The sequence below is a fragment of the Mobula birostris genome, chromosome 3 (assembly GCF_030028105.1).
Source record: "Mobula birostris isolate sMobBir1 chromosome 3, sMobBir1.hap1, whole genome shotgun sequence".
NCBI classification, from domain to species: domain Eukaryota; kingdom Metazoa; phylum Chordata; class Chondrichthyes; order Myliobatiformes; family Myliobatidae; genus Mobula; species Mobula birostris.
Genome location: NC_092372.1, coordinates 109698116 through 109986473, shown reverse-complemented (window position 1 = coordinate 109986473; position 288358 = coordinate 109698116). Strand labels below are relative to the sequence as shown.

The window sequence follows — 288358 nt, the reverse complement described above, 5'->3', positions numbered from 1 at the left end:
CAAACCAGATCTTCCAAACCCTTTGCATATTGAAGCGCCCCATTACAATTGTGTCATTACCTTTATTACATGCCTTTTCCAGCTCCCTTTCCAATCTCAGCCCCACATCTTGGCTACTATTTGGATACCTATATATGATTCCCGTTATGTTTTTCTACCCTTGCAGTTTCTTAACTCCACCCACAAAGATTCGACATTCTTTGACCCTATGTTACCTCTTTCTAAAGATGTAATTCCATCTCTAGACAACAGAGCCACAGCACTGCCTATGTCTTCTTGCCCGTCCATTTGATACAAAGTATATATCCTTTGATATTAAACTCTCAACTATGACCTTTCAGCCACGACCCAGTGATACCCACAATGTCATACTAACCAATTGCTAATTGCACCACAGTTCATCCACCTTATTCCGAATGCTATACATATTTAAATATAACACCTTCAGTCCTGCATTTGAATTTTGGCATAACAACTCTTTGCTCTGTCTGCAGTTGTACCCAGTCATTGCATTCCCTTCCTTACATTCATGTTACACCCATCATCTACTTGTAAGCCTGCTGGCTCATGCTCAGCTCTATCATACTGGTTCCCACCCCCCTGCCATATTAGTTTAAACCACTCCCAATAGTTCTAGCAGACCTGCCTGGGAGGATATTGGCCCCCCTCGGATTGAAGTGCAACCCATCTCTTTTGTACAGGTCACACTACCCCGGAAGAGGTCCCAATGATTCAGAAATCTGAATCCCTGCCACCACTCTAATTCTTCAGCTGTGTATTTAAATGCTACCTCTTTCTATTCCTATCCTCACTGTTGTGCGGCACAGGCTGTAATCCTGAGATACTACCCTTGTGGTCCTGCTTCTGAGCTTCCTTTTTAACTCACTGAATTCTGTTTTCAGGACCTCCTCCCTTTTTCTGACAATGTTGTTGGTACAAAATGTACCATGACTTCTAGCTGCTCATCCTCCCTTTCAGGATATTGTGGATGCACTCAGAGACATCGTAGACCCTGGCACCCGGGAGACAAGCTACCATTCTTGTTTCCTTTTTGTATCCTCAGAATCACCTGTCTGTCCCCTTAACTTTGAGTCCCCTATCACTGCTGCCATCCCATTCTGTTCCCTACCTTTCTGAGCCACAGGACCAGACTCAGTGCCTGAGGCATGGCCACTATTGCTTCCCCCAGTTAGGTCTTTCTGCCCCCACCCCCAACAGTTTTCAAAATGGAATACTTATTAGACCGTAAGACAGAGGGGCAGTATTAAGCTATTTTGACCGATTGAGACTTCTCTGCCATTCAGTCATAGCTGATTCTTTTTGCTCCTCCTCAGTCCCAGTTCCCAGCCTTCCTGCCATAACCTTTCATGCCATGACCAATGAATAATCTATCAATCTCTACCTTAAATGGTCAATAACCTGACCTGCACAGCTGCCTCTGCCTCCTCACATTCACCACCCTCTGGCTAAAGAAATTTCTCCACATCTGTTTTAAATAGACACCCCTCTATCCTGAGGCTGTGCCCGTTTGTCCTAGACCCCCTACCATGGAAAATATCCTTTCCGGGTGAACCTCCTCTGGACCCTCTCCAATGCCAGCACTCTTTCCTTAGATGAGGAGCCCAAAACTGTTCACAGTACTCAAGGTGAGGTCTCACCAGTGCCTTATAAAGCCTCAACATCACATCCTTGCTCTTGTATTCTAGATCTCTTGAAATGAATGTTTAGCACTGCATTTGCCTTCCTCACCACTGACTCTACCTGCTATTTAATTGTTAGGATGTTTTGCACAAAGACTCCCAAGTTCCTTTGCATCTCATATTTTTGGATATTCTCCCCATTTAGAAAATAGACCACACATTTATTTCTACTGCCAAAGTTTTCCAACATTGTATTTCATTTGCCACTACCTTGCCCATTCTCCTAATCTGTTTAAGTCCTTTTGCAGCCTTCCTGTTTCCTCAACACTACCTGCCCCTCCACCAATCTTCATATCATCTGCAAACTTGGCAATAAAGCCATCTATTTCATCATCTAAATCATTTATATGCAGCATGAAAAGAAACATTTCCTACATTGACCCCTGTGGAATAACACTAGTCACTGGCAGCCAACCAGAAAAGGATACTTATATTCCCACTTGCTTCCTCCTATCAATCAGCCAATGCTCTAACCGTGCCAGTAACGTTCCTGTAAGACCTTTAACTTGGTAAACAGCCTCATGTGTAGCACCTTGTCAAAGGCCTTCTGAAAGTCCAAATGTACAACATCCACTGCATCCCCTTTATCTATCCTACGTGTAAACTCCTCAAAGAATTCCGTCCTCTGGCCCCATGCCAGAGTCCAATGATTTTTGAAAGATCATTACTAATGCCTCTGCAATCCCTTCTGTTATCTCTTTCAGACCCCTTGGATGCAGTTCATTTTGTCCTACTGACCTATGTACCTTTAGGCCTTTCAGTTTTTAAGCATCCTCTCCCTTGTAATAATAATAGCACTCATTTTTCTTCCCTGACATCCTTCAACATCTGGCACACTGCTAAGGTCTTCCACAGTGAAGACAGATTTACAACACTCATTTAGTTCATCTGCCATCTCCTTGTCCCCCATTATTATTTTTCTGGCCTCATTTGCTAGTGGCCCTATGTAGACTCTCATCTCTTTTATTTTTCACATACTTGCAAAAGCTTTTACTATCCGCTTAGATATTGTTTGCTAGCTTGCTTTCATGTTTCATCTTTTCCCTCTAGTGATTCTTTTAGTTGCACTCTGTAGGTTTTTAAAAGCTTCCCAATCTTCTATCTTCCCACTAATTTTTGCTTTGTTGTATGCCCTCTTTTGCTTTTACATTAGCTTTGACTCCCCTTGTCAGCCACAGTTGTACTACTCTGCCTACCTTCCTATCCCTCTGATACAACATGCAATTCCCACCACAACCATCCTTCAGTCACGATTCAGTGATGGCCGCAACATCATACCTGGCAATCTGTAATAGCACAACAAGGTCATCCACCTTATTTCTTGTACTCCGTGTTTTGAGATATAACACTTTGAGTACTTATTGTTGAGTGGGATTGCCATAAGTGTGCTATCCATTATTTGACAGTCTCCCATTTGTCTGTCTCCTGTAGCCTTGAGGTGACTACTTCCCTGTAGCTCCTGTCTAACGCTATTTCACTTTCTGTGGTTTGCAGAGGGATCTGGAACAGCTGGAAAAATGAGCTAGAAAATGGCAGATGGAATTTAATACAGAGAAAAATGAGGTGTTGCACTACAGTAGGACCAACCAGGGCAGGTCTTACACAGTGAACAGTTGTACACTGAGGAGTGTGGAAGAACAAAGGGATCTGGGAGTACAGGTCCATAATTCATTGAAAGTGGTATCACAGGTAGATAGGGTTGAAAAGAATGCTTTTGGCACATTGGCCTTTATAAATCAATGTACTAGATACAAGAGATGGGATGTTATGTTGAAATTGCCTAAGACGTTGATGAGGTCTAATTTGGAGTATTGTGTGCAGTTTTGGTCACCTACCTACAGGAAAGATGTAAGTAAGATTGAACGAAGACAGAAAATTTACATGGATGTTGCTGGGTTTAGTGGACCTGAGTTATCAGGAAAGGTTGAAGAGGTTAGGACTGTATTTTCTTCAGAATGTAGAAGATTGAGAGGAGATTAGATAGAGGTATACAAAATTCTGAGGGGTATAGATAGGGTAAATGCAAGCAATGCTTTTCTCCACTGATATTCAGTGAGACTACAACCAGAGGTCATAGGTTAAGGGTGAAAGGTGAGAAGTTTATGGGGAATGTGAGAGGAAACTTTTTCACTCCAAAGGTGTTAAGAGTGTGGGATGAGCTGCTAGCACAAGTGGTGTATGTGAGCTCAATTTCAATGTTTAAGCAAAGTTTGGATAGGTATGTACATGGATGGGGTCTGGTCCTGGTACAAGTCTCTGGGAGTAGGCTATTTGAATGGTTTTGACATGGACTCTACGGGCCAAAGGGCCTGTTTCTGTGATGTACTTTTCTATGGCTCTGTGACTTTTTTTTTATCATATCTAGTTTATTTCAAGGTTTCTGTTATAGCTAAAATAACTCTTCTTGGATCTATCTGCAATAAAACTTTATTCCATCTAATGCAAACATTATAGGTCATTTCAAGAGCATTGAAGGAAGTTTGTAATTTCTCTGTGGAACAGTTTAATTTCTATTTCAATCATGTTATGAAACTATCAAGATGTCAGTCTTGGAAAAATGCTTTTTTGAGATTATTTAACAAATATAAAAGCAGTAAGTCTCAGTGAACTACACCAGAAAACAGATGTAATGTTTGGCCTGAAGGTTGGGACATTTTTACCTGGCTGCTTATTCTGAACTACTCCAGTGGCTAAGTAGATATATCCAGTGAATAGCCACGTCAAGCCCTCTAGTCCCAGTCCCAAGAGCTGTTGAGTTGTTGAGTGTAACGCTGAGATGGAGGCAGAAACAGGTCAGTTTCATTCTGTACTGTCAAAGTTCACACACTTGGGAGAAAATACTAGAGAGTGTGTGATGTCTACTGAACACACCACATCAGGGATATGACCTTCCTTTGGCGCAGCGATTCAATGGTAATTAAAGCATTTAATAACCTTGCAAATGTCCCCTTGTTTCAATATTGGAAGGAAGGAACTTGTACTTAGCACATTTCACCAATATCTCAAAGCGAATTAATTGCCATAGTTCACTGTGGTGATATTGGACAGCAGTACTCTAGCACTTGGAAGGCTACCTGGTAAAAGGATTCAAATCTGTTTATAATGGTTCAGTTATCTTTCAAGCTTCATTTTCTCTTGCCTACATTGACTTTTTTCCTGTTAACATGCAGCTAAAAATGGCTTTAAGACAGAATAGATGAAGATTTTGTTTTCAGATTACTTCCTTACATTAAATAGCAGATAAATGTGCCTACCAATATTGCCTCCTTCTTGAAAAACTGAAAATAAACATAGAAAATGCCAGAAATGCTCATCCCTGCGTATAGGCAGAGACTGGAGACTGCAGCACCAGAAGTGAGGACCAAGAAGGTATGGACAAGGGAAGCACAGGAGCGCCTACAGGACTGCTTTGAATCAGTGGACTGGACAATATTCAGGGATTCAGCTTTGGGTCTGAATGAGTATGCTGTAGTCGTTACCGACTTCATTAAAACTTGTGTGGATGAGTGTGTGCCTACAAGTACGTTCCCAAACCAAAAGCCATGGATGGACCAGGAGGTACGTCCCCTGCTGAAGGCTAAGACATTACTTCCTACAAAGCGAAGCCCAATAGTATGAATGGCAGCGATGCTTCACTACCAGATGAACTCAACGCCTTCTGTGCATGCCTTGAATGGGAGAGCACAACTACGGCTGTGATGACCCTGTGATCTCTGTCTCAGAGGCCGATGTTAGAATGTCTTTAAAGAGAGTGAACCCTCGTAAGGCAGAAGGTCCCGATGGAGTACCTGGTAAGGCTCTGAAAACCTGTGTCAACCAACTACCGGGAGTATTCAAGGACATTTTCAACCTCTTACTACTACAGGCAGAAGTTCCCTCTTGCTTCAAAAAGGCAACAATTATACCAGTGTCAAAGAAGAATAATGTGAGCTGCCTTAATGACTATCACCCTGTAGCACTCACATCGACAGTGATGAAATGTTTTGAGAGATTTGAGAGAAGCACCTGGACCCACTGCAATTTGCTTATTGCCACAATAGGTCAATAGCAGACACAATCTCAATGGCTCTCCACATGGCTTTAGACCACCTGGACAACACAAACATCTACGTCAGGATGCTGTTCATCGAATATATCTCAGAATTTAATACCATCATTTCCACAATCCTGATTGAGAAGTTGCAGAACCTGGGTCTCTGTAGCTCCCTCTGCAATTGGCTCCTCGACTTCCTAACCGGAAGACCACAGTCTGTGCGGATTGGTGATAACATATCCTCCTCGCTGATGATCAACACTGGCACACTTCAGGGGTGTGTGCTTAGCCCACTGCTCTACCCTGTGTATACACATGACTGTGTGGCTAGGCATAGCTCAAATACCATTTACAAATTTGCTGACGACACAACCATTGTTGGTAGAATCTCAGGTGGTGACGAGAGGGCGTACAGGAGTGAGATATGCCAACTAGGGGAGTGGTGCCGCAGCAACAACCTGGCACTCAACGTCAGTAAGACAAAAGAGCTGATTGTGGACTTCAGGAAGGGTAAGATGAAGGAACACATACCAATCCTCATAGAGGGATCAGAAGTGGAGAGAGTGAGCAGCTTCAAGTTCCTCGGTGTCAAGATCTCTGAGGATCTAACCTGGTCCCAGCATATCGATGTAGTCATAAAGAAGGCAAGACAGCGGCTATACCTTATTAGGAGTTTGAGGAGATTTGGCATGTCAACAAATACACTCAAAAACTTCTATATATGTACTGTGGAGAGCATCCTGACAGGCTGCATCACTGTCTCGTGTGGGGGTTGTGGGGGAGGGGCTACTGCACAGGATCGAAAGAAGCTGCAGAAGGTTGTAAATCTAGTCAGCTCCATCTTGGGCAATAGCCTACAAAGTACCCAGGACACCTTTAGAGAGCAGTGTCCCAGAAAGGCAGCGTCCATTATTACGGACCTCCAGCACCCAGGCCGTGCCTTTTTCTCACTGTTATCATCAGGTAGGAGATACAGAAGCCTGAAGGCACACACTCAGCAATTCAGGAACAGCTTCTTCTCCTCTGCCATCTGATTCCTGAATGGACATTGAACCCTTGGACACTACCTCACTTTCTTTAATATACAGTATTTCTGTTTTTGCATATTTTTTTCAAAATCTATTCAATATACGTAATTGATTTACTTGTATATTTGTTATTATGTTTTATTTTATTTTTTTTTCTTTCTGCTAGATTATGTATTTCATTGAACTGCTGATGCTAAGTTAACAAATTTCACGTCACACGCCGGTGATAATAAACCTGATTCTGATTCAGTCCAGCAGCAACTCTGGTAAAAGAAACAGAGATGATGCTTCAGGTTGATAATCTTTCATTAGAGTTGGGAAAAGTTGGAAAATGTGTTTGTTTTAAACATCAGTGCTGATTAAAGGCCATCTATCTGAACTATTAACACTCCATATTTAATGCCTCCTCCGCTGTGTAATTACAGCAATATGTTTTTATATTAGATTTTCAATTTCTGTAGTTTGTTCTTTTTGAAAGAAGAATCATGTAGTTACAGATACCAGAAATGTTATTATGATATTTGCCGCTATTTGGCATCCAGTGGTGTTTAGGAGTGTGTGGATAGGTCAGAAAATTGCCCAAGGATACAGTGGGATACAGATATGTTGAGGATATGGGAAGGAAAATAGCAGATGGAGTTTAATTGAGCCAAATGTTTGAACTTTGAGAGATCAAGTGTAAGGGGACAGAACACTGTTAATGGTAAGATCCTTAACAGTGTTAATGTTAATGTACAGAGGGATTTTGGGGTCCAAGTCCATAGTTCCCTGGAAGTGACTGTACAGTTTGCTAAGGTGGCAAAGAAGACATATGGAATGATAAAATATATTGTAGGCAGCATAGGAAAAATCTTGCCTGACAAATCTGTTGGAATTCTCTAAAGAAGTAACAAGGAGAATCGAATGATATTGTGTACTTGGATTTTCTGAAGGCCTTTGACAAGGTGCCGCACATGAGGCTACTCAACAAGCTACAAACCCAAAGTATTGCAGGAAAGAATCTGGCATGGATAAAACAGTGGTTGATTGACAGGAGACAAAGAGTGGAAATAAAGGGAGCCTTTTCTGACTGGCTGCCAGTGACTAGTGTAGGTGTTAAGACTGATTTTTTTGTACATATGAATGATGATTTGGATGTTGGAATTGACTTGGACAGATTAGGAGAATGGGCAAAAAAAATTGTAGATAGAATACAGTGTTGGGAAGTGTATGGTCATGCATTTTGGTAGAAGAAATAAAAGGGTAGACTATTTTCTAAATGGAGAGAAAATACAAAAAAAGACTGAAGCACAGAGACTTGAGAGTCCTTGCGCAGGAGTCTCTAAAGGTTAATTTGCAGGTTGAGTCTACGGAAGGCAAATGCAATGTTAACATTCATTTCAAGAGGACTAGATTATAAAATCAAGGATGTACCGTTAAGACTTTATAAAGCACTGGTGAGGCCTCATTGGACTATTGTGAGCAGCTTTGGGCCCTTATCTTAGAAAGAACATCCTGAAACTGGAGAGGTTCAAAGAATGTTCATGAAAATGATTCTATTTGAAGAGCTTGTCATATGAAGAGTGTTTGATGAGTCTGGACCTGTATTCACTGGAATTCAGGAGAATGGGGGCGGTGACGTAATTGAAATCTATTGAATGGTGAAAGGTCTTGATAGAGTGGATGTAGAAAGAATATTTCCTATGGTGGGAGAGTCCAAGACCAGTGGACACAGGCTCAGAATAGAGAGGCGTCCTTTTAAAATAAAGAAGAGGAGGAATTTCTTTAGCCAGGGAGTGGTGAATCTGTGGAATTCGTTGACACAGGCAGATGTGGAGACCAAATCTTTATGTATATGTAAGGTAAAGGTTGGTAGATTCTTGATTGGTCAGGGCAGGAAGAGTTATGGGAAGAAGGAAGGAGATCGTGCTGAGAGGGAAATGGATCGACCTTAATGAATTGTGGAGCAGACGCAATGGGCCAAATGGCCTAATTCTGCTCCTATATCTATGGAACGCTTACCTTCATTAGCTGAGACACTGAGTCAAGTTCCATGAAGTTATGTTGCCACTTGGTAAAATTCTGCAGGCCACATCGGAAGTATTGCATTCAATTCTGGTTGCCCCATTTTAAGAAGGATGTGGAAGCTTTGGAGAGGATGCAGAAGAGGTTTACTAGGATGTGACCTAGAGTAGAGGGCATGTGTTATGGGATTTTTGGAGACACTGGAGATTCTGCAGAGGCTGGATTTTTTTGTGAGTTGTTTGAGTAATTTTCTCTGTAGCAACAGAGGAAGAGGGGAGACCTGACAGAAATTTAGTTAGTTAGGTAAGCTTTATTGTCATTGCTGAGGACAACAAGACTGTCGTGCTACTCCATTCCATACAAAATAACGTACCAGCAATTCAGCTACTAAAAACACAATGACTAAATTTAAGATAATGTCTGAGTGGTTTAGAGAGTCACTAAGTTATAACTGAATTTAAAAACTAACAACCCTAAAATGGGGCTTTGTTCACTTGCACGACAGCCCTGGCGGGGCTGTTTTTTCAGTCTGGATGTCTGTACAGAGAGGTTTCTGTATATCCTGCTGGTGATAGGAGATTGAACAGGTGATTACTGGGGTGGTATGAGTCCGTCACAATTTTGTGAGCCCACTGTAGACATTGTGAGTTGGAGATGGTTTCTATATCTGGTAAATGTGTCCCAATAATGTTCTGTGCAGTCCTGATCACTTGCTGAAGTGTCTTGTGGTTGATCTTGTTGCAGCTAGTGTACCATACTGTCATGCGGTAGGTTGATATGCTCTCAGTTACGCATCGATGAAGGTTCACCAGCAGTTTCTGGGGCAGATTTGCTCACCTTAAACTCCTAAGATAATGCTGAGCCTTCCCTGCTGTCAAGGAGCTGTCGGTGTTCCAAGAGAGCTCCTCTACATTGTCCACTCCCAAAACTTAATGCTAGAGACCTGTTCCTCTGCTTCAGCATTTATCAGTGGTGGAGCTTGTTCATACCACCTTGATTTCATGAAATCAGAATCAGGTCTAATATCACTGGCGTATATTCTGAAAAGTTTAACTTAGTGACAGCAATACAATGCAATACATAATAATATAGAAAAGGTAAGTGTGTGTGTGTGTGTGTGTGTGTGTGTGTGTGTGTGTGAGAGAGAGAGACATATAATATGCAAAAACAGAAATATTTCTTTGAAAAGTGAGGTGTTCATGGTTCAATATCCATTTAGAAATCGGATGGCAGAGGGGAAGAAGCTGTTCCTGAATGACTGAGTGTGTGCCTTCAGGCTCCTGACAGTAACCATGAGAAGAAGGGATGTACTGGGTGGTGGGGGTCCTTAATAATGGATGCTGCCATTTTGAGGCACGGCTCCTTGAAGATGTCTTGGAGCGGTGCCTCAGAAATCGATAATCATTTCTTTGGTTTTACTTTACATTAAATGAAAGGTTATGGGTATTGCATCATTCAGCAGTTTCTGCACCTCCTCTCTGTCAGCTGTTTCATTGAACCAGAACAAATAACATTGTTGTCCCTGTCAAACTGAGCAATGAACAAATGAGAAAATCTGCAGATGCTGGAGGAACTCAGCAGGCTTGGCAAGGTTTAATGAAAAGAGTAGCAGTCGATGTTTTGGGCCAAAACCTTTTATCTTTTTCACCAATTGACTTGCCAGCTCTTTACTTCACCTCCCAGTTTCACCTATCACCTGGAAATTTCTTCCTCCCCTTCCCCCACCTTCTTCCTCTGACTTCTCATTTTGTTCTCCAATCCTGATGAAGGGTCTCAACCCACAAAGTTGACTGTTTACTCTTTTCCATAGGTGTTGCCTGGCCTGCTGAGTTGCTCCAGCGTTGTGTGTGTGTGTGTGATGTTGCTTAGCTCCTCAGCAAGGGGTGTCACTGTTTGCAGGGCAGGGGATCATTCCTTTATGGGTAGTGATGGACCTGATGCCTTCCCATGTGCCAGGCACTGGTGGTGTTATTGAAGTGTGTCTCTATCTCCTGTTTGTATCTGTATTTGGCAGGTTTTAATGCCTCTCTTACGTTTGACCTGTCTTCACTGTATGCTGTATCGTCAATGGATCTGTAAGAAGGATCCCAAGCCCAGATTTCATTGTTCATCCATGACTTCTGATCTAGAAACACACGCATCTTTTTATTGCTGGTGACATTGGCTACACAGTATTTGATATAGTGCATGATCAAGGTGTATATTCCTCCAAGTCAGTTCCAGGATTGTGTACTGCTTGGTGTGCAAAAATTTAAAAGATTATGAGAGGCATAAATCGATGAGACACCCAATATATTTTCACCTGGGGTGAAATGTCTAATACCCGGAGACATGCATTTAAGGTGAGAGGTGTTAAGTTCAGAGGAGATGGGCTTGCAGGGCAAGATTTTTGGGTGGTGGGTGCCCAGAATAGGGTGTGTGTGGTGGGTGTCTGGAATGGGGTGTGGGTGGTGGGTGCCCTGCCAAGCGTGTGTGTGGTGGGTGTCCGGAATGGGGTGTGGGTGGTTGCCCTGGCAAAGGTGTGGGTGGTGGGTGCCCAAAATGTACTGAGAGTGAAGAGATATAGACATCGTGAAGGTAGAAAGGTTTGTTTAGATGGACATTTAATTACTCCTCAACCTCACAGAGCCCAGGGAGAATAATTTCACCATATCTAGTCTCTCCAAATATCTACAGATACAGTTTTAAGATGCTTGGAAGCAGGTACAGAGGAAATGTCAGGGTAAGTTTTTTACGTAGAGAGTGGTGAGTGCGTGGAATGGGCTGCCGGTGATAGTGATGGAGGTGGAAACGATAGGGTCTTTTAAGAGACTCCTGGATAGGTACATGGAGCTTAGAAAAATAGAGGGCTATGGTAACCCTAAGTAATTTCTAGAGTAAGTACATGTTTGGCACAGCTTTGTGGGCAGAAGGGTCTGCATTGTGCTGTAGGTTTTCTGTTTCTATGGAACACGAGGGGAAACCTCTTCAGTAAGGGTCATGAGTGTGTGGAACATGATGCTTGTGCATAGAGCTCCATTTCACTGTTTAAGAGAAGTTTAGATCAGTACACGGATGCTAGTGGCTTGGTGGACTATGAGATCGGTGCAGGTCGATGGGAGCAGGCAGTCTACGTGGTTTATCATGGACTAGATGGGCCAAAGGGTGTGTTTCTATGCTGTACTTTTCTATGACATCTTTTTAGTTTTTTTAAGATTATGAGAACACTCAGTCCTCTTTTATTGTCATTTAGAAATACATACATGCATTAAGAAATGATACAATGTTTCTCCGGAGTGATATCACAGAAAACAAGACAGACCAAAGACTAACGCTAATAAAACCACATAATTATACCATATAGTTACAGCAGTGCAAAGCAATATCATAATTTGATGAAGAACAGACCATGGGCACAGTAAAAAAAATAGTCTCAAAGTCCCCGAGTCGATCGACTCCCGAGTCCCCAATAGCGACGGCAAAAGGAAGAAACTCCCTGCCATAAACCTCCAGGCACCATCAACTTGCCGATACCTTGGAAGCACCCGACCACAGCCCGGAGTCCATCTGTCCGAAAACTCCGAGCTTCCAAGCAGCTTCTCCGATACAGCCTCCCGAGTGCCATCCTCTGCCGAGCGCCTTTGACCTCTTCCCGGCCGCTGAAACACGCAAAGCCGAGGATTTCGAGGCCTTCAGCTCCAGAGGTTCTAGTTACCACACAGTAGCAGCGGTAGCAAAGCAGACATATCAGAAATTTTCCAGATGTTCCGCTGTGCTCTCACGCCTGTCTCCATCAAATTAGGATTGTGCACGATCCCCTACTTGATAGATAACAGATATTCATCACCAGAGAGGCCATGCGCGCTGTCGTCACGCCGCCATCTTCTCCATAGTTTTCAAAGCGACTTAGGTTTATAGAAATTGAAGCTGGTGCTGCTGTATTCCCTTGAATTGGTGCAGTGTATCTTTTTAAGCCTATCACAAAAGCAATAATCAAAATATAACTAATTGTGTTGAAACGTTAAACAGCTAAGATGCCAAAATATGAGGTTATCATAAATCAAAACTGTTGGCTGGGAGCACAACTTTATCAGATTATCCCTTTATTAGAAGAATGGGCAAAAAAAGTGTCAGATGGAATACAGTGTTGCGAAATGTATGATAATACATTTTGGTAAAAGGAACAATAGTGCAGACTATTATCTAAGTGGGGAGAAGGTTCAAACATCAGAAGTGCAGAGGGACTTGGGAATCCTTGTGCAAACTCCCAGAAGGTTAGTTTACAGGCTGAGTCTATGGTAAAGTAGGCAAATGCAATGTTGCCACTTATTTCAAGGGGAATAGAGTACAAAAGCAAGGAGATAATGCGGAGCCTTTATAAGGCACTAGTCAGTCCACATTTTGAGTATTGTCAACAGTTTTGGGCCCCATATCTCAGAAAGGATGTGTTGTCATTGGAGAAAATCCAGAGGAGGTTCACGAAGATGATTCCAGGACGGGGTTAACATATGAGGGGCATTTGGGAGCTTTGGGCCTGTACTCACTCGAATTTAGAAGAATGTTGGGGGATCTCATTGAAACCTACCAAATGTTGAAAGAACCATATAGGGTGGTTATGGAGACAATGGTTCCTGTGGTGGGGGTATCCAGAACTAGAGGGCACAGCCTCAAAATTAAAGGGCGATCTTTTACAATAGATGTAAGGAGGATTTTTTTTTGCCGGAGTGCAATGCCCTGCCACAGATTGTGGTGGAGGTCAAGTCAATGGATATACTTAAAGCAGAGTTTGATAGTTTCCTGATCAGTCAGGGCGTCAAAGGATATGGCGAGAAGGCAGGTGTATGGGGTTGAGTGGGATCCGGGATCAGCCATGATGGAATGGCGGAGCAGACTCGATGGGCTGAATGGCCTAATTCTTCTCCTATGTCTTATGGTTTTATGTCAACATCAAGTTAGGAAGCTTAAATTTGGAAAGGCCAATAGAGAGATGGAGTAGGATTCATTGTGTAGTCAACAAAAGAGGGGTCTTCAATATGTGGGCCAATATGCACTGATTGGCCACTTTGGCACAGAATGTAACTAATAAAGTGTACATTGAGTATATTTCTGTATGTACATGGTCTGTTGATGTAGCTCATCCACTTCACAGACTGATGTGTTGCGCATTCCGAGTTGTTCCTGTACACCACTGTGGTTACCTGAGTTACTGTTGTCTTCCTGTTAGTTTGACCGGTTTGTCCATTCTCCTCTCATCCCTCTCATTAACAAGGCATTTTTCAACACAGAATAGCTGCTCACTGGATGTTTTTTGATTTTTTTCTTTTGCACCCATTCTCTGTAAACTTGAGGGATTGTTATGTGTGGGAGATCAGTAGTTTCTGAAATACTCAAACCACCTTGTCTGTCATTAACAAACATTTCACAGTCAAAGTCACTTGGAACACATTTCTTCCCCATTCTGATGACAACTGAACCTCTTGACTGTACATGCTTGTGTGCACTGAGTTGCTGCCATGAGAATGGCTGAGAGATATTTGCATTAGAACACAGGTGTGCCTAATATGTGGCCACTCAGTGTTAATGAACCGTATTGTCTCGAGCAAGTGGATGTTGAGAAGCTCACAACAAAGTATAGGTAGAGGAAAATGTACTAAATAAACTACTTGTACCGGTATAGCATTACTGACATCCTGGAAATCTAAGGGACCACCCAAAATCCCATGATGTTTCAGGTTTTCCTGCAGGTCATGGTAGTTTCCTAGTTTGTTGAGTGTAAACAAGTGGTGCTCCATTTTGGAACCATAGGGACATTTCATCGCTTGAGTTCCAAATACGGCCAGATGTGGCCTTAGTGCTAATGATATTTGTTGTAGTGTTTCCACCACTGGACAGAAATCAAATCTTGTTAATGGAATTATCTATAATAATGACTAAATCACTGAGATACACACAGTTGCTGGTAGATCATGAATAAGGCACATGTCGAATACCGGGTGAAACGCGAAATTTTTGGGGCAACTGCAAGTCTGTGTCTTTGTTATTGCTTTGCTCACACTTGAGTGCTCAGTGGCTGTGCCAATTCCGATGTTTTTTTTGTCAGTGGGGGGAGGGTGGGATTGTTGCTCACTGCCGCTTGCATGCGGGAGAGGGGAGCTGGGGTGGACTTTGGGGTTCTAACATTTAACTGTCGTTCAATCTTTGGGGCACTCCTCTGTTTTCGTGGATGGTTGCGAAGAAAAAAAATTTCAGGATGTACAAACGTGTATTGTATACATTTCTCTGACATTAAATGGTACCTTTGAACCTTTTTTGAAATGTATCATCATATAAAATATTGCTACAAGTTATAATACGATACATATTATTGCAAAAAGAGAGCAAAGTAATGAGGTGGTGGCTACTGGTTCATGGTCCATTCAGAAATCTGGTGGAAGAGAAGATCTGTTCCTAAAACATTGAATGTGCATCTTCACCTTCCTGTACCTCTTTCCTGATGGTGGTAATGAAGAAAGGGCATGTCCTGGATGGTGAAGTCCCCAATAATGGATCTGCCTTTTGAAGATGTCCTTGATAGTGGGGAGGCTAGTGTCCATGCTGGAGCTGTTTGAGTCTACAAACTTCTGCAACTTTTTTCAGTCCTGTGCATGGAGCATCCCTAACAAATAGTGATGCAGCTAGTCAGAATGCTCTTGGCACACCTGATGAAATTTGCTGGAGTCTTCGGTGACATATCAAATCTCCTCAATCTCTTAAAGAAATATAGCCACTGGCATTCCTTTGTGATTGCATCAATATGTTAAGCCTAGGATAGATTCTATGAGATGCTGACATTCAGGAACTTGACCCTGCTTATCCTTTTCACTACTGACCCCTTAATGAGGACTGGTGAGTTCTCTTCTGACTTCCCTTCCTGAAGCCCACCATCAATTCTTTGATCTTATTGACATTTTATACTCAATAATATTTTCAATGAAATCACTCTCAAATTAACCTTCAATACTTGTTTTAAAGATTTTACAATTTAGTCTATTTAGGTCTATAATGTGCTATTTAAGAATTATAGTGGAATTTATTTTTATGCCTGTTATCTAAATATTTTCAAAACTAAAAGAGAACAGAGCTCTCTCATGTCTGAGTAGGAAGACGCCCAATGCTGCAGCTGTCAAATATTTCATAGTTCTGGAAGATAGTCACAGAAAAGTTTTCCAATGCTCTCTGGTTTAATAAGTTTCTAAATTATTGTCAAGGTAGGAGAACCACATTCAACAAGCAAGCCTCTGAATACCTTCTTTAAAAACAAAGTTTTTTGTATTAATACTGTTTACTTTGAAGGTTCACAAGAAAGTATAAGTTAGCAAAAAATGCATTCAACAAACTAGCTGTTCTGGTCATGGCACTGCTGGGAGTCCAGGGGATCCCAACTCCTTTGGTGCCCTCAAGGGTTTACAGGGAAGTGTGAGGGGATGGTTGGAAGGCTGAACAAATGAACTTTCCACTCATGAAGGACGGGAACCACTTTCCGTATTAACTGGCACTTCCTTTTGTGTATATCACAGCATGTACATCTCCTTTACCGTTGTGTTACCACACTACAGATACACCAAGAGTGATGCACACCAATGAAATTTATAACCAGTGTTTATAACCAGTATAACCATGAAAGATGATTAGAAATGGAAAATGCCGCAAGACCTGACAAACCAGCTTTATATTTTACTTCAGTAGAAAACACTATTCCAGGACAAAAAAAAACCTGAATTGAGTCATACTGTAATTGAAAAGCTGGAGTAAAATTGTACAGACATCCCACCTCTTCCGGAAGTTCCAGCAGTCTCCCGCATATTAATAGCAGCTCCCTGACGCCCGCAAATTATATACAATATTCTGGAAATGAGAGGGAGAGGGAGAGCGGAAGCGGGAGCGAGATCGAGATCGAGAGCAGGAGCAAGAGCAAGCATCCTGATTTGTCTCTCTTTGTGCTAAGTAGACCTATCAGTTTTCTCTGTGGGCGGGCTTTACAGTCGACTTCTGTCTCTCCATCAGTTCAGTTTCGTGTCTTGCACTGCCATGGCAAAGTGTCTCAAAAAAAGAAAATATAAAATGCACTTCACCCCAGACTACACTAAAGTTTACCCCTGCCTAATAGGGGTCAAAAATAATGATAGTGTTGCTCACTGCACTGTTTGCAACAGTGACTTTTCTATTGCCCATGGTGGGTTAAGACTGTAAAAGACATGTTGAGGTGAGTTTAACAGGTGTCATTCATTCATTAGCATAGCTAACGTTATTTAAACTAGCTGGCTAGCTGCTAAGGAGTTACTCTATTGATGTCCTACGTGATGAGGCCAAACTCCCTGTAGACTTGCTTAAAGTTGTAATAGAATTAAAAAACGACTCCATGATAATACATAAGTACATACTATATTTTAATGTCTCATTTTCTGCATATACCTAGTTTACAGATTACAGATTGGTTTACAGATTAGACAAAATCACTAAACAAAGTATTACATAAGACAATATAATAAGGATACACCTTATGCTTTTATTTCTTTTAGGGACCACAACACATTAGAGAGGCTAATTGCAGGGAAGGCTGCTCAAGTATTTCACAGTTCTTTTCAGCAGAGCCACATCACAGTTTGCAAAATAAATAGAAAAGCTAGTTGCATTAGCATTGAGATTGCCAACAAAATACAAGGAATATATATATGTAAATAGTTTCAAAATGTGTCAAATAAATTGTTGTGTTCTTTCATAATCAAATGTCTTGTATACATGCACCATTGGAGGTCGACCGGGGGTGGTGGTGGGGGGTGGTGGTGGGATATGGGGTTGCAGGGGGTGGGGGTGCTACCTCCCTGAAATGAGTTTTTGCAGGGTGGGATGTCTGATTGTGTGTTGGATTGAAATAAATACCTGGTGTGTTTATTTATTTCTATTTGTCCAGACTAATCACACCCCTGGCAATGTTTTAAAATGGTGCCTGACGATTAAAATTTTAAGTAGGATACTAGTGTGATAGTAAACATCTGTATTGTCTTCAAATCTTTTTTGCAAGTGTCAGGGCCATAAAATGTTCTGTGGAATTTTGTGCAGAGCCTAGCTTTCAGTTTTGCAGCCTTAACACCAGGGTTTTGGCTCTTAAATGTGCACTCACAATTTTTACACATCAATTATGCATGAAGCATTGGAGAAAATGTTAGAGAGAAGAGTGGGAGGGATCTTATTTCTTCATAAAGAGAAATCAAAACATTTTAATGGAAGGGATCCATATAGGGAGATAGATCAACTGTAGGCAGTGTGTTTGGAGGCAACCTAAAGCAACAGGAGGTGGTGATGGAACTCCAGGAGTGAGATTCCCTTTGTAGGTTAAGTAACATTGGGAAAAAAATATTGTGATTTAATCAGATACGTATAAATACAATCTCCTGTACTTGTTCTTGCTAATGAGATGCATTGCAAATTAAAATAATTGCAGATACCAGAAAATTGAAGGAAAAACTGAAAAAGCTGGAGACACTCAGCAGGTCAGGCAGCATCATGGAAAGAGATGGATTAACACTTCATGTCAAAGACCATTAATCAGAAATGGGAAACTTAAAAATATTTTTTTAAATTTGTTTCAATGTCTTCAATAACTAGGGTCATCTTCAAGCCCTTTGGGATTCAAAACCTGAAAGGACAATCCATGTAAGGAGATTTGTGGCCTGAGTGGGTGACACTGCCTGGGGAATTAACCTGAAATACTTTGAAGAGGTAACACTGATGGGCCATGGAAGAATTTTTAAAAAATTGTGAGGTGAAGAAACATTGCTTTGTATCCTTTTCCAAAGTCGACTGTCTGCAGTTGTATGTCACCATGATTTCATGATAATCAACAAAAGTTCTGGTTTTTCTCTTTTGGAATGAAGGAGGGTGAGAAGTGACTTGATAGAAATATACAAGATGGTGATTTGTAGATTGAGAGAACAGCCAAAGACTTTTCTCCAGGGTGGAAATGGCTAAAACTAGGGGGCATAATTTTAAGGGAGCATGATTGGAGGAAAGTATAGGGGGTATGTTGAAAATAAGTGTTTTACAGTGAGAATGATGAACACCCTGCCTGGGGTGGTGGTAGAGGCAGATATATGACAGACATCTAAGGAACTCCTAGATAGGCACATTGATGGTAGAACAATGGAGGACTATTGTGGTAAACCATATATATATGTTGTAACTGGGTTACCTGTCTGGACACGCCCCTCTGCTGACTGCCCCTGTGGCTCCTCCCACAGACCCCTGAATAAAGGCGATTGGGCCATGGCCCCTCCGACTTAATGAAGGCTCTGTCCTTCACGCTGTACCTCCTGCTTTTAGTTGCCACAGGTTTACAGTCAGGGGTCAGGTTGGCGAACAGCAGTGGGGGAGGGATCTTGAGGGTGGAGAGGCCACAAGTGGTGTCGGTACTGCAGCTCTTGGCATGGTGTTGGGTGGGATGTGTGGGTCGGTGTGTGTGGGTGGTCAGTAGCCGGGTATGTGACGTATTCCTACAAAACTGAGGATTTACGACAGTGATTGGTGGGAGGGGCCCATCATACTCCATTGTCACGCTTTTCAGGTGGCTCTGGAAGTCGAGCCCCAATAGCACAGGAGCACACAGTTGAGGTATGACCAATAACGTAAAGTCTCAATATTCTGTGCCCTGCACCACTAGCGTCGCTACACAACCCCCCCGGATATCTGTTGTATGCAACCTGGAAGCCATAGCGACCCTCTGACTTACCGGCCGTATCACGAGTCCGCAACGCTGCACCGTGTCCGGGTGGGTAAAACTCTCTGTGCTGCCCGTGTCAAACAGGCAGCTCCACCAGAATGTCCATCATTGACCTTGCGAGCTGGTGGGGAGCGCTTTGGTCGAGGGTCACGGAGGCCAGGGTTGAGTTGCTGTCTTGGTCCAGTGCGGTGAGGTGCCTGGTGAGCACCCGTAGGTCGTAGGTGGTGGGAGGTGGCGCTGACCAAGATAGCGACCCCCATGTCTCACACGTGGTGGTGGCGTGCAGGCAAGATGGTGACCCCCATGTCTCGCACGTGGCGCTGCTCGATCCCGCTCGCGGTTTGGACTTACAGGCCTCGGCGAAGTGGCCCTTCTTTCCGCAGCTGGAGCATGTAGCTTCTCGGGCCGGACAGTGTTTCCGGGGGTGCTTCTCAAGTCCACAGAAGTAGCACTTCGTGGACTCGCGACTGGCAACAGCCGAGGTCAATTTGCTGGCGGGTTGCGGGGTCTGCGGCACCCATGAGGCCATCAAGGGATCGCATGCCTGGAGAGCCACAGAGTTGTGCAGAGCGGCCTCCAGCATGTTGGCCAGCTCAATCAGCGAATGTAAGGTAAGATCAGCTTTTTCCAGCAGCCATTGGCGCACATACACTGACCTGGTCCCCGTGATGAAAGCATCTCTCACTAGGAGCTCCGCATGCTGTTCTGCCGTCAGTTCTTGGCAGCCGCAGGTCTGCACGAGTGTCTGTAGTGCCCGGACAAACTTAGCACTCGACTCCCTGGGCCGCTGGTGCCGTGTCACTAAGCGATGCCGCGCGTAGGCGGTGTTTCCCGGCCGCAGGTTTTGTCCTTTGAGGGCACTCATCGTGCCATCGTAGCTCGGCTGGTCTCTGATCATCGAGTAGACCCATGGACTGACCCTAGAAAGGAGAACTCTGCGCTTCTCTGTGGACTCGGTCACTTCAATCACCTCTAGGTATGACTCGAAGCAAGCCAGCCAGAGTTCGAAAGCATTTCCAGCTTCAGGTGTTTGCGGGTTGGGTTCTAACTTGTCGGGTCTCAGGGTACGTTCCATGCTTTAAAATTACTGCTAATAAAATTGATGCACCATCAATAACTCCAGAAGACTGGAAGTAGAGTAAATACTGAAAGGCTTTTATTAGCAGTAAAATGTGACCTCCAGCATGCTGAGTGTCTGCCCCTGGACTGAGGGAGGAGCAATGGCCCAATTGCCTTTAGTCAGGGGTCTGTGGGAGGAGCCACAGGGGCAGTCAGCAGAGGGGCATGTCCAGACAGGTAACCCAGTTACAACATATACATATGGTTTACCACAACTATGCAGGAAGGAAGGGTTAGGTTGATCTTAGAATAGGTTAAAAGGTTGTCACAGCATCATGGGCCTAAGGGCTTGTACTGTGCCATAGTGTTCAATGTTCTAAACTTGTTCTAATGGAATTGCACATTAAATGAACACAGGATATAGAGTAAGCATAGGAACAAGCCCTATATTGAGGCAATACAAGGGAAAACAAAAGCAGAATTCAGAATAACGTTTTATAGTTAAAATTGCAATGCAGGCAGACAATGTGCAAGACCACAATGAGGTCAAGTCTATTTTATCGATTTTTAGACAGCCGAAGTGTTGATGGAGTCTGTGATGTGAAGACTGGTTTTTGTGATGTTCTGAGTTGTGCTCACAGCTCTCTCCAGATTCATGCAGTAGCCTTATCAAACTGTAATGCCCTAAGACATCTTGGATAGGATAGGATCTATGTCTATAAATAAAAATTGATGAGGGTCAATGGAAAGTTTAATAGAGCTGTTAGGGAGGGTTTAAACTAATTTGGCAGGGAGATGGGAACCAGAATGATAGAGCGGAGGAGGGAGAAAACAGAAATAAATCTAAGATAGTAAGCAGTAAAGATGCCAGGAAGGAGAGGCAGATGATGGGGCAAATTTGCAGCCATTGGGATGAGTTGCAGTGCAATAAAGTTGCAGTGAAATCAAAGCGAAAAGTACCAAATACTGGTCTTAAGGTGTTATACTTAAATGCACGCAGCATAAGGAATAAGGTGGATGATATTGTCGTACAGCTACAGATGGGCAGGTATGATATTGTGGCCATCACTGAGACGTGGCTAAAGGATGCATGTCTCTGGGAGCTGAACGTCCAAGGATACACGGTGTATTGGAAGGATAGGCAGGTAGGCAGAGGGGGAGGCGTGGCTTTATTGGTAAGAAATGATATTAAATCATTAGAAAGAGGTGACATAGGATTGGAAGGTGCAGAATCTTTATGGGTTGAGCTAAGAAATCGCAGGGGTAAAAGGACCCTGATGGCAGTTATATACAGGCCTCCAAACAGCTGCAGTGATGTGGACTACAAATTACAACAGGAAATAGAAAGGGCTTGTCAGAAGGGCAGTGTTATGATAATTGTGGGGGATTTTAACATGCGAGTGCATTGGGAAAATCAGGTCGGCACTGGATCTCAAGAGAAAGAATTTGTAGAATGTCTACAAGATGGCTATTTAGAACAGCTTGTTGTTGAGCCCACTAGGGGATCGGCTGTACTGGGTTGGGTATTGTGTAATGAACCGGAGGTGATTAGAGAGATTGAGGTGAAGGAACCCTTCGGAGGCAGTGACCATAACATGATTGAGTTCACTGTGAAATTTGAGAAAGAGAAGCTGAAATCCGCTATGTTGGTATTTCAGTAGAGTAAAGAAAATTACAGTGGCATGAGAGGGGAACTGGCCAAAGTTGACTGGAAAGGGACACTAGCGGGAAGGACGGCAGAGCAGCAGTGGCTGGAGTTTATGCGAGAAATGAGGAATGTGCAAGACAGATGTATTCCAAAAAAAAAGAAATTTTCGAATGGAAAAAGGATGCAACTGTGGCTGGAAAGAGGTTAAAGCAAAGGAGAGGGCATACAAGGAAGCAAAAATTAGTGGGAAGACGGAGGATTGGGAAGTTTTTAAAAGCTTACAAAAGGAAACTAAGAACGTCATTAAGAGGGAAAGGATGAACTATGAAAGGAAGCTAGCAAATAATATCAAAGAGGATACTAAAAGCTTTTTCAAGTACATAAAGAGTAAAAGACAGGTGAGAATAGATATAGGACCGATAGAAAATGATGCTGAAGAAATTGTAATGGGAGATAAGGAGATAGCGGAGGAACTGATCGAGTATTTTGCATCAGTCTTCACTGAGGAAGACATCAGCAGTATACTGGACACTCAAGGGTGTCAGGGAAGAGAAGTGTGCGCAGTCACAATTACAACAGAGAAAGTACTCGGGAAGCTGAATAGCCTAAGGGTAGATAAATCCCCCGGACCAGATGGAATGCACCCTCATATTCTGAAGGAAGTAGCTGTGGAGATTGCAGAGGCATTAGCGATGATCTTTCAAAAGCCAATAGATTCTGGTATGGTCCTGGAGGACTGGAAGATTGCAAATGTCACTCTGCTATTTAAGAAGGGGGCAAGAAAGCAAAAAGGAAATTATAGACCTGTTAGCTTGACATCAGTGGTTGGGAAGTTGTTGGAGTCGATTGTCAAGGATGAGGTTACGGAATACCTGGAGGCATATGACAAGATAGGCAGAACACAGCATGGTTTCCTTAAAGGAAAATCCTGCCTGACAAACCTATTGCAATTTTTTGAGGAAATTACAAGTAGGCTAGACAAGGGAGATGCAGTGGATGTTGTATATTTTATGGATTTTCAGAAGGCCTTTGACAAGGTGCCACACATGGGGCTACTTAACAAGATAAGAGCCCATGGAATTACGGGAAAGTTACATACATGGATAGAGCGTTGGCTGATTGGCAGGAAACAGAGTGGGAATAAAGGGATCCTACTCTGGTTGGCTGTAGCTACCAGTGGTGTTCCACAGGGGTTTGTGTTGGGGCCGCTTTTTTGACATTTTACATCAACGATTTGGACTATGGAATAGATGGCTTTGTGACAAAGTTTGCTGATGATACGAAGATAGGTGGAGGGGCCAGTGGTGCTGAGGAAATAGAGTCTGCAGAGAGATTTGGATAGATTGGGAGAATGGGCAAAGAAGTGGCAAATGAAATACAATGTTGGAAAGTGTATGGTTATGAACAGACTATTATTTAAATGGGGAAAGAATTCAAAGTTCTGAGATGCAACGGGACTTGGGAGTCCTCATGCAGGATACCCTTAAGGTTAACCTCCAGGTTGAGTCGGTGGTGAATAAGGCGAATGCAATGTTGGCATTCATTTCTAGAGGAATAGAGTATAGGAGCAGGGGTGTGATGTTGAGGCTCTATAAGGCGCTGGGAAGACCTCACTTGGAGTACTGTGGGCAGTTTTGGGCGCCTTATTTAAGAAAGGATGTGCTGACGTTGGAGAGGGTACAGAAAAGATTCACTAGAATGATTCTGGGAATGAGAGGGTTAACATATGAGGAATGTTTGTCTGCTCTTGGATTGTACTCCTTGGAGTTTAGAAGAATGAGGGGGAGCCTCATGAGAAACATTTCGCATATTGAAAGCATGGACACAGTGGACATGGCAAAGTTGTTTCCCATGGTGGGGGAGTCTGGTACGAGAGGGAATGACTTAAGGATTGAAGGGCGTCCATTCAGAACAGAGATGCGAAGAAATTTGTTTAGCCAGAGGGTGGTGAATCTATGGAATTTGTTGCCACGGGCGGCAGTGGAGGCCAAGTCATTGGGTGTATTGATAGGTATCTGAGTAGCCAGGGCATCAAAGGTTATGGTGAGAAGGCAGGGGAGTGGGACTAAATGGGAGAATGGATCAGCTCATGATAAAATGGCGGAGCAGACTCGATGGGCCGAATGGCCAACTTCTGCTCCTTTGTCTTATGGTCTTACGGTGATATGCCGAATTTCCTCAAACTTCTGAGGAACTCCTAATGCACTGGTGTGCTTTCTTGGCCATGGTGTCTATATGATTGGATCAGATAGGCTTTTGGTGATAAGTTTCACCTAGAGACTTCAGCTCTCAATCCTCTTGACCTCAGCATGTGAACAGCCCTTTCCTGAAATCAATGACCAGCACAGTTTGGGGAAAGGTCATTGTTTTGGACCACAGAATTATTATCTCTATTCCCTCCCTTTACTCTGACCCATCATTATTTAAGTTCCAGCACGTGATGATGGTGTTGCCTGTAAGACTGTACATAGAATTAGGACAGAATCTGGCCATATAGTTGTAACTATATGGAATTATAGGAAAGATGTCAATAAAATTGAGAGAGTACAGAGGAGGTTTACTAAAATGTTGCCTGGGTTTCATCTCCTAAGTTACAGAGAAAGGTTGAACAAGTTAGGCCTTTATTCATTGGAGCGTAGAAGGTTGAGAGGTGACTTGATAGAGGTGTTTAAAATTATGAGGGGAATAGATAGAGTTGATGCGGATAGGCTTTTTCCGTTGAGAGTGGGGAGATTCAAACAAGAGGACATGAGTTGAGAGTTAAAGGGCAAAAGTTTTGGGGTAACATGAGGGGGAACTTCTTTACTCAGAGAGTGGTAGCTGTGTGGAATGAGCTTGCAACAGAAGTGGTTGAGGCAGGTTCGATGTTGTCCTTTAAAGTTAAATTAGACAGCTATATGGACAGGAAAGGAATGGAGAGTTATGGGCTGAGTGCAGGTCGGTGGGACTATGTGAGAGTAAGAGTTTGGCACGGACTAGAAGGGCCGAGATGGCCTGTTTCCGTGCTGTAATTGTTATATGTTATATTGGGAGAAGAGTAGGGGTCTGAGGGCTCAGCTTTGTGGTGCACAAGTGCTGAGGATAATCGTGTGGTGGAGGTGCTACTACCTGTCCCTACTGACATTTCTTTAATTTCAAAAATAAATTTTATTCATAATAAATATATTCTAAAGAATAAACACAGTGTAACATTTTTATTACATTCATGGCCAATACATTTGGTTGTGTTCCACTTTTTAAAACATTGCTCCACTGCCTATCTGACTGTTTGCAGTCATTTGTTTAGGAAATCAAGGATCCAGTTGTAAAGTGATGTGATGAATCCCGGGTGTCAGAGTTCAGAGGTGATTTTGTATGGAATTATGGTAGTGAAGGCAGAGCCTTGAAAAATAAATGTTCACTGTGTAACTAAAACCTCAGATTTACTGGGTCCTGACGAAGGGTCTCGGCCTGAAACGTCGACTGCACCTCTTCCTAGATATGCTGCCTGGCCTGCTGCGTTCACCAGCAACTTTGATGTGTGTTACCTCAGATTTACTGTAAAGTTTGCCCCTTTCCTGAACCCACCCCCATACAATGTGTCTGAGGAACTACTGAATAGTTCAGGCTCTGCTGTGGCATTCCCCATGAATAAACAAGGGAAAAGTTCATTGCCTGCATTTCTTACACTTATTAATATGGAAGTTTCAGGATATTGTCTGTCAGATAACAGACAGACCACTAGGGGGAAGCAGAGAGTGGGCTAATAGAAGGGTCTGATACTCTTCATACTCTGCAACAGCTACTTGTGAAGAAACTCACAAAGTTCAGGATGATTAAGCAAATATATGAAGATCACTGGAGTAATTAAATGCAAAATATTTTGATTCATTTTTAAAATAGCTTATGATTCCAAACTATCATAATAATTTGACAAACATTTCTTACTTCTCAACCGTCCTAGTTTGGACAGATTAGGATTTTATTCTTTAGACTATAGGAAACTGAGAGGTGATCTTCTAGAGGAACATAAACTAAAAATAGGTTGAAGGCATTCAGTTTTTTGGAATTTGAGAATAAAGGGCTAGAATCAGATTTAATATCATCGGCATATGTTGTGAAATTTGTTAACTTGGTAGCAGCAGTACGATGCAATATTAGATTATGAGGACACTCAGTCCTCGTTTATTGTCATTTAGAAATGCATGCATTAAGAAATGTTACAATGTTCCTCCAGAGTGATATCACAAAAAAAAGGACAAACCAAAGAGTAACACTGACAAGACCACATAGTTATAACATACAGTTACAGCAGTGCAAAGCAATACCGCAATTTGATAAAGGGCAGACCATGGGCACGGTAAAAAAAAAAGTCTCAAAGTTCTGATCGACTCCCGATAGTCCCGATAGCAGGCGCCAGAAGGGAGAAACTCTCCCTACCATAAACCTCCAGGCGCCAACAACTGCCAATGCTTTGGATGCACCCGACCACAGCTGACTCTGAGTCCATCCAAAAACTTCGAGCCTCCAACCAGCCCTCCGATACAGCCCTCTGGAGCACCATCCTCTGCCAGATGCTTTGACCCCGCCCCGGCCACCGAGCAACAAGCAAAGCCGAGGACTTGGGGTCTTCTCCTCCGGACCTTGAGATTAATTTTCTTGTGGGCATATTCAACAAATCCAATAACCATAATAGAATCAATTAAACACTACGCCAACTGAGCGTACAACTAGCGTGCAAGAGGCAATAAACTGTGCAAATACAAAAGGAAAGATTTAATAATCAAAATAATAGCTATATATAAAATAGTAACATCATGTATCTCGCAACTAATCGCCACTCACTTAAATAACCACAATACCACAATATACTTACAGAACAGCAACAAGGGTATGAATGGATGTAAGGATCACCTGATAATAGATTCCATAATTCTAAATCAAGCAGAAATCTTTCAAGTCGCTGTATTGACTACTGAAAGGCATTTGATTCTGTCCCACACTCATGGTTAATAGAAGATCTTAATATATCTAAACTACACCCAATACTTGTGGAATTCCTGCAACATCTGATGAAGCTTTGGCATACTATTTATTAACAAATAAACCGAGAAGGCATTTTCCAAGGTGACTCTCTAAGCCCACTATGGTTCTGTCTAGCTTTAAACCCAATCTCCAATTTACTGACTCAGACGAAAATGGGGTATCCAATCAGAAACAGTGAAATGAGCTATACTTTAACACTCCTATACATGGATGACTTGAAACGATATGCTCCTTCATCAGTTAAGCTAAAGCAATTAATTCAAATAGTAGATTTATTTTCAAAAAATATAAAGATGAACTTTGGACTGGATAAATACAGAACATTAAGCATAAAGAAAGGTGCTATTAGAGTACAAATCAGAGTAGTGGGATACAACACAACTGATGGATAAATATGAAACATAAGTATCAGGGATATCAACCAGGAAAGAAAGTAGATCATAGCATGATAAAGGAAAAGCCTTTGACAAAATTTACTTCAAGGCATAAGGAAATCTTCAAATAGAACTCAACAGTAAAAATTTAACAAAGGCAACGAACACTTTTGCTATACCTATATTAATATATTCTTGGTGCAAAGCCAATCTGGAAAAATTACAAGGAAGAATAAGAAATGAAATTACAGATTTCAGAAAAAAAATGTACATTTGAGTGTACTTAGATTAACACTACCTAGGACGGAAAGGGAGAAGAGGAATAAGAGACACTAGAACTCTACACAACAGTCAGATAAAACTTCTAAGGATATACTGTCATCAGTGAAAACAGGAATCAGTACTTCACGTGAGCAGATGCAATTCTGATAAGAAGTACACACCACTAAACTTAAATGAGACCGGCAGCCGTCGATCCCAGGGGATCATGGGCTTGCGCCTCTGGTGGACTGTGTCCTCTTCAGGGCACAAGCCTGGGCAGGAAGATTTGAAGAACTGGCTGTTTCCCATGCAGTGGGCTCCCCCTCTACATGTCACTGATGTAGTCCAAGGGAAGGGTAAGTGCCGACACAGCTTGGCCCCAGTGTTGTCGCAGAGGGTGCCAGAGTATAGTTATAAACAACATCAAACTGCCTCGGATTTCTTCCTTCGGGTTTACTCCCAAAGCCTTTCCCATGGGTGAGTATGGCCGCAAGGCAATGGCGGTTTAAAATCAGAGCTTTCCTTCTCCTAGGCGGGCTGCCATGCAGGGCTGACAAACCACACCTGCCTGAATAGATGAGACCACAACCTAGAAAATTGAAGAGAAACTTAAACAATCGAAGAGCATGACCCTCAATGGAAGACATCCCCACGATCTGAGCAGACTAGATATTGACAAGGAAGTGTCGAACGCCTGGCCCAGAGTTGGAGACCTTTTCCCAGAAACAGAAAGGTCCCTTATGTCAATGCAGGCCCAGGTGATTAACACAATAATTATCAAAAATACATAATAAAAAAAACAAAAAACTCTGGTAAATGTAGAAAATGTCAAAAAAAACAGAAACAATCCAACCCATTACAGGATCCTGTCAGCACACACAAATTGCTGAAGGAACTCAGCAGGCCAGGCAGCATCATTGAAAAACATACAGTCGATGTTTCGGGCCGAAACCCTTTGGCAGGACTGGAGATAAAAAGCTGAGGAGTAGATGTAAAAGGTGAGGGGAAGGGGAGAGAGATGGGGGGGGGATGGTGAGGGACATTACCAGAAGTTGACCATAATATGGTGGAATTCTTCATTAAGATGGAGAGTGACATAGTTAATTCAGAAACAAAGGTTCTGAACTTAAAGAAGGGTAACTTTGAAGATATGAGACGTGAATTAGCTAAGATAGACTGGCAAATGACACTTAAAGGGTTGACGGTGGATATGCAATGGCAAGCATTTAAAGATCGCATGGATGAACTACAACAATTGTTCATCCCAGATTGGCAAAAGAATAAATCAAGGAAGGTAGTGCACCCGTGGCTGTCAAGGGAAATTAGGGATAGTATCAATTCCAAAGGAGAAGCATACAAATTAGCCAGAAAAAGTGGCTCACCTGAGGACTGGGAGAAACTCAGAGTTCAGCAGAGGAGGACAAAGGGTTTAATTCGGAAGGGAAAAAAAGATTATGAGAGAAAACTGGCAGGGAACATAAAAACTGACTGTAAAAGCTTTTATAGATATGTGAAAAGAAAAAGATTGGTTAAGACAAATGTAGGTCCCCTACAGATAGAAACAGGTGAATTGATTATGGGGAGCAAGGACATGACAGACCAATTGAATAATTACTGTGGTTCTGTCTTCACTAAGGAGGACATAAATAATCTTCTGGAAATAGTAGGGGACAGAGGGTCCAGTGAGATGGAGGAATTGAGGGAAATACATGTTAGTAGGGAAGTGGTGTTAGGTAAATTGAAGGGATTAAAGGCAGATAAATCCCCAGGGCCAGATGGTCTGCATCCCAGAGTGCTTAAGGAAGTAGCCCAAGAAATAGTGGATGCATTAGTGATGATTTTTGAAAACTCTTTAGATTCTGGACTAGTTCCTGAGGATTGGAGGGTGGCTAATGTAACCCCACTTTTTAAAAAGGGAGCGAGAGAGAAACCAGGGAATTATAGACTGGTTAGCCTAACATCGGTGGTGGGGAAACTGCTAGAGTCAGTTATCAAAGATGTGATAACGACACATTTGGAAAGCGGTGAAATGATCGGACAAAGTCAGCATGGATTTGTGAAAGGAAAATCATGTCTGACGAATCTCATAGAATTTTTTGAGGATGTAACTAGTAGAGTGGATAGGGGAGAACCAGTGGATGTGGTATATTTGGATTTTCAAAAGGCTTTTGACAAGGTCCCACACAGGAGATTAGTGTGCAAACTTAAAGCACACGGTATTGGGGGTAAGGTATTGATGTGGATAGAGAATTGGTTGGCAGACAGGAAGCAAAGAGTGGGAATAAACGGGAACTTTTCAGAATGGTAGGCAGTGACTAGTGGGGTACCGCAAGGCTCAGTGCTGGGACCCCAGTTGCTTACAATATATATTAATGACTTGGATGAGGGAATTAAATGCAGCATCTCCAAGTTTGCGGATGACACGAAGCTGAGCGGCAGTGTTAGCTGTGAGGAGGATGCTAAGAGGATGCAGGGTGACTTGGATAGGTTAGGTGAGTGAGCAAATTCATGGCAGATGCAACTTAATGTGGATAAATGTGAAGTTATCCACTTCGGTGGCAAAAACAGGAAAACAGATTATTATCTGAATGGTGGCCGACTAGGAAAAGGGGAGGTGCAAGGAGACCTGGGTGTCATTGTACACCAGTCATTGAAAGTGGGCATGCAGGTACAGCAGGCGGTGAAAAAGGCAAATGGTATGCTGGCATTTATAGCAAGAGGATTCGAGTACAGGAGCAGGGAGGTACTACTGCAGTTGTACAAGGCCTTGGTGAGACCACACCTGGAGTATTGTGTGCAGTTTTGGTCCCCTAATCTGATGAAAGGCATCCTTGCCATAGAGGGAGTACAAAGAAGGTTCACCAGATTGATTCCTGGGATGGCAGGACTTTCATATGATGAAAGGCTGGATGAACTAGGCTTATACTTGTTGGAATTTAGAAGATTGAGGGGGGATCTGATTGAAACGTATAAAATCCTAACGGGATTGGACAGGCTAGATACAGAAAGATTGTTCCCGATGTTGGGAAGTCCAGAACGAGGGGTCACAGTTTGATGATAAAGGGGAGGCCTTTTAGGACCGAGATTAGGAAAAACTTCTTCACACAGAGAGTGGTGAATCTGTGGAATTCTCTGCCACAGGAAACAGTTGAGGCCAGTTCATTGGCTATATTTAAGAGGGAGTTAGATATGGCCCTTGTGGCTAAAGGGATCAGGGAGTATGGAGGGAAGGCTGGTACAGGGTTCTGAGTTGGATGATCAGCCATGATCATACTGAATGGCGGTGCAAGCTCGAAGGGCTGAATGGCCTACTCCTGCACCTATTTTCTATGTTTCTATATTTAAGAAATTGCTGTTCATCCCATCTAGCTGGAGGCTACCCAAGTGGAATATGAGGAGTTGTTCCTCCAACTTAAGTGTGGCCTCCTCACAACAATGGAGGAGGCCATGGATGGACATATCAGAATGGGAATGGGAAGTGGAATTAAAATGGGTGGACACTGGGAGATCCCGCTTGTTCTGGTAAGTGCTTGGTGAAGCGGTCTTCCAATCTATGTTTGGTTTCACCAATATACAGGATGCCACACTGGGAGCACCAGACACAGTAAATGACTCCAACAGACTCACAGGTGCAGTGTCACCTCACCTGGAAGGACTGTTAGGGTCCATGAGTGGTAAGGAGGGAGGATGTGTAGGGGCAGGTGTAGCACTTGTTCTGCTTGCAAGGATAAGTGCCAGGAGGGGGATCAGTGGGGAGGGACGAATGGACGAGGGAGTCACGTCAGGAGAGATCCCTGCAGAAAGCGTAAAGTGGGGGGAGTGAAAGATGTGCTTGGTGGTGGGATCCCGTTGGAGATGGCAGAAGGTTTGGAGAAATATGTGCTGGATGCAGAGGCTGGTGTGGTGATAGGTGAGGACAAGAGGAACCTTAAGCCTGGTTGGGTGGCAGGAGGATGGGGTAAGAGCAGACGTGCATAAAATGGAAGCGGTAAGGCTGAGGGCAGCGTTGATGGTGAAGGAAGGGAGGCCTCTTTCTTTGGAAAAGGAGGACATCTCCTTCGTTCTAGAATGAAAAGTCTCATCCTGAGAGCAGATGTGGTGGAGCCGGAGGAATTTCCCAACCCCTTTTCTCTCTTCCACCTATCTCTTTGCCTGCCCATCGCCTCCCTCTGGTGCTCCTCCCCCCTTTTCTTTCTTTCATGGCCTTCTGTCTCTTTCACCAATCAACCTCCCAGCTCTTTAGTTCAATCCTCCCCCTCCAAGTTTCACCTATCACTTGGCATTTCCCTCTCCCCTCCCCCCACCTTTCAATCTACCCCTCAGCTTTTTATCTCCAGTCCTGCCGAAGGGTCTCGGCCCGAAATGTGGACTGTACTCTTTTCCATAGGTGTTGCCTGGCCTGCTGAGTTCCTCCAGCATTTTGTGTGTGTGTTGCTCGGGTTTCCAGCATCTGCAGATTTTCTCTCATTTGTTATAGGATCCTGTAACAGTCCAACTTCATCTAATTGCTGACACAGGCACAATCAAATGGCAAACACCATTCATCAAAAACTTGCCTTAAATTACAAACCCATAAATGAAATCACACCCTACTATAAATACAAGCCTGGACCAATTTTAGAGTCAGAATACCACAAATTGTATTATGACTGATCCATTATTACAGATAAGCCAATCCATAATAACTGTCTGGATATAATATTACAGGATAAACAAGCAAGAACAACTTACTGAATAGTTGTAGCCATTCCAAACACACATAACTTATGGAAATCCATGAGTGAAAAACATCAGAAAAATGCTGAATTAAAAGAGAAAGTTGGAAGACTTTGGAATATGAACAGGGAATACATTGTCCCGATAGTAATATCTACAACTAGTAACATCCCAAAGTCACCACACAATAGCATTAAACAATTAGGCCTATACAGTAATATCTATGTAAATCTTCAGGAAGCCACAATACTAAATAGCATGTGAATAACCCAAAAGTTCCTAGCAATTGACAAATGAGTGTGCTTGGTTATGCTCATACCTCAGGTTTTACCAGTTTGAGATGAGAATTTTTAAAAAATAATAATAAACAATCAATAAATAGGAGAACATGAGATGAAGGATCCTTGAAAGTGAGAACATTTCAGTGATAGGGCAAGTAAAATTGAGTGACATTATCCGCTTTGTTTCGAGATCCTGATGGTTCTAGGGTAATAACTGTTCCTGAACTAGGTGGTGTGGGTTCTGAGGCTCCTGTACCACCTTCCTGATGACAGCAGTGAAAAGAGAGCATGACCTGGGAAGTGGGGATCCAGGATGATGGATGCCGCTTTCCTGTGACAACACTTTGGATAGATGGGGAGGGCTTTACCCATGATGGACTTGCCCATATCCACTACTTTTTGTAGAATATTCTATTCAAGGGCATTGGTGATACAACCTGTCAATAAACTCTCCTGTCAGCTGTAAGATCGTGTTGCAGTCAGTCTTCAAGACTGCTGTGCAAGATCCAACTACTGTACCTTTACACGTGATGTCAGTAACTTTATTCCATCATAAGGTGAGGGATGGGTATGTTTACTAATGATTATATGGCGCTCAGTTCCATATATAATTCCTCAAATAATGAAACTGCCTTCACCAGGACAACATTCATGTAGTAGGCTGATAACTCACATTATGCTGAACATCCCAGATATTGAAAACCTGAAATAAAAACAGAGAATGCAGATTTTCTGTCTTGATGAAGGGTCTTGGCCTGAAATGATGACTTGTTACTCCCTTCCATAGATGATTCCTGACCTCTGAGCTCCTGCATCATTTTCTATGTGTTGCTCTGGATTTCCAGCATCTGCAGAATCTCCTGTGTTTATGAAATACAGATGTGGCAGTCCTTGAGTAGGGACAAGCAGAGTAAACATTCCAAACTAATGAACTTTGATCAGTTCAACATCACCTGAAACTCTCCTTTCTCCAGAGATGCTGCCATACCAGTTGAATATTCGAGCAGTTTATCCTTAATGGAGTGACTTCTTTAAAATAGTGTCATCGAGGCAAATTTTCAAATGAGTAGAAGTCGAGATATTTTGGCAGTCTTGTAACTAATAACGTATATATATATACCATTCAGCCATGAACAAGACATTCACCACTTTTCTATTTCTAGACTGCCAGATGTGATCATTATTATCATGTGCCATGCCATATGACACGGGCAATCATGGTCTTCCATCTGTCTCTAAGGCAGCGATAGACAGGTTCTTGATTATCCAGGGCATCAAAGGGTATGGGGAGAAGGCAGGGGAGTGGGGATAACTGGAAAGAATTGGATCAGCCCAGGATTGAATGGAGGAGCAGACTCGAATGGGCCGAATGGCCTACTTCTGCTTCTATATCTTATTGTCTTTAATCAATAAGCTCTTCTACTCTTTTCTCTATCCATGACAATGTGTTCTTGGCAAGTTTTTACAATAGAAGTGCTTTACCATTGCTGCCTTCTGAGCAGTGTCTTTACAAGACAGTGACTCCAGCCATTATTAATACACTTCGGAGATTGTCTGCCTGGCAACCAGGACTTGTGATATGCACCAGCTGCTCTCACAGCCATCCACCACCTGCTCCCAGGCTTCATGTGACCCTGGTGCTACACCTTGCCCAAGAGTGATCTGCAGCTAGCGGAGGGAAGGAGCACCTTGCACTTCCTCTGATAGAGACATGTCTCCACCCCGTCACCCTCTGCCAGATATACTGTGGCTTATCCTGTTAATAAATATTTCACTAATTCTTGTAAAATCATAGAGTGGTTGCAGCACAAAAGGAGACCACTCGGACTTGCTGTACAGCAAATCTCTGGTTGCAACTCTGAATTTTTCTGCATTGCGTTGCAAACATCGCACTGCTGTTCTCTCTTGAAGGCAATGAATGAACCTACCTCACCACATGTAGGCAACGTGTATTCAGATTTCATTTGCATGCTGCATAATAAAGAATTTCTCTGTGTTACTCCTATTCCCTGTCCCTTTCATTATACCTGTTACATCTAGACTCAAAGAAGATGAAGATCTGATGGAACTTGATATATTGTGATATGTTGGTAAGTTATAATATTGTATATACATGTAAGTAAACAACAATGACTTTCCTCTGCACTAAGCAGTTTTGGCAAAAGATACTACCATTTCTTAGGAAAGAGAAACCCTAAGGAATCTCAGTGTTCTGCATCATACGAAATGAATATTTGTCCAGAAGTTAGATGGGAAACGCTGTTTTTCTCAGTACTATTTAATTTTATTGATTTTTTTCAGTGTAAAATAATGGATTGGGCACTTCCACTGGTGATCAATGTTTTTTGTATTTCTGATTATCAGGCACTTCAAACTATTCATGTCTCAACTCTTATGCCATAAATTGGAACTAAAAGCTCTAGAAAACAACTGTCTCTGACAAAAAAGATCACAACTCATTGTACTTCTCATTTAGAGAGCATCTAAAGGACAGCAGATATGGCAACTCTAGACATGACTGCAAACTGCCAACTCCCCCCCACCCCAACCCGGAGGTTTTCACGTTTTATTGTTTTACAATATTGAATCCCAGTGGATTTAATTTGATTTTTTTTGACACTGATCAATAGAAAAATACTCTTTTGTGTCAAAGTGAAAACAGATCCCTACAAAGTGATCTAAGTTAATTACAAATATAAAACACAAAATAATTGATTGCATGAGTATTCACCCCCTTCAAGTCAGTATTTAGTAGATGCACATTTGGCAGCAATTACAGTCTTGAGCCTGTGTGGATAGGTCTCTATCAGCTTTGCACAAATGGACACTGAAATTAATCCCCATTCTTCTTCACAAAACTGCTCAAGCTCTGTCAGATTGCATGGGGACCGTGAATGAACAGCCCTTTTCAAGTCCAGACACAAATTCTCAACTGAATTGAAGTCTGGAACCTGACTTGGCCACTCCAGAACATTAACTTGGTGGATTTTAAGCGATTCATGTGTAGCTTTGGCGTTATGCTTGGGGTCATTGTCTTAGTGGAAAACAAATCTTCTCCCAAGTTGCAGTTCTCTTACAGACTGCATCATGTTTTCCTCCAGGATTTCCCTGTATTTTGCTGCATTCATTTTACCCTCTACCTTCACAAGCCTTCCAGGGCCTGCTGCAGTGAAGCATCCCCACAGCATGATACAGCCACCACAATGCGTCACAGTAGGGATGGTGTATTTTAATGATGTGTGGTGTTTGGCTTATGCCAAACATAGCATTTAGTCTGATAGCCAAAAAACAAACTTTTGGTTTCAACAAACCATGGAACCTTCTTCCAGCTGACTTCAGAGTCTCTCATGTACCTTCTGGAAAACTCTAGCTGAGATTACATGTGAGTTTTTTTCAACAATTACTTTTTCTTTTGCTACTCTCCCATTAAGCTGCAACTGGTGAAGCACCCGGGCAACAGTTGTTGTATGCGCAGTCTCTCCCATCTTAGCCACTGAAGTTCGTAGCTTCTCCAGAGTTGTCACAGGTCTCTTCGTGGCCTCCCTCACTAGTCCTCTTCTTGCACAGACGTTCAGTTTTTGAGAATGGCCTGCTCCAGGCAGATTTACAGCTATGTCCTATTCCATCCATTTCTTGATGATTGACTTAACTGTACTCCAAGGGATATTCAGTGACCTGGAAATTTTATTGTATCCATCTCCTGACTTGTTCTCTTCAATAACTTTTTTGTGGAGTTGCTTGGAGAGTTCTTTTGTCTTCATGGTGTAGTTTTTGCCAGATACTGATTCACCAGCAGCTGGACCTTCAAGATGCAAGTGTATTTTTATTACCATCAATTGAAACACCTTGGCTGTACACAGGTTTCCAAAAACTGATCTGCATTTAATTGATAATGTGACTTCTAAAACTAATTGGCTGCTCTAGTGATGGTTTGCTGTGTCATAAAGGAACTGAATATTTATGCAATCAATTATTTTGTATTTTATATTTGTAATTAATTTTGATCATTTTGTAGCAATCTGTTTTCACTTTGATATGAAAGAGTATTTTTCTGCTGATCAGTGTCAGAAAAAGCCAAATTAAATCCATTGTGATTCAATATTGTAAAACAATAAAACATGAAAACTTTTTATAGGCACAGTATAAACTGTTATATCACTTAACTAAGGATCAATTCATTCAGTAGTGGCTCCTTGGGCATACTGCTGGCAGCAGCTAATTATGGAAGCTTTGGTTGAGACAAGTTGGAAGACTTAGAATTGGGGGGACAGAGATGCTCACATTTGAATAGTGGCAAAAGATAAAACCTATTTTCAGTCTCAGATTTGTGTAGGTAGCCACAAATGAGAGCTGAAAAATTCTGTGGAACGGCAGAACATAGAATACTTCATTTCCTATTAGGGAATGAGGCAGGGCAGGTGGCAGAAGTTTGTGTAAGGGAACACTTTGCTGCTTTCTGGCTAATGTATACTTGATAGCTGGGAGGCCTTCAACTGTGAAATTTTGAGAGTACAAAGCTCGTATGTGCCTGCCAGAATAAAAGACAAGGTTAAGAGGTTTAGGGAACCTTGGTTTTAGAGTGATATTGAGGCTCTTGTTAAGAAAAAAAAAGGTGCTTAGCAAGTTTAGGCCGGTAGGAATAAATGAGGTACTTGAAGAGTATAAGGAATGTAAGAGAACACTTAAAAAAGAAATCAGGAGGGCTGATAGAAGCCATGAGGTTGCCCTAGCAGACAAGGTGAATGAGTATCCTAATGGCTTACACAGATATGTTAAAGGCAAAATGATTGCAAGGGACAAAATTGGTCCTCTGGGTGATCAGAATGGTAATCCGTATGTGGAGCCAAAAGAGATGGGGGAGACATTAAATGGATTTTTTGCATTTGTCTTTATGGGGGCGGGGGGGGGCGGGAGACGGAAACTGAGTCTATGGAGGTGAAGTAAAGCAATAGTGAGGTCAACCATCCTATACAGATCACAGAGGAGGGGGTGTTTGCTGTCCTGAGGCAAATCAGGGTGGATAAATCCACAGGGCCTTAAAAAGTGTTTCATTGTATGTTGTGGGAGGCAGCTACTGAAATTGCCGGGGCCCTAGTAGAGATATTTAAATCATCCTTAGTGATAGGTGAGGTACCAGAGGATTGGAGGATAGCTAATGCTGTTCCACCATTTAAGAAAAGCGCTAAGAATAAACCAGGAAATTATAGGCTGGTGAGCCTGACATCAGTAGTGGGAAATTTATTGGAAGGCATTCTAAGAAACCATATATGTAAGTATTTGGATAGACAGGGATTGATTGGGGATAGTCAACATGGGTTTGTATGTGGTAGGTCATGTTTATGATAAGTTTTTTGAGGATTTACCAGGAAAGTTGATGAAGGCAAGGCAGTGGAAGTTGTCTATATGGAGTTCAGTGAGGCATTTGACAAGGGTCCACATGTGAATTTGGTCAAGAAGGTTCACTCACCTGGCATTCAAGATGAGGTAGTAAATTGGATTGGACCATGGCTTTGTGGGAGAAGTCAGAGAGTGGTAGTAGATGGTTCCCTCTCTGACTGGAAGCCTGTGACTAGAGGTGGGCAGCAGGGATCAGTGCTGGATCCATTGTTGTTTGTCATCTATATCAGTGATCTGGATGTTAATGTGATTAACTGGATCAGCAAATTTACGGATGACACCAAGATTTGGGGTGCAGTGGACAGCGAGAAAGACTATCAAAGCTTGCAGCGGGATCTGGACCAAGTAGAAAAATGGCAGATGGAATTTCCATGTAGACAATTGTGAAATGTTGCATTTTAAAGGACCAACCAAATTAGGTGTTAGACAGTGAGTGGTAGGGTACGAAGAGGTGTGGTGAAACAAAATGATCTGGGAATACAGGTCCATAATCCATTGATAGTAGTGTCACAGGTAGTTAGGTTTGCTAAGAAAACTTTTGGCACTTTGGCCTTCGTAAATCAAAGTATTGGGTACAGGAGTTGGGATGTTATGTTGAAGTTGTACAAGAAGCTGGTGAGGCCTAATTTGGAGTATTGTGTGCAGTTTTGGTCACCACCTACAGGAAAGATGTAACTAAAGTTGAAAGAGTACAGAGAAATTTTACAAGGGAAGATTGAATAGGTTAGGACTTAATTCCTTGGTCATAAAGATTGAGAGGAGATCTGATAGAGGTATACAAGCTATTGAGGGGTATAGATAGGGTAAATGCAAACAGGCTTTTTCCATTAAGATTGAGTGGCCCTACAACTAGAGATCATGGATTAAGAGTGAAAGGTGAAAAGTTTGAGGGAAACATGAGGGGAAACTTTTTCACTCTCAGAGAGTGGTGAGAATGTGGAATAAGCTGCCAGTGCAACTGGTAGATATGAATTAACTTTCAACATTCAAGAGAAGTTTGGATTGGTACATGGATAGGAGGGGCTATGGTCCGCATGCAGGTGGATGGGAGTAGGCAGTTTAAATGGTTCGGCATGAACTTGATGGGCTGATAGATCTGTTCCTGAGCTGTAGTTCTTCATGACGCTATGACAGTCTGATAAGAACATAAGAGATCAAAGCAGGAGTAAATCATCCTGCCTCCATCCCTACCCTACCTTTCAATATCAATCTTGTGAAACTATATAAGAATTAGATTGCTGCTCATTCTTCTACAGCCCTGCAGATTATAGTGTCAGTTTGTTCAGTCTCCTCTCCCTGTTTCTATAAGGAAATGTTAATATTCTACTTCCTGGCGTGCAGAATTAATAATGATTCATGCCATACATTTCAGTTTATTGCTCTTTACACAATAGAGAGGTTTTAATTCATGCAGAAAGGACTTTGTGTATTTTGATTTTAGTGTGACACAGGTGGCATCTCATGTACTGGGACTTAGCAACAAGTTACAGGCTGCCATTGGCTCTTGGGGGCTCTGAAAAACACTCAGAATTCTTTATCAGTCAAAGGGTTTCTCAACCCTAATTTACAGGTAGTATTTGTTCACGTGAAGAGTTTTCTCAAGGGTAATGTTGTGTGTCTTGGGAGCTGATCTGTCTCCTCCATCCTGAAGGAGTCTGCTCTACCAGACTTTCCCTGTGGTTTAAGGGATGGCTCCAGGGGACAATGTCTGCCAAGGAGATCTATCTGAGCATTTCCAGTACTCCAAATGAACTTCGATTGAAAACAGTCATTGAACAAGATCTTGTGAAGAAACCCTTAGTGCTCTGAAAATGAAATTCTGCTGTCATTATCTGTTTCATTACGTATTGCAGGACGTTCCCAACTGGTGCAGAGATATTATTGTAGTCTGGATGTGGCAGAGGATTCAATAGCTGGTGTCAGTAGAAGAACCAGCAGGCTGAGTAAAATCCAAGCACCTGCAGAATAATAATATTGCATAGGAGAACATCCTGCTTATTCAGGAAAGCAACCTCTGGAGTTCCGATGACTACACCTGCTTCTCGTGTGTTAGGGAACTGGATGCACTCTGTCATTCAGGAGGCTGAGAGCTTGATAGATAGAAGATACAGGGAATCAGTTACACCTAAGGTGCAGGTCACAGGTAACTTACTGCCCTTTAAGAGACTGGACACTACCTCCTCCTTACCTTGCAATGCCTAGCGTATCAATACGTTCAACACTGATCTCCCTATCCTCCGTCCTTCTTGGTAAACACTGATGTAAAGCTCTTATTTAAGACCTCATCCACATCCTCCACATCCAAGCAAATATTTCCCCCTTAATCCTTGTGAGGTCCCACCTTCTCCCAAGTTATCCTCTTGCTCTTGATATATGTATAGAATGACTTGGGATTCTCTTTAGTCCTACTTACCAAGGAGTTTCATGACTTCTACTGACTTTCCTGATTCCATTCTTGAGTTCTTTTCTGGCTTCTTGGTAATCCTGAAGGGCTCTGTTTGATTCTAGCTTCCGAAGCTTTACATATTTTTCCTTTGTCGTCTTGACTAAATTCATCACCTCTCTTGACATCCGAGGTTCTCTTACATTGTCATCCTTGACCTTCCTTCTGACTGGAACATTCCTGTCCTATTCTCTGTGCAGTTGGTCCATATATTGCATGTGGGATTAGCCCATAAACAAATGTTCTCAATTAACTCTCCCTAGTTACTGCCCGATACTCTGGTAATTTGCCCTGTTGCAATTCAATACTCTCACACAAAGTTCATACTTGTCCTTGTCTATAGCTATTTTAAAACTTGAGGAGTTGTGGTCACTGTTCCCTTAACTGCTCACTCTCTGAAAGGTCAGTCACCTGGCCAGGCTCATTACCCAACACCAGGTCCAGTACAGTCCCTCCTGTTGCTGATATACAGGCTTCTTAACAGTGCAGAGGAACAGAGGGATCCTGGGGTCCACATCAATTGATCCCTCATAGTTGCTGTGCAAGTTGATAGTTTGGTTGAGATGACGTGTAATGTGTTAGCCTTCATTAGTTCAGGAGCCATGAGGTAATGTTGCAACTCTATAAAACCCTGGATAGACAACACTTGAAATATTGTGTTCAATTGTGGCCACCTCATTGTAGGAAGAATGTGGAAGCTTTTGAAAGGGCGCAGAGGAGGATTTGAGGAAAATACAAGGGTATGTCTGTGCAGGTTTTTATACAGAGAGTGGTAGGTGTGTGAAATGCATTTCCAGGAGTTGTGCTAAAGGCAGATACATTGGGCCATTTATGAGGCACGTGGTTGATAGAAAAATGAATGTTTCTGTAGGTAGAAAGGGTTAGATTGATCTTGGAGATGGTTATAGGGTCAGTACCTCACTGTACACCAAAGGGTCTGCAGTCTGCTGCACTGTTTTATGTTCCATCTGTTCACATGTGTCATGTCTCTGTTGTGGAGAACAGCTAGCTTCTGAAATGTGGCATCCCTATGATGCTAGAAAACTTAATTACTCGTGGAGTGCATCCCTTGTTCATTGAGAGACAATTGACAAGTCCTCTGTAGAGCTTTTGTCATAAAATATCCGGATTGTAGTCCTCAGTTGCGTCTTCGGGAGGATAGTTGTGTTTAAACCACTCAGAAAGCACTTCCCAAACTCTACAGAGAGTAACAAAGACAGCGGGTGTCTGGGAACATCACCATGACAGGTTCTTCTCCAAACTGCTGACCTATCCTGACTGATTCTTCATTGTTGTTGGTTCTAAACTCTTTAGTAAACATCTCTGTCAGAGTACCTTCGCCAGAAAGACAGCAGTGGTTCTAGAAGGAATCTTACTACAACCTCAAGGACAATGCTTGGCTTGTGGCGATGACTAGCTTCCAAAAGTAAATATATGTATCCTGTTTATCATTGCGTTAGTTAAAATAATAAAGAGGGGCAAGGCTTTCTTTGCGGATTGGAAATAACATCTCCTCCTCGCTGACAATCAACTCTGGCACACCTCAAGGATGTGTGCTTCACCCACTGCTCTACTCTCTCTACACCTACGTCTATGTGACTGGGCACAGCTCAAATTTGCTGATGACACAACTATTGTTGGCAGAATTTCATATGGTGACAAAGAGGCGTGTAGGAGCGAGATAGATCAGCTGGTCGAATGGTGTCACAACAACAACCTTGCACTCAACATTAGTAAAACCAAGGAATTGATTGAGGACTTCAGGAAGAAGTTGAGGGAACACACACCAGTCCTCATCGAGGGATCTGCAGTGGCAAATCTGAGCAGCTTCAAGTTCTTGAGTCCCAACATCTTTGAAGATCTATCCTAGGCCCAATGTATTGATGCAATTACAAAGAAGGCATGATAGTGGCTATATTTCGTTAGGAGTTTGAGAAAACTTGGTATGTGAACAGAAACTTTTACTAATTTCTACAGATGTACCATGGAGAAATTTCTAGCTACATCACTGTATTGTATGAAGGACCATTGCACAGGATCTGAATTTTGTAAACTCAGCCTGCTACATCATAAGCACCGGTCTCCCCAGCATAGAGGACATCTTCAAAGGGAGATGCCTCAAAAAGGTAGCATTCATCATTAAGGATCCCCATCACCCAGGTCATGTTCTTTTCTCATCACTATCATCAAGGAGGCTGAACAGGAGGCTAAAGACACACACTCAACATTTTAGGAAGAGTTTCGTCTTCTCCAACAGCAGATTTTTGAATGGACAATGAACCCAGATAGATGACATCATTATTTTTTTCTTTTTTATGTGCTCTCTTTTGCACTACTTAATTGTGTGTGTGTGTGTGTGTGTGTGTGTGTGTGTGTGTGTGTGTGTGTGTGTGTGTGTATACACAGTGTATATAATCTTATTGGAATTTATAGTTATTTTCTTACTATGTATTGCACTGTACTGCTGCCACAAAACAACAAATTTCATGACATTTGCCAGTAAGACGAAACCTTATTCCGAATCTCATTCTATTGCCTCTAAATTGGTAACTGTCTATGTCTGTACCATCTTTGACTTTCAGCACAACCTTCTACTGGGAACCAGCTCTTCAGCTCTTAAACCTCTGCCCTGTAACTGGTCTTTTATTCCCCTCTAGAGGGGATTAGTTTAATTGGTTTGGCAGGATATTGTGGGTCAAAAGGCTACACTGAGTATTCCATAGAACCATAGAACCATAGAACCATAGAAACTACAGCACAGAAACAGGCCTTTTGGCCCTTCTTGGCTGTGCCGAACCATTTTCTGCCTAGTCCCACTGACCTGCACACAGACCATATCCCTCCATACACCTCCCATCCATGTATCTGTCCAATTTATTCTTAAATGTTAAAAAAGAACCCACATTTACCACCTCGTCTGGCAGCTCATTCCATACTCCCACCACTCTCTGTGTGAAGAAGCCCCCCCCAATGTTCCCTTTAAACTTTCCCCCCCTCACCCTTAACCCATGTCCTCTGGTTTTTTTCTCCCCTTGCCTCAGTGGAAAAAGCCTGCTTGCATTCACTCTATCTATACCCATCATAATTTTATATACCTCTATCAAATCTCCTCTCATTCTTCTACGCTCCAGGGAATAAAGTCCTAACCTATTCAACCTTTCTCTGTAACTGAGTTTCTCAAGTCCCGGCAACATCCTTGTAAACCTTCTCTGCACTCTTTCAACCTTATTTATATCCTTCCTGTAATTTGGTGACCAAAACTGAACACAATACTCCAGATTCGGCCTCACCAAGGCCTTATACAACCTCATCATAACATTCCAGCTCTTATACTCAATACTTTGATTAATAAAGGCCAATGTACCAAAAGCTCTCTTTACAACCCTATCTACCTGTGACGCCACTTTCAGGGAATTTTGTATCTGTGTTCCCAGATCCCTCTGTTCCACTGCACTCCTCAGTGCCTTACCATTAACCCTGTATGTTCTACCTTGGTTTGTCTTTCCAACATGCAATACCTCACACTTGTCTGTATTAAACTCCATCTGCCATTTATCAGCCCATTTTTCCAGCTGGTCCAAGTCCCTCTGCAGGCTCTGAAAACCTTCCTCACTGTCTACTACACCTCCAATCTTTGTATCATCAGCAAACTTGCTGATCCAATTTACTACATTATCATCCAAATCATTGATATAGATGACAAATAACAATGGAACCAGCACTAATCCCTGTGGCACACGACTAGTCACAGGCCTCCACTCGGAGAAGCAATTCTCTACTACCACTCTTTGGCTTCTTCCATTGAGCCAATGTCTAATCCAATTTACCACCTCTCCATGTATACCTAGCGACTGAATTTTCCTAACTAACCTCCCATGTGGGACCTCATCAAAGGCCTTACTGAAGTCCATGTAGACAATATCCACTGCCTTCCCTTCATCCACTTTCCTGGTAACCTCCTCGAAAAACTCCTATAGGTTGGTCAAACATGACCTACCACGCACAAAGCCATGTTGACTCTCCCTATTAAGTCCCTGTCTATCCAAATTCTTGTAGATTCTGTCTCTTAGTACTCCCTCCATTAACTTACCTACTACCGACGTTAAACTTACTGGCCTATAATTTCCCGGATTACTTTTCGATCCTTTTTTAAACAACGGAACAACATGAGCCACTCTCCAATCCTCCGGCACTTCACCTGTAGACAGCGACATTTTAAATATTTCTGCCAGGGCCCCTGCAATTTCAACTCTAGTCTCCTTCAAGGTCCGAGAGAACACCCTGTCAGGTCCCAGGGATTTATCCACTTTAATTTTCCTCAAGACAGCAAAGACCTCCTCCTTTTCAATCTGTACAGTTTCCATGATCTCACTACTTGTTTCCCCTAATTCCATAGACTTCATGCCAGTTTTCTTAGTAAATACAGACGCAAAAAACCTATTTAAGATCTCCCCCATTTCCTTTGGTTCTGCACATAGCCGACCACTCTGATCTTCAAGAGGACCAATTTTATCCTTTACAATCCTTTTACTCTTAATATACCTGTAAAAGCTCTTTGGATTATCCTTCACTTTGACTGCCAAGGCAACCTCATGTAGAACAGGACCTCAAGGGTGGCATTCTCAGGACTGCTGCCAGTGCTACGTGATAGTAATGGTAGTGGACCTAGCTGTTTTATTGGATGGTACAGACGGGGCATAAACAAATTCTGGTGCTATTTGAAACAGAGTGCTCAGGGAATGTTTCTGCTTTAATAGGCTTTTAAACAATTTGTTAACATTGTGAGATTGTGGTATTATTGAAGGTTTGAATTAATATTGATTGGCTAGAGCAAAAAGAAAGGCAAGATCATCAGTAAAACACATAAATCCACATTCATAGTGTGAATGAGGAGGTTTACACAATAATCTTGCTCCACACATATGTATACTGGCCCAGAGGGGAGCTCACTGAATAACAGTGATGAATATTGCAAGAGAATTCTGTCAGAGAGATGCTACTGGCTTACAAAAGGAAGGGGAAATACTCTTCAGGGAGAAGACTTAGTTCTTTGTGATGAGCAAGTTCTGAAAATTTTCATCCCATGCATTTGGAGAAGGATCTGATATGTATCATATTTTTAACAGTGAAACCAATATTTTCTATCCACAAACATATCTGGAAGCCCATGACTTGTCTCAGTGATCTAGATGAGCTTCTGCATAGGAGATAACCTGGGGGTAAGGATGGAGCTTTTAAGGAGAAGCAATGTTCAGTGAGTTGCTGCCACAATGATACTGAGAAGTGGCATTGTTTGCTGGTGCCTCTGGTTCACTGACATGCTCCTGTATAAGTTGAAGATCATTCTCCTTGCCTGCTGATAGCTGTTATTGTAGTCCGCAAAAGTTCAATACATTTATGAATCTGCTCAATAACCATTTAGCTGAGAATTATTGTACTTGATTTCCTCAGGGATGTGGGGGTTGAGAAATAGGGTAATCATGTTCAATACAAAATTATCTTTTCTGCCCTTGTTTAATATCATTTCCAGTACGCAAGTCAAGAGGAGAACAAAATAATTGTTACTCTGGATTCGATACAGCACAAATAGAAACACAATAAGTATTATACACAAAATATATTGAGATTGATTGTATGTCTGTAAAGTGACACTCGGCACAGGAGTATCTGTACATAAGGTGACTGACAGGGAACGATAAAGTAGTCGTGATGGGGAGGGAGGTGGGGTGGGTTAATGAGTGGAGGTGTTGACTAGACCTGCTACTTGGAGAAAGAAACTGTTTTTGAATCTGATGATCCCGGTGTGGGTGCTGTGTAGCCTCCTCTCTGATGGGAGTGGAGCAAACAGTCCATAATCAGAATGGGTGGGATCCTTCATGATCTTACTAGCCTTTTTCCAGCATCTTTCTGTATATATGCCCTTGCTTGTGGGTAGGCTGGTTGCGGTGATGTGTTGGAAAGTTTTGACTACCTGCTGTAGAGATTTCCTGTCCGCTGCAGTGCAATTTCTGTACCGGCAATGATGTAGCATGTTAGGATGCTCTTGATTGTGCATCTGTAGAAGGATGGGAATGTAGAGATGCACAGTCCAGCTCTCTTCAGCCTACTCAGAGGGTAGATAGTAGTGTTGGTGAGAGAATCAAGAAACCAGTCAAGAGGACTATCTCTGTATCATGACCAATATAGATACATGGCCCAACCAGAAGCGCTGGCTGAACACAGAGTTGAGACAATACTAAAATCTGCTGCGTTTGCCTTCAGTCTGGAATGAGAACAGCACTCCAAGCAGACAGGAGAAACCTCATGTTAAGCATCGAGTGGGAAAAGACTACCAATGCACAAAAAATTCAGGAACACCTGTCCAATAAGGATCCCCAGCATATGAGGCTGGGCATTACTGACTACACAGTAATCAGGAAAAATAGTGTCATCTGTACCAGTGACACCTTCCTCCCTGATTTCTAAACAACCTTTATGCCCACTTCGAAGTATGCAACGCAACACCAGCCACGAAAGGTAACCTCCTCCCAGGTGAGCAGCTATTGTCTGTAAAAGCAGTAGACACGAGAGGGACTGTGCAGAACTTCAACCCCCATAAGGCTGCCAGGCCAGACAACATCAGAGGCCAAGTACTCAAGGAGTGGGAACACCAGATCACTGACAACATCTTCAACACATCACACATCCAGGCTGCTGCCCCCACATTTCAAATCAGCTACCTTCCTTCCTGTAACAAAGAACTCTACATCTTCAGAATTAATGAATTCTGACACCAATCACCATGAAGTGCCTTGAATGGCTGGTAATGGCATAATCAAAAAGTCCATTCTTGCCACATTGGACACTCGCCAAAGTGCTTACTGACAGAACCACTCTACGACAGCTGCCATAGCATCCGTCATGCACCTGGCCCTGACACACCTAGAAAACAAGGACACTTCTGTCGGAATGATTTTTCTGGATTTCAGTTCAGCATTCAACAATGATAAGATGACTTATAGAGAGCAATTTAAAGAGCTCAAGCCCTTGTGCCAGGCAAATAATCTCTTCTTCAATGTCAACAAGACAAAGGAGACAGTTATTGACTTCAGGACTACTCACACTATTCATTCATTACAATATCGGTGGGACAGCAGTGGAAACCGTGAGCAGTTTCAAATTCCTAGGAATGCACACCTTGCACAAACTCTCATAGTCCCAGGAAGCATTCTGCACAATCAGGGAAGTTCAGCATGGTGATGTAATGATGGCATGAGTGGGAATACTGTGTTGCATTGGTATATAAACTGATGAGGGTTACTTGAAAATCAAGCACAGTCCAACAGGACACACTGCAGTGGTCTCAGACCAAGGACAATGAGATAGTGAATCGCTTTGATACGAATTGTCAAATGACCACAATTTATTTCATCATCTTTGCAATCCTTAGTTTTTCAACGGGGTCTTTGATTGGAGTGTGGCACAGATGCAGTAGAAGCATTCTCGTGCAAGTCTCCGTTAAAGAGGGGTACTGTCTAGCAGAGTGGTCACTGTTGTCAGAGTGGTCTGAGTCAGAGTCAGGCTTTGGTTCAACAGGTCTTCAGCGAGAACAAGCGGAGGCAAGGCAAGTAGGTAAGTTCATTCCTTATTTTTTACTCTTTTTTTCTGAGTTAACTCTTGAGTGAATAGAGGGTATGTCTATAGGGCCAGTGTTCTGTTCTGGGTGTCAGATGTGGGATTTCTGGAAGACTGCCAGCCTCCCCGATGGCCACACCTGCACTATGTGCATTGATATGCAGCTCTTTAGTGACAGTGTCAGGGAACTGGAGCTGCAACTCAATGACCTTCAGCTTGTTAGGGAAAGTGAGGCAGTGATAGACAGGAGTGACAGGGAGGTAGTTACCCCAGTGCTACAGGAGACAGATAAATGGGTGACTGCCAGAAGGTGGAGCGGAGTGATGATGGCGCCTAATGACGACTCCTTTGCTTGCATCTTCGGAAGCAGTTTTATTTCCATCTTTAATACCTTTATTTTTCCCTTTCAGGATTCTTTTGAAGACCCTGATCTGGAGTTACATGCTGACTACAGTTTTTGTGGGAATGGGACCCGTCCTCAGGGTTTTAGGACTGGCTGCTGTTTGGCACGTCAAGGATTTGGCCTAAGTATTTGGCTCGGCTTTGGAAGCCTAGGATCTCAGGCCTCTGGAGACGGATGGATCGAGGATTGGTGTCACAAAAGGAGAACCATGGGTTGTCGGGGGAGTCGGAATATCTGCGGCTGTGTGCTCAGATGCTGATCTTTGGAGACAGAGTCAATAAAAGGAACGTGGCGGACTTTTAACATCATAAACCAGTGAGTTGTTTGTTATGTCTCCCTGCTTGCTGTGAAAATGGAGACACCTCCTTCACTCTTATTAGGGAGTGTTATCAAAGAGTATGCGGTATGTCGAATACTGGGTGAAACACTAAGTCTTTGGAGTAACTGCAAGACTGTGTCTTTGATGTTGCTTTGCTCACACTTGAGTGCTCGGTGACGGGTGCCAATGCTTTCCTTTGCCAGCGGGGGGAGGGGGGATTGTTGCTTGCTGCCGCTTATACATGGGGGGGCTGGGGGGAGCTTTGGGGTTCTAATATTTGACTGCTGTTCATTCTTGGGGCACTCCTCTGTTTTCGTGGATGGTTGTGAAGAAAAAGAATTTCAGGATGTACATTGTATACATTTCTCTGACATTAAATTGTACCTTTGAAATTGTGCCTTTGAGGGAAGGGAGAACATCAAGTAGTGGAGAGCACCCCTGTGGCCATACCCCTCAACAATATGTACTCCATTTTGAGCACTGTTGGGGGTGGGGGGAGACTTACCTGGGGGACACAATAGCTCCCGTGCCTCTGGTGCTGAGTCTGGCCCGGTGGCTCAGAAGTCCAGGGAACCAAAGAGGATGGCAGCAGTAATAGGAGACTCAATAGTTAGGGGGATAGACAGGTGATACTGTGGATGTGAAAAAGAAACACAGAAACACAATCTGCCTCCTGGGTGCCAGAGTCAAAGATGTTTCTGGACGTGTCCACAATATCCTGAAAAGGGAGGGTGAGCAGGCAGAAGCTGTGGTACATATTGGTACTGACGACAAAGAGAGAGGGTCCTGAAAACAGAATACAAGGAGTTAGGAAGGAAGCTGAGAAGTAGGACCTCAAGGGTAGTAATCTCGGGATTGCTGCCTGTACCATGCAACAGTGAGGATAGGAACAGAACGAGGTGGCAGATAAATGTGTGGCTGAAGAATTGGAGCAGGGGGCAGGGATTCGGATTTCTGGATCATTGAGACCTCGTTTGGGGCAGGTGTGACCTGTACAAAAAGGGCAGGTTGCACTTGAATCTGAGGGGGGGCCAGCATTCTTGTAGGCAGGTTACTGGAGCTGTTGGGAGTGGTTTAAACTAATATGGCAGGGGGATGGGAACCAGTGTGATAGAGCAGAGGATGAGCCAGCAAGTTTACAAGTAGATGAAGGGTGTAACATGAATGTAAGGAAGGACAAGCCAATGATTGGGTACAAATGCAGATGAAGCAAAGAGTTAAATTGTACCACAGAGGCAAAATTCAAAATGGCAAAGAATGCAGGACTGAGGGTGCTGTACTTAAATGTGCCCAGCATTTAGAATAAGGTAGACGAACTCATGGAGCAAATTCAGATCTAACTTGTGCAGCAAATTAGAGATTGGTCAGTATGTTGTGGGCATCACTGAGTTGTGATTTTGTGTATCCCAGAGTCCTGAGAGAGTTTGCTGAAGAGTTAACAGATACATTGATCATGATATTTCAAGAATCACGTGACTCTGGCATGATCCCGGAGGACTGGAAGATTGCAAATGTCACTCCACTCTTTAAGAAGGGAGGAAGGCAAAAGAAATGAAACTATAGGCCAGATAGCCTAACCTCAGTGGTTGGGAAAGTGTTGGAGTCTATTATTAAGGATGAGGTTTTGAGTTACTTGGAGACTAAAGATAACATAAGTCAAAGTCAGCATGGTTTCTGTCAAGGGGAATCTTGCATGATAAATCTATTAGAGTTCTCTGAGGAAGTAACAAGCAGGTTGGACAAAGGAGAGGCAGTGGATGTCATTTGCTTGGATTTTCAGAAGGCATTTGATAAGGTGCCACACATGAGGGTGCTTAACAAGATAAAATCCTATGGTGTTACAGGAAAGATATTGACATGGATAGCGGAATAGCTGACAGGCAGGATGAAGCAACTGGGAATAAAAGGGTTCTTTTCTAGTTGGCTGCCGGTGACTAGTGGTCTTTCTCAATGGTCAATATTGGGACTGTTACATTTCATACTGTTTGTCAGTGATTTAGATAATGGAATTGATGGCTTTGTGGCAAAGTTTGCAGATGATATGAAGATTAGTGGAGGTGTAGATAGTGCCGAGGAAGCCATGCGATCGCAGCAGGACTTGGACAAATTGGAAGAATGGGCAAAAAGGTGTAAGATGGAATACAGTGTTGGGAAATGTATGATAATGCATTTTGGTAAAAGGAACAATAATGCAGACTATTATCTATATTGGGAGAAAATTCAAGCATCAGAAGAGCTGAGGGACCTAGGTGTTCTTGTGCAAGGCTCCTGGAAGGTCAATTTATAGGTTGAGTCCGTGGTAAAGAAGACAAATTCAATGTTGGCATTTATTTCAAGGGGAATAGAATATAAAAACAAGGAGATAATGCTGAGGCTTTATAAGACACTAGTCAGTCCACACTTTGAGTATTGTCAGCAGTTTTGGTCTCCATATCTGAGAAAGGATGTGTTGTCATTGGAAAGAGTCCAGAGGAGGTTCACGAGGATGATTCTGAGAACGAAAGGGTTAACATATGAAGAGCATTTGGCAGCTTTGGGCCTTTACTCACTGGAATTTAGAAGAATGCACAGCGATCTCATTAAAACCTACCAAATGTTGAAAGGACTAGATAAAGTGGATGTGGAGAGGATGATTCCTATGGTCGGGGTATCCAGAACTAAAGGGCACAACCTCAAAATTGAGGAGAAACCTTTTAGAACAGAGGTAAGGAGGATTTTTTTTTAACTAAAGAGTAGTGTATCTGTGGAATTCTCTGCCGCAAACCATGGTGGAGGCCAAGTCTGTGGGTGTATTTAAAGCAGAAGTTGATAGTCTACTGATTGGTCAGGTCATCGAAGGATGGGGTTGAGTGGGATCTAGGATCAGCCATGATGGGATGGAGGAGCAGACTCAATGGGCTGAATGGCCTAATTCTGCTACTGTGCCTTATGGTGTTAGGACCTATGTAAAAGAATGTGCGCTGATCGCCACATAGACCAGGAAATTGTATTCTGACTGATGCCGTATTCCCTACAAAACGTAACAGCATGGAATTGCTCTTCTGAATTGGAAGTCAGGGCCACTGTGATGTTTTGTCCCAGTGGTTGATTGCAGAGTTCTGATACTTTGCACCAGAACCCTCAACAGCTGGATCCAGACTCCTTATGGTCAGATGCAGCTCTTTGGCTGACAGTCCAATTTCTGAAGCACGATGGAGAAAGGATCTTCATTTAAAGTCTACATCTCTGTTCATGTAGATGAAGGTGGAATTGAAATTGTACAGAAGTGCAGATGGTGGAGAGAGAACAGCAGGGAAGGGATGTGAAAGGCAAAGTGCTTGGAATGATAAAATTACTGGTCCAACCAGCTGAAAGAAGGTAAGAGTGAAGGTAGGTCAAGAGAGGAATATGGGCATTCCTGCCATCTAACACAGCACGTTACTTTATTTTGTTTTCCTTTTTTTGTCTTTCTCCTTCTCTCAAACTGACAACGGTAAAGTACAAAGAAGCTCTGTGCTGAGCTTTGTTTCTCCGGTAAGCCGAACTATTGCTACACAGAGCTGTGAGGAGTTCTGTAGGAGCCATAATCGATCTGTAAAGCCCTGGTTGGTCCGTTCTTCGAGCTGCTAACTCAGGAGCTACTCATCTGACCTGTAACTTCACTGGCAAAGCTGGTAACATTTCTGACTCTGACAAATAAGTAATTCATGATCTGACTAAAGTAATTGTTGGCTACTGATTAAGTGCTTCTGCCAGATCTAATGAATATATGAGATTAGAGGAAATATGAACAAGTGTGGCCTCTTTGGGCCTTCAGACCTGCTCTGCTCATCAAAATCGTGACTGTTCAGGATTGTGTGGCTTTTTCTGCACTTTCTTCATATATTTTGATTCCTTTAACATCAAGAAATCTATCAATCTTCTTCTGAATGAACTCAGTGGCTAAAGTTTGGTAGACTTTTAGCGAGGCTTTCAGTCCTCTGCATGAGTATGCATTTCCTCATCTCAGGCATAAAGCATCTACCCTCCACTGTAATACCAGAACCTGGCTCTAGATACCACAGTCAAGTGTAACACCCTCCTTGGATATAGTCTGTTAAGTTCTGCAAGCTTCAACAAAATATCTCACCAGTCTAAATTCAAGAGAATATGGTAGAATTAGACTACTTCATGCCTCCTTTTCTGGTGGACTCAGCAACACAAGAATTAAGTTAGAGAAGTTTCCTTGCACTCATACTGTGGTAACAAAATACTGTTTTTGGTAAAGAACTCGAAACTTGAGGAACCAGTGCTTACAGTGCGATCCCATCAAGGCCTAGTATATTTGCAGGAGGGATGGCGACGGATGCTACCTTTAATGGTCACATATAACATGGTTGTTAGTCCCATGACACAACAGAGATTCTCAGATAATACATCTGAAGGAAACCTCAGATGCTTAACACTAGTAAAATAATGTTAACTCAAATGTGAGTTAAAATACTATTCTAATGGAACAACTAATGCATTCTTTGCACATTTTGAACAGAAGGACAGTGAAGTGACTCCCACCACTCATCTAACAGCTTCCCTTGCACCTGTGCCCACAGTCACCACAGAATCTCAGTCTCATAATTGACCTCGTCATGGTCCTTTGCACCTTGTTGTTCACTGCTCAGAATTTCTCTGTAATTGTAACACTTTATTAGGTTCACTTATACACCAGGTACCTCCTACCTGATGGTAACAGTGAGAAAAGGGCATGCCCTGGGTGCTGGAGGTCATTAATAATGGACGCTGCCTTTCTGAGACACTGGGTACTTTGTAGGCTAGTACCCAAGATAGAGCTGACTAAATTTATGACCCTCTGCAGCTTCTTTCGGTCCTGTGCAGTAGAACCCTCCCCCCATATAGAAAATTTTGAGTGCATTTGTTGACATACCAATTCTCTTCAAAATCCTAATGAAGTATAGTTGCTGTCTTGCCTACTTTATAACTACATCGATATGTTAAAACCAGGTTAGGTCCTCAGAGATCTTGGCACCCAGGAACTTGAACTGTTTACTCTCTCCACTTCTGATCCCTCTATGAGGATTGGTATGTGTTCTTTCGTCCGTCTTACCCTTCCTGAAGTCAACAATCAGCTCTTTCATCTTACTGACGTTGAGTGCCAGGTTGTTGCTGCACTCCACTAGTTGGCATATCTCGCTCCTGTACACCCTCTCATCTCCATCTGTGATTCTACAAACAATGGTTGCATCATCAGCAAATTTATAGGTGGTATTTGAGCTATACCTAGCCAGACAGTCATAGGCACAGAGAGAGTAGAGCAGTGGGCTAAGCACACACTCCTAAGATGTACCAGTGTTAATCGTCAGTGAAGAGGAGGAAGGTATAGGAAGGTAAGAGATGAGATAGAGGTGACATAGGGTCCCAGATAGGTTGGCTCCTCCAAAAATATTGAACATAGAACATAGAACAGTGAAATGTACAGCACATTACAGGTCCTTCGGCCCTCAATGCTGCACTGACCATGTAATGTACTATAGAAGCTGCCTAGAATTTCCCTAGCGCATAGCCCTCTATTTTTGTATGCTCCGTGTACCTATCTGAGAGGCTCTAAAAGACCCTATTGTATCCGCTTCCACGCACCCACCACTCTCTGTGTGAAAAACTTACCCCTGACATCCCCTCGGTACCTATTTCCAAGCACCTTAAAACTGTGCCCTCTTGTGTTAGTCATTTCAGCCCTGAGAAAAAGCCTCTGGCTATCCACACGATCAATGCCTCTCATCACCTTATACACCTCTATCAGGTCACCCCTTATCCTCCGTTGCTCCAAGGAGAAAAGGCCAAGTTCACTCAACCTATCCCCTCCAATCCAGGTAACATCCTTGTAAATCTCCTCTGCACTCTCTCTATAGTATCCACATCCTTCCTGTAGTGAGGTGACCAGAACTGAGCACAGTACTCCAAGTGGGGTCTGTCCAAGGTCTGATATAGAGTGTTGAATCTTTGTGGATAGAGTTAAGAAATAACAAGGGTAAAAAAAAAACCTTCATGAGAGTCATATACAGGCCTCCAAATAGTATCCAAAACATGGAGTTGAGATTGCAAAGGGAGCTAGAAAAAGCATGTAATAAGGTAATGACACAATTGTGATGGGGTCTTCAATATGCAAGAGGATTGGGAAAATCAGGATGGTGTTGGATTGCAAGAGAGGGAATTTGTTGAATGCCTATGAGATGGCCTTTCAGAGCAGCTTGTGCTTGAGCCTACTTGGGGAAAGGCGATCTTAGATTTGGTATTGTGTAATAACCCAGATCTTATTAGGGAGCTTAAAGTAAAGGAACTCTTAGGAGACAGTGATCCTAATATAATCGAATTCATACTGCAATTTGAGAGGGAGAAGCACAAGTCACAGGTATCAGTATCACAATGGAATAAAGGGAATTAGAGGGGCATGAGAGAGGAGCTTGCCCAGGTGGATTGGAGGGAAAGAGAGAGGAGCTTGCCCAGGTGGATTGGAGGGAAAGAGAGAGGAGCTTGCCCAGGTGGATTGGAGGAAGGTACTGGCAGGGATAATGGCAGAGCAGAGGTGGCTGAAGTTTCTGGGAATAGTTCACAAGGCACAGGATAGACATGTCCTACAGAGGAAGAAGTTCTCAAAAGGCAGAAATAGGCAACTGTTGTTGACAAAGGAAGTTAAGGACTGCATAAAAGCCAAGAAAAGGGCATGCAAGGTAGCAAAAGTGAGTGGAAAGTTGGATGATTGGGAAACTTTTAAAATCCAACAAAAGACAACTAAAAAAGCTGTAAGAAGGGAAAAGATGAAATATGAGGGCAAACTAGCCAATAATATAAAGCAGGACACTAAGAGTTTTTTTCAGTTATATAAAGAATAAACGGGAACTGAGAATTGATACTGAACCACTGGAAAATAATGCTGGTGAGGTAGTAATGGAGGACAAAGAAATGGTAGATGAGCTTAATGTGTATTTTGCATCTGTTTTCACTGCGGAAGACATTAGCAGTGTGCCAGCGGTCTAGGAGTGTCGGGAAGTAGGAATGAGTACCATTGCTATTACAAAGGAAAAAGTGTAAGGCAAACTGAAAGGTTTTAAAGTGGATAAGTCACCTGGACCAGATGGACTACATCCCAGGGTCCTGATTATAGGCCAGTTAGCCTAATCTCAGTGGTTGGGAAAGTATTTGAATCTATTATTAAGGATAAAGTTTCAAGGTACTTGGAGTCTAATAACAAAATAAGCAAAAATCAGCATGGTTTCTGTAAAGGGAAAACTTGCCGGTCAGATCATCTGGAGTTCTTCGAGAAAGTATCAATCAGGGTGGACAAAGGAGAGGCAGAGGATGTCATTTGCTTGGATTTTCAGAAGGCATTTGATAAGGTGCCACAGATGAGGCTGCTTAACAAGATAAAATCCTACAGTGTTATAGGAGAGAGACTGGCATGGATAGTGGAATGGCTGATGGGCAGGAGGCAGTGAGTGGGAATAAAGGGGGCCTCTTTTGGTTGACTGCAGGTGACTAGTGGTGTTCCTCAGTGGTCAGTATTGGGAGCCCAACTTTTCACACTGTTTGTCAATGATTTGGATAATGGAATTGATGGCTTTGTGGATAAATTTGTGGATGATAGGAAGATGGGTGAAAAATTGGAAGAATGGGCAAAAAAGTGGCAGATGGAATACAGTGTTGGGAAATGTACGATAAGGCATTTTGGTAAAAGGAACAATAGTGTGGACTATTATCTAACTAGGGAGAAGGTTCAAACATCAGAGGTACAAAGAGACCTAGGAGTCCTCATGCAAGACTCCCAGAAGGTTAATTTACAGCTCAAGTCTGTGGTAAAGAAGGCAAATGCAGTGTTGGCATTTATTTCAAGGAGCATAGAATAGAAAAGCAATGCTGAGCCTTTATAAGACACTAGTCAGGCTACACTTGGAATATTGACAACATTTTTGGGGCCCATATCTTGCAGAAAGGATATGTGAGGAGCATTTGGCAGCTTTGGGCCTGTACTCACTGGAATTTAGAAGAATGTGGGGGGGCGGTGAGGGAGGGGGAATCTCATTAAAACCTACCGAATGTTGAAGAATAGATAGGGTAGATGTGGAAAGGATGCTTCCTATGGTGGGGGTATCCAGAACTAGAGGGCATGGACTCAAAATTGAGGTGTGTCCCTTAGAACAGAGGTAAGGAAGAATCTGTGAAAAGCTCTACCACAGACTGCTAAGTCTGTAGGTATATTTAATGTGCAAGTTGATCATTTCCTGTTTGGTCAGGGCATCAAAGGATATGGCAAGAAAGCAGGTGTATGGGGATGAGTGGGATCCAGGATAGTCCATGATGGAATGGTGGGGCAGTCTCGATGGGCTGAATGGCCTAATTCTGCTCCTTTGTCTTACGATTTTAACAATAATTCTCTCCATGGCTGACTGCTTACTTTTAAATATCTGGGTCATCCGGTTGAATAAATCCTTGATAAATTGATGGGGCCACTGCTTTCCGAGCTTTGGGTACATGTTTATGCTGGAACATAAGTGCACTTCTGACCACATCCAGCCTCAATCTGAAATCCTGTGATAGCTTTACATTCCTGAGCACTACCCCTTGTATCTATGAGGAAAACTATAAATTCCTCTCTGTTCTTTTCTATGAATTCTTAAGATTTTTCCATACTCTTGATAATGCAGCTTGTATGGATCTAACATCCACGTAAAACTGCAGAAGAAACGTTCCTCTGTTAGCATTTTACAAGCATATCATGCTTGTGTTTTCTTGTTTCCTCAGCTCATTTAAAAACAGTGAAGCTATTCATTAGATATGAATATGAATAAATATTTGAACATCTCCAATTTGTGATAATATACTATATAAAAAAGATGTCCTGTTTGGTCTAACACTATATGAAAAAGGTTAGTAGATGTCTAAGTTAATTCTCTAGTATTTTAGACAGACACCAGTTTTATAACAGACGCATGATTGACTAGTTTTGTCACTGATAAATCAACAGGATAAAAAAAATTTGCCATCAAACTGTACCAAACAATGCAAGATTATGGATAAATTATCTCATGAAGACATCTCACTAGGCTTAGGCCGTCTGCCACAACCTCTTCACAAATTCCTAGCATGTAAATGTACATCAGATTCAAGCTTAAAGTGTACATTGCTGATTAATTTTAATTAATGATCTAAATGATTCCATGAAGTTTAAAAATAGAGACGGTTGCAATTTATGTCTTTTTCAGAATGGCCTAAATCACTTTAGAATCGAGTCCTTTTCTGTACAGTCAGGGATCTAATATACAGAAAATTCCTACAAAGACTAGTATCTTGACCTGCAACCTGTTTAACAAACTATCTGCCGAAGAAACTCAGCAGGCTGAACAGCATCTGTGGGATGTTTTGATTGAAAGCTTGCATCAGGACTGAGTAGAGAGACAGGGCAGGAGGAGAATGAGTGTAGTGGCAGATGGAGCTGGAACCAGATGGTGGGGGGGTGGATAGGGGCGTGCAGAGAAGTGAACTGTGTGTGCCTAATGTAGACTGGAATCAGGAAGGGGAGAGGGAGATAAGATGAGAGATGAGGGGATAAGGGGGTGGTCTGAGGGGAAGGGAAGAAAAAATAGAATTCAGAATGAGATTGGACGTGGTGGGGTAGGAGAAGGGTGTTGTAATCTGTTTTCTTGTGATACATGAGTGATAAATATAGCCCTAGTAGTCTCATAAGTTCTTTACATTCACCTGGAAAAATGAAGTGTTGATTTAATTCCTTTTACAAGATATCATCACCTCTAGAGGTACTCTGCTATCCCACTATACTGTTAGCCTAGAATTTTGTTCTCAGTCTTTGGAATATATCATGAAGCTGAACCCTTTTACAGACAGGGATTACTGAGAATATCCAACAGACCAGGCAGCATTTTTGGAGAGAAATATAGACATCAATTTTGATTTCTCTCCACAGATGCTGCCTGACCTCCTAAAAATTTCCAGCACTTTCTGCTTTTAGTTTGAATTTCCCAGCATCAGTTGTGTTTCTGTTGATTTTCAATGATTCCGTTCAGTCATATTTAATCAAAACTGGAAATAGACCTGAAATGTTAATGCTCTTTTCTCCTCCACAGATTCATCCTGATCTACTAAGTGTTTCCAGCATTTTCTCTTTTACGTCAAATTTGTAGTATCTGTGTTTACTTTTGGTTTTGCAACTGGGACTTCTAGGATAATTTGTGAGTGCGCTGACATTTGTTGAAAGTCCTCATTGTTCAGGGCAGTGAGTACAAGAGTAGAGACATCATATTGCAACTGAGGAAACCATATCATGAGTATTCTCTGCTGTTCTAGTCACCAAGCCATGATGTTACTAAACTGGAAAAAATGCACGTAAAAGGTTCACAATGATGTTACCAAGACTGTTGAGTTATAAAACTGAGGAAATAAATTATTTTAATCTATGCTATTTAATAAAAAAAATACAACAACTAGCTTAGCACATACTTTCTTTTCCAAAATATAAGGCTAGTTAATTCAAGAAGGCAATTTGACAATGTTTTACAAATAGTGAAGGCCAACTACTCATTTAATTTTGAAATATCAATATGTAACTGCAGTGGTGGAGCTATTAATCCAAAACAAGTAGTCAATAGCGCAGGATAAGTTTCGTATTTTTAAAGAGCTCTACAGTGCTGCAGAAATCTACTCCTGTAATTCCTTTCTTTATTGTTGTGCATGCGTTTTATCAAATCATTAGAGACAATTAGGTAGCCGCAGAGTTTGGAAAATCAGGCTGAGATCAATGTCAGTGGAGCTCCGCCCATTTTGCAATATCTGTGGACTATTGATAGTGCTTTTATGCAGGTCTTGCAAACATGCAACAAAGCTCAAGTCACAGGAAGTGATCACGAGCCTACACAGCATAATCCTTAACTCCAGCTGGATACTTTGCCGCAATTGGAGCAAAGGGATTAGAAAGGAGCATACTCCAATTGGTTTAGCGATGATTTTATTTAGAGATACAGCAGAGCAGGTCCTTTTGGCCAATGAGGCCATGTTGTGCTATCACACTCACATGACATAGTAACTGGCTAACCAAGACACCTCTGAAGTGTGGGAGGAAAGAGGAGCACGTGGATGAAACCCACGTGGTCATGGGGAGAATGTACAAACTTCTTACAGAGCGAAGCAGGAACTGAACCTGGATCACTGCTGCTGTAAAGTGTTATTGTGACTGCGACACCACGGTGTCACTCCATGCCTCAGATTAGAAATCTTCCCCCTCTCACTTAAACTACGCTCCATTTTGGAGTACTCTACTATGGTAAGAAAACTGGTAATATACAGCTTCCCTGTGCCTCTCATAATTTTAAACATTTCTATAAAATTGCTCCTCATTCTGCTGTGTTCCATGGAATAAAGACCAACTTCTCCCTATAACACATGCACTCTAGTCCTGACGATATTCTTATAAATCTCTCCTGTACTCTTTCCAGTTTAACCATGTCATTCCTATAACAGGGGACCAAAACTGAACACTATGCTCCATGTACAGCCTCGCCAGTGGCTATAAACTGCATCATAATGTTACAGTCCTAAACTGAATGCCATTTTCAGGCCTTGAAAGAGGCCCTTAAGATTGAGAGCTTGAAACTTGGAAATGCAAATTGCGAGTGTAATGTTGGCACTGTAGGCTTGGCACTGATGTGGCAGCAGGTACCTCATACAGTGAGTGTGTGGGTACTTTATAAATTCTGACAGTTATTCAGGAATTCCATGTGCTCTGAATACATCTCAATGTCATTGTTATATTCCATCTCCCCTTTGACTGATCATGGGCCTAAGATTCTCAGTAGTTAGTGGAGATATGACATTTTTCAAGAAACATCCTTCAATATTTTCCTTTGTCCACATAGTGATCTTTACTCAGAATGAAATGATTGTTACAAGAGTCTGGCGCCAAGTACACAAACCATGCAATGAGTAGGAGTAAAAGGGGCCTTTTCTGGTTGGCTGCCGATGACTGGTGGCGTTCCTCAGGGGTCAGTATTGGGACCACTACTTTTCACACTGTTTTTCAATGATTTGGATAGTGGAATTGATGGCTTTGTGACAAAGTTTGTGGATGATATTAGGATAGGTGGAGAGATAGGTAGTGCTGAGGAAACAATGCGATTGCCGCAGGACTTAGACAAATTGGAAGAATGGGCAAAAAACTGGCAGATGGAATACAGTGTTGGGAAATGTATGATAAAGGGAATAAGAGTCTGGATTATTATCTAAATGGGGAACAGGTTCAAACATCAGAGGTGCAAAGAGAATTAGGAGTCCTCATGCAAGACTCCCAGAAGGTTAATTTACAGGTTGAGTCTGTGGTAAAGAAGGCATTTATTTCAATGGGAATAGAATATAGGCAGAAGGAGATAATGAAGAAGCTGCTCTTGGAGCATTGTCAACAGCTTTTTGCCCCATATCTCAGAAAGAATGTGTTGTCATTGGAGAGAGTCCAGAGGAAGTTCATGAGGATGATTCCAGGAATGAAGGGGTTAACATATGAGGAGCGTTTAGCAGCTTTGGACCTGCACTCACTGGAATTTAGAAGAATACAGAAGTATCTCATTGAAACCTACTGAATGTTGAAAGGACTAGATAGGGTGGATGTGAAGAGGATGTTTCCTGTGGTGGGGGTGCCCAGAACTAGAGGGCACAGCCTCAAAATTGAGGGGCGACCTTTTAGAACAAAGGTAAGAAGGAATTTTTTTAGCCAGAGAGTAGTGAATCTGTGGAATGGTCTGTCAGAGACTGCTGTGGAGGCCAAGACCGTGGGTATATTTAAAGCGAAAATTAATTATTTCCTGATTGGTCGGGGCATTAAAGGTTCTGGTGAGAAGGCAGGTGTATGGGGTTGAGTGGGATCCAGGATCAGCCAGGATGGAATGGCAGAGCAGACTCAATGGGATGAATGGTCCAATTCTGCCCCGATGTGTTATGGCCTAATGTGGCCCACCCAACAGAGACATTGACTGTAACTGGGCCTCATTGCTGTTAAATTTAGTCTGGGTGATGTGCTGATGTATTCATTTATCCTTCTAGTCAATTTTGAGTGTTTTACTGAGACAGCAGCAATGATATGTTTTTAAAAATGATCATTCAAATCTCATGTCAAGGATATCTAGTAGCCAATAGACTGTAATTTATATCAGATCTTAGTTCTTGATCTTCAAATGTTCTTCGTTTTAATTTGGAAGTTTGGTTGATTGCCAAGTTTGGCTAAACGTTCGCAGACATTTTGGCTCCTATGGAAAAGCCATCATCAGTGCGCTTTTGAGGATGTTGTTTTCTCAGAACGCTGGCTTATATGTGTAATACCCTGGTTCCTGTTTTTACAACAGCCTCAACTGCACACTGATGATTGGAGCCAAAATGTCTGCAAACATCTTGGCAAGCTCAGCGATCAACTAAACTTCCGAATAACCAACCTGAGCTACCAATATTCTGCAGTTCTTGGCCTCAGTTGACCAAAGGTTATGTTGACATTTTGACTATGATACTGAATTTCATCAAGAAATTTTGCATTTGCTGAGAGGAGACTTGCAAAATACAGGTAGTGGTCCATGTGTTTCAGGATTTTTATTGCTGGAGAGTAGTTTTGTACAATGCATTTATCATTGGTAGAGAATCGTCATCTTGTGGATGTTAAATGTAAGACCCATTCTCTCATATGTTTCCTTAAAAAAGTCCTCACCACCTTGAAGGTAAACCTTTGAGTATGCACAAATACTGATATAGTTCGCAAACACCAGCCCAGTTATTGATGTTGATGTGACCTTGATATATTTGTTACAGGTTAAATAGTTTCTGATTAATTCTGATGATTAACTCTACTCACATAATAATTTTATTGAAGGTGGAATGCAATATTGTGGGAGAAAAGCAAACTGCAAAATAGATAGTAACAATGAATTGACAGCAGACTTCACTAAGGTAGTATGTGTTGTAGGCTTAACTCTGTCATTTTGTCATTCAATTTTCTGTGGGATGCTCTGCCATAGACTGCAGTGGAGACCAAGTTCGTCCATGGGTATATTCAAAGTTGAAGTTGATAGATTCCTGATTGGTTGGAGCATCAAAGGAGAGGGCTGGTGTATGGGACTGAATGGGATCCAGGATCAGCCATGATGAAATGGTGGAGCAGACTCGATGGGCTGAATGGCCTAATTCTGCTCCTGTGTTTTGCAAGTCTCCTCTCAGCAAAGGCAAACATTCTTGATGAAATTCAGTATCACACTCAAATTGTCAACATAACCTTTGGTCAACTGAGGCCAAGAACTGCGGAATATTGGTAGCTCAGACTGGCTGTTTGGAAGTCTGGTTGATCACTGAGCTTGCCAAAATATTTGCAGACATTTTGGCTGCTATGGAAAAGCCATCATCAGAGCACTGTTGAGGGTGTTGTCTCCTCAGAATGCTGGTTTATATGTGTAATACTTAAATCAATTAAAGAAGCATCCTGATTGAAGTATAATTTCTTAACCATTTATGAGCAGATGGCACTGCCAGCTAAACCAGAAAACATTACCTGTCCTTGACTGTTGTTGAGAAGATGGTGATGAGCCATCTTTTTAATCCACTATAATATTCACACATTGCTATTCAGGAGGGAGTCCCAGAATTGAAATCAGTTTACAATGAAATTCTAGCAATATATTTCCAAATCAGCATGGCACATCACTTGGAAAGGACCCCACAGGCAGTGATGGTCTCATGTGCCTTCTTCCTTTGTCACATGTAGAGGTAGAATATGCAGATTGTGATCATGGCATCAAGTAGCCAAGGAGAATAACCACTAACCATTTTGTAAATAGCACAACCATGTGGGATTATGCATCAGTAATGGAGGGATCGAGTTTCTGGGAGATTATATGTAGAGGTGTATTCTTCTGGAGCCAACGGATGGTGTGGAGGGTACATTGTGGAGATTGGTTGGCTACAATGTGTTGGAGAGATGAGGAGCGGGAAAGAGTGTGATTGGTTGGAGTCGGGGAAGACATTTGTGAAATGGGAGTTGAAACTTAGTTTGGCCTCTTTTTTGACCTAAAGTAGTTAGGACTTTGTCAGTGTGAACTAAAGTAGGAGGCATGGAATTTACAAGACATTAGACCTTATGACTCATTTTGCAAGACTACCCATCAGATCCATCATCTCCTCCTGCCCCTCCCCCCCCAAAAAACAGGTACTGTACTTTGTTTTGATTTCAGTCATGGGAAGAGGTCACTAGGTGGACAGAGGAATTGATTCAGGCAAAATGCTTAAATCCTCCTAGAAATAAAATGCAACAATCCTGCTGATTATGAGGAAACATGGGGCAACTACACCTCAAAATGGAGGTGGATGGAACGGAGAACTTCAAGGCTATGTATCAAGAATACATGGAAACTCAGTAGAAATGGTAAAAGGACTATACCACCTCACAAATTACCCATGTTCCCATCTCAACAGCTAGTGCCTACCAATTCCTTGTTAGAGTCTGTAGACCCCACCTTGGCCCTATCAGTAACTTCAGTACAAACAATCAGAGCCATTGTTAATCCCGAGAGACAGCCTCAAACAGACATTGCCTTTCATTGTGCAGAAGCATATTACTGGTGCTCTTGCTTCTAAGGATATCATTATTACTGTAGAAAACAAAGGGTTTTCACACTAATCTGTTAAGCATTTTAATGTTTTATTCTGATGGTGTCACCAGCAGCATTTCCAAGACTACAATTTACAACTATCTCCTATCATCAGCAGAGTGTTATTAAAACAAGTACTTCAGCTTGGTAACTTTATATCACTACTGGAGTGCAACAAAATATCAACTGAGGAATCTATATTAGTAACACACATAAAAGTTGCTGGTGAACGCAGCAGGCCAGGCAGCATCTCTAGGAAGAGGTGCAGTCGACGTTTCAGGCCGAGACCCTTCGTCAGGGGCTTGAATTTCCAGCATCTGCAGAATTCCTGTTGTTTGCGAATCTATATTAGTATTCATTTTTATCTTGAGAGTTCATTGCTGGATCAACAGATTAGCTATAAATGATCAGAATAAGCAATGGTTCAGTTTTATGTCTTAAAGGAACAGTAGGAAACAAGAGGGAAGGTGTTTGTTCTGCTGAAATGTATTTTGTTACTTAGTTACTTGCTAATAGATTGTACCCCCTTGGCACAATCTATTAACAAGTATCTAAGTAATGAAATACATTGGTGCAACAGGGATCAAAGTGCTTTATTATCTAAATTAGGTTATTCTATCTTGCAAAGTTCTGGAGTTGACAAGGTGAAACAAAACCCATACAAAGCCATAGATTGCCTGCTTCCCAGAGAAGAACAGGTTTAATTATCTATTTAAATATGTCACATCCTTTTCCAAATAAATATCTCCACCATCCCACAAAACTAGATGCCAACCAACCAGCACTTTACCAAACAGCTCCCAAAGCTTTGTCCAAACATAGAGAAAGATACAGTCAGTTAAATTTAAATTTAAAGAACACTCCTTTGAAAAAGAACACTGCAGCTCCTAAGTGAAGCTATTATTTCGTGTGTGAGTGTCAGGTGTCGAATTCACGAAAGCATGAATAATGGGTTTATTATCAGCACAGCTCTTAAATCATTAACTAAGCGACAGTAAGGTTGAGGAACATTATCATAAATAGAAAGTGCGTTTAGAGTATTTCTTTATCATAATTGTGAAATGAGAACATGATAAACCTTATTTTTACTGTAAAATGATCTTGAGATATCTGTGTCAATCATTCAAGAAGTTTTATTGAAAATTAGTGAGTGAAATAAAGTTTATTTGCATGATAAAAACATTTAAACCTTTACAAGGCTATTGCCTTAGTACATGACCTCAGGAAAGTAGATAACATTATTGTATTTTACAAAATATTTTAAAAAGGCATTTCAAAAGATACTATAATCAATACCCAGGAGCTTACTAATATAAATGTCATTCCAGTCTTACCCTATTGCACCCAAAACACAATGGAGTATTTGTACTTTGTGGAGATCATTCTAGTGAATGCATAGAATTTTGCTTGTTCCTCTGCAGAAAGCCCAACCCACTCTGTACAATAGTAATCACAAATTTATTTATGTTAACCCTTAAAGTAGTTGTTATTATTTTCATATTATTAACAATGGGTAATTCCATCTTATTCTTCAGTGTGAGCGTGGCACACTGACAATGAGCTTATTATCTGAGTAAATGCATAGCACGGCTGCCTCTGGTGCCCAGTGAATACTGACATTGTTCACATCATTTTCAGTTAAAGGGACCTGAATCATTTGAGCTGTAAAACTGAATTTGGAATTAAGAACCAATAAGATTGAACCCTACTGCTGACAAAAACAATGCTTCTTTTTATCAGAGAGAGGGTTGGGATGGAGACTATCTACACTGACTAACAGTGAAGCTAATTCAGGCAAGCAAGGAATTTCATTGCACCCTGGTGAATCTTTTTATCCAATCTAATCTAATAAGGTTAAGGGTCCTTGGTGACTGCATCGTCTTCAGTATGAAACACTGGAAGAAAAGTGTCGTGCAACCTTTTGGTTGATAGGAGAAAGGAGAGGAGAGTGGTCCCATCCTTGGTGCATCTCTCTTACTTGTATATGCCGTTGAGGCAATGGTTGAGTAGGTTCCGCTTCTCCCAAGCAGTGGATGTGAAAGTGAGTGCAGATAGTCCAGGGATGTGCAGAGTTGTTTATTTAGAGCTGCTCATGGACCCATTCCTATTATTGTAGGTGAAATTTGACCACAGCAGATATGCTATAAACTGCTCAAGAGAAACACAAATGTGTTGTCAGAGTTTCTGAATTCTATGTCTTTTTTGAGACGTTATGTCATGTCTCCTAAATTGCAGCATAGTGCTTCACTTGTCTGGAACTGTGCTTCCTTATTAGAGAATTTCAAAGATGCCCTACCCTCGATGTGAAAAACTTTCTTCTCACCTCTGGCCTGATTAACCAACTTTTTTTTTGAAACAATGTCAGTTTCCTCTAGACTCCATAACCAAACAAAATATTGACTCTGTATCTGTCCCATCAAGAACTGATGAGTCATTTTCCCCAATACGACTTCCAACAAATATCAGAAACCATGGATTGACTCCCACCAGCAGATGAGGAAGTGACAGCCTCCCCTTTAAGGTGGGTGGCAGTGTATCAATCAGGGCTGCTTATCCCTAAATGGAGCTAGAAACTCATGGCTGTGGTTTAGTGTTAATGTAATAAGCAGCAGGGTTAGTGCTGCTGGGATGGTACAATTGTGATAATGAAAGAGGAGGAACATTTCCATGTTATGCATATCCTTGACGGGATTGTTTAGAGTTGCTGAAAAAAGTAAGGACTTTTTTTTAATTTGAAACTGTTATCACTCATATTTACATAGATTCATAAAGGAACAGGCCTTTCTGCCCACCATGTCTATGCTGACCTTTTTTGCTCAAATCAAGTAAAACTGCACTCAGAGGCCACTTTATCAGGTACACCTGTACGCCCCACTCATTAATGCAAGCATCTAATCAGCTAATCATGTGGCAGCAAATAAATGCATAAAAGCATGTTGAAATTATCAAGAGGTTCAGTTATTGTTCAGACCAGATATCAGAATGGGAAGAAGTGTAATCTAAGCGAAGAGACTAATGTGGAATGATAGTTGGTGCCAGACTGGGCGGCTTGAGTATCCCAGAAAGTGCTGATCTCCTGGGATTTTCACAAACAACTGTCATTAGAGTTTACAGTGGAAAATAAAACCAACCAGTGATCGGCAGTTCTGTGGGTGAAAACGGCTTGTTAATGAGGGACCTCAAAGGAGAATGGCCCGACCGGTTCCAGTTGACAGGAAAATGGCAATAACTCAAATAACCACATGTTACAACAGTGGTGTACAGAAGAGCATCTCTGAGAACTCAAGATAACAAACCTTGAAACAAATGGTCTACTGCAGCCAAAAAACAGGAAATTGCACTCAGCACCCACTTTACAAGGCACAGGCTGTACCTAATAAAGTGGCACTGAGTGTATTATGTCGACACTGAGTTGATATCTTCTTTGGGCTTATCTATTTTAGTGACTTCAAAATGTCTCTTAGACCAATAGAAGGAATATGCCTCCTCATGTTTGGAAAAGTTTAAGCTAATTTGACCGGGGGAGGGTGGGACCCAGTGTGACAGGGCTGAGGTTGGGGCAGTTGGTTTACAAGCAGAGGTGGTGTGTAGTGAGACAGTCAGGATGGACAGGCAGATGAGTGGGCAACATTGCAGTCAGTAGGATGAGTTGCAGTGTACAAGATCAAAAAGGGTGATGAATATAGGACTGAAGGTGTTATGTTTCAATGCACGCAGTATATGGAAAAAGTAGATGAACTTGTAGCACAATTAGAGATTGGCAGGTATGAAGTTGTGGATATCGCCGAGTCATGCTGTGGGAAGATTATAGCTGAGAGTTTAACATCCAAGTCTACACGTTGTATCAAAAGGATAGGCAGGTATTTAGAGGGGGTGGGGAGGCAATGTGACATAGGATCGGAAGCTGTTGAATCCTTGTGGGTAGAGCTAAGAAACTGCAAGGGTAAAAAGATCCAGATGGGAGGTATATGCAGGCCTCCAAATAGTAGCCAGGATGTGGGCTACAAATTACAATGGGAGATAGAAAAGACTTTTCAAAAGAGCAATATTACAATAGTCATGAGGATTGTAATATGCAGGTAGATTGGAAAAATTAGGTTGGTGCTGGATCCTGAGAGGAAGAATATGGATTTTTACAGCAGATTGTGGTTGAGCCCACTCTGGAATCAGCTCTTCTGGATTGGGTGTTGTGCAATGAACTGGAATTGATTAGAGAGCTTAAGGTAAAGGAACCCAGTGATCATAATATGAGAGAATTCACCCTCCAGTTTGACAGTGAGAAGCAAAATTCAGATGTATCAGTTTGAAAGTGGTGTAAAGGGAATTACAGAGGCAGAAGGGAGGAGCTGCCCAAAGTTGCTCGGAAGGGGACAGTAGCAGGGATGACAGCAGACCAGCAATGGTCTCTGGATTCCAGATGCTGCAGAGGTAGTATTTAGAGACAAGGAAATGGTGGACAAACTAATTAAGTATTTTGTATCAGTCTTCACTCCGGAATACATTAGCAATATGCTGGAAGTTTGAAAGTGTGAGTGAAGTTACCTGGATCAGATCATCTCCATACTAGAGTTCTGAAAGGGGTGGCTGAAGAGATTGTGGAGGCATTAGTAATGATTTCTGAAGATTCAATAGATTCTGGCATGGTTCAAGAGGACTGGAAAATTGCAAATGTCATGTCACTCCTCAAGAAGGGGGAGAGGCAGAACAAAAGGGAATTATAGGCCAGTTAGTCTGATCTCTGGAAAGATGTTGGAGTCGATTGTTAAGGTTTTGGGGTACTTGGAAGCACATGATAAAGTACACCAAAGTCAGCATGGTTTTCTTAAGGGAAAATCTCACCTAATAAATCTGTTGGAATTCTTTGGGAAAATAACAAGCAGAATGGACAAAGGAGAATCAGTGAATGTGGTGTACTTGGATTTTCAGAAGGACTTTAACAAGATGTCGCATATGAGGCTGCTTAAAAAAGTTAAAAGCAAATGGTATCACAGGAAAGATACTAGCATGGATAGAGCATTGGCTTCTTGGCAGGAAGCAAAGTGTGGAAATAAAGGGAGCCTTTTCTGGTTGGCTGTCAGTGACTAGCAGTGTTCCACAGGTTGGGACCTGTGTTGGGACTACTTCTTTTTACGTTATATGTCAATAGTTTGGATGATGGAATTGATGTCTTTGTGGCCAGATCTGTGGATGATACAAAGATAGGTGGAGGCACGGGTAGTGTTAAGGAAGCAGGAAGGCTGCAGAAGGACTTAGATGGATTAGGAGAATGGGCAAAGAAGTGGCAGATGAAATATACTATTGGGAAGTGTATGGTCATGCACTTTGGTAGAAGAAATAAAAGCATAGACTATCTTCTGTGAACATTTCAAAATTTAAAATTATCCAAGGTGCAAAAGGACTTTGGAGTCATAGTCATAGTCATAGTCATACTTTATTGATCCCGGGGGAAATTGGTTTTCATTACAGTTGCACCATAAATAATAAATAGTAATAGAACCATAAATAGTTAAATAGTAATATGTAAATTATGAATTAAATCCAGGACCAGCCTATTGGCTCAGGGTGTCTGACCTTCCAAGGGAGGAGTTGTAAAGTTTGATGGCCACAGGCAGGAATGGCCTCCTATGACGCTCTGTGCTGCATCTCGGAGGAATGAGTCTCTGGCTGAATGTACTCCTGTGCCCAACCAGTACATTATGTAGTGGATGGGAGACATTGACCAAGATGGCATGCAACTTAGACAGCATCCTCTTTTCAGACACCACCGTGAGAGAGTCCAGTTCCATCCCCACAACATCACTGGCCTTACGAATGATCAACAGAATGATTCGTCCTTGTGCAGGATTCCTTAAAAGTTAATTTGCAGGTTGAGCCAGTGGTGAGGAAGGAAAATGCAACGTTAGCGTTCATTTTGAGAGGGCTAGAGTATAAAAGCAAGGACGTAATGTGAGCAGTTTAGTACCCATATCTAAGAGATGATGTTCTGACATTGGAGAGGGTTCAGAGGAGGTTCAGGAATGACAGTGGTACCATATGAGGACAGGTTGATGGCTCTGGGTTGATACTCACTGGAATTAAGAAGAATGAGGGTTGACTTCATTGAAACTTATCGAATAGTGAAAGGCCTTGAGAGAGTGGATGTGGAGAGGATGTTTTTTTATGGTGGGAGAATCCAGGACTGGGGGGCACAGCCTCAGAATAGAGGGATGCCCATTTAGAATGGAGATGAGGAGGAATTTGTTTGGCAAGAGAGTGGTGAATTGGTGGAATTCTTTGCCACAGGTACATGTACTAAATGCAGAGGTTGACATATTCTTGATTAGTCAAGGCATGAAGGGATACAGGGAGAAGGCAGTAGGATGGGGCCTGAGAGGGAAATGGATCAGCCATGATGGAATAGCAGAACAGACTCGATGGGCCAAATGGCCTAACTCGGCTCCTATATCTTATGGTCTTGTGGATGTTAATTATTCTCCATGTAAAAACATCCCCTTCAAAGATACCATATGATGAAATAGTTGACAGATTTATTTTACAGATCCTATTCAGGTTAAAGCAGGGTTTATTCCTTTAAACTGTTCATAATCCAGATAGAATTGTGGCCGCAGATTGAGTTCCATAAAGGCAGAGGGTACCTGTAGTCTTGTGCTATCCCACAGATCCACCCCATCAGTCTCCTAGAGGCTCATTTGTATTTATGGGTTGTACATAAGTTAAGCATTTGTAAATTAGTTTCCTCAAATGTACCTCCTATTCAAGGTCCATGCACTTGACTGTCCAGATAGACCCATTCTTTCTGCCTGCTCCTGACCCCAGCTCACTGAGCTCCTGTTCACGTGACTGGACTCCATTTTACCCCCCTGGTTTTTAATCGGCCCCAATAATGACTGCCTTTTTGTTGGCTATGTGGCACAGTCTATATTCGAAGGTTCAAAGGTTCAAGGTATACAACTGGAGAATTTTTCTTCTCCAGTCAGCCATGAAACCAAGAAAGAAAAGAAAGGCAGCATGATTCTCAACTCCCAAATACCCCCTCCTCTCACAAAAAAGCAAACAAAAATGGAACAGGCATATCAGTGGTCAGCTATATAGGACCCTGGTCAGACCCCACTTGGAGTACTGTGCTCAGTTCTGGTCGCCTCACTACAGGAAGGATGTGGAAACCATAGAAAGAGTACCGAGGAGATTTACAAGGATGTTGCCTGGATTGGGGAGTATGCCTTATGAGAATAGGTTGAGTGAACTTGGCCTTTTCTCCTTGGAGCAGTGGAGGATGAGAGGTGACCTGACAGAGGTGTATAAGATGATGAGAGGCATTGATCGTGTGACTGGTCAGAGGCTTTTTCCCAGGGCTGAAATGGTTGCCACAAGAGGACACAGGTTTAAGGTGCTGGGGAGTAGGTACAGAGGAGATGTCAGGGGTAAGTTTTTTACTCAGAGAGTGGTGAGTGTGTGGAATGGGCTGACGGTGACGATGGTGGAGGCAGATACGATAAGGTCTTTTAAGAGACTCCTGGACAGGTACATGGAGCTTAGAAATACATGAGGGCGATTTCTAAAGTAAGTACATATTCGGTATAACATCATGGGCAGAAGGACCTGTATTGTGCTGTAGGTTTTCTATGTTTCTATATTTCTAACCCCCAAATTTCCCATCCCAGCACAAAATTATAAAAAAAAGCCGAACATGCGCATCAACCCCAATCGTTTCTCCCGCACAAAAAATGAACAAAACGGAACAGGAACGTCGACCCTCAAATCCTCCCCCGCGCTAAAAAATTAGAAAGATCGGGTGAAAAACGCAGAATGCAAACAATCTATAATACCAACAAAGGTCTGTAGTGCAAGTCCACATCCAAAATGTAGAAAACCTGGGCAACACACTCCAGAAAAAGGAACAGGCTTACCCCTCTCCAGTAGCGTAGCAAAGTGATCCTCAGTGATCAAAAGGCAGGCAGCCTGCAGTCACCCTCCGCACTTGCCTGGAAGCTTCAATCTCCGTTGCTACTTCAATCAGTGTACAATGGAAGCTTTAATCGGTGAAATGGAGTCTAATATCGGCTTGTGCCCTGTCCCACAACCTCCCTGCCATGAGGCTTGAGCATGCTGCCTGTCTCCCAGAACCCCCTCGAAGCAGCCAAATGATCTCCAAACAGCATATCACAGCCTCCAACAGTTGCAGAATCACATCCAATTCAAAAAAAACAAATGTAAAAGACAAAATAAGTGAAATACATGGTTTCATGATCTATACAGAAGATGCTGATCGAATGAGCATTGTACGCAGGAACCATCTTGACCGGAAGTTCCAAGCCTTCATTGGAAATGCTCCTCAACTCTTTCTGATCTACATTGACAACTCATTGGTACTGCTTCATTCACCCATACTCTTCAACTTTGCCTCCAACCTCCTCCCTGCCCTTAATTTCATTCCATCCATTTCAGAATCAAATCAGAATCAGGTTTAATATCACCAGCATATATTGTGAAATTTGTGAACGTTACGGCATCAGTACAATGAAGTACATGATAAATAAATATAGAGAAAAGAACCTGAATTACAGTAAGTACATAAATGTTATCAAATAATTAAGTTACAATAAGTAGTACAAAAAATAGAAATAAAAAAGTAGTGAGATACGGTTCATGGTACAATGTCCATTTAGAAATTGGATGCCAGAGGGGAAGAAGCCGTTCCTGAATCACTGAGTGTGTGCCTTCAGGCTTCTGTATCTCCTTTCCAGTGATAATAGTGAGAGGACGATATGCCCTGGGTGGTGGAGATCCTTATTTGTAGACGCAAAGATGTCTTGGATACTACGGAGGCTGGCACCTTTCTTCCCTTTCAATGCATGTGTTCTGGTATTAGACATTTCAACCCTGGGAAACTGATACTCTCTGTGCACTCTATCATGCATCTCTTTATCTTGTAAACCTCTATCAGATCTCCTGTCAGCCTCCGACGCTCCAGAGAGGCAGCATCTCTAGGAAGAGGTACAGTCGACTCGGCCTGAAACGTCAACTGTACCTCTTCCTAGAGATGCTGCCTGGCCTGCTGCGTTCACCAGCAACTTTGATGTGTGTTGCTCCAAGTTTAACCAGCCTCTTGTGATAGCACATGCCCTCTAAACCAGGTAGCGTCCTGGTAAACATCTTCTGCACCCCCTCCAAAGCCTCAACATCCTTGCTACAGTGGGGCAACCAGAACTGTACACAATATTCCAGAATTAATGTTACGCTATAGAAGACCTTAGTCAGACCCCACTTGGAATACTGTGTTCAGTTCTGGTCACCTCACTACAGGAAGGATGTGGATACACTCGAGCGAGTGCAAAGGAGATTTACAAGGATGTTGCCTGAATTGGAGAGCAAGCCTTATGAGAATCGGTTGAGAGAACTTGGGCTTTTTCTCCTTGGTGCAATGGAGGATGAGAGGTGACCTGATAGAGATGTATAAGATGATGTGGGACATTGATCATGTGGATAGCCAGAGGCTTTTTGCAAGGGTTGAAATGGCTAACATGAGAGGGCATAGTTTTAAGGTGCTTGGAAGTAGGTACAAGGGGGATGTCAAGAGGTAAGCTTGTCACATAGAGAGTGGTGGGTGCATGGAATACACTGCCAGCGAAGGTGGTAGAAGCGGATACAATAGGGTCTTCTAAGAGACTCTTCGATGGGTACATGGAGCTTAGAAAAATAGAGGGCCATGCAGTAGGGAAATTCTAGGCAGCTTCTAGAGTAGGTTACATGGTCGGCACAACACTGTGAACCAAAGGGCCTGTAATGTGCTGTGAATTTTCTGTGTTTCTATGTCGCCTATCCAGGGTTTTATAAAGTTGCAACATAACCTCCTGACTTTTAAACTCACTGTCTGAACTAATAAAAGCAAGCATTCCATAAGCAATCCTTAACCATCTTACCGACCTGTGTAGCCGCTTTCAAGGAGGTGCTATGAAATTGGATCCCAAGACCTCACTGCTCAGCAACACTGTTAAGGACCTTGCCTTTAACAGTGTACTGTCTCCTTCCATTTGCCCTACCAAGGTATAACACCTCGCATTTACCTGGATTAAACTTCATCTAAAACTCTATATGCTCTCCTCATCAAATCACATGCTTTCAACTTCTTGGCCTGCATTGCCGCTGGGGTCTTCATTTTATCTTTACCAGCTGCATATTCTAATTCTGCATGCTATCCAGATCTGCATTATTCAGCATACCATATTTCTACTAATCACAGTCCAAAACATCCACTGTTTTCCTAGATGCTGCCTGGCTTGCTGAGTTCCTCCAGCATTTTGTGTGTGTTGCTTGGGTTTCCAGCATCTGCAGATTTTCTCTTGTTTGTGATTATAAAACCAGAGGCTGATTTTCCCAGGCAAAATGGAGGATAGGTTCTCTGAGAAGATGTGATCTTTTGGTCAGCTGATTATTGACATCTCAGACAATATTGAAGTAAATTCTGCCTGCTGGAAACAGCTTGGCTGGTTTATAAACAACAATCACTGTCCTCAATATATTGTCTCCAGATCATCTGGGGAACTGCTTATGAAATATCTAGGATGTTCTCTTAATTGGTTCACAGAAGCTTAAGACAGCTGATCAATATATTGTTTACTAGGGCAAAAAAGGGATATAAACTCTCTAATGGAACATCAGTCAATGAAGTTCATATCTCTCGCATTCATCAATAGCATGATGTGGCAATCTGTGCCGTCCATAATCAGTCACATGTATCGGCTTCAGGCAATCCCATATATGGAAGAAGAACTGTTTCATCTCCACTTCTGATGAATGAAGGCCCTTGTGTTGTAAATAATCAGCTATCTCTTACCCCATTAGTCCCATCGGGTCAGGTCCTTCTGTTCATGAAAATCAGGCAAAAAAATGATTTGGGATCCAGACAACAGAGACTGAACAAGTTAGGCATGCAGGAAAAATAACTAACTGACATAACTCAACCCAACAAAAGAAATTTCACCAGCTAACATTTCTGATGCACCTGAATGTACATTATTTTTCAACAATAAATGTTCTCATTGTTTTGTTTGGTTGTTGTTACGTACCCCATAACTGGGTTGCCAAACCAGCAGAAATGGATCACTCAGTTGGAGTCTGGATTACTGGAACTAAGAAAGTTTTATTAAAGAAATAAGTAACACAGTACTCTAATCAAAAGGATATAAATGCAACAGTTCAGCAATGATAAACACACATGTACACAGAACTAGGATAATAGGATTAATCAAGCTCTATCGTCGTCTAGGGGTAAATGACCAGTTTCAAAGTGACGCAAAGTTCAGTTCAGTTCACAGTAATCACTGCAGTGCCGGTGGACAGGGGGAGGAGGAGGAAAGAGAGGACGAAAGCAAATGAATATTCAAAACGGCTTCCACACAGACCTTCGATATTCCTCGCAGTCAGCTTTCGGGTGAGCCCTTTGTAATGTCTTCTGAGGTCACCGACTGTGACCCCTCTGTTTCAGATACGATCGCTCCTCAGCGGTGAACCCGGCACCCAGGCAAGGGCGGACACACACCAGGTTCCCGCTGATCGTACCTTTCCACCCTGTGCGTCTCTGGCTTGGTCCCGCGACCAGCCGTCCAAAACTCTCACCGACTTGTGGGAGGCGCACCGCTTCCAGGGTCTCGTTACCTCGTGGTGTCGTGTGTGTCTTGCCTTAGCGAACCTGTCCCTTTTTATCCCCCTGCTGGGGTATCGTCTGTCCATCACACTTCAAACAGTTCAAGGTTCAAAAAGGAGCTGATCTTGACAGCTCTCAGACCGTGTCTCCTTCCGTTAAACTCTCTCGTCTCTTCATTAACATTTCCAAATGCTGCTCCATTGTCTTCCTTATCTCTCTTTCTCCTGAAGACAGGTGGCAGATCAACTGCTGATCCCACTAGTGCCAGCACAGGACAGTTAACACCTTAGTCTATGTGTACTTTTTGTAACCCTCTTTCGTCACACCCCTCACCTTTAAGGATTTTTACCGGGGTAAAAATTACAAATATGAATACATTATTAGATACACACAAATATACATCTTCATCAGCTATTTAGCTAATAGAGAGAATTTTAAGTTGTCAACACCTGACAGACAGTCAGCAATCACAGTTTCTGTTCCTTTTATATGTGTTATTAATAATCCCCTAAACCAGGCTCCAATTTAGCAAACTTCATAGTGGCCGAAAACACTGATGAATTGCGATCAGTGTAACCTGTCATTGGGTTTTGTCCTGGACCACGATAACAAGGGTCGTCCCATCCCGACTTAGTTTTCTCTCGCAAGGGCTTAGTAGGAGGGGGAGGGGTAGTAACCGCAGAGTTATTGCAAAACTTCCTACGGTACCCCACCATCTCCAACAGCCTTCTCAAGGGCCCTCTTGTCTGTCAGGGTTGGGATGTCAGAGATAGCCCGCACCTTAGCTTGCATCGCTGCCAGCTGCTCCTGTGTTTCCACAATTCCCAGGTAAGTGACCTTCGCGTGGCCAAACTCATTTTTTTCAAGGTTCACTATCAAGCTGGCTTCAGACAGCCGTATTACATCACCAATACACACCTCTGTGTTCGTCACCCCTTTCGTCACTGAGTTACTCATTCTATAGGGCTGTTGCTCACTAGGCTGACCTAGCGTGAAAAACACCACCCAACGTCCAAGTTTTTTGCATCGCCTCGGGACAATCAAACACACGTGAGCGAGCCGTTTAATTAATTCTCCTAAAAAGTCGCTTTGTTCGGGGATTAAGGGAGAGACCTTATCAGCAGAGCTGGCCAAAACAATAGCCTTCGTCCATCTGGTCGATACCATACTCATCTTTTCAAAATGTTTTTTTTTCTTATCGGGGGACCCTAGCTTCATTGATTTCCGCGCTACACCGACTAGGTTTGTTAGCATATCAAAAGCCTGTGACTGTCTCAGTTCGCGTCTGCCATAATCAATAACATCCTTCCTCCTGTGTAGCCAGTAAACCTCTTTCATGATTCCGCCGACTGTTTCCTTCAGCACCTCAAAATGTCCACCGAGGGGTACCTTGTGGGCCAGGTTAAAAATCTCATCCCCAGAGATTTTTGGCACCATCCCCCATTCCTTATCTGCCGTACTTGGTCTCCCTTCCTTCCTTAGCACTTCCTCCTCCACACAATAGCCTACTGGCTCTCTTTTTAATCCTGCTTCACAGCGAGCTGTTTCCTCGCTCGCTCCTGTGCCTGTATAAAGTACTTCTTTTCTAATGATAAATCTACCTTAATTTCCCCACTTCCTCCTGTTTCATTACGTTCCTTCTTTTCACTTTCTACCCCCTCCTCATACAAGACTGCAGAAACGTCTCAGCTAACTTTATATCAGCCTCTGCAGCCTTCCTCGACATCCGCCGAGTTACTGCGCAAACGGGATAAACCTGCGAGTCCATGGGCGGGGCCTCAATGCTGGCAGGCTGACTTGTCAAACTCACGGCTGGGAACACAATTCCCCCCCCGAGGTCATTACCGCGTAAGACTTCATTGGTAATTCGGCCCTCACCCCGATCGTGACTAGTCCAGAGACCAAGTTGCTTTGTAGGTGTATCTGGTGCAAAGGGACTGCCTCTGTTCCTTCCCCAATACCTTTGACCTTGACCTCCCCAGTCTGGGTCTCTGAACTAAACTCTAATACACTCTTCAATATTAATGACTGACACGCTCCCGTGTCTCTCCAGATCCGCACTGGAACTGGGTTTAACCCCTCCTTCACCGACACCAATCCGGCCGAGATAAACCTCTCGCGCCCTTCCTGAACTTTGGCAGACCATTCCTCTCCTAGCGGTTCGTTTACCAGCTCGATACAGCCAGTCAAAATCGCCGTTTTTCCTTTTCCCATCTCCTTCTTTGGGGCAAAGCACCTGGACGCAAAGTGTCTGACTTTCCCACAATTATACCAGACGACCCCAGGAGACTTCCTACCAGGCTGCTCCTGGTCTACCTTATCCTTCTCACTAGTCCCCGGCTTACGTTCTGACTTTTCTGGTGGACTCTCCCCGCCGTCCTGACTATCCTTCTGGTGGCCTTTACTTGGGACAAACTTCATTCTATGCGTCAACGCATACTCATCCGCTAACTTAGCAGTTGTGGCTAGCGTGGCTACCTCTTTCTCATCTAGGTAGGGTCTCATACCCTCAGGGACACAACCTTTAAACTGCTCAATCAGGATCAGCTGTAACAGTCTGTCATAATCCCCATCTACCCCCTTCGAGGTGCACCAACGCTCACAATATGTCTGCATCTCACGGGCAAACTCTAAATACATGCGGTCCCACTGCTTCCTCGCATTCCAGAACCTCTGCCGGTATGCCTCCGGGACCAACTCATAAATCCTGAGGATGGCCTCTTTCACCACCTCATACCTCTGGGCATCTTCCGCGGACAAAGCTGAGTAAGTTTGTTGGGCTTTTCCTTTAAGTACACTCTGAAGCAAAACAGCTCACTTATCCCTTGGCCAGTCCTGACTTGTAGCAACTTTTTCGAAATGGAGAAAGTACCGATCCACATCGGTATCATCAAATGGGGGAACCAGCCTAACCTCCTGGGTTGCCCTGAACCCTCCATCTTGGTTCGGCATGGGCCCCTGCTCTGCCATCATCTTTAACTTCTCCAGCTCAAATTCCCTTTCCCTCTGCCTCTCTTCTCGCTCCAACTGCCTCTCTTTCTCTTTCTCCTGCCGTTCTAACTGTCTCTCTTTCTCCTGCCTTTCTAACTGCTTCTCTTCGTGTTCTAGCTGCCGTACCCGGAACTCGTGCTCGAGTCTCAGTTTTTCAATCTGCACCTGTACTGCGTCTCCACCAGGTTTTTCAATAGACATCACCTTCAGCTCCCCTTGGGGAAACACACCTTTAGATACATAGTGCTCTACGATAGCTCTGTGTATCTCCTCTCTCCTCATTGTCAACTTCCCCTTAACAAGATTCAATCGTTTGGCCACAGCTGCCAATTCTGCTTTCCTGGCATCCTCTAATGCCTCCAAGGTTGGCACCTTTAGAAATCCCTCAATCTCCATTTCTGCTGTTTGCCTTTTCTATCTTTCGGGAATTTTAACCCAATCAATTTACCCCGTCCCAAATTTAGCATTGAAAATCGTGGACGAGAACCCCACTTATGTTACGTACCCCGTAACTGGGTTGCCAAACCAGCAGAAATGGATCACTCAGTTGGAGTCTGGATTACTGGAACTAAGAAAGTTTTATTAAAGAAATAAGCAACACAGTACTCTAATCAAAAGGATAATAAATGCAACAGTTCAGCAATGATAAACACACATGTACACAGAACTAGGATAATAGGATCAATCAAGCTCTATCGTCGTCTAGAGGTAAATGACCAGTTTCAAAGTGATGCAAAGTTCAGTTTAATTGAGTTCAGTTCAGTTCACAGTAATCACTGCCGTGCCGGTGGACAGTGAGGGGGGGGGGGGGGAGGAGAGAGAGGGCGAAAGCGAATGAATATTCAAAACGGCTTCCACACAGACCTTCAATATTCCTTGCAGTCAGCTTTCGGGCGAGCCCTTTGTAATGTCTTCTGAGGTCGCCAACTGTGACCCCTCTGTTTCAGATACCATCGTTCCTCAGCGGTGAACCCGGCACCCAGGCAAGGGCGGACACACACCAGGTTCCCGCCGATCGTACCTTTCCACCCTGTGCGTCTCTGGCTTGGTCCCGTGACCAGCCATCCAAAACTCCCACCGACTTGTGGGAGGCGCACTGCTTCCAGGGTCTCGTTACCTCGTGGTGTCGTGTGTGTCTTGCCTTAGCGAACCTGTCCCTTTTATCCCCCTGCTGGGGTATCGTCTGTCCATCACATTTCAAACAGTTCAGGGTTCAAAAAGGAGCCGATCTTGACAGCTCTCAGACCGTGTCTCCTTCCGTTAAACTCTCCCATCTCTTCATTAGCATTTCCAAATGCTGCTCCATTGTCTTCCTTATCTCTCTTTCTCCTGAAGACAGGTGGCAGATCAACTGCTGATCCCACTGGTGCCAGCACAGGACAGTTAACATCTTAGTCTATGTGTACTTTTTGTAACCCTCCTTCATCACATTGTATATATGTGCAGTCAGATGACAATTACTTGGAACTGAACCAAATTTACTTGCACCTTTCTCACAATCCTATACTGTGATATAGCCGTGATTATAGCCAGTATAATGGGAGGCAGCTCAAATCCCTGATCTGAATGAAATTCTCTTTGCAATCCACCACTGTGGTCTTGAGATCATGAGAGTACAATTAAAGAAAGCTCAGTCACAGCTTGAACGAGTATAGGTGTTGGGAATCATATTACAACTGTATAAGCCATAGGTAAGGCTGTGCCTGGAATATTACGTAAAATTCTGGTGCAAAGTACAGTACATTGATTATTGAAATATGCATACCATATACAACCCTGAGACGTGTCTCCTTACAGGCAGTCACAATACAAAGAGACTCAATAGAACTCATTTTAAAAAAGAAGCCCGTCAAACACCCAATGTGCAGAGAAAAAAATCATGTAACCAATAAAAGTAAGGAAATATTCAGCACTGAAATTCATGAAAGTGAGTCCACAGGCAATTCAGGAGCCCGTTAGTTGCAAGCCATAGGAAGGATGTGATTAATCTCAGGAAGGTTCACAAGGATATTGCTGGGACTGGAGGGCATGAGGATAAGGAGAGATTGGATGGGTTGTGACTGTCTTCCCTGGAGTAAAGGAGGCTGTGAGGTGACCTTACAGAGGTTTATAAAGTCATGAGGGACATTGCTGATATAGATTGTCTGAGTCTTGTTCCTTGGGTAGGGGAATCTAAAACTAGAGGGCATAGTTCAAGGTGAAAATGGAAAGGTTTAAGGGAAACTGAGAGCTAAGCTTTTCACATGAAGGGTGGAGTGTGCACAGAAGGAAATATGGCAGTAAATGGTAGAGACAGTGTAAATACAATGTTTAAAAGGCATTTAGATTGATAGTTGAACAGGAAATGTTAAAAAGAATTTGAGCTAAAATGCAGCAAAATGAGACTAGCTCCTTGGTTGTCATGGATGAGTTGAGATGAAGGGACCATTTCCAATCTCTGAAATTATGAATCTATGAAATTGTTACTAAATGTTACAATTAACCAATTAATCATTCTACTTCTGATATTCTTATGCTTTTATCAAGATCATAAGAGGCATTAATAGCTAAGATTATGGGGAAATATATCCAAAAATTTCAGATTTGTAGGGTTGAAGGACATGAGAATTTGATTGCCACACCTGAAAGACAGGATGAGGTGTTGGCTGGTTCCATACAGCAGGGTATAGGTGACTACACCACTAGCCCAGCTTCTCTGAGAGAGTATTATAAAACTTCCTGGAATTGTTCTAGGCTGGTTACTGACCTGTTGGAGTCCATCAAGCCATACCTCTTTGTGGCAGCAGCAGGGTTCTTCCACCCATTGTTGATGAAGGAGACGTCTCTCTGGCCAGCATTGAATGTCAGAAGACATGGGGAAGATGGAGCCTTATTGTTCAGAAGGAATTTTTTCCAATTGTTCCCAGAATTTCCCGAGTAAGACTCCTCAGTTTAATTTAAATTAATGTTCAATGCTACTATTGATCAACTGCATTATTTTAGGTAAAAGTAGTCCTCCAGAGTTATTCAGCTCAGGACTAGACCTGAAATGCTCCAGTACTTAATCTTTGAAAGCTGAGTGCCTGGATTATGACAATTATACGGGAAAATTGAATCCTTTACAAAACTAGTCAACTTCTCTCCCTTGTTCTTCCCTTGCTCTCTGCTCTGTTATACTATAAGACCATAACTCACAGGAGCAGAATTAGACTATTCAGCCAATTGAGTCTGCTCCACCATTCCATCATGGCTGATCCTGGATCCCACTCAACCCCATATCACCCATTATTTATTCCACCATCACTCTATTCCTGCCTCCTTCTTTCTTCTCTCTTCTACTTTCTCTCTGCCCTTCCTACTTTTTTTTAACTCGCTTCTTCCCTATTCCTTTCTTTCATTCCTTTTCTCTTCTTTCCCCTCTTTTTTTCTCTGTTCTCTCTTTCTGCTTTTTCTCCCCCTTCCTACAGTTGCCGCAGGAAGTAAATCTCAGTCTTAGCTAACTGGCTAGAAGGTAGCTGGATATAATGATAATTATTTTAAATATATAATTATAATTTAATCCAGTTACTTTCAGCCAGTTTTCTAATTATTAGAACTTACCTTCAAAGAAAGCATTTGGTGAACAAAACTCTTGATAAAGTATGTGAAGTATCATTTATTACTTGTGCACTTAGCATTAGAGTAGAGATCAAGGTATGTTGAACATATTTTAGCAGCTGGTACAAGAGATGATGCTAAAAATAAACATAGTAAAGAAAAAATGAACAGATGGCCATATGCTGTTAAGTACTCAATATGAGAATAGTTTAAGGGAATTTGACAAGATGAGGAACTTGAAACTATGCCATCTAATGAGATCATGAAATAAAAATCACAAAAGCAGGGAATACTCAGCATCCTCAGAAATAATAACAAAGATAATATTTGAGGCCGATGACCCGAAACATTAAATCTGGTCCTGCCTCTAACAATACCTCTTGACTTGCTGAGTACTTGCAAAATTCTCCATTGTCTTTTTCAGATTTCAGTCATCTTCTGTATTTTGCTTTTATGTTAATAAGATTATAGTAATCTGTATTCAATTCCATCTATTGCTGAAATTTATACTTTGAGATGCTTAACAAATGGAAATCTGCTAATTTCACTCCAGATTGTTTCAGTCCACAGCCTTTTAAAGAAGAGATTCCTGAAATCCTACTGCTTTTTTTGAGAAATATATTTTTCACATCTTAGTTATGATTTCATCTAATTCTACAATGATTCGGATTCTTGATTGAAGGAATCATCTGTATTTGTTCTTACCGGTTTCATCACCTTAGTTAAATCATCCCACAATATTCAAAACTCTATGAATCAAATTTCTATTTGTAATTTGATCCTTTATTCACGGTTATGTATTACTATTTATTATTATTTATTTTTTATTCCAAAATGTGTGACATTCAGAGTGCATACAATACTCTGATTCTGGACTGGACAAAATTTGCAAAAGTGAAGCATAAATTCCTGACATCATTGATCAGATATCTGATATTATTATTGTTTTGAATTTCATTCAACTGTTTATAATATCTGGGGGGGGGAAATGATTTTGCCCCCCTCCCCACCCCCAGTAGAGTGCTTGAAATGCCGAGGCACAGATGACAAATTCGTAAATGCTGGAATGTATTATTGCTCTGGATGGGTCCTCATTCTTCAGTGTGGACCTGCTTCCAGTCTGTATGGCTTGATGACTCTCTATTTAATTCCTCACCATAAATTGACATTCATATTGAATTCACAGTGAATTGTTTCACCTTTCTCAACACTTATCTTCATCACTGATGGTGGTGCTCATCACCAACAACAATGAGACAGCCTATAGAGAGGGGGTGGAAGAGCATGAGGCATGGTGCCAGGTAAATAACCTCATCCTCAATGTCAAGAAGACAACGGAGATGGTTACAACTTCAGGAGAACTTGCACCACTCAGACCTCTCTTTACATTGGCGGCACAGCGTGGACTCTGTGAGCAGTTTCAAACTCCTGAGAGTGCATACCTCGCACAACCTCTCATCAACCCAAAACACATCCTATACCAATGAGGAAAGCTCACCAACACCTCCACTTTTAATTGATTTGAATTGACTTTATTACTTACATCCTTCACATACGTTTGTACATGAGGGGTAAAAATCTTTACATTATGTCTCCATCTAAATGTGCAATTCATAGTAAGTTATAATAAATAGTATGTACAGTCAATATAATATAGAAATACAATTGTATCAGCGTGAATTAATCAGTCTGATGGCCTGGTGGAAGAAGCTGTCCCAGAGCTTGTGGTTGAGCTGACTCAGGTCCCCAGTGATCCTTCGGGCCCTTTTTACACACCTGTCTTTGCAAATATCCTGAATAGTGGGAAGTTCGCATCTACAGATGGGAAGAATGAAGTAAGTTGGAGTAGGCATGACGAGACTCACGTCCTACATATGTGCAGTAGAGAGCTTCCTAACACGCTGCATCTCTGCTCGGTATGAAAACAGCACAGCCGTGGATGGGAAGGCTATACAACAGGTAATCAAAACAGCCCAATGCATCACCAGCACAAGCCTACCCACTATCTAGGATGTATACTCAGAAAGGTGCTGAAAAAAAGGCCAGTAACATCATGAATGATCCTGTCCACCCTGATCATAGACTTTTTGGCCCATTTGTCCCATGGATGTGGGGGTAGAGGGGTGGGCTGACAAGCTTGCAGACGACACAAAGGTTGATGGTGTTGTAGATAGTGCAGAGGATTGTCGAAGATTGCAGAGAGACATGGATAGGATGCAGAAGTGGGCTGAGAAGTGGGAGATGGAGTTCAACCTGGAGAAGTGTGAGGTGGTACACTATGGAAGGACAAACTCCAAGGCAGAGTACAAACTAAATGACAGGATACTTGGTAGTGTGGAGGAGCAGAGGGATCTGGGGGTACACATCCACAGATCCCTGAAAATTGCCTCACAGGTAGATAGGGTAGTTAAGAATGCTTATGGGGTGTTAGCTTTCATAAGTCGAGGGATAGAGTTTAAGAGTTGCGAGGTAATGATGCAGCTCTATAAAACTCTGGTTAGGCCCGACTTGGAGTACTGTGTCCAGTTCTGGTCGCCTCACTATAGGAAGGATGTGGAAGCATTGGAAAGGATACAGAGGAGATTTACCAGAATGCTGCCTGGTTTAGAGAGTAGGAATTATGACCAGAGATTAAGGGAACTACGGCTTTACTCTTTGGAAAGAAGGAGGATGAGAGGAGACATGATAGAGGTGTACAAGATAATAAGAGGAATAGATAGAGTGGATAGCCAGCGCCTCTTCCCCAGGGCACCACTGCTCAACACAAGAGGACATGGCTTTAAGGTAAGGGGTGGGAAGTTCAAGGGGGATATTAGAGGAAGGTTTTTTACTCAGAGAGTGGTTGGTGCGTCGAATGCACTGCCTGAGTCAGTGGTGGAGGTAGATACACTAGTGAAATTTAAGAGAGTACTAGACAGGTATATGGAGGAATTTAAGGAGGGGGGTTATATGGGAGGCAGGGTTTGAGGGTCGGCACAACATTGTGGGCCGAAGGGCCTGTACTGTGCTATGTTCTATGTTCTATTCTCATCAGAGTCAGTTTAATTTTCACTGTCACAGAATATGATGTGAAATGTTTTGTTTTGTAGCAGCTGTGCAGAGCAAAGACAAAATTAATATAAATTAGAAAATGAGAAGTGCAAGATAAAAAGGAATAATGAAGAACTGTTTATGGGTTCATGGACTATTCAGGTATTTGACAGCAGAGGAGAATAAGATGTTCCTGACTGAGTGTGGGTCTTCTGGCTCCTGTACCTCCTACATGATTGTATTAACAAGAAGAGGGCATGTCCTGGATGGCGAGAGTTCTTAATGATGGATGGCGCCTCTTGAAAATGTCCTTGAAGGAGGGAAGGTTTGTGCTGGTGAGGGGACCGGCCAAGTCTACAGCTCTCTGCAGCCTCTTGTAATCCTGTGCATAGGAACAACCATACTAGGCTGTGACGCAACCAATCAGAATGCTGTTTAGAAACTCTCAAGTGTCTTCGGTGACATACCAAATCTCTTCAATCTCCTCATGAAGTAGAGGCTGGTATGGATTTAACAATGCCTGGAATGGAAAATCCTACTAAAGGTAATGGATATGGCCAGTCTATCTATGTATCTACCTATGGATCATATTTGCAGAGATGGCTGTCTTTTGCATATTAGTTGTTTGTCTGCCCTGTTGGCTGCAGTCTTTCACTGATTCTATTTTGGTTCTTGGATATACTGACTATGCTCACAAGAAAACAAAGCTCAGGGTTGTATATGGTGACAAGTATGTACTGTGATCATTAATTACTCTAAACGTTGAACTTTGCTGTTGTACATTCTTTATGATTACATCAATGTGTTGGGCCCAGGATAAACACTCAGAGCTGTTGATGCTCAAGAACTTCACCTGCTCATGTTCTCCTGACTTCTCTCTCCTGAAGTCCAGAAGCAATTCCATGGTCTTGGTGACATTGAGTGCAAGTTTGTAGTTGTGACACCATCAGCAAGCTTATCTGTCTCACTCCTGTTCATCTCCTCATCACCATCTGAGATTTACCAACAAGCAGTGTGTCAACTGCATTTTTATAGATTACATTAGAGCTGTGCTTAGTCGCACAGCTATGAATGTAGAAATTTGAACACACTTGAGATGTGACTGTGATTGATTGTCAGTGAGGAGGGAATGTTATCTCTGATCCACACTGACTATGGTATCCTGATGAAGTTGTAGAGGATAAGATTGCAGGGGGAAGTACAGAAGCCCAGGCTTTGATGCTCAATGATTAATACTGAGGGAATGATGGCAGAAACCACTGATCTATAATTGATAAACAGTTTACATATGTATTATGGTTGTCTAGATGCTCAAAGCCAAGCAGAAAGCCAGTGAATTAATTATTAACCAACCTCTTGAAGCACTTCATTATGGTAGATGTGAATCCTATTGTGTGATAATCATTGGGGGCGGCTCACCCTGCTCTGCTTGGGCATTGGTATAAGGGTTAGCCGTTTGAAGCAGGTGGGAACAGTGGTGAAAAGTTGAACACTGCAGCCACAGGTTTTCAGTACCAGGCTAGGTACACCATCAGGAGGTGATGCAGTGATAGTGTTCACCTCTTGTAGATCATTCTGATATTGGCCTCGAAGACAGACATTACAGGCTTGCCGGATGCCGTGGTGATTTGCACAGTTGTAGTTGTAGTGTTATTCTCCCTTTCAGTGTGCACAGAGTGTGATGAGCTCATTGGAGAGTGAAGCATCACTGCCATTTATGCTGTTAAGTTTCACCTTATAGGAAATCATGGTATGCAAGACTTGACACAGATTGTGAATCCAATTGTGTCTCTAATTTCATAGAGAATTATCCTTTTGCTCTCATGATGGCTTTCCATGAGTCATATCTTGACTTCTTGTAGGATTCTGGATCTCCAGTCTGGAATGCCATAGACTTAGCTCTGAGCGGACTGTGAATCTCCTGGCTCATCCAAGGTTTCTTGTTTGGGAAAGCTCGGTATGTTCCCAAAAGTGCACACTCATCCATGCAGGTCTTGATGAAGTGGGTGATGGCCATTCTATTTTCATTCATATCCAAAGATAAATCCCCGAATATGGTCAAATCTACCAATTCAAAGCAGTCCTGTAAATGGTCCTCTGTCTCCTTTGACCAAACCCTTGTGGTACTCGGCATTGGTGCTGTGGTCATTTATGTCTGCCTATATGCTAGGAGTAGAGTAAGATGCCGGGTGAATGGAATTTCCAGAATGTGAGAATGACATGGCATGGTAAGTGCCCTTGATCGTGACTGAGTACTTTGGCTCCTCTTGGCTTCTCTGGTTCTGCAGGTGACATGTTTGTGGTAGTTTGTCAGCGACTTCTTTGGAGTGTTTTAAAGACAGAGATTACCAGAATTCAATGGATTAAGGGAATCAAAGAATATGGGATTAGTCAGGAAAAGTAGCACTGAGGTTATCTTTGCACAGTCTTATTGAATGGCTGAACAGGCATGAATGATCAAATGGCTCTTTCCTTCTTTTTATGTTTTATGTTCCTTCAGATGAATGTCAAGAATTATGGAAATTGACACAGTATGGGACTGAGTTACAATAGCTGGACAGGGTAATTTACAAACTGAGTGAAAAGTAAATAACTACTCATAACTTGACAGATCTTGGGTATGTATTTGATAGAATGAAAGCTGGTGATAAACTTAATGCCAGCTGTGGCTCAGGCTCTGCTACTGTTAATGTACCTTATGTGATGTCTGCAGATTTAGAACATTACAGACCCTTTGGCCAACAATGTTGTACTGATCTTTTATTCAGTCTAACCTTCCCTCCCACATAGCCCTCCATTTCTCATTCATCCATGTGCCTATCTAAGAGTCTCTTAAATGTCCCTAATGTATCTGTCTCTACCATGCCCTTGGAAGTGTGTCTACCACTCTCTGGGTAAGAAAAGCTACCTCTGACATCCCCCTGTACTTTCCTCCAGTCACCCTTAAAGTTAAGTCCTTTCATATTCATGTTTTCAAGTGGATTTTGTTGTCTCCCAATGCCCCTGCCTCACTCATGCATCTTCCAGAAATCTTCACCTCTCACTCTCGTACATTAACAAAATGTATTGCTGCAGGATATTATTAGCAATAACAGTTTGCAGAAGAGATTACACCCAACGCCACTACATGCCTCACAAAGCTCAATCTTTCTGCTGAAAATGGGTGTCAAATGTAATGACCAGGGGCATGGGACCACAGATGTCAAGCGGTTGGTCAAGCTGTGATGGGAGGAACACCTCGGCAGCTTGTCTGAAGGCCTCCACCTCTCCTTACTGGGAGATACAATGTTGGAAAAATCTTTTCCTTAGCTTCTTGGAAAATTAACTAGTCTTGAAAAGGAAAAGGAAAAACACACTTGCAGCACACTGGAGTCCTGCCAAAGGATCTCGGCCCGAAACGTCAACTGTACTTTTTCCCCATAGGTGCTGCCTGGCCTACTGAGTTCCTCCAGCATTTTGTGTGTGTTGCTCGGACTTCCAGCATCTGCAGATTTTCTCCTCTTTGTCCAGTACCTTTCACTGTTTAATTTATCTCAATCCCACTGAAGTTAAGGCACCTTTGAAACCTGACCAATGTTACAATACATAAATCAGCATCAGAATCAGGTTTATTATCACCCACATGTTTCGTGAAGTTTGTTAACTTAACAGCAGCAGTTCAATGCAATACATAATATAGAAAGAAAATATGTATATACATAAATAAGTAAATCAATTACAATAAGTATATACTGTATATGTATAATGAATGGATTAAAAATAGTTCAAAAACAGAAATAATATATACTAAAAAAGTGAGGTCGTGCTTATGAGTTCAATGTCCATTTATTAATCATATGGCCGAGGGAAAGAAGTTGTTCCTGAATCACTGAGTGTGTGCCTGTTGGCCTCTGTACCTCCTTCCAGATGGTAACAATGAGAAGAGGACCTGCCCTGGGTGATAGGGGTCCTTAATAATGTGCATTACCTCTCTGAGGCACTGGTCCTTGAAGATGTCTTGGGTTACTGCACAGAAAACGTGCACAAACAATAGTGTGTAGATTGTTACTAGATACTCATCCCTCAGTAACATTAAATCATTGTGCTGTGTCCAGAATTTCACTGATTTCAAAGTCAAAACACAATGTGCTGCCACCACTTAGCATGCTTTTAGCACTTGCTGTGAAGGATGATTTATTGATATTAGGTTTATTGGTTTATTGATATTAGGCTTTGGCAGGCATGGGACATCCCTGAAAGTTATGAGATTTGGGTAGCGTCTAGTTAATACAAACAGGAACCATTATTCAAAACACAACACTGTTCACAATGATTGTAAAAAAAATTTAAGAACATTGAAATTAGTGATTGGCTGTGGTACATTCCAATTCTGTACCTCTGTTACTATGCAGGGGAAGAGAATAAATGATTGTTTACACAGCATGCTGGAATCTGGAGCAACAATCAATCTGCTGGGTGCATCTGTAGGTGAAAACAATTGTTGATATTTCTGACTAAGACCTTTCATTAGCACCATGGGTCAAGAGGGAAGAAAGGCAGTGTCGAGAGAGAGGGTGGAGTGACAGAGGTCATTAATTGATTGGAGTGGTGAAAGATCATGGCAGATGAAACCAGCTAGGGGAGGCAGAGGGGCAGAGCTGAGAGACAGAATTAGGTAGATGATTGGTGAATGCAGATGGAGTCAAACTGAGGACAATGGAGGATGAAGGTAGAGACAACATAGCAAGTGATAAGTGAGAATACAATCACTACCAATGTTGGAATGTGATAGGTCAGGAAAAAGTTAATGGGAACAATTAAAGGAGAAATAGGCAGATGGAACCAGATCCATAATTATATGAGTATTAGGTAAAAGGAACCAAGAAAGGATAGGTAGAAAAATGGGTGATAAGGGCTGAGGGGGGAGGGGGGGAGGGGGGAGGGGGGGGGGAAGAGAGAGAGAGAGAGAGAGAGAGAGAGAGAGAGAGAGAGAGAGAGAGCGATAGATAGATAGATAGATAGATAGATAGATTGAATTTAGTTTGAATTGAGCTTCACCCTGGCAGCTGAGAAAGCCAACAATGAACAGATAGGTGTGGGAATGGAAGGGGAAGATGGCATGCTTGACATGTTTATGTCAATCAACCTGCATTGAAACTCTCATGGTGGGTTCAAGAAAGGTATTAAGTAGCCATCCCTTGTATTTATTCATAGTTAAAGGCATATCCCTGATACTTAACATATAATTCAAAACATACTTGTTTTGTCAGTAATTATTCTAGATGTTTCCATATCCAGGAAGCAATCTCTCAACACTGTAATAAAATAAATATATTTTGGGTGCCTGGTGTTTTGTGTTTGGAAACCTTCAGAACATCCACAAATATTTAGAAATTCACTTGAAATGTGCTCCCATTGTAAGGAGTTACCCATGTATACCCACAATACTGAAGCTATGTGAGCATTGAAACCATATTTATTGCTATCATGGTGTTTCAAAAGTATAAGAACTTATACAGAGTGCCAAAAAGAGAGATAGATTATCGAGAATGCCTGCTTTTCATGCCGATGACCTTTACAACTACAGATCCACACTCTGTGTGGCTTATTTACAGTCACAACATCAAAATTCAAAATAGCTAATCTTAAGCGACGTTAGTTAAGTCTTGAAGTTTGGCCTCATCCTACCCTGCTTCAAAAACGACCCCTTCTAAATCCATCTAAAAGGGCAAATGGAGCCTAACTGCAATATTGTGGCTTTGAGTGTACAACATGTCCCTCACTATTGTACTGGAATGCCAGCCAAGATTCTTATGTTCAAGTCCCGTAGCTAAATTTAAACCCATTACTGTCAGGCTAATCTACAGCAGGTGCATCGTAATCAAACAAAAATCTTGCTTTGCTTCCAACTGAAATGCAATGTTTCCAAGCTACATGCTATGCTTGAAGCTCCCAGTCTGCCTTGTGTTTTTCAGACCAGCCTCGAGAGCTCCCTGGGCTGTCAGGTGCTGGCCTTGGGACGGAAGTTCTGTCATGAACCAAAAGGTGTTGAGTTCGAGGGTTTTTGAGCACCTGTATTACTAATCAATATCTTAACTAGAGTTGTTAAGCCCTTGTGTTTTTCTTGTCAAGTTAATTGTGGCTGGCACATGTTTCCCACATTCTATGATTATTTAAAGAGGACTCTCAGGTAGTGTTTTAGTGGGGTCATTGTGTTGGACAGGATGGATCATTGAATGGTGGTGCTTAGTTGTTCCTCTGAGGTGTTGATTCCAATGTCTAACCTGTTGTTTCCATCCCTTCCTGGGTATCCAGCTATTCCTCTGCACCTGGGTCCAGTCCTCTGAGAGTGCACCATGTTAGTTATTAACCTGAATATTAATTTAAAGAGTAAGCTTACATAGTCTGTGTCTAATTATTTGGTATGAGTGAATGAATAGTATGTTTTATGCTTAAGCTGTTGAAGTCATACCTGGTTTACCTAGCAAAATAAAGGTCATTAACAGGCTCTCATTCACCAATGTTTGTATTGGCTCTTGAACCAGACTCTGACATCACATATCTTGATTTACATGACATCATTGTTGCTATGGGATGTCTGGATCTGCTTATATTTCTAAAGTAGATTCCAGTAGAGCCAAAGAGCTGGTGTCATTTGGTGAGCTGAACAATATCACCCTATGCTTCACAGTGAAGCCTTTATAAATAATACATCTAAAATGTCATGGAGCTTAACTGCCCCCTTTCTATCTTTTGCTTCCATTTGTCCTCATCCTTACAGAATACATATTATCTTGCATTTGAATGCTCTCTGGTACTATCTGTATCAAAATAAGCAAATCACAAGCAACAAATTCCTTCTCTTAGGATCCAGCACCAACCTGATTTTTCCAATCTACCTATGTATAGAAATTCCCATGATAATCATAACATTGCCCTTCCTATTTGCCTTTTCTATCTCCCATTGTAATTTGTATCCCTCATCTCACTATGCTATAAGATTATCTGCCTTATTCCATATACTGTCTGCATTCAAACCAAGCATTCCTGCATCCATCCATCCACCTTTTCAATTTTGCCCCCATATTACTGGTAGTTCAATTCTTATTCCTTTCTAAACTTTTTGTCCTTGTATTTATTCTGGAGAATTTTCTAACCTCCCCTGCACACTCCTTCCCTTTATTTATCCTCACTTTTCCAAACTGCTGAACTGTTAGCTACTACTTAGTGTAAAGACACACTTCAACCCATTCAACTGACTGCAATTCTGCTGTGTCATCAGCCTGTCTTCAGTCTCACTATTCCTGGCATCTACTTCTATACTGTCCTCTGTCCTATCACTGTGGTTCCCATCTCCTTGCCAAATTAATTTAAATCTTTCCAAACAGCTTGTGCAAACCTGCCCACAATGATATTGTTCCCCCTTGAGATCGGATGTAACTGGTAGATACCTACAGACCCTGTCCCTCTGTCTGCCACCACTCTGGGCCTTGCTCTCCACCGTCTGCCATGGACCTCTCCTACACTTCATTCTCTGCCAGATTCACACCTCCAACTGCCGTTTCTTCTCCTTCCTCACATCCAAGAAGGCCCTCCGCGACTCCCTGGTCCACACATCCCTCCCCACGGATCTCCTACCCGGCACTTATCCCTGTAAGCGTAAGTGCTACACCTGTCCCTACATCTCTTCTCTTGCCACCATTCAGGGCCCCAAACAGTCCTTCCAAGTGAGGCAACACTTCACTTGTGAGTCTGTTGGGGTCATCTATTGCATCCAGTTCTCCTGGTGCAGCCTCCTCTACATCGGTGAAGCCCGACGCAGATTAGGGGACCGCTTCGTTGAGCACCTCCGCTCCGTCCGCCACAACAGGCAGGATCTTCCGGTTGCCACCCACTTCAACTCTGCTTCCCATTCGGATATGTCCATACATGGCCTCCTCTACTGCCATGATGAGGCTAAACTCAGGTTGGAGGAGCAACACCTCATATACTGTCTAGGTAGTCTCCAGCCCCTTGGTATGAACATAGAATTCTCCAACTTCCGGTAATTCCCTCCCCCTCCCTTCCTCTATCCCTATTTCACTCTGCCCCCTCCCCCAGCTGCCTATCACCTCCCTCTTGGTTCCGCCTCCTTCTATTACCCATTGTGTTTTCCCCTATTCCTTCTTCACCTTTCCTGCCTATCACCTCCCTGTTCCCCTCCCCCACCCCTTTATCTTTCCCCTTACTGGTTTTTCACCTGGAACCTACCAGCCCTCTCCTTCCCACCCTCCCCCCACCTTCTTTACAGGGCCTCTGCCCCCTCCCTCTTCAGTCCTGATGAAGGGTTCCAGTCTGAAACGTCGACCAATCGTTCCATGGATGCAGCTCGACCTGCTGAGTTCCTCCAGCGTGTAGTGAGTGTTGCAGATGTAACTGGAACTTTTTGTGCAGTTCATTGGATGCATGCTTAGCTCACTGCTCTACTCTCCGCATCCACGACTGTGTGGCTAGGCACAGCTCAAAATCATCTATAAGTTTGCCAATATTGTTTGCTGAATTTCAGATGGTGTTAAGGAAGCATTCAGGACTGAGATCAATCAACTGGTTGGGTGGTGTCACAACTACAGCTTTTCACTCACCATCAGTGAGACCTTAAGGCATAGGAGCAGAATTCGGCCATTCATCCCATTGCATCAGCTGCACCGTTCCTTCATGGCTGATCCTGGATCCTACACAACCCCAAAGCTTTATCCATGCCAGTATCTTTCCTGTATTGCCATAGGATTTTATCTCGTTAAGCAGCCTCATCTTTAGCACCTTATCAAATGCCTTCTGAAAATCTGAGTAACCAACATCCACTGCCTCCTCTTTGTCCACCTTCCTTGTTACTTCCTCAAAGAACTTTAATAGATTTGTCAGACAAGATTTCCCTTGACAGAAACCATGCTAACTTTGACTTATTTTATCATTAATCTCCAAGTACCTTAAAATGGCATCCAATTCTTCCCCAGCCACTGAAGTTAGGCCAACTGGATTATAATTTCCTTTCTTTTGCCTTCCTCCCTCAAAGACTGGAGTGACATCTGCAATCTTCTAGTCCTCTGGGACCATGCCAAAATCAAATGATTCTTGAAAGATCATGACCAATGTATCTGTCATCTCTTCAGCAACCTCTCTCAGGACTCTGGGATGTAGTCCATCTGGTCCAGGTGTCTTATCCACCTTACAACCTTTCAGTTTGCCTAGCACTTTTTCATTTGTACTAACAATGGCACTCACTTCTGCTCCCTGACACTCACGGACCTCTGTCTTCCACACTGAAGATGTGCAAAGTACCCATTCAGTTCATCTGCCATTTCTTTGTCCCCCATTACTACCTCACCAGCATCATTTTCCAGTAGTCCAATATCAACTTTCACCTCATTTTTCCTCTTTATATAACTGGAAAAAAACTTTATATTATGTATGCTGCTTTATATTACTGGCTAGTTTGCCCTCGTATTTCATTTTTTCCCCTTGTGGCTTTTTTAGTTGCCTTTGTTGGATATTATACTCCTCCCAATTATCCAACTTCCCACTCACTTTGCTACCTTTTCTTAGTTTTTATGCAGTCCTTAACTTGCTTTGTCAGCCATGGTTGCCTACCCAATAGGCAACATACAATAGGTGCCTACCCAATAGGCAAAAATAGGCCCTTCCTGCCATTTTAGAACATCATCTTCTGTGGGGCATTTTTATCCTGCACCTTGTCAACTATTCACAGAAGCTTCAGCCATTTCTGCTCTGCCGTCATCCCCGCCAGTATTTTCCTCCAATCTATCTGGGCAAGCTCCTCTCTCATGCCTCTGTGAATTCCTTTATTCCATTGTGATACTGATACATGTGACTTGTGCTTCTCCCTCTCAATTTGCAGTATGAACTCAATCATATTATGATCACTGTCTCCTAAGGGTTCCTTTACATTCAGCTCCCTAATAAAATCTGGATTATTACACAACTCCCAAACCAAGATGGCTTTCGCTACGTAGGCTCAAGCACAAGCTGCTCTGAAAAGCCATCTTGGCGACATTCAGCAAATTCCTTCTCTTGCAATCTGACACCAACCTGATTTTCCCAATCCCCTGTGGTCTTCTTTCAGCCAAAACGCAGTGATGCCTATATCAAGACCAATGTGGATTTTAGGAAGGGGAAGTCTCGGGAACATATCGTCCTTAGAGGGATCAGCAGTGGAAAGGGTGAGATGTTTCAAATTCCTTGGTGTCACGATCTGTAAAGATCTATCTTGAGCTCAAAATGTTGATACAATTAGAAATAAGGCACAACAACGGCTATATTTCATTAGAAGTTTGAGGACACTTGGTATGTCATGAAAGTCTATCACAAATTTCTACAGATGTACCGTGGAGAGCGTTGTAAATAGTTGCATCACTGTCTGCTATGGTAGGGCCACTGCAAAGGATCAGAGATAGCTGCAGAAAGTTGTAAACTCAGCCAGCTCCAGCACGGGCACTAGCCTCCCCAGCATTAGTGGCATCATCAAAAAGCAATGCCTCAAAAAGGCGTCATCCATCTTTCAGGACCCCAATCACCCAGAACATAACCTTTCCTCATTTCTACCATCAAGGAAAAGGTACAGGAACCTGAAGACCTTCACTCAATGTTTTAGGAACAACTTCTTCCCTTCTACCATCTGATTTCTGAATGGAGAATGAACCCATGAACACTACCTCATTATTTTTGTTCTTTTTCTGTTCTCATTCTGCACTACTTCTATAATTTATTTTAATATCTATACCTCCCATCCATGTAATTATACAAATTTCTCTTAAACTTTGAAATTCAACCTGTGTCCATCACTTCTGCTGGCAACTTGTTCCATACTCTTTGTTTATCCTCATGTTCCCCCTAAATATTTCACCTTTGCAGATGACACAAAGCTGGGTAGCAGTGTGAAACATGAAGAGGATGTTTTGAGAATGCAGGGTGACTTGGACAGGTTGGGTGAGTGGGTGAATGCATGGCAGATGCAGTATAATGTGGATGAATGTGAGGTTATCCACTTTGGTGGTAAGAACAGGAAGGCAGATTATCTAACTGGAGTCAAGTTAGGAAAAGAGGAAGTACAACCAGATCTAGGTGTTCTTGTACATCAGTCACTGAAAGCAAGCATGCAGATAGAGCAGGCAGTGAAGAAAGCTAATAGCATGCTGGCCTTCATAACAAGGGGAATTGAGCAAAGAGGTCCTTCTGCAGCTGTACAGGGCCCTGGTGAGACCACACCTGGAGTATTGTGTACAGTTTTGATCTCCAAATTTGAGGAAGGGCATTCTTGCTATTGAGGGAGTGCAGCGGAGGTTCACAAGGTTAATTCCTGGATGGCGGGACTGTCATATGTTGAAAGATTGGAGTGACTGGGCTTGTATACACTGGAATTTAGAAGGATGAGAGGGGATCTGATTGAAACATATAAGATTATTAAGGGATTGGACACGCTGGAGGCAGGAAGCATGTTCTGGCTGATGGGTGAGTCCAGAACCAGAGGCCACAGTTTAAGAATAAGGGGTAGGCCATTTAGAATGGAGTTGAGGCAAAACTTTTTCACCCGGAGAGTGGTGGATATGTGGAATGCTCTGCCCCAGAAGGCAGTGGAGGCCAAGTCTCTGGATGCTTTCAAGAAAGAGATGGCTCGAGCTCTTAAAGATAGCGGAATCAAAGGTTATGGGGATAAGGCAGGAACTGGATACTGATTGTGGATGATCAGCCATGATCACAGTGAATGGCGGTGCTGGCTCGAAGGGCCGAATGGCCTACTCCTGCACCTATTATCTATTGTCTATTGGCTCTTAACCTATGACCTCTAGTTCCCGTCTCACCCACCCTCAGTGGAAAAAGCCTGCTTGCATTTACCTTAGCTATATGATATTGTATTCTCCTAAGCTTCAAAGAATAATGTCCTAACCGAAACTTCCTTACTAAAGCACCTTGAAGATGTCTTGGATACGACGGAGGCCAGTTCCCATGATGGAAATGATTAATTTTACAAGTTTCTGCAACTTACTTCAATCTTGTGTATATCAGTCCGTGATGTGGCCAGTCAGAATGCTCTCCGTTGTGCATTTGCAGGTGTTTATGAGCGTTTTTGTTGACAAACTAAATCTCCTCCAATTCCTAATGAAATATAACTGCTATTTTGCATTCTTCATAGCAGCATCAATATGTTGCATCCAGGTTGCGTCCTTAGAGACCAGGTATATCTAAGAAAATGGTGGTACACAAGGTAGGAAATTGTAGGAGCCCTGGCTGAGTACTTGCATCGTCGCTCGTTGCTGGTGAGGAGGATGACGAATGTTCTGCTTTTAATTCAGAACAGCCGCAAAAAACAAAACAACTGAAAACTATAGAGCAATTAGTCTCAATGTGTGGTAGGTAAGTTAGAGGTAATATTGTGAGTGATAAGTTGTACTAACATGGGGGTTGATTACCTTGGCTTTGTGCTCAGGAATTCATGCCTTATGAACTTGAGTTATTTGGTGATGTGACTAAGAAAGTTGATGAAGGCAGTGCAGTAGATGTGATTTATATGGACTATAGTAAGGCCTTTACTAAGGTCTCTAGATCGAATAGAGAGCTGCCTCTTTGCATACACTTTTGGCTTGAGAGTAGGAAGCGGAGGTGATGGTTGGTGATTGTTTCTTGGTCTGAGGCCCGTGACTAATGGTGTTCCATGGGTCAATGCTGGACCCATTGCTCTTTGTGATCTATATCAATTTGTATAGGAATGGAATAGAATAAAAAACAAGGAGAAATAAAGCTTCAGCATTAAGACACCAGTCAGGCGGCATGGAATATTGCCAACAATTTTAGGCCCCATATCTCGGAAAAGATGTGTTGTCATTGGAGAGTCGAGAGGTTCACAAGGATGATTCCAGGAATGAAGGGGTTAACATATGAGGAGTGTTTGGCAGGTTTGGGCCTGTACCCACTGGAATTTAGAAGAATATGGGGGGGGATCCTATTGAAACCTACTGAATGTTGAAAGGACTAGCTAAAATGGATGTGGAGAGGATGTTTCCTATGGTGGGGGAATCCAGAACTAGAGGGCACAGCCTCAAGATTGAGGGATGACCATTTAGAATAGAGGTAAGAAGGATTTTTAAAAATTTTTTTTAGCCCAAGTGGTGAATCTGTGAAATGCTTTGCCATAGACTGCAGTAGAGGCCAAGTCAGTGGATACATTCAAAGCGGAAGTTGATAGATTCCCGATTGGCCAGAGCCTCAAGGGATGTGTTGAGAGGGCAGGTGTATGGGATTGAATGGGATTCGTGATCAGCCATGATGAAATAGTGGAGCAGACTCGATGGGCTGAGTGGCCTAATTCTGCTCCTATGTCAGGAATAGGAGTGGTTAGTAAGTTTACTGATGATACAAAAGTAGGTGGTATAGTGAACAATGAAGAAGATTATCAAAATTACGGGGAGATCTTTATCACCTGAGTAATTGGGCTCAGGAATGGTAAATGGAGTTTAAGTTGTATATGTGTGAGGTGTTGTATTTGGAGATCAAATTCAAGTAGGACTTTCACAGTAAATAGCAGGATCCTGGGGAGTGTTGTGCAATAGAGGTACTTCGGAGTACAAGTACCTTGTTAATTGACAGGACAGTCACAGGTAGATAGGGTGGTGAAGAAGGCTTTTGGCAGGCTGGCCTTCATAGGACAGGAGTCTGAATATAAAAGCTGTGAAGTCATGCTGCAGTTGTACAGGACACTGATGAGGCCAGACAGAGTACTATGTTCAGTTTTGGTCCCCTGCCACAGAAAAGATATTATAAAACTGGATAAAATACAGAAACGATTAGCAAGAATGTTACCAGGAATGGAGAGACTGAGTTGTAGGAATTGGTTGGACAGGCTGAGGTTTTATTCCTTAGAATGTTGGAGAATAAGAGGTGATTGTATGGAGATGTATAAAATGACAAGGAGCACAGATGGGGTGAATGCACTCAGTCTTTTTCCAGAGGAGAGATCTAGAGGGAGTTTGAGAGGCAGATTTATTAATACACATGGTGGTAGTTATGTAAAATCATCTGCAGTGGAAGCGGTTGAGGCAGATTCAATAACAACTTTTAAAGATGATTAGACATACCAATGAATTGGAAAAGTTTAAAGGTTATGCTGGCAAATGGTGCTTTGTGGTGAGCATAGATAAGTTGGGCTGAAGATCCTGTTAAGATGTAGTAGAACTCTATGACACCAAGACTTCACGAGTTCATCTCTTGTGTCCAAGAGGTCTGTTGAAGAGAGTTGTAACAGCAGGGTGGAAGCTGCACTTGAGCTAGCGGTACGTGTTCTCAAACTTTTATATCTTCTGCCCATTAAGAAGGGAGTAAAGATGGAATGTCCAGGGCTGGAGGAATCCTTGATCGTGTTGATTGTTTTCCTGAGGCAGCGCAAAATGTAGATAGTCCACCGAGGGGAGACTGATTTCCATAATGCCTTTTCTCACATATTTTAAAGTCAAATTAAATTTATTATCAAAGTATGTCCCCATATACTACGTTGAGATTCATTTAAGACCATAAGACATAGGAGCAGAGTTGAACCATTTGGTTCATCGAGCCTGCTCCGCCATTCAATCATGACTAATTCTTTTATCCCCTTCTCAACCCCATTCCCTGTCCTTCTCCCCGTAATCTTTGATGCCATGTCCAATCAGGAACTGATCAAGCTTTGCCTCAAATATACCCAATTGCCTGGCCTCCACAGCTGCCTGTGGTAACAAATTCGCCACCATAGAACCATAGAACATTACAGCACAGAAACAGGCCTTTTGGCCCTTCTTGGTTGTGCCAAACCAATTTTCTGCCTAGTCCCACTGACCTACACCTGGACCACATCCCTCCATACACCTCTCATCCATCTGCCTGTCCGAGTTTTTCTTAAATGTTAAAAGTGAGCCCACATTTACCACTTAGTCTGGCAGCTCACTCCACACTCCCACCATTCTCTGTGTGAAGAAGCACCCCCCCCCCCATGTTCCCTTTAAACTTTTCCCCCTTCACTCTTAACCCATGTCCTCTGGTTATTTTCTCCCCTAACCTCAGTGGAAAAAGCCTGCTTGCATTCACTCTATCTATACCCATCATAATTTTATATACCTCTATCAAATCTCCCCTCATTCTTCTACGCTCCAGGGAATAAAGTCCTAACCTATTCAACCTTTCTCTGTAACTCAGTTTTCAAGTCCTGGCTACATCCTTGTAAACCTTCTCTGCACTCTTTCAACCCTATTAATATCCTTCCTGTAATTTGGTGACCAAAACTGCACACAATACTCCAAATTCGGCCTCACCAATACCTTATACAACCTCACCATAACATTCCAACTCTTCTGCTTTGATTTATAAAGGCCAATGTATCAAAAGCTCTCTTTACGACCCTATCTACCTGTGACATCACTTTTAGGGAATTATGTATCTGTATTCCCAGATCCCTCTGTTCTACTGCACTCCTCAGTGGCCTACCATTTACCTTGTATGTTCTACCTTGGTTTGTCCTTCCAAAGTGCAATACCTTACACTTGTCTGTATTAAATTCCATCCGCCATTTTTCAGCCCATTTTTCCAGCTCGTCCAAATCCCTCTGGAAGCTTTGAAAACCTTCCTCACTGTCCACTACACTGCCAATCTTTGTATCATCAACAAATTTGCTGATCCAATTTACCACATTATCATCCAGATCATTGATATAGATGACAAATAACAATGGACCCAGCACTGATCCCTGTGGCACACCACTAGTCACAGGCCTCCACTCAGAGAAGCAATCCTCCACTACCACTCTCTGGCTTCTTCCATTGAGCCAATGTCTAATCCAATGTACTATCTCTTCATGTATACCTAACGACTGAATCTTCCTAACTAACCTCCCATGCAGGACCTTGTCAAAGGCCTTACTGAAGTCCATGTAGACAATATCCACTGCCTTCCCTTCATCTACTTTCCTGGTAACCTCTTCGAAAAACTCTGAAGATTTGTTAACCATGACCTACCACACACAAAGCCACGTTGACTCTCCCTGATAAGTCCCTGTCTATCCAAATACCTGTAGATCCTATCTCTTAGTACTCCTTCCAATAACTTACCTACTACTGACGTCAAATTTACCGGCCTATAATTTCCCAGATTACTTTTAGAGTCTTTTTTAAACAATGGAACAACATGAGCTATCCTCCAGTCCTCTGGCACCTCACTTGTAGATACCGACATTTTAAATATATCTGCCAGGGCCCCTGCAATTTCAACACTAGTCTCCTTCCAGGTCCGAGGGAATACCATTAGGTCCTGGGGATTTATCTACTCTGATTTGCCTCAAGATAGCAAGCACCTCCTCCTCTTCAATCTGTTTAGGTTCCATGACCTCTCTACTTGTTTGTCTTATTTCCATTTCCATACCAGTTTCCTTAGTAAATTCAGACACAAAAAAAACATTTAAGATCTCCTCCATTTCTTTTGGTTCCATATATAGCCGACCACTCTGATATTCAAGAGGACCAATTTTATCCCTTACTATCCTTTTGCTCTTAATATACCTGTAGAAGCTCTTTGGATTATCCTTCACCTTGACTGCCAAAGTAACCTCATGTCTTCTTTTAGCCCACCTAATTTCTTTCTTAAGTTTTATTTGCACTTTTTATACTCCTCAGACACCTTATTTGCTCCCTGTTTCCTATACATGTCATAAATCTCTCTCTTCTTTGTCAGAGTTCCAATATCCAATGAGAACCAAGGTTCCTTATTCTTATTCACTTTGCCTTTAATTAGATTAGATTCAACTTTATTGTCATTGTGCCGAGTACAGATACAAAGCCAATGAAATGCATTTAGCATCTGACCAGAAATGCAAAGAATAGTGTTATTTACAAAATAACTGCAAATAAAAAAAGTGCTACAGCACACAAATATGAAAGTGTCATGGTCTGGATCGGGGTCCCTTTAAATTTACCTTGTTTATGTTACGATCCGGACCGATGATTCCCTGTTTTCCATGTCCCTTGGCTTTGGTGATTAGAGGCAATTAACGCTCTGCTGAACCGGTAGTTTATAGTCTCCAGCTTTCAGCCGTTCAACGCGGGAGCGTTTGCAAAGTCACCAAGGTATGGCGTGCCAATGTCACCTGGCCGGAGCAAACCTAGTCTCCGCCCGAAGCGAGTGCCGGTAATTTGCCTTTCCTCACCGGAGCAACCCTGTCAAGTTACCTCGCCAAAGCGAGCCTGCAAAGTTTCCTCACCGAGGTGGGTCCATCAGTTAACCTGCCAGAGGGAATCAAGAGCCGCTGTCTACTGTTCCCGGGCCGAGTCGAGAGCTCGCCACTACCCGGAGGCTCCAAGTCAAGTCCTGGCCCTAGCAGCATCCAAGTACCAAGTCAAGTCCTGGCCCTGGCGGCTTCCCAGTTCCGAGTCAAGTCCTGGCCTTGGCGGTCTGTGATTCCTGTCCTACCCCCCTGTCTGTATCCCTTCTCTGCCCCTTCCTCCTCTAGCCCTCGTCTGCAGCCCTTGTCTGCACTTCGGTCTAGTTCTATCGCCGGAGCTAGATAGGTACTGTCTGGTGTGCTTTTGTGTTGGTCTTGTCTTGTCCTCACCTCCGTGGGGTAAGTCAGGCCGTCTTGCCTTTGCCCCATGGGGGGGGGGGGGGTCATGTCTTGTCTTGTCTCGTCCTCGCCTCCGTGGGGTAAGTCAGGCCATCTTGCCGTTGTCTCGCAGAGGGTCATGAGTCCCGGCCCTATGTCCTGTACCCAAGGAGGGGTCCCGGCTCTCTGTTCTGTGTGTGAGTCCCGGCCCTATGTCCTGTACCCAAGGAGGGGTCCCGACTCTGTGTTCTGTGCATGTGTCCCTGGTTCTGTGTACCTGCTCTCCTGAGACCGAGGCTCTGTTTTCCATGTTTCTCCTCTCCCTAGCCCATGTCATGTCCATGCCTGGTTCTGGGGTCCGAGCCCGAAGCAAGACCCAGGTACTGGGTCCTTGCCCAGTCTCTGGCTCGGAGTCCATACCCTAGCCTCTTCATGTCTCCTCTAGTTCTGGGATCCGAGTCCAAGCCCAGACCCTTGGTCCCAGCCTGGCCGTAGTCCTGAGTCTTTATCCTGTTTGCTATTCCTGCTTCTGCTTTGCTTTCCTGGTATCAAACAATAAACTAAATTTTAATTAACCTCACAAGATGTGTCTTGCATTTGGGTCCACCCTTGCTCCCAAAGCCCCCGCCATTGTGACAGAAAATACTGAGACAGTACAATATGGGTGCAATACTGCTTAGTGCTGTGATGTGAGGTTCAGCAGTGTCACAGCCTCAGGGAAGAAGCTTTTCCTGTGCCTACTGGTGCAGTAGTGGAGGCTCCTGTAGCGCCTCCCGGATGGGAAGAGAGTAAAAAGTCCATGGTTAGGGTGAGATGCAACCCTGATAATGCTTTTCGCCCTGCCCAGGCAGTGTTTATGGTAGATGTTCTCAATGGTGGGCAATTGGGTGCCGATAATCCGCTGGGCAGTTTTCACCACACGCTGGAGTGCTTTGCAGTCCGATACAGGACAATTGTCATACCACACTGAGATGCAGTTGATGAGTATGCTCTCAATTGTACAGTGGTAAAAGTTCTGACAGGAACATACAAACTCTACGCTCTCAAAATTTCTCCTTTGAAGGCCTCCCATTTACCAATCACTTCCTTGCAGAGAACAACCTGTCTCAATCCGCGCTTTTTTTCATTTCTTCATTTCTTCAGATTTGGCCTTTTTCCAGTTTAGAAACATGGAAACATAGAAAATAGGTGCAGGAGTAGGCCATTTGGCCCTTCGAGCCTGCACCGCCATTTATTATGATCATGGCTGATCATCCAACTCAGAACCCCGCCCCAGCCTTCCCTCCATACCCCCTGATCCCCGTAGCCACAAGGGCCATATCTAACTCCCTCTTAAATATAGCCAATAAACTGGCCTCAACTGTTTCCTGTGGCAGAGAATTCCACAGATTCACCACTCTCTGTGTGAAGAAGTTTTTCCTAATCTCAGTCCTAAAAGGCTTCCCCTCTATCCTCAAGCTGTGACCCCTTGTTCTGGACTTCCCCAACATCGGGAACAATCTTCCTGCATCTAGCCTGTCCAATCCCTTTAGGATCTTATACGTTTCAATCAGATCCCCCCTCAATCTTCTAACTTCCAACGAGTACAAGCCCAGTTCATCCATTCTTTCTTCATATGAAAGTCCTGCCATCCCAGGAATCAATCTGGTGAACCTTCTCTGTACTCCCTCTATGGCAAGGATGTCTTTCCTCAGATTAGGGGACCAAAACTGCACACAATACTCCAGGTGTGGTCTCACCAAGGCCTTGTACAACTGCAGTAGTACCTCCCTGCTCCTGTACTCAAATCCTCTTGCTATAAATGCCAGCATACCATTCGCCTTTTTCACCGCCTGCTGTTTAGAACCTCAATCCGAGGACCAGACCTATCTTTATCCATGATCAAGTTGAAACTAATGGTGTTATGATCACTGGAACCAAAGTGCTTCCCTACACACACTTCGGTCACTTGTCCTAACTTGTTTCCTAATAGGAGATCTAATATTGCACCCTCTCTTGTTGGTACCTCTATATGTTGATTTAGAAAATTTTCCTGAACATATTTTACAAACTCTAACCCATCTAGACCCTTAACAGTATGGGAGTCCCAATCAATATGTGGAAAATTAAAATCCCCTACCACCAAAACTTTATGTTTCCTGCAGTTGTCTGCTATCTCTCTGCAGATTTGCTCCTCTAGTTCTCGCTGACTATTGGGTGGTCTATAATACAACCCCACTAATGTGGCCATACCTTTCCTGTTTCTCAGCCCCACCCATATGGTCTCAGTAGACAAACCCTCTAATCAATCCTGCCTGAGCACTGCTGTAACATTTTCCCTGACTAGCAATGCCACCACCCCCCCCCACCCTTCATTCCTCTGCCTCGATCACGTCTGAACCATCGGAACCCTGGAACATTAAACTGCCAGTCCTGCCCCTCCTGTAGCCAAGTTTCACTAATGGCTATAATGTCGTAATTCCACGTGTCAATCCACGCCCTCAGCTCATTAGCCTTCCCCACAATACTCCTTGCATTGAAATAGACACACCTCAGAAGATTATTACCACCACACACAACCCTTCTATTTGTGACATTGCATGAACTTTTAACATCATTTATTTTCACCCCGCTCCACTATCTGCTCTGGCACTCTGGTTCCCATCCACCTGCAAATCTAGTTTAAACCCTCCCCAAAAGCACTAACAAACCTCCCTGCAAGGATATTGGTCCCCTGGTAGTTCAGGTGTAACCTGTCTCCCTTGTACAGGTCCCACTTGCCCCAGAAGTGGTCCCAACAATCCTGAAATCTGAAACCCTGTCCCCTACACCAGTTCCTCAGCCATGTGTTCATCTACCAGAGCATCCTATTCTTACCTTCACTGGTACGTGGCACAGGTGGCAATCCTGAGATTACCACCCTCGATATCCTGCTTTTCAACTTCCTACCAAACTCTCTATAATCACTCTTCAGGACCTCCTCACTCTTTCTTCCTATGTCATTGGTACCGGTGTGTACCATGACATCTAGCTGATCACCCTCCCACTTCAGAATGCTGTGCATTCACCCTCTGGCTAAAGAAATTCCTTTGCCTCTCTGTTTTAAATGGGTGCCCCTCTATCCTGAAGCTGTGCCCTCGTGCCCTAGACTCTCCCATCCTTTCCACATCTACCATGTCTAGGCCTTTCAACATTCAAAAGGATTCAGTGAGATCCCCCCTCATCCTACTAAATCCCATTAAGTTCAGACCCAGAGCCATCAAACATTCCTCGTATAATAACCCTTTCATTCCTGGAATCAACCTCGTGAACAGCTGCCAGGCCTCTCCAATACCAGCTCATTTTTTCTTGGATGAGGAGCCCAAAACTGATCACAATACTTAAGGTGAGGCCTCACCAGTGCCTTGCAAACCCTCAGCATCACATCCCCACTCTTGTATTCTATACCTCTTGAAATGAAAGCTAATTTTGCATTTTCTTTCCTTGCCACTGACTCGACCCGCAAGTTGACCTTTAGGGTGTTCTGCGCAAGGACACTCAAGTCCCTTTGGATCTCAGAGTTTTGGGTTTTTTCCTTTTAGAAAATAGCCTGCACATTTATTTCTACTATCAAAGTGCATGGCCATGCATTTTCCAACATCGTATTTCATTTGCCACTTTCCTACCCATTCTCCCAATCTGTCTAAGCCCTTCTGCAGCCTACCTGTTTCCTCAACCCTACATGCCCCTTTACCAATCTTCCAGTCATCTGCTAACGTGGCAACAAATCAATCTATTCCATTGTCTAAATCATTGATATACGGCATAAAAAGAAATGGTCCCAACACCGACCCCTGCGGAACACCACTAGTGGCTCACAGCCAACCAGAAAAGGATACTTTAATTCCCAGTCACTGCCTCCCAATCAGCCAATGCGTCAACCATGTTAGTAACTTTCCTGAAGTACCATGGGCCCTTAACCTTTTAAGCAGCCTCATGTGTGGCACTTTGTCAAAGGCCTTCTAAAAGTCCAAATATACAACATCCACTGCATCCCCTTTATCTATCCTACTTGTAATCTCCTCAAAGGATTCCAACAGGTTCGTCAGGCAAGATTTTCCCTTAGGGAAACTGTACTATCTTGTCCTGTAACTTACAAGTATTTACAGGAAAATAAATACAAAATTTATGAAAAACTATGTATAAACAAAGACTGACAAACGATGTGCAAATAAGAAATAAGTAATTCTTAGAACATAAGTTATAGAGGACTTGACAGTGAGTGTGTAGTTTGTGGAATCAGTTCTGAGTTGTGACGGAAGTTATCCATGCCAGTTCTGGAATCTGATGATTGTTCCTGACACCTAGTGGCATGGGACCTTATGCTCCTGTAGCTCCTGTGTGATGGTAGTAGTGAGAAGAGATCATGTCCTGGAAGGTGAGCTCCCTTGATGGATGTTGTTTTCTTATAGCAGCACTCCAAGTAAATGTTCTAACGGTGGGGAGGGCTTTGCTTCCCATTTGTGTTGAAATTTTAATATCTGTAGACACTTCTGTTCCTGGGCATTGGTGTTTCCATACCAAGCTGTGATACAACCAGATAGCATATCCTCCACTGTGCATCTATAGAAGTTTGACAAAACTTTTGGTGACATGCAAATCTACTCAAACTTCTAAGAAAGTAGAGGCGCTGTCTTGTCATCTTTGTGATGACACTTACATGATGGTTCCAGGACAAATCATCTGATGTGATGACGCCAAGCAATTTGAGTTTATGACTTTCCATACCTGATTCCCTAATGAGGACGGAGTCATGGACCTCCTGCTTCCTCCTGTAGTCAATAATAAGCTTTACTGATCAATAATCAGCCTTACTGATGCTGAATGAGAGGTTGTTGTTTTGGCATCATTCAACCAGATTTTCATTCTCCCTCCTATTTGCCAATTTGTCATGGACTTGGATTTGCCAACGACAGTGAACAAGAAAGTCAGCAAACTTAAATACAGTATTGGAGCTGTACTTAGCCATAGGTATGTAACCCTCAGGCTCGCCCAGCTCATGTTCGTCTAAGGGGAAACAGCCTTTGACCCCGCCAAACTGAGAAATCACGTTTGTGTGGAAGCTGTGGATGATGTGTAACAGCTTCTTTCCAACTGTGATAAGACTGCTGAACGGATCCTGACCTGGATCTGGGCCGTACCCTCTAAATACCCGGACCTGCCTCTCGGTTTTTTTTGCACTACCTTACTTTCCATTTGTCTATTTTCTATTTATGATTTATAATTTAATTTTTTAATATTTACTAATTTTTACTATTTTTAATATTTAATATTTGTAATCCAGGGAGCAGGAAGCGCAGAATCAAATATCGCTGTGATGATTGTACGTTCTAGTATGAATTGTTTGGTGACAATAAAGAATAAAGTATAAAATAAATAAAGTATAAAGTATGTACCGCCCAGTTACAAACCCACAATGCAAAATATCAGACAGTACACCATATGCAATTAAATGATTGAACTTCATGAATCTTAATCTGAATATAAGGTTAGTAATGAAGATTTAAAAAAAAGGCCCAATTCAAGGAAAAGTCAGATGTTCACTTTGGAGCTCACTCAGTAGTCATTCTTCCAACATCCGTCTCCTCCAAGCATCATCGACCTTCGGACCCTCAGATCCCAGTCCACTCTGTCCGGTGGTCTACCAGCTCTCTCCACACGCGTCTTCCCTCTTCATCTCTCCTCGACAAAAAAATGTGACAAAATATCGTTCCAGGTTCACAAGACAGAGCAACAATCTCCGATTGGCTAACATGCATAACCACAGTCCTGTTATCTCCATCCATAATCCAAACATTGCTGCTACAGAGAAACCATTAACTCAGCAGTGAACATTACAGTGAAGCCATTACATTAGCCTTAGCAGTAAAACCTTACAAAGAAGCCATTGTTGTTGTTGTTCATCCATCGTTGACGTCAAAGAGGACCTCGACACCATAATGATGGTGTTGAGACTAGCGCGTGATTTGGATTTAAGTGAGGGAGAGTTGCGCAGCGTCAGCCTCACTCTCTCTTCCCAATTCCCATCTGGATTCAGTGGCAAGACAGAGTCTAGACGGCTGGAGATGGGACTAGGCGCAGTGGATGACCAGGACGTCTTCTGTGTCTTGTCCTGCTCTACACGTTCCACGACGCTTGCAGAGACTGCCTTCTTGACCGTTGGACCTTCCACCTGGTCTCGTCCGCTCAATCCGCCGGAGTCTGTCTTCACATGCTGGGATAGACAACTCCCTATCTCACCGAGGGTTTGAGACCCGTCGGCTACCCTCACCTGGTTTAGCCAGCTTGTCGAAGCCGTTGCCCGGGGTGTGGCCGCTGTCTCATGCAAACAGCTACGGGGAGCCACAGGTGAGAGCTGAGTGCCAGGTGGGGACCAAAGGTGGACTAACCGCCCTGAAAAGGACGCGACATGTTCCCCCACCAGAGGTGCTACCCCTCCTTGACACCCCATATACCAAAGAAGCCATTACATTAGCAGTGAATCCTTAAAGCGCGTTACAGGTATAAACTGAGTAGGGTTTCACTGAACAGGTTAATGATGGCTTGGAAATCAGGGTGAACCCATAAGCAAATGTCATCTTCATATGCAACATGATATCTAAAGTTGTATGACTTTGGTTCCAGAGTGGAGGCAACTTAGTTCAATGGTTTCACACTTGTAATCGTCTCCACCAGTACTAGAAGTGGTACTGTATTGAAAGAAGTATTAGGGCAATGATGCAGCCTTTCTTGACCCCACTCTCCATCAAGGTATGGTTTGTTGTGAACACATTGGTCGAGATAAAGGCTTTTATTCCATCATGAAGTAGATGTACAAGGATGGTCCATTGGTTCAAAGGAAGAGTGAGGGGGGAGAAACATCATGAGATGTTCACATGAGGGAATTCTCTGAGACAACAGACTCAAACATTCTGGATGGAAAACAATTGATCTTGTGAAGACAGCATTCCTCTTCGGGTTTGTCCCTCTAGATTAGAAAATGGTGTACTACCTGCCTTTTTTTTTCAGCTGGCCATTTCTGCCTATTGTTTTTCCTTCAGAGCAACAGTGTTAATGTCATAGCATCTGAGTTATGGGCAATAACAGCAGAGGGGTGTTCAGACTGGGCTGTTCATGATTGACCTGACATTCCATTCCTTTTAATGCTGAGGAGCAGAAATTTGCTGTGCACGTTTTTAATAATGTTTAATGGTAGTTGATCCAGTAGCTAGGGAATCCAAGAAAACACACAAAATGGGATTGTTTCATGTTGATCCTCCTTTTTCTGTTTTCCACCATCTTCAGTACTTCTTAGTTTCTTTATGGAATCTGTTGTGTAGTTTCTGAAAATCCTCACAGGAATTGCAAAGTTGCTTCAGGCATGTAATTTTAATGTGAAATGGATGCAAATATAAAATGGCATTTTGCATTATCATCACAAGGTTTCAGTTCAAAATTGAGTTGAAACATAAATATGCCTACAGCAAATCAGTTAGATTTACAGATTTAGAGTTGAAAAACCTATGCTGAAATTGTGCAGCCCCTACTCTTCCTGTGTTTTTTTTTGGCCCATAAAACATTCCTTGATTCAGCTTCTATTTATTCTAATAACTTTGTATGACTTAGTGGTAAATTTTGATTGGTAAAATTCCTGAGAAATGTCTCGGGAATTTCATTTATATCTTGAGCATATTGAGCCTTCTAAAGTGGGTTTGCCTGTAGGAAAAATTGCAGTATAGAGAATACTTGAAGAGGAAGGAGGTAGTAGAAAGAATTTATAACATCGAGAATGGGCTTTTGAAATGTCGGAGAATGTTAGTGAAAGATAGAGAACCTTGAGAGAGACAAGAGATAAACATCTCATAAAATGTCATCAAATGCACATATCTGCAATTTACGGTCACCTCAGATGCACAACTTTTCAAAATGAATTATTTGAATTATAAATACGCTCAAGGCATTTAGTATTTTATGATATATTTAACAAGCGCCATTTAATCCTGGAATCATTTTCATGAACCTCCTTCGAACCCTCTCCAATTTCAGCACATCCTTTCTAAAATAAGTGGCCCAAAACTGCTCACAGTACTCAAAATGGGGTTTCACCAGTGCTTTATTAACTCTCAGCATGACTTAATAATGAACAAGAGAATCTGCAGATGCTGGAAATCCAAGCAACACACACAAAAGTCTGGAGGAACACAGCAGACCAGGTAGCATCTATGAAGAAGGGTATAGTTGACGTTTCAGGCCGAGATCCTTCATCAGGACTGGGTAAAAAAGATGAGGAGTCAGAGTAAGAAATTGGGGAGAGAGGAGGAAGAATTACATGGTGATAGGTGAAACTGGGAGGGCGGAGGGGTCAAATAAAGAGTTGTGAAGTTGATTTGTGGAAAAAGACATAGGGCTGGAGAAAGGGAATCTGATAGGAGAGGACAGAAGTCCATGGAAGTAATATAAGGGGGAGGAGTACCATATGGAGGTGATGGGCAGGTAAGATGATAAAGTGAGAGGGAGAAATGGGAATGGTGAAGGACAGAGTTGGGGAGGGGCATTACTGGAATTGCGAGAAATTGATGTCAATGCTATCATGTTGGAGGCTAACCAGACGGAATACAAGGTGTTGCTCCCCCAACCTGAGTGTGGCCTCATTGTGACAGTAGAGGACTGGCATATGGGAATGGGAAGCAGAAATAAAATGGGTGACTGCTGGGAGATCCAGCTTTTTCTGGTGGTCATAGTGTTGGTGCTCAGCGAAGCGTTCTCCCAGTCTGTGTCGGGTCTCCCTGATATACAGGAGGCCACACCAGGAGTACCAGATATGGTAGATGACCCCAACAGACTCTCAGGTGAAGTGTTCACCACTTTACATAGAATAGGATCAGTATGTGTGTGCTTCCGGACTTGCTCCACAGTTATTGGAACTGTAGCAATTCCTTGAAGTAAAAAATGTATTTTGGAGATGGCTCTGGAGCTGTAACAGCTGAAGGGAAGTCTGAATAGTTTATCAGCATTCGAATGGTGTTCAGATCTCCTGTACCTCGTATCGTACTGATGTGCAGATAGTCACAGAGCCCAACGGTGCATTTGACTAGCAGCCTGGGAAGGAATATCTGCATGTGGACCAAAAATTGATGTCAAGGGGTGAAAATCTGTCAGCAATGTAACTCATTGACTGAAGAGGAATTGATGGAATTTTTTGACTCTAAAGACAATTTCTGCTCTATTTGGGCATTATGCCTTTCTGCCATGCTTTATGTCCTTGATGCAGAAGTGATTGGACACTCTTCACCTGACAGCATGATGTGTGAGATAAGTGCCCCTACACTACAGGGTGATGCATCACAGGACAACAGTATGGGCAGTGATGAGTTGAAGTGTGTGAGTGCTTCAGATTGTGATAAAGCTGTTGTAGCCTTTCATCTTCAGTGATCTGTTCACTGCCGGTGTGTTGGTTTATTTAAAAACTCATGAAGTGGCTTCAGCATGCTAGCTAGGTTATAAATAAACTTTGTGTAGTATGATAGTAGTCCTTTTCTTTTTAAATCTTTTTATTGAATTAGTACACAAAAGGTAAACCATATAGGCACTAATACACTGTTGCAATATAACTTTACAAGAGATATTAATACACAAAAAAATTACTACAAACGGTGCAGTTTAGATATAAAATAACAAGGTAATATAATGGTATACTAATTTTCATACATATCAATAAGGAAAAGAAAAAAACCCCCAAAAAACCCACCGTGCAACTAATCTAAAAAGCAAAGCAAAGCAATGGGCTAACTAGGAATCAAGGAGAGTTAAACAACTCAAAACAATCACGTCCTCAAACCCGACCTCCATTAAAAACAGTTAAAAAGCAAGAAGGGAATGTAAATATGGACCGAGAGAGAAAAAAAATTACATTAAATGAAAATGTTGAATAAAAGATCTTCAGGTCTGTTCAAATTTAGCTGAAGAATCATAAAGATTACTTCTAATTTTCTCCAAATTTAAACATAGTATCGTCTGGGAAAACCAAAAGAACGTAGTTGGAACATTAGTCTCCTTCCAATGTTGTAAAATACATCTTTTCACCATTAAAGTAAGAAATGCAATCATTCTATGGGCTGAAGGAGAAAGATTACTGGAAATTTTAGGTAATCCAAAGATAGCAGTAATAGGATGGGGAGAGATATCTATATTCAATAGCTTTGAAATAATATTAAAAATGTCTCTCCAAAAAGTTTCCAGAGTAGGACAGGACCAAAACATATGAGTTAAGGAGACTATCTCCCCATGACATTTGTCACAAAGAGGATTAATATGAGAATAAAAACGAGCTAATTTATCTTTGGACATAAGTGCTCTATGGACAACTTTAAATTGAATTAGGGAGTGTTTAGAACAGATAGAGGAAGTATTGACTAGTTGTAAAATATGCGCCCAGTCATCCGCCGAAATAATAAAGCCCAATTCCTTTTCCCAATCTGACCTAATCTAATCGAATGGAGTTTTCCTAAGTTTCATAATAGTATTATAAATAATAGCCGTTACACCTTTCTGACATGGATTAAGGTTAATTATAGTATCTAAAATATATGTAGGAGGTAACATTGGAAAGGAAGAGAGTATAGTACTTAGGAAATTTCTAACTTGGAGATATCTAAAAATATAACTTACCAAGTAGTCCTAAAAAAGATCTTGATTGACTTGTGTTCTGTAGTGTTGGAGCCACCAGGATTGACAACTTAGTGTGATCACATGGCCCAAATGTTCAATCAAAGGTTGAAAGATCTCACATGTCCTAGACCCTTAGCCTATGAGTTACTATAGTCGATGGTTCCTGTGACTCTGTCTCCTCATGCATCTGCAAATAAGCTTGACACAAGTCAATCTTGCTAAAAGTCGGCAAATGGTCAGGAATTAGGGGAAGAGAGTATTGTGCAGCCATAAGGACCAGGGTAATGAAAAGTATGACCATGTTCATGGGGGCTATATTATAGACCACCTAACAGTCCATGGGATTTAGAACAAATTTGTAAAGAGATCACAGACTGTTGCAAGAAACATAAGGTTGTTATAGTAGGTGATTTTAACTTTCTACATATTGACTGGGAATCCCAAACTGTAAAAGGACGAGATGGGATAGTGTTTGTCAAATGTGTTCAGGAAAGATTCCTTAACCTCAGAAGTCTCAACAAGAGAGGGTGCAATACTTAATCTCCTATTAGACAGGGCAGGTGACAGAAGTTTGTGTAGGGGAACACTTTGTATCTAGTGATCATAATGTCATTAGTTTCAAGGAAATTGTGGAAAAGGAATGGCCTGGTCGGGTTGAAATTCTAAATTGGAAAAGGAGCAATTTTGGTGGTATCAGAAAGGATCTGGCAAGTATGGATTGGGACAGGATGTTTTCAGCGAAGGTGAACTTGGTAAGTGGGAGGCCTTCAAAAGTGAAACTTTAAGAGTACAAATTGTGTATGTGCCTGTCTGAATAAAAGCTTTAGGAAACTTTGATTTTCAAGAGATATTGAAGTCCTGTTTAAGTGTATTTTAAAAAGAGGTGCATAGTAGATATAGGCGAACACATGAAGTACTTGAGTATAAGAAATGCAGGAGAACACTTCTTTAAAATCAGGAGGCTAAAAGAAGGCATGAGGTTGCTTTAACAGACAAGGTGAAGGAGATCATAAGAGCTTCTACAGATATGTTAAGACGAAAAGGGACAAAATTGGTCCTCTAAAAGAATAGTAATCTCTGCATGGAGCTGAAAGAGATGAGAGAGATGTTAAATGGATTTCTTGCATCTATATTTGCTCGGAGGATGGACATGCAGTCAAAAGAAGTGAGGTAAAGCAGCAACAAGTTCACAAACGCTATCCTGATTACAGAGGAGTAGGTGTCTGTTGTCTTAACGTAAATCCGGGTGGACTGATGAGGTGTTCCCTCAGACCCTGTGGGAGGAACATGCAGAAATTGCAGGGCTTCTAGCAGAGATATTTAAAACATCTTTAGTGACAGGTGAGGTACCAGACGATGGAGGACAGTTAATGTAATTCTGCTGTTTAGGGAAGACTCGAAGAATAAACCAGGAAATTGCAGGCCGGTGAGCCTGTCATCCATAGTGAGTATTTTGATAAACAGGGATTGATCAGGATAATCAGCATGGCTTTCTGTGTGGTACGTCATGTCTAAACAACCTTATAGAGTTTTTGAGGATGTTACCATAAGACCATAAGACAAAGGAACAGAAGTCAGCCATTCGGCCCATTGAGTTTACTCCGCCATTTTATCATGAGCTGATCCATTCTCCCATTTAGTCCCACTCCCCTGCCTTTTCACCATAACCTTTGATGCCCTGGCTACTCAGATACCTATCAATCTCTGCCTTAAATACACCCAATGACTTGGCCTCCACTGCCACCCGTGGCAACAAATTCCATAGATTCACCACCCTCTGGCTAAAAAAATTTATTCGCATCTCTGTTCTGAATGGGCGCCCTTCAATCCTTAAGTCATGCCCTCTCATACTAGGCTCCCACATCATGGGAAACAACTTTGCCACATCCACTCTGTCCATGTCTTTCAACATTTGAAATGTTTCTATGATGTCCCCCTGCATTCTTCTAAACTCCAAGGAATACAGTCCAAGAGCGGACAAACGTTCCTCATATGTTAACCCTCTCATTCCCGGAATCATTCTAGTGAATCTTCTCTGTACCCTCTCCAACGTCAGCACATCCTTTCTTAAATAAGGAGAACAAAACTGCTCACAGTACTCCAAGTCAGGTCTTACCAGTGCCTTATAGAGTCTCAACATCACATCCCTGCTCCTATACTCTATTCCTCTAGAAATGAATGCCAACATTGCATTCACCTTCTTCACCACCGACTCAACCTGGAGGTTAACCTTAAGGGTATCCTGCACGAGGACTCCCAAGTCCCGCTGCATCTCAGAACTTTGAATTCTCTCACCATTTAAATAATAGCCTGCCCATTTATTTCTTCTGCCAAAGTGCATAACCATACACTTTCCAACATTGTATTTCATTTGCCCTTCTTTGCCCATTCTTCCAATCTATCCAAGTCTCTCTGCAGACTCTCTGTTTCCTCAGCACTACCGGCCCCTCCACCTATCTTTGTATCATCAGCAAACTTAGCCACAAAGCCATCTATTCCATAATCCAAATCATTGATGTACAACATGAAAAGAAGCGGCCTCAACATGGACCCCTGTGGAACACCACTGGTAACTGGCAGCCAACCAGAATAGAATCCTTTTATTCCCACTCTCTGTTTCCTGCCAATCAGCCAACGCTCTATCCACATATGTAACTTCCCCATAATTCCATGGGCTCTTATCTTGTTAAGTAGCCTCATGTGTGGCACCTTGTCAAAGGCCTTCTGAAAATCCAAATATACAACATCACTGCATCTCCCTTGTCTAGCCTACTGGTAATTTCCTCAAAAAATTGTAATAGGTTTGTCAGGCAGGATTTTCCTTTAAGGAAACCATAATGAGTTCTGCCTATCTTGTCATATGCCTCCAGGTACTCTGTAACCTCATCCTTGAAAATGGACTCCAACAACTTCCCAACCACCGATGTCAAGCTAACAGGTCTATGATTTTCTTTTTGCTTCCTTGCCCCCTTCTTAAATAGCAGAGTGACATTTGCAATCTTCCAGTCCTCCAGAACTATGCCAGGATCTATCGACTTTTGAAAGATCATTGCTAATGCCTCCGCAATCGCCACAGCTACTTTCTTCAGAACACGAGGGTGCATTCCATCTGGTCCAGGAGATTTATCTACCTTTAGACTATTCAGCTTCCTGAGTACTTTCTCTGTCATATTTGTGACTGTGCACACGTCTCTTTCCGGTCACCCTTGAGTGTCTGGTATACTGCTGATGTCTTCCTCAGTGAACACTGATGCAAAATACTCGTTCAGTTCCTCTGCCATCTCCTCATCTCCCATTACAATTTCTCCAGCATCATTTTCCATCGGTCCTATATCTACTCTCACCTGTCTTTTACTCTTTATATACTTGAAAAAGCTTTTAGTATCCTCTTTGATATTATTTGCTAGCTTCCTTTCATAGTTCATCTTTTTCCTCTTAATGACCATCTTAGTTAGTCAATACACTGTCCACTATACATCTACAGAAGTTTGTCAAGATTTTTGGTGATAAGTTGAATCTCCTCAGACTGCGAAGGAAGTAGAGGCGCTGTTGTGCTTGCTTTGAAATTATATTTATATGAAGGATCTGAGATATTACTGGGTGTTACGTTAAAGGTACTGACCCTCTCCACCTCTGATCCACGAGTACTGGCACATGAACCTCTGGTTTTCCTCTCCCGAAGCTGACAATCAGTTCCTTAGTCTTGCTGACATTGAGTGAGAGGTTATGACACCACTCAGCCAAATTTTCAATCTCGCACCTGTATGTTGATTCATCGCCACCTTGGATACGGCCCACAACAGTGGTGTCATCGGTGAACTTGACTATGGTGTTGGAGCTGCAGCTGGCCTCACAGTCATAAGTGTAAAGCGAGCAGAGCAGGGGGGCTATGCACACAGCCCTGTGGTGCACCTGAGATTGAGGAGGTGTTTGCACCAATCCAAACTGACTGGGGTGTGCAAGTGAGAAAATCCAAGATTCACAAGGGGTTATTGAAGTCTGGGTCTTGGAGTTTACTGATTAGCTTTGAGGAGATGATATTAAATGCTGAGCTGTAATCGATAAAGAGCATCCTTTGTTGTCCAGGTATTCCAGAGTTGTGTGAAGAGCCAGTGAGATGACATCTGCTGTGGACTTGTTGCTCTGGCAGGCAAATTGGAGTGGATCTAAGTCACCACTTAGGCAGGAGCTGATATGTGTCAACACCAGTTTGGATCACTGTGGATGTAAGTGCCAGTGGGCGATGGTCATTGAGGCAGGTTACCAGGCTTTTGCTGGGCACCAGTATGCTTGAAGAAGGGGAGTACCACATACCTCCAAAGCAAGAGGTTAAAGATAACCACGAACACACCAGCCAGCTGGCCAGCACAGGTCTTCAGTACTTGGCCAGGTTCGCTGTCTGTACTGGATGCTTTGCTTGGATTCACTCTCTTGAAGGCAGCCCACACGTCATCTTCAGATACTGAGTCGTAGCTGAACGAAGGTCATTGTTGGGAGTTTAACGTCAAAGGATATGCTTTGTTTTGAAAGGACAGGCAGGAATTCACCAATGAGAGGGAACTTGATGATGGTGAGGACAATATGAGTGAGGTTGATGTTCTGGAGCATGTTGATATTAAGGGAGAGGAGGGGTTGGAGTTGTTAAAATACATTAGGACTGATAAGTCCCCGGGGCCTGATGGAATATTCCCCAGACTGCTCCACTAGGCGAGAGAAGAGATTACTGAGCCTCTGGCTAGGATCTTTATGTCCTCGTTGTCCATGGGAATGGTACCGGAGGACTGGAGGGAGGCGAATGTTGTCCCCTTGTTCAAAAAAAGTAGTAGGGATAGTCCGGGTAATTATAGACCAGTGAGCCTTATGACTGTGGTGGGAAAGCTGTTGGAAAAGATTCTTAGAGATAGGATCTCTGGGCATTTAGAGAATCATGGTCTGATTAGGGACAGTCAGCGTGGCTTTGTGAAGGGCAGATTGTGTCTAACAAGCCTGATAGAGTTCTTTGAGGAGGTGACCAGACATATAGATGAGGGTAGTGCAGTGGATGTGATCTATATGGATTTTAGTAAGGCACTTGACAAGGTTCCACACGGTAGGTTTATTCAGAAAGTCAGAAGGCATGGGATCCAGGGAAGTTTGGCCAGGTAGATTCAGAATTGGCTTGCCTGCAAAAGGCAGAGGGTTGTGGTGGACAGAGTACATTCAGATTGAAGGATTGTGACTAGTGGTGTCCCACAAGGATCTGTTCTGGGACCTCTATTTTTCGTGATTCTTATTAACGACCTGGATGTGGGGGTAGAAGGGTGGGTTGGCAAGTTTGCAGACGACACAAAGTTTGGTGGTATTGTAGCTAGTGTAGAGCATTGTCAAAGATTGCAGAGAGACATTGATAGGATGCAGAAGTGGGCTGAGAAGTGGCAGATGGCGTTCAACCCGGAGAAGTGTGAGGTGGTACACTTTGGAAGGACAAACTCCAAAGTAATTGGCAGGATACTTGGTAGTGTGGAGGAGCAGAGGGATCTGGGGGTACATGTCCACAGGTCCCTGAAAGTTGCCTCACAGGTGGATAGGGTAGTTAAGAAAACTTATGGGGTGTTAGCTTTCATAAATTGAGGGATAGAGTTTAAGAGTCACGATGTAATGATGCAGCTCTATAAAACTCTGGTTAGGCCACACTTGGAGTACTGTGTCCAGTTCTAGTTGCCTCACTATAGGAAGGATGTGGAAGCATTGGAAAGGGTACAGAGGAGATTTACCAGGATGCTGCCTCGTTTAGAGAGTAGGGATTATGATCAGAGATTAAGGGAGCTAGGGCTTTACTCTTTGGAGAGAAGGAGGATGAGAGGAGACATGATAGAGGTGTACAAGATAATAAGAGGAATAGATAGAGTGGATAGCCAGCGCCTCTTCCCCAGGGCACCACTGCTCAATAGAAGAGGACATGGCTTTAAGGTAAGAGGTGGGAAGTTCAAATGGGATATTAGAGGAAGGTTTTTTACTCAGAGAGTGGTTGGTGCGTCGAATGCACTGCCTGAGTCAGTGGGGGAGGCAGATTCACTAGTGAAGTTTAAGAGACTACTAGACAGATATATGGAGAAATTTAAGGTGGGGGCTTATATGGGAGGCAAGGTTTGGGGGTCAGCACAACATTGTGTGCTGAAGGGCCTGTACTGTGCTGTACTATTCTATGTTCTATGTTCTATGAAGGTATAGGTGGTGGTGTGGCTTTGTTGGGAAGAGATGGAATTACATCTTTAGAAAGAGGTGACATGGGGTCAGAGAATGTCGAATCTCTGTGGGTGGAGTTAAGGTGAAAAACACATTTTGGGAATCATATAAAGATCTCAAAATACTTGCCAAGATGTGGGGTTGAGATGCAAAGGAAGCTGGAAAGGGCATGTAATAGGGTAATGACACATTGTAATGGGGGACTTCAATAGCAAGGGAAATCAGGTTGGTGTTGGATGAGAGGGAATTTGTTGAATGCCTATGAGATGGCTTTTTAGAGTAGCTCGTGCTTGAGCCTACTTGGGGAAAGGCTACCTTACATTGGGTGTTCTGTAATAACCCAGGTCTTATGAGGGAGCTTAACATAAAATAAATCTTTAGGAGGCAGTGATCATAATGATTGTATGCATACTGCAATTTGAAGGGAGAAGCATAACTCACATAACAATTGAATAAAAGGAATTATAGAGGCAGGCAGGAGAGAGGAGGTTACCCAGGTGGATTGGAGGGGAATACTGGCTGGGATGATGGCAGAGCAGAAGTGGCTGAATTTCTGGGAATATTTCTCAAGGTGCAGGATAGATATATCCCACAGAGTTCTCAGGGCTCGGCAACCGTGGCTGACAAGGGAAGTTCAAGACTTCATAAAAGCAAAGGAATGGGCGTATAATGTACCAAAAGTGAGTGGGAAGTTGGATCATTGAGAAGCTTTTAAAATCCAACAAAAGGCAACTTAAAAAAAAGCTAAAAAATGGGAAAAGATGAAATATGAGGGCAAACTAGCTAATAATATAAAGCAAGATACTAGAAGTCTTTTCAGTTGTATAAAGAATAAAAAGGAAATGAGAGTTGATATTGGACCATAGGAAAATGATGATGGTGAGGTAGTAATGGGGGACAAAGAAATGGCAGATGAACTTAAATACTTTTCTTCATTCTTTACTGTGGAAGACAGTAGCTGTATGCCAGAGGTCCGTGAGCATCAGGGAACAGGAGTACCATTGCTATTACAAATGGAGAAAGTGTTAGGCCAACTGAAAGGTTTTAAGGTGGATAAGTCACCTGGACCAGATGGACTACATCCCAGTCCTGAAAGAGGTTGCTGAAGAGATAACAGATGCATAGGTCATGATCTTTCAAGAATCACTTGATTCTGGCATTCCCATAAGACAAAGAGCAGAATTAGGCCATTCAGCCTATCGAACAACTCTGCCATTCCATCATGGCTGATCCCAGATCCCATGCAACTCAATATACCTGCCTTCACACCATATCCTTTGAGGTCCTGACCGATCGGGATACTATCAACTTTAGCCTTAAATATATACATGGACTTTTTCTCCACCATAATCAGTAGCACAGATTCACTACTCTCTGGCTAAAAAAAGTCCTCCTTACCTGAAAGTTCTGAAATAAGGACCCAAATCTGTTGACAATACTCCAAGTACAGCCTGACTGGTGTCTTATAAAGCCTCAGCATTATCTCTTTGTTTTTAATATTCTATTCCCCTTGAAATAAATGCCAACATGGCATTTGCCTTTTTACCAGACTCGACCTGTGAAATAATCTTCTTAGAGTTTTGCACAGGGAATAAGTCCCTTTGCAACTCTGATATTTGAATTTTCTCCCCTTTAAGATAATAGTCTACACTATTGTTCCTTTTACCAAAATGCATTCTCATACATTTCCCAACACTGTATTTCACCTGCCATTTTTTGCCCATTCTTCCAATTTGTCTAAGTCCTGCTGCAATCGCATTGCTTCCACAGCATGAGCTACCACTCCATCCATCTTCGTATCATCCGCAAACTTTCCCACAAAGCCATTGATACCATTACCTAAATAATTGACAAACAATGTGAAAAGTAGCGGTCCCAATACTGACCCTGAGGAACACCACTAGTCACTGGCTGCCAACCAGCAAAGGACCCCTTTATTCCCACTCACTGCCTCCTGTCTGTCAGCCATTCCTCTATCCATGCCAGTAGCTTTCCTGTAATGCCATAGGATTTTCTTGTTAAGCAGCCTCATGTGTGTCACCTTATCAAGTGCCTTCTGAAAATCCAAGTTAATGACATCCACTGCCTCTCCTTTTTCCACCCTGCTTGTTACTTCCTCGAAGAACTCTAACAGATTTGTCAGGCAAGATTTTTCTTCACAGAAATCATGTTGACTGACTTAATTTATTAGTCTCCAAGTACCCCAAAACTATCATCCTTAATAATGGACTCCAAAACTTTCCCCAACCCCTGAGGTTAGGCTCAGTGGCCTATACTTTCCTCTCTTTTCTGTTCCTCCCTTCTTAAAGCGTGGAGTGACACTTGCAATCTTTCTGTCCCCCAGGATGGGAACCGGTATGAGGATGAGCCAGTAGGTTTTACAAGTAGATGATGGATGTAACATGAATGTAAGTAAGGACAAGCCAATGATTAGATACAAAAGCAGACAGTATAAAGAGTTAAATTGTGCCACGGACAAAATTCAAAAGGACGAAGAATACAGTACTGAAAGTGCTGTATTTAAATGCACGTAGCATTCAGAATAAGGTGGATGAATTTCTGGTGCGATTAGAGATGGGTCAGTATGATGTGGGCATCACTGAGCCATGGCTGAAAGAAGGCCATAATTGGGAGCTTAACAGAGGATATACTTTGTATCAAAGGGACAGGCAGGAAAGCATGGAGTAGCTCTATGTGTAGCTCTGTTGGTAAGAGATGGAAAAAGTGACATAGGGTCAGAGAACGTTGTCTTGGTGGGTGGAGTTAAGATACTGCAAAGGTTTAAAAAAACATTATGGGAATCGTATATAGGCCTTCAAATAGTAGCGAAGATACGGGGTTGAGTTTGCAACGGGAGCTGGAAAAGGCATGTAATGAAGGTAATGACACAATTGTAATGGGGATTTCAACATGCAAGGGGTTTGAAAAAATCAGGTTGGTGTTAGATTGAAAGAGAGGGAATTTGTTGAATGCGTAAAAGATGGCATTTTAAAGCAGCTTGTGCTTGAGTCTACTTGAGGAAAGGCTTTCTCAGATTGAGTGTTGTGTAAAACCCAGATCTTATGAAGGAACTTAATGTAAAGGAACCCTTAGGAGACAGTGATCATATAAATGAAGTCATAACACAATTTGAGAGGGAGAAACACAAGTCACATGTATCAGTATCTCAATAGAATAACGGGAATTACGGTGGTATGAGAGAGGAGTTTATTCTCCTCCAGGTGATTGGAGGAGGAAATTGGAGGGGATGACTGAAGATTCTGGGAATAGTTCGCAAGGCACAGGACAGACATGTCCCTCTGAAGTAGTTCTCAAATGTCAGCCATTGTTACCTGCTCCTGCCAAGGGAAGTTAAGGACTGCATTAAAACCAAGGAAAGAGCATATAAGGTAGCAAAATTGTGTGGGAAGTTGGATGATTGGGAAGCTTTTAACATACAACAAAAGGCAACTAGAAGAGCTATAAAAATGGAGAAGATGAAATACAAGGGCAAACTAGCCAATAATATAAAGCAGGATACCAAAAGTTGTTTCAGTCATATATAGAGTAAAAGGGAGGTGAGAGTGATATTGACCATTGGAAAATGATGCTGGTGAGGTAGTAAAGGGGGACAAAAATGACAGATGAATTTAATGGATATTTTGCAACTGGCTTCACTGTTGGAGGCACTAGCAGTGTGTCAGAGGTCTGTGAGTGTCAGGGAGCAGGAGTGAGTGCCATTGCTATTGCAATGGAAAAGGTACTAGGCAAACCGAAATGTCTTAAGGTGGAGGTCACCTGGATCAGATGGACTACATCCAAGAGTCCTGAGAGAGGTTGCTGAAGAGATAACAGATGCATTGGTCATGGACAAAGGAAAAGCAGTGGATGCCATTTACTTGGATTTTCGGAAGGCATCACAGGAAAGATACTGGCATGGATAGAGGAATGGCTGACAGGCAGGAGGCAGCGAGTGGGAATAAAGGGGCCATTTTCTGGTTGGCTGCCAATGACTAGTGGTGTTCCTCAGGGGTCAGTATTGGGACCACTACCTTTCACATTGTTTGTCAGTGATTTGAATGACCAAGTTTGCAGATGATGAGATAGGTGGAGGGGTTGGTAATGCGATTGCAGCAGGACTTGGACAAATTGGAAGAATGAGCAAAAAAATGGCAGCTGGACCATGTGTTGGGAAATGTATGATAATGCATTTTGGTAAAAAGAACAATAGTATAGACAATTAATAGAGAGAAGGTTCAAACATCTGCGGTGCAGAGGGACTTGGGAGTCCTCATGTAAGACTCCCAGAACAGTAATTTACAAGTTAAGTCAGTGGCACAGAAGCCAAATGCAATGTCGGCATTTAACTCAAGGGAATACAATATAAAACCAAGGAGATAATGCTGAGTCTTTATTAGTCAGGCTGTACTGAGTTTTGATGACAGTTTTGTACCCCATCTCTCAGAAAGGATGTATTATTGGAGATGGTCCAGAGGAGGTTGAGGAGGATAATACTGGGAGTGAAGGGGCTGACATATGAGTATGTGGCAGCTTTGGGTCCGTACTCACTGGAATTTAGAAAAATGTGGGGGTGGGGAGGGTGAAATCCCAACTCCACTTCACCTGTGAGGTGGCCTTCTGGAGATCATATCTTCACTTCTTGTAACATTCTTGATCTCCAGGCTTGAATGCCTCTGATCTGGCCCTCAGGAAATCTAGATTTCATGATCATCCAGAGCTTCTGAGTTATCTTCTCTGTTTCAAGAGCCTGATGGTGAAAGGGTAATAACTGTTCCTGAACCTGGTGGTGTGGGTCCTGCATCTCCTGTATCTCCTTCCTGCTGGTTGCACTGATCGTGACCTGGATGGTGTGTGTCCTTAATGATAGATACTGCTTTCCTGCAACAGCGCTCCATGAAGTTGTGCTCAATGTTAAGGAGTGCTTTACCCTGAGGGACCAGGTTGTATCCATTACTTTTTAAAGGCTTTTCCATACCAGGGCATGGTGTTTTCATACCAGGCCATGATGCAAGCAATCAATATACTCTCCACCACACATCTATAGAAGGTTGTCAAAGTTTTAGATGATATGCCAAATCTTCGCAAATTCCCAAGAAAGTAAAGGAGACTTCATGCTTTTTTTGTAATGGTGCTGAACCCAGGACAGATCGTCTGAAATAATAACACTGAGGAATTTAAAGTTATTGACACTCTCCACCTCCTGAGGACTGTCTCATTACCTTACAGTTTCCTCTTCCTGTAGCCAATAATGAGCTCCTTGGTCTTGCCGATATTGAGTGAAAGGTCACCCATTTTAATTCCACTTCCCATTCCCATTCTGATACATCCATCCATGGCCTCCTCCACTGTTGTGATGAGGCCACACTTAGGTTGGAGGAATGACACCTTTATATTCCTTTTGGGTAGTCTGCAATATGATGGCATGAACATTGATTTTTCAAACTTCCAGTAATCCCTCACCATTTCTTATCCCCTTTCCCTCTCTCTTGTTATCTCCTTGCCCGCCCATCACTTCCCTCTGGTGCTCCCCCCCTTTTTATTCTTCCATGGCCTTCTGTCTTTTTCACCAATCAACTTTCCAGCTGTTTGCTTCATCCTTCCCCCTCCAGGTTTCACCTATCGCCTGATGTTTCTGTCTCCCCTTCCCCCACCTTTCAAATTTACTCCTCAGCCTTTTTTCTCCAATCCTGCTGAAGGGTTTCAGCCTGAAATGTCAGCTGTGCTTTTTTCCATTGATGCTGCCTGGCCTGGTGAGTTCCTCCAGCATTTTGTGTGCGTTGCTCAGATTTCCAGAATCTGCAGATTTTGTCTTGTTCGTTGAGTGAAAGGTTATTGTTGTGGCACCAGTGAGACGGATTTTCAATCTCCCTCTTGGGTGAATGTTTTGTCAAGCACCTCCACTCCATCTGCCAAAAGCAGAAATGGTGGCCAAATATTTTAATTCCAATTCCATTCTCATTCCAACGTGTCAATCCATGGCCTCCTCTTGTGCCAAGATGAGGCCAACCTCAGATGGAGGAGCGACACCTTCACCATGAAGAGCGTATTGATTGGCTACATTACAGCTCGGTATGGGAACACCAATGCCTTTGAGTGGAAAATCCTACAAAAGGAAATGGATTTGGCCCAGTACGTCATGGGTAAAGCCTTCCCAACCATTGAGCACATCTACATGAAACACTGTCATAGAAAAGCAGCATCCATTATCAAAGATCCTCGCCACCACTCTGTTCTCACTGCTACCATCAGATAGAAGGTACAAGTGCCTCAGGACTCATACCAACAGGATTGAGAATAGTTACTGCCCCTGCTCAAGAACCATCAGGCTCTTGAACAAATGAGAATAACTGCACTCATTCTATTTCTGATATTCCCACAATTGATGGTTTCACCTTAAGGACTTCTTATCTTGTTATTTCATGCTTTTGGTTTTTTTTGCTATTTATTTATATTTGCATTTGCACAGGTTATTCTGTGCTCTTGCTCTTTTATTGATTGTGTTTACAGTTACTGTTCTATAGATTTGCTGAGTATGCCCACAGGAAAAAGAATCTCAGGGTTGTATGAGGTGACGTGTATGTACTCTGATAATAAATTTTACTTTAAACTTTGAATATCTTGTATTCTATTCTGGGTAGCCTCCAACCTGATGGCATGACTATTGATTTCTCATTCCACTATTTTCCCCGTCCCCCTATCATGCTAGGTAGATTCAGACTAGATTCAGAAATGCAAGGTGGCAAATGCAAGGAGACAGTACACTGTTGAGGGCAAGATCCTTACAGTGTTGCTGAGGAGAGAGATCTTGGGACCCAAGTTCATAGCTCCTTGAAAGTGGCCACACAGGCCAATAAGGTGGTTAAGATGGCTTATGGAATGCTTGCTTTTATTAGTTGAGGCATTCAGTTCAAAGTTCAAGGGGTTATGGGAAAATTTATAAGAGTCTGGTTAGGTCACATCTGGAGTATTGCATATAGTTTTGGTCCTCGCACTATGGGAAGGATGTGAAGGCTTTGGAGAGGGTGCAGATGAGGCTTATCAGGATGCTGCTTGGTCTAGAGGGCTGGAGAAACTCGGGGTTGTTTTCTCTGGAGCATTGGAGGCTGAGAGGAGATATGATAGAAGTTTACAAGGTTATGAGAGGCATAAATAAGAGTAAACAGGAGTATCTGTTTCTCAGGGTTGAAATACCAGAGGGGATGCATTGAAGGTGAGAGGGGTTAGATTCAAAGGAGATGTGAGGGGTAAGTTTACAGAGTGGTGGAGGCCTGGAATGTGCTGCCCAGTATGGTGGTAGAGGCAAATACATTAGAAGCTTTTAAGAGATATTTAGATAGGCACATGGATGTGAGGAAGATGGAGGGATATGGACATTGTGTAGCATTTGGGTGTTTTTCATTTGCTTTTTAGCTAGTTTAGCAGAACATTGTGGCTTGAAGGACCTGTTCCTGTGCAGTACTCTATTTTTTAGAAACCATCGTTATACTTGCAGGTCAAAGCTGTGAAAGTCTACGACTTTGTGCAGCATTTTGTATCAAATAATAATCAGGGATATGTGGCTACATGTTGTCCTGCAGCAAGAACATCAATGTAATCTTCGTCTCAAAGAGGAGTGTAATCCAAAAGTGTGATTGTAGGTCTTTCTGTAAAATTTCACCTATCTTAGTAATGACATCCTTCAAAATCCTAAGCATGAAAATGTGTTATTCGTCTGCCTTGGCCAAGTAAAATGAGGTGCATCTAAAGACACTTTGGAAGTAGGCCCTTAAGTAGGCGTGTTATTCTTATCCAGAATTTCTTGGCCCATTTTGAGTGATCTTTCATTGCTAACCTGATTTCAACAGTGACAGTAGTTGGATAACTTTGTTATACTAGTTGTCTTGTTTATCTGGGGAGTGGAAGAGGATAGGAGGAGACATGATTGAACTATGGCAGGTATAGATAGGATAGACTACAGATTTTTTCCCCTTTTTCAGAGGTTAATAAAACAAGAAGATATGTTTAGGGTAAGGAATAAGGGAATCTGAGGGGGATCTCTTCAGCCAGGAAACTGTGGAATGCATTGCAGGAGAGACTAGTGAAAGTAGAGCCAGTAATGGCATTTAAGAAGTGCCTAGATAAGCATAAGACTGCAAGCCAAGTGCTAAAAAATGGGATTAACAAAGTTGGGGCCCACTGGTCAGAATGGATGTGGAAGGCTGAATGCTGTAAGATTCTGTGACTCAGCTAATGAGTAAACTTTTCAGTCATGTCGAAGAAAGCACAACGTTGTAGCATTCTTCTTGAACTTTGGAAGTATTTCAGCAGCTTGTAGTCAGTTTTAAAACCACCAATCAGATTTCTCATTATGACTGCTTTCCCATAAAATGGCAATAAAGGTAGCCACCTTGTGCATTGTTCTTCAATGGTAAGTACAGAAGTAGGCATTTTCTGAACAATGGTATGCAACTGATATCAAAACATCAGGCATAATTGACATGAAAGCACTTGGAAGTACCCAGAATGGTTTACCCATCGATACTATTTCAATCATAATGAATAGTAGGCAAATATGCAAATTAGTTTTTTTAATCAAAGTACATATATGCACCATATCCAACATGTGATTCATTTTCTTGCAGGTATACTCACTAAGTCCAAGAACCATAATGGAATTAATGAAAGACTGAATCCAACAGGGCAGACAAACAACCAGTGAGCTAAAGACAACAAACTATGTAAATACAAAAAAGAAAGTAATAATAAATAAATGAGCAATAAATATCAAGAACATGAGATGAAGGGTCCTTGAAAGTGAGTCCATAGGTTGTGGGAACAGTTCAGTGATTGGGCAAGTGAAGAGTGAATGAAGTTACCCCCACTGATTAAAGAGCCTGATGGTTGAGGAGTAATAACTGTTCCTGTATCTGGTGGTGTGGGTCCTGGGGCTCCTGTACCTGGTGGTGTGGGTCCTGGGGCTCCTGTATCTGGTGGTGTGGGTCCTGGGGCTCCTGTATCTTCTCCCTGTGGCAGCAGCAAGAAGAGAGCATGACCTGGGTGATTGTGGGTGGTGGATGATTGATGATTGATGCTGCTTTCCCCTTCCTCCAATGGAAGGGAGGCGTTTAGTCATGATGGATTAGGCTGTACCCTGTATTTTTTGTAGAATTTTCTGTTTAAGGGCATTTAAATTTGCTGACCCACTCCATCTTTGATCCCCCCAATGAGGACTGGCAATGAGGACTGGCGACAGTTTCCTCCTGAGGTCAATGATAAACACCTTGGTCTTGCTGATACTGAGTGAGAGTAAGTTGTCGTGACACCACTCAGCCAGATTTTCAATCTCTCTCCTATATGCTGATTCGTCACCACCTTTTGATCCAGCCCATGACAGTGGTGTCTTCAGCAAGCTTGAATATGACCTTGGAGTTGAGCTCAGTCACAGTCATAAGTGTAAATCGAGTAGAGCGGGGGTGCACTTGTGCTGATAGAGATAGTAGAGGAGATGTTGCTAATCCAAATATACTGGGGTCTATAAGTGAGGAAACTGAGTTGGATTTGAGTTGGCAGGAGTTGATGTGTTTCATCACCAACCTCTCGAAACACTTCATTATAGCGGACGTAAGTGCAGCTGGATCCAGACTAAAAATTAGTCATCACCCTATAAAGTTATAATAGTTTCCCTTCAGTTTTAAATCAAGGTGAGTCTTAATTTGTCCTGTAATCACCAGCTCACAGTCACAGAACTTAAGTGCACATTCATGGAAATTTAACTCTGTTTAAAAAAAACATGCTAATAACAAATAAGTATACAAAATGTTACACATACTACTATAAATTTTCAACTGGTATTTTGTCATCATTAGGTATCACACTCTAAGCTTCAAGAATGAATTCTTGTATTTAAATACTCTCTTTCAAACTCTGAGAGCATTATATCCAAAATGTTACTTTCAGAGTAAAATTTAGGAACATGAGAGAAAATTTATACACGGTAAGGTTTTTCCAAAAGCAATGTGACCTAATTTTGGGAAATAAATATTGTCTGGTATTTAACAACTCTTGCAGATTGCCTTCTAATTCTTTAGCTGAGAATTCAGATGCTCTCTGAGGTTAGAGGAAGTTCTAATGACTCATCATAAGGAGACTTTTTCTGTCATGAACAGGTTTATGATGACATCAAGTTCAAGAACAGCTACTTCCCTTCAACCATTCAGTTCTTGAACCAACCAGCAAAACCCTCATCACTGCACTATGACCACCTTTGACCACCTTGCACTAAAAATGGCCGACTTGTTTGTAAAAAAAAAGAGAGCATAATTTATGATATTTTGTTTTTCTTGCGGATGCAGCTTATATGATGCCATGTGCTGCTGCAAATGGGTATTCCTTTGCACCCATGTGATAACAAATTCAACTGATTTTGAACATAGAACAGCACACTACAGCCCCATGATGTCTATACTGAGCATGATGCCAACCTAAACTATTATAATTGTCCTGCCCATGATTTACTTATTAGCTCCATTCACTGTCTATTTGCATGCCTGATTAAATGCCTCTTAAGTATGTGACTGGGTCCTGAATTACCCCTGTGAACTATGATTAGTTACCCCTATGAACTGTGCTTTTGAAGAGCGAGAGAGAGAGAGAGATGCCCAACACAAACACCTTGTTAAAAAGAGAGAGTTATTTAACACCGACGTCTTGTTTTTAAGAGAGAGAGAGAGGCGAAGACTGCTCACAGTATGTTTACATTTCTACAAGGTAGCTGCCTGCTTGGAAATTCTTACAGAGAAGGGAGAAGCTATTTGAGTGGCAGTTGGTATTTAGCACGGGGACATAAATAGAAGGTCAGATGATGGACCTGAGACAAACGGTTTTGGACACTGAATGAGCTTTGTTATGCCCGCAGAAGAAGTGGGTTTTGGAGGATCGATCAGTGGCTCTTGCAGTGGGAACGGGCTGTGACCGGTGGGGAGTTATTTGCATGTCCAACCCTCGCCTTGGTTGATTGCTCCACCACAGAAGAACGATCCCCTTTGTGGTGGTCACAGTCGGTGACTTCTAAAGGATTTTGGAGGACAACGGGAAGATCAACGGCGTCAGCTCACCTGAAGACTCAAATCTCTCCCTCTCTCTCTCCATCACTACTCAACTCAATACCACGAACTGAACTGAACTTTACTCATCGTAAGACTGTATTTATTTACCCCTAGACTTGAGGAAGCTTGTTTTTCATATATTTCCACACTTACTGATATACTTACTTATATATAATCATTGCTAATCTGTTTGATTTATCTGCATTTATATTACTGTATTGCGTAGTTACTAATAAATACCATTAGTTAATAGCAATACAGGACTCCAAGGTGTTTTCTATTTCTGCTGGTTCTTTAACCCGTCACAGGGTAAGTGACAAGTATTGCTATCATATAGACTATCACCACTTCTCTTAGCAATATGTTCAGGATCAGAATCAGAATCTGGATTGATATATATGTGTGTGTATGTATATATATATGTGTGTGTATATATATATATATATATATATATATATATATATATATATATATATTTGTGCCGATAAGAAGTATTCACCACCCAAAAGTTTTTATGTTTTATTGGTTTTACAACATTGAATCACAGTGGATTTAATTTTACTTTTTTTTTGACAACAGCAAAAGACACTTTTGTTTCAAAGTGAAAACAGATCTCTGCAAAGTATTCTATATTGATTACAAATATAAAACACAAAATAATTGATTGCATAAGTATTCCCCCCCGCCACTGGTGAAGCCTGCTGGTTATAGCAGTCACCTTATTATTAAACGCAGATCACTAGTATGCAATCAAGGTGTTTCATTTGATTGTAGTAAAAATACACCTGTATTTGGAAGGTCCAACTGCTGGTGAGTCAGTATCCTGGCAAAAACTACACCAGGAAGACAAAAGAACACTCCAAACAACTCTGTGAAAGAGTTATTGAAAAGCACAAGTTGGGAGATGGATACAAGAAAATTTTCAAGTCATTGAATATCTCTTGGGGTACAGTTAGGTCAATCATCAAGAAATGGGAAGAATATGGCACAGCTGTAAATCTGCTTGGAGCAGGCCATCCTCAAAAACAGAGTGACCGTGGAAGAAGGGGACTAGTGAGGGAGGCCATCAAGAGACCTATGACAACTCTGGAGGAGTTACAAGCTTCAGTGGCTGAGATGGGAGACACTGCGCATGCAACAATAGTTGCTCAGGTGCTTCACTAGTTGCAGTTTTATGGGAGAGTGGCAAAGAGAAAGCTACTGTTGAGGAAAGACACATTTGAAATCTCACTAGAATTTACCAGAAGGCATGTGGGAGACTCTGAAGTCAGCTGGAAGAAGGTTCTAGGGTGTGATGAAACCAGAATTGAGCTTTTTGGCCATCAAACTAAACATTGTTTGGCATAAACCAAACACTGAACATCATCAAAATCACACCATCCCACCGTGAAGCATGGTGGTGATTGCATCATGCTGTGGGGATGCTTCACTGCAGCAGGCCCTGGAAAGCTTGTGAAAGCAGAGAGTAAAATGATTACAGCAAAAGACAGGGAAATCCTGGAGGAAAACCTGATGCAGCCTGCAAGAGAACTGAGACGTGGGAGATTTGTTTTCCAGCAAGACAATGACCCTAAGCATAAAGCCAAAGCCACACAGGAATGGTTTTACAAACAATAATGTTAATGTCCTGGAATGGCCAAGTCAGAGTCCAGAACTCAACCCAATTGAGAATTTGTGGGCGGACTTGAAGAGGCTAATCACTCACAATCCCCATGCAATCTGACAGAGCTTGAGCAGTTTTGTAAAGAAGAATGGGGAAAATTGTAGTGTCCAGATGTGCAAAGCTGATAGAGACCTATCCACACAGGCTCACGCTGTAATTGCTGCCAAAGGTGCATCTACTAAATACTGACTTGAAGGAGTTGAATACTTAACCAATTATTGTGTTTTATATCTGAAATTAATTTAGACCACTTTGTAGAGATCTGTTTTCACTTTGACATGAAAGAGTCTTTTTCTGTTGATCAGTGTCAAAAAAACCCAAACACAATGTTGTTAAACAATAAAATATGAAACTTCCGAGGAGTGCAAAAACAGAAATTAAAAAAATTAGTGAGGTAGTGTTCATGGTTTTAATGTCCATTCAGAAATTGGATAGCAGAGGGGAAGCTGTTCCTGAATCATAGTGTGTGCCTACAGGCTTCTGTACCTCCTTCCTGACAGTAGTAATGAGAAGAGGGTATGTCCTGCGTGATGGGGATCTTTAATGATGGACTGTCCTTTTCAGACATCGCTCCTTGAAAATGGTCTGGATACCTCAGAAGCTAGTGCCCATGAGGGAACTGACTAAGCTTACAACACTCTGCAGCTTAATTCGATCATGTGCCCCCCGCCCCAATTCCAGATGGTGATGCAACCAGTTAGAATGCGCTCCCTGGTACACCTGTAGAAATTTGTGAGTGTCTTAGCTGTCATACCAAATCTCCTCAAACTCCTTATGAAATATAGCTGTTGTCATGCCTTCTTTGTAGTTGCATCAATATGTTGGTTCCTGGTTAGATCTTCAGAGATCCAACCAGGAACTTGAATTTTCTCATTCTCTCCACTTCTGATCCCTCTGAGGATTGGTGTGTGTCCCCCTGCCTCTGTCCTTTCTGAAGTCCACAATCAGTTCTTTGGTCTTACTGACATTGAATGCAAGGTTGTTGCTGCGTCACCACTCAACAAGCTGGTATATCTCATTCTTGTACACCCTTTCTTCACGATCTGACATTCTGCCAACAATGGTTGTATCGCCAGCAAATTTATAGATGGCATTTGAGCTGTGCAAAGCCACACAGTCATGGGTGTAGACTAGAGAGTAGAGCAGTGGGCTAAGTACACATCCCTGAGGTGCGTAAGGTGGAGATATTATTTCCAGTCTGCACAGGTTGCATACTCCTGTCTATATCAATGGTTTTCAGGTTGAGAGCTTCAAGTTCCTCGGAGTGAACATCAGCAATAATCAGTCCTGGCCCAGCCACGGCACAGACAGAAATGCTCACCATCAACTCTACTTCCTTAGGTGGTTAAAGAAATTTGGATATCTCTGTCAACTGTTACATATTTTATTGATGCATCATAGAAGCATCCTATCTGGAAGCATAATGACTTGGTATGGCAACTGCATGTCACTGCAAGAAACTTCAGAGAGTTGTGCAGTTCAGCATATTGTGAAAACTGAATTCCCCTCCACAGACTCTGTCTATACTTCTCACTGTCTCAGTAAAGCAGCCAACGTAATCAAAGACACCTATCCACCCCGGATGTTCTCTCTTCTCTCCTCTTCCATTGGACATAAAATAAAAAAGCCTGAAAGCATGTACCACCAGGCTCAAGGACAGTTTCAACCCCACTGCTGTAAGACCATTAAATCATTACTCAGTATGTTAACATGGACTTGACCTCACAATCTACCTCATTATGATCTTGTTCATTATTCTTCAAGGCCAAGGGTATAACTTAAAGTTGACATTCAATAACCTTGCAGTGAAAAAGCTACTGGGAAAACTGCTTGGGAAAACTAGGATGATGAGAGAAACAGGGAAGGCAGGTTGTCATTAAACAGTCTTGTATTCATTGCAGTTTTAGCCTTGGAGTTATATAGCAGTGAAACAACAGGCCTTTCAATCCAACATGTCCAGGCCAAGTATAGAAGACTATACTGATTCCTTAATTAGACCTGTTCTCTCCTTCATTATGCTTTTGATCTCAATTTGCTCATTAAAAGGAGAAGGCTATAAAGGCATCCTATTCTGAACAATGACAAGGCTCAGCATAAAGAGGATACAAAAATTTCTGCAAACAAATTCAACAGTAATGGGGAAGAGATATTTCATTTTCTTCCATGACTCCCTCCAAAAGAGAAGTCATCAGCCAATTTGATTCAGTCCATGTGGTATGATGGAAAACTATCAGAACATTACTGTTTATTGGACACAAAAGAAGTAATATAGAGCACTGACTACAGAGTATAAATCTCCTACATTGGGAAGCAGTTATTGGGTTTACTAATTCCACCCCTTTCTCATACACTCCTTTCTCATATCCTCTCCTACACTTTACATTTCACTCCCTCTTCTTTTGACTGGTCAATCCTCACCTCTCCCACACTCTACTCCTACTCTTCCCCTATTCCTCCAATACTTTCTATCCACTTTTCCCTAAACTTCTTGGCCCTTCCAACCAGTCCCAGTCCATGAACTCTACTGCCCACAACCTTCATCCACACCATACACCTGAACACCTACCACCTTCCAATCCCCTGAATTGCCCTCCCTGATCATATCATCCCACCTACCACCCTCAATTCATCCTCATCGATTCTCCTTCCATTCCAACTAGCAAAATGTCCTCCTGCTGCTGCACTGATACCACATCTTCTGTCATTCCAACTCTTCTTTCTTTCTCCTTTGCATTACATACCCCCTCCTATTTTCCTCCAAATCTCCTCTGCCCCTTAATCTTCAGCACTCTCCCCCTTCCCCTGACCTCTTAGTTCCCCTCCATTTATTCTTCCGCCTTCCATTACTTTCCCTCCCTCGGTTCTTTACTTTACAGTCTCCCTCCTTTTTGTACCCACACCTATCCCTTATCTTGTCCCTAACTTCCGTTTTACCTCCCCTCCCCAACACTTAAATGAACCCTCCAACCTCCCCTCCCTATCCCTTACTTAGAATCTCCATCTATTCATTCCCCCATCTTCTGTTCCCCACATTCTTCTTTCACTCATCCATCCCTCCCACCCTCTCAGCCTCTTCCCCTTCTCAACCTTCCCACCTTCACTCCCACTCCCTCCGGCCCCCCACCCCCTCCCATTGCTCCCTCTGGCCCCCTCCTCCCATATCATTGCTCCCTTTGCTCCCCCCCCCCGTATCATTGCCCCCTCCGGCCCCCACTCCCATATCATTGCCCCCTCATATCATTGCTCCTTCTGGCCCCCACCCCCACTCGTTCTTTCTTTCCCTCCCTACCTCATTCTTTTTCAGGAAGGGATGCTGAGGCAATGTAGAGGGATCAGAAGTGCAGGGAGTGAGCAATTTCAAGTTCCTGTGTGTATTAAGATCTCTGAAGATTTAACCTGGTCCCAACATACTGACGCAGCTATAAAGAAGACAAGGCAGCAGCTATATTTCATTAGGAGATTGAGGAGATTTGGCTTGTTCCCCTCAGAAAGGAGGTACAGTAGCCTGAAGGCACACACTCAGTGATTCAGGATCAGCTTCTTCCCCTCTGTCATATGACTCCTTAATGGACATTGAACCCTTGAGCACTACCTCACTGGTTTAATCTATTCAATCTACATGTACATACTTATTAATTTATTTTTCTTCTTTCTTGTCCCTCGTCCCTGTGCCAAAGACGTCGCGCCCCAGCGGCCTCAATGACTACAAACTGGTGGCATTGACCTCCCACATCATGAAGACCCTGGAGAGACTTGTTCTGGAGCTGCTCCGGCCTATGGTCAGGCCACACTTAGATCTCATCCAGTTCGCCTACCAGCCCTGACTAGGAGTTGAGGAAGCCATCGTCTACCTGCTGAACCGTGTCTACGCCCACTTGGACAAGCCAGCGAGCACTGTGAGGGTCATGTTTTTTGACTTCTCCAGTGCATTCAACACCATCCGCCCTGCTCTACTGGAGGAGAAGCTGACAGTGATGCAGGTGGATGCTTCCCTGGTGTCATGGATTCTTGATTACCTGACTGGCAGACCACAGTACGTGTGCTTGCAACACTGTGTGTCCGACAGAGTGATCAGCAGCACTGGGGCTCCACAGGGGACTGTGTTGTCTCCCTTTCTCTTCACCATTTACACCTCGGACTTCAACTATTGCACAGAGTCTTGTCATCTTCAGAAGTTTTCTGATGACTCTGCCATAGTTGGATGCATCAGCAAGGGAGATGAGGCTGAGTACAGGGCTACGGTAGGAAACTTTGTCACATGGTGTAAGCAGAATTATCTGCAGCTAAATGTGAAAAAGACTAAGGAGCTGGTGGTAGACCTGAGGAGAGCTAAGGGGGTCAGTGTGGACATGGTGGAGGATTACAAATACTGGGGGATACAAATTGACAATAAACTGGACTGGTCAAAGAACATTGAGGCTGTCTACAAGAAGGGTCAGAGCCGTCTCTATTTCCTGAGGAGACTTAGGTCCTATAACATCTGCGGAACGATGCTGAGGATGTTCTACAAGTCTGTGGTGGCCAGTGCTATCATGTTTGCTGTTGTGTGCTGGGGCAGCAGGCTGAGAGTAGCAGACACCAACAGAATCAACAAACTCATTCGTAAGGCCAGTGATGTTGTGGGGATGGAACTGGACTCTCTGATGGTGGTGTCTGAAAGGAGGATGCTGTCCAAGTTGCATGCCATCTTGGACAATGTCTCCCATCCACTACATAATGTACTGGGTGGACACAGGAGTACATTCAGCCAGAGACTCATTCCACCAAGATACAACACAGAGCATCATGGGAAGTCATTCCTACCTGTGTCCATCAAACTTTACAACTCCTCTCTTGGAGGGTCAGACACCCTGAGCCAATAGGCTGGTCCTGGACTTATTTCCTGGCATAATTTACATACTACTATTTAACTATTTATGGCTTTATTACTATTTATTATTTATGGTGCAACTGTAACGAAAACCAATTTCCCCCAGGATCAATAAAGTATGACTATGACTATATTATCGTGTATTGTATTGAACTGCTGCTGATAAGTTTACAGATTTCATGATACAAGCCTGTCATAATAAACCTGATTTTGATTCTTTCCCTCCCTCTATCCTTCCCTCTCTGTGCTTTCTTTCCCTCTCCTATTCTTTCCTCTTTTTTCCCCCCTCCCTCCACCTTAAGACCATAAGACACTGGAGCAGAACTAGGCTATCTGGTCCATCGGGTCTGTTCTGCTATTCCATCATGGCTGATTTAAAATCCTTCTCAACTTTTGACACCCTAACTGATCAAAAACCAAACAATTTCCACTAAGTATACACAATGACTTGGCCTCCACACCCACCCGTGGCAATGATTTCCACAGGTTCATCACCCCCGGCTAAAGAAATTCCTGTCATCTCTGTTCTGAAGGGTTATCTTTCTGTTCTGGAGCTGTGCCCTCAGATCTGACACCCCCCAATTATAGGAAACAAACTGTCTATGGCCACTCTATCTAGGCCTTTCAATATTCAACAAGTTTCAATAAAATCCCAAATACATTAACACTTCCATTCCAGCAATCATTCTCAAAAAGAATGCTAAAATTGCATTTGTCTTCCTTACCAATGACTCAACCTGAAAGTTAAACTTTCAGGACTCCCAAGTCCATTGCACCTCTGATTTCTGAATTTGTTCCCACTTAGAAAATAGTCTATGCCTTTTATTCTTTCTATCAAAGTGCATGACCATGCACTTCCTTACACTATATGCCATCTGCCACTTCTTTGCCCTTTCTCCTAATCAGTCTGTCATTCTGCTTCCTCAACACTGCCTGCCCCTCCACCTATCTTGGTATCCTCCACAAACATGGCCACAACACCATCAATTCCGCCATCCAGATCATTGATATAAACCGTGGAAAAAAGAGATCCCAACACTGACCACTGTGGAACATCGGCAGCTAACCAGAAAAAGCCCCCTTTATTTTGACTCTTTGTCTGCAGTCAGTCGGCCTATTTTCTATTCATGCTAGTAACTTTCTTGTAATACCATGGGCTTATGTAAGTACCTTGTTAGAAGCCTCTGAAAATCCAAGTAATCAACATCCACTGACTCTCATTTGTCTGACCTGCCTGTTATTTCATCAGAATTTCAACAAGAGAGTGTGTGATACTTGACCTCTTATTAGGGAATGAGACAGTGCAGGTGACAGAAGTATGTGTAGGGGAACCCTTTGCATCAGGGACACAATGCCATTAGCTTCAAAGTAAATATGCAAAAAAAAGGTCTGGTCAGAATCAGAATCAGGTTTATTATCATCGGCATTTGGCGTAAAATTTGTTAATTTAGCAGCAGCAGTTCAATGCAATTCAATTCAACTTAGTTTGGAAAAAGGGAGAGATCTTCAATAAATATAGGCAGCTTGGAGTTAATGAGGTACTTGAGGAATATAAAGAATGTAAAAAGAATCTTAGGAAAGAAATTAGAAAAGCTAAAAGAAGGTATGAGGCTGCTTTGGCAAGTAAGATGAAAATAAATCCACAGGGTTTCTACAGTTACATTAGTGGCAAAAGGATAGTGAGGGATACAATTGGTCCCTTGGAGAATCAGAGTGGACGGCTATGTGTGGAGTGAAAAAAGATGGTGGAGATTTTGAACAATTTCTTTTCTTCGGTATTCACTAAGGAGAAGGATATTGAATTGTGTAAGGTAAAGGAAACAAGAAGGATAGTTGTGGAAAGTATGACAATTAAAGAAGAGGAAGTACTGGCGCTTTTAAGGAATATAAAAGTGTATAAGTCTCCAGGTCCGGACAAGATATTCCCTAGGACCTTGAGGGAAGTTATGTAGAAATAGCAGGGGGTCTGACAGAAATATTTCAAATGTCATTAGAAACGGGGATGGTGCTGGAGTATTGCTCATGTGGTTCCATTGTTTAAAAAGGGTTCTAAGAGTAAACCTGGCAATTATTGGCCTGTGAGTTTGATGTCAGTGGTGGGTAAATTGATGGAAAGTATTCTTAGAGATGGTATATATAATTATCTGGATAGACAGGGTCTGATTAAGAACAGTCAACATGGATTTGTGCGTGGAAGGTCATGTTTGACAAATCTTATTGAATTTTTTGATGAGGTTACTAAGAAAGTTGACGAGGGTAAAGCGGTGGATGTTGTCTATATGGACTTCGTAAGGCCTTTGACAAGGTTCCACATGGAAGGTTAGTTAGGAAGGTTCAATCATTAGGCATTAATATGGAAGTAGTAAAATGGATTCAGCAGTGGCTAGGTGGGAGATACCAGAGAGTAGTGGTCGATAACTGTGTGTCAGATTGGAGAACGGTGCGTAGCGGTGTGCCTCAGGGATCTGTACTGGGTCCAGTGTTGTTTGTCATATATATTAATGATCTGGATGATGGGGTGGTAAATTGGATTAGTAAGTATGCAGATGATACTAAGATAGGTGGCGTTGTGGATGATGAGGTAGGTTTTCAAAGCTTGCAGAGAGATTTAGGACAGTTAGATAGTGGGCTGAAAGATGGCAGTTGGAGTTTAATGCTGAAAAATGTGAGCTGCTACATTTTGGTAGGACTAATCAAAATAGGACATACATGGTAAATGGTAGGGCATTGAAGAATACTGTAGGACAGAGGGATCTAGGAATAATGGTGCATAGTTCCCTGAAGGTGGAATCTTATGTGGATAGGGTGGTGAAGGAAGCTTTTGGTATGCTGGCCTTTATTAATCACAGCATTGAGTACAGGAGTTGGGATGTAATGTTGAAATTGTACAAGGCATTGTAAGAGCAAATTTGGAGTATTGTGTACAGTTCTGGTCACCGAATTATAGGAAAGATGTCAATAAAATTGAGAGAGTACAGAGGAGGTTTACTAAAATGTTGCCTGGGTTTCATCTCATAAGTTACAGAGAAAGGTTGAACAAGTTATTCATTGGAGCGTAGAAGGTTGAGAGGGGACTTGATAGAGGTGTTTAAAATTATGAAGGGGATTGATAGAGTTGACATGGATAGGCTTTTTCCATTGTGAGTGGGGAAGATTCAAACAAGAGGACATGAGTTGAGAGTTAAAGGACAAAAGTTTAGGGGTAACATGAGGGGGAACTTCTTTACTCAGAGAGTGGTGGCTGTGTGGAACGAGCTTCCAGCAGAAGTGGTTGAGGCAAGTTCAATGTTGTCATTTAAAGTTAAATTGAATAGATATATGGACAGGAAAGGAATGGAGGGTTATGGGCTGAGTGCAGGTCAGTGGGACTAGGTGAGAGTAAGAGTTCGGCACGGACTAGAAGGGCCAAGATGGCCTGTTTCCGTGCTGTAATTGTTATATGGTTATATGGTTAATGCAATACATAATATAGAAGAAAAAAATAAAATAATAGTAATAAATAAGTAAATCTTATTCAGTATACTTTATACAGTATACGTATATTGAATAGATTAAAAATTGTGCAAAAAACAGTAATACTATATATTAAATAAAAGTGAGGGAGTGTCCAAGGGTTCAATGCCCATTGAGGAATCAGATGACAGAGGGGAAGAAGCTGTTCCTAAATCGCTGAGCATGTGCCTTCAGGCTTCTGTATCTCCTACCTGATGGTAACAGTGAGAAAAGGGCATGCCCTGGGTGCTGGAGGTCCGTAATAATGGATGCTGCCTTTCTGAGACACTGCTCCTTGAAGATGTCTTGGGTACCTTGTAGGCTGAACACTTCAAGAAATCAGAAAGGCTAATGCATGTTGACTCAACATGACAGTATTTCTATGTTATATTGACTGTCCTGTTATACATAATATTTATTATAAATGACTATAAATTGCACATTCAGATGGAGACGTAATGTAAAGATTTTTACGTCTCATGTATGTGAATGATGTAAGTAATAAATTCAATTTGACACGACACGGGAGAATTCTAATGGATTCTACGGGTATGTTAAGAGCAAAAGGATGGCAAGGGACAAAATTGGTCCTCTGGGAGACCAGAATGGTAATCCATATCTGGAGGCAAAACAGATGGAGGAGATCTTAGATGAATTCGTTGCATCTGTATTTACTCAGGAGACAGACACAGTCTATAGAAGTGTGGCAAATCAGCATCACCACACATGGACCCTGCACAGATTACAGAGGAAGGGTGTTTGCTACCATGGTGCAAATCAGGGTGGATAAGTCCACAGGGCTTGATGAAGTATTCCCTCAGACCCTACGGGAGGCAAGTACAGAAATTGCTGGGGTCCTAGCAGAGATATTTAAATCATCCTGACTGACAGGAGAGGTATCAGAGGATTAGAGGAGAGCTAGTGTTGTTCAACTGTTTAAAAAAGGATCTAAACATAAACCAGGAAATTAAAGGCATCAGTTGTGGCAAAGTTATTGGAAGCTATTCTAAGGGACTGGATATACAAGTATTTGGATAGATACAGACTGATTAAGGATAGTCAACATGGCTTTGTCCATGGTAGGTCATGTCTAATCAATACTTCCAAGTTTTTCAAGGAAGTTACCAGGGAAGTGGATGAAGGCAAGGCAGTAGATGTTGACTGTATGGATGTTAGCAAGGCATTTGAGAAGTTCCCACATGGGAGTTTGGTTAAGAAGGTTCAGTTGCTCGGCATTCAAGATGAGGTAGTAAACTGGATTAGACAGTGGCTTTGTGGGAGAAGTCAGAGAGTGGTAGTAGAGGGCGTGACCAGTGAAGTGCTGCTGGAATCAGTGCTGGTCCGTTGTTCGTCATCTAAATCAATGGTTAACGTATGGTTAACAATGTGGTTAACGGAATCAGCAAATTTGCAGATGACACTATGATTGGGAGTGTAGTGGACAGCAAGGAAGACTATCATGGCTTGCAAAAGGATCTGGAACAGCTGGAAAAATGGGCTGAAAATGGCAGATGGAATTAATGCAGACAAGTGTAAGGTGTTGCATTTCGGTAGGACCAACCAGGGTAGGTCTTACACAGTGAATGGTAGGGCACTGAGGAGTGTGGAAGAACAAAGGGATCTAAGAATACAGGTCCATAATTCATTGAAAGTGGCATCATGGGTAGATAGGGTTGTAAAGAAAGCTTTTGGCACATTGGCCTTCATAAGGCCAAGCATTGAGTACAGAAGATGGGATGCAATGTTGAAGTTGTATAAGATATTGGTGAGGCCAAATTTGGAATATTGTCTGCATTTTTGGTCACCGACTTACAAGAAAAATGTAAGATTGAAAGAGTACATCTACAAGGATGCTGCTGGGTCTGAAAGACCTGGGTTGTAAGGAAAGATTGGATAGATTGTGACTATTCTTTAGAATGTAGAAGATTGAGAGGAGATTTGATAGAGGTATGCACAATTATGAGGGGTATAGATGGGGTAAATGCAAGCAGACTTTTGTCACTGACGTTGGCTGGGACTACAACCAGTGGTCATGTTTTAAAGGTGAAAGATGAGAAGTTTATGGGGAACACAAGAGGAAACTTCCTCAGGGGGTGGAATGAGCTCCCAGCATGTGGTGCATCTGAGCTCGATTTCAACGTTTAAGAGAAGTTCAGATAGGTACATGGATAGTAGGAGTATAGAGAGCCGTGGTCCCAGTGCATATTGATGGGGTATGCAGTCTAAATAGTTTCAGCATGGACTAGATGGGCTGAAAGGCCAGTTTCTGTGCTGTACTTCTCTCTGCATCTAACTGAGTTATAAGGAATAATTGGTTAGAACTTTATTCCTTGGGATGTAGAAGATTGAGAGGAGATTTGATAGAGGTATACAAAATTATGAAGGATCTAGATAGGGTAAGTGCAAGCAGGTTTTCTACTGAGGTTGGGTGGGACTTCAATTAGAGGTCAGGGTTCCGGATGAAAGGTGAAGCTGAGGGTTAGGGTTAGAGTGCAGCTGTAAAAAAAAACAATTTCCCTCAGGATCAATAAAGTATGACCATGAGGGAAACTTCTTCATTCAGAGATTATGGAGGGCTATGGTCCAGGTTGAGGTCAATGGGAGTAGGCAGTTTAAATGGTTCGGCATGGACTAGATGGGCCCAATTTCTGTGCTGTACTTTTCTATGGCTCTAAGAACTCAAACAGATCTGTCAGGCAACATTTCCCCTTCTGGCAACTATACTGGCTTTGGCTTAATTGTCATGTGCCTCCGAGTATCCCAAAACGGATTCCAGTATCTTGTCAACCACTGATATCAGGCTAACTGGTCTATAATTTCCTCTTTCTTCTCTCCTGCCCTTTTTAAAGAGTCAAGTGACACTTACAATTTTCCAGACCTCCATTCCAGAATTTAGTAATTTTTTTTGGTAAGAACTTTACTAATGTTTCTGCAATCTCTTCAGCTACTAGACTGGTCAAAGAACACTGAGGCTGTCTACAAGAAGGGTCAGAGCTGTCTGTAATTCCTGAGGAGACTTAGGTTCTTTAACATCTGCCGGACGATGCTGAGGATGTTCTACGAGTCTGTGGTGGCCAGTGCGATCATGATCGCTGTTGTGTGCAGGGGCAGCAGGCTGAGGGTAGCAGACACCAACAGAATCAACAAACTCATTCGTAAGGCCAGTAATGTTGTGGGGATGGAACTGGACTCTCTGACGGTGGTGTCTGAAAAGAGGATGCTGTCCAAGTTGCATGCCATCTTGGACAATGTCTCCCATCCACTACATAATGTACTGGGTGGGCACAGGAGTACATTCAGCCAGAGACTCATTCCACCGAGATGCAACACAGAGCGTCATAGGAGGTCATTCCTGCCTGTGGCCATCAAACTTTGCAACTCCTCCCTTGGAGGGTCGGACACCCTGAGCCAATAGGCTGGTCCTGGACTTATTTCCTGGCATAATTTACATATTACTATTTAACTATTTACGATTTTATTACTATTTAATTATTTGTGGTGCAACTGTAACGAAAACCAATTTCCCCCGGGATCAATAAAGTATGACTATGACTACCTCTTTCAGAGCCCTACGGTGTCGTCCATCTGGCCCAGGTCTATCTACCTTCAGACCTTTCATCTTCCTAAGCACACCTTTTAAATTAGATTAGATTTTCCTCAGTATAGCAAAGACGCTCACTTCTGTCTCGAATTTCTGGCATTGCGACTGCTATCTTCCAGTGAAGACTGATGGCAAAACAAGTTCTCTGTCTCCCAATACTACCTTTCCAGAGAAACTTTCCGCGGTCTGATAACTACTCTCGCCTCTTCTTCCCCTCCCTCCTGCCCCACACGACGGCACAGACGGACCCTCCGTCCCTCAGCACGCGACTGCCGACGTCAGAAAGGGAGGGGCGGAGTGAGAGAGCGCGAGCTCTGACAGGACGAGGCGGCGGGGCGGAAAAATCAGCGGAGAGTGGGAGCGCGAGTGGACAGCCGGTAAGTGCGCTGCCGGGGCCCGTGCTGGACTCGAGTCCGGCCGTCATCGTCGGGACGGGAAGCGCCTGCTTGCTGTACCCTTGCCCTGGCGGGGCATTTCTCGGTCCGAGAGGAGCCGGTCAGTCCGATCGGGGTTTATAATGCAAACCGGCACTCCTGACACCTGTAGCAACTGCACTGCCGCCCGGGCCCGTATCCGGCGAGAGGTCTGCTCCCCCCAGTAGCTGTGGACTGGTAGGTGGTGAACAGGAGTTGCTCCTTGCTTATAACAGGTGGCGAACTGCTCTGGCGCCATGTTGCTGCACCTGCTCGATGTTTGGATGGGGAGGGAGAGACCCCTCAGTGAGGGCGTGACTCCTTACCCAGGTACAAGGTAGCTTTAGAGTCTCAATGCATCCGCTTCATTCTGCACGGGGTCTGGATTGGGAAGGAGAGACCCCTCAGTAATGGCGCTACCCTATTCCCAAAGTAGCTTTAGAGTTCAAATGCATCCGCTTCATTACCCATGCAAAAACTTGACTGCGAGAAGAGTGCATAACTAATACATGGATGTAGCATGTTTCGAGCTGTGCTAGTTATGCGACAGAGCTAGATGCTTAAACTAGCAGATCCCCATTGCTGGCATTATGTTGTTCTTTCGCGATCAGCACACCCGTTTTGCAGCAACTGCGAAGTTTGGAATCAGCAAATGGTAAAAACTTTGGAGTACTAAATAACGTTTTAATTATGCCCTTCACGCTGAATGAACTTATTAGAATGACAGCTGGGTAGCCGATGAAGTTCAGTTGCACATCCTCTTTTAAAGACTGCTTTTACAATTATATAGTGCAGTGAGAATTCGACTGCTGGTCCGGTTCTTGATCGCGTTGCTGTTTTGATGCTGGTATACGTTGGAAATGTTGCACTGACGTTAATGAAGCCAATAATGTATCGTTTTAATGCTCAGCTATAAGTTACATGCCAGTTCCACCCGGCATATAGTATTATCACGAAATTAGCTTGTAATGTACATATTCCTTGCTTTTTTTGAAAAAGTTTGTGTTGACTTTGTGAATGTACATCTGTTTTTTTTTCTGGTTTGATGTGTACTTAAGATAGTGATTTTTGTGGTAGAATTTAGTTTTTTTGTAATTCAGTTTCCATTTATTCAGTTCTGGAGGAATTTCATTCAAACGTTTTCCTTCGTCAATACTTTCTGTTGGCATTTGCAGGATGGCTGACAGATTTTCTTTCACAATTTCCCAATTACAGAGAGAGATAGGAAGTCAGTTATAGATGTGGCTTTGATCCACAGTTAGCAAAAGTCCTACATAGTCTACACAGAGGTTTGAGCATTAGTTGTTAATCTTACTCCAGGCTGTGTATTCAAAGTCCTTGCTTCCAGTTTTATTTATCCCTATAGCGTCTGGTTATTTTGCCAATTGTCTTGAACGTTCTGCCAGCAGTTTCTGTATTTAAAGGATCAAGAATCAACTTTGCCATATACACTTACATGTATTAGGAATTAGCTGTGGTGTGTTGGTGCAACTTGCAACAAAATCAATAGTATTGAACAATTGTATAACAAGAAAGAATTATGTAAATGTATTTTAGAAGTTAAAGTATGGATATGGAATAAAATGAGCATAAATAAATATCAGGCATGTATATAGAATGTAAATAGCATTATAAAGAGTGGTTTAAAGTATTTATAGTGACTGAGGTAATAGAGGGAGTGGGGAGATAACCAAATTGATTGATTAATAACTGATGAAAGTTTTAAGATGGCATGATTTTTTTGTTTTTGTTAGCCCTGTGTTCACTTTTTTAATATACAGTATTTGTTTCTGCACGTTTAAAAAATATTCAATATCCATATACTGTAATTGATTTGTTTATTTATTATATTTTTATTTTATTTTTTTCTCTCTGCTAGATTATCTATTGCATTGAACTGCTGCTGCTAAGTTAACAAATTTGCTGTCACATGCCGGTGATAATAAACCTGATTATGATTCTTTCCAGAAGGGAGCTTCTGGGAAAGGCATTTTGCAAGGTGAAAAGTGTCCACAATAACACCTTCTTTGCAATTCTTCATGATTTAAGTGCACATTAAGTCTCTTCACCTTAAGACTGATTGCCCAACATCAATCCATTCATGCAATCATCCCTGATTCTTTTTCAATTATGTATCTTATTTACCAATTCAAGCCTTCTTGTGTATTAAGTAATAGACCAGCTAAGCTAAGTTTCTGACTTTTGGTTGGTCAAAGATCCTCAACAGAACATAATTAGCTGGATATATTTGTCCTCTTAATAAATATCACTAGGCACAGTTATGTGGTAATCAATGTATAGCCAATTTGACTGACTTAATGTAATTTGAGTTTTTTCACTATATTTATCATGTATTTCATTGTACTGCTGCTGTAAAGTTAACAAATTTCAAGACATATGCCGGTGGTATTAATTCTGTTTCTGAAAATGCAGTTAATTCTAGACTACAAATCTCCTGCATTATACTAGGACATTGTTCGGTAGCATCTGAAGAGAACTGCATTGGAAGAAAAACCGCCTGTTGTAATGAATGGGTCATCAGCACTTCTGGCTGATGGTATCAGATGCTGAAGACGATCTTTGAGGATGGGGTTGTTCTTGGAACTGCTTCCTGTCAACACAATTGTCCTCACTATTCATGATAGAATGTGGAAGAACTGATCTTTAGTCCTGTGTTGGCATTGCTTAGCTTCAGTCAAGTACATTGACATACAAGTTTAGCAAGTCAGTATGTCAGTTTTAGGTACAAGCATGCATGTTGTGCTCTTCTGCATGCTCAAACATTTTGGTTAAGTGAAGAATATACAGAACTATGAGATTACATAATACAAAATTGTTGCTTATGGCTCATAAATGTCCAATATTGAGATGGCTATATATCCAATTTAGCATCATAATAGCACTACGCAACACAATGCTGTCTTTGAGGACATGCTTTTGTCTGTATTGTGGTTATTTCTATTGTTGTTATAGATAAATGTTGTTACAGACAAGAAAGAGTTGACTACATCGAGTAGGTGTACCCCTCATTGTGTTTGCTTTATCAGTCTTAAGAACATGACCAGTTAGTGATGATGCTACAGTAACATTCTTGGTGTATCAAAGTCATCAAACTAGATTGCATTATGTGCCATTATTATGTTTGCTAGTTTGAACCTCCTTTACTAAGGCAAAGTTCTGATTCATCAGTTGGGGGTGGGAGGAATGTCAGGAGCTGTTCATTAGGTTTCCTTAATTGTTTCTAATTTGATAGCATGGAATTTTATGATGTATACCATGAGCATTGAGGACTCTTGGGGTTGTCTTTGCGTTCAGCTCCCCGCCCTTTGGTGTTTGTGAAGAGGATTTTGCAAGGTCAGTTGGGTGGAGAATGATTTCGCCATATCTTAAATCTGGTACGTTTTGACATTTTGGCATGTTTATGGTGTAACTGAAAGACATGACAAGCTTCTTCAGAAGCAGTTAGCAATCAAACATATCCCTTCTTTCAGACATGGGCCAAAGAGAAATGAGGACTGATTTTCTTCACTGGTTATGTGATGATCTTTCACTTGGTCCATCTCTGACATCTCCCTCCCTTTTTCCATCTCTGGAGACAAAACAGCCAACATCTTTTATAAACGTACTGATTCTTACAGTTATCTTGACTATACCTTTTCCCACCCTATCTTCTGTAAAATTGCTATTCACTTTTCTCAGTCTCTTCTCTGTTGTATCTGTTCCCAGGATGCAGCTTTCGGTTTAAGGACATCAGAAATGCTCCTTTAAAGAATGGGTTTTCCCTCCCTCTACTATTGATGCTACCCTCACTCGCATCTCCTACATTTCCCATACATTCACGCTCACACCATTTTTCCGCCATCTTAATAGCGATAGAGTCCCTCGTCCTTGTCCACCACCCCATCAGCCTCTGCATGCAACACATTATCCTCTGCAACTTCTGCCATCTCCAAAGGGATCCTACCACTACCTCCCCCCCACCCTGCCCCGCTGCTTTCTGCAGGGATTGCCCCCTCCATGAGTTCCTTGTCCATTCATCCTCTGGGCATTTATCCCACCAAGTGGCCTAATTACTTTGCCTGCCCATGCACCTCCTTCCTCACCTCCATTCAGGGCCCCAGGCAGTCCTTCCAAGTGAGGCAGCACTTCACTTGCGAATCTGCTGAAATAGTCTGTTGCGTTTGGTGCTTTGGATCTGGTCGGTTCTACATTGGTGAGACCTGTTGTAATTTGGGGAACTGCTTTGTCAAACGCCTTCTCTCCATCTGCCATAAGCAGGACTTCCCGGTGGCTAAACAATTTAATTCTCATTCCTGTTCTGACATGTCAGTCCGTGGTCTCATCTTGTGCCATCCTCGGGGTGGAGGAGCAACACTTTGTTTTCTGGTCCTGATGAAGGGTCTTGGCCCAAAACATTGACTGTTTACTCTTTTCTATAGATGCTGATTGGCTTGCTGAGGTCCTCCAACATTTTGTGAGTGTTGCTTTGGATTTCCAGCATCTGCAGATTTCTGGTGTTCGTGACCTTGCAATCCATCTGCGTAGCCTCCAACCTGATGGCATGAATATTGATTTCACAATCTGGTGAACAAATTTACCCTCTTCCCCCCCCCCCCCACCCTCTATTCCCCTCTCTGACCTTTTACCACATCTCACCTGCCTATTACTTCCACCTGGGTCCCCCTCCTTCCCTTTTCCCTATGGCCACTCTCCTCTCCTAACAGATTATTTCTTCTCCAGCCCTCGACCTTTCTCACCACCTATCACCTGGCTTCACCTGTCAGCTTCCAACTGTCCTCCTACCCCTTCCCCATCTTTTTATTCTGGCATCTTCCCCCTCCTGAAGAAGGGTCTCACCCCAAAATGTCGACTATCTTTTTTTTTTCCATAGATGCTGCCTGATCTGCTGAGCTCCTCCAGCAATTTGTGTGTGTTGCTTTCCATTTTCAGTATTTTTATTTTGACAGCATTTTTAATTTCCTTGCTTTATGGTGCAATTTGAACTCACTAGATTTAGTTCTCACCTCTGGATTACTTGTTTGGAAGCTTTAGCATTAATCCTCTACTCTAAAACATAAGTCAAACAGCAAAGAAACAGGCCCTTTGGATGGTAACCAAATTGCCTACCTGCACTAGTTCCAGTTGCCTGCTTATTATGTTGGATGATTTGGCATCAAAACAATTAAGTAACCATTGTTTCTGCTTGTTACTAACAGCATCTCCTCCATTTCGTGCATATCTGCCTCACCTCATCCCCACCTACTACCCCACTAACCTCTGCGTCCAGCTCATAATTCTCTGCAGCTTCTGCCATCTCCAATGGGATACCATCACCAAGCTCATCTTTCCTTACGCCCACCCTTCCCGCTTTCTTCAGGGTTCATTCCCTTCGTGACTCCTTTCTCCATTAATCCCTAGCCACTGACCTCCCTCCTGGTACTTATCCTTGTAAGTGGAACAAGTGCCACACCTCCCTTACTACCAAATATTTCTTCCAGTTGAGTCTTTTGGGGTCACCTACTGTATCTCGGTGCTACGGTGTGGCGTTCTGTATATCGGTGCGACCCAGTGTAGAATGGGAGACTGTTTTGCCAAGCACCTACGCTCCATTCGCCAGAATAAACGGGACCTCCTGGTGGCCACCCATTTCATTTCTACTTTCCGCTCCCATTTCGACATGTCAGTCTGTGGCCACCTCCACTGCGGCGATGAGGCCACACTTAGGTTGGAGGAGTAACGTCTTGTATTCCATCGGGTAGCCTCCAAACTGATGGCATGAACATCAGTTTCTCAAACTTCTAGAAATGTGCCACCCCCTTCACCATTCCCATTCCCTCTCTCAACATATCTCCTTACCTGCCCATCACCTCCTTCTGGTGCTCCTCCCCCTTCCCTGTCTTTCATGCTCTTCTACCCTCTCCTATCAGATTCTTCAGCCCTTTATCTTTTTCACCAATCAACTTCCCAGCTCTCTACTTCATTCCTCCCTCTCCCAGTTTATCGCCTACCAATTTGTACTTCTTCCTCCCATCCCCCACTTTCTTACTGACTTCTCATCTTTTTTTCCAGTCGTTATGAAGGAGATTAGCGAGGGCTACTGAGGTGACTTTAAACTAGAATGATTGGGGGGTGGGAATCAAATTAAAGAGGCTAGGCGAGAGGAGGTTAGTTCACAACAGGGGGATGGGAACCAGTGCAGAGAGACAGAGGGGTGTAAAGTGAGGGTAGAAGCAAAAAGTAGTAAGGAGAAAAGTAAAAGTGGCAGGCCGACAAATCCAGAGCAAGCATCAAAAAGGGCCACTTTTCAACATAATTGTATAAGGGCTAAGAGAGTTGTAAAAGAGTGCCTGAGGGCTTTGTGTGTCAATGCAAGGAGCATTCGTAACAAGGTGGATGAATTGAAAGTGCAGATTGTTATTAATGATTATGATATAGTTGGGATCACAGAGACATGGCTCCAGGGTGACCAAGGATAGGAGCTCAACGTTCAGGGATATTCAGGAGGGATAGACATGAAAGAAAAGGAGGTGGGGTGGTGTTGCTGGTTGCTGGTTAAAGATGAGATTAACGCAATAGAAAGGAAGGACATAAGCCGGGAAGATATGGAATCGATATGGGTAGAGCTGCATAACACTAAGGGGCAGAAAACGCTGGTGGGAGTTGTGTACAGGCCACCTAACAGTAGTAGTGAGGTCGGAGATGGTATTAAACAGGAAATTAGAAATGTGTGCAATAAAGGAACAGCAGTTATACTGGGTGACTTCAATCTACATGTAGATTGGGTGAACCAAATTGGTAAAGGTGCTGAGGAAGAGGATTTCTTGGAATGTATGCGGGATGGTTTTTTGAACCAACATGTCGAGGAACCAACTAGAGAGCAGGCTATTCTAGACTGGGTTTTGAGCAATGAGGAAGGGTTAATTAGCAATCTTGTCATGAGAGGCCCCTTGGGTAAGAGTGACCATAATATGGTGGAATTCTTCATTAAGATGGAGAGTGACATAGTTAATTCAGAAACAAAGGTTCTGAACTTAAAGAAGGGTAACTTTGAAGGTATGAGACGTGAATTAGATAGACTGGCAAATGACACTTAAAGGATTGACGGTGGATATGCAATGGCAAGCATTTAAAGATTGCATGGATGAACTACAATTGTTCATCCCAGTTTGGCAAAAGAATAAATCAAGGAAGATAGTGCACCTGTGGCTGACAAGAGAAATTAGGGATAGTATCAATTCCAGAGAAGAAGCATGCAAATTAGCCAGAAAAAGTGGCTCACCTGAGGACTGGGAGAAATTCAGAGTTCAGCAGAGGAGGACAAAGGGCTTAATTAGGAAGGGGAAAAAAGATTATGAGAGAAAACTGGCAGGGAACATAAAAACGGACTGTAAAAGCTTTTATAGATATGTAAAAAGGAAAAGACTGGTAAAGACAAATGTAGGTCCCCTGCAGACAGAAACAGGTGAATTGGTTATGGGGAGCAAGGACATGGCAGACCAATTGAATAATTACTTTGGTTCTGTCTTCACTAAGGAGGACATAAATAATCTTCCAGAAATAGTAGGGGACAGAGGGTCCAGTGAGATGGAGGAACTGAGCGAAATACATGTTAGTAGGGAAGTGGTGTTAGGTAAATTGAAGGGATTAGAGGCAGATAAATCCCCAGGGCCAGATGGTCTGCATCCCAGAGTGCTTAAGGAAGTAGCCCAAGAAATAGTGGATGCATTAGTGATAATTTTTCAAAACTCGTTAGATTCTGGACTAGTTCCTGAGGATTGGAGGGTGGCTAATGTAACCCCACTTTTTAAAAAAGGAGGGAGAGAGAAACCGGGGAATTATAGACCGGTTAGCCTAACGTCGGTGGTGGAGAAACTGCTGGAGTCAGTTATCAAAGTGTGATAACAGCACATTTGGAAAGCGGTGAAATGATCGGACAAAGTCAGCATGGATTTGTGAAAGGAAAATCATGTCTGACGAATCTCATAGAATGTTTTGAGGATGTAACTAGTAGAGTGGATAGGGGAGAACCAGTGGATGTGGTATATTTGGATTTTCAAAAGGCTTTTGACAAGGTCCGACACAGGAGATTAGTGTGCAAACTTAAAGCACACGGTACTGGGGGTAAGGTATTGATATGGATAGAGAATTGGTTAGCAGACAGGAAGCAAAGAGTGGGAATAAACGGGACCTTTTCAGAATGGCAGGCAGTGACTAGTGGGGTACCACAAGGCTCAGTGCTGGGACCCCAGTTGTTTACAATATATATTAATGACTTGGATGAGGGAATTAAATGCAGCATCTCCAAGTTTGCGGATGACACGAAGCTGGGCGGCAGTGTTAGCTGTGAGGAGGATGCTAAGAGGATGCAGGGTGACTTGGATAGGTTGGGTGAGTGGGCAACTTCATGGCAGATGCAATTTAATGTGGATAAATGTGAAGTTATCCACTTTGATGGCAAAAATAGGAAAACAGATTATTATCTGAATGGTGGCCGATTAGGAAAAGGGGAGGTGCAACGAGACCTGGGTGTCATTATACACCAGTCATTGAAAGTGGGCATGCAGGTACAGCAGGCGGTGAAAAAGGCGAATGGTATGCTGGCATTTATAGCAAGAGGATTCGAGTACAGGAGCAGGGAGGTACTACTGCAGTTGTACAAGGCCTTGGTGAAACCACACCTGGAGTATTGTGTGCAGTTTTGGTCCCCTAATCTGAGGAAAGACATCCTTGCCATAGAGGGAGTACAAAGAAGGTTCACCAGATTGATTCCTGGGACGGCAGGACTTTCATATGAAGAAAGACTGGATGAACTAGGCTTGTACTCGTTGGAATTTAGAAGATTGAGGGGGGATCTGATTGAAACGTATAAGATCCTAAAGGGATTGGACAGGCTAGATGCAGGAAGATTGTTCCCGATGTTGGGGAAGTCCAGAATGAGGGGTCACAGTTTGAGGATAGAGGGGAAGCCTTTTAGGACCGAGATTAGGAAAAACTTCTTCACACAGAGAGTGGTGAATCTGTGGAATTCTCTGCCACAGGAAGCAGTTGAGGCCAGTTCATTGGCTATATTTAAGAGGGAGTTAGATATGGCCCTTGTGGCTGCGGGGGTCAGGGGGTATGGAGGGAAGGCTGGGGCGGTGTTCTGAGTTGGATGATCAGCCATGATCATAATAAATGGCGGTGCAGGCTCGAAGGGCCGAATGGCCTACTCCTGCACCTATTTTCTATGTTTCTATGAAACCTTGTTGAATCTGTTCTGTCAATATTGTACTGAATAGCATGTAAAGATGCAGAACTTCATGTAGTTATTGATTTGTCAAGACCCACTTAGCTTTAAAAGTGCTCTTGAGCTATGATACAATCCTTAAATATGGGTTATATACCTGATGGGAGTTGTATACAGGCCCCTGAACAGTAGCCATGATGTAGGATATAAATTTCACCGGGAAATAGAAAAGGTATGTAATAAGGGCAATGGGGGAGAGCAAAAATTAGTGGGAAGATGAGTATCAGGAAGCTTTTAAAAACCAACAGGCGACAACTAAAAATGCCATAAGGAGAGAAAAGATCAGATATGAAGATAAGCTAGCCAACAATATAAAGGAATATATTATAATATAAAAACCAGAAGTTTTTTTTCAGATTTATAAAGAGTAAAAAAAGGAGAGAGTGGATATCGGACTGCTGGAAAATGACGCTGCAGAATTAGTAATGGGAGACAAAGAAATGGCAAATGAACTTTAGAATTTTGCGCTAGTCTTTACTGTGGAACCCACTAGCAGTATACCAAATATTCAAGAGTGTCAGGAGGCAGGAGTGAGTGTTCTTGTTAATACTGAGGAAAAGGTGCTTGGGAAGATGAAAAGTCTGATAGTCGATGAACCCGGGGTACTAGACCCCCGGGTTCTAAAATAGGTAGCTGAAGAGATTGTGGCAGTATTAGTAATGATCTTTCAAGAATCATTGGATTCTGGAATGGTTCTGGAAGGCTAGAAAATTGTAGATGCCACTCCACTCTTTAAAAATGGAAGGATGTGGAAGAAAGCAAATTATAGGCCAATTATTAGAAGCAAATGCTGGCAGGGATGACAGCAGAACAGCAATGGTGTGCGTTTCTGGGAAAAATGAAGATGCGGGATAGATGTATTTGGAAAACAAAGAAATGCTCAAATGGCAAAATAGTACAACAGTGGCTGATAAGGGAAGTCAAAGCTAATTTAAAAGCAAAAGAGGGGGTTTACAACAAAGCTAAAATTAGTAAGAAAACAGAGGATTGGGAAGCTTTTAAAAATCTACAGAGAGCAACTAAAAGAACCATTAGGAGGGAAAACATAGAAACATAGAAAATTTGCAGCACAATACAGGCCTTTTGGCCCACAAAGCTGTGCTAAACATGTCCTTACCGTAGAAATTACCTAGGGTTACCCATAGCCCTCTTTTTCTAAGCCACATGTACCTATCCAGGAGCCTCTTAAAAGACCCTATCGTTTCCGCTTCCACCACTGCCACTGGCAGCCTATTCCACATACTCACTACTCTCTGTGTAAAAAACAAACAAACAAACAAACAAACAACTGACATCACCTTTGTACCTACTTCCAAGCACCTTAAAACTATGTCGTCTTGTGCTAACCATTTCAGCCCTGGGAAAAAGCCTCTGACTGTCCAATGCCTCTCATCATCTTGTACACCTCTATCAGGTCACCTCTCATCCTCCATCGCTCCAAGGAGAAAAGGCTGAGTTCATTCAACCTGTTCTCATAAGGCATGCTCCCCAATCCAGGCAATATCCTTGTAAATTTCCTCTGCACCTTTCTATGGTTTCCAAAAGATGAAATATGAAATCAAGCTAGCAAACAATATCAAAGTGGGTAGCAAAAGTTTTTTCCAAGTATGCAAAAAAAAAGAGATGAAAGTGGATCGAGGACCACTAGAAAATGAGACTGGTGAAATAATAACGGGGGCCAAGGAGATAGCTGATGAACTAAATGAGTATTTTGCATCAGTGTTCACTGTGAAAACATTAGCAGTGTGCAAGATGTTGAAAGGTGTGAGGGAAAACAAGTGAGTGCAGTTACAAGGGAGAAGGTGCTCAAAAAGCTGAAAGACCTAAGGGTACATAAGATGTTAGAGTCAATTGTTAAGAATGAGGTTATGGATTACTTGGAGACGCAGGACAGGATAGCATGGTTTCCTTAGGGGAAAATCTTGCCTGGTGAGTCAGTTTTGGGCTCCTCATCGGAGAAAAAATGTGCTGGCATTGGAGTGGGTTCAGAGGAGGTTCTCAAAGATTATTCTGGGAATGAAAGGGTTATCATATGAGGAACATTCGATAACTCTGGGTCTGTACTCGAATTTGGAAGGACAAGTGGGGGGGGGGGCGGATTTAAACCTTTTGAATGTTGAAAGGCAAATATCCTCATCACACAGTAGATGTGGTGAGGATATTTCCCATGGTAGGGGAGTCTAGGGCAAGACCTCAGGATAGAGGGGCATCCATTTAGGACAGAGATGTGGGGAAATTTCTTTTGCAAGAGGGTGGTGAATTTGTGCAATTTATTACCACAAGCAGCTGTGGAAGCCAGGTCATTGGCTATATTTAAGGCAGAGTTTGATAGGTTCTTGATTGGTCGTGGCATCAAAGGTTACAGGACAAAAACGGGTAGTGGGGCTGAGGAGAGGAAGAAAGGATCAGCCATGGTTGAATAGTGGAGCAGACTCGATGGGCCAAATGGCTTAATTCTGCTCCTATGTCTTATGGCCTTAACATAATTTCAGTGATTGGGAAGATGTTGAAGTCCATTATTAAGGATGAGGTTTTGGAGTACTTGGAGTGGCATGGTAAAGTAAGGTGAAGTCAGCATGGTTTCCTTAAGGGGAAAACATGCCTGACAAATTTGTTGGAATTCCTTGAGGAAATAACAGACAGGATAGACAAAGGAGAATCAGTGGATGTTGTTTACTTGGATTTTCAGAAGGTGCTGCATATGAGGTTGCTTCAGAAGATAAGAGCCCATTGTATTACAGGAAAGATACAAGCATGGCAGGAGGCAAAGAATCAGAACTACTCTGGTGACAAATACTGTTCTGCAGGGGTTGATATTCAGACAGCTTTTTCTCGCATGATATGTCAATGATTTGGATGATAGAGTTGATAGCATTGTGGTAAAGGTTACAGACAATACAAAGATAAGTGATGGGGCAGGTAGTGTTGTGGAAGCAGAGTGTTGCGGAAGGACTTGGACATTTTGGGAGAATGGGCAAAGAAGTGGCGGATGGAATATAGTGCAGGAATGTTTTGGTCATCCACTTCATTAGAAGGAATAAAAGTATGGTCTATTTTTTTTAAATGCAGAGAAAATTAAAAAATCTGAGGTGCAAAGGGACTTGGGAGTCCTTGTGCAAGATTCCTTAAAGGTTAACTTGCTGGATGAATCGTTGGTAAGGTTGGCAAATGCAATGTTAGCATTCATTTTGAGAGGACTAGAATATAAGAGTAAGGATGTGACGCTGAGACTTTGTAAGACATTGGTCAGACCACACTTGGAGTACTTTGAGTGTTTTGGGCCCCTTATTTAAGATGTACTGGCATTGCAGAGGGTCCAGAGGAGGTTCACGAGAATGATTTTGGGATGAAAAGATTAACAGAGTGATAGTAGATAGTTGTTTCTCAGACTGGAGGCCTGTGACTAGTGGTGTGGTGCTAGGTCTGTTACTTATCTATAGATGAAAATATGGTGAACAAGACAGCAAATTGGGGGTGGGGGTGGGGGTGCAGTGGACAATGAGGAAGGCTCCCAAAGCTTACAAGATGATTTGGACTAGTTGGGAAAATGGGTTTAAAAAAGGCGGATGGAACTTAATGCAGACTGTTTAATGTCTCTTTTGGAGCGGTTTGGGAGGCCAAACCAGGGTAGGACATGCATAGTGAAAAGAGCGAGGAGGAGGTACAGCAGTCTGAAGACAAACACTGAACGTTTCTGAGGCAACTCCTTCCCCTCCACCATTAGATTTCTAAATGGACAGTGAACCTTCTTTTTGCACAACTTATTTAATATATATATATTTCTTATTGTAATTTGATTATAAGTATTGCAATGTAATACATAATACATTACAAAGTATGTTGCACATTGCTGATGTACAACAAAAAATTTCACACTATACCAAATAAAAATCAAATCAAGTTCAAGTTTAATTATCATTCAACCATACATGAATACAGCTGAGTGAAATTGAGTTCCTCTGGGGCCAAGGTGCAAAACAGACACACCACATTCAAAATAGCGAGCAAAAATACACACATATTTAGCCCAAGACCCTGAGCGACATGTCCTACAAATTGATGGTATAGTTCCTGGCAGTGCACAGCCACTGAAATCCAGCCTCTCATCTCGCCAATCGAACACTGAAGGGCAGCACCGACAGGAGAGACCAGCCCCCAACTGAGCACAGATGGAACGCTGCACTGCCTCCAGTGTCTCCTCACCTGGACTGCAAGAGCAGGCAAGTCCATGGCTTGAGGCATTGTCCTCATTACAGCAGAGACTATTCAGCTACCCTGCCGCCTGTTGCCCCACCAAACAAGGGAAACAGGCCTGTGGCATCATGTATTATCGATGTCCAACAGCATCTTGTAATCGCAAGAGTAACGCCCAAGACAATCACTGCACACTGTCTTCACACATTAACTTTGATGACTTCAATGCAGGCAGCAACACTGTATACACCTCGGTCGTCTATGCCGACACCTAGTCCAACTACTCTGATCAACAAGCAGCTCACTGATGAGGTAGATCTGCAGTACCCGAAATTCTTGGAATCGGGCATTGTCTTGTGATCGTAAAAAAAAAAAAACACTTTTAACAAATAAAAGAACACTTTTGGCCCCCAAGAGACCGCTGCATCTGAACACACTGCCATCTTTTTGGAAGTGATCTGTCAGTGATATTAAATCTGATTTTGATAAGTTCCCCAAAACTGACCACGAGACCATAAGACATAGGAGCAGAATTAGACCGTTCAGCTCATCAAGGCTGCTCTACCATTTCATCTTGGCTGATCCCGAATCCCACTCAACCCCATTACCTGCCTTCTCATCATATCTTTTGAATCCCTGACTATCAGGAAATTATTAGATTAGATTATGAGGATTATTGTCATTTAGTAATGCATGCATTATGAAATGATACAATATTCCTCCCGTGTGATATCACAGAAACACAGGACAGACCAAGATTTGAAAACTAACAAAAACCACATAATTATAACATATAGTTACCACAATGCAACAGTACCATAACTTGATGAAGAACAGGCCATGGGCACAGTAAAAAAAGTTCAAAGTCTCTCGAAAGTCCCACATCTCACGCAGACAGGAGAAGGAAGAAAACTCTCCCTGCCATGCCCGACCACAGTCCGACTCTGAGTGTCCGAAAACTTCGAGCTCCGATCAGCCCTCCGACACCGAGTACCGAGCACCATCTCTGCCGAACACTTCGAACCCAGCCTCGGTCGCCAGCAGCAGGCAAAGCTGAGGATTTTGGGGCTTTCCCTCCGGAGATTCTCAATTGCACAGTAACAGCGGCAGCGAACCGGGCAGTTCAGGAATTTCTCCAGATGTTCATCTGTGCCTTCTCACGTTTGTCTCCATCAAATCAGAATTGTGCACGGCATCCTACTTACAAATACGATATCATTTCACTGGAGAGCTGTTCGCGCTGTATCGCGCCGCCATCTTCTCCTCCGGCCAATTATCAACGTCTTAAATATACCAACGGACTTGGCCTGCACCACAGTCTGTGGCAGAGCATTCCACAAGTTCACCACTTTCTGGCTAAATAAATTCCTCCTTACTTCCATTCTAATATGTCGTCCCTCTATTTTGAGGCTGTGCTCTCTAGTTCTGGATATCCCACCATAGGAAACATCCTCTCCACATCCACCCTTTTCAGTCCTTTCAACATTCAATGAGATCTCCCTGCATAAACCTTGTTAAGCAGCCTCGTGTGTGGCCCCTTATGAAATGCCTTCTGAAAATCCAAGTAAATGACATCTACTGCCCATCCTTCGTCCACCCTGCTTGTTACTTCCTTGAACTCTAACAGATTTGTCAAGCATGATTTCTCTTTACAGAAACCATGCTGACTTTGACTTAGTTTTTCATTAGTTTCCAAGCACCCCGAAAAATCATCCTTAATAATAGACTCCCAACATTTTCCCGACCACTGAGGTTAGGCTAACTGGCCTATAATTTCCTTTCTTTTGCCTTCCTCTCTTATTAAAGAGTGGAGTGACATTTGCAATCTTCCAGACCTCCAGGACCATGCCAGGATCAAGTGATTCTTGAAAGATCATAACCAATGAATCTGTTATCTCTTCAGCAACTTCTCTCAGGACTCTGGGATGTAGTCGATCTGGTCCAGGTGACTTTGCCACTTTATGACCTTAGAATTTGCATCGCACTTCTTCCTTTGTAATAGCAATAGCACTCAGCCCTACTCCTTGACACTCATGGACTTCTGGCATACTGCTAGTGTCTCCAAAGGTGAAGACATACACAATATCCATTAAGTTCATCTGCCATTTCTTTGTCCACCATTATTACTTCACACGCATCATTTTCCAGTGGTCAATTATCAACTCTCACCTCCCTTTTATTCTTTATATAAATGACAAAATCTTTGGTATCCTGCTTTATATTATTGACTAGTTTGCCCTCATATTACATCTTTTCCCTTCTTGTAGCTTTTTTAGTTTCCTTTTGTTGGATTTTAAAGGCTTCCCAATCATCCAATTTCCCACCCACTTTTGCTACCCTATATGCCCTTTCCTTAGCTTTTATACAGTCCTCAACACCCCTTGTCAGCCAAGGTTGCTGACCCCTGCTATTTGAGAACTTCTTCCTCTGTGGGACATGATCTATCCTGCATTTTGTGAACTATTCCCAGAAACTCAGCCATCTCTGCTCTGCTGTTATCCCCACCAGTCTCCTCCTCCAGTCATCTGGGCAAGTTCCTGTCTCATGCTTCTGTAATTCCCCTTTATTCCAATACAATACTGATACCTGTGACTTGTGCTTCATTCTCTCAACTTGCAATATAAATTCAAACACATTATGATCATTGTCTCCTAAAGGTTCTTTTACATTAAGCTCCCTAATAAGATCTGGGTTGTTACATAACACCAAATCTAAGATAGCCTTTTCCTGAGTAGGCTCAAGCAGAAGCTGCTCTAAAAAGCCATCTCTTAGGCATTCAACAAATTCCCTGTCTTGGGATCCAACACCAACCCGATTTTCCCAATCCCCTTGCATATTGAAGTCCCGCATTACAATTGTGACATTATCTTATTACATGCCTTTCCCAGCTGCCTTCGCAATCTCAACCCCACATCTTGGCTACTGTCTGGAGGCCTATATATGATTCCCACCCTTGCAATTTCTTAACTCGATCCACAAAGATTCAACATTCTCTGACCCTATATCACCGCTTTCTAAATATATAATTCCATCTCTTTCCAACAGAAGCACACCACTGCCTATGCCTTCCTGTCTGCCCTTTTGATACAAAGTGTATCATTTGATGTTGAGCTCCCAACTGTGACCTTTTTTTAGCCATGGCCCACGATGTCAAGCTGACCAATCTCTAATAGTGCATGAGTTTCTTCTCCTTGTTCAGAATACTACACACATTTAAATACAGCACCTTCAGTCCTGCATTCTTCGCGCTTTTGAATTTTGCCCCGGTAGTACAGTTTAACTCCTTGCACTGTCTACATTTGTACCCAATTACTGGCTTGTCATTCCTTACATTCATGTTACACCCTTCATCTGCTTGTAAACCTGCTAGCTCGTCCTCCGTTCTATCATACTGGTTCCCATCCCCCGCTATATTAGCTCTAGTAAACCTGCCCGCAAGGATATTGGTCCCCCTCGGATTCAAGTGCGACTTGTCACTTTTGTGCAGGTCACACCTGCCCCAGAAGAGATCCCAATTATCTGGATATCTGAATCCCTGTCCCCTGCTCCAAATCTTCAGGCATGCATTTTTCTACCTCCTCATTCTATTCCTGTCCTCTGTGATGTGTGGTACAGGCAGCAATCCCGAGATTAATACCCTTGAGATGTTGCTTCTCAGCTTCCTTTGTAACTCCCTATATTCTGTTTTCAGGACCTCCTCCCCTTTTCTACCTATGTTGTTGGTATTAATATGTACCACAGCTTCTGGCTGCTCACCCTCCCTTTTCAGGATATTGTGGATGCATTCAGAAATATCATGGACCCTGGCACCTGGGAGGCAAACTACCATCTGTGTTTCTTTTTTGTGTCCACAGAATTGCCTGTCTGTCCCTCCAACTATTACTGTTGCCATCCTCTTCAGTTACCTGCCCTTCTGAGCCACAGGACTAGACTCAATACTGCTCACTATACTCCAAGTGTGGTCTGATGAATGCTTTATAAAGCCTCAACATTACATCCTTGATCTTGTATTCTAGTCTGTAAAGGAATACTAACATTATATTTGTCTTTCGTAACTGGACTTGCAAGTTAACAATCAGGGAATCTGGCGCAAGGACTCCCAAGTTCCCTTGCATGTCTTAATTTTTGAATTTTCGTCCTGTTTAGAAAATAGATTATGAAGACATGTAGTCCCCTTTTATTGTCATTTAGTAATGCATGCATTAAGAAATGATACATTATTTCCTCCGGTGTGCTATCACAAAAACACAGGACAAACCAAGACTGAAAAAACTGATAAAACAACATAATTATACATATAGTTACAACAGTGCACAATACCATAGCTTGATGAAGAAGTCCGTGAGCACAGTAAAAAGTTCAAAGTTTCTCAAATATCCCACATCTCACGCAGACAGGAGAGGGAAGAAAACCTCTCCCTGCCATGCCGACCACAATCCGACTCTGAGTCATCCGAAAACTTAGAGCTCTGATCAGCTGTCCGACACAGAGTACTGAGCGCCATCTCTGTCCGAGCGATTCGACCTCTTTCTTGGTCGCCAAAAGCAGGCAAGGCCGGGGATTTTGAGGCCTACACTCCAGAAGATTCCCAACCACACAGTAACGACAGCAGCGGATGAGCGTTTCAGAAATTTCTCCAGATGTTCCTCTGTGCTTTCACGTTTATCTCCATCAAATCAGAAATTGTCCATGGCCCCTATAATAGTCGTAATTCCTTAATTCCATTCTACCAATGTTAATGACCATACAGTTCCCTGCTCAATATTCCATCTCCCACTTCTTTGCCTGTTCTCCCATCCTGTCTAAATCCTTATGTGGAATCCCTGCTTCCTCTCTACGTATCTTTGTACCTGTAAACTTGGCCACAAAGCTATCAAGTCCGTCATCCAAATCATTGATATATAATGTCAAAAGAAGTGGTCCCAACACCAAGCCGTGCAGAACACTACTATACACTGGCAGTCAACCATCACTTTATTTCCACTCTTTGTCTCCTACCAGCCACCCAATTTTCTATCCATTTCAATATCTTTCCTGTCATACTAGATTAAAATGATTGGCCACTGGGTTACTGATGTGTTGGAATAGGTTATTATTGTATTTGGTGCTCCCATGACATAGGAGCAGAAGTAGGCCATCGAGACTGCTTTGCCTTTCCATCATGGCTGATCCTGGATTCAACTCAACCCCATACACCTGCCTTCTAGCCATAACCTTTGATGCCCTGACCAGTCAGGAAACTGTCAAGTTTCACTTTAAGTATACCCACGGTCTTGAACTATACAACTGTCTGTGGCAGAGCATTCCACAGATTCAGTACTCTCTGGCTAATAAAGTTCCTCCTTGCCTCTGTTCTAAAGGGTTGCTCCTCAATTTTGAGGCCGTGTTCTCTAGTTCTGGACACCCCCACCGTTGTTCCCTCCTCTACACTGGTGAGACCCAATGAAACTTGGGGGACAGCTCTATCGAGTACCTCTGTTCCATCAACCAAAAGTGGAATTTCCCAGTGGCCAACCATTTTAATTCCTTTTCCCATTACTGTTCTGACATACTGATCCATGGCATCTGCTTCTGCCATAATGAGGCCACTCTCAGGGTGGAGGAGCAACACCTCTTATTCTGTCCAGAGAGCCTCCAACCTGATGGCATGAACATTAATTTCTCTTTCCAGTTCTTTTTCCCCGCTCCCATTTCCCTCTCCTATTCCACACTCTGGCCTTTTACCACTTCTCACCTGCCTATCACCTCCCTCTGGTGCCCCTCCCCTTCCCCCTCCCCTTCCCTTTCTCCTATAGTATGACTGCTCTCCTATCAGAGTCCTCCTTCTCCAGCCCTTTACCTTTCTCACCTACCTGGCTTCACCTGTCACCTTTTAGCTTATTCTCCTTCCTTTCCCTTCCCCCCACTTTTTATTCCGCTATCTTTCCTCTTCCATTCCAGTCCTGAAAAAGGGTGCTTAAGGAAGTAGCCCAAGAAATAGTGGATGCATTAGTGATAATTTTTCAAAACTCGTTAGATTCTGGACTAGTTCCTGAGGATTGGAGGGTGGCTAATGTAACTCCACTTTTTAAAAAAGGAGGGAGAGAGAAACCGGGGAATTATAGACCGGTTAGCCTAACGTCGGTGGTGGGGAAACTGCTGGAGTCAGTTATCAAGGATGTGATAACAGCACATTTGGAAAGCGGTGAAATGATCGGACAAAGTCAGCATGGATTTGTGAAAGGAAAATCATGTCTGACGAATCTCATGGAATTTTTTGAGGATGTAACTAGTAGAGTGGATAGGGGAGAACCAGTGGATGTGGTATATTTGGATTTTCAGAAGGCTTTTGACAAGGTCCCACTCAGGAGATTAGTGTGCAAACTTAAAGCACACGGTATTGGGGGTAAGGTATTGGTGTGGGTGGAGAATTGGTTAGCAGACAGGAAGCAAAGAGTGGGAATAAACGGGACCTTTTCAGAATGGCAGGCGGTGACTAGTGGGGTACCGCAAGGCTCAGTGCTGGGACCCCAGTTGTTTACAATATATATTAATGACTTGGATGAGGGAATTAAATGCAGCATCTCCAAGTTTGCGGATGACACGAAGCTGGGTGGCAGTGTTAGCTGTGAGGTGGATGCTAAGAGGATGCAGGGTGACTTGGATAGTTTGGGTGAGTGGGCAAATTCATGGCAGATGCAATTTAATGTGGATAAATGTGAAGTTATCCACTTTGGTGGCAAAAATAGGAAAACAGATTATTATCTGAATGGTGGCCGATTAGGAAAAGGGGAGGTGCAACGAGACCTGGGTGTCATTATACACCAGTCATTGAAAGTGGGCATGCAGGTACAGCAGGCGGTGAAAAAGGCGAATGGTATGCTGGCATTTATAGCGAGAGGATTCGAGTACAGGAGCAGGGAGGTACTACTGCAGTTGTACAAGGCCTTGGTGAGACCACACCTGGAGTATTGTGTGCAGTTTTGGTCCCCTAATCTGAGGAAAGACATCCTTGCCATAGAGGGAGTACAAAGAAGGTTCACCAGATTGATTCCTGGGATGGCAAGACTTTCATATGAAGAAAGACTGGATGAACTGGGCTTGTACTCGTTGGAGTTTAGAAGATTGAGGGGGGATCTGATTGAAACGTATAAGATCCTAAAGGGATTGGACAGGCTAGATGCAGGAAGATTGTTCCCGATGTTGGGGAAGTCCAGAACGAGGAGTCACAGTCTGAGGATAGAGGGGAAGCCTTTTAGGACCGAGATTAGGAAAAACTTCTTCACACAGAGAGTGGTGAATCTGTGGAATTCTCTGCCACAGGAAACAGTTGAGGCCAGTTCATTGGCTATATTTAAGAGGGAGTTAGATATGGCCCTTGTGGCTACGGGGGTCAGGGGGTATGGAGGGAAGGCTGGGGCGGGGTTCTGAGTTGGATGATCAGCCATGATCATAATAAATGGCGGTGCAGGCTCAAAGGGCCCAATGGCCTACTCCTGCACCTATTTTCTATGTTTCTATGTTTATTAATTTGAATAGATGCTACCTGGCCTGCTGATTTCCTCCAGCATCTTGTGTGTGTTGCTGTTGTTTTCATCAATGAAACGCATTGAAAGCTCTTTTACTAAATCTTGCAGGGCATGGGACCTTGTTGTAACTGCAACTGATGGGGTTTAACTGAGCCCTTATGTAGTCATTCAGTCAGGAAACTTACAAAGCTAAAGTTATTCAAATTTACTACAAACGATTGTACTTTGCTTCTGAGAATTATAACACCTGAAAAATACCTGTGCAAAAACTCATTCAATAAAATAAAATTTGCAGAGTTATCTCTAGAGCTGGGGTTTTTATCTGTGATCAGTGGATCCTTTGCTTAATGGTATTGGCAATTGGCATAAAAGGTTGGGAACCTTATCTAGAATGAATATTTGTTGAAATAGCATCAGGTCAAGGAAATTGTGTCTCTGTTGTTCTTCTTTGGAAGTTCAGCAATTGATATACAATTGAAATTGTGAGTTTTGAAGTTGAGGACTTCAGCATTCATGCATGCTTGCTCATGGTCCTGAACTTCCTAAGATAGAAAAGGGAAATGACAACAGATCATATACGAACTGCTAGCATTTTTCAGAAGTCTGTGCCTCTAGCATGGAGTTTGTGATCAATGGTAAATTGATGCTGTTTTATATAGCTCATAAAATTGTCTACAAATATCTCTCCAACATGGTCTTCTCCTTTTATGACGTCTATGACATCAGTGTAGCACTTCAAGGTCCTAGTGCCTACATACGTCTCTAGCTACTGAGCAAGCTTGATAACACTGAAGGAATTTCAGATAGTGAGAAATAACAGAGCATTCTTTGTTCTACTAAATATAGGAATGCATCCAAAAGGTGAAAGCAGATGTTAAATTATGGGGGAAACATCAAAATCATGAATATTTTGAAATATTTGAAATAAGTAGTCACAGAAAATTAATGTCAGGACCACAGAGTTTGCCAAAGGCTAATTATGGTTTAGTATACAATTAAAAATGCTTTGTTTAAAATGTAATGTTTTCAAGAAATTGTAACAGTTCGAAGCTACTTTTTTATCATTTCAGAAATTCTCATGGTTGTATAGAATAGACGGAGAATTGTACAGCCTACAAAAAAGGGCTAAATCATTGTTAGAAATTTTAAGGGAAACAAGCATATGTGTAAGACAACACACAAAATGCTGGAGGAGCTCACAGGCCAGGCAGCATCTAGAGAAAAGAGTAAACAGTCTTAGGCTGAGACCCGTCATCGGGAATGGAGAGAAAGGGGAGTAGAGGAGGCCATGGTCTGACATATCAGGTGGGAAGTAGAAATGAAATGGGCAGCTACTGGGAGATCCCTGTTTTTCTGGTAAATGGAGTATAGGTGCTCAGTGAAGCTGTCTCCCAATCTACATCATTCAATATTTCAGAAGAAAGATCCTCCTCTACTGCTTTGATGAGCCCACACTCAGGTTAAACGAGCAACACATTCTGTCTGGGTATCCTCCAACAAGATGGCATGAACATTGATTTCTCAAACTACTGGTAATTGCCCCCCCCCCCACTACACCATTCCTCATTCTGTTTCCCTGTTTCTCCTTATCTCCTACCTGCCTATCACCTCCCTCTGGTGCTCCTACCCCTTCCCTTCCCTTCCATGGTCTTCTGTCCTCTCCTATCAAATGTCCTCTCCTCTAGCCCTTATCTCTTTCATCTATCAACTTCCCAGCTCTTTACTTCATTCTTCTCCCTCTCCCAGTTTCACCTGTCACCTACACCTTGTACATCTTTCTCCCCTCTCCTCACCTTCTTATTCTGACTTTCTTTCCCGTCCTGATGAAGGGTCTCAGCCTGAAATGTCGACTGTTTACTGTTTCCTATCGATGCTGCCTAGCCTGCTAAGCTCCTCCAGCATTTTGTGTGTGTTTTCAGCACCTACAGATTTTCTTGTGTATGTGTGTAAGGCTGCAATGTTGCTGTTACTGGAGAATTTTACTAAAAATGTACATGAGTTACAATAATTGTTCATTGGAGTCAGTCACATATAGCCTGTGCTGAACCTTTTAAGCTGCCTAGTCCCATCGGCCAGTCTGTTGTTCAGACAAAGCCTGTAAAACTTTCAGATAAACCCATTGGCCTGAGGATTGGAACCAGTTTAGAATTATACAATAGGGTTGAATTCATTCTTTCCTCTACTAGTAAATGCTCCCCGTGCAATGCAAGCACGAAGCATGATCGATCCACCCCCATGTTTAACAGTTGGAGAGGGGTTCTTTTCATGAAATTCTGCACCCTTTTTTTCTCCAAACATACCTTTGCTCATTGCGGCCAAAAGGTTCTATTCAAAAGGTTCAAAGGAACATCTAAACAAGCCTGACGCATTTTGGAAACAAGTCCTGTGGACTGATGAAATTAACAGACAATAGATGCAGGAGTAGGCCATTTGGCCCTTCGAGCCTGCACCACCATTCGGTATGATAATGGCTGATCATCCAACTCAGAACCCTGTACCAGCCTTCCCTTCATACTCCCTGATCCCTTTAGCCACAAGGGCCATATCTAACTCCCTCATGGCTGATCATCCACAATCAGTATCCAGTTCCTGCCTTATCCCTATAACCTTTGATTCCGCTATCTTTAAGAGCTCGATCCATCTCTTTCTTGAAAGCATCCAGAGACTTGACCTCTACTGCATTCTGGGGCAGAGCATTCCATATATCCACCACTCTCTGGGTGAAAAAGTTTTTCCTCAACTCCGTTCTAAATGGCCTACCCCTTATTCTTAAACTGTGGCCCTTGGTTCTGGACTCACCCATCAGCAGGAACATGCTTCCTGCCTCCAGCGTGTCCAATCCCTTAATAATCTTATATGTTTCAATCAGATCCCCTCTCATCCTTCTAAATTCCAGTGTATACAAGCCCAGTCGCTCCAATCTTTCAACATATGACAGTCCCGCCATCCTGCGAATTAACCTTGTGAACCTACGCTGCACTCCCTCAATAGCAAGAATGTCCTTCCTCAAATTTGGAGACCAAGACTGCACACAATACTCCAGGTGTGGTCTCACCAGGGCCCTGTACAGCTGCAGAAGGACCTCTTTGCTCCTATACTCAATTCCCCTTGTTATGAAGGCCAGCATGCCATTAGCTTTCTTTACTGCCTGCTGTACCTGCATGCTTGCTTTCAGTGACTGACGTACAAGAACACTTAGATCTCGTTGTACTTCCCCTTTTCCTAACTTGACTCCATTTAGATAATAATCTGCCTTCCTGTTCTTACCACCAAAGTGGATAACCTCACATTTATCCACATTAAACTGCATTTGCCATGCATCCGCCCACTCACCCAGCCTGTCCAAGTCGCCCTGCATTCTCATAACATCCTCCTCACATTTCACACTGCCACCCAGCTTTGTGTCAAAGGTTAAAATAGAACTTTTTGGCCGCAATGAGCAAAGATATGTTTGGAGGAAAAAAGGTGCAGAATTTCATGAAAAGAACCCCTCTCCAACTGTTAAGCACGGGGGTGGATCGATCATGCTTTGGGCTTGTGTTGCAGCCAGTGGCACGGAAAACATTTACTGGTCGAGGGAAGAACGAACTCAATTAAATACCAGCAAATTCTGGAAGCAAGCATCACACCATCTGTAAAATAGCCGAAGATGAAAAGAGGATAATGATAACAGGATAATGAACCTAAACACACCTCGAAATCCACAATGGACTACCTCGAGGTGCAAGCTGAAGATTTTGCCATGGCCCTCACAGTCCCCTGACCTAAACAACATCAAAAATCTGTGGATGGACCTCAAAAGAGCAGTGCATGCAGGACGGCTCAAGAATCTCACAGAACTAGAAGCCTTTTGCAAGGAAGAATGGGCGAAAATCCCCCAAACAAGAATTGAAAGACTCTTAGCTGGCTACAAAAAGCATTTACAAGCTGTGATACTTGCCAAAGGGGGTGTTACTAAGTACTGCCATGCAGAGTGCCTACACTTTTGCTTCAGGCCCTTTTCCTTTTTTGTTATTTTGAAACTGTAAAAGATGGAAATAAAAAAAGTAATCTTAAAATATTAAAGAAATGTGTCATCTTTAACTTTATACCTTTTGGAAATCAGTTCATCTTTTACTCGCTCAGCTATTCACAGTAACAGAAATTTTGACTAGGGGTGCCCAAACTTTTGCATACCACTCTATATTCCCAGTCATGAGATCAGACTAACTGGCCTATAGTTTCCTTTCTTCTACCTCTCTTCCTTCTTGAAGAATGGAGAGATACTTGCAATTTTCCAATCTTCCAGAACCATTCCAGAATCTAGTGATTCTTGAAAGATCATTACTAATGCCTTCACAATCTCTTCAGCCACCTCTTTCAGAACCGTGGGACGTACACCATTTGGTTCAAGTGACTTATCTACCTTCAGACCTTTCAGTTTCCTCAGAACCTTCTCTCTAGTTGTAACTTCACACATTTCATGACCCCTGACACCTGGAACTTCTACCATACTATAGTGTCTTCCATAGTGAAAACTAATGCAAAATACTTTTTCAGCCATTTGCTTGTCCCCCATTACTACCTCTGCAGCATTATTTTCCAACAGTCCGATATCCATTTTTACCTCTCTTTTACTCTTTATGCATCTGAAGAAACTTTTGATATCAGCTTAAATATTATTGGCTAGCTTACTTCTGTATTCTATCTTTGCCTTTTTAATGACTTTTTTTCATTGGTTCTGTTAGTTCTTCAAAGTTTCCCAATCATCCAACTTCCTATTAATTTTTGTTGTATTATATGCACTCTCTTTGTTTTTATTTATTGACTGACTTGTTAGCCACAGTTGTGTCAACTTACCCTTAGAATACTACTTTCTCCTTGGGATAAATATATCCTTTGACTTCTGAATTGTTTCCAGAAAGTCCAGCCATTGCTGCTCTGCTGTCATCCCTGCCAGTGTTCTTTTCCAATCAATTCCGGGCAACTCCTCTCTCATGCCTCTGTAATTCCCTTTACTCTACTACAATTATGATACATCTGCCTTTAGCTTTTTGTTTTCAATTTTCAGAGTTAATTCACTCATATGATCACTTGCCCTTATGGTTCTTTTACCTTGAGCTCTCTAATCAACTTTGGTTCATTGCATAATACCCAATCCGGAGTAGCTGATTTCCCCACCCCCCCTGCCCCACCATGGGCTCAACCATGAGCTGCTCTCAAATGCCATCTTGTAGGCACCAACCTGTGTTTTGAAATCCCTCATGACTATTCTAACATTGCCCTTTTGGCATGCATTTTCTGTCTCTGGTTGTAATTTGTAGACCACATCCTTACTGCTGTTTGGGGGTCTGTATACAATTCCCATCGGGGTCTTTTTTACCCTTGCAGTTCCCTAGCTCTATCCACAATGATTCAACACCTGACTATATGTCACCTCTTTCTAATGATTTGATTTCATTGTTTACTAACAGAGCAATACTATTCTCTCTGCCTTCCTGCCCGTCCTTTCAATACAATGTGTATCCTTGGACATTAAGCTCCCAGCTGTAATCTTCTTTCAGCCATTCAGTGGTGCCTGCGACATCATGCATGTCAGTCTGCAACTATGCTTCAAGTTTCTACTTTATTCCGTGTACATCATGCATTCAAATACAACACTTCAATGCTGTATTCACCCCATTTCAATTTTGTCCACCTTTCACATTGTAACTTTTCCTGTTAATTGCAATTTTGCCCTATCAACAGCCTTTTCTCACTAAGCATTGCTTCTGTTTATAAACCAGCTGCCTCATCTTCAGCACCACCATCTGCCTCACAATAATCATGACACAGTTTGAGTACCCCTTAACCAAAATTCTAAAATCCAAAAAACTCCAAAATTGGAAATTTTTTTGAGTGCTGACATAATATCGCAAATTGGTGAGTTCCACAAGCTGCTGCGAAGGTCTGTGCATCATAGGCATTTCTGAGCAGTGACCTCAAATATGAAGTGAATAGAAGCTAATAAAAAAATAGAAAATCACTGCATAAGGTGAAAAATGAAGATCTAGATCTTGTGAAGTTCATCAGTATTGTAATGAATATGTACCACTGTGTACATACATCTATTGATGCTTCTGGACACATCTTCAGTGATGTTCCTAGAATCATCAGATGTTTCGGGTCTTTCAACATCATACAACCTCCTCCAGGTGACCCAGCCGGGGCTGATCACACCCCAGCTTGTGTCCAGATGGCTAGCTGCTTATGACTCCATGGCTTCCCTCTTTTGAGCCACAGCCATCTTGAGGCCCTCTCTGCTGCATCGGTGGTACTGCGGATGGATCTCCTCTTCCTCTCTCCCTCGATTCCTAAAATGCTGAAGGCTCTAACTAAAGAATGGGCTACGAATCCCCTACAACCAACCTCCACTGGGAGACACCTCGCTCTCCATCCAACCTGCTGACAGTTGCTGACCAGTCCTGCATACTTGGAGAGCTTCCTTTCAAAGGCCTCTTCCAAGCTATCTTCCCATGGGACTGTCAGCTCCAGCAGCACCACTTGCTTAGTCGACTCAGATGCTAGGACAATGTCTGGTCACGGTGGTGGCTGCGATATTGTTTGGGGAACCTCAGCTGCCCTTCGAGGTCCACCAACAGCTGCCAGTCCCTTGCAGAGGTCAGAATGCCTGCAGATGTTCTTTTGGCAGGTATTGGCTGCTCCCCAGCTCTGACAAAGGCAATGGTCTGCTTGGAGGGTCGGGACCGCTTCGCCCACTCAACTCCTGTACTGACGGCTTCAGCGATGGTCTTCAGGACCTGATCATGCCTCCACCTGTACCATCCCTCACCAAGTGCCCTTGCACAGCCACTGAGGATGTGCTCCAGAGTTCCTCGCTTGGAGCACAGTGGGCACGCAGATGACTCTGCCTTGCCCCATGTGTACAGGTTTGATGGGCTTGGAAGCACATCGTACACTGCCTGGATGAGAAATTGGATGCGGTGTGGTTCGGCTTTCCAAAGATCAGCCCAGGTCACTTTCCTCTCAACCGCATTCTCCCATCTTGTCCAAGCTCCCTGTTGCTTCATTCCCACTGCCTTGCAGGCTCTCATCTCCTCCACTACTGCTCTCACCTCCTCCTGAACTAGACGACGCCTTTCCTTTCGTCTGGTGCCCATTTGGGGAGTTGGAAAGGATCCTAGCCCAGCTCGGCCTCGTGTGACCACTCCCACCAGCCTCCTGTGACGCAGCCTCGCCTCTGCCTCCTGAACAGCTTCAACTGCCCTCCACTTCCTGCTAGTACTTACTTGGATCCCTGCTCTAGCCACCTTCGGGTCACTTGAGCCCCTATACTGTAGCACTTCTTTGGCTCTTGTTACCTTGAATTCTTCCTCCAAGGATTTGAACTGCAGTTGCAGTTTGTTGTCTATCACGAAGAGCAGAAAATTGAAGATAATTCTGAATATTCAGCAGGCTGGTTGCAGAAATTTAAGAAAAGGCACAGCATTACATTTTTAAAGTTAAAGCAGCAAAGAAATTCATAAGTTTGCAAACCTCACTGTTGAAAATCTAACAGCAGAACAAGTCTACAATGCTGGTTGTGTATACACTTCATAAACCTAAAAAAGGTAAAATACAATACAGTGTACTGTAATTTTTTAAATCAAAAAATGGCATCGTAGGTGGAGATTGAAAACCTGCTGTTTGGTCAACAGCTGATTCAGGTATTTTCCCGATGCTGCTGTGTTGCCTTTGTTATCCTGCATGCACTGTATTTTCATTATGTAAATGGAATACCCATCAGGTCTTGGGGATTTATCAACCAGAAATGATAACAAATAAATAAATCAGCAATAAATATCGAGAACATGAGATGATGAGTCCTTGAAAGTGAGTCCATAGGTTATAGAATCATTTCAGTGTTGGACTAAGTGAAGCTGAGTAAAGCCACTGGTTCAAGGGCCTGATGGCTGAGGGATAATAACAGTACATTAACATGGTGGTGTGGATTTTGAGACTCTTCTACCTTCTTGATGGCAGCAGCAGGAAGAGAACGTGAACTGGTTGGTGAAGGTCTTCATTCCATCATAGCTGAATTATTACCCCTCTCAACCCCATTCTCCTGCCTTTTCCCCATACTTTTTGATGTTCCGATGAATCAAGAACCATTAATCTCTGCCTTAAATATACCCAATGACATGGCCTACACAGTCATCTATGGCAATGAATTCCACAAATTCACCACCCTCTTGCTAAGGAAAATTTTCTTCATCTCTGTTCCAGATGAATGTCCCTCTGTTCTGAGGCTGTGCCCTCTGGTCCTAGACCCCCTACTATAGGAAACATCCTTTCCTCATCCACTCTATCTAGCCCTTTTAATATTCAATAGATTTCAATGAGATTCCCCCTCATTCTTCGAAATTTCAGTGTGTGCAAGCCCTTTTCATTCTTGGGATCATTCTTGTGTATATCTCGACACTGTAATTCCACCACATCTTTTCTTAGATGAGGGGCCCAATACTGCTCACAATACAAGTGTCTGACCAATGCCTTACAAAGCCTCAGCATTAATCCTACCTTTTGTATTCTAGTCCTCTCGAAATGAGTGGTAATATTGCATTTGCCTTCCTTACCACTGACTCAACCTGCAAGTTGATGTTCAGGGAATCCTGCACAAAGACTCCAAAGTCCTTAGCATCTTTGATTTTAGAATTTTCTCTTCATTTAGAAAATAGTTCACACCTTTATTCTTTCTAACAGCCTCCCAACACTGTGTTTTTCTGCCACTTCTTTGGCCTTTCTCCCAATTTGTTTTAGTCCTTCTGCAGACTCCCTGCTTCCTCAATACTACCTGCCCTTTGCATATCTTCATATCATCCACATACTTGGCCACATCCAAATCATTGACATATAACAAGAAAAGAGGAGGTCCCAACAAAGACTTCTGCAGAACACTACTTATCACCGGCAGCCAACCAGAAAAGTTCCCTTTTATTCCTGCTCTTTGCCTCCTGCCAGTCAACCAATCTTCTATCCATGTTACTATCTTTCTTGTAATCCCTTGGGCTCTTATTTTGCAAAGTAGCCTCATGTGCGGCACCTCAAACACCTTCTGAAAATCTAAATGAACAATATCCAAAATTTACAAGGATGTTGCCTGGATTGGGGAGCATACCTTATAAGAATAGGTTGAGTGAACTCGGCCTTTTCTCCTTGGAGTGGCGGAGGATGAGAGGTGACCTGATTGAGGTGTGCAAGATAATGAGAGGCATTGATTGTGTGGATAGTTAGGGGCTTTTCCCCAGGGCTGAAATAGCTAGCACGAGAGGGCATAGTTTTAAGGTGCTTGGAAGTAGATACAGAGGAGATGTCAGGGGTAAGTTTTTTTCGCAGAGAGTAGTGAGTGCATGGAATGGGCAGCCGGCAGCGGTGGTGGAGGCAGAAACGATAGGGTCTTTTAAGAAACTCCTGGATAGGTACATGGAGCTTAGAAAAATAGAGGGCTATGGGTAAAGCCTAGGTAGTCCTAAGGTAGGGACATGTTCAGCACAGCTTTGTGGGCCGAAGAGCCTGTATTGTGCTGTATGTTTTCTATGTTCTATGTTCCAATAACTCTCTTTTGTCTATCATGCTTGTATTTCCTCAAAGAATTCCAGCAGATTTGGCCTATTTTATCATGCACCTTCAAGTAACCAAAACTCATCCTTATTAATGGACTCCAACATCTTCCCAACCACTGAGGTCAGGCTAACTGGCTTATAATTTACTTCCTTGTGACTCCCTCCCTTCTTAAAGAGTGGAGTAATATTTGCAATTTTCTAGTCCTCCAGAACTATTCCTCAATCTAGTGATTCTTGAAAGATCTTTACTAATGCCTTCAGAATCTCTTCAGCAACCTCTTTCAGAATCCTGGGGTGCAGTCCAGATGACTTATTTATCTTCAGACTTTTCAGCTTCCGAAGTACGATATTGATAGCAATGGCACTCATTTCTGCCCCAACACTTGCATTTATAGCATTCTGCTCGTCTTTTCCACAATAAAAACTTACAAAATACTTAACTTCGTCCACCATTTCTTTGCTCCTATTACCACCTCTCCAGCGTCAATGTCCAGCGGCCCACACATTTGTACCCAATCGGTGGCTTGTTCTTTCTTACATTCATGTTAAATGCATCATCTACTTGTAAACCTGCTGGCTTATCCTCAGCGGTTCCCATCCCCTTGCTATATAACCCTAACGCACTCCCAACAACTCTAGTAAACCTGCCTGCAAGAATATTGGTCCCCCTTGGATTCCTATTGTACAGGTCATACCTGCCCCTGAGAAAGTCCCAGATATCCAGAATTCTGAATACCTGCTCCCTGCTCCAGTTCTTCTACCACATATTGCTCTGCCACCATTGCATAATTTACTGCTAGTGTTATCACTGAATCATGGCTGAAAGCAGATTGCATCTGGAAGCTTAATGTGCAAGGGTACACATTGTACTGAAAGGACAGGCAGGATGGCAGAGGTTGTGGTGTTGCTCTGTTGGTTTAAAAAAAAAACAAAATCATTGGAAAGAGGTGACATTGGTTCGGGAGGTATTGAATCATTGTGGATAGAGCTAAGGGACTGAATGGGTAAAAAGAACCTGATGGGAGTTGTATACAGACTCTCAAACAGTAGATAGCATACAGTCGACAAATTACAATGGGAGATAGAAAATGCATGCCAAGAGGACAATGTTACATTAATCATGGGGGATTTAAATATACTGTTAGATTGGGAAAATCAGGTTGGTGCTGGATTCCAAGGGAGGGAATATCTAGAGTGCCTATGAGATGGCTTCTGAGATTAAGGATGAGGTTTCAAGGTACTTGGAGGCACTTGATAAAATAGGCTGGAGTCAGCATGGTTTCCTCAAGGGAAAATCTTGTCTGACAAATCTGCTGGAATTCTTTGACAAAATAACAAGCAAGATGGACAAAGGAGAATTAATTAATGTTTGTACTTGGATTTTCAGAAGGCCTTTGACAAGGTAGCACAATGAGGCTGCTTAACAAGCTATGAGTCCATGGTATTACAGGAAAGATTCTAGCATGGATAAAGCAGTGGCTGATTGGTAGGAGTCAAAGAGTGGGAATAAAGGGAACCTTTTCTAATTGGCTGGCAGTGATTAGTGGTGTTCCACAAGGGTCTGTTTTGGGACCAATTCTTTTTACACTATATGTCAATAATTTGGATGATCGAATTGGTGGCTTTTTTTGCAAAGTTTGATGATATGAAGATAGGTGGAGGAGCAGGTAGTTTTGAGGAAGCAGAGAGGCTACAGAAGGACTTGGATTAGGAGAATGGGCAAAGAAATGGCAGATGGAATACATTGTCAGGAAGTGTATGGTTATGCACTTTGGTAGAAGAACTGAAAGGGTCAACAATTTCCAAAATGGGGAGAGGAGAGAAAAGACAAAAAATTGGTGCAAAAGGGACTTGGGAATCCCTGAGCAGGATTGCCTAAAGGTTAATTTTCATGTTGAGTCTGGTGAGGAAGGCAAATGCAATGTTAGCATTCACTTTAAGAGGACTGAAATATAAAAGCAAGAATGTAATTTTGAGACTTTATAAAGTGCTGGTGAGGCCTCACTTGGGAGTATCATGAGCAGTCTAGGGCCCCGTAGAAAGGATGTGCCGAAACTGAGGAGGGTTCAAAGGAGGTTCATGAAAATGATTCCACAGGATTGAATGGCTTGTCATATAAAGTGTTTAATGGCTCTGGGCCCATATTCACCGGTATTCAGAAGAATGAGGGGTGACCTCATTGAAACCTATCGAATGGTGAAAGGCCTTGATAGAGTGGATGTGGAGAGAATGTTTCCTATGGTGAAAGAGTCTAAGACCAGAGGACAGTCCCTCAGAGTAGAGGGGTGTCCTTTTAGAATGGAGACGTGGATGAATTTATTTAGCCAGAGAGTGGTGAATCTTTGGAATTCATTGCTACAGGCAGCTGTCTTTTTGCATATTTAAGGCAGAGATCGATGGATTCTTGATTGGTCAGGGCATGAAAGTATATGTGGAGAAGGCCAGTGAGTCTTACTTCAGTGGTTGGTAAGTTGATGGAGAAGGTCCTGAGAGGCAGGATTTATGAATATTTGGAGAGGCATAATATGATTAGGAATAGTCAACATGGCTTTGTCAAAGGACAGGTCATGCCTTATGAGCCTGATTGAACTTTTTGAGGATGTGACTAAGCACATTGATGAAGGTAGAGCTGTAGATGTAGTGTATATGGATTTTAGCAAGGCATTTGATAAGGTACCCCATGCAAGGTTTATTGAGAAAGTAAAGAGGCATGGAATCCATGGGGACATTGCTTTGTGGATCCAGAATTGGCTTGCCCATAGAAGGCAAAGAGTGGTTGTAGATGGGTGATATTCTGTATGGAGGCCGGTGACCAGTGGTGTGCCTCAGGGATCTGTTCTGGGACCCTTACTCTTCGTGATTTTTATAAATGATCTGGATGAGGAAGTGGAGGGATGGATTAGTAAGTTTGCTGATGACACAAAGGTTGGGGTTGTTGTGGATAGTGTGGAGGGCTGTCAGAGGTTACAGTGGGGCATTGCTAGGATCCAAAACTGGGCTGAGAAGTGGCAGATGGAGTTCAACCCAGTTAACTGTGAGGTGGTTCATTTTGCAAGGTCAAGTATTATGGCAGAATATAGCATTAATTTTAAGACTCTTGGAAATTTGGAGGATCAGAGGGATCTTGGGGTCTGAGTTCACAGGACACTCAAAGCTGCTACGCAGGTTGACTCTGTCGTTAAGAAGGCATACGGTGCATTGGTCTTCATCAATCGTGGGATTGAGTTTAAGGGCTGAGAGGTAATGTTGCAGCTCTAAAGGACCCTTGCCAGAACCCACTTGGAGTACTGTGCTCAGTTCTGGTCGCCTCACTAGAGGAAGGACATGGAAACCAAGGAAAGGGTGCAGAGGAGATTTATAAAGATGTTTCCTGGATTGGGGAGCATGCCTTGTGAGAATAGGTTGAGTGAACTTGGCCTTTTCTCCTTGGAGCGATGGAGGATGAGAGGTGACTTGATAGAGGTGTAGAAGATAATGGGAGGCATTGATCGTGTGGATAGTCAGCGGCTTTTTCCCAGGGCTGAAATGGCTAACATGAGATGGCATAGTTTTAGGTGCTTGGAAGTAGGTACAGAGGAGATGTCAGGGGTAAGTTTTTTTACGCAGGGTGTGGTGAGTGCATGGAATGGGCTGCTGGCAGTGGTGGTGGAGGCAGAATCGATAGGGTCTTTTAGGAGACTCCTGGATGGGTACATGGAGTTTAGAAAAATAGAGGGCTATGGGTAAAGCCTAGGTAGTTCTAAGGTAGAGACATGTTCGGCACAGCTTTGTGGGCTGAATGGCCGATATTGTGCTGTATGTTTTCCATGTTTCTAAGGCAGGAGATTGGGGCTGAATACAGAATGTAGTTTTATAGTTGCAGAGGGAGGGGGACAAGCGGAGACAGACAGTGACAAGGTGGTCTGTGCGATCGTAAGTTCATTAGTCAGATGTAGAGAACTGGTGCAGTTTTGGAGGATTTCTGATCCTGAGTGCTCGGAATACCGCTGCTTGTTGTTAGCACGACAGGTCTGTCTGGTATTGATCAGGTAAATCAGTGTGGCATGCTCATTTTCAGGGTTGTCAAAAACACCACACAGTTTTTTTGGTTTTTCCTTTGGGAGTCTGTGCATCATGTTTTGGTTATTGAACTGCACTGTTGCTACACGAAAAGTCACAGTCCAAATAACTACTCAGGATGTTACTAACAACATTGGGAACTGCTAGAATTGATCAGCAAAGTATTATTGCTTAATCATTATCTTTTTTTAAAACCTGCAGTGGTTGTGGCACACAGTTATCAAATAATTTAACTTATTTAGAAACTGACTTTTTTGCTATTACCTTTTGAGTTGCAATTTAAAACTTCATTATCACAATCAATATGACCCAACAAAATCCCACTTTTCCTGCTTGGCTATTGGTAATTGAAAAGCAATGCCATATTTTATCTCTGGGTAATGTTTTCATCTGCTTTATCCAGAATTATTGAATTACTTTGCAGAGCAGAAAACATAGAAATCTTCAACACTTCTGTTTTAATTTTGTCTTCCAAGAGATTTGGGGCTTTAATATTCCATTCCTAATTTGAGGGGATCTTCTCTGCTATCTATGCCTTTGGTTTTCCTGGTTTAGAAAATGTTGAATTTATGCCAATCTATATATTATTTCTCATTTGGAGTAATCTTTTGTGTTCTGGCCTTGTCACTTAGTTCCTGTTCAGTTGCTCAGAAATATCATTTAAATAATTACAGATTTTTCAGCAGTCAACCAATTCTCTTGTTAATCGTCTTATGTCCTTTTTTTGTTTGTTGCGTTGGAGGACATTAGTGAAGTGGAAGCTTTTTCAATCCAGCTCAGAATAATGTATTTTCAGTTGATATTTTTAAAAAGTGGAATGTTTGGGTTTTATTGAAATTTATACTTTTGCATTTTATGCTTGCAGTGTGTACCATCTGAAAAGGTCACCATGCGTTTTCAGTTCTGACTTCTGGTTTGTCTCCACAGAAGATCACTAATAAATTGCACATTTAAGAGTTGGAGTTGGAGGCTTCGTATACAGTGGCCTTTTATCTGAAATTCAGACTTGCTTTGTTTCCCATTCCCACGCTAGATCTTATCCACCTCGGCAAAGTTTTTAAAATAGCTGTGGACACCCACTTCAAATACTTTCACAGACTTTACAGTTCTGATTTGTGCTTTAATACTTGATGCAATTGAAAGCCTTTATTAATGTTAGAAGTTACGACCAATCTTGAATAACATAATTAGCAACTCAAATTAGACCATTGTTCAATAGAATAGAGAAAACACTTGATTGAAATTATTTTCATATGTATACCAAAAGTATGTGGTTGAAGATTAATATTGTAAATCTACAGTATTAATCCTCAACTTTAAAAAAAACACTGAAATTTCCTTTTATAGCTTCTGAATTCCAAATTCAGAATTGACAGCAAATCAATTCATCTAATTTAGGAGCAGTCATTCTAAAACAGAAAATTGTAGAGATTTCTATAGAGGGCTGTGCAGTAGGGAAATTCTAGGCAGTTTCCAGAGTAGGTTGCATGGTCAGCACAACATTGTGGGCCGAAGGGCCTATAATATGCTGTAGATTTCTATGTTTCTATGATACCAGTGTAAAGTTTTGCATGCAAGAGTTAGAAAATATTGTTTTTTTTAAAGAAATGGTGTGCCAAGCACAGTAAGTTATTGTTTCTGAATCATTTATAGAAACTTGACATGTCTCATCTCTCAGCTTCTGATGGTCTAGGGAGACAACCCAAGTTTGTCTAACCTGTTTATATCCTCTGATCCAGGCAGCATCCTGGTAAACGTAGATAAAGCATAGACCAGGACAGCATCCTAGTAAACGTAGATAAAGCATAGACCAGGACAGCCCAGGAAAGGAGCCTTCTACCCACAATGTTGTGCCAAAAAGTCCTTAATGTATCTGCCTCTACCACAGCCCCAAGCACCCATCAGTCTCTGACAAAGAAAATTTGCCCCTCACGTCTCCTTTCAAATTACCCCTCACGTCTCCTTTCAAATTACCTCTTCTCATCTTAAATGCATGCCCTCTTGTTTTAGGCTTTTTAACCCTGAGAAAAAAATATTGTCTGTCTACTCTCATAATCTTATAAACTTCTTTCAGATATCCCCTCAGCCTTCACCACTCCAGAGAAAGCAACCCAAGTATGTCCAACCTCTTGTTTTCACATGTGCCCTCTAATTCAGGCAGCATCCTGGTAAACGCCTTCAATTCAATTCAAGTTTAAATGTCATCCAACCATACGTAAACTCTCATTCGTTCATAGCTTGTCACACCAGACAGCCAGCCACTCTAGTGTTGATGTTGAGCAGGTCAGTGTCAGCTAAATCAGGTGAGAGTGGGTAGTTGCGCAGAACGTGTTGCGCCACACTGTCAGGATTCGCTGGTCTTTAAACCCCACTTCACCATATTGTCTCCTGTCCTACAAACTCCCACTCTCGTTCTGTTGAGACTGCCCCACTTCTGTCTTGTCAGGCAGTGCCCCGTCTGGCAGCATTTCTGTGGGGTCTTGCTCGTATTATTTGGTGGGGTTCTGGCTTCTGATTTTTGCCAGAGGTCAATCCTGTATGTTTGGGGGGATGTTCTGTGTGGTAGTTCCTCCACTGGAACAAAACTTTTCCTCGATTTTAGGCGGTTGGAAACTGGCATATGATGGTGTAGTGGGTGCCATGGATCGGAGTTCTGTTTACCTTTTTCAATTTTTCTTGTAATGTGTCTTCGGCTCCCTGGGGGACCAATGCCTGCAAGTCTGTAAATGATGTTAGTGGGTGTGGGGTGCAGTGTGCCTGTGGTTATTTGGCAGGCTTCGTTAAGCAACGGGTCTATTTTCTTCGTATGGGCGGATCTGCCCCACACAGCTGCACAGTATTCTACAGGTGCATAGCAGAATGCTAGGGCAGTTGATTTTAAGTGTGTGAGCATTAGCTCCCCATTTCGTGACTGCTAATTTTTTCAAGAGAGAATTGCGAATCCTCAACTCTGCTCTCAAATGCATCTCTCCCATTTCACGCACATCTGCTCTCACTCCATCCTCCCGTCACCCCACTAGGAATAGGGTTCCCCTGGTCCTCACCACCCCACCAGCCTCCGGGTCCAACATATTATTCTCCATAACTTCCGCCACCTCCAACGGGATCCCACCAATAAGCACGTCTTTCCCTCTCCCCCCTCTGCTTTCCACAGGGATCGCTCCCTACGCAACTCCCTTGTCCATTCGTCCCCCCCATCCCTCCCCACTGATCTCCCTCCTAGCACTTATCCTTGTAAGCAGAACAAGTGTTACATGTGCCCTTACACTTCCTCCCTTACCACCATTCAGGGCCCCAGACAGTCCTTCCAGGTGAGGCGACACTTCACCTGTGAGTTGGCTGGGGTGATATACTGCGTCCAGTGCACCCGATGTGGCCCTCTATATATTGGCGAGACCCGGCGAAGACTGGGAGATCGTTTTGCTGAACACCTATGCTCTGTCTGCCAGAGAAAGCAGGATCTCCCAGTGGCCACACATTTTAATTCCACATCCCATTCCCATTCTGACATGTCTGTCCACAGCCTCCTCTACTGTAAAGGTGAAGCCACACTCAGGTTGGAGTAACAACACCTTATATTCCGTCTGGGTAGCCTCCAACCTGATGGCATGAACATTGACTTCTCTAATTTCCGCTAATGCCCCACCTTCCCCTCGTACCCCATCTGTTATTTATTTATATACACACATTCTTTCTCTCTCTCTCTCTCCTTTTTCTCCCTCTGTCCCTCTGACTATACCCCTTGCCCATCCTCTTTTTTCCCCCCTCCCCCTTTTCCTTCTCCCTGGGCCTCCTGTCCCATGATCCTCTCATATCCCTTTTGCCAATCGCCTGTCCAGCTCTTGGCTCCATCCCTCCCCCTCCTGTCTTCTCCTATCATTTTGGATCTCCCCCTTCCCCTCCCACTTTCAAATCTCTTACTAGCTCTTCCTTCAGTTAGTCCTGACGAATGGTCTCAGGCTGAAACGTCGACTGTACGTCCTCCTGGAGATGTTGCCAGGCCTGCTGCGTTCCCCAGCAACTTTTTTGTGTGTTGCTCAATATACTGGGTTAAGTTCAGGATTTGACCGCAGCAAGAGAGGCCTGGCCTGAACCCGGCTTGGTCTGGTGTTAGAAGATCTTTGACTAAGGGGGATATTCTTTTCAGTATGAGTCTCTCGTAGAGTTTATAGAGGGTGCAGAGCAAGGAAATCAGTCTGTAATTTTTAGGAATGTTGGGGTCTTTATTGGGTTTCAGGAGGAGAACAACAACTTCGGCTCTTCTCCACTTTTTAGGTATTTTTAATGATCTTAGGCAACAGTTAAAAAGGGACAAAAGCCAGTGGAGTGCTTTAAGTGCAAGATGTTTAAGGAATTCATTAAGAATCCCATCTATGCCAGCAGCTTTGTTGGATTTTAGTTGTGATACTTCATCCTTTAATTCTTCTAGGGTGAGAGGTGGGAAGTTGTTATTCCTGTTTGAGAGAGCTGACTCCATCTTCTGATGTTGCTTTTTCTTTTGCCTCCGTTCGTTGTTATTTGGTCGACCATTTGGTATTAGTTGGTGGGCAACCTGATTGGGTGTTATGGCAGCAACTCTCTGTGGTGGTCTATTGGCTGAGTTGAGTTTCCGAACAGTTGCCGATGCCTCCTTACTGTTCTTGGTCATGTCTGTGTTTTCTATCAGTTCCTGCCAACGCTGTTGTCTCTCTTGGCTCAGTAAGGACAGAAATGACTCTCCCATTTCAAATGTGTCTGGACAAAACGGGTCTTGGTCGTATAATTTGACATACTCTTCATAACTTTGCTTGATATCACTAGTCAATCCCTGAATATACAGGTTTACCCCGCCATCCGAAGGTAGAGCATTCCTATGAAACGGTTTGTAAGCCGGCATGTCGTGAAGTGAAGAAGCAATTACCATTTATTTATATGGGAAAATTTTGTGAGCGTTCGCAGACCCAGAAATAACCTACCAAATCATGCCAAGTAACACATAAAACCTAAAATAACAGTAACATGTAGTAAAAGCAGGAATGATATGATAAATACACAGCCTATATAAAGTAGAAATACTTTTCCACAATCATTGCCTGAACTGTTCTTCGTAGCAAAATCTCATGCAAGTGCTCTCGGCAAAAACACGGCATAAGCACTCTCCAGTAACCTTTAAGCTTTGCAGCTGCCAAATCATACCAAATAACAAGTAAAAATACACAGCCTATATAAAGTAGAAAGAATGTATGTACAGTGTAGGATCACTTACGGGAATCGGGAAGACATCGAGTACACTGATGATGGTGTGTTAGGCTGAGTTGTCGGAGGTTGGGGTGGTGCAGTGGCCCCCACCCTCCGGGCTGCGACCTGATACCGATCCGCGAAGCATGCAGGAGTCCAGCGGTAGCCGGGAGGCACACAGCAGATCTTTAAGAAAAAAGCCGAAATAAACATGCTAATTAATTAGGTGCCGCCCGGCACGTAATTGTCGGCCCAGATCAGAGGCGGAACGATCTGCAGGGAATGATAATGACGTCAGTGATGTCTCTGTTGAGGGCGAAGCTCAAAATCTCAAAGCGCAGATGCGCCTGCAGGTCGGGCATGTTATGGCCATTGAGGGGTCGGATCGTCTCTCCCTGCGTCCTGCTGGTTTGATTGAGATCCTTCAGCCACTGCTCTTCAAATGTGCTGGTGCCTTTGTAGACTGCCAGGCGCTGTGGTCTTTGGCCAAGGCCTCCCAATCAGTTATAGGGATATTGCGTGCCTTCAAGGACACTTTCACGCAGTCTTTATAGCGCTTTGTGGGGCCTCCTTGCTTTCTGGTGCTAGGTGCCAGCTGGGTAAAGAATACCGCCTTTGGAAGGTGGTTGTCTTCCATCCAGACCACATGTCCAACCCATCAAAGTTGAGCCTTCATGATCAGTGTCCCTGTGCCAGAGCTCACAGCACTTCTATGGTGGGGACTCTGTCTTACCACGAAATGCCCATGATCTTGCGAAGGCATCGCAGGTGGAACTGGTCAAGCATCTTGATGTGCCTGTGGTATGGGGTCCATGTTTCACAGCCATACAGCAGAGAAGTAAGGATGACTGCTCTGTAGACTGCCATCTTGGTCTTCAGCTAGCTGCCATGTTCTCCCCACACACGTGTCCGTAGCCTGCCAAAGGATGTCCCAGATTTTGCAAGTCTGTTTGAGACCTCTCAATCTAGACTGCAGGAGGAAGTGAGGCAGCTTCCCGAGTACAAACCCCATTTCCAGAAAAGTTGGGATATTTTCCAAAATGCAATAAAAACAAAAATCTGTGATATGTTAATTCACGTGAACCTTTATTTAACTGACAAAAGTACAAAGAAAAGATTTTCAATAGTTTTACTGACCAACTTAATTTTTTTTGTAATCATACACAAATTTAGAATTTGATGGCTGCAACACACTCAACAAAAGTTGGGACAGAGTTAAAATAAGATTGAAAAGTGCACAGAATAGTCAAGTAACACCGGTTTGGAAGACTCCACATTAAGCAGGCTAATTGGTAGCAGGTGAGGTATCATGACTGGGTATAAAAGTAGTGTCCATCAAAGGCTCAGTCTTTGCAAGCAAGGATGGGTCGTGACTCACCCCTTTGTGCCAAAATTCGTGAGAGAATTGTTAGTCAGTTCAAAAGCAACATTTCTCAACGCAAGATTGCAGAGAATTTAGGTCTTTCAACATCTACAGTACATAATATTGTGAAAAGATTCAGAGAATTCAGAGACACCTCAGTGTGTAAAGGGCAAGGTCAGAAACCACTGTTGAATGTGCGTGATCTTCGAGCCCTCAGGCGGCACTGCCTAAGAAACCGTCATGCTACTGTGACAATTATAGCCACTTGGGCTTGGGAGTACTTCGGAAAACCATTGTCACTCAACACAGTCCGTCGCTGCTACCAGAAATGGAACTTGAAACTGTATTACGCAAGGAGGAAGCCACACATCAACTCTATGTAGAAACGCTGGCCAGTTCTCTGGGCCCGAGCTCATCTCAGATGGACCGAAAGACTGTGGAACTGTATGCTGTGGTCAGATGAGTTCACATTTCAGCTAGTTTTCGGAAAAAACGGGCATCAAGTTCTCCGGCCAAAGATGAAAACGACCATCCAGATTGTTATCAGCAAAAGGTACAAAAACCAGCATCTGTGATGGTGTGGGGGTGCATCAGTGCCCACGGCATGGGTGAGTTGCATGTATGTGAAGGTACCATTGACTCTGAGGTGTATGTTAGGATTTTAGGGAGACGTATGTTGCCATCAAGGCGACGTCTCTTCCCGGGACGTCCATGCTTATTTCAGCAGGACAATGCCAGACCACATTCTGCACGGGCTACAACAGCGTGGCTTTGTAGACACAGAGTGCATGTGCTTGACTGGCCTGCTGCCAGTCCAGGTCTATCTCCTATTGAAAATGTATGGTGCATCATGAAGAGGAGAATCAGACAACGGAGACCACGGACTGTTGAGCAGCTGAAGTCTTATATCAAGCAAGAATGGACAAAATTTCCAATTGCAAATCTACTACAATTAGTATCCTCAGTTCAAAACGATTAAAGAGTGTTATTAAAAGGAAAGGTGATGTAACACAATGGTAAACATGCTTCTGTCCCAACTTTTGTTGAGTGTGTTGCAGCCATCAAATTCTGAAAACTAGCTGAAATATGGACTCATCTGACCACAGCACACGGTTCCACAGTCTTTCGGTCCATTTGAGATGAGCTCAGGCCCAAAGAACTCGCCGGCGTTTCTGCAAAGAGTTGATGTATGGCTTCCTCCTTGCGTAATACAGTTTTGAATTGCATTTCTGGATGCAGCGTCGGACTGTGTTGAGTGACAATGGTTTTCCGAAGCACTCCTGAGCCCAGGTGGCTATAATTGTCACAGTAGCATGACGGTTTCTTAGGCAGTGCCGCCTGGGGGCTCGAAGATCACGCGCATTCAACAGCGGTTTTCTACTTTGCCCTTTACGCACTGAGATGTCTCTGAATTCTCTGAATCTTTTCACAATATTATGTACTGTAGATGTTGAAAGACCTAAATTCTCTGCAAACTTGCGTTGAGAAATGTTCCTTTTGAACTGACTAACAATTCTCTCACGAATTTTGGCACAAAGAGGAGAGCCATGATCCATCCTTGCTTGCAAAGACTGAGCCTTTGATGGACGCTACTTTTATACCCAGTCATGATACCTCACCTGCTACCAATTAGCCTGCTTAATGTGGAGTCTTCCAAACCGGTGTTACTTGACTATTCTGTGCACTTTTCAATCTTATTTTAACTCTGTCCCAACTTTTTGTTGAGTGTGTTGCAGCCATCAAATTCTAAATTTGTGTATGTTTACAAAATACAATTAATTTGGTCAGTAAAACTATTGGAAACCTATTCTTTGTACTTTTGTCAGTTAAATAAAGGTTCACGTGAATTAACATATCACAGATGTTTGTTTTTATTGCATTTTGGAAAATATCCCAACTTTTGGGCTTTGTAGATGAAGGTGTCAATGTTGTTGAGTTGTGTGCCTTCACTCTCAAAATTTGTGGTTCTGTAGGGTTGGTATGGGGTGCGGGCTGAAGTAGAACTTCTGTCTCTGCAGGCTGATGGATTGGCTGCAATTTCTTGCTGCCACAACGAGGCAGTCAGTGAGCTCCTGTGGGTCCCTTTCACCGTACACTGCAAGAGTGCAGTCCTCTGCAAAGAGGGGTTCTCGTACAATTGCTTCCAGCACTTTGGACTTGGTCTTGCGGCGTTGCAGATCAAAGAAGCGTCCATCAGTCCTGTAGCGAATTGTTATTCCCGCATCAGTCTGTAGCGAATTGTTATTCCTGCATCAGTCTGTGAGAGACCAGAGAACAGAGTAGGCGCGAGGACACAGCCCTGCTTGACACTGTTAGTTACTAGGAAGGGGTCAGTGGTGCAGCAGTTTTCGATGACCCTGGCCATCATGCCATCGTGGAATGACCTGACAATGCTGACCAGACTTGGGGGACAGCTTAACTTGGTAAGGATGTGCCAAAGACCTGTGTAATTGACAGTGTCAAATGCCATCGTTAGATCCACAAAGAGGATGTAAAGATTCTGGTTCTGCTCTCGGCACTTCTCCTCGGTCTGTCTGACAGCAAAGATCATGTCCACTGTCCCTCTGTTAGATCTGAAACCATATTGGTTCTTTGAGACAATGTCATCAAGAAGGTGAAAGGTAATCCTGTTCGATATGATACGGGCCGTGATCTTCCCAGCTATGCTCGGGAGAAATATGCCTCTGTGGTTGTCACAGGATGCCCTGTCCCCCTTGTTCTTGTACAGGTGGATGATGTTTGCATCCGTAAAGATGGGGCAGAGCATAGTAGCTGGCAGAGTTCCTGGTAGAACAGTTTCTCCTGTTCAGAGGTGTAGGTCATGGTGTGTGTGTCGGCACTAATCAGCGTCAGATGAGTCTTGGCTTTCAGAGGCAGTCGCATTACCGTGAGGCAATCGTTGATGCCTCTGGGGAGGGACTATAGGTTCCTGATGATTGTGGTCCAGATGGCAAAGCTATCTCTGGCTTCTCTAGCTTCATTTCATCCTTTCCCTTGCCATTCCAGAAAAACATGTAGCCAGCCTTTAATTCTGTGATTTCTCCAGTCTTGGGCAGGCGTGTCTCACTGAGTGCCACAATGTTGACATTGTACTTCTGAAGCACGTGTCCTACAAGAGCAGTTTGCCCTCAGTCTGTTACTGGCCTTGTTGTCCATGAGTGTCCTGATGCTTCAGGCTCCAACACAGAGTTTGCTCAGCTTCTGGTGGACCTTCTTTCTTTTGTGGTAATTTGACTCTGCAAAATAGATGTCCAGTCAGCTGTGGAATGCTGACAGGATAGGGTGAGGCAAGTTTTCCTTAGGTCACCTTTTCCAGACCCTTTCCCATGAGGGGGAGCAGTGCGGTCCCTGAAGAGGGCTGTTTCGTCGCCAAGGTGGCTGCCGAGCACTGCTCTTGCCTGGTGAGAAGAGAGTGACCATTCTGCCTTGGCTGTCTGAGAGCAGGTCTGTGACTAGTGGCTCCTAGCACCATCTTATGCTTGCCACCATTACCACTCACCCATCACCCCAAGTTTTAAGTTGGTTGTGGAGATTGGCGTAACCGAATCCTGGGCAGGAATTGTATGAAGACCATGTGTCACGATTCCCCTCTTGGTCCAGACGCTGATGACAAAAGGGATGCCAGGCATAACGTTTTGACGATGGCTAAACTGCAGAAGCTGCCAGAGTGACGTTGAATCAGCACCAGATTGCCTTAGGGACTCCGGATTTCTTCCTCGAGGTTTAGTCCCGAAGCCTTTCCCATGAGTTGGTATAACCGCAAGGCAGCAGAGATTTTAAATCAGAGGTTGCCTTCAAGGTGTGTTGCCTTCCCAGGCTAATGAGCCCCCCTGCCCAAAGCAACTGGTTTTAAGGCGCCACTGACGGACCTTCGCTCCTTCTCCTCTCAATGTAAACAGTTCCACCATGTGAAGAGCAGGAGTTGGACTCGGTTATCAGAGATGCACACTATTGGGAACGCTTTACAGTTAGTGGGAGCTTATCCTCACTACCACCCCGGCTATGACAACCATTTGGAACCTCAAGCGAGCCATGGTGCCACTGGCCTGGCTGCTGCTGCTGTGCCCTGAGAGGTCATCTTCTCCCCAGCAGTATCCAATGGGATATACTGTTGCTGAGGGGAATGGCCATAGGGGAACCCTGTACTGACTGCTTACTCCCCTTTTTCTCCTGGTGGTCACCCATCTACTATCTAAATCTTGCACTCTTGGTGTGTCCACCTCAATAAGTGGGAATTTTGAGTAAGGGAAAATGTGGTCCTAATTCTGAAAATCCACTGAAGCAGCAAAAAGCTCATTAGATTGGAGGAAGGAGTCATTAAAGTATCAAAGATGAAAGTCATTTGCACTAGTGGTGGTGGACACAGAAACAGCCTGTGTTGATCAACTCATTTGAGTGTTCACAGACAGCTGCTCACTTTGGCAGTCTGCTATGTACCTAGCTGCTTCAATTATTTATTTACTTTATTTTATTTAGAGATACAGGGTGAGACAGGCCTTTCCGGCCCACAGAGCTGCGCCGTCCTGCGTCCTGCAGCCCTGATTTAATCCGAGACCAATCACAGGTTTATTCACAATGACCAGTTAACCTACTAACCAGTACATCTGTAGATTGTGGGAGGAAGCCAGATTTTTCCAGAGGAAGCCCACGTGCACATGGATGGGTAGAATGTACACACTTTAGATCATAATAGAGTGGATAGCCAGCGCCTCTTCCCCAGGGCACCACTGCTCAATACAAGAGGACATGGTTTTAAGGTAAGGGGTGGGAAGTTCAAGGGGGATATGAGAGGAAGGTTTTTTACTCAGAGTGGTTGGTGCGTTGAATGCACTGCCTGAGTCAGTGGTGGAGGCAGATACACTAGTAAAGTTTAAGAGACTACTAGACAGGTATATGGAGGAATTTAAGGTGGGGGCTTATATGGGAGGCAGGGTTTGAGGGTCGGCACAACATTGTGGGCCGAAGGGCCTGTACTGTGCTGTACTTTTCTATGCTCTATAAGACATAGGAGCAGAATTAGGCCCTATGGCCCATTGAGTCTGCTCCGCCATTCAGTCATGGCTGGTCCTTTTTTTTTCCTCCTCCTCAGCCCCAGTTCCCGGCCTTCTCCCCGCACCCGTTGATGCCATGTCCAACCAAGACCTATCAATTTCCAGCTTAAATACACACAACAACCTGGCCTCCATAGCTGTCAGGGGTAACTAATTCCACAAATTCACCACTCTTTAGCTAAAGAAATTTTTATGCGTCTCTGTTTTGAGAGGATGCCTCTCTATCCTGAGGCTGTGTCCTCTTGTCCTAGACTCTCCCACCATGGGGAACATCCTTTCCACATCTGCTCTGATTAGGCCTTTCAACATTCGAAAGGTTTCAGTGAGATCCCTTCTTATCCTTCGGAATTCCAATGAGTACAGACCCAGAGCCATCAAACGTTCCTCATGTGATAACCTTTTCATTCTGGAATCATCCTTGTGAGCCTCCTCTGAACCCTCTCCAATGCCAGCACAACTTTTCTAAGATGAGGGGCCCAAAACTGTTAACAATTCTCAAGGTGAGTCCTCACCAGTGGCTTATAAAGCCTCAGCATCACATTTCTTGTATTTTAGACCTCTTGAAGTGAATGCTAAAATGGCATTTGCCTTCCTGGCCACCGACTCGACCTGCAAGTTAACCTTTAGGGTGTTCTGCACAAGGACTCCCAAATTCCTTTGCATCTCAGAGTTTTGGATTTTCTCCCCGTTTAGAAAATAGTCTGCACATTTGTTTCTACTACCAAGGTGCATGACCATGCATTTTCCAACATTGTATTTCAACTGCCACTTTCTTGCCCATCCTCCTAATCTGTATAAGTCCTTCTGTATCATACCTCTTTCCTCAGCACTACCTGCCCCTTCATCAATCTTCGTATCATCTGCAAACTTGGTAACAAAGCCATTTATTCCATCATCTAAATCATTTATATACAGCATAAAAATCCATCACTGGATTTTCACAGGACCATCACTGGGTTCTGGCAAACTAGCAACAGAGGAGCAGAAGGCAGTGTGGACAGGGCCAACGAACTTAACCTGTTCTTTAACAGATTTGACATTGTGACCCCTGCCCATCCCCCACATGAATCATCTGTTGTCGGCCCCCAACCAACACATATTCCACTCTCCCCTCCTACCCCTCCTCACAGTCCCCCACCCTGCTCTCATGACTATACCCCTTCCCCCCATGAAACCACCACAGTGGGCTTCACAGCTGAACAGGTGAGAAGACAGCTGAAACGTCTCAACCCAAGCAAGGCTGCAGGCCCAGATGGTGTCAGTACCAGGGTGCTCAAAACCTGTGCTCCTCAGCTATGTGGAGTACTTCGCCATGTCTTCAACCTGAGCCTGAGGCTCCGGAGGGTTCCTGTGCTGTGGAAGATGTCCTGCCTCATCCCTGTGCCGAAGACGCCGCGCCCCAGCGGCCTCAATGACTACAGACCAGTGGCATTGACCTCCCACATCATGAAGACCCTGGAGAGACTTGTTCTGGAGCTGCTCCGGCCTATGGTCAGGCCACACTTAGATCTCATCCAGTTCACCTACCAGCCCCGACTAGGAGTTGAGGATGCCATCGTCTACCTGCTGAACCGTGTCTACGCCCACTTGGACAAGCCAGCGAGCACTGTGAGGGTCATGTTTTTTGACTTCTCCAGTGCGTTCAACACCATCCGCCCTGCTCTGCTGGGGGAGAAGCTGACAACGATGCAGGTGGATGCTTTCCTGGTGTCATGGATTCTTGATTACCTGACTGGCAGACCACAGTACGTGTGCTTGCAACACTGTGTGTCTGACAGAGTGATCAGCAGCACTGGGGCTCCACAGGGGACTGTCTTGTCTCCCTTTCTCTTCACCATTTACACCTCGGACTTCAACTACTGCACAGATTCTTGTCATCTTCAGCAGTTTTCTGATGACTCTGCCATAGTTGGATGCATCAGCAAGGGAGATGAGGCTGAGTACAGGGCTACAGTAGGAAACTTTGTCACATGGTGTGAGCAGAATTATCTGCAGCTTAATGTGAAAAAGACTAAGGAGTTGGTGGTAGACCTGAGGAGAGCTAAGGCACTGGTGACCCCTATTTCCATCCAGGGGGTCAGTGTGAACATGGTGGAGGATTACAAATACCGGGGGATACGAATTGACAATAAACTGGACTGGTCAAAGAACACGGGCTGTCTACAAGAAGGGTCAGAGCCATGTCTATTTCCTGAGGAGACTGAGGTCCTTTAACATCTGTCGGATGATGCTGAGGATGTTCTACGAGTCTGTGGTGGTCAGTGCTATCATGTTTGCTGTTGTGTGCTGGGGCAGCAGGCTGAGGGTGGCAGACACCAACAGAATCAACAAACTCATTCGTAAGGCCAGTGATGTTGTGGGGATGGAACTGGACTCTCTGACGGTGGTGTCTGAAAAGAGGATGCTGTCTAAGTTGCGTGCCATCTTGGTCAATGTCTCCCATCCACTACATAATGTACTGGGTGGGTACAGGAGTACATTCAGCCAGAGACTCATTCCACCTAGATGCAACACTGAACGTCATAGGAAGTCATTCCTGCCTGTGGCCATCAAACTTTACAACTCCTGCCTTGGAGGGTCAGACACCCTGAGCCAATAGGCTGGTTCTGGACTTATTTCCTGGCATAATTTACATATTACTATTTAATTATTTATGGTTTTATTACTATTTAATTATTTATGGTGCAATTGTAACGAAAACCAATTTCTCTCGGGATCAATAAAGTATGACTATGACCATGAGAAAGAAGTGGTCCCAACACTGGCCCCTGCGGAACACCACTAGTCACTGACAGCCAACCAGAAAAGGATCTTTTAATTCCCATTCGCTGCCTGCTCCCAATCAGCCAATGCTCTAACCATGTTAGTAACTTTTCTGTAATACCGTGGGCTCTTAACTTGGTAAGCAGCCTCATGTGTGGCGCCTTGTCAAATTAAACTAATCTGCTGTATCTGGGCATTCCTGTTATCATTCTTCCCATGATTTAATCACAGAAACATTTGATTTCATTAACAGTGGGGTATCATAATAGACATTATTGAGATGAATATTTGGAAAGATTATTTCCCTATGCAAACCATTTGAACATCAAATTAAAGAATTTTGGAGGAAAATATGCAAGTCATCGATACAACACACAAGATGCTGAAAGAAATCAGTGGGTTGGGCAGTGTCCAAGGATGGAAATGAGCAGTCAATATTTTGAGTCGAGTACCTTTATCCGGTCTGGCTGTCTTGGCCGGTCCCAGTCCTAATGAAGAGTTTTGACCCAAAGTATCGACTGTTCATTTCCCTCCACAGGTGCTAGTTTGATCTACTGAATTCCTCCAGCCTCTTGTGTCCCACCGGAGTCCCAGCATCTGCAGACTTCCTTGTGTCTGCAAGTTATGTATATATTGACTGAATATATGCTTTCTGGTTATAATTTCAACTCTGTTCCTGTTTTATAGCATTATTATAATTACTGATTATTGAGTATTTGAGAGAAAATCACACTGGTCTTAACTTTACATTTATTCTGTTTTTCAGCCATGAAGTGGTACTTCCAAATCCTGACTCTAGTTTGCTGCTTTGTGAAAATATCAAAGGCTGCCAAAATTGTGGTTGTGCCGCCAATTATGTTTGAAAGCCATCTTTATATTTTTAAGACTCTAGCTAAGGCTTTACATGAGGATGGACACGAGATGGTGTTTGCAGTGTCAGAAGGCAGAGAGATCCCTTCATCGGATTACTTCAGATTGCTACGGTATCCAGGCTTCTTCAATAGCACAACAGCAGATGATTTCTTGCAGTCCAAGATGAGGAATATTTTTTCTGGAAGACTAACTGCACTAGAGCTCTTTGACATTCTGGAGCATTACTCCAAGAACTGTGACATCATGGTCGGCAGCCAGAGTTTTATTGCTCAGCTGAAAGAAGAAAAGTTTGACTTGCTTTTAGTGGACCCTAATGAAATGTGCGGCTTTGTGATTGCACACCTTCTGGGAGTGAAGTATGCTGTCTTTTCCACTGGCCTTTGGTATCCAGCGGAGGTTGGTGCTCCAACACCACTAGCCTATGTACCAGAATTCAACTCCCTCCTTACAGACAACATGAATTTGTTTCAACGAATTACAAATATTGCAGTGTACTTAGTATCGCGCTTTGGTGTGAATTTTCTGTTCTTGCCAAAATATGAGAGAATAATGCTGAAGTACAAAATTGAGCCTGAGAGCTCCATGTATGACTTAATACAGGGTTCCAGTTTATGGATGCTGTGCACTGATGTGGCACTCGAGTTTCCTCGACCTACATTACCCAATGTTGTGTATGTAGGAGGAATATTGACAAAACCTGCCAGCCTTCTACCAGAAGTAAGATTCGATTTCTTTCACAGCTTCAAATTTCTCCAGGGTATTTGTATTTTATTTTTATTTACAGATACAGTGGGTTAACAGGCCCTTCTGCCCCAGTGAGCCAACGCTGCTTAATTACACCATGCTTACTTAACCTGCTAACTCAAATGTCTGTGGAACATGTGAGGAAACCTGAACACCCAGAGGAAACCAATGTGGTTACAGGGAGAACATACAAACTTCTTACAGATGGCGGTGGGAATTGAATATGATTGCTGGTGTTATAATGGCACTACACTGCTGTGCCACTGCTAGCCATGCTCATTTTATAGTATGTTGTTTTATCCAGCATGTTGAAAATCAATTACATCGCCCTTAAGCACTTGGATGAGCTTCAACAAAGTAGTTATTTATTTGTTTCAAAATACAGTGTGGTAACAGGCCCTTCCGGCCCAATACGAACATAAGACATAGGAGCAGAATTAGGGTATTTGGCCCACTGAGTCTGCTCTGCCATTCAATCATGGCTGGTCCTTTTTCTCCCCTCCTCAGCCCCACTTCCCAACCATGTAACCAATGAACCTACTAACGAACATCTTTGGAATGTGGGTGGAAACTGGAGCACCCGGAGGAAATCCACGCAGTCACGGGGGAGGATGTGCAAACTCCTTACAGACTGTAGTGGGAATTGAGCCCCAGTTGCTGGTGCGGAATGGCATTACATTAACCACTATGTTATCGTGTCACCCCAAATGATGTTATGATAATGGATGCTATGGTTCCTGACAGATTAGATATTTAGACCTCAATTTTTATACATCACACGAATGGAAGTAACTGAAATGTACTGTGCGACAATATCACAAACCTTAAAATTAGTTAACAAATTTCAAGTTTATTGTTGGAGATGGGGATGAAATTTAAAATTCAGATTGTAATTTCATAAATTTAAAAAATTAATGGACTTTCATTGGTACTTCTGACATCTGTATATTGAAAATTTAGCTGGGCAGCGAGAAGCTACTTGCAATTTCAAATTTTGATATAATCAAGTTATTTTTTCTTTATGGATCATCATTGCTTACAGAGAATAGATAAATTAACACACCTGGTGTGTCATGTCGTTGCGTCCCCTTTTTAATTCATTTCCAGTCACATTCACATTTTGACCCATCACCTCCTTCCTGCATTGATATAATGTAAGGAAAATAAAAATAAACTTTATCCAGAATCAAGTTCTTAAAATGTAAAGCCATCATCAACCTTGCAACTTCTTGTTTTCATTTCAGTCTCACCCATAAATACACCAACATTTATAAGTATGGTAAACTGCTTTGTAGAAACAAGAGATTAACTTTTTTTTAAAGATGTTCGGATTCTCCCCCCCCCCCCCACCACTCCACCACCAATGCTATAGATGGAACCCTCACCCCCATATTCTATTTCCAATACATCTACCCTCCCATTTCCATCCCCTCCAGTATAACAGGTATAGAGTTCTCCTAGTCCTCCCCTTCCACCCTGCCTCCTAAGTATTCTTGGCAGCTTTCTTCATCTCAAAACAGGATCTCACCACCATATATGCCTTCCCTCTCCCACCTCCTGTCTGCTTTCTGCAAGGATCACTTTGTGATTCCATTGTCCACTTGTCTGTCCCGAGCCCTTTCTTCCTCCAGATATTTATCCCTGCAATTGTGCCTAGTGTAACCACCATCCAGGGTACGAAACAGTCTTGCAGCTGAGGCAGCCCTTCACATGTGAATTCATTTGTGTTATTGATGAGACCCAGTGCAGACTAGTGGATCATTTTGTTGTGTACCTCTGTCTATCGTACCAGCTAGGATCTCTTAGTAGCCAGCCATTTTAATTCAGTTCCCATTCCTACGCAGATATGTCTGTCCACTGCCAAGTTGAGGCTAGACGCAGGTTCAAAGTACATCATCTTGTATTCTGCCTCGGTAGTCTCCAATCTGACCTTATGAACATTGATTTCACTAACTTCCAGTAGCCACTCCCCTCTGTCTCTTCCTTTTTCCCTTTATTCCACTCCATCTTTCTCCTCTCCTACACTCTTGACCTGTCCATTATCTCCAACCTCCTCATATTTATTTTCCTTACCACCTCCTTCCCTTTATCCCATGGTTCACTGTCCTCTCCTATCAGGTTCCATGTTCTTCAGCCCTTTGTAACTTTCACCTATCGCCTCCCAGCTTCTTGCATCATTCTTGCTGCCCCCCCCCCCGCTTCACCTGCCCATAACCCCCCTCAACTGCTTGGTCCACTCTTCCTCCCTTCCCCCCCCCCCCACCTTTTTATACTGGCTATCTCCTCTCTTCTTTTAAAAGCTCTGATAAAGGATATCAACCTGAAACATTGACTGCTTATTTCCCTCCATAAATACTGCCTGACACAGGGTTCCGCCACCTACTTTGTGTGTTGCTGTAAATAGCTTTATTTATATTAATAGTGCATTACTGTCTAATCTTCTCTAGGCACCAGCAAATAGATTTAATTCTTAAAATTACCAGCTGCAAACCAACTTTCCTGACATTCTTACTATAATTCCATTCCAAAGAATGACTTTAGTTGTTTCTATAATGAAAGCAGCTTGTAAAATAAGGTTGAAACAAGAAAATGGAAAATTGCTTTTATCTACAGTTCAACTGATTCCTAAGATCTCTGTCAGAAAGATTTTTTGTATCAATTAATACTCAGTTAAAAATGCACATTGAAGTTCTTCCTTGGGGATGAGCAATTAGTTCCAAAATTTTAGATTTTTTTTGTGGATGACATTATATGACATTAATAGAAATGTTGCAAAACTTTAACTATAAGTGGTAATAGAAAAGACCACAGTTGTTGACACAATGTGCATTGCTTCCCCATGACCTTTTAAAACCTTCTAAATTTTAGTCAAGAAAATAATATGCTATATTTCTGCTTGTGTATTTTTTACAGCTATTTAATCAGTTCCTTTTAAAAATACAATACTTCAAAGCACAAATGTTATTTCATATCTAGTTAAAATGTGATCAGATTTTGTGGCACAAAAGCCACTTGCTTCATGTCTAAAGGTTTCATTGGTTATGACTTGGGATTTCCCATTGGACACTTAGCCCAAAGAAAATTGTCAGGCACAGAGTAACCTGCATATACTCTGCCTATGTCCAGAATCTGCCAGTGGTGTCAATTTCAGAATAACTGACGTAATATTTGATAAATTTGGACAATATCTAGAGAAATGTGGTATTTGGGTGAAAATTAAGCTGTCGATGGCATTAAGATGGATCCTTGGGAGGAATAGCATTTCTGATAGAAACTTGATGCTTTGATAGCTAACTGAAAATTCATGGTTACCTGATCTTGTTGTCCAATTTTATAAACTGTAATTGTGATTGCTATGTGATTTACCTCTTATTTCAAAATCTCAACCATTGTAGCTGTTTTATTCTTGACCATTTACTTGCTGGTAATATCTTGAAGCACAGTGACTTAACAAAAATGGCTTTTCATTATTAGATATCTGTATTCATTGACTTCTGAGGAAAATAGTATGATTTGTGTGCATGATGGCAATGGAAGAGTGTTATTTAGTTCTGTGGACTTTTCCAAACGAATAGGATAAAGGAGCTCTTAGCTGGAGTGCAGAAAATGTTTTGTTTCAGTTATTTGCATTGTGTAACACAGATATGGCCTGTGTGGAGCTGCCAGTTAGTGTCAGCCTGTGACTAGCTCTGTACTTACAGCTGTGCATTCAATAATCATTTGTTGTTGTAGCTGTACTCATCTTTATAGTTAGACTGGAATAACTGTTGTACAGCCTGGTGATCTGGATCAGCACAGTTGATGCCCCTAATGCGCAGCAGACATTCCCCTCCCCTCATCACCCCCACCCAGATTACTGGCTGTTCTTGCACCACTTGTACCTTCATTTGAGCTGCTTACTAAAAATGAAATTGAATGCATGTTGAGAATGTCAGCACATTTTTGCCAGTGGAACAACAATGCAAGATGAAAAATGAAAAGCACTTATTGTTCCTATTATGTATTATTCAGTATTTTGTTTTTGGTGGTTCTGAATTATTTTAGCTAGATATCAGAGTTTGGGAGTTGTGCAATTAAATTTCAGTATTTAATCATAACTTGGCAAGTTTTAAAATTGATTTAAATTTGGTGTTATGCGCCAAAGCACGGTGAGATAATGAGCAAGAAAGTTACCAAAATCTTTGTGTAAGGTCTGTGCATTGCTTCATGTTCTTGCTTTTAAAGGGCCAAGGGAAAAGACAAAATGGAAATATTGACATCAGCAACCAAAATGCGTTTTATTTTTGAAAATGAACTGCAATGGCCACTCAAATCCTTCACTGCATTGACATGTCCTCATTTTATTTATTTGTTGGGAATGTTAACATAAAACTGTGCCTTCTGGGCATGTGACCCAAGATTAAAGTTTAAGCATGCCCTCAGAGTAAGGATTTTGGCTTATTTTAAATTCATGTGCTTATATAACAAAATTGATGCATGCTTTAAGTATGTTATTTGATAAATTGCAGAGGGTGTTTAACTTCTTGAGAGAAATATTTCGAATTTTGAGTCTTTGCTGTTGTACAGTGCCTTGCACTGAATGAGTTCTTAAGATGATAAACAATGTCTGTTTTTCAATGAAGACCTTTATGAGGTCTTATCAATTTGGTGAGAAAAACCTGTAGAATTGCTGGAGGCCTGTTGCAGGCAATAGAACCAAGGCAGTCTATCAGTTGCTCTCAATGTATAAGAGAGAATTGGGAAAATGTGAACATTATAATCCAGCTGCCTAACTGCAGGCAAGGCTATTTAGATTTCATAGTATCGCTTTCGTTTCACAGTCCCTTAGAGCAGAGGACCCCAACCACTGGGCCGCAAAGCATGTGCTACCAGGCCGTAAGGAAACGATATGATTTGGTGATATAAAACGATATGAGTCAGCTGCACCTTTCCTCATTCCCTGTCATACCCACTGCTGAACTTGAACGCACGCAAGGTCATCAGTCAGTATACTCGATGAGTGAAAAAACAAACGTCGCTTGAGAGATTCTTTGGAAGAGGTGGTAGGGGACATAAAAGGCCCAACGATGATGATAACGTAGAGACGGCTGAGGCTGAGACTGCAAAAAGAAAGAAAGCTTCCTTCAACAGAAAATACGACAAGTTGTACATAAAATATGGCTTTATTGCAACCGGTGACTCGCACGCTCCAAGCCCCCTGTGTGTAATATGTGGAGACAAGCTGTCTAATGAGGCAATGAAGCCCTCAAAACTGCTTTGGCACCCTGAGTCCAAGCACCCTGCACTTAAAGACAAACCTGATGAGTTTTTTGAGCGGAAAAAACCTGAGCAAGCGGGACAGAAGCAAGTGCTGAGAGCCACCACCTCCACAAATGCGGCTCTGAGCAGCATTTGTGGCTAGCCGTATTGCTAAGGCTAAGAAGCCTTTTACTGTTGGTGAAGAATTGATTCTGCCTGCTGCCAAGGACATGTACCATGAACTGTTGGGAGAAGCTGCAGCTAACAAGATGGCACAGGTTTCTCTTTCAGCTACCACAGTTTCAAGGAGAATCGACGACATAGCGGAGGATATCAAAGCACTGCTATTGGAACGTCTTAACGCGTCACCATGGTACGCTATCCAGGTCGATGAGTCTACCGATGTCGACAACAAGGCAATGCTGTTGGTTTATGTGCGATATATATTTCAAGACGATGTGCGTGAGGATATGTTGTGTGCACTGCCTCTGCCCACTAACACAACTGGGGCAGAACTATTCAAGTCTTTGAATGTCTACATGTCAGGCAAACTGGACTGGTCATTCTGTGTTGGAATATGCACAGGTGGGGCTGCAGCTATGACTGAACCGCTGTCTGGCTTCACTACCTGAGTCAGAGGTTGCTCCTGAATGCCAGTCTACACACTGTGTCATACGCAGGGAAATGCTGGCTAGCCAAAAAATGTCACCTGATCTTAACAGTGTATTGAGTGACGTTGTTGAAGTTATCAATCACATCAAAGCAAAAGCCCTTAACTCACGTCTGTTTGAGCAGCTTTGCGAGGAAATGGATGCAGAGCACAAACGCCTTCTCTTACACACTGAAGTCAGGTGACTATCAAGGGGGGGAGCCCTGGCCAGGGTTTTTGAGTTAAGAGAGCAGCTACAGAGACTGAAGCACTGAAAATGTTGCTTCCAGTTCCAACATCATATCTCTATTGAGCAGGGTTTTCTGCAATGAATGCAATGAAAACTAAATTGCGGAATAGAATGGACATAAGGAACCCCTTCAAGTATCGCTGTCTCCCATCACCCGTCGATGGGACCGTCTTGTTGCAGGGAAACAAGCCCAGGGCTCCCACTGATTCAGCGATATTGGTGTTTTGCATTGATTTTATATGTTCATATGAGGAAAATATGCGCTGTGTGTTTAATATCCAAATGTTACTTAAAATGTTATGATGCTATTGACTTATAAGTGACTTATAATTGACTTATCACTATATTCATGGGAGGAAAATATGCACTGTGTTTAATATTAAATTCGTTTGATAAACCCTTTTAGAAACTAAATTGAGTGTATTAGCCACTTATAAGTGACTTATAGTTGACTTATCACCTGTATTCCAGTCGTGATTATGCCATCCAGTCCATGCCAAACCATTTAAACTCCATCAACCTGTATAGGGACCATAGCCCTCCATACTATCCCATCCATGTACCTATCCAAACTCTTCTTAAACATTAAAATTGAAATTGCATCCACCACTTGCACTGGCAGCTCACTCCACACTCTGAGTGAAGAAGGTTTCCCTCGTGTTCCCCTTATTTCACCTTTCACCCTTAATCCATGACCTCTAGTTGTAGTCTCACCCAACCTCAGTGGAAAATGCCCTATACATAGAGCTCATAAGTTGGTATACCTCCATCAAATCTCCCCTCAAACTTCTATGTTCTAGGGAATAAAGTTATATCCTATTCAATCTTACCTTATAACTCAGGTTCTCCAGTCACGGCAACATCCATGTAGTTTTCTTCTGCACTCTTTAAATCTTATTTGCATCCTTCCTGTAGGTGGTGACCAAAACTGCACACAATATTTCAAATTAGGCCTCACCAACATCTTGTACAACTTCAACATAACATCCCAACTCCTGTACACGGTACTTTGATCTATGAAGGCCAATGTGTGGAAAGCTTTCTCTACGACCAAATTACCTATGGCACCACTTTCAATGAATTACAGATCTGTATTTCCAGATCCCTTTTTACTACCACACTTCTTCTCAGTGTCCTACCACTCAATGTGTAAGACCTACCTTGGTTGGTCCTCCTAAGATGCAACACCATTTGCCATTTTTCAGCCCATTTTTCCACCTGGTCCAGATCCCACTGTAAGCTTTGATAATCTTCCTCTCTCCACTATACCCTCCAAAACTTGGTGTCATCCATAAATTTGTTCATCCAGTTAACTATATAATCATCTGGATCAATGATATAGATGACAAACAACAATGGATCCAGCAGCAATCTCTACAGCACTCCATTAGTCATAGGCCTCCAAGTCAGACACGCAAACATCTACTACCATATTCTGACTTCTCCAGTGGACCCAATGTCTAATCGAATTTACAACCTCATCTTGAATGCCAAGCAACTGAACCTTGCTGACGTCCATGTAGACACTATCCATTGCTTTGCCTATATCAACTTTCCTCCTTGAAAAACTGTATAAGGTTAGTTAGACATGACCTATTATGCACAAAGCTATGCTGACTATCACCAATCAATCCCTGGTCCTATAGAACACCTTCCAGTAACTCACCCACTGTTAGGCGCACTGGCCTATAATTTCCTAGTTTATTCTTATAGCCTTTCTTAAACAACAGATAACATTAGCTGTCCTCCAGTTCTTTGGTACCTCACCTGTCACAAGGGATAATTTCAATATCTCTGCTAGGGCGCCTGCAATTCTGCACTTACGTTCCATAGGATCCAAAGGAACACATTGTTAGCCCCTGGGGATTTGTATTCCTTAATTTGCCTCAAGACAGCAGACGCTTCATCCTCTGTAATCTGTATAGGATCCATGACCTCATTGCTGCTTTGCCTCACATCGATAGACTCTGTGACCATCTCCCAAGTAAATACAGATGCAAGAAATCAATTTAAGATCTCCCCATCTCTTTTAGATCTGTGCATGATTACCATTCTACTTTTCCAGAGTGCCAATTTTGTCCCTTGCAATTCTTTTGCTCTTGACATATCTGTCGAAGCCCTTAGGATCCTCCTTCATCTTGTCTGCTAGTGCAACCTCTTGCTGCCTCTTTGCTCCCCTGATTTCTTTGGTAAGTGTTCTCTTGCATTTCTCCTTTTTCAATATTTATATTAATTTTACATATAAGAATACAGAGTACAAGAAAAAATATATATCAGTACATTATACTAAATCGCATATAAAGATTCCTTACCCTAGCATTTCCTATACTCAACAAGAAATTCATTTTTTCCTACCTGCCTATACCAGGGCCTCAATATCTCTCAAAAACCAAAGTTCACTAAACCAGTTATCCTTGCCTTTTATTTTGATAGGCAGATGCAATCTCTGTACTCTCAAAATTTCACTTTTGCAGGCCTCCCGCTTACCAGGTACACATTTGCCAGAAAACAGACTGGCCAATCCACACTTGCCAGATCCTTTCTGATGCCATCAAAATTGGCTGTTTTCTAATTTAGAATCTCAACCCTAGGATCGAACCTATCCTTTTACACAATTACATTGAAACTAATGGCATTATGATCACTAGCTGCAAAGTGTTCCCCTACTCAAACTTCTGTCACTTCCCTTGTTACATTCCCTGATAAGAGATCAAGTCTTGCACTCTGTTGTTGAGATAGATTAAAGAGACTTTCCTGAACACAGCTGACAAGCTCTATCCCATCTTGTGCTTTTATAGTATGGAAGCTAGATGCTGCAGTGTGTTTTATTTATTTAAGGCAATCAAGGGTCCCTCAGCAAATCAGTAAAGTACCGTTTAAATAAAACAAAGTTGGTAAATATTTTCTCAAAACTATTTATAAACTTTGTAAGACTACTTTACGATATGCCTCCTAAACTGCAACAAAAAAAGTCTGCTGTTGCGAAGCAGCCGCGAGACGGGAAGAAAAAAGGGCCTACTGCAACGATGGAGCCTCGGACTCAGGTTGGATCTCCTTCGGTAGAACAGGGAGCAATGGCGGTGGCAACGGTTTCTCCGAAGAAGACACCGGAAATGCGCATGCGCCAAGAAGAGCGCATGCGCAAATCGACACAACGCAAACTACAAGAACCGACACCCACTGCAATTGAAAATGACTCAGAGTCAGAATTGGACTCTGCAGAGAACACAGATGAAGAAGAGGAGGAAGAATTGGAAGCGAGTGGAAGTAAAGGAGATGATAGAGACATAAGAGAGGCTCTATTGCAATCAACGGCTGAATTAAGAAAAGTAAGAGAAGAGCTCAGAGATACGAAGAGGTGCTATAATAAAGTTATGGAAAGACAGGACAAAATGGAAAAGAAGTTTCAGAAGATGGAAAAGAGAAATGGGGCTTATGAATGATAGAGTGGAAAAAACAGAAAATGATTTGCTTGTTTGGAATTCAGAAAGAAACCGACTCTTGGAGAAAGTGGATATGTTGGAAAATTTCAGTAGACGTAATAACATTAAAATTGTTGGTCTTACAGAAGATATGGAGGGAGAAAAGCCAATAGAATTTTTTCAAAGATGGATCCCGGATGTTTTGCAAATGGGAGAGGAGGCTCGACCAATTGAAATTGAGCGGGCACATAGAGCTCTAAGACCAAAACCAAAAGATGACCAATATCCACGATCGATTTTAATAAAATTCTTAAGATTTCAAGACAAGGAAAAGATTCTACAGGCAGCTGCTCGAGCTGCCAAAGATAGAAAAGGGCCATTGATAATTAAAGGGAACAAAGTTTTTTTCTACCCTGATATAAGTTACGAACTTTTGAAGAAAAGGAAGAAGTTTAATCCAGTGAAAAAAACCCTATGGGATCATGGTTATCAATTTATACTGTGTTATCCTGCAACTTTGAAGATTTTTTTGCCTGGTGGAGAAAAAGGATTTTTTGATGACTACCAGAAAGCAGAGCAGTTTGTGCAAGATTTTCTGAATATTCACCAGATACAAGAACAAACTCAGGAGAGAGACATAGATTGAAGATGAAGATTGGGTTAAAGAATGGACTTGTTGGATTTTTGAAGCTGGATGAATGTATAAATATATTATTAATTAAATGAGGTGGGTGAGAAAGGTTAACACTGGAGGAAATTAGTTGGGAATAGTAATACTAATTTTGTCTATATATATATATATATATATATATATATATATATATATATATATAACTTTTTTTGTTGCGGAGGAGCTGGAAGAAGCACTGATCGATTGCTACATTAATCATGTGTGCAAGCGTGGCTTTTGACGCGACCCGTAAAGTGGAGGGGGGTAGTGTGTATCCTTTCATTCACAACATTAGTGGGGGGGTATTTTGTTTTTTCTTTTTTTTCTATCTTTTTTTCTTTTTGCCTGGAAGGTTGGGGGAGGAACACATAGCAACATGGTGAAGTTTAAAGAAATTCCCCAAGGAACTATGAGAGTTGAGAAGATAAGTAATGTTTTAGATTGGAGTAACTTTGTTAAGAATAATGACTAATTTATTGAATTTTTTGAGTTTTAATGTTAATGGGCTTAATGGACCAGTGAAAAGAAAAAGAATCTTAACATATATTAAAAAAATGAAGATAGATTCAGCTTTTTTACAGGAAACGCACCTAACAGAAATAGAACATCAGAAACTAAAGAGAGATTGGGTGGGTAGTGTTGTTGCGGCTTCATTTAATTCAAAAGCGAGGGGAGTAGCAATTTTGATCAATAAAACGTTACCAATTAGAATACAAAATGTAATAACTGATTCTGCGGGGAGATATGTGATTATACATTGTCAACTTTTTTCCGAACTATGGACTTCTATGAATATTTATGCACCAAACGAAAATGATGCAAAATTCATACAAGAAGCTTTTTTGAATTTGGCGGATGCACATGAAAAAATATTAATTGGAGGAGACTTTAATTTTTGCTTAGACCCAGTCTTAGATAGATCAATCAAGGCTGTTATAAAATCGAAGGTAGTAAATTTAACTTTATCATTGATGAAAGATTTAAATTTGATTGATATATGGAGAAGAATCAATCCTAAAGAAAGAGACTATTCGTTCTATTCCCATAGACATAAAACTTACTCAAGGATAGATTTTTTTCTATTATCAATGCATATTCAACACAGAGTGAAAAATATGGAATATAAAGCAAGAATATTATCAGATCATTCTCCTTTATTAATGACAATAATAATAGCTGACAAGGAAGAAGTGGCTTATAGATGGAGATTTAATTCAACATTATTAAAGCGTCAAGATTTTTGTGATTTTATGAAAAAGCAGATTCAATTTTTTTTGGATACAAATTTTCATTCAGTGGAGGATAAATTTATATTATGGGATGCGATGAAAGCATATCTTAGGGGCCAGATAATAAGCTAAACGTCTAAAATTAAGAAAGAATATATGGCAGAACTAGATCAATTGGAAAAAGATTACAAGAATAGAAAAAGAATCTCAAAGATATATGTCAGAAGAAAAACGAAGACAACTTCTCAATAAGAAGTTACAATATAATACGCTTCAGACATATAGAACGGAAAAAGCAATTATAAGAACTAAACAAAGGTATTATGAGTTAGGTGAGAGAGCACATAAAATTCTTGCCTGGCAGTTGAAAACAGAACAAGCTTCCAAAACAATAAATGCAATTAGAACAAGGACAAATAAAATATCTTATAAACCTCTTGAAATAAATGAAACCTTTAAAAAATTTTTATTCTGAATTATATCAATCAGAATCCCAAAATGATGTTAATGAGATAGAAAGGTTTTTATCACAAGTTTCTCTTCCAAAATTGAATTTGGAAGAACAGAGGGGATTAGATATGCCTTTTACATTAAAAGAAGTTGAAGAAGCTTTAGGATCACTCCAAAGTAATAAATCTCCAGGAGAAGATGGTTTTCCACCTGAATTTTATAAAAAATTAAAGATTTATTATTTCCTCTTTTTATGGAACTAATACCTCAAGCAGAAAAAATACATAAACTTCCAGAATCTTTTTCAACAGCGATTGTAATAGTATTGCCAAAAAAGGACAGAGATCCTATGAAACCAACATCATACAGGCCTATTTCTTTATTGAATACGGATTATAAGATAATAGCAAAAATTTTATCGAATAGATTATCTAAATATTTACCAAAATTAATACATATGGATCAAACAGGATTTATTAAAAATAGACAATTGGCAGATAATGTAACTCGGCTACTCAGTATAATTCATTTGGCACAAAAAAGGGATGGGAAGAGTATAGTAGTAGCTTTGGATGCAGAAAAAGCATTTGATAGATTAGAATGGGATTTTTTATTTAAAGTATTAGAAAAATATGGGTTAGGAACATCTTTTATAAATTGGATTAAAACTTTAAATTCTAACCCTAAAGCTAAAGTAAATTTCAACACCATTCCAGTTAAAAAGGTCAACTAGACAAGGTTGTCCACTATCACCTGCTTTATTTGTATTGGCATTAGCAGAACTAATTAGAATTGATCCAGATATTATGGGTTTTAGAGTTAACCAAGAGGAATATAAAATTAATCTTTTTGCCGATGATGTTTTGATATATTTAACAAACCCACAACATTCGTTACATAAATTATCTTCTAGATTGGATGAATATGGGAAGGTATCAGGTTACAAAATAAACTGGGATAAAAGTGAAATTTTACCTCTTACTAAAGGAGACTATAGTCAATGTCAATTAGTAACCCAATTTAGATGGCCGGTAAATGGTATAAAGTATTTAGGTATAAGACTTGATAATGATGTAAAGAATTTATATAAATTTAATTATTTGCCACTGTTGAAAAAAATTCAAGAAGATCTTGACAAATGGATGATACTACCAATAACATTAGTAGGTAGAGTCAATGTTGTAAAAATGAATATATTTCCTAGATTACAGTATTTGTTTCAAACATTACCAATACAATTGCCACAGAAATTTTTTCAAGAGTTAAATAAATGTGTGAGAAAATTTCTTTGGAAAGGTAAAATGTCAAGAATATCATTGGAAAAACTGACATGTAAATTTGGGTTAGGAGGATTACAACTTCCAAACTTTAAAAATTACTATAAAGCAAATCAACTTAGATTTATTGCATCTTTTTTCAATGATCAAAAACCAGCATGGATTAAAATAGAACTAGACAAGATAGGAGAAAATAAACCTGAAGATTTTATATATAAATGGGAATCTAAATGGATATGGGAAAAGAAAGAATCTCCTATATTAACACATTTGATTGATCTATGGAATAAGATAAATGTTGATAAGGAAACACAGAAATCTCTATTAGCAAGGAGACCTTTGTTCCAAAACAGACTTATTCCTTTTACAATGGATAATCAACTTTTATATAATTGGTACCAAAAAGGGATTAAATTTATAGGAGACTGTTTTGAGCGAGGTATATTGATGTCATTTGAACAATTAAAGGATAAATATAAAATATCTAATAATACTTTCTTTTGTTACTTTCAATTAAGGGCTTACTTAATAGGTAAGCTGGGTCAAACAATGTTTTTGCCAAAGCCTAATGAAATTGAAATTTTAATTCAAAAAGGGAAAATTAAAAAAGTTATTTCTTGTATGTATAATTTGATTCAAGAACAGACAATTAAACAAGGAATCCATAAGTCAAAGCAAAAATGGGAAACAGATCTGAATATTAATATTGATGAAACAAATTGGTCAAGACTTTGTCTTGACAGTATGACAAATACAATAAATGTTTGACTTAGATTAGTACAATATAATTTTTTACACCAATTATATAATACACCACAAAAAATAAATAGATTAAATTCAAATCTATCTGATAAATGTTTTCGGTGTAATCAAGAAATTGGTACTTTTTTACATTCTACTTGGTCTTGTTTTAAAATTCAACCCTTTTGGATAAATTTAAGAGTCTTATTGGAACAAATTACTGGAATTCAACTTCCACATAACCCTGTATTATTTCTATTAGGTGATATTGAAGGGATAAAACCAAACTTAAATTGAATAAATATCAGAAAGAATTTATAAAAATTGCATTGGCAGTAGCTAAGAAGACTATAGCAGTTACTTGGAAATCTGATTCGTATTTAAGTATGGATCGTTGGAATAATGAAATGGCTAGTTCTATTCCACTTGAAAAAATTACTTATAATTTAAGAGATAAATATGTAACATTTTTGAATATTTGGCGCCCTTATTTACAAAAGATAGGATGGCATATTTAAGTGCTCCGATAAAGATTTTGGTTACTTGGGGAAAGTAACGAATAATTATACCAAATTTATTTTGAATCCCATGGAGCATGTGGAAACCTTCCAATAACCAGGTGGTTCTTCTCTTTTTTTTCTCTTTCTTTTTAGGTAGGACTATATATGGGGGGGGGGGAGGGTTAAGGGTAGGTTTTATCTTGTATTCTTTTTGAAAATTTAATAAAAATTATATTAAAAAAAAAGACCATCCAACAGTCCACAAATTTAGAGGAACAAATTTGTATTGTCCCAGTCAATAGTGGGAAGTGTAAAGTCATCTACTACTACAACTTCGTTTCTTGCAGCAGTCAGTGATCTCTCTACAAATCTGTTCTGCAGACTGTTGGATGGAATTGAAATGTGTGGTTCAACTTATTGCCCTCTATTGCCTTAAATTCACACTGCAGCATCTAACTTCCATACGCCTCTTCAACAGCAGGGCAATTTAGTATGTAAAACACTAGAATAACAAGAGTTCGCATTTAGAGTATCCCAAGCACAAAATAATTATAATACTTTCATCGTATTTTCCCTCTGGTGATTTTGTTATGTGCTTGGTGTATAAAGGGTGTTTTAGTTACCAAATGAACTGCTCTTCAGTGAAGCTTACAAATTAGATGAATGTGGGAAATCAAGGGACAAAGAAAGCAATGAAATGAATCAAGCATTTGATCTAAAATATGATATGTGGTACAGAAGGTTGACTGCCAAATTTAAAATCAAACTTTTACTTCATTGACATTTTTAATCTTTGACACATTTTTACTTTCCCCACTTTAATGAAAATCAAATGCGTGCAACAGTGCAGCATCAGTGCAAAGTTGTGTTTGTTTTTGCATTCAGTTTATTTTAATTGACAGAGCAGGAAATAACAAATAGTGCTGCGCAGATCTTTGAGCAAAAATGTACTTTTTCTTCGGTTTGGCTGACAGCTGATGTATTATTTTATAATAATGAATTTGGACTTAATGCCACATCACATACCAGTAACTAAAATTAATTGTTCACTTTTTAAAGTTGGTAGCATAAATTAACATATAACATCACTGGCATATGTGGCAAAATTTCTTGTTTTGTGGCAGCAGTGCATTGTAATACATTATAGATAAACTATGCATTAAATAAAGTATTTTAAAAAATTCAATAAGTAATGCAAAAAGTACAAAGAGTAAATAAAGGGAAAAAATAGTGAGATAGTGTACATGGGTTCTTTGTCCATTCAAAAATCTAACGGTGGAGGGGACGCAGCTGTTCCTAAAAGTTGAATGTGTGTCGTGAGACTCTGTACCACTACGATGATGGTAGCAAAGAGAAAAGCATGTCCTGGGTGACGGAGGATGATGATGGATGCCACTTTTTTGAGGCATCGCGTTTTGAAGATGTCCTTGATGTCTGGGAGGCTAGTGTCCATGATGGAGCTGGCTTAGTTTACAACTTGATGCTTCTTTTTCCGATCCTGAGCAGGTGACCCTCCAATCCAGTTAGAATCTCTGCACAGTACACCTATAAAATTTGCAAGAATCTTTGGTGACATACCAAGTCTTCTCAGACGCTTAATGAAATACAGCCACCGTCATATTGGGCCCAAGATAGATCTTCAGAGATGTTGACACCCAAGAATTTGAAACTGCTCATCCTTTCCATTGTTGTTTCCTCGATGAAGACTGGTGTGTGTTCCCTCAACTTCCCCTTCCTGAAGTCCACAATCAATTCCTTGATCTTTTTGACGTTGAGTACAATGTTGTTATTGAGACACCACCCAACCATCTGATCTATCTCACTCCCATACGTCTCCTTGTTACCATCTGAAATTCTGCCAAATTTATAGATATCTTTTAACATCATACAGTTGTGGGTGTAAAGAGTGTAGGAGTAGTGGGCTAAGCACATATCCTTCAGGTGCACCAGTACTGATGTCAGTAAGGATGTGTTATTTCTGATCCACACTGACTGTGCTCTCCCATGAGGAAGTCAAGTTGCAGAGGGAGGCCCAGGTCTTGGAGCTTGTTGATTAAAAATGGTGTTGAACACTGAGCTAAAGTCCATGAACTGTAGTCTCATGTAGGTATTGCTATTCAGGTGATCCAAGGCCGAATGCAGAGCCAGTGAGGTTGCATCTGCAATGTCCTATTGTAGCTATAGGTATATTTATTTTATTTGGTGATGCAGTGTGAAGTAGGCTCTTCCTCGCTACAGCAGCAACCCCAATTAACTCTACCTAATCACGGGACAACTTAAAATGACTAATTAATATAATTAGTACGTCTTTGGTACTTCTTCCCCGGAGCACCTGGGGAAAACTCACTCTTTCCACGAGAAGGATGTACAGGGATTCCTTACAGAGAATCTAGAGTAGACTCTGAAGTCTGCCCCAAGCTAGAATAGCGTCGCACAAAGCACAATGCTACCATGCGGCGGGTTTTGGGTCCTTCATTAGGCCGGAGTTAATTCTGGCCATGACCAACCTCTCCAAGCATTTCATCGCCGTAGATATGAGTGCAACTGGTTGATGGTCATTGAGGCAGCTCACCCTGTTCTTGGGCGTTGACCTGATTTCACCCTTTTGAAGCAAGTGGGAATCTCTGATTGCAGCAGTGAGAGATTGAAGATCTTGAACACTGCTGCCAGTTGGTTGGCACAGGCTTTCATCGCTCTACCAGGTACACCAACAGGACCTGACGCCTTCTGAGGGTTTCTCCTCATGAAAGATGTTCTGACATTGGCCTCTGAAACAGAGGTCACAGGGTCAGCAGATGCTGCAGGGATCTCACAGGTGTAGTTTTATTCATTTTTGAAAGTGGGAATAAAATATATTGAATTCAGTTGGGAATGAAGCATCACAGTGATGCCTTGTAGGATATAATGGCCTGCAAACCCTGCCAGAGCTGACATACACTCAATTCAGTCTTTAACTTCAATTGAAATCGTTTTTTCACTCTTAAAATAGCCTGCATAGGTTGCACTGAGACTCTTGTATAGTTCTGAATCATCGTAATAAGTATTAAATAATCCGTGATAATTATTTATTTATTCTTTGCCCAAGTCCAGTTTAATGGTAATTAATATTCTCCTTCAAACTGCTGTACGGTTCCTCAAAAGTTGTGAACTCCAGCATTTGTGGCTGAAAATTATCCAATCTAGTTACAATTACTTGTCTGGTTCAATTCCATCTTCTCGACCATACTGTTGACCAGTTGAAGCAATCACAGTATTGTTCACCCAATCGTAAGCCTTTGTAATATGAGAAACATTTCAAATCATTTATTAACAATGTGTTTAAGGGGAAAAGGGATACCTCCAGAGTCTACACTGTTATTCCTAATTTTCTGATAGCCAATTAAGTAATCTATATTATGCTAGTTGGTTGTTTACTGCAGCAGATTGCTGTAACAGTGATATTAATTACGAAACCTGAGGTAAGAAATAATGAAAGGTATTTGGATGTTGTTGCCTGCATGGAATTCCTCAGTGTGTTTTATTAATAATCTGAAATATTAAGATCTAAATGAAATATTACAGTAAATATTACAGTAACACAATTGGAATTTGAATAGTTGAAATTAGAATGTATATGTGTAGTTACTAGCTATAAAATTAACTGGAGTTTCCTGTTACTACATGAAGGGTATTCTCCATAAACTTTAAAATTACATGATTGTTCAGTAAGAACTTAAAGATCAACAAATTTGATAGCTGGTTTAGATGGTCAGTGCATTGGCTCAGTTGTTGGTTTAGACAGAGACCATAAGATAAAGGTGTAGAATTAGGCCATTCAGCCAATCCAGTCTGCTTCACCATTCTATCATGGCTGATCCCGGATCCCTCTCAACCCCATAAATCTGCCTTCTTGTTATAAACTTTGATGCCTTGACCAATCAGGAAACTATCAATTTTCACTTTAAATATACCCATGGTCTTGGCCTTCACAGCTGTCTGTGGCAGAACATTCCACTACTTACCTCTATTCTAAAGGGTTGCACTTCAATTTTGAGGCTGTGCCCTCTAATTCTGGACACCCCCACAATAGGAAACATCCTCTCCACATCCACCTTATCTAGTCCTTTCAACCTTTTGTAGGTTTCAGTGAGATTACCACCCACCCCGCCCCCTGCATTCTTCTTAATTCCAGTCAATACAGGCCCAAAACTGCCAAATGCTCCTCATATGTTAACCCCTTCATTCTGGGAATCATCCTCGTGAACCTCCTCTGGACTGTCTCCAATAACAACACATCCTTTCTGATATATGGGGCCCAAAATTGTTGACAGTCTTATGAAGCCGCAGCATTATCTCTTTGTTTATAAATTCTATTCCCTTGAAATAAATGCCAACATTGCATTTGCCTTCTTTACAAAAGACTCAACCTGTAAATTAACCTTCTGGGATTCTTGCACGAGGACTCCTAAGTCCCTTTGCATCTCTGATGTTTGAACCTTCTCCCCATTTGGATAATAGTCTGCACTTTTGTTCTTTTTACCAAAATGCATTATCATACATTTCCGAACACTGTATTCCATCTGGCACTTTTTTTTTTGCGTCTTGTTCCAATTTATCTAAGTCCTTTTGCAATCACATTGCTTCCTCAGCACAGCCTACACCTCTCCCCACCTATCTTTGTATCATCTGCAAACTTTGCCACAAAGCCACGAATTCCATTATCTAAGTCATTGACAAACAATGTGAAAATTAACAGTTCCAATACTGACTCCTGAGGAACACCACAAGTCACTGGCAGCCAACCGGCAAAGGCCCCCTTTATTCCCAATCGCTGCCTCCTGCCTGTCAGCCATTTCTCTGTCTACGTCAGTACCTTTTCTGTAATGCTATGGAATTTTATCTTGTTAAGCAGCCTCATGTGTGGCACCTTATCAAATGCCTTCTGAATCAAAGTAAATGACATGCACTGCCTCTCCTTTGTCCACCCTGCTTGTTACTTCCTTGAAGAACTCTTAACAGATTTGTCAGGCAAGATGTCCCTTGACAGAAACCATGCTGATTTTGACTTATTTTATCATTAGTCTCAAGTACCCCAAAACCACATCCTTAAAAATGGACTCTAATACTTTCTCAACCACTGAGGTTAGGCTAACTGGCCTGTAATTTCCTTTCTTTTGCTTTCCTCCATTCTTAAACAGTGGAGTAACATTTCCAATTCTCCATTCCTCTGGGATCAGGCCAGAATCAAGTGATTCTTGAAAGATCACAACAAATTCATCTGCTATCTCTTTAGCAACTTCTCTCAGGACTCTGGCATATAGTCTATCTGGTCCAGGTGACTTATCCACCTGAAGACCTTTGAGTTTGCCTAGCACATTGTTCCTTTGTAATAGCAATAGCACTCACTCCTGCTCCCTGATACTCATGGACCTCTAGCGCACAAATAGTGTCTTCCAGATTGAAGACTGATGCAAAATACCCGTTAAGTTCATCTACCATTTGTCCCCCATGACTATCTCACCAGCCTCATTTTCCAGTGGTCCAATATCAACCCTCATCTTCCTCCTACTCTTTATATAACTGAAAGAAGTTTTGGTATCCTGCTTTATAGTATTGGCTAGTATGCCATCATATTTCTTCTTTTCCCTTCTTATAACTTTTTTAGTTGCCTTTTGTTGGATTTTTAAAAATTCCCAATCACCCAACTTCCCTCTCACTTTTGCTACCTTATATGCCCTTTCCTTGGCTTTTATGTAGTTGTTAACTCCCCTCATCGGTCACAGTTGCCTAACCCTGCCATTTGAAAAGAACTTCTATGGGACATATCTATCCTGTGCCTTGTGAACTATTATCAGAAACTTCAGCCACCTCTGATCTGCCATCATTCCCACCTCCAATCCACCTGTGCAAGCTCCTCTCTTATGCCTCTCATTCCCTTTATTCCATTGTGATACTGATACATGTGATTTATGATTTTCTTTCAAATAGCAGTATGAATTCAATCATATTATGATCACTGCCTCTTTAGGATTCCTTTACCTTAAGCTTCCTAATAAAATCTGGACACCCAATCTAAGATATCCTTTCCCCAAGTAGGCTCTAGCATAAGCTGCTCTGAATGCCATATCAAAGGCATTCAACAAATTCCCTGTCTTGTACTTCAATACCAACCTGATTTTCCCAATTCCCTTGTGTATTACAATTGTGCCGTTACCCTTATTACATAACTTTTTCAGCTCCCTTTGCCATCTCAACTCCACATCTTGGCTACTATTTGGAGGCCTATATATGATTCTTATAATTTTTTTTATTCTTGCAGTTTGTTAACTCCACCCACAAAGATCCAACATTCTCTGACACTTTACACCTCTTTCTAAAGATGTAATTCCATCTCTTACCAACAGAGCCACACCACCACCTATGCCTTCCTGACTTTTCAGTTCACAGAATATCCTTTGATATTAATCTCCAAGCTATGACCTTCTTTCAGCCATGACTCAGCGATGCCCACAGCGTCATACTGATCAATCTCTAATTGCGCCACAGGTTCGTCCACCTTATTCAGAATACTAGCACCCTTAGTTCTGCATTCTTCACCCCTTTGAATTTTGCCTCTGTGGTGCAATTTAACTCTTTGCTCTGTCTGCATTTGTACCAAATCATTGGTTTGCCCTTTCTCACATTCATATTACATCATCAACTTGTAAACCTGCTGGCTCGTCCTCAGCTCTATCATACTGATTTTCATCCCCCTGCCATATTAGGTTAAACCAGTCCCAACTGCTCTAGTAAACCTGCCCACAAGGATATTGATCCCCTTGGATTCAAGTGCAACCTGTCTCTTTTGTACATGTCCGGGAATCTGAATCCCTGCCACCTGCTCCAATTATTCTGCCACCTCATTCTATTCCTATCCTTGCTGTCATGTGGCACAGGCAGCAATCTCAAGATTACTACTCTTGAGGTCTTGCTTCTCAACTTCCTTCCTAACTCCCTGTACAGTATTCTGTTTTAAGGAACCTCTCCCTTTTCCTACCTATGTTGTTGGTACCAATATGTACCGCGACTTCTGGGTGCTCGCCCTCCCTTTTTGTGATATTGTGGATGCGTTCAGAAACATTACGGATCTCGACCCCTGGGAGGCAAACTACCCTCCACGTTTCTTTCTCGCATCCACAGAATCACCTATTTGTTCCCCTAACTATTGAGTCCCCTATTACTCCTGCCATCCTCTTCAATCCCCTACTCTTCTGAGCCACAGGGCCAGGTTCAGTCCAGATGCATGGGCGCTGTTGCTTCCCCCCGGTAGCACCCCCCCAACCAACTCTACTCAAAATGGAGTACTTATTGTCGAGAGGGATGGCCATAGGGGTTCTCTCCACTATCTGATGTTTTCCCTTCCCTCTCTTGACAGTCACCTATTTATCTGTCTCCTGCAGCCTTGGGGTGAGTATCTCCCTGTAACTCCTTTCTGTCAGCTCCTCACTTGCCCTAACAAGCTGAAGGTCATCAAGTTGCAGCTCCAGTTTCCTAACGTGGTCTCCAAGGAGCTGCATATCAATGCACGTGGTGCCGATGTGGCCATCAGGGAGGCTGGAAGTCTCCTGGAAGTCCCACATCTGACACCCAGAACAGAACACAAGCCCTGTAGTTATACCCCCTATTCTTTCAAGAGTTAAATAAGAAAAAGAAGTAAGAAATAAGCTTACCTACCTACCTTGCCTCTGCCTGTTTTCACCAAAGCCTGTTAAGCCAAAGCCTTTGCACTCTGACTCAAACCACTCCGACAATGATCGTTCTGCTAGACGGTACCTCTCATCTTTGGGAATTGAGTTTTACAACCTTCTGGACCTGCGCGGAACACTTCTACTGCGTGTGCGCCACTGTCCAATCAAAATGTCTGTGAATTAGCTCAGTTGCTGGTTTAGACAGAGTACGTGAATTGGCTCAGTTGCCATTCTGTGTTTATTGTTGACTAAAGCGCTGAAGCCCAGTTGTTCCAGGTTATTTGTCATTATAAGTATGACCTGTTCACAAATTTAAACAAAAAGAGACAAATCTAATCTGGTTACCTCCAAATTAGGTCATGGATAATGTAGACAAGTGCTTCAAGGAACATCTACTCACTAATAACCTGCTCAAGGATAGAACATAGAAATTCTATAGCACATTACAAGCCCTTCGGCCCACAATCCACAATAAAGGGATGTGCAGAACCGATGTAGGGTGTAAGCCTGAAACATCGTATGTTCATTCCTCTCTATTAATACTGCCTGATTTGCCAAACTCCTCTAGCATTTAGATTAGATTATCAGGACACGCAGTCCTCTTTTAGTAATGCATGCATTAAGAAATGATACAATGTTCCTCCAGTGTGATATCACAGACACACAAGACAGACCAAGACTGAAAAACTGACAAAAACCACATAATTGTAACATATAGTTACAACAGTGCAAACAATACCGTAACTTGATGAAGAACAGGCCATGGGCACGGTAAAAAAAAAGGTTCAAAGTCTCTTGAAAGCCCCACATCTCACGCAGACGGGAGAAGGAAGAAAACTCTCCCTGCCATGAGCTTCCAGCGCTGCAAACTTGCCAATGCAGCATCCTGGAAGCACCTGACCCAGTCCGACTCTGAGTTGTCTGAAAACTTTGAGCCTCTGACCAGCCCTTGAACACCGAGCATCATCTCTGCCGAGCACTTCGCTCCCAGCCCCGGCCGCCAGCAACAGGCAAAGCTGAGGATTTGGGGCCTTCCCCTCCGGAGATTCTCGATCGCACAGTAGCAGCGGCAGCGAACCGGGAATTTCAGAAGTTTCTCCAGATGTTCCTCGTGCTTCTCACGTCTGTCTCCATCAAATCAGAATTGTGCACGCCCCCTATTTAACAAATACGGTATCATTTCACTGGAGGGGCCGTGTGCGCTGTGTCGCCATCTCTTCCTCCCGATCCTCCCAGTGTGTTACTCTGGATTTCCAGCATCTGCAAAATCTTTTGTGTTTATGATCTAGATTACATTCGTGCATGAGTCAATAAGTGATAAATAATTATGTGAAAGTGAAAACCAACGGCCATCACTAAGAAGACAGTCTCTATCAATTACATTACTTCTGTTGAGTCCCCCATTACCCTGGGTGAATTACCATTAACTAGACTGGAGATCAGCCAGGCAATTATTGGCTATAGGTAAGATCAGAGGATGGGTTTTGTGCAACAAATAAGACCATCAGACATAGGAACAGAATTAGGTTTCTCCCTTTAATCTTTGATGCCCTTACTAATCCTACCTAATGCTGAAGGGACTAGATAAGGTGGCTGTGGAGAGGATGCTGCCTGTGGTGGGTTATCTAGAACTAGAGGGCACAGCCTCAAAATTTAGAGCCTTTTGAACAGAGGTAAGGAGGATTTTTTTTTTAGCCAGGGAGTAGTAAATCTGTGGAATGCTCTCCCACAGACTACGGTGGAGAACAAGTCTGTGGGTATATTTAAGGTGGAAGTTGATAGTTTCCTGATTGGTTAAGGCATCAAAGGATATGACAAGAAGGCAGGTGTATGAGGTTGAGTGGTATCGGATCAGCCATGATAGTATAATGGAGCAGTCTCAGCCCTGAATGGCCTAATTCTGCTTCTATGTCTTATAGTCTCATCAAGAACCTATCAACCTCCACCTTAATTATACCCATTAACCAGGCCTCCACGGTTGTCTGTGGCAATGACTTCCATAGACTCACTGCACTCTGGCTAAAGAAATTCCTCCTCATCTGCATTCTGAAGGGTTATCCCTGTATTCTGAATCAGTACGCTCTGGTACGAGACTCCCCACTATAGGAAACATAATCTCCATGAACACCATCTGGGCCTTCCAAAATACACATGTATTTATTGATTAATTGAGATAAACTGTGGAGCAGATCCTTCCAGTCCTTCAAGCTGCTCTGCCCATCAACCCCTGATTTAAATCTAGCCCAATGATAGGACAATTTACAATGACTAATTAACCCACCAACTGGTATGTCTTTGAACTATGGGAGGAAACTGGACCTCCTGGAGGAAATCCATGTGGGGAGAAAGTAAGAACTCCTCCCAAACAGCAGTGGGAATTGAACTTGGGTCACTGGTACTGTAAAGAATTGTGCTAACCACTACACTACTCGTGATATTTGACAAGTTTCAATGAGATCACCCCCGTATTCTTCAAAACTCCAGGGAGTACAGGCACAGAGCCATCAAATGCATCTCATAATGTAAGCATTTCATTTCTGGGATCATTCTCATGAACTTCCTTTGGACCCCCTCAATGCCAGCACATCCTTTCTTAGATAAAGGCCTGAAAGCTGTTCACAATATCCCATGTATGGTCTGACCAAAGTTTTATATTGCCTTAGCATCAGCATAAGAGCCAATTAGACACAAAGTTGGTTGATGCTTGTATTGAAGATGGATGCTAGCTTAATTATAATGTCTGAGTAAAGGTTGAACAGACAAAGTTTAAAATGGAGTTCAGAAAGCATTTGAAACAATGTAAAGGAGGGTGAGAATGGCAATCAGACCACTGAAAAACAATGGTGGAGAGGTAGCAATGAGGGACAAGGAAATGTGGATGAACTGAATAAGTATTTTGCATCAGTCTTCACTGTGGAAGACACCAGCAGTATGGTAGAAGTTTCAGGGGTCATTACTAGAGAGAAGATTCTTGCAAGGCTGAAAGATCTGAAGTTAGATAAGACACCTGGACCAGATGGTGAACACCGCAGGGTTCTGAAAGAGGAGGCTGAAGAGATTGTGGAAGCATTAGTAGCAATCTTTAAAGAATCACTAGATTCTGGAATGGTTCTGGTAGACTGGAAAATTGCAAATGTCACTCCACACTTCAAAAGGGAGAGAGGCAGAAGAAAGGAAATTATAAGCCAGTTATTCTGACCTTAATGGTTGGGCAGATGTTGGAGTCAATTGTTAAGAATGTGGTTTCAGGGTCCTTGGAGGCACATGATAACAAAAGGCCATAGTCAGCATAGCTTCCTTATGGGAAAATCTTGCCTGACAAAACTGTTGTAATTCTTTGAAGAAATAACACACAGGATGGACAGTGGTACTAGCATTGGCTGATTGGCAGGAAGTGAAGTGTGGAAATAAAGGGAACCTTTTCTGGTAGGCTGTTGGTGACTAGCAGTGTTCCACAGGCATCTGTGTTGGGACCACTTATTTTTATGTTATATGTAATGGTTTGGATGATGGAATTGATGACTTTGTGGCCAGATTTGTTGATGATACAAAGATAAGTGGAGGCGCAAGTAGTGTTGAGGAAGCAGGGAGGCTGCAGAAGGACTTAAAACAGACTAGGAGAATAGGCAAAGAAGTGGCAGATTGAATACAGTGTTGAGAACTGTATGGTTATGCACTTTGGTAGATCAAATGAAAAGGTTGACCATTTTCTAAATGGAGAGAAAATACAAAAAAAAACTGAGGCGCAAAGAGTCCTTGTGCAGGATTCCCAAAAGGTTAATTTGCAGGTTGAGTCTGTGATGAGGAAGGCAAATGCAATATTAACATTCATCTTATGAGGACTAGAATAGAAAAGTAAGGTTGTAAATGCAAGTATTGTGAGCAGTTTTGGGTCCCTTATCTTAGAAAGGATATGCTGAAACTGGAGAGGATTCAAAGGAGTTTCATGAAAATGATACCAAGATTGAATGGCTTGACAGATGAGGAGTGTTTGAGGGCTCTGGGCCTGTGTTTGCTAGAATTCAGAAGAATGAGGGGTATCCTAATTGAAGCCTATCGAATGGTGAAAGGCCCTGATAGAGTGCATGTGGAGAGGATGTTTCCTATGGTGGGAGTGTCCAAGGCCAGAGGACACAGCCTCATAAGAGAGAGGTGTCCTTTTAGAATGGAGATGAGAAATTTCTTTAGCCAAAGAGTGGTACATCTGTGAAATTCGTTGCCACGGGCAGCTGTAGAGGCCAAGTCTTTATGTATATTTAAGGCAGAAGTTGATAGATTCTTGATTGGTCAGGGAACGAAAGAATACGGGGGGAAAAGGCAGGAGATTGGGGCTGAGTGGAAAAATGGATCAGCCATGAAGAAATGGTGGAGCAGACGATGAACCAAATGGCCTAATTCTGATCCTGTATCCTATGGTCTTATAGAAACATCTAAAATCTTGAAGACTCTTGGTAGGGTGGATGTGGAGACAAGGGTCATACTCAAAATAGGCATTGCTCAGTTTAGATGTAGTGTTTTTTTTCCTTTGAGGATTATGTCTTTGGAATTTTTTTCTTTGAATATAATCTTGTATTCTTTAGATATTCTTTGAATGTAAATTTGATACCTTTCATTGTCTATGGCACCACCTATTTTTGACGTCTGTGTACTGACTAGCTGTGTTTTGCACTTTTGCATCCAAATGGTTTATGTAATTGAGAAACAGCAATGGGTCCAGCTCTGATCTCTGTTGCATCACTAATTAGTCTTCCAGTTCAAAAAGTATCCTTTTACATTACACTCTGCTCCCTGCCATCAAGCCATTTATGTATCCACACACCCCTCTTTGCTATCCCATGAGATCTAGCATTCTATGGGGGACATTGTCAAAGGCTTTACAACATAGACAACCTCCACTATCCTGCCTTAATTTGAACAGCTTTGTGAGATATAATTTCCCATGCGCAAAGCCACGATGACTATCCCTTATCAGTCATTGCCTATCCAATTGCTGGTAGATTCCATCCCTCAGAATGGCTTCTAGTAACTTGCCCACTACTTATGTCAGGTTCACTGGCTTGTAGTTGCTTGTTTGACTTCTCGTTTCTCAATGTAATTGAAGTACCAATTAAGCAAATTTCTAATGAGGTATTAAAAGTTGGCATGTAGTTTTCTAAAATTACTGAGCTTGTAGCATCTTACCCCACAAGAGCAAGTCCTTTCAGCCGACCTCATCCTTGATGACCTTGATACCTGTTCATACTAATCCCACTTGCTTAGGATAGGACCATATCCGTCTGCCTTTCCTTCTCAAGTACCTTTTAAATGACTTTTTAAACTTTGTAATTGCATCTGGGTTCATGACTCGCTCTGGAAGCTTCTTCTATATATTCAATGCTTCTGTGTAGGAAAACGTATCTCTCACATCTCCTTCAAATTTCTGCCTTGTTACAATCACATTTCCTCTAGTACTAGATTACTCTGCCCTAGGAAAATGAGTCTGACGATTTACCCTATCATATTTTATAAACCTTTTGAGATCTCAGCCTTCTCCATTCTAGTAAGCCTATAATAAACCTATCCTGTCCTTATAACTACAGTACTCAATTTCAGGCAACATCATAGTGAATCTCTTCTAAACTCTTTCTCTACTGCTTCTTCACCCTTCCTTTAGCATTGCAGCCAGAACTGTACATGACATTCCAGGTATCATCTATGCAATGTTCTGTGCAACTACAAAATGATGTTCCTGATAGATAGTCAAAAGTTCTTTGTTATGTTCTTGACTTTGGATATTTCTTCATTTGAACTTTGCAATGTAACAAAAAGATTCTCAACCATGATAATCAGCTGGACTATGCTTGAGTTCCCTGCATTCACCCAAGCCAAATATGGATTGCCAGGCACAAAAGCCTTCTAACTCTCAAGTGAACAATGAAGTCTAACTAGGCTTGAAATGGTAAAATGCATAGGTCTATGCCCTAGAATATATCTCATCTCGAGAGAAAGTAAAGCTGAGAGCTGACATTTGATCAATATAAATCCCTTGATGTTTTCTTTATCATGAGATTAAACAAGAATTTGATTGTTTTTTTTATATGAATCAGGACTTCATTATCTGGGCAGATGGTGCTAAGGATGAAGGCTTTGTTCTCGTATCATTTGGAGCTGGTGTGAAGTATTTGTCAGATGAAGTTGCACATACATTGGCAGGAGCTTTGGCGAGACTCCCTCAAAGAGTGATGTGGAGGTATGTATATGGTAAAAAGTCAGTAATTGGCTGGGTGGGGTAATTGTGGGTGTGTGGATGGTAATAGAATGGTGTTCGAAGTTGGCTGGAAGAAAACAACAAAATTATAGATCAGCAGAATTGGTTTATAACTTGGGCATTGTTCTCATCTTGTATTTTAAATCCACTAGCAGTTTCCTCCAAGTATTTTGGTCTTGTCATTAAGGTCACATTATTAATTTTCATAGATGTGAAAAGCATGGAAACTTTTACTGATTCAAATAAGTATTACATTGTTCTATCTTTAAATCACAGTGTACAAAACCTGAGTATGATTTGCTATCAGATATGTTTTCACTTAAAAAAACAAGTTAACAACAGCTAAGCTTCCATATTAATTATTCATGAGGAATCAGAGTTTTTGAATTATATAGATTCATATTTTTTCTTGTACATAAAATAGTTTTAAATCATTATTAGAAGAAAAAAAATTGTATTTTGTTAGCAATTATTGCTTTTAGCAGAGTGTTGTATTGTTCAGGTTCTCTGTTCCCTCTAGAATATCATCACAGATCATTTGTTGTGGTTTTTGCTGTAAGAAATTGATCCATTTAACCTTTCAAAATGCAAACAACTTCTGAAGAACAGAAAACATTGTTAGTTATACAAAGACATTTTAAAAATTGAGTTGACTGCTTTCACTGCTGGCAAAGACCCACCCTTGTTTCTGCCTGTTGTCAGTAGCTTCCGAAAGTGGGATGGGGACACCGCACTGCAACTCCTGAAGCGTAGGAGACAGGCAGATTCTTTACTGATTCCAGAGGAAATCACAGTGTTCCAGTAGCATTACAAGTGCACAGATATAAATATTAGAAGAGAAGTAGAAAGAATAAAAAATAAGTTACCACAAACAGTCTATCAGGAGGGGGTCATCACTTCCTCATCTATAGATTGACTTATTATAGAGCCTCATGGCTGAGTGTAAGAATGACCTCATAGCGCTGTTTAGAGCAGTGCAATTGTCTTTGTCTATTACTGAAGTGCTCCTCTGTCCAACTAAGATGGCATGCAGAGAGTGAGAAACATTGTCCAGAATTGCCAGGATTTTCCTTAGGGTCCTTTGTTCTACCAAAGCCTTCAGTGTATCCAGTTTGACTCCTATAACAGGGCCAGCCTTTCTAATTAGTTTACTGAACCTGTTAGCATCACCGTGTTGATGCCTAACTATTGCTGAGTCATCAGAGAATTTCTGCAGATAAGTGTGAGGGAGAGGGAGAAAAACATCTAGCCCAGGTAAGTGGCAGAGAAGGTTGATTATGACAGTGAGCCTAAGCAGGGGGCCTAAGCTAAACCAATCCAGTATATGAGCCTTACAACAGGTATTCTGCAGATGCTGGAAATTCAAGCAACACACATCAAAGTTGCTGGTGAACGCAGCAGGCCAGGCAACATCTCTAGGAAGAGGTGCAGTCGACGTTTCAGGCCGAGACCCTTTTTTGGTTAGTTTTACTTCCTGTGCATTGCCGTATAGCTCATTAGTTATCACTGATTAGAGCCCTGATGAGGGGTCTTGGCCTGAAACTTTGACTGTTCAGTCTTTTCCATGGATGCTATGCTGAGTTCCTCCAGCATCTGCAGATTTTCTCATCCTTGTGCTGCTGATTAGAGTTCTGTTTCTTTGTGAGCTGAGCATTCTGGAGCTAATCAATTACTTTTGTTTTCTTACTGATGTGACATTACAGATTTCCATGTATATTTGTTTATTGCTAAGGATTGCCTCTTGAACATAAATAATAAAATATTCAGCAGATGTAACGTATTGTGAAATTGCACAAGGCATAGTTGACCTACCATACATATAGCTTGCTTATTTTTAAGGAAACTTCAATGGAGTTTAAAGCTCTGGGTTTAAGTCTGTAAGGTTAGCTCTATCGCTTTTCAGTGAAATAACTGGTATGGATTGAGAGATTATGATCTTGATACCCATTAAATAGGATTATTTTCTGCCTATTGGACATTAACAGAAATCTCTAAATCTTGACAAATGTACAATATATGCATTGTAATCTGGAATTACTTGTATGGCATCACAAGCTATTATTTTGTAGTATATGACAGGAGCTAGATTGACAGATGAAGTTTTTAAAAAAATGACCCATCAAACTTGCCCAAAAACGTATACTGTTGAAATACTGTGGCGATACAATTCCTAATTCCCTTGCACATCTGTAAATCTGAATGTTTATAACCTCTTGATAAAGGCAAAATGAAGACAAGCTCTGGATGGAGTACTTGATGTTCTAGACTGTGGTTGTTGGGATCTCTAAGGTACTGACGAAGATTGACATGCAGCAGTATAATTTAACAATAGACATGTATGCATGAAATTTGTAACTTAAATGCCATGTCAGTAAAACATAGCAATATTTAGCTGGACAGTGCTCAACCCATGAAGTATGTAATGAACTCAAAGCAGTAGTCCTGTAGTTTCTTCCTGTAAATTCTGAAGTTCACACATGAGTAACAATGGAATTTGTTTGACAAAGAAAGTGCTTGTTGTACAGTAAATGTGGCAGCAATAGTTTATATGTAAGGATTTTAGGACCTTTTGAATATATAGAAAGGAATAATTAATAGATGTTGAATTAATTTAGAAAAGCATTGGCTGGGAGTATTTTGTTAAGTATTTGTTTTTTGCAAAATATTTCTTAGAATGTAGAGCTGATGACTCTACCAGCATGGGACACAAGGAGTCCAAATTGTTGGAAAATGACATTAGGGAGGCGTTAACGGGGACAAAGAAATGGTGGATGAGCTTAATAAGCATTTAGCTTCAGTCTTCACTGTGGTAGACACTATACCAGGAATTCAAGAGTGACAGGGAGTAGAATTGACTGTAGTTGCTATTACTAAGAAAAAGGCCCTTGGGAAGTTGGAAGTACGGAAGTACCTGAACCAGATGGACTGCAGCACAGTGTTCTGAAAGAAATAGAAGATACTGTGGGGCATTAGTAAAGATCTTCCAAGAATCACTAGTTTCTGGAATGGTTTAGGAGGACTGGACAATTGCAAATGTTATGCCACTCTTTAAGAAGGGAGGAATATAGAAGAAAAGAAATTATAGGCCAGTTAGCCTGACCGCAGTGGTTGGGAAGATGTTAGAGTCCATTATTAAGGATGTGGTTTCGGGGGTACTTTTGGGATAATAAAATAGGCCAAAATCAGCATGGTTTCCTTAAGGTAGAATCTTGCCTGCCAAATTTTTGGATTTATTTGAGGAAATAAGTAGGAGAGACAAAGGAGAGTCAATGAATGTTGTTTCCTTGGACTTTCAGAGGCCTTTGATAAGATCATGGTATTACAGATGTAATCCCTCCCACCCCCACACCAGGTCTTGTATACAAGCTCAGCTCGTTACTTAATTTTGCTAACAGCCACATGACTCAGTGGTGAGAAGGCAACCTTTCATAAGCAAATATACATCTAAGGTCAGTGTAATTTGGGCATCAACCAGACAGGAATGTCATGATGTTACGAGTAAAGAAACCTAAATTTGACCGAATGCTATATAAATACTGCCCATACACTGGTCGGCAAGAAGTAACAAGTCATACACCACATAAAATTATAAAGAAACTAATTTACCAATTTCAGTTTTATCAAATAGTTAATAGGGAAAAGAAAAGAAAAGGGCCCATCACAGTTAAACCATTTCAGTGTGCATATGACCTTTGGAGGTCATACTGGAGTATTCAGGGGTGTATCTCATGCTCATATGCTGGATCCCCATCTCGAACGAACTGGCTCTCTGTCTGAGGAGTATTGGCCCTTCCTCCTTGGAGCCATTCATTTGCAGAAAGAAGTTCTGGCAACAGGGTCTCTTCTTCGAATGCCATTCTGTGGCATCCTCCCTTGTGTCCTGCTCCGCAGCTCCTCGCAAAAGGCCTCAAACCAGACTTTACTGTCCGTCACAAATCTCTCTCCACCCCACTCCCTCTAGAACCTTCTCCCGATCCCACCATCCTGATTGGCAGACAAGACATTCCTAAGTTGAACAACATAACTTCTTATCTTTAGACAAAACCAAAACATTCTAACAACGGGACACACTGATTTTGCAGAAAAATTGTAAATTGAAATGCTTACAGCATAGCAGTAGAAATCTGAACCAGGATATTACACAGGAAAGATATCAGTATGGATGGAAGTTTGGCTGACTGGCAGGAGGCACAGAGTGGGAATAAAGGTGGCCTGTTTTGGTTGGCTCCCAGTGACTAGTTATGTACTGCGGGCTGGGTGTTTGACCACTTCTTTTAACATTATACGTCAATGACTTGGATAACAGAATTGATGGCTTTTTGGCCGAGTTTGTGGATGGTATGAATATGGGTGGAGGGGCAAGTAGTGTTGAGGAAGCAGGATATCTGCAGAAGGAATAGGACAAATTGGGAGAATGGGCAAAGAAGTAGCAGATGGAATATAGCGTAGGAAAGTGTATGGTCATGCACTTTTGTAGAAGGAATAAAGGCTTACACTATTTTCTAATCGGGGAGAATATTCAAAAGTCAGACAGATAGATGGGACCATAGCAAGGTTTAATTGACACAAATTCTGGATTTTGACTCCTTGGTTTATGATGTGTTCTAGTTCTGATTGCTCTTTTATGTTCCTACTTTTGGGCAAGTTTTGAATAAGGGTGGCCTGCAAATAATGAACACTGAGCTGAAATATACAGAAATATGCCTTTTGATTATGTTTTATGTTCTGTATTCACGCTCATTTTTTTCCCATATGTGCTTTTTTTTTGCGCAGGTTGATTCCATGGTTGTTCTTTGTTTCATGACTGTTTGTGGTGAAGATGAATTGCAGGGTTCTTTACTGCATACATACTTTGATAATGAATGTACTTTGGACGAGTCCTCGTGCAGGACTCTCTAAACATTAATTTGCAGATTGAATTGGAGATAAGGAAGGCAAATGCAATGTTTGCATTCATTTTGTGAGAGGGCTAGAATACAAGAGCAAGGATACTCTAGTGATGCTTTATAAGGCATTCGTCAGACCACACTTAGCAAATGGTAAGGTAGTTTTGAGCCCACTATCTAAGAAAAGATATGCTGGTATTGGAGAGGGTCCAGAGGAGGTTCAGGAGAATAATTCTGGGAATGCAAAGATTAATGTATGAAGAACATTTGATGGCTCTGGGCCTGTACATGCTGGACTTTAGAAGAATAAGGAGGGATCTCATTGAAACCTATAGAATACTGAAAAGCCTAGCGATAGAGAGGATGTGGAAAGGATGTTTCCTATGATGGGAAGTGGTCAAACACCAAGTCCTGCAGTACATAATTAGTCACTGGGAGCCGACCAAAAAAGGCCACCTTTATTCCCACTCTGTGCCTCCTGCCAGTCTGCCAACCTTCAAAGGGCAGAGCCTCAGAATAGAGGTACGCGTCTATTTAGAACAGAGATAAGGTGGATTTTCTTTAGCCAGACGGTAGTGCATCTGTGGAATTCATTGCCTCAAATGGCTGTGGAGGCCAATTTATTGTGTACATTTAAAGCGGAGTTTGACAGGCTCTTGGATGATTGGAGATCAGTGATGATTGGAGGGTGGCATTTTTTAAATACTTTGTTCAAGAAATGGGGTATGGATACCCTGAGAATTTTAGACCAGTGAGTCTTATGAGTCTTGCTTCAGTAGTGGGCAAATTATTGGAGAGAATTCTTAGAGGCAGGATTCACAGTATGAATATTTGGAGAAGCATAGTCTGATTGGCTTTCTTAAATAAAGGTCATGCCTCTCAAGACTTATTGAGTTCTTTGAGAATGTGACAAAACATATTGAAGGTAGAGCAGTGGTTATGGTGTAAATGGATTTTAATAAAATGTTTGATAACGTTCCCCACAGTAGGCTTATTCAGAAAGTCAGGAGGCGTTGGATCCAGGGAAAACTGACTGTGTGTATTCACAATTGGCTTGCCCATAGGAGGCAGAGTGGGGCAGTAGATGGAGTGTATTCTGCTTGGAAGTCAGTGACAAGTGTCTGATCCGCAAGGATCTGTTCTGGGACTCGTACTCTTTGTGATTTTTATAAATAACTTACACGAGAAGGGTAAGTTTACAGTTAACTCCAAGGTTGGTGGAGATGTGGATAGTGTGGTAAGTTGCTGTATGATGTAATGGGACATTGATAGGATTCAGAGCTGCGCTGAGAAATGGCATATGGGGTTCAACTCGTGAAGCAATTCCTTTTGAAAGGTCAAATTTGAAGGCAGAATACAAGGCTAATGGTAGGAACTTTAGTGAGTTCCTGAGTCGAGGAAGAGAAAGATCTTGGGATCCATGTTTATAGATCCCTCAAAGTTGCCAAGCAAGTTGATAGGATGGTTAAGAAGGCATATGGTGTGCTGGCATTCATTAGTTGGGAGATAACTCAATTTAACGTTACAGCTCCATAAACCCTGGTTACACCACACTTGGAATGTTGTGTTCAGTTCTGGACACATCATTATAGGAAGAAGCGGGAAGTTGTAGTGAGGGTGCAGAGAAGATTTACCAGAATGCTGCCTGGACTAGAGGATGTGTCTTATGAAGGTAGATTGAATGAGCTGGGGCATTTCTCTTTGGGATGAAGGAGAATGTGAGATAAATTGATAGAGGTGTTCAAGATGGCAAGAGGCAGAGATGGCCAGAGACTTTTTCCCAGATTGAAAATGGTTAATCCAAGGGGCCATAATTTTAAGGTGACTGGAGGAAAGTATAGGGGGTATGTCAGAGGTATGTTCTTTACAAAAACAGTGGGGGTTGTATAGGACACCCTGCCAGGGATGGTGTTCAAGGCAGATACATTAGCAGCATTTCAGAAACTCTTAGGTAAGTATATCGATGACAGATGGTTGTGTGGCAAGCAAAGGTTAGATTGATTTAAAAGTAGTTTAAAAGGTCAGTGGAGCATTGTGGACCGGGGTCCTATACTTTGCTGTTTAATCTATGTTCTAAATGGGCAAAGGCTTATTTAAAGGCAGAACAAGGATTTTGAACGAAGGTTGTTTCTGGGACTTGAACCCCTGCATTACAGGGAATGAATGAATAGGTTCGGACTTTATTCCCTTGAGCATAGAAGAATGAGGGGAGATCTTACAGAGGTGTTCAAAATTGAGGGGTATAGTTGGAGTAAGTACATGCAGTCTTTTCCCCCGAGGTTGATGAGACTAGATCTAAAGGGTCATAGGTTTAGATCGAAAGGTGAAATATCTAAGGGGAACCTGAGGCTGAACTTCACTCTGATGCTAGTGCAAGTGTAGAATTTTGTAGGTTCAGTTGCAACATTTAAGAGAAGCTTGGCACGTGGATAAGAGAGAGATGGTCCAGGTGTGGGTAGATGAGACTAGACAGAGAAAACAGGTCAGCATAGACTAGATGGGCTGAAGGTCAGGTTTTTGTGCTGTAGGTTCTATGACTCTATAACAGGATGCAAAAATGGATATTTACTACATGTTATTCAGGGTGATAGCATAATTGAATGGAATTTAATGTGGGGGAGAGGGACAACTGCCTTTTGGACTATAAAATATTTATAGTTGCAGCTTTTGTTGATGGAATGTTATTAACATTTTCAAAAAACTTCATTCACTTGCTTATCCTATTTTTGTTGAAACCCTGTTTTGTGACCTAATATTTGGTAAGACTGAATTGAATTTTCAGGTAATTAATTTTGAAAATCTCTAATATTGACAATCAAATGGCCTTCAATAGATTATCATTGCACATTTTTCCTTTGGGAGTGCATAGTAAGTGAAAAATGTATCTTTTGCTTTTGATGTGCAGTCAACACCAAGTAATCAGCATACTGTAGCTGTCATTTATATTCACCTTCCTTATTTATATTTTATTTGATGTGTAATGGATATTTCAGGTTACTTCAGTTTCAAGAATGGAATTTAAACCTCCATAAAGTTAATTGATTCCCTAACAGTTCCATTTATAACGGAATGAGTCATGCAGGAACTTAGCAATTGTGCTTATTTTTTTCCCTTTAAAATGTGTATATTTTTGATCCATTATTTGTTCAGTATTGTATTTTGGTTTAATTACCATGTTAAAGTATAGGTATTTTGGCACTTGCACATCTCCTTTAAAATCTAAAATGTGCCCTCTACTGCTTATCATGGGTGTTATAGCATTTGCTGCAAATTGATCAGATAGATACTGTTTACATAATTTTAATAACTTGATTATCAGGATCATGGTAACTCCAGAATTTAATCTAAGCCTTTCAAAGTGTGGTACATTGTGCTACAAATTGCATTATGGTAATAATGAGAGGCACTGGAACCTAAGTAAAATTAATACTATGTAAGTTCTTAATGTTCGGGATATTTCTGATCGTGTCCAAGATATCCTGAAGTGGGAGGGTGAGGAGCCAGAGGTCGTGGTACATATAGGTACCAATGACATAAGTAGGAAAAAGGATGAGGTCCTGAAAGGAGAATATAGGGAGCTAGGAAGGGAGTTGAGAAAAAGGACCGCAAAGGTAGTAATCTCGGGATTACTGCCTGTGCCACGCGACAGTGAGAGTAGGAATGCGATGAGGTGGAGGATAAATGCGTGGCTGAGGGATTGGAGCAGGGGGCAGGGATTCAAGTTTTTGGATCATTGGGACCTCTTTTGGCACAGGCGTGACCTGTACAAAAAGGACGGGTTGCACTTGAATCCCAGGGGGACCAATATCCTGGCAGGGAGATTAGCGGGGGCTACTGAGGTGACTTTAAACTAGAATGGTTGGGAGGTGGGAATCAAATTAAAGAGGCTAGGTGTGAGGAGGTTAGTTCACTACAGGGGGATGGGAACCAGTGCAGAGAAGTAGAGGGGTGTAAAGTGAGGGTAGAAACAAAAAGTACTATGGAGAAAAGTAAAAGTGGCAGGCGGACAAATCCAGGGCAAGCATTAAAAAGGGCCACTTTTCAGCATAATTGTACAAGGGCTAAGAGAGTTGTAAAAGAGCGCCTGAAGGTTTTGTGTGTCAATGCAAGGAGCATTCGTAATAAGGTGGATGAATTGAAAGTGCAGATTGTTATTAATGATTATGATATAGTTGGGATCACAGAGACATGGCTCCAGGGTGACCAGGGATGGGAGCTCAACGTTCAGGGATATTCAATATTCAGGAGGGATAGACATGAAGGAAGGGGAGGTGGGGTGGTGTTGCTGGTTAAAGAAGAGATTAACACAATAGAAAGGAAGGACATAAGCCGGGAAGATGTGGAATCGATATGGGTAGAGCTGCGTAACACTAAGGGGCAGAAGACGCTTGTGGGAGTTGTGTACAGGCCACCTAACAGTAGTAGTGAGGTCGGAGATGGTATTAAACAGGAAATTAGAAATGTGTGCAATAAAGGAACAGCAGTTATAATGGGTGACTTCAATCTACATGTAGATTGGATGAACCAAATTGGTAAAGGTGCTGAGGAAGAGGATTTCTTGGAATGTATGCGGGATGGTTTTTTGAACCAACATGTCGAGGAACCGACTAGAGAGCAGGCTATTCTGGACTGGGTTTTGAGCAATGAGGAAGGGTTAATTAGCAATCTTGTCGTGAGAGGCCCCTTGGGTAAGAGTGACCATAATATGGTGGAATTCTTCATTAAGATGGAGAGTGACATAGTTAATTCAGAAACAAAGGTTCTGAACTTAAAGAGGGGTAACTTTGAAGGTATGAGACGTGAATTAGCTAAGATAGACTGGCAAATGACACTTAAAGGATTGACGGTGGATATGCAATGGCAAGCATTTCAAGGTTGCATGGATGAACTGCAACAAATGTTCATCCCAGTTTGGCAAAAGAATAAATCAAGGAAGGTAGTGCACCCGTGGCTGACAAGAGAAGTTAGGGATAGTATCAATTCCAAAGAAGAAGCATACAAATTAGCCAGAGAAAGTGGCTCACCTGAGGACTGGGAGAAATTCAGAGTTCAGCAGAGGAGGACAAAGGGCTTAATTAGGAAGGGGAAAAAAGATTATGAGAGAAAACTGGCAGGCAACATAAAAACGGACTGTAAAAGCTTTTATAGATATGTAAAAAGGAAAAGACTGGTAAAGACAAATGTAGGTCCTCTGCAGACAGAAACAGGTGAATTGATTATGGGGAGCAAGGACATGGCAGACCAATTGAATAATTACTTTGGTTCTGTCTTCACTAAGGAGGACATAAATAATCTTCCAGAAATAGTAGGGGACAGAGGGTCCAGTGAGATGGAGGAACTGAGCGAAATACATGTTAGTAGGGAAGTGGTGTTAGGTAAATTGAAGGGATTGAAGGCAGATAAATCCCCACGGCCAGATGGTCTGCATCCCAGGGTGCTTAAGGAAGTAGCCCAAGAAATAGTGGATGCATTAGTGATAATTTTTCAAAACTCGTTAGATTCTGGACTAGTTCCTGAGGATTGGAGGGTGGCTAATGTAACTCCACTTTTTAAAAAAGGAGGGAGAGAGAAACCGGGGAATTATAGACCGGTTAGCCTAACGTCGGTGGTGGGGAAACTGCTGGAGTCAGTTATCAAGGATGTGATAACAGCACATTTGGAAAGCGGTGAAATGATCGGACAAAGTCAGCATGGATTCGTGAAAGGAAAATCATGTCTGACGAATCTCATAGAATGTTTTGAGGATGTAACTAGTAGAGTGGATAGGGGAGAACCAGTGGATGTGGTATATTTGGATTTTCAGAAGGCTTTTGACAAGGTCCCACACAGGAGATTAGTGTGCAAACTTAAAGCACACGGTATTGGGGGTAAGGTATTGGTGTGGGTGGAGAGTTGGTTAGCAGACAGAAGCAAAGAGTGGGAATAAACGGGACCTTTTCAGAATGGCAGGCGGTGACTAGTGGGGTACCGCAAGGCTCAGTGCTGGGACCCCAGTTGTTTACAATATATATTAATGACTCGGATGAGGGAATTAAATGCAGCATCTCCAAGTTTGCGGATGACACGAAGCTGGGTGGTGGTGTTAGCTGTGAGGAGGATGCTAAGAGGATGCAGGGTGACTTGGATAGGTTGGGTGAGTGGGCAAATTCATGGCAGATGCAATTTAATGTGGATAAATGTGAAGTTATCCACTTTGGTGGCAAAAATAGGAAAACAGATTATTATCTGAATGGTGGCCGATTAGGAAAAGGGGAGGTGCAACGAGACCTGGGTGTCATTATACACCAGTCATTGAAAGTGGGCATGCAGGTACAGCAGGCGGTGAAAAAGGCGAATGGTATGCTGGCATTTATAGCGAGAGGATTCGAGTACAGGAACAGGGAGGTACTACTGCAGTTGTACAAGGCCTTGGTGAGACCACACCTGGAGTATTGTGTGCAGTTTTGGTCCCCTAATCTGAGGAAAGACATCCTTGCCATAGAGGGAGTACAGAGAAGGTTCACCAGATTGATTCCTGGGATGGCAGGACTTTCATATGAAGAAAGACTGGATGAACTGGGCTTGTACTCGTTGGAATTTAGAAGATTGAGGGGGGATCTGATTGAAACGTATAAGATCCTAAAGGAATTGGACAGGCTAGATGCAGGAAGATTGTTCCAGATGTTGGGGAAGTCCAGAACGAGGGGTCACAGTTTGAGGATAGAGGGGAAGCCTTTTAGGACCGAGATTAGGAAAAACTTCTTCACACAGAGAGTGGTGAATCTGTGGAATTCTCTGCCACAGGAAACAGTTGAGGCCAGTTCATTGGCTATATTTAAGAGGGAGTTAGATATGGCCCTTGTGGCTACGGGGGTCAGGGGGTATGGAGGGAAGGCTGGGGCGGTGTTCTGAGTTGGATGATCAGCCATGATCATAATAAATGGCGGTGCAGGCTCGAAGGGCCGAATGGCCTAATCCTGCACCTATTTTCTATGTTTCTATGTTTCTATGTTTTCTCTTGCATTCATTCATCATTTCTGGTCTATTCTCAATCTTCAAATCATGTCAGTGACCTGCTCCCTCCTCCTCCAGAAAGTCTCATTACAGCGGTCTGTCTTATTGTTTAAAGTTAGTGAAATTTAGGGAAATAAAACTGAAAAATGAAATAGTGCAAAAGAAATATAATAAGTGGGGAGGGATAAAAGAATTGAAAAAACCTTGCCACCATATTCCGTCTTTCTTATTACCTCCCGACCAGCAGTCTATTCTGTTGATTTCCACTCACTATGAGTTGGTATAAGTCAACGAGGAAAGATTACTGTGAATTAGTTGTCTACCAGATTAAGCACACTGAGGGAATTGTGCAGTAATGTGACAAGATTAGTTGAATTGAATGTGATTATCTTTCCATTTTATACCTAATCTAGCATGCTTTTCAGAAGGAAATTAATTGTAAGCCCAAAGTCCACTTTATCATTGCAGTAACAGAGATTTTTTGGACAACAGTTTCTAGTGGTGTTGGTAATATAATATTGCTACCTTCTAGTAGATATTGAACATTTTGTTCAGTCGCCTTAGTGTTTTCTTTGAAGTGTAAATTGCTAATAATCCCCAAAAATACAAGCACTAAAATTTGGCAAATCACTTTTGAACTTTGTTCACAATTGATCAACCTTTGATTCATTTTTCATATGACTGAACATTTCCTGTCCAGTACCTCACCAGTTATCAGATCCCTGTACTAATACTCAGAACAACTTGAAATCAATCCATGTGGATCACTTCTCTGCCCTAGTCAAGTCCTTGTTTGTTTTCTAGCCAAGTGTCTGTTTATCACAGCTGCCACCTGCTGACAATGTCAATCTAATAGGATAAAGAACCGAGCTGGCTGGATCTAACCTGGCCCGGACCCAATGCAGCACTTGTCAGGCCCGGGTAGCCAGGCAATATTATGTAGTATGTTAAACTACAGCTGCTAAAATTCACTCTATATTCTTCAAATTTCATTAACAGTAGAATTTTATTGTAATCTATTTGCTTGATACATTTTCTGACAAAGTACCTGTACTCTATCTCTGTGATGTTATGAATTTTGCAGTTTACCATGATGCAATTTGTTGCCAATTACTATTGAACCATGTATTTTCCTAGTTGTTCTTTCAGGTGCAGTGTAAACATTGTCTGGTTGGGCAATAATTGCCATGCAGTATTGACGTAATCTAATTTCAGTTAATTTGGACACATCAAGATGAGTACATTTTGGTTCAATTAAACAGGTACCCTAATTAGCTGAAGTTTCATGAAAATAGTTTAAATGGTATATAAAAAGAGAAACTACCGTTTAACTGAGTAACAAATTACAAAGTGAAATGCAGAACAAATTAACTCTACAAGTACTACTACAGTACTATAAAACTGTATTAGTTTCTAATAGTTATCAACAGTCCCATGCTGTGATAATTTGACTGAATGTAAATGAATAAAATCAGCACATATGGGATACACTCAAAGCATATTTGCGCGGTCAGATAATATCTTATTTGGCTAAACTTAAGAAACAGACAAAAATAGAATTAGATAGAATTTCCTAACTAATCAAAGATCTAGATAATACTTATGCAGTTTCTCCTAATGTTGATTTATTTAAAGGGTTGAACTTCAATCTCAATATAATTTACTATTAACTTACCCGATTGAAAGAAATTTGCTTAAATTAAGAAGTCAATTTTATATGTCTGGAGATAAAAGTAACAAGCTATTAGCATCTCAACTTAAAGCAGTTAGAGCTAAAAGACAAATTTAAAAAATTAGTAAGAGAGATGATAGTTTAGCTTGTAATTATGAAGATATTAATAAAATTTTTCAAGATTATTACAGTGAGCTCTATAAATCTCAGTTTCCAGCTGACCCTTCTAATATGTATGCCTTTTTACAAAAGATTGATTTTCCTAGAATATTTGTTGAAGATCAGCAAATTCTTGATGCTCCTTTTACCGAAAGAGAAGTTCAGAAAGCTATTCTTTCAATGCAATCTGGTAAAGCTCCTGGATTGGATGGTTTTACTGTAGGATTTTATAAAAAATTTGAACATTTGCTTACTCCTTATATGTTGGAAATGCTTAAAGATTCTTTCATGTTAGGAGAGTTACCTTCCACATTTTATGAAGCTTCTATTTCTTTAATCCTTAAGAAATATAAAGATCCTACTGATTGTGCTTCCTATAGACCTATTTCATTATTAAATGCGAATGCCAAAACTCTTTCAAAAATAATGGCTAATCGGATGGAGAATATACTAGCTAAAATTATTTCTCAGGATCAAACGGGCTTTATAAAAGGTCGTTATTTTTCTAATACTTGGAGATTGTTAAATATTATATGCTCATCCCTCTCTAAGACTCCCCAATGTGTTGTCTCTCTAGATGCTGAAAAGGCATTTGATAGAGTTGAATGGAAATATCTATTCAAAGTTTTAGAGAAATTTGGCTTTGGTACTAATTTAAATAAATGGATTAGATTGATATATAAAAGCACTATTGCCACTGTTATCACTAATAACGGTAGATCCTCCTTTTTCCAACTTTCTCGGGGTACGAGACAAGGGTATCCGTTAAGTCCTCTGTTATTTAACTTGATGTTGGAACCCCTGGCTATTGCACTTCCTGAAGCTAAAAATATTCAAGGAATTTCTACTAATGGGACTATTCATAAGATCTCCCTTTATGCAGATGATCTTTTGATTTATATTTCGAATCTATATCTAGCTTACTGAAATTATTAAATGAATTTGGATTGTTTTCAGGATATAAATTAAACCTGCATAAAAGTAAATTTTTTCCCTTAAATGATTCTGCTTCTATATATGATAACATTCCTTTAAAAGTTACAGATTCTTTTAAATGTTTAGGTATTACCATTACTAAAAATTATGGAGACCTTTATAGAGCTAATTTAGTTCCCTTAGTGGATTTTATGAAGCAATTTTTTTCTAGATGGAATCCACTTACACTTTCCTTAGTAGGTCAAATTCATGCAGTTAAAATGATGATCTTACCAAAATTTTTATATGTATTTCAAAACATTCCTATTTTTTTTAACTAAGAAGTTTTTTGATCAAGTTGACTCTATTATTTCATCTTTTGTTTGGAATAATAGAAGACCAAGAATTGGAAAATGTCATTTACAAAAATTAAAAAAGGATGGAGGTCATACTTTGCCTAATTTAAGAATGTATTATTGGGTGGTTAACATATATTATGTGTGTTCTTGGTTATATTGGACCGATAAAAAGGATCGACCATCTTGGGTTGACTTGGAATTGAAAACTGCATAACTATTTTATCGAAACTATTTATTTAAACCTTCACTTAATGATCCTACCTTTTCTCTTTGGAGGAATAAAGGAATTTTTTCCTTTATGGACTTGTTTCAAGAAGGTCGATTGATATCCTTTGAGAAATTAGTAACTAAATACTCTCTCATATTCACATTTTTTGCAATATCTTCAGGTCAGACAATTTTTACAAGAATAGTTAAGTAATTTTCCATATATACAAGATTCTGACCTCTTAGACATTATTTTAAAAATGAACCCTTTAGTGAAAGGCTTTATTGGGAAGATTTATAATTTACTATTACAACAGGACAATTATCCTTTACTTAAGATCAAGCAAGATTGGGAAAGAGAGCTTAATATGACCTTGATAACAGAGGATTGGTTGCGAATTTTGAAGCTGGTTAACTCTTCTTTGATCTGTGCCAGTCATTCTCTAATTCAATTTAAAATTGTACATCGTTATTATTTGACGAAGGAGAGATTGTCTAAAATATTTCCTAATGTAAATAGTCAGTGTGATAGATGCAAAACTGAGATAGCTATATTGACACATATGTTTTGGTTGTGTTCTGTATTGAAACAATTTTGGAAATCTATTTTTTCTATAATCTCTAAGGCTTTAAGAATCAATTTACAACCTAATAAATTGACAGTTTTCTTTGGTGTAATTCCTCAACATATTCACGGTATTTCTATATCTGACCAATATGTAATTGCATTTGTCACATTATTGGCTCGAAGGGCTATTTTATTAAAATGGAAAGATGCCTCTCCTCCCACTTTGATACAATGGTTCTCTCAGGTGATGTTATGTTTGGAAAAAATTAGAAGTCGAACTTTTGATCCTAAATTTGACTTTGAGAAAAGGTGGGGTTCTTTTGCCTGTTATTATCATTTCACTTGAGTTAATTAAGATAGTTCTTTTCTGATGCTTGGTTATATGAATTTGGTTGGCGGTTTGATGTCTTTTTTTTATGGAAGCTTGTATGGCGCATAGCTCCGGGTTTGTGCTCCAAATGGTTTTTTTTCTCCTTTCTTTTTAGTTATTGGGGGTTTTCTCTGTTTTAGTTAGTAGGGGTTCTTTTTTTTCTTTCTTTCCTTTTTTCCATAAGAAAAGGCTTTAATACTTTGTTTTTTGTTTATTGATATACTGTTTAGCCTGGTTGATAGTTTAACTTTTACTCTACATATGGATATGTTATCTTGTTTATTTTGATGTATTTTTCTCTTGATTTTCAATAATAATTAATAAAAAGATTTAAAAAGAAGAATGCTTATGGTATGTTGGTCCTCATCAGTCGGGAGGATTGAATTCAAAAGCCGTGAGGTATTATAACAGCTCTATAAAACCCTCGTTTGACCACACTTGGAATGTTGTGTTTAGTTCTGGTTGCCTCATTATAGGAAGAATGTAGAGGCTTCAGAGAAGGTGCAGTTATTTACCAGGATGCTACCTGGATTAGAGAGCATGTCTTGTGAGGCTACGTGGACAGGGGACATAATTTTAAGGTGATTGGAGGATGTCAGAGCTAAGTATGTTCCACAGAGATTGCTAAGAGCATGGAAATGCCTTGCCAGTGGTAGAGGAAAATACATTAGGGGCATTTATGAAACTCTCAGGGACATAAATGATTGAAAAATAGGAGGCTTTGAAGGATGTAAGTTTAAATCAGTTGTTCCCAGTCACCTTGGCTCCCAGACCACGTCCCTGGCGAGCACCTTCTCCCTTTCTACTCATTACATCAAACTACCAAGAACTGTCTGCACTAAATTTGCCCTTTCGAATGGTCTTGACTATATTTCTGTAGCTATTGGCCCAACCAAGATATTGCTGCCCCACTTCTTGTACCTTCACGCAGAGCATCAAATTTTCCAGAGCTATTATAACATCATAACTTTCCCCTTTATTAATCTCAGCGTTGATGTTGGAACAATGGGTGATTGACCATGATCGTTAATCTGTAACAAAAATGGCAGAAGACCAAATGAAAAAGAAGTGTAGATAGTATAGTGTGGAGTATCAGAAATATGGATTTATACCAGCACCAAACAACCAACAGGAGCCCATGTGTCTATTGTGTGAAGAAGTTTTTTTTTCAAATAAGTTAATGGAACTGTCCAGGCTCTTTGAACATTTGAAGAGAAACACTCTGATAAAACAAATAAGAACTTGGCTTATTTTCAGTTTGTGAACATTTTCAAAAACATAAAGCACTTCGAAACACGTTTGCCACCACTTCACAACAAAATAGTAATGATTTGCATTCTTCATACAACATTTCATTGTTCATTGCTAAATCTGGAAAGCCCCATACAATTGGATAAACTGATTCTGCCAGCAGTAAGGAAGCTTCTGAGTACAGTTCTGTATGTCACCAGACAAAATAATTAAAGCAATTTTACACAGCGACAACTCTGTTCAAAGACGAGTAGATGAAATGTCTAAGAAAGATGCATTGGGCAACATACTTAGGGCAAAATAATTTGCACTGCAGTTGGATGAGTCAACTTTGCCAGGCAACGAATCTTTGCTTCTCAGAATTTGTTGCTTTGCAGCAACAATACATTGCAATGCACAGTAATTTTAAAATACTATAAATTACAATAGGTATATATAAAAATGTCTTGGTTATTTATGTTCACTTCATAAAAGATAAGACAACTTACAAAGGAGTTGAGGAAAAACTTCTTCACATAGAGGGTTGTGGCTCTGTGGAATGCTCTGCCTCAGAAGGCAGTAGAGGCCAATTCTCTGGATTCTTTCAAGAAAGAGTTAGATAGAGCTCTTAAAGATAATGGAGTGAAGGGATATGGGGAGAAGGTAGGAAAAGGGTGCTGATTGTGAATGATCAGCCATGATCACAGTGAATGGTGGTGCTGGCTCGAAGGGCTGAATGGCCTTCTGCACCTGTTGTTTATTGTCTGTTGTCTATAAGAGCATAGTTCAAGAGTTGTATGCAAGGAGACTAAAAGAGATACATGGAGAGTCCATATTTTGGGTTGTTGAGAAATTTTTTTCAAACAGAAGAACATTCCACTCACCAATATTCTTCTTTGCTTGTACATCAATGACAGGACACCACAATGGGGTTATTACTTTCTTGAAAAAAAAGCTGTGCCTAACATGTGTATTTACTCTTCACTTCATAATTCATAACCAACATCTTGTCATAAGAAAACCAAGTGATTGGCTGCACAAGTCATTAAATACTGTTAATCACTGCAGTAAGTAATATCAAGTCCCATGCTCTTAATTCTGAACTATTTTTAGAGCTTTCTATTGAGAATTATGGAACAGTTTGAATGCTTCCTGTTGTGCACAGAAGCCTGATGGCTCACAAAAGGAAACCGCCTGAGATAATTTTATATGCTTTTAAAAACTTTAAAATTTTTTAAAGACTCAAATGTTTTGTCCAGTAATCAACTCAAGAATGTTAGCCATATGGTTGCTTACTTGTCAAAATTATTCATAAAGATTTAATGAAATTTAATTTTCAACTGCAAGGAAATGTGAATCTTGTCAAAGTCAAATCAGTCGTCTCCACATTTCTGTCCAAGTTAAGCCTATTTAATTGGAACGTTGGCCACAGTGACCTTTTCCAATTTTTGAGCCTCTGAGTTGGAAAAGAAAGAGAGAATACCAGCTGATGATCTTCGAGTGTTCTGTGTCTTCCTGGGTGAACTATATAAAAACATGTCGGAGGTTTCAGGATCTTCTCTCAATCCAAATTACAGATTGGGTAATAGATCCATTCCTGAACGCCTGCAATGAGGAATTAACAGGAAGAACTGATCTCACTACAAAATGACTTTGAGCTGAAACCGAGGTTGAAAAAATCATATCAAGACTTTTGGTTGCCAGAAGAAATTTCTAAATGCTATCCTGAACTATCAAGAAAGGTTAAATCTTATTTGTAGCTTTACATAGATTTAAATAATTTTTGCAATTATTTGCCACTACATTCTTATATTCTTTCATTGTGCATCGTAAATCTAAATTCTTTATAGTTTTAACCAATCCCCATCCCCTTTTCTCTCTCTCACCTTATCTCCTTGCCTGCCCATCACCTCCCTCTAGGTCTCCTCCCCCCTTTTCTTTCTCCCATGGCTTTCTGTCCTGTCCTATTAGATTCCCCCTTCTCCAGCCCAGTATTTCTTTCACCTGTCAACTTCCCAGCACTTCACCCTTCCCCTCCCAATTTCACCTATCACGTTGTGGTTTCCCTCCCCTCCCACACCTTTAAAATCTACTCCTCATCCTTTTTTCTCCAGTCCTGCTGAAGGGTCTCAACACGAAGCATTGACTGCTCTCTTTTCCATAGATGCTGCCTGGCCTGCTGAGTTCCTCCAGCATTTTGTGTGTGTTGCTTATAGTTTTTATTGAAGAGCCAAAAAGGGAACCATTGGTTTAAGTATATCAAGCAACAGTAAATCAGGGCAACTGGACTTGGGTGATGGGTTGTTAATCAACATGTATCAGAACTGAAGAAGCCTCTCGGATGAGTGGTGAAGCATCATCCAGACAACCCAGCAAGTCCAGTTGCCTTGATTTACTACTGCTTCATATACAATGACCTGGATGACTGAGGACCTTCATAGACACACTGGTCTAAAAGAATGGTGGGTTAGCAAGAGAAGAAGTAATTACGTGGGGTACAAGGGGAGTTGGTAAAAGAGATGCTGAATCAGGAGACAGAATTTCAGGACATATATACATTTCCCTGACGTTAAATGTACTTTTGAAACCATCTCATTTGTTGTTCCACATTCCAGCATCTGCAGTCTCATCTTCATCCAATCTTCCATTATTTGCCCTCTCTCTGCTTGGTTACTTCACTCCTTTAATTCTTTAAATGCTTTTTAAAAACCTCATCAAATCATTATAACAATTGATGTAATAGAAAATGCAAATTTTGCTTCTTTTTTGTGGCCCTTAGAACCATAGTAAATTTATGGTGAATTTGTGTGGCATTCAGGAGCAAAATCAGGAAAAAAAAATTGCAGTCTACATTCACTTTTAGTCAGGTTTTGAATAGTTGTCCAACGTTTTCCTTGTTGTAATCTTCTTGAAACAGCTCAGATAACTCCAGATGCATAGACTTTCCACCTGTAGTTACAATTTCCAATCGCCTCCCCGTAGCCAACTGGCCAGTGGATTCTGGTTAATTGAAACACATTGTGACCAGTACACTTTGGCCCAAGTAAGTGGCTGCCCCAATTAGCCAAGGTTTCATGCAAATAAAACCATGTGAGATAGGAGTAGAATTAGGCCATTCAATGCATCAAGTCTGCTCCAACCTTGTATCAGTTGAAAGGTATAAAAAAAGACAAAATATCATTTAATAGAGTGAGAATTTATGTATTTAAATGAAATACAGAACAAACTAGAACACTACCAATACCTCTGGAGTACCATAAAACTGTATTAGCTCCGAATAGTTACCGACAGAGGAATTCATCTACGGCAAACATGCGAAAACCTCTACATCTATAGATGCGGAAAATCCAAACAACATGCACGAAATGCTGGAGGAACTCAACAGGCCATGCAGCATCTATGGAAAAGAGTAAACAGTTGACATTTTGGACTGAGACTCTTCTTCAGGACTGCCCTGTTATTTTGATTTACTGTAAATAATATAATCAGCGCAAACATCTAGTGCAGATAATGGACTGACATTCATACAGTGCTTTAGATGATTGCATCCTCCAAATCTTCATTTTCATTGTAACTTTCAAGATGATTGTCGATACCTTCAAATTCTTCATAATTCCTAACATGCTGAAGTACTGAAATAGTTTCATTTCCAGTCCCAGCTGTTTCTGACATCTCCAAGCCTGAGAGCTTGAAACAGCAATGAGCACAACAGTTCTGAATTGTCATACTGCTTATTTTTCACCAACTGTCCAGTGACAAAAATCACTGCTTTTCTGTTCAGAAACTATCTCTTGCCTCAATTAAGCGACATAGTATTCCAATAAGCTAAAGAAAACCAGGCTGTTTTTTCAATTTAGTTTTTGTTCTTTAAGAGTTGTCCCAAATAAATGGCTGCCCTGAATAACCAATGGCCCAGTTGACCAGAATCCACTGAATTTCTTGGTTTATGATTTAATCTTAAGAAGCTGTATTTGCTACATTCCATTCTGGAGAACAGTTTCTGAAACCAACTAAAACCAGATGGAATACAAGGTATTGCTCCTCCACCCTGAGTGTGGCCTCATACTCCTCCCCCCTTGCTTCTATTCAGGGCCCAAAACAGTCCTTCCAGGTAAGGCAACACTTCACTTGCGAATCTGCTGGGGTCGCCTATTATGTCGGGTGCTCCCAATGCGGTCTTCTCTACATTGTAAATTGTAAATTGGGGGACTGCTTCATCGAGCACCTCTGTACCATTTGCCACATGTGGGATTTCTCAGTGGCCAAACATTTTAATTCTAATTCTAATTTCCATTCCGATGTGCCAGTTCATGGCCTCATCTTGTGCCAAGATGAGGCTATCCTTGGTGGAGGAGCAACACCTTATATTCAGTCTGGGTAACTTGCAACCTGGTGGCACGAATATAGATTTCTCCTTCCAGTAAACGTCACCTATCACCTTCCAACCCTCCATTCTTTCTTCTCACCCCAACATTTTATTCTGGCATCTTCCCCTTCCTCTTCCGTTGTGAAGGAGGGTCTTGGCCCAAACTCTCGACTATCTATTCTTCTCCATAGCTGTCACCTAATCTGATTTCCTCCAGCATTTGGTGTGTGTTGCTTTTGGATTTTCAGCATTTGTAAAACTTCTTGTGGAAAACCTTGTTTGTATGCTATTCATACAGATAATTTCAAAACATAGATCCATCAAGGTGTTCAAAGAGCGATAACAATGCAGAACAAAGTGTTACAGTTACAGGGAAACAAGAGATATTTCACAACAGTGAGCTACAACCATGGTTAATACATACACAAATGTAAAAGACAGCAGCATAAATGGCAGCCCACTTCCAAGTAGTGCGGACATCTCGCTTGGTACGGGATATCATGTAAACAGACAGGTGAGCCCGGATCGTCATATCGCTACTGTCTGCAAGAACAAGAGACTGTGAATTGCCACTTGGAATGTTCGAACCCTGCATCAAGCTGGTAAGCTAGAAAACATAAAATTAGAAATGAAGAGGCTAGAAGTCTCAGCATCCTAGGCCTGAGTGAAATAAGATGGAAAGGCACTGGAGTATTCCAATCAGACAACTACAAGATAATATACTATGGTGGAGATAAACATGAAAAGGGTGTTGCAATCATCTTAGACAAAGAAACATCCAAGAGCCTGCTAGGATACTGGTAAATCTCAGACAGAATGATGCTAATCAAACTAAAAGGACAACAAAACAACATCTCTATCATCCAAGTATATGCACCCACAATGGCAAGCTCAGAGGAAGAAATTGATGCCTTCTACCACTCCCTAGACAAAGCACTAGAAGAATGCAAATCACAAGAAGCCATCATAGTTATGGGCAACTTCAATGCAAAAGTTGGTGAGGGAAGACCATATTATTGGAGACCAGGGATTGGGAGAAAAAAATGCAAGAGGAGAAAAATTTATGTCATGGTATAAAACAAACTATCAGATAATCACCAGCACTTGGTTTAAACAACATCCAAGAAGGAAATGGACATGGAGAAGCCCAGGTGGGAACAGCAAAAATCAAATGGACTACATCGGGACTACAGAGCGTCATGGGAGCTGAATTCTGAAGGAAGGCAGTTTTTTTTAAAAACTTCTTCGAGTGCAAGAAGGGCGAGACTGCGCAGCCGCGTGATGTCAACAGGACCGCGCGGAGAGTTTAGAAAGGAGACCACCCTATACAGCGGGTAGCTGTCGGAGCGGGCAGCGGAGTGAGTGGTAGCAGAGTGTAGGGCTTTGGCTTCAATGGGCTTCGGCGGAAAATGGGAAGAGGCGAGAGCGAAGCACCAACTCTTTTTTTCTCCGCGCCCCCCCCCCCACCCCTTTCGCAAATCGGCCCAGACAAACAGGAACAGCAGGGCTCTCACAACTAATGGTACGAGCTAACGGTTTAAAAAGTTCGTCTGTTTGGCAAGTGGGTGAGTAGACTTATTTTTCCTGTTTCATTCCTGTAGAATTAGGTAGCATGCCTGCAGGGTTAGTGCTTTGTTCAGGATGGCAGATGTGGGAATCTTGGGAGACCTCCAGCCTCCCTGATAGTCACATCTGCGCCAGGTGCACCGAGTTGCAGCTCCTCAGAGACCGTGTTAGGGATCTGGAGCTGCAGCTTGATGACCTATAAGGGAAAGTGAAGAGGTGATAGACAGGAGCTACAGGGAGGTAGTCATCCCTAGGCTACAGGGGTCAGAAAACTGGGTCACTGTCAAGAGAGGGAAGGGAAATGCCCAGAGAGTGGAGAGCACACCTGTGGCTGTCCCCCTCAGCAACAAATATCTTGTTCTGGTTGCTGTTGAGGGGGATGACCTGACGGGGAACGGCCATGGTGACCGGGTCTCTGGCACTGAGCCTGGCGCTGTTGTGCAGGAGGGAAGGAGGGAGAAGAGAAATGCGGTAGTCGTAAGGGATTGCATAGTCAGGGGAACGGACAGGAGATTCTGTGAGCCTGACAGAAATACCCGCATGGTGTGTTGCCTCCCAGGTGCCAGGGTATGGGATGTCTCAGATCGGGTCCTGAATATTCTAAAGGGGGAGGGTGAGCAGCCAGTTGTCTTGGTACATGTTGGTACCGATGACGTAGAGAGGACAAAGGAGGAGGTCCTGAAGAGAGATTTCCAGGAGTTAGGAAGGAAGCTGAGAAGCAGGACCTCCAGGGTAGTAATCTCGGGATTGCTACCTGTGCCACATGCTAGCGAGGGCAAGAATAGTCGGATCAGGCAGATGAATGCGTGGCTGAGAGACTGGTGTAGGGGGCAGGGCTTCAGATTCTTGGATAATTGGGATCTCTTCTGGGGGAAATATGACCTGTTCAAAAAGGACAGGTTACACCTGAACCCGAAGGGGACTAATATCCTGGCGGGAAAGTTTAATAGAGCTGTTAGGGAGGGTTTAAACTAATTTGGCAGGGGGATGGGAACTGGAATGATAGAGCGGAGGAAGGGGAAAACAGAAATAAATCTAAGATAGTGAGCAGAAAGATGTCAGGAAAGACAAGCAGGTGATGGGGCAAATTTGTAGCCATTGGGATGAGTTGCTGTGCAATAAAGTTGCAGTGAAATCAAAGCAAAAAGTATCAAATACTGGTCTTAAGGTGTTGTACTTAAATGCACGCAGCATAAGAAATAAGGTGGATGATCTTGTTGTACAGCTACAGATTGGCAGGTATGATATTGTGGCCATCACTGAGACTTGGCTAAATGATGCATGTCTCTGGGAGCTGAACGTCCAAGGATACACGGTGTATCAGAAGGATAGGAAGGTAGGCAGAGGGGGAGGTGTGACTTTATTGGTAAGAAATGATATTAAATCATTAGAAAGAGGTGATATAGGATTGGAAGGTGCAGAATCTTTATGGGTTGAGCTAAGAAATAGGGGTAAAAGGACCCTGATGGCAGTTATTTATAGGCCTCCAAACAGCTGCAGGGATGTGGACTACAAATTACAACTGGAAGTAGAAAAGGCTTGTCAGAAGGACAGTGTTATGATAATTGTGGGGGATTTTAACATGCGAGTAGATTGGGAAAATCAGGTCAGCACTGGATCTCAAGAGAGAGAATTTGTAGAATGTCTGCGAGATGGCTTTTTAGAACAGCTTGTTGTTGAGCCCACTAGGGGATTGGCTGTACTGGATTGGGTATTGTGTAATGAACCGGAGGTGATTAGAGAGATTGAGGTGAAGGAACCCTTAGGAGGCAGTGATCATAACATGATTGAGTTCACTGTGAAATTTGAAAAAGAGAAGCCGAAATCTGATGTGTTGGTATTTCAGTGGAGTAAAGGAAATTACAGTGGTATGAGAGAGAAACTGGCCAAAGTTGACTGGAAAGGGACACTGGCAGGAAAGACAGCAGAGCAGCAGTGGCTGGAGCTTATGCGAGAAATGAGGAATGTGCAAGACAGGTATATTCCAAAAAAGAAGAAATCTTCGAGTGGAAAAAGGATGCAACCATGGTTGACAAGAGAAGTCAAAGTTAAAGCAAAGGAGAAGGCATACAAGGAAGCAAAAATTAGTGGGAAGACAGAGGATTGGGAAGTTTTTAAAACCTTACAAAAGGAAACCAAGAAGGTCATTAAGAGAGAAAAGATTAACTATGAAAGGAAGCTAGCAAGTAATATCAAAGAGGATACTAAAAGCTTTTTCAAGTATATAAAGAGTAAAAGACAGGTGAGAGTAGATATAGGACCGATAGAAAATGATGCTGGAGAAATTGTAATGGGAGATAAGGAGATGGCAGAGGAACTGAACGAGTATTTTGCATCAGTCTTCACTGAGGAAGACATCAGCAGTATACCGGACACTCAAGGGTGTCAGGGAAGAGAAGTCTGCGCAGTCACAATTACGACAGAGGAAGTATTCAGGAAGCTGAATAGGCTAAAGGTAGATAAATCTCCTGGATCAGATGGAATGCACCCTCGTGTTCTGAAGGAAGTAGCTGTGGAGATTGCGGAGGCATTAGCGATGATCTTTCAAAAGTCGATAGATTCTGGCATGGTTCTGGGAGACTGGAAGATTGCAAATGTCACTCCGCTATTTAAGAAGGGGGCAAGGAAGCAAAAAGAAAATTATAGACCTGTTAGCTTGACATCGGTGGTTGGGAAGTTGTTGGAGTCGATTGTCAAGGCTGATGTTACAGAGTACCTGGAGGCATATGACAAGATAGGCAGAACTCAGCATGGATTCCTTAAAGGAAAATCCTGCCTAACAAACCTATACAATTTTTTAAGGAAATTACCAGTAGGCTGGACGAGGGAGATGCAGTGGATGTTGTATATTTGGATTTTCAGAAGGCCTTTGACAAGGTGCCACACATGAGGCTACTTAACAAGATAAAAGCCCATGGAATTACGGGAAAGTTACATACGTGGATAGAGTGTTGGCTGATTGGCAGGAAACAAAGAGTGGGAATAAAGGGATCCTATTCTGGTTGGCTGCCAGTTACCAGTGGTGTTCCACAGGGATCAGTGTTGGGGCCGCTTCTTTTTACATTGTACATCAACGATTTGGATTATGAAATAGATGGCTTTGTGGCTGAGTTTGCTGACGATACGAAGATAGGTGGAGGGGCTGGTAGTGCTGAGGAAATGGAGAGTCTGCAGAGAGACTTGGATAGATTGGAAGAATGGGCAGAGAAAAATGGCAAATGAAGTACAATGTTGGAAAGTGTATAGTTATGCACTTTGGCAGAAAAAAATAAACGGGCAGACTATTATTTAAATGGGGAAAGAATTCAAAGTTCTGAGATGCAACGGGACTTGGGAGTCCCCGTACAGGATACTCTTAAAGTTAACCTCCAGGTTGAGTCAGTAGTGAAGAAGGCGAATGCAATGTTGGCATTCATTTCTAGAGGAATAGAGTATAGGAGCAGGGATGTGATGTTGAGGCTCTATAAGGCGCTGGTGAGACCTCACTTGGAGTACTTTGGGCAGTTTTGGTCTCCTTATTTAAGAAAGGATGTGCTGACATTGGAGAGGGTACAGAGAAGATTCACTAGAATGATTCCGGAAATGAGAGGGTTAACATATGAGGAACGTTTGTCCGCTCTTGGACTGTATTCCTTGGAGTTTAGAAGAATAAGGGGAGACCTCATAGAAACATTTCGAATGTTAAAAGGCATGGACAGAGTGGATGTGGCAAAGTTGTTTCCCATGATGGGGGAGTCTAGTACGAGAGGGCATGACTTAAGGATTGAAGGGCGCCCTTTCAGAACAGAAATGCGAAGAAATTTTGTTAGTCAGAGGGTGGTGAATCCATGGAATTTGTTGTCACGGCAGCAGTGGAGGCCAAGTCATTGGGTATATTTAAGGCAGAGATTGATAGGTATCTGGGTAGCCAGGGCATCAAAGGTTATGGTGAGAAGGCGGGGGAGTGGGACTAAATAGGAGAATGGATCAGCTCGTGATAAAATGGTGGAGCAGACTCGAGGGGCCGAATGGCCTACTTCTGCTCCTTTGTCTTATGGTCTTATAACAATCAATAACAGATTCAAAAACTCGATAACTCAATCTAAAAGCTACCCTGGAGCAGACTGTGGAAGCGATCACATACCAGTCATTTGCAAAATGAAAATAAAGATGAGAAAATTAAAGAAACCAAAAAGATCAGAACCACTGGATTATCAACAACTACAAAACAACCCTCATCTGAAAACAGAATACACAATCAAGGTGAAAAACCATTTTCAATTGCTGCAGGGTGAAGGAGGCAAATCATACTGAAGGAATCCATGGTTGTAGCTGCAATAGAAACCATCCCACAGAAAGAATGGAAAAGTAAGAAGAAATAAATAACTGAAGATATAATACAATTGATGCAACAAAAACAGACCACCAAACTAAGAGACAGCGAAGAATACAAACAACTTGATAAGACAATAAAAAGAAAATGCAGAGAAACTAAAGACAGATGGCTAAATGAGAAATGCTACAAACCCATAACCCCGGAACAAAGTTGATGCACAATAAGATTAAACAACTAACGGGGAAATTACCTTGCTCAGCAAGTGGATGGATGAAGGCAAAAGATGGAAGCTTAATTATGAACAAAGAGGAAATTCTAAACAGAAGGACAGAATATATAAAAGAACTTTTTGAAGACCAAAGAGGAGAAAACCCGAACATAAAGAAGAATCTTGAAGGACCTGGCATTCTAAAATCAGAAATTCAAGCAGCCGTAAAACAAATCGTAACAGAGTAACTGGTCCAGACAACATCGCTGTTGAAATGACACTGGCCTTAGAAGATTCTGGAATAGAGAAAATAACAGAAACAGCAAATGAAATCTATGATCATGGGGAGATAGCTGATGATTTAAGTAAATCAGTGTTCATCACACTTCCAAAGAAAGAGGGAGCAACAGAATGTGAGTTACATCATACAATAAGCCTGAAGAGCACCATGGCAAAAATTATTCTCAGAGTAATCATGATGAGAGCAAGACGCTGTATAAAACCAGAAATCAGTAAAGAACAATGCGGCTTTGTGGAAAACACTGGAACCAGGAATGCAATTTTCATGCTACGGATGATCTGTGAACGAGCCATCCATGTACAAAAAGACATCTACCTATGTTTCATTGACTATACAAAAGCTTTTGACACTGTCAGACAGCAAGATCTTCTGGAAAAGCTTCAAGATCTTGACATAGATGGGAAAGATATACGTTTCTTAAGAAACTTGTACTGGGACCAAACAACATCCATCAGAATAGAAGGAGAAGTGAGTGAGTATGTGAATATCATGAGAAGAGTCAGGCAAGGTTGTGTATTTTTGCCAGACTTATTCAACCTGTATAGTGAAAATATCATGAGAAGTATCAAAGACATCAAAGGATTCACAATTGGAGACCATAATATAAATAACATCAGATATGCTGATGACATCGTACTAATAGCTGACTCAGAAACAAAACTTCAAGAACTACTCACTATAGTGGCAGCAGAAAGTAATCGCAGAGGCCTCTCAATCAACATCAAGGAGACAGAAAGCATGGTCATCTCCAGAAAGACAAACATCCCACAATGTGTGATCAAGATCGGAAATACAAATATCAAACAATTCAACAAACTCAAATATCTTGGCAGCCCAATAACAAGTAATGGCAGGTGCAACACAGATATCAAATACAGAATAGCAATGGTGAAAGAAGCTTTCCAAAAAATGGAGACCATATTAACAGACAGAAAGATGAGCACGTACACTAGGAACAGAATACTGCAGTGCTACATTTATTCTATCCTGATTTATGGAAGTGAATGCTGGACCACTTCTCCAGCAATGGAAAAGAGACTAGAAGCAGCTGAATTATGGTTCTACAGGAGAATGTTAAAAATATCATGGACCACAGACACATCAAATGAAGAAGTTCTCAGAAGAGCCCAAGCATTTCAATCACTCGTACCAACAATAAGAGAAAGACAACTCAGATTCCTAGGACACATCATGCGGAAAGATGAACTAGAAAAACTCATACTCTCTGGAAAGATTGAGGGGAGTAAACCTAGAGGAAGACCTTGGCTTATGTACATCAAAAGCATAGCCAGGTGGCTACACATGGAGGAAATGGAAGTCATCCAAAAAACGAAGGATAGATCTATATGGGAAAACCATGGTCACCAACGTCCGCATCGGATATGGTACCTAGACAGACAGACAGACAGCTAGAAATTGTCCTTAAGCTGGTGGTGAATATTTTCTGCGTTTGTATCTTCTGCCCAATGGAACAGGTGAAAAGAAGACTGGGATATTTGATGATGTTGGCCGCTTTCCTGCATCAGCCGAAGTGTAGATAGTCAGTGAAGGGAAGACAGGTTTTGATAATGGATTGAGCTACAGTATGTCAGCAACTCTCTGCAACGTCTTGCAGTGTTAGGCAAAGTAGTTGCTATATCAAGCTGTAAAGCATTTGGATAGGTTGCTTTGAATGATGTATCTATCAGAATTGGTGAGGGTCAATGGACATATGCCGAATTTCATTTGCCTTTTAGAGCAGGGGTTCCCATTCATTTTTGTGCCATTAGCCGAGGGGGTCCATGGATCCAAGGTTGGGAACCCCTGCTTTAGAGGAAGAAGAGGCTTGGTGTGATTCCTTGGCCATTGTTCAGAGGCTGGATCAGGACAAGCTATTGGTAATATTACACCTATGAACTTGAAACTCTCTACCATTTTCACCTCAGCATCGCTGATACAGACGAAGGTGTGTGCCTTGCCTCATTTCTTGAAGTCAATGAACAATTCTTTTGTTGCTGACATTGAGGGGAAGATTTTTGTCATGACATCATGCTACTAGACCTTCTCTCTCCTTTCTGTACTTCATCCTATCATTATTTGAGATCCAGCTCATTATTGTGTTATAATCTATGAACTTGTAGATGGAATTAGAGCAGAATCTGGCCACACAGTCATAAGTTTAGAGAATAAAGTAGGGGCTTTGTGGGGCAAAAGTGCTGAGCATAATAGTGGAAGAAGTGTTGCTGCTAGTCCTTACTGATTTTGGTGTGTTGGTCAAAAAGTCAAAAGTCCAGGAGCTGGCATATGAATTTGTTTGGAATTATGTTATTGAAGTCAGAGTTGTAGTCAGTAAATAAGAATCTAATGCAGGTGCCTTTATTGCCTAAATGTTCCAGACATAAGTGTATGTCTTTTGTAGACCTGTTCAGGTGGTAGGTAAATTGGAGTGCGTCAGGGTTGTTTGGGAGGCTGGAGTTGATGTGAACCTTGACCAGCCTCTCGAAGCACTTCATGATGGTGGATATCAGACCCATTGGGCAGTAGTTGTTAAAGCATATTACCTCAATTTGGTAGTGGGGTTATAGTGGTTTAAAAGCAGGTGGGAACCTCAGATCGGAGAGATTTAAAATGTCAGCAAATACTCCTGCTAGCTGATCTGCACAGGATCTGAGACTATAACCTGAATGCTTCTACAGATGCTCTCTCAGGAGCGGTCTGCAACAGTGACTGTGGGTACAGTTGGATTGGTAGCATTTGGGGCAGGTGTTGATATTTCATTACCCTTCTGTTCCAAGTGTGTCTAGAGCTCTGTGAGGAAGTATACAGGATTGTCAGCAATGCTACATTCTGTATTTTGAAGGATGTTATAGCATTGCCATACTGATAGCCGGTCTGGAACTCTGTTTTGGAATGATATTTTCTCTTGTCATCCCTGATAGCTTTACAATTTTTCTACCTCAATTTCCTCTGTAGGTCAGGGTTACCCAATTTGAAGCACTCAAGTGTCTCTGCCCTAAACGCCAACTGTTTATATCCCCTCTATATATTCTTGACCTGCTGACCTCCAGCATTGTGTGTGTTGCTTCAGAAGGGTGTTGATCTCTTGGTTTTTCTCTGGATTCTGTTTGGGGAATACACTCAGATTGACCAATCAGTTTAAACTAGAGTTGCAGAATGCCAGAACAGCGAGTAGAGTGGTTATGGAGAGAGATGATGTTAATAATTCAGAAAAGTCAAGAAGCAAAACATTGAGCATGGTGGAACTAATATTCCGAGTTGCGTAAATTTCAATGCAGGAAGTATTGTAGGAAAGGCAGAGAGCTCGGAGCAAGGGTTAACGCATGGAATTATGATATGGTAGCTATTAGCAAGACTTGAATGCAAAATCGGTAGGACTGGTTGATTAATATTCTGGGGTTCTGTTGTTCTAGTGGTGATAGAGCAGGAGAGAAAGGGGGGGAGGGTGGAGTTATTAGGGAACATGTCATGGCAGTGCTCGGTCAGGACAGACAAGATTGGGTGGAACTGAGGAATAAGACTGTTAATGGGGCTATATACTACTTTAGGTAGTGGCTCCATATGTCACTACTGCAGGGCGTGATGACCCTACCTTACATGAGTCCCGGGCTCAGCTGGCTCTGGCTGACAGTACCCGGTACGGGCCCCTATCCAGGGTTACAGATCCCACTGCCTTGTGGGTATCTTTGGGAGAAGAGAAGGCTAAGGAGTTAACCCTACACAAATCCAGAGTGGAGCTCCTAAGGCGGTTGCATGATGTATCTATCACGTCACCTCCTGGCAGCTCCTGCAGCCAAGCTGATGCCAAATGTACGGCCTCGTATTCCTTTGGACCACATCCGCGAGGCCGAGAAGGGGATCTTGACGTCTGGACAGCCCAGGATCTCCATATTTATCGCCCAGGTCTGTGCCCCGGAATGGGTGCATCCATTGTCTACTTAGACAGACAGAGCCATTATTATAGACCACCAAACAATCCATGAGATTTAGAGAACAAGTTTATATAGAGATCGTAAACTTGAAAGAAACGTAGGTTTGTTATAGTAGACAATTTTAACTGTGCACGTATTGCCTGGGACTTCCATACTGTAAAAGGACTAGATAGGATAGAGCTGGTCAGATGTGTTCAGGGAAGTTTCCTTAATCAGTACATAGAAGACCCAACGAGAGAGTTTGCAATACTTGATTTTCTGTTAGGGAATGAGACAGGGCAAGTGACAGTAGTTTGTGTAGGGGAACACTGTGCATCTAGTGATTCTAATGAAATTAGCTTCAAGGTAATTATGGAAAAGGATAGGTCTGGTCTTTGGGTTGAGATACTGAATTGGAAAAAGGCCAATTTTGATGGTATCAGAAAGAATCTGGCGAGTGTAGATTAAAACAGGCTGTTTTTTGGCAAAGGTGAGCTTGGTAAGTGAGAGGCCTTTAAAAGTGTAACTTTGAATCTGCAAAGCTTGTATGTGTCTGTCCTAATAAATGTCAAGGAGAACAAGTTTTGGAAAATTTCATTTTCAAGAGCTATTAAGACCTTGGTTAAGAAAAAAAAAAGTAGGTTCATAGCAGGTCTAGGCAGATAGGAACAAATGAAGCACTTGAGCAGTATAGGAAATGGAAGAGTACACTTAAGAAAGAAATCAGGAGGACTCAAAGAAGGCACAAGGTTGCTCTAATAGGCAAGCTGAAGGAGAATCTTAAGGGGTTCTACAGACGTTTCATACAGATTCTTTTTTTCATAGAGAAGTGAAGCACAGAAACAGGCCCTTCAGCCCATCTAGTCCATGCTGAAACCATTTAAACTGCCTAGTTCCATCGACTGCACTAGACCCACAGCCCTTCATACCCCTACTATCTATATACCGGTCCAAACTTCTCCTAAACAATGAAATCAGTCTCGCATGCATCACTTGTGCTGGCAGCTCATTCCATACTCTCACAACCCTCTAAGTGAAGAAGTTTCTTGCATATTGCCCTTAAACTTTTCATCTTTCACCCTTATCTCTGGTTGTAGTCCCACCCAACCTCATTGGAAAAATCCTATCTATACCCCTCATAATTTTGTATACCTCTATTAAACCTCCTCTCAATCTTTTACATTCTGAAGAATACAAACCTAACCTATTCAATCTTTCCTTATAATTCAGGTCCTCCAAACCTGGCAACATCCTTGTTATTTTTTTTCTCTGTACTCTTTCAACCTTGTTTACATCTTTCCTGTAGGTAGGTGACCAAAACTGTGCACAATACTCCAAATTAGGCCTCACCAATATCTTATACAACTTCAACATAAATCCTGTCTCCTGTATTCAGTATATTGATTTGTGAAGTCTAATATGCCAAAAGCTTTCTTTGCAACCTTATTTACCTGTGCTGCCTTTTTCAATGAATTATGGGCATGTATTTCCAAACCCTTTGTTCTACCACACTCATCAGTGCCCTACCATTCACTGTGTAAGACCTACCCTGGTTAGTCCTAAAAAAAAAAGGCATCCGTTAGTTTTGGGAGACCATAGATCTGCGCCTGGAAAGTCTTCACTCTCCAGGGCGCAGGCCTGGGCGAGGTTGTGTGGAAGACCAGCAGTTGCCCAAGCTGCAAGTCTTCCCTCTCCACAACACCAATGTTGTCCGAGGGAAGGGCATTAGGACCCATACAGCTTGGCACCAGTGTCGTCGCAGAGCAATATGTGATTAAATGCCTTGCTCAACACACGTTGCCTCGGCTGGGGTTCGAACTCACGACCTTCAGGTTGCTAGTCCAATGCCTTAACCACTTGGCCACGTGCTCACACTGGTTGGTCCTACCAAAGTGCAAACCCTCACACTTTTCTGCATTAATTTCCATCTACCATTTTTCCAGCTGATGCAGGTCCCTCTGCAAACCATGATAGCCTTCCACACTGTCCATTCTTGATGTCATCCGCAAATTTGCTGATCCAGTTAACTACATTATTATCTAGATCGGGGTGGCCAACCTTTTACATTCCATGTGTCAATTTTTTCACTCACAAGTTCAGATGCGCCATACAACTCTTGTACCCCCATTCAATTCTTGTAAAAATATGTTAATATCGAACTCGTGTATGAAAAATCGCAACAGAACTCGTGCGTGAAAAAGTTGATGCATGGAATGTAAAAGGAAGGTCCACCCCTGATCTAGATCATTGATATAGATGACAAAGAACAAAAGACCTTGCACTGATTCCTACGGCACACCAATCGTCAGAGAGGCAACCCCCTACTACTGCTCTCTGGCTTCTCCCACAAACTTAATGTCTATTTCAAATTACTACTTCATCCTGAATGCTGAGCGAGTGAATCTTCTTGACCATCCTTCCATGTAGGACCTTGTCAAATTTCATCCACTTTTTCCTGGTAACTTCCTCGAATAGATTGGAAAGACCTGACCTATCACACTCAAAGCCATACTGACTATCTTTATTCAGTCCATCTCTGTCTAAAATACGTACTTATACATCTGGTCCCTTAGAATAACTTCCAATAACTTTCCCACAACTGATGTCAGACTCACCGGCCGTGAATCAAAGCAGTGAACATTAAGAATAAAAAAGATTGCGAGGAACAAAATTGGTCCTCTGGAAGATCAGGAATCAGATCAGAAGATCAGTTAATCTATGTGCAGAGCCCAAAGAGATGGATGAAATCTTTCAATGGAGTAAAGGAAATTACAGTGGTATGAGAGAGGAGTTGGCCAAAGTAAATTGAAAGAAGCTGCTGGCAGGGATGACAGCAGAGCAACAATGGTGTGAATTTCTGGGAAAAATAAGGAAGCTGCAGGACAGATGTACTCCAAAAACAAAGAAATACTCAAATGGCAAAATAGTACAACCATGGCTGACAAGGGAAGTCAAAGCTAAAGTAAAAACAAAAGAGAGGGCATACAACAAAGTAAAAATTAGCAGGAAGATAGAGGATTGGGAAGTTTTTAAAAACCTACAGAGAGCAACTAAATGAATTATTGGAAGGGAAAAGATGAAATATGAAAGCAAGCTAGCAAAAAAATATCAAAGTGGATAGTAAAAGCCTTTTCAAGAATATAAAAAAAATAAGAGAGATGAGAGTGGATATAGGACTGCAAGAAAATGAGGCCCAAGAAATAATAATGGGGGACAAGAAGATAGCTGATGAACTAAATGAGTGTTTTGCATCAGTCTTCACTGGGGAAGACGCTAGCAGTGTGCTAGATGTTTTAGTGTGTGAAGAAAGACGGGTGAGTGCAGTTACTATTACAAGGAAGAAGGAGCTGAAAAAGCTGCAAGCCCTAAGGGTACATAGATCATCAAATCCAGATGAGCTGCACCCTAGGGTTCAGAAAGAGGTAGCATTAGAGATTGGGGGGGTATTCAAAAAATCATTGAGTGCCAGAGGACTGGAAAATTGCAAATGTCATTCCACTTTTTAAGAAAGGAGGAAGGCATCAGAAAGGAAATGATTGACTAATTAGTCTGACCTCAGCAGTTGAGGAGATGAGATGATCGAGTACTTGGTGACACAGGACCAGGTCAGCATGATTTCCTTAGGGAAAATTTTGCCTGATGAACCCGATGGAATTGTTTGAGGAGATTATAAGTAGGATAGATTAAGGGGGTGCAGCGAGTGGGAATAAAGGGATCCTTGACTGGTTGGCTGCCAGCGATTAGTGGTGTTCCACAGGAAGCAGTGTTGGAACCACTTCTTTTTATGCTGTTTATCAGTGATTTTAGATGATGGAATAGATGGCCTTGTCAAGTTTGCAAGATTAAAGAAGAACAAGTATTGCTCCCTTGAGGCAAATAATGTGAGCAAATCCCCAGGGCCAGACAGGGTGTTCCCTCAGACCCTGTGGGGGAGGCAAGTGCAGAAATCACAGGGTATCTAGCAGAGATATTTAAACCATCAGTTGCAACAGGTAAGTTATTGGAGGATAGCTGATGTGGTTCTGCTGTTAAGAAAGGCTCGAAGAATAGACTACGATATTATAGGCTGGTGAGCCTGACATCAATATTGGCAAAGTTATTGGAAGGTATTCTAAGGGATTGGATATATAAGAATTTGGATTGACAGGGATTGATTTGCTTGGCTTTGTGCATGGTAGGTCATGTCTAACCAATCTTAGAGTTTTACGAGAATGTTTTCTGAATAACAGTAGTCTGGTTTGGGGTCGTTTGGTGGTAGCTGGGAAGCGGGGCATAAGGAAGGCGCCACAGAATGCCGTAGGAAGGAGTCTCTAGAAAGAAGTGCTTTTATGGATAGCACCAGAGAAGAAGGGCCAATACTCCGGAGAGAGCCAGTTCATTCGAGATGGTCCAGTACGTGAGTGAGTGATGCACCCCCTGACCACTCCAGTAGGAGCTCCAGTGTTATGTGCACGTTGGACTGGTTTAACTTTAATTGGCCCTTTTATTTTTCTTTTCTTTTTCTGTAAATGTTTGTTAAAGTTGACAATTTGGTAAATATACGTCCTGTATAATTTTATGGTGGTGTACAATGGGTCATTTTTGGGCTACTAATAATTGTCTCCTCTTCCTGATCGTCAGGAGCATCCACTTGGATGGCTGAGGCATTGGGCATTCCATTGAATTCGGAATGGAAGCTTCACCCTTTTCAACCAGATCCAGACAGACAGACACTGGTGTGTCAATAGTCTTAGTTACTCCAGCATTTGCTTCTGAAAACTCCAGTTTCAACGATAAGTAACCATCATATGGGTATTCATCAGTACTAAGCCCCAAATCTCAAGGGCACTGAGTGGCATCAATGGTAAATGATTCAAATACCAGTTGTAAAAGGATCTATGAAGGAAAGTAACTGGAGAGCCTGTGTCACCTATGGCTCCAGCATTAACACCTTCAGTCCATATGTATTGGTCTTACTAAACCTTCAGGAACAGTGTCCTGTCCTTTAGTATTTCCCGTAATACACTGATTGGAACGTATCCTCTCCGAGATGCCAGCCCGTTCTTTTACTGGGTCCTTCCATAGCTTTGCCTCTTCTCTGATTAACTACTGACTTACTTTTTGAAGGTTTCCCTCTTGCTCACAGACTTGCTTGAAATGTCCATCTTCTCCACAATTGTAACAGAAGATACTGGTTGCCTGTCTAGTTGAGAGACCCTTTTCAGCAGCATTTGTCTGTGTTGTAAGCCCTACAGATGGGTTGGGTCTCCCTACAGATGTATCACGTTTAGCTGAAACATTGGCAGACATCCATCAAGTCAGTTCAGCTCATTTCTCAAAAGCTCTATCTCTGTGGCATCAGGGGTCATTTTAGCAGCAGACGCTACCACTGAATACACCACTCAGCTTTTGAAAATGTTCCGCTTCTCAACCATGTTTTCCTCCTCTCTAACTTCTCTAAGTAACTTGGTAAAAGATGGAGGAGGGTGCATCTTGCAGGTTAGATTATGAGGACACTCAGTCCTCGTTTATTGTCATTTAGAAATGCATGCATTAAAAAATGATACAATGTTCCTCCAGAAAGATATCACAGCACAGAAACACAGGACAAACCAAGACTAAAACTGACAAGACCACATAATTATAACATATAGTTACAACAGTACAAAGCAATACCGTAATTTGATAAAGAGCAGACCATGGGTACGGTTTAAAAAAAAGTCTCAAGTCCCGATAGCCCCATCATCTCACACAGACGGTAGAAGGGAGAAATTGTCCCTGCCATGACCCCCCAAGCGCTGCAAACTTGCCGATGCATTGGAAGCACCCGACCGCAGCCGACTCTTGAGTCCGTCCGAAAACTTCGAGCCTCCGACCAGCCCTCTGACACCGAGCACCATCTCTGCCGAGCACTTCGACCCCTCCCCGGCCGCTGAGCACCAAGCAAAGCTGAGGACTCGGGGCCTTCCCCTCCGGAGATTCTGGATCACACAGTAGCAGCGGCAGCGAAACAGGCATTTCAGAAGTTTCACCAGATGTTCCTCCGTGCTCTCACGTCTGTCTCCATCAAATCAGGATTGTGCACGGCACCCTACTTGACAGATAACAGATATCATTCACCGGAGTGGCTGCTGCAAGCTGCGTTGCGCCACCATCTTCTCCTTCCTCCTTATTAGCATATGTAGAGCAATCATGTCATTGGACAGCACACCCTTCACAGCTTTCTGCACCCACAAGCAATTTCCCTCAGTTGAATTTGTGACACAAACAGTGCAGTTATTTCTCCAGCCAGAAAATTTGGGCAAATAGTTTCTCTCTTTCCTCCTGGAATATGTGCCTAAACTTCATCTTTGGATCAACTGCACTTTCAGTAGTGTCAAAAGCATCTTCCAGACCTTGCAGGTAATTAGCTGACATGGTTAGTGGGTTTTCTACCTTTAGGAACCTTACTATATCAGCTGCCAGACCCTTTAAACTTTCTACCAGTCTGTTTTTTCATATTATCTAGCACTGCCAATCATCCATTAACTAAGATGTCTACTCTGCCCAAGCCTTATTTTCTTCTTCCCCTTCGGGTGTGGGTTCGACTCCAGGGAACACACCCAGTCTATGGTAGCTTTGGCATTAATCAAGCAGTAATAGCCTAGCCAGCTCAGAATTTCTTTCAGCCGCTGAAAGACATGCTAGACCATTCACATCAGACAACACTCCATCCTTACTTTGCAGAAATGAGAACAACTTTTCTTTAAAGTCTTCCCCCTTAGCGACATGCCTCCTTTCTTCAAAAAATATGGGCTGCCCGTGACCCTGCCTCTCCAGACAGTGCAATGTTACAACACGCTGGAGGAACTCAGCAGGTCGGGCAGCATCTGTGGAAACAAACAGTCAAGGTTTCGGGCCGAGACCCTTTATCAGTTTTCTATGACTTTATGACCTCTTTTGTACATAGTTCCCTGTGCATTTGCTGCTGAATGAGTGACAGATTCAATGCTGAAACCTTAAAGATGGAACAGTCTACCGTCTCAAAGCTGTTGTGTAGAAGTGTATCTATTTCCTTGTACTAGTACCATACAACTTATCTGCACTGCTTTCCTGCAGTTTGTGTTTGAGGAAGAAGCATAGCCTGATGGTCTGATTTACCAAAGTGTGGGTGGAGAAGGAATTGATAAGTGTCTTTAATGGCTGTGTGACAATTGTAAAGGCCTTTAGCGGGAGAGGAAAAGTACTGATAATATTTTGGTAGCAAACACTTGAAGTTTGTCTGGTTGAAATAACCGGCTATGATGAACAGGACCTCTGTGTGTCCTGTTTCAAGGCTTTTGATCACGGAGAAAATTCCTTTCATGCAATCTTTAGGCCACAATGTAGAATGCCACTAAGATAGCTGATGTGAATTCCTACAACTGGTAGTGTGGGTGGCAATTCACCATGAGATATTTCAAGACTAGTAACCAGGAACTTATCGGAAATGTTACCTCTGAGCACCATGAGGAATTGATTGTGAGGGAGTCCCTCCACCTTATGTGACAACATTGCAAAGTCTATCTGGTGAACTGCAAAGCCCTCAGGTTGTGTAGCACAGTCAGATGAAGCAGATGTGCTCTGTCATAGTTCACACAACTCTCTCAGTTCCCTTTGATAGGTAAATTCAGCTTTAAATTCATACACTTAACTTTCAAAGGCTTGAAAGTTTGCTGGGAATATCATGGGGAATGGGGGACTTGAAGTCATGTCGTTTCAATCACCAACTCTTGGGAGTTTCAGTTTTTATTCTCTTATGTTGAAATTATTAGCAAAATAAGTATGGGATCAATTATTTGACATTCTTTCTACTGTTGTGAAGAGTAACATCGGTTGTATAAATATTTGCTTCTGCCACTTCATTTTGATTTGCATGTAACCCTGATTTTTTTTTGCAAAGATTTACTCATTATTTTGATTTTCCTCTTATAATATAATTAAAGTAAATATCTCTCATTTAGTGCATTTTTTCTTGGCCTGACTATTGTTTCATGTCTGTTTTCATCTTTTTATTTCTGTATCTCTTTCCCTTTGAAATTATATTTAAATGTCTTTCAATTTTAAAATGTCTTGTGGCTCCTTTAATCTGTGGTTTACTTTGGTAAGTAGAATTATTTTTGTCATGGGGATTTATGTTGGTACTGAAACTCTTAACACTTCCCAATGGTTATTTGTGATTTTAGTTAACTACAACCTAACCAGTTTGCTTTTAGCAATTCCATCATGCCATTGAAAATTGCAAAGGTCAAGAATTTTATTTCATGTTCTCCTTTTCTTTTCAAAGCTGACTTAAGTCGTGAGCGGGTAAAAGTTTCAATGATAGGTTATTAAATATCTGATTTATTATTAATCACTGACTGGCATTTCCTTTCTGTGAATAGTGTGCATAGTTTAATGCCAGATATTCAGGAACAATATTAGCACTTTTTCCACCTATCACCTCCCAGCTTCTTGTATCATTCACCTTCCCCCACCCACCCACCCACTTGTTTTCACCTATCACCTGCCAGCTTGTGCTCCTTTCCCTCCCCCTACATTATTCTGGCTCTTCCACCTTCCTTTTCAGTCTTAATGAAGAGTCTAGTTCTGAAATGCCAACTGTTTATTCCTCTCCATCAGTGCTGCCTGATCTGCTGAGTTCCCCAGCATACTATGTGTGTTGGTTAAGATTTCTGGCATCTGCAGAATCTCTTGTTTGTGGCAATTTTATCAGCTTGTAATCCTGGGGCTAGATAGCTTGTGAGAAATGGATTTTACAACAGTAAGTCGTAATGATGGAGCCATTACACATTTTCCCCAAGTTATGATTTTAGTTTATTTGTTTTTACAAAAAAATTGCTGTACAGGGCGTAGAAGTGTCAAATCCATGGAGAATAGTTTGTGGTGATATTTAAAAGTCATAATGTTCACTTCTGAAAGGAAACTTTTGAAGTCAGTATATTAAAGGAATTGAAATGGGAAGTGTTTTTTGTATATTTGGTAATAAATCTATAGAAATAATTGAAATTTACAGATGGCAGCCATTTAAAAGTACAAGTATTTTCATTGAATCAGTGCTGTGAGATGTGAATATGCTCTTATGTTCTGTAGGTATTCTGGGAAAAAACCCAGCAATCTGAGCAACAATACAAGACTTGTAGAATGGGTGCCACAGAATGATTTACTTGGTGAGTTAAACTCCATGAGAGACTGAATGTGGATCATTCAGTTGAATAATCTGCTTCTGATATTCATATGATAAACTGAAAATTAATTTACTTTTCAGAACTTTATTCAAACTGCTTTCATAGAATTTTAGGCAGCTATATGTAGGCCAAGATTTACCTTTCTATTTGTGACCCCTTTGGTTTTTTTGTGAATTATTTAAAACCTTTTCAGTAGTTACATGAAAACAGTTTATTTACCCTGTCAAAGGACCTTGTGATTTGAACAGTTCTGTGAAGTTTCCTTTAACCTTTTCCCTAGAATGACCTCAGTTCATATGACTCCCCACAGTACTGAAATTCTACATTTTGATACCATTTTCTATAAAATCTCTTTAAGGCCTTACCAGCATCTCTAAAGATTGGCAGCAGTAGTGGACTCAACATTCCAATTTTCATATAGGGAGTGATTTACAGAGTGTTAAAATAACTTCTTGCTTATAAATTTTACTTTTTAAATCAAAGAATACATTGCAGCTTGGTCTTCTGACTTCTAAGTTTGGATGTAAACATGCACCCTTTTAAATTCCAGTACATCACCATGCATTTTGAGTTAAATTACCTTTACTATGTGAATAAATGTTCCATCTGTTCTGAACACTTCTGCTTTCCATCTCTATTTACTACATTTGTATTTTTTAGTTTGCAAATTTCAAAACTATTCCTTGCATGCTGAAGAGTGTTTATTTTAAAGTATTGGCCAAGTACTGACTCAACCTTATCACTATTATTTCCTTCAGTGTTGAAAAACAACTAGTCACCAATACTCTGCCCGCCAGAGAAAGCAGGATCTCCCAGTGGCCACACATTTTAATTCCACTTCCATTCCCATTCTGACATGTCTATCCACGGCCTCCTCTACTGTAAAGATGAAGCTATACTCAGGTTGGAGGAACAACACCTTATATTCCGTCTGGGTAGCCTCCAACCTGATAGCATGAACATCGACTTCTCTAACTTCCGCTAAAGCCCCACCTCCCCCTCGTACCCCATCTGTTATTTATTTTTATACACACATTCTTTCTCTCACTCTCCTTTTTCTCCCTCTGTCCCTCTGACTATACCCTTTGCCCATCCTCTGGGTTCCCCCCCCCCTTGTCTTTCTTCCCAGACCTCCTGTCCCATGATCCTCTCATATCCCTTTTGCCAATCACCTGTCCAGCTCTTGGCTCTATCCCTCCCCCTCCTGTCTTCTCCTATCATTTTGGATCTCCCCCTCCCCCTCCCACTATCAAATCTCTTACTAACTCTTCCTTCAGTTAGTCCTGACGAAGGGTCTCGGCCTGAAACATCGACTGTACCTCTTCCTAGAGATGCTGCCTGGCCTGCTGAGTTCACCAGCAACTTTGATGTGTGTTACCAATATTCTGTTTTCTATCTGTTCATTACACAATTGCCCATCAATAGCATCACTGTTTTTATGTTGTGAACATCAATTATGGTCACAAGTCTTCACCACAGTTTGCAATGCCACGAAGTTGTACTTGCATTTTACTGACTCTGCCTCCTCATCTACCCAAACTGCATTATCTTTTCAAGTTGAATTTAAATGCAGCAAGCACAGTTTAACGTTATTTGATGTGCAAAACTTGGATTCCCTGTTTTGAGGGAGAATGTTGGAACTTGAATTGGAAAAGATGGGATTTGAGAGTCAGGGAGATGAGGTTTGAGTCATTGCGTCATATGCACAAATGGGAACTTTGGTAAACTATGATCATCTATACTAATTCCATTTGGCTTCATTAGGTCTGTATTTATTTATGGCTTCTCTGCTTCTGTGTCTTATCTAAATGCCTTTCTTAACATAATAATTGTATCTGATTCCATCACCACCTCTGTCAATCTGTTTCAGAAATGACCAACCCTGTGTTTAAGAAAAAATCCTTGCCTCTCAGATACCCTTTATATTTTCTTTCACTTTTCTTCGGTACATATTCAAAATGATTTTGATTATGTACCATATCTGTTTTGCTTATCTTCCATGCAACAATCAGCCTAAGCTTGAATGTTGACATGTTTTGATGTATATGAATCCTGGCTGCTGCATTGTATGCAGATTTTCAAATGGAAGGGAGATTGTACATACATCACTGAGCTTGTACCATTTCTGACTTCAGAATAAAAGCAGTCTAAGGTTGCTGGGTCTTGAATCCTTCTGAGAAAGAGCTACAGCTCTATTGAAATGGGTCTGGTGAAGTCATCTTCCTTACATACCTGTTATAACTCCAGCCAGTGGTATCAGTGTCTCCTTGATGCTCTGTTAGAAGTTTGGCCTTGATTTTGAGGGCAATCACTCTCAGCCCACCGAGTGGCACTGGCAAAACCCAAACTGAGTTAGTAAGCAGGTTTTCAGTTAATGCAGCTTTACAGTGTTCTTGACGGCAGTTTTATCATCATATACTAATGGGGTTTGGATTTGTCCTGCCACTATGGATGTTCTTGGTCAGTGTACATGCCTTTACTTTAATTGATTTTTTTGTTTGGTAATATTTGTTAACAGAGACTGATATTGTTGGCATTTTAAAGGAAAATCTTTCTGGCATCAGAATATCTGTTCCAAGGTTATTTTGGTTTGTGCAAATCTTAAATTATTTTGCTTTGAAATAAATTTCTCCTGGAATGTGCAATGAAAATATACAATAGGGTTAAGAAAGATATTTTTGGCAATATGTTTTTGAATTGCATGTGTACCTGCTGTTCTGGAATTAAACTAATACTTTTATTTGTATAACTTTAGGCCACCCAAACATAAGAGGATTTCTGAGCCATGGTGGTCTGAATGGTATCTTTGAAGCAATGTACCATGGTGTACCTGTGGTTGGAATTCCCCTTTTCGGTGATCATTATGATACAATGACCCGTGTGCATGCCAAAGGGATGGGCATTTCATTAAACTGGAAAACAATGACAGAAGATGATCTGTATAATGCAATGGTGACGATAATCACTGATCCACGGTAAGAGAGAATAACTTGCAATATATTGCAGCTATATGGAACGCACATTGTTGAAATGAATGTTTTAAAAGGTGGACTAACATCAGCAATAGACATCCTTAAAAATAAGTCAATATAAATGGGAACCAATATCTAGCTAAAAAATTAAGGTGTAGAAGATTGTTCAAACAAACAGTTAAAAAAGATTTTTGAAAAGAAATGGAAGTTTAAAATTGGAGTTGTATTGAATGTGGTTTAAAATGTATTCAGCATAATACACTTGCTATGTGGTATGCAATGTTGCATGAGTTTACAAGGCTGTGAAATGCTCTAAATGACGATATGGAAGAGAAGTACCAGACACATTCAGGAAAGTGGTATTCCACAGACAACTGAGATAAACGATTTGTAATGTAGCTAAAAGTGTAGATCTGACTTGATATAAGTGAATGGGAAATGATGATTAATGTGTTAGCTAGTTTACAGTTAGTCCTGTGAAATGAAGATTAGAAAAAGTCCAAAGTGAGAACAGGATGTTTGGGCCAACTGACTGCATCATTCAGATCAAATACCTAGTCTCAGATTCGTTTTATTGCCTGATAATAACCAGACATTCTGATTGATCTTATACATGTTTCAACATTTGCTGCTGATGAGCTTTCTGAGTGGGTAGTCAGTTAGAATTTTTAAAATTTCGTTCTAGCTATCTTCAAAATTGCTTTGCTAAGTAAGTGAATGTACTGAAACTGAGTCAGGCTATAAAAGCATAGATTTGTCTTCTGTTACAGAGCCAAATGCTGCCAGTACAGTAATTATAAGGCCCAGTATTCTTATTTGAACCAATGATAACAATTTGTATCATACTGACACTTGACTATACTTTAATTCTTTGAATCACTGTAAAACCCTTGATTTTTTTTTCAGCTATTTTGAGGCTGTGATGAAGTATTCAAGTAAACACCTATGTTTGGAAGTTCCTAAATACATAGCAAATCTTCAAAGGAAGTGGTTGTCATCATAAACCAGAACTAAAGACAAGTTAAATATCTGCACATGAATAAAAGATAAACAAAGTGCAGGGTGGCTGTGCTGGAAGAGCTATCTACATTGCTCTTTTGGAAAACCAAATTTGAGCTGATGGCCTTCTTTCAAGCTGTAATTGTTCATAAATTCTATTGTGGTTATTTATCTTAAGAATACCTTTTGTCTTCCTAATAAATCTTAATTCTCAGTAAGTAGCACAAATTTCATCAGTGAACAAGATTTCAAAGTGTAATAATACAAATGGTAAAAATAAAAATGATCAGTCTTGTATCTAATTTTGTAGAAACTGCAAGACCTGATTGCATTGCGAAGGTGCAGCAAAGTGTCCTCAAGATCATCTGAATGGTTTTTCATTTCTCAGTGTTAAATTCATTCTAGCATCTATTGTAGATGGATCACATTGAAGTACTGTCACAAATGGCTAAATAAGTCAAAAATGCACCCTAAGTTTTAACTAATATCTCAAAATATTTTAGGGTGAAAATAAAGGTTAAAATGGTCTAAGGAAAAAACCTGTAATAGCACAAACCCATCAATGTTTTAATTATTTTTTTAAAACTGGAGGTCTGTGATATGAGTATTAGGTTCCTTGCAAAAATGTCAATCTATGGTTACTGACAGACACCACTGGTGTGTAGGGTTTAATTTCACAATTATTATTTGAAAATGTAGGATATAAAAATACCCAGTACGGAAATGGGTTATAATGCTCTTGTCATCCATGGTGATAACCAACAGCTTCTCTATTTGTCCCTCCCCACTGATCTCCCTCCTGGCACTTATCTTTGCAAGTGGAACAAGTGCTACACATGCCCCTACACCCCCTCTCTCACTACCATTCAGGACCCCAAATAGTCCTTCTAGGTTAGGCGACACTTCACCTGTGAGTCTGTTGGGGTCATTTACTGTGTTCAGTGCTCCCAGTGTGACCTGTATATCGAGGAGACCTGACGTAGATTGGGAGACTGCTTTGCTGAGCACCTACACTCCATCTGCCAGAAAAAACAGGATCTTCCAGTGGCCATTCATTTTAATTCTACTTCCATTCCCATTCTGACATGGCCTCCTCTACTGCCATGATAAGGCCACACTGAGGTTGTATCGGTCTGGGTAGCCTCCAATCTGATGACATGAACATTTATTTCTCGAACTTCTGGTAATCACCCTCCACCACACCATCCCCATTCCCATTTTTTTCTCTCTCCTTATTTCCTTACCTTTCCATCACCCCCTCTTGTGCTCCTTCCCTTTCCCTTTCTTCCATGGCCTTCTGTCCTCTCCTGTCAGATCCCCCTTCTCCAGCCCTTTATCTCTTTCACCAGCTGACTTCCCAGCTCTTTATTTCACCCCTTCCCCCTTCCCGATTTCACCTATCACCTACTACCTTGTATTTTTTTCTGCCCTCCCCCAACTTCTTCCTCTGACTTTTCATCTTTTTTTTCTCAAGTCCTGATCGAGGATCTCAGCCCGAAATGTCACCAGTTTACTCTTTTTCATAGATGCTGCCAGGCCTGCTGAGTTCCTCCAACATTTTGCGTGTGTTACCAGTTTATCTCTGCTAATCTCCTTTGTCTACAATCCATGAAGTATAGTCGAATCAATGTTTTTTTTTGATAATGTCATGTTCTTCAGTTTTTTTTCGTATAGTATTTCAGCTTTTACTTAGCTTTCAGTTTCATGCTCTTCGGTGAAAGTTACCCCTTTCTTCTTTTCCGTTTCTGCATGTACTTTTGGAATGTGTTGAAGTTCCTGCTGTTTCAATATTTGGAAAAAAAATTCCATCAGTAGATGGGCCAGGTATTAGTGACATCACATTGTTGGTTTCCCGTTTTGTCTTTTCATGAGTAGAGTTCAGAAGGTGCTGGCAGTTTCACAGTGAATTGATAAACAGCTAGGAGTTTTATATCTACAAACTCTGGAGCAATGTATATTTGTAGTTATAATTCAAGGCAATGGCTCACAATTTGAAATTAATGTTTTAGAATTTTATCGGTTACAATAAAAATGGAATGGAATAATTGCTATATTGCAGTACTCAAGCATTTTTCCTTTCCACTATGCACTTTTATTTTCTTGGAACTGGTTGAAAATTAGTCAGGCACAATATGTTTTTGTTGGCAAATGTAGCTTATTGATTAATATGTTGTTGTCTTTTTAAGCTACAAGCAACGTGCAGAACAGTTATCGCAGATCCATAAAGACCAACCAGAACATCCTGTGAACCGAACAGTTTATTGGATTAACTACATCCTCCGTTACAGAGGGGCAGCACATCTACGTGCTGCTGTGTATAATATCCAGTTCTACCAATACTACTTGCTGGATGCATTTCTGCTAATTGCAATAAGTGTTATTGTTGCATTCAAGATAGGATTTTGGATAGTAAATTGGGTCACCAGAAGGTTTTCACCTAAATTGTTGCAGAGTAAAGCTAATGGATGCTGCTGCAATGGAATACCAAATGGTAAACATCGGAAGAACGGTCACATCAAACATGAAAAAAAAGTGAAATGAGTATCTATTCCATAATACTGGGAAATATATAACAGTTAACTGTTAATATAATTCCAAATGTGTAACACATTACTGGCAGCATTTAAGAAAATAACTGTTAATATTCTCCACTATTTAACCTCATTTTGCCTAAAATTCCATGTGCTGACTAAAGGGCTGATAAGCACAACTTAAAATGCAATACTGTATATTTGAATCTTGATATTTCTGCACAAATTACTTTTGGCACTGAAAATAAGGACCTTAATTCTTGGAGCCTTTTATTTTGAATTTTTATAAACCATTTTGTGATTTATTAGTGACTTGTGTGCCCCAATTTTTAAAACGAATTAAAAAATGCTTTATGTCTGAAAAATCATTTCATTTTTTTACTTGTTTGTATTCTCAGATTATGTAAGTTAGGAGTGTATTGAATAACACACTAATTCAATGGTGATGTTGGTATACTCAATTATTTGACCTATTTAAATGTTTTATTTGCTATGATGAGTGCCATAGCAGATAAAACGATCTCCTGACCATAGAGAATTACAGTTTTCTTCACCATCCCTATGATTTTTATTTACAAACACCCTTCCCTTACACATAGCTATTACTAAATCAAAGGTGGTATATAGTTCAATAATTGTCAAGTATTGCTTAAGTGATCTAATTTGAAGATTTGTTTCAGATTTTCAAACAAAATTAATTGTGTAGTTGATGAGTAAGAAGAAAGTACACTATCTTAATTTTACCTGGTTTATATTTAATAATTCATGGATATAGGAAATAACATGCAGTTAGTTACAACACACATTAAACAATATACTTACAGGTGCACCATGTTTTTAATGCAACTTGGGAAGTCCCATTTAAAAATGTCACATCCATGATGGGTGGCAATAATTTCCACAAAATATTTCACAGAATTTTGAGTACATCACCTTTTTCTCTAGGGCCATTTATTAATTCAATGCAAAACTGAGTGTCACCTTCCAAATTGATCTCTCAAACTGAATAAATGTGTATTGGGAATTAATTTCCCATATAAATATATGATCAAAAGTCATGAGGTCTGGATTCCACCAGGAATATCTTGGATTGGCAAAGTTGAAGGTTTATATTTTTTTCAATACTATTTTACTATTTACTTTTATCCTATTGTCCTGTCCTGTGGCCCAGAGAACATAAATGTGAAACTGTACAAGCAAAAGTGTTGCCCATCACTTGCCAAAGTATTTTTACATGGTCTTTACATTTTCTTATCAGAACATATTGTAGGTAAGTATTTATCTGATTGCTATTTTCTGCAGTTTCATTTTGGCAGCTTCTTTCTGTTCTTCTGAATATCTCTGGGGCACACAATTCACTGTTTTGTAACTACTAGCCCTGTGCTGCTCTCCTGTATGTTTGTCCTAGTTTGTCTACTGTGTGATGTGTTTACTGACAAACTAGACCTTGTGTGAGGCATTTTTTAAATTTATTCTAATTGAAGTTCATGTGTCTGTCAGAGGAACTAAGAGTGCCTTGTATCCAATGTTATTATTGCCTCCTTGATTCTGACCAAAATATGGACTGTATTTTTCTATCCTACTCGGAGCCACAAATGGCCATTGATTGTAGGGAAATTGACGGGTTATGAACAGCTGATAGCTTTAAGTAGTTTAACGAACAAAAGTTGATGTGCAAATGCACATTACTTTCACTTCTGTTCAAAGCCCTGTGCTGTGCTGCCATGAAGTGGCCATACGGAAAACAGATGAATGACTTTGAGGCTATGATTGGTGGGATGATAACAAGGTGGTTTTAGCATATCCATATGCAGATATGTTGAAATGGAATAACAGATGCAACGTTTTTAGGTTCAAGCATAGCTGTGCTAAAGCTGAAAAAGTCAAGCAATAAGCACTGATTACATGCTGGCCTGGAACCCTTTTTATATGTATATATAAAAATGTAAATGTCTGTAATTTCAGCTACAGTTTTGAGTATACACACTGGCGTCTGTTATTGCAATAAAGTTAAATGTGAAACATCAGTGCTGTGTTTGCTTTACATTGTTACATTGTACATATGAGGGGTGATTGATAAGTTCATGGCCTAAGGTAGAAGGAGATGAGTTATTAACTTCAAACTTTCTGCATAATCATTCAGAGTTGAACTGCACATGCATGTAACGACAGCTGTATAACCCATCTCCTTCTACCTTAGGCCACAAACTTATCTATCACCCCTGCTGTGGACTACTTTCTGGAGGTCCAAGACACCGACTTCTACAAAGAAGGGAGCTCCACGACTGCTGGACTAAGTGTGTAAATGTAGGAGGGGACTATGAAAATAAATGTGCTCGACTATGTTTGAAAGTAAATGTGCTCGGTTTTCTAAAATTGACTCCTTCTATCTTAGGCCAGGAACTTATCAATCACCCCTAGTAGTTAAGGATAATAAGCATTTGCTGATGTCCACTGCAATTATACTCATGTTTTGATATTTTTTCTTGAATTATATTTCCATATACTGAAAAAACACAAAAGGGTAAATGCCTCACTTTAATCACTTGTCATCTCCTCCTCCTTTCCCACCTCCACCCCCACATTATTCTAGTTTCTGCCCCCTTCCTTTCTAGTCCTGATGAAGGATCTCAGCTGAAACATCGACTGTTTATTCCCTCCATAGATGGTGCTTGATCTGCTGAGCTCCTGAATTTTGTGTGTGTGCAAATAATTTTGGTGCTTTGGGCAATAGTTGATTTTGATGTTAGTTTGAGAAGAAATAATTCTTGTGTTCAGTCCTGACATGGTTTATGACTTGGACTGCTTTTTAAGAATTCCTTTGCCCTAAAGAAATAATTTTTTTAAACTTTGTTTCTGGAGTCCCTATGAAGTCAATTGAAATCCATTTAATTTCCTGGTGGATGTCTGAAGTAACAGTCATAGAAAAGTACACACAGAAACAGGTTCTTCAGCCCATCTAGTCCATGCAGAAAAACTTTAAACTACCTGCTCCCATCGGCTTGTACCTGGACCATAGCCCTCCATCCATGTACCTATCCAAACTTCTCTTAAAAATTGGAATGAAGCGTGCATGCACCACTGGTGCTGGCAACTCATTCCACAGTCTCACAATCCCCTCCGCCCCCCCTTTAAACTTTTCACCTTTTGCCCTTGTCTCGTGACCTCTAGTTGTAGTCCCACTCAACCTCTGGAAAAAGCCTGCTTGCATTTATCCTATTTATACCCCTCATAATTTTGTATACATCTATCAAATCTCCTTTCAATCTTCTATGTTCCAAAGAATACATTCCTAACCTATTCAAGCTTGCTTTATAACTCAGGTGTGACAATGTCCTTGCCAATTTTCTCTGCACTCTTTCAATCTTATTAACATAGTTCCTATAAGTAAGTGACCAAAACTGCACACAATACTCCAATTAGGCCTCACCACTGTATTATACAACTTTAACAAATGCGTTATGGAGGCCAATGTGCCAAAAGCTTTCTTTAACACCCTATCTACTTATGACGCCACTTTCAATGAATTATGGACCTGTATTTCTGGATCCCTTTGTTCTACCACACCCCTCACTGCCCGACACAGATTGGTCACACTGAAGTGGAAAACCTCACACTTGTCAGCATTAAATTCCATCTGCCATTTTTCAGCCTATTTTTCCAGCTGATGCAGATCCCTCTATAGGCCATGATAGCCTTCCTCATGTCCACTACACCCTTGATCTTGGTACCATCCTCAAATTTGCTGATCCAGTTAACCAGGCTGTCCTCCAGATCATTGATATAGATGATACACAACAAAGGACCCAGCACCGATCCCTGCGGCATACCACTCCAGTCAGAGGCAATCCTTTCCTACCACTCTCTGGCTTCTCTCACAAAGCCAATGCCTAATACAATTTAATACCTCATCCTGAATACTGAACTTTCTTGACCTACCTCTCATGTGGGACCTTGTCAAATGCCTTACTAAAGTCCATGTAGACAACATCCATTTTTTCCTTCATCCATTTTTTCCTTCATCCATTTTTTCCTGGTTACTTCCTCGAAAAACTCTATAAGATTGGTTGGATATGACCTACGATGCATGTAACCATACTGACTATCCTTACTCAGTCCGTATCTATCCAAATGCTTGTATATCTGGTCCCAGGCTTAGAATACTTGCCCAATAACTTTCCCACAACTGATGTCAGACTCACTGGCCTATAATTTCCTCGTTTATGTTCAGAGCATTTTTTAAGCAGTGAAACAACATTGGCTATCCTACAATCATCTGGTACCTCTTCTGCGCTAAAGATGTTTTAGATATCTCTGCCAGGGCGCTGGCAATTTCTGCAATTGGTCCGAGCGAACACTTTGTTAGGTCCTGTGGATTTATCCACCAAGATTTACCTCAGGGTAGCAAACACCTCTTCTGTAATCTGTACAGGATTCATGAAGTTGATTTCGCTTTGCCTCACTTCTGTAGATTCTGTCCATCTTTCAGGTTAATACAAATGCAAATAATTCATTTAAGATCTCTCCCAACTGTTTTAGCTCCATTCTGGGCTTCCAATCAAAGAACCAATTTTGTCCCTTGCAATCCTTTTGCTCTTAACCTACCTGTAGAATCCCTTAGGATTCACCTTCACCCTGTCTCCTTGAGCAATTTCATGCCTCCTGTGAGCCTTCCTGAGCTCTTAAATATTCTCATGCATTTCTTGTATTCCATAAGTACCTCATTTGTTCCTACTTACCTATACCTGCTATGCACTTGCTTTTTTCTCTTAACCTCAATATCTCTTTACCTTTTATTCTGACAGACACATACAAACGTGCTCTCAAAATTATCTTTTTGAAGGTCTCTCGCTTTCCAAGTACACCTTTGCCAGAAAACAGCCTGTCCCAAACCACACATGCCAGATCATTTCTGATACCATCAAAATTGGCCTTTCTCCAATTTAAAATCTCAGCCCATGTAACAGGCCTATCTTTTTGCATATTTACTTCGAAGCTATAATAGCATTGTGGTCATTGAATGCAAATTGTTCTCCTACACAAAACTTCTGTCACCTCTCCCATCTCATTCCCTAATAGCATATCCAATATCTCACACTCTCTCGTTGGAACTTCTACGTACTGATGAAAGGAACTTTCCTAAACACATTTGACAAGCTCTATCCCATCTAGTTCATCTAGTATGGGATTCCCTGTCAATACGGAAAGTTAAAATCACCTACTATAACAACCTTCTGTTTCTTGCAACAGTTTATGATCTCCTTACAAATCTATTCCTCTAAATCCCGTGAACTGTTGGGTATCTGTAATACAGCCCCATTAACATGGTCATTCCTTTCCTATTTCTCAGTTCCACCCATAAATTTTCCTAGTTCTGGCCTCACTAGCACGTGGCACGTAGCAATCCTGAGAATACAACCCTGGATGTCCTGCCCTTTACCTTAGCACCTAACACCCTGAACTCCCTCGTACCCATCCTACCCATATTATTGGTACCTACATGGACCTCAACCTCTAGATATTCACCCTCCCACTTAATGATATTGAGGGCTCGATCTGAGTTATCCTGGATCCTGGCACCCAGGAGGCAACATACCATCTGGGAACCACAGAACCACCTGTCCATTCCCCTAATTAATGAATCCCCTATCACCACAGTGTGCTTCTACCTCTTTCTCTTCTGAGTCACAGAGGCAGATTCAGTGCCAGTGACTCGACCACTGTGACTTTCCTCTGTTAAATCATCCCCCAACAGTATCCAAAGTGGTCTATCTGTTATTGAGGGAGATGGCCAGAGGAGTACTCTACACTGGCTGTTTAACCCTTTCCCCTTCCTGACTGTCACCCAGTTTTCTGTGCCCTGCTCCTTGGATGTAACTACCTCTCTATATGTTCTATCACTCCCTTTAGCCTCCCAAATGATCCAGAGTTCATCAAGTTCCAACTTCAACTCCCTTACGCGGATTTTTAGATGCTGCAGCTGAATGCACTTTTCGCAGATCTAGTCAAAAAGGACACTGGAGGTCCCCCTGCTTTGCTGCATTCCATAAGAGAAGCATTCAGCTATCCTGGCTGGCATCTCCACTGTCCTAACAGAGGAAATACAAAGAAGGAAAAGTTTAAAAAAAACTTTACCAAAAACATTTCTTTTTTTGCTTTCTCTGACTGAAGCCTTGAAGAGCTAAAGCTTTAAGATCACTACTCTTTGTCCACTCCAACAATGGCTATTGCGTTTGCCCCTACCTTCCTTTAATTTGCTTTTACTAATCAATCTGAAACACTGGTTAGAGCTCAATTAAGGTGCCACAATCTGAGTTGCTCAGATTGGAGATCTATTACCAATGCTGTGTCATACAGGTCAGACTTGGGACATTTCCTGTTTGTCATTTATATTAATGAGTTGAATGAGAATGTAGGTGGTATGATCAGTAATTTTACAGAGGACAAGATGTTGCTCAATGGGCAAAGAAGGAAGTTATCAAGGATTACAACAGGATTTAGATCAACTGAGAAAGTAGGGAAGGGCATTGTTTTGGAATTTCAAAACAAACTAATTAAAACAGATAAGTCAGGGGTCATAAATATAAGTCTAAATTAGTTTTACTTTAAGTGAGGTGTGCACGAATCACATGGTGGCATGATGATGTATGCCATCCATGTACTTTATTGTACATGTAACCACATTGAATAATTTAAACAACAAAGTTTAATTAAATAATAATTTTACAATATTACTGAAATAATGAATACACTGTTTAGATATAAACTCCAACTCAATATAGAATGTATCCCAACTATACTGTATACTATACAATACAATAGAGGCATCCAAGGCATAGTAAAGTTTAAATTATCCCATTCAGGCCTACAGATTTAATCACTGTGGAGAATTCCTTATTCTTGTGAGATAACATCTTTCCTGACAAGGGAGATCACTCTACTTTGTAGATGAGACTTATGGCTGTGAAACAATCTCAGATTCTAGGGTTGACTTGGACTGCTGGAAGTGGTTCTGATGGCTCTGGATACTTTTCTCCTGCTTTCCATAAGACATAAGAGCAGAATTAGGCCATTTGGCCCATCGAGTCTTCTCCGCCATTCAATCATGGCTGATCCTTTCTTCCCCTCCTCAGCCTACTCCCTGGCCTCTGTCCTGTAATCTTTGATGCTGTGTCCAATCAAAAACCTATCAAGCTCTGCCTTAAATGCATCCAACGACCTGACCTCCACAACTGCCTGTGGTAATAAATTCCATAAATTCACACCCTTTGGCTAAAGAAATTTCTCTGCATCTCTGAGGCTATGTCCTTTTGTCCTAGATTCCACCACCATGGAAAACATCCTTTCCACATCTACTCTGTCTAGGCCTTTCAACATTCGAAAGATTTCAATGAGATCCCCCTCATCCTTCTAAATTCCAGAGAGTACAAACCAAAAGACATCAAATGTTCCTTGTATGATAACCTTTTCATTCCTAGAATCATCCTTGTGAACCTGCTCTGAATCCTCTCCAAAGCTAGCACATCTTTTCTTAGATGAGGAGCCCAAAACTGTTCACAAAACTCAAGATGAGGCCTCATCACTGCCTTATAAAGCCTCAGCATCACATCCCTGCTCTTGTATTCTAGACCACTTGAAATGAATGGCAACATTGTATTTGCCTTCCTCACCACTGACTCTACCTGCAAATGAACCTTCAGGGTGTTCTACACAAGGACTGCTAGTTATTTTGCATCTCAGATTTTTTGATTTTCTCCCTGTTTACAAAATAGTCTGCACACTTATTTCTACGGCTAAAGTGCATGACCTTGCATTTTCCAACATTGAATTTCATTTTCCACTCTCTTGTCTACTTGATTCCTCAACACTACCTGCCCCTTCACCAATCTTCATGTCATCTGCAAACTTGGTCACAAAGTCATCTATTCCATTACCTAAATCATTGATATATAGCATAAAAAGAAACGGTCCCTACACCGACCTGTGCAGAACACCAATAATCATTGGCAGTCAACCAGAAAAGGATTCTTTTATTCCCACTTGCCTCCTCCCAATCAGCTAATGCTCTAACCGTGCCAGTAACTTTCCTGTAATACCATGGGCTCTTAACTTGGTAAACAGCCTCATGCATGGCACCTTATCAAAAACCTTCTGAAAGTTCAAATACAGTATACAACATCCACTGCATCCCCTTTATCGATCCTACTTGTGATATCCTCACAGAATTACAACAGATTCATCATGCACAATTTTCTCTTCATGAAATCATGCTGACTTCATCCTATCTTGTCCTGTGTCACCAAGTAACCTCATCCTTAACAATTGATTCCACATCTTCTCAACCACTGAGGTCTGGCTAACTGGTCTATAATTTCCTCCTTTCTTAAAGAGTAGTGTGACATTTGTAATTTTCCAGTCCTTTGGCACCATGCCAGAGTCCAATGATTTTTGAGAAATCATTGCTAATGCCTCCACATTCTCTAGCGCTACCTCTTTCAGAACCCAAGGGTGTGGTTCATCTGGTCCAGGTGAATTATATAGCCTTAGGTCTTTCAGCTTTTTGAATACCTTCTCCCATGTAATAGTAACTGCACTCACTTCTTTTCCTTGATACTCTACAATATTTGGCACACTACTAGTATCTTCCACAGTGAAGACTGATGCAAAATACTCACTTAGTTCATCTGCCATCTCCTTGGTCCTCGTTATTATTTCTCCATCCTCATTTTCTTGTAGTCCTATATCCATTCTCATCTTTCTTTTATTTTTTATATACTTGTAAAAGCTTTTACTATCCACTTTGATATTGTTTGCTTGCTTGATTTCGTATTTCAGTTTTTCCCTCCTAATGATTCTTTTAGATGCTCTCTGTAGGGTTTTAAAAGCTTCCCAATCCTCTGTCTTCCCACTATTTGTTGCGTTCTTGTATGCCCTCTCTTTTGCTTTTACATTGACTTTGATTTCCTTTGTTAGCCACAGTTGTACTATTTTAACATTTGAGTATTTCTTTGTTTTTGGAATACATCCATCCTGTACCTTCCTTCTCAGAAACTCACACCATTATAGCTCTGCTTTCACCCCTACCAGCATCTCCTTCCAATTTCCTTGGCTTTTCTCTCTGGATCTTCTTTGATCCTTGTTTCTCTCCCAGTCCCAGCATCTTTTTCAACCTCTATTCCTCTCTCGATCCCTAATCATTGTCTCGCTCATGGTCTTTCTCTTCTTTTCAACTTTGTGTCCGTCTTTTTCTTGTCTTCCTTTTTTTCTTCCTGATTTGTGCATCTTGATCTTGGGCAGGTGCATTTAATTCACTGGGGTATTATTAATCGTTCCATTGCTCCCTCTGAAATCTGATTTCTGCTCTTGATTTCCTCATCCACGGCATCATCTGATATCCTCTGTTTTTGTATTTCCATTGACTGCTTTCTTTTTGGCCTTCCATTAATCCAGCAGGGCTTTGGTCTTGGCATCTACTTTCACAGGCAGCTTCTTGTCTTCCACCTGAAGTTCTTGTAATATCTTAATACGCACAGAGTAGATTCTGGTTCTTTATGTTCACAAAAGCCAAATGTTTGCACTTTCCTGAAGCTTGTTGAACTCTCCTCCAGCTTAAAACAAAGCCAGATTTTACAAGTAACTGCCTGATTAGCATACCAGAGGCTTTCTTAGATACGTTACCTACTAAAACTGTTGTTGGATCACAGCTTTCATCACTTTCACAATTACATAGAACATAGAATGTAGAATACTACAGCACAGTACAGGTCCTTCGGCCCACAATGTTGTGCTGACCCTTAAACCCTGCCTCCCATATAACCCCCCACTTTAAATTCCTTGTTACGTACCCCGTAACTGGGTTGCCAAACCAGCAGAAATGGATCACTCAGTTGGAGTCTGGATTATTAGAACTAAGAAAGTTTTATTAAAGAAACAAGCAACACAGTACTCTAATCAAAAGGATAATAAATGCAACAGTTCAGCAATGATAAACACACATGTACACAGAATTAGGATAACAGGATCAATCAAGCTCTATCGTCGTCTAGGGGTAAATGACCAGTTTCAAAGTGACGCAAAGTTCAGTTCAATTGAATTCAGTTCAGTTCACAGTAATCACTGCTGTGGGAGATGGACAGTGGGGGGAAGGAGAGAGAGAGCAAAAACAAATGAATATTCAAACGGCTTCCACACAGACCTTCGATATTCTTCGCAGTCAGCTTTCGGGTGAGCCCTTTGTGATGTCTTCTGAGGTCACCGACCGTGACCCCTCCGTTTCCAGATACGATCGTTTCTCTGCAGTGAACCTGGCACCCAAGCAAGGGTGGACACACACCAGGTTCCCGCCGATCGTGCCTTTCCACCCTGTGCGTCTATGGCTTGGTCCCGCAACCAGCCCTCCAAAGCTTCCCACCGGCTTGTGGGAGACGCATCGCTTCCAGGGTCTCGTTACCTCGGGGCGTCGTGTGTGTCTTGCCTTAGCGAACCTGTCCCTTTTTATCTCCCTGCTGGGGTATCGCCTGTCCATCACTTCAAACAGTTCAGGGTTCAAAAGGGGAGCCGATCTTGACAGCTCTCCTTCCGTTAAACTCTCCCGTCCCTTCATTAACATCCCCAAATGCTGCTCCATTGTTTTCCTTATCTCTCTTTCTCCTGAAGACAGGTGGCAGATCAACTGCTGATCCCACTGGTGCCAGCACAGGACAGTTAACATCTTAATCTATGTGTACACTCGTCACATCCTCCATACAATTCCTCTGAGCAGCATGGTCCTTTCTTGGTCAAATATGCTTTCCAACTAGAGGCATAGAGGTCGGCACCAATCCTCTGCTAGGCAATGGTTCATGATGAACAGCAGGGAAACAGTTGTGGCATCATCCAGTACCTTTCTGAATTCACTTGCAGTCCACTCTATTGCAGGCGATGTGGTATACAAATGGAGGATGGAGCTCCACTCAAGTTGTAGTTGCCTCAGCCAATTACACCCCCACAACCCTGGCCCTCCTATTTTTAACACATACAAACCCAATGTGGCTTGCTGGTTGTTATATTTTACTGTTACTAATGTCTTTCACACGGGGATTACCTTTTCTCCAGTATAAGTTCTCAGCTGGATATCTGCAGGCTTCAGTTTAGGTTCTTTGAAATGCCATACAAACTTACTTGTGGATTGATTGAAACAGCTGAGCCAGTGTCCAAATCCATTTCAATTAGCTTACAATTCACTTCTGGTGTAAGCCATATAGCTTGTCTATTGTTAGTTTTCACATTATAAGTATTAAGGCTACTCAGTCACTATCAGATTTTCCATATATAACCATATGACCGCATAACAATTACAGTATGGAAACAGGCCATCTCGGCCCTTCTAGTCTGTGCCGAACTCTTACTCTCACCTAGTCCCACCGACCTGCACTCAGCCGATAACCCTCCATTCCTTTCCTGTCAATATAGCCATCAAATTTAACTTTAAACGACAACATCGAACCTGCCGCAACCACTTCTGCTGGAAGTTTGTTCCACAAAGCTACCACTCTCTGAGTAAAGAAGTTCCCCCTCAAGTTACCCCTAAACATTTTCCCTTTAACTCTCAACTCATGTCCCCTTGTTTGAATCTCTCCCACTCTCAATGGAAAAAGCCTATCCACATCAACTCTATCTATCCCCCTCATAATTTTAAATACCTCTATTAAGTCCCCCCTCAACCTTCTATGCTCCAAAGAATAAAGACCCAACTTGTTCAACATTTCTCTGTAACTTAGGAGATGAAATCCAGGTAACATTCTAGTAAATCTTCTCTGTACTCTCTCAATTTCATCAACAGCATGCAGATTAGTGATCTTTTTGAGACTACAACTTGACTTTTTACATTTACTACTTTCCTCTGCAGCTCATTTACTTTTGTCTGCACAATATTTTCTTTTTATGTGCTCTACCTTGTCACATTTTCTGCAAGTTTCACCTTTAAATCGCCAATGGTCTGCTGTATGTGAAGCCCCTGCCACAATGGTAATACAATTTCTGGGGCCAGGTTGGTTTCTATAACCATATAACAATTACAGCATGGAAACAGGCCATCTTGACCCTTCTAGTCTGTGCCAAACTCTTACTCTCACCTAGTCCCACCGACCTGCACTCAGCCCATAACCCTCCATTCCTTTCCTGTCAATATAGCTATCCAATTTAACTTTAAACGACAACATTGAACCTGCTGCAACCACTTCTGCTGGAAGCTCGTTCCACACAGCTACCACTCTCTGAGTAAAGAAGTTCCCCCTCATGTTACCCCTAAACTTTTGTCCTTTAACTTTCAACTCATGTCCTCTTGTTTGAATCTCCCCCATTCGCAATGGAAAAAGCCTATCCACGTCAACTCTATCTATTCCCCTCATAATTTTAAATACCCCTATCAAGTCACCTCTCAACCTTCTACGCTCCAAAGAATAAAGACCCAACTTGTTCAACCTTTCTCTGTAACTTAGGAGATGAAACCCAGGCAACATTTTAATAAACCTCCTCTGTACTCTCTCAATTTTATTGACATCTTTCCTATAATTTGGTGACCAGAACTGTACACAATACTCCAAATTTGGCCTTACCAATGCCTTATACAATTTCAACATTACATCTCAACTCCTATACTCAATGCTCTGATTAATAAAGGTCAGCATACCAAAAGCTTTCTTCACCACCCTATCCACATGAGATTCCGCCTTCAGGGAACTATGCACCATTATTCCTAGATCCCCCTGTTCTACTACATTCTTCAATGCCCTACCATTTACCATGTATGTCCTATTTTGATTAGTCTGACCAAAATGTAGCACCTCACATTTATCAGCATTAAACTCCATCTGCCATCTTTCAGCCTACTCTTCTAAGTGGTCCAAATCTCTCTGCAAGCTTAGAAAACCTACTTTGTTATCCACAACTCCACCTATCTTAGTATCATCTGCATACTTACTAATCCAATTTACCACCCCATCATCCAGAACATTAATATGTATGACAAACAACATTGGACCCAGTACAGACCCCTGAGGCACACCGCTACACACCGTTCTCCAATCTGATACAGAGTTATCCACCACTACTCTCTGGCGTCTCCCATCCAGCCACTGCTGAATCCATTTCACTACTTTGATACTAATACCGAACGATTAAACCTTCAGTGTGGAACCTTGTCAAAGGGCTGACTGAAGTCCATATAGACAACATCCACCGCTTTACCCTTGTCAGTTTTCCTAGTAACCTCATCAAAAAATTCAATAAGATTTGTTAAACATGACCTTCCACGCACAAATCCATGTTGACTGTTCCTAATCAGACCCTGTCTACCCAGATAATTATATATGCCATCTCTAAGAATACATTCCATCAATTTACACACCACTGACGTCAAATTCACAGGCCGATATTTGCCAGGTTTACTCTTAGAATCCTTTTTAAACAATGGAACCACATGAGCAATAGACCAATCCTCCGGCACCAACCCCGTTTCTAATGACATTTGAAATATTTCTCTCAGAGCCCCTGCTATTTCCACACTAACTTCCCTTAAGGTCCTAGGGAATATTCTGTCCAGACCCGGAGACTTATCCACTTTTATATTCCTTAAAAATGCCAGTACTTCCTCTTCTTTAATCATCATAACTACCCTTCTTGTTTCCCTTACCTTACACAATTCAATATCCTTCTCCTTGGTGAATACCGAAGAAAAGAAATTGTTCAAAACCTCCCCCATCTCTTTTGGCTCCGCACATAGCCGTCCACTCTGATTCTGCAAGGGACCGATTTTATCCCTCACTATCCTTTTGCCACTAACGTAACTGTAGAAACCCTTTGGAATTATTTTCACCTTACTTGCCAAAGCAGCCTCGTACCTTCTTTCAGATTTTCTAATTTCTTTCTAAGATTCTTTTTACATTCTTTATATTCCTCGAGCACCTCATTTACTCCAAGCTGCCTGTATTTATTGTAGATCCCTCTCTTTTTCCGAACCAAGTTTCCAATATCCCTTGAAAACCATGGCTCTCTCAAACTTTCTACCTTTCCTTTCAACCTAACAGGAACATAAAGATCCTGTACCCTCAAAGTTTCACCTTTAAATGCTCTCCATTTCTCTATTACATCCTTCCCAAAAAACAACTTGTCCCAATCCACTCTTTCTAAATCCTTTCGCATCTCCTTAGCCTTTCTCCAATCAAAAATCTCAATCCTGGGTCCAGAACTATCCTTCTCCATAATTATATTGAAACTAATGGTATTGTGATCACTAGACCCGAAGTGCTCCCCAGCACATACCTCTGTCACCTGCCCTATCTCATTCCCTAAAAGGAGATCCAACACTGCCCCTTCTCTAGTTGGTACCTCTATGTATTGATGCAGAAAACTACCTTGCACACATTTTACAAACTCCAAACCATCCAGCCCTTTTACAGAATGGGCTTCCCAGTCAATGTGTGGAAAATTAAAATCTCCCACAATCGCAACCTTGTGCTTACTACAAATATCTGCTATCTCCTTACAAATTTGCTCCTCCAATTCTCGCTCCCCATTAGGTGGTCTATAGTACACCCCTATAAGCGTCACTACACCTTTCCCATTCCTCAATTCCACCTAAATAGACCCTAGACGAGTCCTCTCATCTATCCTGCCAAAGCACCGCTGTTATATTTTCTCTGACAAGCAATGCAACACCTCCCCCTCTTGCCCATCCGATTCTATCACACCTGAAGCAATGAAATCCTGGAATATTTAGTTGCCAATCACACCCCTCCTGCAACCACATTTCACTAACAGCTACAACATCATATTTCCAGGTATCAATCCATGCTCTAAGCTCATCCACTTTTCTTACAATGCTCCAAGCATTAAAATAGATGCATTTAAGAAACTCTCCACCTCTTACTCTCTGTTTATTCCTATTGGAACAAACAACTTTATCTTTTTCTTCCTTCTCCCCTGCATCTTTGGTCTGTGTGCTCCTGTTCTCTGTCCCCTGCCTATCCTCCCTCATACACTGTCTACTAGCTTTCTCTATTTGTGAACTAACCTCCTCTCTCATATTCCCTTCAATTTGATTCCCACCCCCCCAACCATTCTAGTTTAAAGTCTCCTCAGTAGCCTTTGCCAATCTTCCCGCCAGGATATTGGTCCCCCTAGGATTCAAGTGCAACCTATCCTTTTTGTACAGGTCATACCTGCCCCAAAAGAGGTCCCAATGATCCAAAAACTTGAATCCCTGCCCCCTGCTCCAATCCCTCAACCACGCATTTATCCTCCACCTCATTCCATTCCTACTCTCACTGTCGTGTGGCACAGGCTGTAATCCCAAGATTACTACCTTTGCGGTCCTTCTTCTCAACTCCCTATAGTCTCTTTTCAGGACCTCTTCCCTTTATGTACCTATATGTACTACGACCTCTGGCTCCTCACCCTCCCACTTCAGGACATCTTGGATGCGATCAGAAACATCCCTGACCCTGGCACCAGGGAGACCAACTACCATCTGGGTCTCCTGACTGCGTCCACAGAATCGCCTATCTGACCCCCTAACTATAGAGTTCCCTATTACTACTGCCCTCCTCTTCCTTTCCCTACCCTTCTGAGCTACAGGGCTGGACTCTGTGCCGGAGGCACAGCCACTGTTGCTTCCCCCAGGTAGGCTGTCACCCCCAACAGTACTCAAACAGGAGTACCTATTGTCAAGGGGCACAGACACCGGGGTACTCCCTAATACCTGACCCTTCCCCTTCCCCCTCCTAACCGTGACCCACTTGTCAGCCTCCCGTGGCCCCGGTGTGACCACCTGCCTGTAACTCTATCAACTCCTCACTCTCTCTGACCAGACAAAGGTCATCGAGCTGCAGCTCCAGTTCCCTAACACAGTCCCTTAGGAGCTGCAGCTCAGCGCACCTGGCGCAGATGTGGACATCCGGGAGGCTGGGAGACTCCAGGACCTCCCACATGCGACACCGAGAACAACAAGCTTCCCTCACACTCATACTTACCCCCTTTCCTCAAATAACAGGAAAAATTGAAAACCAAACCTACTTTACCTCGCCCATTTACACCTAAGCCCGTTCAACCAAAGCCC

General features: G+C 41.9%; 1 protein-coding gene across 2 annotated transcripts; it reads left to right on the top strand.

Annotated features, from left to right (window-relative positions):
* Nucleotides 1-145411: 145411 nt before the first annotated feature.
* On the top strand, nt 145412-274279 carry ugt8 (UDP glycosyltransferase 8). 2 transcript variants are annotated; one of them, XM_072251934.1, is made up of 6 exons: nt 145412-145498; nt 195323-196146; nt 224392-224534; nt 265666-265742; nt 268516-268735; nt 271918-274279. In XM_072251934.1, the coding sequence occupies exons 2-6, from the start codon at nt 195325-195327 to the stop codon at nt 272270-272272; spliced, it is 1617 nt and encodes a 538-aa protein (XP_072108035.1). In that variant the 5' UTR covers nt 145412-145498; nt 195323-195324; the 3' UTR covers nt 272273-274279. The 2 variants fall into 2 exon arrangements, with proteins under 2 accessions (XP_072108035.1, XP_072108036.1); XM_072251935.1 differs by lacking the exon at nt 145412-145498 and adding an exon at nt 145518-145732.
* The last annotated feature ends 14079 nt before the right edge of the window (nt 274280-288358 follow it).

Coding starts and splice junctions, on each gene's coding strand:
- ugt8 (XM_072251934.1), top strand. CDS start 195,325: ATGAAGTGGTACTTCCAAATCCTGACTCTAGTTTGCTGCTTTGTGAAA. Junction 265,743..268,515: donor GCCACAGAATGATTTACTTG/GTGAGTTAAACT, acceptor GTATAACTTTAG/GCCACCCAAACATAAGAGGA. Junction 268,736..271,917: donor ACGATAATCACTGATCCACG/GTAAGAGAGAAT, acceptor TGTCTTTTTAAG/CTACAAGCAACGTGCAGAAC.